At 43.1% G+C, this 223,973-nt stretch overlaps 4 protein-coding genes and 2 long non-coding RNA genes across 8 annotated transcripts; 5 read left to right on the top strand and 1 right to left on the bottom strand.

Annotated features, from left to right (window-relative positions):
• The first annotated feature begins 5,670 nt into the window (after window positions 1–5,670).
• On the top strand, window positions 5,671–11,525 carry LOC124253393. The gene is made up of 3 exons (XM_046687143.1): window positions 5,671–5,823; window positions 10,960–11,122; window positions 11,352–11,525. The coding sequence occupies exons 1-3, from the start codon at window positions 5,779–5,781 to the stop codon at window positions 11,501–11,503; spliced, it is 360 nt and encodes a 119-aa protein (XP_046543099.1). The 5' UTR covers window positions 5,671–5,778; the 3' UTR covers window positions 11,504–11,525.
• A 28,309-nt stretch (window positions 11,526–39,834) lies between these two features.
• On the top strand, window positions 39,835–45,608 carry LOC124253354 (G-protein coupled receptor GRL101-like). The gene is made up of 6 exons (XM_046687104.1): window positions 39,835–39,952; window positions 40,671–40,796; window positions 41,378–41,494; window positions 41,755–43,323; window positions 43,622–43,737; window positions 45,516–45,608. The coding sequence occupies exons 1-6, from the start codon at window positions 39,835–39,837 to the stop codon at window positions 45,606–45,608; spliced, it is 2,139 nt and encodes a 712-aa protein (XP_046543060.1).
• Window positions 45,609–72,024: 26,416 nt separating this feature from the next.
• On the top strand, window positions 72,025–203,250 carry LOC124253366 (ADAMTS-like protein 3). 2 transcript variants are annotated; one of them, XM_046687117.1, is made up of 20 exons: window positions 72,025–72,166; window positions 159,952–160,125; window positions 161,917–162,150; window positions 163,088–163,235; window positions 172,148–172,277; window positions 172,775–172,976; window positions 173,308–173,446; window positions 174,204–174,236; window positions 175,379–175,502; window positions 178,395–178,525; window positions 188,273–188,377; window positions 189,001–189,130; window positions 192,546–192,756; window positions 193,490–194,290; window positions 194,572–194,757; window positions 196,841–196,988; window positions 198,807–201,410; window positions 201,614–201,731; window positions 201,834–201,889; window positions 202,111–203,250. In XM_046687117.1, exons 1-17 carry the CDS (start codon window positions 72,128–72,130, stop codon window positions 198,917–198,919), a joined length of 3,048 nt encoding a protein of 1,015 aa, XP_046543073.1. In that variant the 5' UTR covers window positions 72,025–72,127; the 3' UTR covers window positions 198,920–201,410; window positions 201,614–201,731; window positions 201,834–201,889; window positions 202,111–203,250. The 2 variants fall into 2 exon arrangements, with proteins under 2 accessions (XP_046543073.1, XP_046543074.1); XM_046687118.1 differs by lacking the exons at window positions 72,025–72,166; window positions 201,614–201,731; window positions 201,834–201,889; window positions 202,111–203,250 and adding an exon at window positions 124,633–126,514 and having other exon boundaries at window positions 198,807–199,049.
• Window positions 171,890–187,501, bottom strand: LOC124253368. Its single transcript, XR_006892190.1, has 3 exons — window positions 187,491–187,501; window positions 183,125–183,128; window positions 171,890–172,018 (listed from the first exon to the last, which is right to left on the bottom strand). It is a non-coding gene; the product is annotated as an uncharacterized LOC124253368 (long non-coding RNA).
• Window positions 203,251–215,467: 12,217 nt separating the features above from the next.
• Window positions 215,468–223,693, top strand: LOC124253403 (proline-rich protein PRCC-like). Its single transcript, XM_046687164.1, is given in 8 exon segments — window positions 215,468–215,746; window positions 216,625–216,782; window positions 217,180–217,233; window positions 218,579–218,854; window positions 218,857–219,240; window positions 222,121–222,204; window positions 222,715–222,912; window positions 223,429–223,693. Coding segments are annotated over 8 exon segments (1,464 nt in total). The 5' UTR covers window positions 215,468–215,523; the 3' UTR covers window positions 223,516–223,693.
• Window positions 219,678–220,684, top strand: LOC124253405. Of its 2 annotated transcripts, none has more exons than XR_006892204.1 (3): window positions 219,678–220,004; window positions 220,271–220,396; window positions 220,595–220,684. It is a non-coding gene; the product is annotated as an uncharacterized LOC124253405 (long non-coding RNA). The 2 variants fall into 2 exon arrangements; XR_006892203.1 differs by having other exon boundaries at window positions 219,981–220,046.
• Window positions 223,694–223,973: the final 280 nt, after the last annotated feature.

Genomic DNA, 223,973 nt, shown 5'->3' on the forward strand with positions numbered 1-223,973 from the left:
CTGAAATGAATATATTCTACTGAAAAAAGTTCATAGTAAAAAAATATATATATAATGAAAAGGAGCCCTGAGACTTTCTTCATTTGAAGCTGAGGAAATCTAGTCTTGCTTGGCCTTTCTTGGATATATTTGCTTCAGGGTCTGTCCGACAGACTATCCCTCCCCCTCTCTCTCTCTCTCACACACACACACACACACACACACGTGTCTTTAGGACGTTACACATGCGTGTGTGTGTGTGTGAGAGAGAGAGAGAGAGATAATGTACCAATTCTGGTGACGTCCTAAAGACTTTCTTGGCGTCATGCCAGGTGTGACAAGGTTCAGTTGCAAAACAATGAACTTAGTATCAGTGGATTAAGAAACTCTCCAATGTGAACAGCACCACGTCCTCGTCTCCAAGGTGCTGCCTATCGGGGCGGTACATGATAGACGAGTGTGTGCCATATAGCTGCTGACAGCTGTCTATCAAACGTCGCTCCATGATCATATTGACAGACAGCTGGCTGATCGTGACCTCTGACCGCCTCGCAGATAACATGATGTCATTTCACACGAGGAAGGTCTAACGTGAAACCTTGATCCGACATCAACCTAACGGATTAAGGAGTCGAGTAAAAGGTTGTTGAATAGAAGAGCTGAGACTTGAAGTGACGTGTACAATGACGGTCAGGTGGAATACATGGCGGACAATGGGAGGGCAGCATATACCTCATACCTGAGTCCAGGAGGGAGGACTCAGGGGTGCCCCATCGCCACGATATTGGGTCTTCAGACCCTCTATTCTAGTATAAGTGCTCGCCAACCAGACAGAGATTAAGATCAACGCTTGTGATCCTGAGCATGTGTCCCCGACGAGTAGGCTTTAGTGGAGGTTATATTATACGAGCGCTTCATTTCGTTCGCTTGTGAAATGCCCTTTGATTGAATGAGGAGCGTGATGTGATAATATCACTTTCACACCTTAATATTCATTTTGTAAAAACAATAAATGTTTTGATTTTGACGTTCGCAATGTGTCATCCTTAGAATGTTTTGTTATCATATTCCTCAATACAATAGAAAAGTATACTTCACGAGAATAACGTTTGTGTGAAGGGCAATTTTATTCAAGCAGTTTCGACACACAATAGTGATTGCTGTATTGACACAGTGTAAAAAAAACACACACACACACACACACACACACACACACACTGACTTCTTCTATTGAAGCTGATTTCCGGTTAACATCATCATAATAATAATAATAATAATGTACTTGTATAGCACCTAATTATAGTGGTGCTTCACAAAGTTAAAAATAAAATAAACAGAGTTATTGGTTGGAGAGATAGGGTTTCAAGTCTCGGCGGAATGACTGGACAGAGTCCGTAGATTTAAGAGATGTTGGGAGGCTGTTCCACAGAGTGGAAGCCACAACAGAAACAGCCTGGCTAGCTTACTTTGTCCTCGTGAAGGGTACACAGAGCTGGAGTTGATCAGATGAGCGGAGCCTACGAGCAGGGATATAGGGAGTGAGGAGGGCCTTCAGATAGGCTGGAGCAGTGTCAGTGTGGAGAACAGAAAAGCAGATGGTCAGGATCTTGAAGGATATTCGCTGTTTGATGGGTAGCGAGTTTTCTGAGAATTGGAGTGATGCGCTCATGTAGTCTAGTGCGGGTTATGAGGCGGGTTGCTTTGTTCTGAACTCTCTGGATCCAGAAAAAAGAGAGTTGCAATAGTCCAGATGGGACGAGACGTAGGAATGAATCAACGTTTTGCAGGTATCAGAATCCAAATATTTTCGGATTCTACCGATGGTGTGGAGCTTGAAATTGACGGTTCTTGCTGTTTTGAGTGCCTGTGCTTTGCCTGACATGCATTTGTCCATTTCAACTCCAAGATTTTTGACTGAGGATGACGGAGTCACAGAAGATGTTCCCACCAAAAAAAATAGTCCAATTATGTATCAACATGAGTATCATCACGTAACACACGGAAACCAACACATGCTGGCTTTCGAATGCACTTCCGAAGAACAGCCGCCATCTTCGATCTGAAGTTATCATAAAGAAATTCAAAGAAAAGTAATTATGTAAGGTCAGTGAGTGTGTGACTAATTAAAATTCAGAAAAATGCTACGGTTTTCCACATGGAGAGGCGTAAAACCGAGCGTCAATGAAGGTATCTAGACCTCACTTGACGAGATCCCACCGCATAATGATGTGAAGACGACCTCCTTTCCCCTGATTTGTACATGAACGTACCCAGTTGACTTCAACAGCCCCGAGAGCCACGAATGCCTGTCCTTTTGTGAATTTTATCAAGGATTTTACTCCGTGTGGAGAGGTGACTCACATTATTTAATTTAGGAATAAACGGGTAAATCTTAAATCTCATAAGTCAGCTATTCCATTAAACTAAAAAAACGTGTGTACGCATCAACCCTCTGTTTCACAGTAAAGCAAGGTTGAATATGTAGTCCCATATTAGTTTGTTATCTGTATGAATAATCTACTAGGCTGTCGTTCGAAATTTTCTTTTCAGATTCTTGAATTACATTACCAAGAATTCACACACCTACGCAATGCTGACGATCGCATTCTTCAACATTAACAATATCTCGAAATTCACAAATAGATAGACGCTAAAAGTTAATCTTAGTAAAACTATAGTTGTTGCAGTAGAGCCGGGAGCGGGTACTCCTAACTGGATCAAGTTATTAAACAACGTCATCCCCACTGAGATATCAACAAGTATACTACATACACAGTAGAGACACACAAGCTACACTAGGTGATCTAGACCCATTTCCTCTTACCGTCAACATTTAACAGTTATGTATAAATACTAAATACGTATAAAAAGATCATAATTGTAAACTGTTTTTCATTCAGCCCCGACGGACGATAAGTCAGGTGAGGAGATCAAACGCTCAACGATCGATAGGACTCATTGTTTACTTCCAGACCAGACTGATGGCAAGGCCAACAACACAGACTATATCTCGTGAAACAAAAATAATGCATCAACAAAGAAATAACTTTTCATAAATCTGAAATTCAAATCATTTTAATCCCGATCAACATAAAGGAACAGAGTAAAGACATTTACGAAATTTACAATATACAAAATTACAACTTTGGGTTTGAGAGAGGTACAAACCCGAACACATCCCTGAGAATAGCGTTTATGTACACCAGGGCTCTCATCTCCTCTTGTCTCTCTCTGCATCATGTTGGTCTCGATTGCCGAGCTATAGTTCAAACTTCAGAAACATAACCGAGCGTCCTGATACCCCAGCTTTAACGCATGTTTCACATTCTCTGTGAAAATACCATCTCCAGGGGCACGTTTTTTGCACAGCATGTTTCACATTCTCTATGAAAATACCATCTCCAGGGGCACGTCTTGTGCACAGCATGTTTCACATTCTCTGTGAAAATACCATCTCCAGGGGCACGTCTTGTGCACAGCATGTTTCACATTCTCTGTGAAAATACCATCTCCAGGGGCACGTCTTGTGCACAGCATGTTTCACATTCTCTGTGAAAATACCATCTCCAGGGGCACGTTTTGTGCACAGCATGTTTCACATTCTCTATGAAAATACCATCTCCAGGGGCACGTCTTGTGCACAGCATGTTTCACATTCTCTGTGAAAATACCATCTCCAGGGGCATGTCTTGTGCACAGCATGTTTCACATTCTCTATGAAAATACCATCTCCAGGGGCACGTCTTGTGCACGGCATGTTTCACATTCTCTGTGAAAATACCATCTCCAGGGGCACGTCTTGTGCACAGCATGTTTCACATTCTCTGTGAAAATACCATCTCCAGGGCACGTCTTGTGCACAGCATGTTTCACATTCTCTGTGAAAATACCATCTCCAGGGGCACGTCTTGTGCACAGCATGTTTTCACATTCTCTGTGAAAATACCATCTCCAGGGGCACGTCTTGTGCACAGCATGTTTCACATTCTCTGTGAAAATACCATCTCCAGGGGCACGTCTTGTGCACAGCATGTTTCACATTCTCTGTGAAAATACCATCTCCAGGGGCACGTCTTGTGCACAGCATGTTTCACATTTTCTGTGAAAATACCATCTCCAGGGGCACGTCTTGTGCACAGCATGTTTCACATTTTCTGTGAAAATACCATCTCCAGGGGCACGTCTTGTGCCAGCATTTTTCACATTCTCTGTGAAAATACCATCTCCAGGGGCACGTTTTGTGCACAGCATGTTTCACATTTTCTATGAAAATACCATCTCTAGGGGCACGTCTTGTGCACAGCATGTTTCACATTCTCTGTGAAAATACCATCTCCAGGGGCACGTTTTGTGCACAGCATGTTTCACATTTTCTGTGAAAATACCATCTCCAGGGGCACGTCTTGTGCACAGCATGTTTGAAATAAGAAACGATGGGTTTTCTAAATAGGTATTATTAGTTTCATTATCATTGGTATTTAATGATTCGGGTTTTTGTGTGTTTTCATTGCATGTTTATTGCATCATGATTCCACGTTTTAACAAGCCCGTATATTAGCACGTGGACAGGCGTATCAGGGGATACCGTTTCCACGTTGATAGTAAATAAAGTATAACTATAACTTATGATCAGACTCGGTTAGAGTTGGTTATATCGCTGCCTTTCTCTGATGGCGATTCGGTGCCTCACTCTGAAGAGGATGTTTGAAAGCCCGGATCTGGACCCAACCCAAAACAGTAATAGAATTGTCCTGTACTTGGAAGGGTATCTCTTATGAATCATTTCTCACCTCACATGTCATGATATGGATATTAACTCTGGACCACCAAATAGCCAAACATGTTGGAATAACTTAAGTACTTTCCTGTGGTATCTGCACTTGGCATCCACATGCTTTCCCCATATTTACTCTCCTTGAACTCATCTCAGTATTTATTACAAGGAACAAGTGAATGCAATATCTAAATTGGATTTACTGGTGAATATTTTCTTTGTATGTTTACGCCTTATTTTCTCGTTATTATCATTGTTACTATATTGTATATTTATGGTGGCCACATGCATACGTGCAAACACCAAGTTGCGGGTACAGCAACGTGCAGTGAACTTGGACAAAGTACTGTGACTATGTGTCCCAGTCCACCCAGCTGTGAATGGGTACCTCGTTAGGATGAGAAGGCCACAATAACTCGGTGCGCCTAGTGGCTGCAAGAGTTGTATGCTCCCCAGAGAGTTGAGATTGATAACACGATGTGCCGTTGAGACTGACATCCAATGGTCGAGGGAAAAAATACCAGCGCCTTGAGCAAGCACTAGTTGCCTGGATATGTGCGCTATATAAATATCATATAATAATAATAACAACGCTTGCTTGAGAGATGCAACTGGCGGAATCGGGTGGTCAGGCTGGCTGACGTGGTTGATAAATGTAATGGTATCCCAAATTCGCTTCGCATGATGCCAATCACTGGATTGTTTGTTCCAGACTCGATTATTTACTGATCATAGTTGGAATATAGCAGGACGTGACGGAGACAGCAAACACACAAACACTTTGTAACATAGCAGACCAATGCGCCAGATTACAAACATCGGTTAACACTGTACAATGCTGTGACCTTTTGATAAAGTTATAGAAGTGCCTGAAGGTCGGTTCCTGGTGGCACCACCGACGTAACCAACCACGTGTTGGCTTCCACGACGCCAGGGTTATCCAGCCTTATCTCTGAAGCCACGAATCAACGACTGTCGTTCCAACGCAAAGATCACATCGCCATTTTCTGTCATCACTCTTGATCATGAAGGTCCTGTTGTTGCTCGCTCTGTCCCTCGTCACGTGCAAGGTGGGTATTGAGGGTGGTTGGGTAACGTCTTGTCTATATACAAAGAAATTACAAGCCTAATGTTGTAAGTTATGCAACAATACGGTCAGCATATGGTTCCTTCTGAGTAATTCACAAGAGATAACATTTGAACGATTCACTTGTTAACAATGACTCCACCAAGATCATATAAAGCCACCACGAATGCAGATTTATGAAATAGGTGGTGTTTTAAATGCAAAAAAGCCAGAACATAATTGGGTACAGTCTGTGATTGTTAGTCAAATATTAGTCAACTGCCATATTTGTTGCCCTCAATCTTTATTCCTCAAAGTTACCGCCCACGGTAGTACATGCGTTATATAATACAAACATAATATTTACAACAAGATGGCAAATAATTTCTTGAAAAAATGTGACAAATTCTTAATTATCTTAATATTCCCATTACACATCAGGTTCTTATAATTTACCAAAGATGGACATTGGTAATTATACTCATTACTCCGACTTTTCCGTTGAGTTGATGAGTACAATCAAATAGATAGTGGAATTCATCTCCGATAAGTCTAGAGTTACACTTTGTACATAATCTTTCTCGACGAGGGATATTATAATACAGCCCCCCTTCTATTGGTAAATTACGGTTGCTTGTTCTAAAATATAATATTGGTTTATAAACGTTTTCATTCAATAGAAGATATTGCTCAAAGATATTTTTAACAACATATCCCCAAATAATTCAGTTCAATGTTTGTCAGTAGGTCAACATGATCAGCTCTCTTCATAACAAGGAGGGGTAGGCAGCCCCTCCAATCGCCCGAAGCAAAATTTAATAAAGCTGTTCGCAATACACTCAGGGGCAAAAGAAACGATACCAAACTTTTTGAAATTATAATTTGTGTTTGGACTTTGATATTTTGAGCATTTATGGTCAGAAACATTCAGTCGAACGCAACAAAACTGACTCAATGAAACAGCGATGCACGTGCAAAGCAAGAACCCAGAAAAGTGAACGTATTCACGAACGTTTCGTGCACGTGCACACATGACACACGTGACAAATATTCGGTATAAAAGCATGTGAAAATGTTTATGGACATCTACATTTTACGATTAATTTGCGACCATGCCGAGATTATCGAAAGAAGAGATAAAGGGCAATCGGCATGATCCAGCTTGACGCTACCCACAATCACGTCGCCAGGACCTATTGTTGTACCCGACTTACAATAACCAGGCTGATGACCCGTTACAGACAGACAGGCAGGACACAGGACAGGCCGAGGAGTGGCAGACCTCGGGTCACGACCCCAGCTGAAGACCGGTACTTGCGTACCCTGCATTTGCGCAACCGATTCCTCACTGTGACGTCATCAGCATCGACTGCGCTGGGTCATCGTATCAGCCGAAGGACGGTGTCCAGGAGACTTCGTCAGCATGGTATCCGAGCTGATGACAGCAGAATCCTCCTCAACAGACCTGACGGCAGGACACGAGTGCATCGACGCAGAGGAGAGCGGACGGCCCGTTGCTGCGTGCATGAGGTTGAGCCGTTTGGCGGTAATGGCGTTATGGTGTGGGGAGGGTTATGTGGTGACAGAAAGACAGATCTGGTTGTTGTCGATGGGAATTTGAATGGGCAGCGTTATATCGACCAAGTCCTTCGGCCAGTTGTTCTACCCTTCCTACAACAGAAACCAAGAACCGTATTTCAACAGGACAACGCCCCATGTCACACAGGTCAATGTGTTCAAGGCTTTCTCAACGCCAACAACGGTGTTGTCCTGCCATGGCCTTCACGCTCTCCGGAACATTCACTCATTTGTGGGACCATCTTGGGAGACAGATTCGTGCCAGACAGGTCGCCCCAGTGAACAGACAAACCCTCATCCAGGCTTTGAGGGAGGAGTGGAACAGGATACCTCCTCACGTGATCAGACGTCTGACCTCATCTGTTCGACGTCGTGTTAGAGCCTGCATCGATGCCTGTGGTGACCACATTCGATATTGACTCACAGGAGTGTCCCTGTGTCACTGACATTGACTTATCTCATCATACTGGAGTGATCGAATACAGGACATATGAATATTATGGGTTTTTGCAATTATCTCAAACAATTATTGGCCTCGATTAATGAATTTGATTTTCCATGCTCCTCACCTATTTGTCTTCAAATTACAACATTGATTTCTATTTATCTTTTGTTATCTTTTATTAATTAGCCTCAATAATATGGTATCGTTCCTTTTGCCCCTGTATGATATTGGAGTCGGTCAATATACACCTCTGTACCTCTAAGACAGCAAACAATATGATTGGTGTTTCGTACAGACAGCAAAACTATTTAAGTATCTACCCAGATTCCATTCGTGTTTAGTGTAGCTTTTCCCTGCACAACAGATCCGGGATAGACTTGGTCTTCAGTAACCCAGGTCACCGCGATATTGCTTGGATATGGTAAGGTTTTAATGAACGGGCGGACACACGGAAACCCTGACCTACGTGCGTGACCTAGTCATGTTCAGATCAAGGCCCTGTGGTCAAGAAGGGTCCCATTCAGATCCTGTGGTCAAGAAGGGTCCCTATACTACCTTGTCCTTTACACCATTCAGATCCTGTGGCCAAGAAGGGTCCCTATACTACCTTGTCCTTTACATCATTCAGATCCTGTGGCAAAGAAGGGTCCCTATACTACCTTGTCCTTTACACCATTCAGATCCTGTGGTCAAGAAGGGTCCCTATACTACCTTGTCCTTTACACCATTCAGATCCTGTGGTCAAGAAGGGTCCCTATACTACCTTGTCCTTTACACCATTCAGATCCTGTGGTCAAGAAGGGTCCCTATACTACCTTGTCTTTTACACCATTCAGATCCTGTGGTCAAGAAGGGACCCTATACTACCTTGTCCTTTACACGAGTCCGATACTGTGGTCAAGCAGAGACCCTATACTACCTTGTCCTTTACACGATTCCGATACTGTGGTCAAGAAGGGACCCTATACTACCTTGTCCTTTACACGATTCAGATCCTGTGGTCAAGAAGGGTCCCTATACTACCTTGTCCTTTACACCATTCAGATCATGTGGTCAAGAAGGGACCCTATACTACCTTGTCCTGTACACCATTCCGATACTGTGGTCAAGAAGGGTCCCTATACTACCTTGTCCTTTACACGATTCCGATACTGTGGTCAAGAAGGGTCCCTATACTACCTTGTCCTGTACACCATTCCGATACTGTGGTCAAGAAGGGTCCCTATACTACCTTGTCCTTTACACCACTCAGATCATGTGGTCAAGAAGGGTCCATATACTACCTTGTCCTTTACACCACTCAGATCATGTGGTCAAGAAGGGTCCCTATACTACCTTGTCCTTTACACCATTCCGATACTGTGGTCAAGAAGGGTCCCTATACTACCTTGTCCTTTACACCATTCCGATACTGTGGTCAAGAAGGGTCCCTATACTACCTTGTCCTGTACACCACTCAGATCCTGTGGTCAAGAAGGGTACCTATACTACCTTGTCCTTTACACCACTCAGATCCTGTGGTCAAGAAGGGTCCCTATACTACCTTGTCCTTTACACGATTCCGATACTGTGGTCAAGAAGGGTCCATATACTACCTTGTCCTGTACACCATTCCGATACTGTGGTCAAGAAGGGTCCCTATACTACCTTGTCCTTTACACCACTCAGATCATGTGGTCAAGAAGGGTCCCTATACTACCTTGTCCTTTACATCATTCAGATCCTGTGGTCAAGAAGGGTCCCTATACTACCTTGTTCTTTACACCATTCAGATCCTGTGGTCAAGAAGGGTCCCTATACTACCTTGTCCTTTACACGATTCGGATACTGTGGTCAAGAAGGGTCCCTAAACTACCTTTTCATTTACACCATTCCGATACTGTGGTCAAGCAGGGACCCTATACTACCTTGTCCTTTACACCATTCCGATACTGTGGTCAAGAAGGGTCCCTATACTACCTTTTCCTTTACACGATTCAGATCCTGTGGTCAAGAAGGGTCCCTATACTACCTTGTCCTTTACACCATTCCGATACTGTGGTCAAGAAGGGTCCCTATACTACCTTGTCCTTTACACCATTCCGATACTGTGGTCAAGCAGGGTCCCTATACTACCTTGTCCTTTACATCATTCCGATACTGTGGTCAAGAAGGGTCCCTATACTATACTACCATTTGTCCTTTACACCATTCAGATCCTGTGGTCAAGAAGGGTCCCTATACTACCTTGTCCTTTACATCATTCAGATCCTGTGGTCAAGAAGGGTCCCTATACTACCTTGTTCTTTTACACCATTCAGATCCTGTGGTCAAGAAGGGTCCCTATACTACCTTGTCCTTTACACGATTCGGATACTGTGGTCAAGAAGGGTCCCTAAACTACCTTTTCATTTACACCATTCCGATACTGTGGTCAAGCAGGGACCCTATACTACCTTGTCCTTTACACCATTCCGATACTGTGGTCAAGAAGGGTCCCTATACTACCTTGTCCTTTACACGATTCAGATCCTGTGGTCAAGAAGGGTCCCTATACTACCTTGTCCTTTACACCATTCCGATACTGTGGTCAAGAAGGGTCCCTATATTGCCTTGTCCTTTACACCATTCCGATACTGTGGTCAAGAAGGGTCCCTATACTACCTTGTCCTTTACATCATTCCGATACTGTGGTCAAGAAGGGTCCCTATACTACCTTGTCCTTTACACCATTCAGATCCTGTGGTCAAGAAGGGTCCCTATACTACCGTGTCCTTTACACCATTCAGATCCTGTGGTCAAGAAGGGTCCCTATACTACCTTGTCCTTTACATCATTCAGATCCTGTGGTCAAGAAGGGTCCCTATACTACCTTGTCCTTTACACCATTCCGATACTGTGGTCAAGCAGGGACCCTATACTACCTTGTCCTTTACACCATTCCGATACTGTGGTCAAGAAGGGTCCCTATACTACCTTGTCCTTTACACCATTCAGATCCTGTGGTCAAGCAGATACCCTATACTACCTTGTCCTTTACACGATTCGGATACTGTGGTCAAGCAGGGACCCTATACTACTTTACATTGTATGTGTCAATGACTTATTTGTGACAAGTGTTATTATTTTCTATTCAAGGCGTTTATTCTGGGTGGCTGCAGCACCGATAAGGACTGCGCTGGGGATGGATGCTGTGTGAAATCGTTTTTCAGCAGCAGATGCTATAACCGTCTTCAGTCTCTGTCAAGATGCTTACTGAAAGCGACCACCAATTCAAACTGCGCCAGCATGTGTGCCACAGGTAGGATCGCTGTGTAATAAAGTATCAGTTTAAGCATGCTCTTAGGTGTGAGCGCATTATATATATATGCAAATTATTGTTAGTATTGTTATAACCACCGGGGTAGGGATTCTGTTGATACTGCGAATTACACAACTTAAATATTTTGTGGAACCTTGTGTCCTATGCAGTTGGCCCAAGTATAAATAGTATTAAATTCTGGTAACACATTTTTGTGATGTTTGACCAGGTCTTCAGTGTGTTGACGAGAGTTCCCTGGATATCGCCATTGAGCCAGGCTACAACACCGGAATGTATGGTCGCTGCGCCCAGCCAGCGTCCGGGGCACCTGCAGTATTAACTACCGCTGCGCCAGTGGTAGCATCTACTTCGTCTAAGTAAACACACATGATGACAACACAAACTGAGTTATTTTGTTTCCTGCCCCTTCACCTACTGACGCACCAGTATCCAAACTGTTGTCGAAACAGATTGACAATCCATTTTTAAAAACAAGCATATAGGAATTATAAAAAAAACATGAATAGATCCATCAGAAAAATGACAATTAAGTAAAAAATTCCAGGTCAATGAAAGTAGTCGTAGGAGATATGGATTTGATCAAAAACATCACAAAACATTAAGATCCAAAACACAATTATCATACCCGTACGAAAAACACCACCTTTGAATAGCCATAACTTGTTCTATGAAATTGAGCCACTAACAGACATGAGTGTGTGCTTACTTCTTCCCTGCAGGAAATAATAATGTTTTTTTAACAACCAGTCAAACCGCTTTGTCTGCAACCGAACCTAGATGATGGCTAAACTGTTGCCTTCAGTGAATATAACCTTCAGGAAAGCAGGGGGTAGTTTGCTCTGAGGTAATTGGGTGGATGGTTAAACTGTTGGCACCACTGAATGTAACTTAGTGCAGTGATGTAGGTAGTTTGCTCTGAGGTAATTGGACGGATTGTTAAACTGTTGGCACCATTGAATGTAACTTAGTGCAGTGATGTAGGTAGTTTACTCTGAGGTAATTGGGTGGACGGTTAAACTGTTGGCACCATTGAATGTAACTTAGTGCAGTGATGTAGGTAGTTTACTCTGAGGTAATTGGGTGGACGGTTAAACTGTTGGCACCATTGAATGTAACTTAGTGCAGTGATGTAGGTAGTTTACTCTGAGGTAAACTGTTGGCACCATTGAATGTAAATCTGAGGTAATTGGGTGGATGGTTAAACTGTTGGCACCATTGAATGTAACTTAGTGCAGTGATGTAGGTAGTTTACTCTGAGGTAATTGGGTGGATGGTTAAACTGTTGGCACCATTGAATGTAACTTAGTGCAGTGATGTAGGTAGTTTACTCTGAGGTAATTGGGTGGACGGTTAAACTGTTGGCACCATTGAATGTAACTTAGTGCAGTGATGTAGGTTGTTATTCTGAGGTAATTGGGTTGGCACATTGAATGTAACAAGATTATTATCTTTAGTAGGGGTACAGTGTAAAAAGGTACAGTGTAAAATGGCACAGTGTTTAGATCCAAACGTAAACTTCAGCGTGTTCCTTGTTCCATCATTACCCCTCACTTGAAATTCATAGTGAATTAAAACTTGCTGTTTTAGGGTTAATGGGGAATACAACATTTTCAGGGTAATTAACCGCTTTATGAACACAACACGACTAAACCTTCGGAGGGATACGAACTTCCAAAATTATTATTATTATTTATTATTGGATATATAGCGCACATATCCACGCACTAGTGCATGCTCAAGGCGCTGGTATTTCTTTCCTCGATCATCGGATGTCAGTCTCAACGGCACATCTTATTATCAATCCCAACTCCCTGGGGATCATACAACTCTTGCTGCCACAAAGCGCACCGAGTTATTGTGGCTTTCCCATCCTTACGAGGTACCCATTCACAGCTGGATGGACTGGGACACATAGTCACAGTATTTTGTCCAAGTTTACTGCACGTTGCTGTACCCACAACTCGGTGTTTGCACGTATTCATGTGGCCACCATCTGGTCATATACCAACGGATTCGTGGGTTCTTTTAAGTGCACAGGTTTGTTGTACACTAGGGGTTGTGACAACACTGAAAGAGTCTGCACACAAAGTTGACTCCAAGATTTTTACACCTGGTCACAGGTGGGCTCGATCCCGGCACCTCAAGCCCGCTGGATCACTAGCCTGGCACCTTAGCCAGCTCGCCCACCATGGCCCCCAAAATAAACAACTTATGATTAGGATACAACTAAGTGTCAAAATGTAAGTGTCAAACCAATGGTCATTTGAAAGATTAGTAACTTGTTAAAGAATTTATAACTACTATCTTATACTGATGTATATTTGTGTATATAATATAAAAAAGACAAGAGCGAGCACACCGCCTCGAGGGTCACCAGCTGACGTGGAGGTGACAGGTGATTTGATAACAATATACAGGCATAAAGTGTAGTCTCTTTACAAGAAACGATTCCGTCCATTAAATAATTGTTCCCATATTTTTTGTAACATGACAGCTTTGATCCCGACATTTTTTCAACACCACATATCCGGAACCAGCAGCTTTGAACATATTGTTTTAGAAAAGAAGTGTCGTTATGTTATGAGTTACAAAGTTTCTTTCTGAACAGATTTAACTTTCAATTTGTCCCCAGCACAACAAAACAACCTTTCTTTTATTTATTTCTCCGCGGGTTAGTCGTAAAGATGAGGACTGTTTTGCAAACACAACACAGTCAGCACACAACTTGGCGGGATGAGAGTGACAACATCAATCAGCACTGTGAAAGCAAAATATGTTTTATAAAATGTTTTTTTTTATCTATTATAATGCGACGTATATTCAGTAGGGGAGACTCGCATAATAATAGATTAAAAGAGTTGTCATCTACTAAAGATCAGAAAACAGCTGCTCGCACATTCTCTTCCCAGAGAGGTTACTTGTCATATCTTCCTACGATCCTCTGTTCTTATACGGCCGTATTTCCCGGTTCTCGTAAAATTCCCTAGCGGCAAAAAATCGCAGCACGAATTATCTCCCTGCTTTCTATCCAATCAGAACACGTGTTACATCGACTTAGATTCAACTTGACTACTACAAGCAAATGTGGGGCCACAAATATCCCTCCTCTGCCGGAACTTGTGTTGATGTGACACACAAGACATTTAATGGCTGGCTTGTCCGTTGTCAACGAGGGCGATGGAGACGCCATTGATCCGTCATTACATGACTGAGTTCTGTCTAGAAGAAACGTTTGTGCATCGCGCAGGAGAAGAGGTTCCAGGTTTCCCGAAGAATACCGAAATTACCGAGGCCTTGCGAATGATCCACTTTTGAAACAACTTCACTGATTGCACAACTAAATCTTATTGCAACCAATCACGAATCCTGAACGTTCGCACTATGAAAGGGTCGTATTAGAACAGAGGTTCGTAGGAAGATATGACATGAAACCTCTGGGGGAAGAAAATACTGCTCGCATTGTTTCTTTAAAATCCAAGTCAGATCACATAACACCTATTCTCAAATTCCTACATTGGCTTCCTGTTGCACCGGGCATTGACTTTAAGCTCCTCTGCATTGTCAACATGTGCCCACACACAATCTTGTGCCAGCTTATCTCACTGCTCTCATCACAGATTACACCCCAACTAGAACTCTTCGATGCCAGAACCAGCTCTGTTGACAGTTACCAAAGATTTTCATTTGCATTTTAGTTTCATTTGCTCTGTGACAGCATCTCCATGTCTGTGGAATTCTCTACCTTTCAACATTAATCTTTCTGATTCTCTCATAAGTTTAAAATCTCGCCTTTAAACTTATCGTTTCAAGAGCACTTAATACTAACTCTTAAGAAACCCCAACCTATCCCAACCAACTAGAGTTAAGTCATGCAACACGGTCGCCCGAGAACACTCTGTCTCAACCAACTAGAGTTAAGTCAAGCACATTCACCTGGTCGCTATTGTTAGAGCGAGAAAATCCTCCGTCTCATACATTGAAAAATAATTGTTGCGTACCAATTACCTCTGTGTATAGCATTCATCGCTAGTTGAAAAGACAAACAAGTCCTTTCAGATATACAGTATTTGTACAAGGGTAATTGGACATTCGTAATACTTAAGTGAGTAAAATGACTGAAAACCTGACCGGAAATCTTACAATCTGCTTCAGGAAATCCATGTACCTTGTAATACTCCAAGAATAGTGTTATAGCGCACAGGTATCTGAGTCTAATTAACATATTATATTGATTCTGGGAATGTATCACGATGGACTGACTACATCAGAAGAGTGTATACCTTTGCTGCTGGACGGAGTTGTTCGTCCGTAGTGCCTTCAGCAAACATCCGGAGACAGACCATATGAACATGTCAGGTAAGGAAACCGTTAATGTTCACAGTTAACAATACGACGTATTTATATAGTAGTGACTAGATCTATTCACATATTTTTAATACTTTTTATATGATGCATTATTTTTTACGTCCAGGTGATTAAGGACAGGGTGTCACGAACACCCCGTGTCTTCAATGATTTTTAGTGTCCCATGTATATAGTTTTCTCAGTTATTTTGACCTTTTCCACCAGCGGAATCTGATTCCATCACGTTTCTATGACCTGATATGGTGCTATTTGCGTCGTGGTGGTGTTTTTAACTCGTTCTGGGAGAAACTGTGGAGAGACCCGTTACTACATGAGTCACTTCCGGTTGAATCATTTTATATTCTTGACTACAGTTGTCTCAAACCTCTGAAACAAACTCTAAAATATAGCTAATGAAAACGAGACGAGAAAAGGATTCGTCTCGCTAGTAAACTGTACTAAATGAACAAAATATTTTGGAACCTTAGCTATAAGGTTTAGGGCTGTGGACTGACCGTTCATGTGGTTTTAAGTCATTTTTCCAAAGGGTTCGAACTCCCTGAACCCAACCCAGGTTTGTTTTCTGCATGCCATCACAGGCATTGGACTGGTTCAGGTTATTTACACGTTGGTTGTTGTTTAACGCCGCACTCAGCAATATTCCAGCTATATGGTGACGGTCTGAAAATAATCGAGTCTGGACCAGAAAATCCAGTGATCACAGCATGAGCATCTATCTACGTAATTGGGATACAATGACATGGGTCAACCAAGTCAGCGAGCCTGACCACCCGATCCCGTTAGTCGCCTCTTACAACAAGCATGGGTTGCTGAAGATCAATTCTAACCCGGATCTTCACGGGTTTATATAGTTGGAATATTGACGAGTCCGGTGTTAACAATCCGAAGCGTCCTTGACATCATTCGATTCGAGTCGTTAAAACGATGATGTGCAATCTTCAATTATTGTAATTTCTCGTGGCACAATGATTGGGGAACGTACTGTAAGAGGACGAATGTTACCAAGTGTTTCGACGACCGTAACAGGATTAAGACTGACCACTCAGAGATGCAGTAGTAGACATTCTATACACTCTAACACCAGCTGCTTACGAAAACATCTGAGACGATAATACCAGTTAATCATCTATATGGCAACCCTTCTGCGGAATCGGGCATTTATAGAGCCGTTCGGATACTATAGGATCTGAATCTACTAATAAAACACAATGTGTTTTACATGAAACATCTACTTAGTCTCCTACATCTGCAAGTGTGACAATTCCGATCTCTTTAAAACACCCATCTATCACCGATGGCCATGACTCACCTGGCAATTAACCTCCGTAATGATGACATATCATCCTGCTATTCTATCTGCTGGGTTATTTCATATTACGAGTAATTTTAATGAGTGCGGGCGTGTGTGGTGCTTGTGTTATGTTGATTAACGCCACACTCCACAATATTCCACTTTTGTAACATATGTTATATTTGGGATTACACTTTCTTTGTAAAGTGCAAATTCTAGTACTTGAAACTCAACCCAAAAAGTACTAGAATCTGTACTTTACTAAGAAAGTGTAATCCCAAACATAACATATGTTACATTTGACCACTTTCTAAAATGGCATTGTGTAATAATATTTCACTTATATCTTTATATTAACCAGTCCATACAAGTCAATCTAGTGATCGATATTATGAGGATATAACGTATGAGAATCCGCCATCAACTGTGACTGAGTCTCCTCCCATTTCTAAATCGAAACCCCCAGTGTGTTTTCACCGTGTATGAATCTAGTCTGTGAACTGATTTACCCGTAGGCGGTTATCAATAACGTTCCGATACTGACACAGCACATCCTTGAAACACAAAGAAAACAACTCTCACAAGACATACCGCTGTGATTATTAACTGTTCACGTTTAATAAAGAGAATTATTGAATTACACGCTGCAATATGTTCTATACCTTACTATTTTATATGCAGCTTTGTTCCGAGGGTTCTCCACGCACGCGTGTGAACTCATCCTGACAATTGTATCTGTTTTGAGGCAATGAAATATATCTGTCAATATAAACACTTAATTGTCTTAAGACCGTTTGACAGCTGCACACGTTCACACTGTGGCCGTTATTAGTTTGATCTTTATAAAAAATTAATTCACTTGTTAAAAATACAGTGTGGCATGTTAGACGATATATGGTGTACCCTGGTGTTAGTATTGGTTTGCTACAAATCGTTATCAACTGAGAAACTGTCCGAGTTGTTTATGTGGGCGTGTGGTTTCGATTCTTCAGATGCACCAACCGAATATGGTATGCGTCACGAGAGCTGCCTGGCTGTAGAAAACGTAACAATCATTACGTAAGCGGTGTTTAGTTCAACAAAAGAATTTAGGCGCAACTGATAGCTCAGTCCTGTTCATATTTGAAGAACACATGTTTGCGGATCATGCCTCCAACAAACACGTTCGTCGTGCATGAACATGTTGCAAAATATGAATTGTTACTCTTAGTTAGAGTAGATGTCTGTGTGAATATATATGTAAAATATTAATTCTATTAAAACGTGAGGTTTTTTTGAATCAGCTCGGTTGGCAAGAGATACCACTACGGCAACCCCCACACAACACAAGACCTGAGGTTTTAGACAGTCACCGAATAATATACAAATTATCCTTCTCTGGAATATATATAATCAGGTTTCATACCACATTAGAATCATTTATAGATGAGACCCGTGAAGGTCCGGGTTAGAACTGATCTTCAGTAACCCATGTTTGTTGTAAGAGGCGACTAACGGGTTCGGGTGGTCAGGCTCGATGACTTGGTTGACACATGTCCCAGTTGCGTAGATCGATGTCATGCTGTTGATCCCTGGATTGTCTGGCCCAGACTCGATTATTTACAGACCGCGGCCTTATAGCTGGAATATTGCTGAGTGCGGCGTAAAACTCACTCATTCACTCATTTATAAATGAACAGCAATGATATTACAGAATTACAAAAGATACATTAGTTACAATAAATATCAAGGTACACAACCTAATGCAGCATTTTACGTATTATTGAGTAGGGCACACCAACACATTCTAAGTGGGCAGTCACACAAGATATACAGTAAGTGGGCAGTCACACAAGATATACAGTATACACATTCAAAAGGGCGTGGTGTCAATCAGCGTTGAAGTAATCTATCCTAAACAGTAATACAGAATATCAGAGACATACGTGAAAGAATGTCACGTTCCACATAAACCTGAAGGTAGTGCCAAGAGTAACACTTTGTAACGATATACGGCCTTGGTCTCCTCTGAATTTCATCCCAAAGATGTTCAATTGGGTTTAAATCAGGACTAACGGCTGGCCACTGCATAGTATTGACACCGTTCTGCTGTAGGAAGTCTCGTGCAGCTCTGGTAGTATGGGCCCGGGCGTTATCATGCTGGAAAATGTTGTTCCGGTGACGTGCGAAATGTGGTATGACGTGGGGTCTGAGAGCTTGGTCGATGTAGCACACCGCTGTGATGCCGCCTCCTCTCCCTGAACCAAGGTTTTGGAACACCACAGGACTCACTCTCTGGTTCAGGCCTATTCCACCCCATACCATGATGCTTGCACCTACCCATGCGTCTCTTTCCATAACACATTGGTCCGAGTAAGGCTGGCCACGTCGTCGCCATATTCTTGTTCTGCCATCTGCAGTTGATACGCAGTACCGACTCTCATCTGTGAACAGAACAGTTCTCCATTGCCTGTATCGCCAGTTTTGGTGTTGTAGGGCAAACTGTAGACGTTCACGCCGATGACGAGGTGCGAGGATAGGTCCACGGTAAGGTCTACGGCAATGGAGGTTCCCGCTGTTAAGACGTTGGCGTACTGTATCAGTACTGATTGGTCTTCCGTGTGTTCCCACTGTCTGGCGTGCTGTTTCGGATGCCTGCATAAAGGGATTCTGTACATGCTGTCCCACAACATGGCGGTCTTGTCGTCTTGTACGGGGGCGATCATTTGTGGTGTTGGTGGCCCGGAAACGTTACTGCATCCTGTAGATGGTCCGAACGTTGACTTGGAAGTGATTGGCAACGGCTTGTGCAGTGTGGCCAGCTTCAAGTCTTCCTAGCACCTTGTTCCTCTCAGCTGTCGTGAGTCGCGGCATCCTGCTGACGTTGTAATGTGAATGTTTCAAACCGGTTTGGGTATGCATTTTATAGGGCTGGTCCTTGTGAACAGCACGTGCAGCATGAGTACCGTACCATCTCCGAGATCAGGTTTCGTTTTGAGACCATTTCCTGGGTTCCATTCTGAGTTTGGGAAGGGATGTCTTTGCTCAGGTAAAGTTGGAGATGTTGTTAAAAATATACATTCAAAACATTAAATGAGTTTACATTTATCCGTTTCAGCGAAGGAAAATTCCAAACTGACGTTTCTTTTGCTGCTTAGTATAGTTTAGTGATTAAATGAATAGGATGTCTGTGACGTATTTGTACATATAAAGATAGCATACAGATTTATTCTACCAGAGCTGTCTTATCGCGACTGACACATTTCCGCTGTTCCAACAAGGACATTGATTTTTACTGCGTGTTAAGGTTTTCCGGGATATCGAATATACGATGGCTTTGTATTTATCACCGTGATAGGGATTAATAACATGGTGCCAAAAGAGTCATTACAGTAAGGTCATAGAATTGATATATCTAGGAGCTTTCTGTACAGACTTGTGTCAGTTTGCAGGGTGTTTTTGTACCGAACATCTGCAACCTAAAGAATTGTTTACCTTAACATTTGTAACAGACGCTCCTTCCTGCTTAATCTGGGACGGATGGGCAACATAGTGGTTAAAGACCCGGGTTCGATTCCCCACATAGCTAAAGCCATACTCACTCACACGTTTTCTTCAAAACGCGTTAATATGAGGTAGGACTGTCCAATATTACTGGTAAACCGGTATATACCGGTAGAGTACAGGCCTCGATTTAGTGCTTTGTAAATGGAATGATGCTAGCCAATATTACAAAGTGCAACGTAGTTATTAGTCTAAATGGCACCAGGTGCAGGTCAATTTTTGAGTGGGTAAACTTCTGAATAAAACATCTAAATAATTCAATAGCATATTCCGTTCATTACATATTACCATAAAAGCAGTGCAACTGGAATCTGGCTGGTGCAACTAGGTTTTTATCTCAGGTTGCACCTGGTGCAAGTAGGTTAACATCTCTTAAATCGAGCCCTGCAGTATCTCGCGATACGAATATCGCGATATGGTTCACATTCTGCAATATATTGGATGATTACCTGCTCTGGATTTTCATAAAACAACATGTGCTCTAAAAAGGCCAAATGCATGTAGTATTTTTGACTCCGTCCGTGCAAATTCGTTTTTTCCGGAGCAGAACATAAAAACCGTTAAATGTTTCTTCACCAAACTTTGCACATAGATGGGTCTGGTGGTGAACTGGTGCCTTTTGGTAGTTTCTGAATATAATCATTTTTGCATTTCCATGGCAACAAGTTTTACTTGAACTGAAATTGGTGGACGTGCTCCTTTCCGGAGCGGAACTTTAAATTGAGTTGTGAGTTGAGTTGAGTTTTACGTCACATCGGCATTATTCCAGCTATATAGCAACGAGGCCAAGTCTGAATTCATACACATTTTAAGTACAAAGTCCAAATGAGTTTCTTGAAAAAATATATATTCATTACATTATTATTTACAGACAGAATATGTCACTGCACCAAATTCAAAAACCAGCAATCCGTGATTCACATTACATAGTTACAATTTATGATACAGATCAATTTCTCTCAAGTAGTTCAAAATGAGATGCCCGCTGACGCGGGAAAATAGATCTTTCACATTCCTTGCTTCAGAATATGCTTGATGGTGAACTCTTTATCGCAAGAGACACACGTAGAAGGTCCATCTCCATCCGTTTTCAGCAGATAGTCATGGGTAAACCGACTCTGGCCAATACGACATGGTCGTAAAATCACGTTTTGACTGACAACCCAAGTAGGTATAACCGACTGTTGGTTTCAGTTCGTGAAGTTTATTTCTTCCTACTTGGGTGTCCCACCTTTTGCATTAGGTCTTGCGTATAAGCTTTGATAGTGGTTTGAAATCACTATACGGGATCAGTATTGAGGATAACGGTTTGTCAAGAGCTGCCTTAGCTGCAGCATAGGCTGTTTGTGTTACCTGCTATGTCGACGTGACCCGGCAACCAGCAGAGGACGATGTCACATTGGCCAGTAGAAAGATCGTTGTAGAACTGTAAAATGTCCAGGATAATAAGGTGACTCGAAGTGACATTTTGAAGTGCTTGAAGTCAGGACAGAGAGTCTCTAATGATGATAAAGTTTTGGAATGGTTCTCCTGTTTAATATAGGCCAAAGCCGCGAAGATAGCTTTGGCCTCCGCAATGAAGTGGAACTATTGTCCGGAATTCTGGAGGAGACAGTCTTTGATCCAATGACTGTGGCACTGGCAGCTTGTCCGTCTGTAAAAAATGGATCTATGGTGTTATACTTTGAACGTAACTGGTTGTATTCCTGTTGGAACACCAAATGATTTGTTTCGGACTTTTTTAGTTTGGTGAGGGTAAGATCCACCTGCGGCTTCACCATCTGCCAGGGTGGGGAAGACAGCAGTCGGTAAGGTGCTATGATGTTGAGATCAATGTTAGCTGCAGATATTATAAGTTGTTCACTGGTCTCGAGGGGGACATGGGCTGATGAGGGCGAGGGGAACATAAACAAACATCGAGGGCACATCAACCCATGGGCCCCGAGGGACCAGTGAACATGGTATTTATCTTACGGAACACCTCCATGGTAATTTTGAACTGTTCGAAGCACGGCTATCGGATCATAGTATAGTGTACCAGACAACACGACCACAAAAATTTTTTTTTAGAGTTATCTCCCTTCCATCGATTTGCATTCGCAAAACATCGGAATTTCCGTACATCATACGTGATTCAATGTTATTCGAGATTAAGAATTACTACTACGAAGTACCAAATGAGTTAGGCATTCGCAGCTGGGGTACATAAAAAATGTTACTCGCTTGTATAGTTTGGCATGAAATGCATGTGGACCCGGTTGTTTGTAAATATCTCTTCATCCAATGACCCAATCGATCCCAAACTGTGCAAGTGGATGTTTTGTCAGACAACCTAATCACATTGTAAATCACCGATTTTATGCATTTGTATTAAAGAATCTGTCTATGTAACTGTCAACAAAATAAACAGCAGAACGCAGACTGCTTGCAGAGGGAGGGAGCCAATGACCTGTAACAGCGGCAGTGTTGGGTCATAAAGGTCAACGTTCGTCAATGTAGGTCAGCTATGCACGTGACAGGTATGAAGAGGTGTCACAGGTCGTGAATAGGGTAAGGTGGGTGCCAACTGTTAACCATCATACGGAGTTTGTTTCTCTGAGTTGTTCAACATTAACCACAAAACCCATTAGTGAGAATTATTCTGTAGGTTAAAATCTTTAAATTTGTAATGTTAATGTCATATTTTGTTTATGCAGTACCTAAGTGGAAATGCATTTAAAGAACACAGAAAGTATATTTACACTAAATCATTAATCGGACCACCGATGGTTAGAACTCAACAACTGTTAAAGCCCCGTTCCCCTCGGACACAAGCACACACAATCATGCACACTCATTAAAGCAAAGATAGAATGAAGACAAAAGTGTTATGTTTTGATGTCGTTCACATTCCAAATTAAGCAATGCATTTCTAATAGCTTTAAGCATATAGATAGTTAATATTTATATTTTCATGATAATTTTATGTGAAATATGTGTTTCATGTTACATTATAAGTCGTTGGAATTAGTCAGTGCTGTCATTGTTAAAAGAAGTTATATTTCTTTGAGCATATCTGGCTGGATACTATTATTATCTGTAAATATAATAACAGAATTAAACTTCATCAAGTTCACTCCATTCTTCCACAGAGGAGTCATCAGTGTCCACACGAATGACAACTGGATTAACTGTTTGCTCCTTCAAGCCATCTTTGAGCCAGGACTCTTTCTCCACCTTCTTGACATGTTCAACACATGCATGCCAGCGTGCAATGTCAATGTCACATATAGCAGTGTTGACAATGTGCTTGACATCATTCAACTTGAATGATTGATTTTTCCGGGCCACTGTACTTTTAAGGTCTCCCCAGATAAGTTCGATTGGGTTGAGATCACAGTGGTACGGTGGTAATCTCAAGACCTTATAGCCGTGTTGGCGTAGCATGTTGTCAATGTTATATGTGGGTGGAGGTTTGTTAGGTTTAATCAAAGAGTACAACTGTGGTTTAGTGGCCTTAATTGAAAATTGTATATTGTTATTTGTTAGCCATTGCTGCATATCTGACTTCTTTGTATTGGAAGTTGGGCACCTATTGTTTGGATCTCGAACACTGTGATAGGGAGCATTGTCCATGACAACAAGACTTTTGTAAGGCAGAGCTGGCAACAATTGTTCCTCAACATACTGTGTGAAAACCGTTGAGTTCATTTCTGTATGATAGTCCCTACCATCTGTGCTCTTTGACCGAAATACCAGATCACACCCAGGTAGGAATCCACGGTGGGAACCAGCATGAAGAACGATTAAACGTTCACCTTTGCCTGTTGGTATTTTCCTACCATCACTGGGATCAGTGGGTAGCCACTGTCTGGCAGCAGTATGGTTTGCATTGACCCAGGTCTCATCCAGATATATGGGTACGAACCCATCCTCTCTTGCCTGCTTAATTTCTCTCAGATAGTTACACCTTATTTTCACAATATCAGATCTCTCACACATTACAAGTTTCTAGTTTGCTACCTTCTTGTACTTGTATCCAAATTTGAGCAGTAGTTTGCTTAGCATAAACCTAGAAACATTAATGTCGTGATCCTCTGCAAGGATGTGTTTTAACTTTCTTGTGGACAGGTGTTCATTTCTAGCAAATAGCCGGCGAATGACATCTCTGATGACCCTGATGTCAAAAGAATCTAACTTTGGATGCCTACCTTTTTGTACAAGGTTTTGTTTATTGGTTGTTGGTTTATTTTTCACAATTTTTAGCACGATGTTCTTTTTCATGCCAAGAGCAAAAGTTGTACGTTTCATGTAATCCGACACCTTATAAATCGGTTTGCTACGTTTGCTCTCTTTTTAAAAAAAATTCAACACATTTCTAATTAAACGTTTAGCATCATCTGAATAAGCTTTCATGATGACAGCTAGAAGTAGTCAATGTGAATGATCCAAACGGTCTATCACTGTGCAGTGCACAGGTAACTATCATGAACTGCACGTGCATTGACCTTTATGACCCAACACTGCCGCTGTTACAGGTCATTGGCTCCCTCCCTCTGCAAGCAGTCTGCGTTCTGCTGTTTATTTTGTTGACAGTTACATAGACAGATTCTTTAATACAAATGCATAAAATCGGTGATTTACAATGTGATTAGGTTGTCTGACAAAACATCCACTTGCACAGTTTGGGATCGATTGGGTCATTGGATGAAGAGATATTTACAAACAACCGGGTCCACATGCATTTCATGCCAAACTATAAGTGGGGTACATTGAAAATAATAGAAGAGCTCTCAGCCAATCAGAAAACAACTTTATATGTGAGGCAAGATAGGTGTGCTTGAATTCTGATTGCAAGTGGTGGAACCAGGCTTGACAGGTTAAGAAACAGGTTTTCAAAGAGAGGGTTGAAAACACAATTATATGCTCGATTGGACTGATTTGGACTTAGTTTAGTGATTTACTGCAGTGAAAGTTTAATGCTGCGTTGTTGACCTTTAAAACCTTTTAATACTCTATAATAACCTCTATAATAACCTTTCAAGGTTTATATTTAGTCTAGGCCTTCAATGCCTAGAGTTTATATTTGGTCTAGGCAACTATAATGCCTAGAGTTTATATTTGGTCTAGGCAACTACAATGCCTAGAATTTATATTTGGTCTAGGCAACTATAATGCCTAGAGTTTATATTTGGTCTAGGCGACTATAATGCCTAGAGTTTATATTTGGTCTAGGCAACTATAATGCCTAGAGTTTATATTTGGTCTAGGCAACTATAATGCCTAGAGTTTATATTTGGTCTAGGCGACTATAATGCCTAGAGTTTATATTTGGTCTAGGCAACTATAATGCCTAGAGTTTATATTTGGTCTAGGCAACTATAATGCCTATAAGAATGCCTATAAGAACTTGTTGTCGGGGAATTAGCTTGGGACCGCAACACCTTAAAATAACCAAGAGACGCATCAGTTAGTAGCCTGTCCTTATTCAGTGCATTTCATGGGTGAAATGTCCCGAATAAATGCCGTTATTTATACCACCGATGCTCTCAGAACTCGTGATATGGTCGCACGTTCAACGGTCACTTCATTAAACAACAATTACAAATGCTGCTAATATACACTGATGACTATCTGAATTTTGAGATTACCTCATAGCTTTGAAAGACTTAAGAATGCAGAAATGACTAAAATTACCTAACAGTTTTCTCGGAGAGTGTGTAATCATGGAGTAATGTTTATTTCTCTCTCCGAGCATGTAGTCTTAGTACATAAAGCTTATCAAGTAAACTGGGCAATCAAGACGAGCGTATATCGACACTGACGGATTATAGACTTCGGACGGGCCATGCATGTAGTTTTGAAAATTCACACATAATGCTAATTATCTTACAACTTGGAAAATGAAGATCAACACTAACTGAGAAAGCGTTATTGAGTAAAATAACAAAATGTGCTGTTTAGTTCTATTTTATAAAGTCACAATTATTCATATAAGACTGATGAAAATGTGACGTATTTTAGAACTATGATAACTCTAATTCCACTTTGTGGGTATTCCAGAACCTAATGACATAAATCAACAGTACCACTCTATTTTCACTGTCTACATTACTGAGGTACATTTGACCGTGGACACACTCAGGCAGTTTGTTGTTGATACAAGCATGCTAGTATATGAATAGTTTACATATGTATGTTTTCGTTAATGTGACATTTTACATAGCGATAACTAGATGGTATATACATGAAGAGTAATTTACCTTTACGGGGGATATTGATGACTTTGTCTTCTTGTTTCTGTTGGTTTCATGTAACATTTTATAGTTGGAAGTTTCTTTATAAGTAAATAATATGCTTTACGTTTCGTGGGTTTGAATGGTTTCATATGTGACATTTTGGAGGAATTAAGTGGCCTCAAATGGACCCATTTATTATCTGGACATATTAGTAGAGCCTCTGGTTCTGAGTGACCAAAAGTCAAATTATTTTGGTATTTTTGTTTGTTTCATAATGAGACATATGTTATCAATTTATCATAAAGGCCTAAGTCTTATGAGTTTTAGTCAAGGATCTTAGTTATTGGAGGTCTCGTGGGATTTTAAGCTTAAGTAGTTAACCTAAATCATGTTTTTGTTTCTTTTTGTAAAAGTTCACTTTAACATGTTTATATTGAAGTTGAACCTGAATGAATCACAGACATACAGTAATAATAATTACACACTGCATTGAAGTGCTTTCTGTTGAAGCAAACAACACTGACCATGAAAATCATGTTATACTATTACATTTATCATTATGTTCGCAAAACTTTGTTGCAATACTTTAATTAAACATTCCACAATAAGGCCCTACATCATGTTATTTATCTGCAAACCATTGGCATACCACCATACACAATAGGGACTGTGAGCATGAAAGAGTGGTATAACAGCAACTAAGAAGATGATGTCACTCACAGAGAGCTATGATGAATGTGCCAGCAGGGGCCTTGAGGAGGGGGTGGTGGTGGTGTTGTTGGGGGCGTTTGCACACTATGGAGAAAAGGAGGGGTACACACTTTATTTTCACTCGAGTTTCAATGGTCATTTAATAAACTTTCAGGGCAAAAGGTGTGTGTGTGGGGGGGGGGGGGGATCCGCCTATGCTACCAGTCAATATATCACAATATGTATTGCAATGTCTCTTTAATTATTGCAATATATCGCAATATGAGAATCAGGGCAATATTCAGCCCTATGAGGTAACTCTGTGTGTTGCGGTTTGTGCTGCAAAATTGAATCATCATTTCCAACTTATTGCAGGTGGTAAGTGAGTAAGGACTCTGTGATGATCATTCTCCAATACAGGTTTTGTCCTGCTGCAGTAGTGAGTGAGTGTAATATAGCACCTCCACGAAAGTATTTACATCATATCACAGCGGATCATACTGATGGGGATGGAAGGACCGAAGTGGTGCCAGTTACTATTTATTTGTCACCGATGACAAACCAAGAATCATAAACAGGGTTACTCTGGCTTTCGAATCCACAATAATTTCGGCCCGACAAGGGACGCAACTCTTTCGCTGCACCTTGACGTCACTCGTTCCCCACGTCATCTCGTATACAAGATTGTGTTGTTTTATTCAAATGTGTATGTGTACTGTTGTAGTGGCATTATGTCATTAGTACCAACATTTTACTACTGGATGCCTGCCAACTCTCTAACTCTCTGTTTCTAGGAACATGCCGGGTTATCCTGCTGTCGGTGATGCTTGTACACGCTGCCAGAACAGTGGCAGCGGGTAGGTCACACGGGTGGTGTCCTATGTTAGCTGTCAGTATCAGTTAGTGTCGATCTACCCCCCATTCCGACGCTTCAGTTTATAAAGAAATGTATTTTCATAGAGTGAGTCGGAGACCGCTTGGAATAGTACCTCAGAAAACAAACACGCTGTTTTAGCTCATTGTGGAATGGTATCAGTCTATCAGGCGTATGTAGTTACTGGGTGAACAAAACTACAATCTACTGGAAGACATTGTCATGCTGAGAATTTTAGAATTGATGACATAAGTGATGATCAGCATAACTCACCATCATCTTTGCTCTATACTCCGTTACATTATTGAAGGGTAAGACAATGGAATGCAAGGGTAATACTGAGAGAATCAAAGCAGAACATCGACCGGCAGTTTACCAAGTAACATTTCTAACACGATTCATACCAACCTTAAAGTAACTTGACAAAATGATCAGATAAAGTATGTCTATATCTATTATTTATCAGATAACAAGTTGGTGTGCTTCTTTCTTCTCCAAAACTCGGAGACTATGAGTCAGGGCGACCTTGACCAGTTGATCGCCATTACATTGAACCTGACTGATGCCCTGGGTCAAGTCAACCTACCGCAGTGTCGCTTCATCAGTGTTACCACCTTCAGCAACACGTCCACGATGATCAACGACCGTTTGATTGATAAAACAAAATTCACTGACGAACTTTTCAAAATAGAAAGATATGGTAATGGAACTAATGTTGCAGAGGCGATCTCAAGTGTTAGAGAGTATATCACAAAAACAAGATGGCAGCAGCCCAGAAAGGCACGTCTGCCAATCATCTTCATCGTAACAGCGGGCATACCACGTGACCTGAATGCTGCACGGGCTGAGTCTCTAAAGGTTCAAACAGATGGATGCAACGTGGTCGTTCTTGGTCTCTGGAACGTCTCTCACGCCGCCTACGTGGACATCGCCAGCAGGCCCGAATACATCGCGACTCCAGTATCTGGCCAAGCCGTGGATAGTGTTGTGACCCAGATAGTTAAAACCATGGTTAAAGGTAGGTATATAGTTATGATGAGCATCTAGATAGAGGTATGTGGCCGGAAAAAAACTGAGCAAGAGATAGTATACGCTTAATAATGAGACTTACCGTTTTGATAACATATTGTAATGTTGTGGAATTCCATTGTGTTATCAAAACGGTACTTGTCTAAATCAGTTGCTAGAACACTGAGAACGTAAGGTAAACATAACTTAACTATGATGCCTAGTTCAAATAAATCAAAGTCAGAAAAATCGTCTTTGTGTTAACCATCATCAAACATGTGTGTCTAGTTCAGTTTGCCGTACTATTTCATTACTTCTTGTGGCCTGAATGATTGGCTGGGTCTGGTTGTGAGTAACACATTGAAAACACCTGCTTTGAGCCTGCATCGTATTCCGTATTTATCGAACTCGTAAACCTGTTCACCCTCAAAATAAGCTGCATTTTACTAATTTTGCCAGTATGTGTTATGGCTCAACATTATCCATTTTGAAATCATTTCAAAAGAGTGTTTTGTACCGCCAGGCAAGGGGGAGTTGTTCAAAGTGTCCAGCACCTACTCTTCGACGTCCGACATCGTAGTCGCTCTTCATAACAGCGTGACTGTAGACTCGGAGCACTTCCAGAAGATGAAGACGACCATCAAACATCTCTTGAACAATTTCCAACATCCAGGAACAGATGACGATGGACGTTTGTCTGTTGGCGTGATGACCTTCAGTGACCATCCCAGAATAGTCCGCAGACTCCGGATAGCTGAAACTTTGGACTCGGTCTCTCAAGCCATAGATGGCATTGAACAGGCAGGAACAGGATGTGCCTTGGGATCTGCCCTTGGAGTTGTTAGTGGTATGTTCGGGTGGTTCACGGACAACCAGCTTCAGCGGCCCAACCTGGTCGTCGTGTTGATGGCTGGACACGCTGACAAGCACAGGATGACTGTGACGACAGCTGAGGGTTAAGGAAGGACGGCTTGCCTTTAGTCGTCATAGGGTTCGGTAACCTAACACGGGCTGCAGTTGGTGGTATCGCCAGCAACGACAATGTCCTTTTCGTACCCGATGTCAACAGCACAGGGACGAATGTTGCAGATGAAGTGTATGCTGCGTTAAAAGGAGGTAAAGTGTTATAACGAGGCTGATTTCAACAGATCAATGTTTTCGAATAAGATGTAATTTTAAAATTAAGTGTATGCCTGCCTAAACGCGAATAGGAAAAGTTTCAGTTATATCGTTGGATTAGGAAGGCAATGGTGATACTGTAAACTTGATGAGATCAAAGCAGTAATTCGACACTTAGGTTCAACCGATTGATACACGGGAAACTTGCCAGAAAAATACAATCAAAAACAAAATATTCGTTCACAACCTGACCATCATCTGACCAGTGGAGTAATTCTCCACTTATTGTTAGTTTGTTGGCTGTTTAACGTTCAACAATCCAGGAAAACGACATAGAGAGGAACAATGTTTTCATCTATTGCGATCAAGAAGTTGTCTATCCATAAAAATTGTTCCTCTCATCATCCCTGCTTCTAAATGCCACTAAAAGGAGATACATATATATCCACTTATGCGTCGAGTATTTCATGTTAAGTAAGTTAAGTAAAGTTTCATGTTATAAGACCCAGTTAGGCATTATACTACCAGTTATTTCCCCTTTCAGCGGCTGTACTTCCTGGGTTCGACTCCTGTTTCCAGATGTACGTTAACCTGGTGTTTGTCGTGGATGTGAAGCCGGCCATCTTTCGCCCCGTATTGGCTGGCCTTGGCGACCACATTGCCACCACTGACCTTGGCCCCGCCAGAACAGGACTATTGACCTTTTACCCTGATCCCACAGAAATACTTTCATGCAAAGTGACCACACAAAGAAAAGAGTCAAACGTAAGGAACACCTTGTCCCAACTGCACGGAAATCTTGTGTCCTATGTCAACATGACGGCAACCATCGAGTTTCTCAGGGATGGGATGTTCAAATCCTGTGACAGAAGACAAGAGGTCCCAAAGGTGGCAATAATAATCACTGACCGGGTGGACTTTGAGAGTCGGGACATTGACCAGGCAGTGAAGACGGCACGTGATGCAGGCATGCACGTGATAGCCATTAGGGTGGGTGTGGACCACAGTGAGGTTGAGAACATGGTGACAGACCCACGCGGGGTAGTGACTACTGACTCGATAACCAACATCCGCAGTGCTCTGAAAACAGCTCATCACTTGTTGTGTCCGGGTAAGTCATCCTACCCTTGTACGACATCACTTGTTGTGTCCGGGTAAGTCATCCTACCATTGTACGACATCACTTGTTGTGTCCGGGTAAGTCATCCTACCCTTGTACGACATCCATTAATGGAGATGTTCCAGAGTCTGGACTGTTCATTTCAATTTGATCCTTGTTATATACATTGGATCCATTAGTGGTGCTGAGACTGTCAGCTTACGTTAACCACAAATACTATTGATGCTACGATAAGCATACAAACCTGTGTTTGAGAGACCAGAATTGAATTTGTTGCGGCTGGCCAGGAGCCCACACTTAGTAATTTTAAACAACTGCATGCTGTGTTTCGGCAATATTATTGTTTAACGTCGAGCTCAGCAATATTCTGCTTGTATGAAGGTCGATGGTAGATATTCACGCCTGGGTCAGCGAATCGATCGATTTATTCGCCTTAAACTAACAGTATATGTTACAGGAGACACATTCTAATTGGTTTATATCTTAATGTCGGAATTATATACATTGTGCCTGTTGCAAAAATCCGATATCGTTTCTTTTCCGGTCAGCCGTGTGCAGTCGATCCGGTGCTTATCATGATGGTAGATGCTATGAGTATGTTGGAAACAGTCCCAGCTCCTGGCTGTCTGATTGGTGGCGCTGCCATAACATCGGTCACACACTTCCGGTGATTACCTCCCCTGATGTAGAGGATTTCATCAGGTCTTCATTCTTCTACTGGCCGGGCTCCTTCTTCATTGGTACTCAGTGCTCTCTTACACTTACACTTAAACCTAAACTTCTTACGTGTATTTCAGCTGAGACAGTCAAATACTCATGCCGTGGCGCTCTGTCTGTCGAACGCACGTCATTATAGTCCGTTTGCATCAAAAGCGGACCGATGAATTGCAATCTAACTCGAAAACTAATAAACATATAATACTCAATGAAACACTGATCATAATCAAAACATCAGACCAACTCTGTGATTTTTTTGCAGAATGTATGCCTTAGAAATAAGAAAGTTGTTTAACAAACTATCATTAAAATATTTACACAGTTCACTATTTGTTACGAGGGAGGAGTGCAAAGAGAGGAACAGCCAGGTGTACGAGAAGCACGTGCACAAGTGCCGGCAAAGTTATAGATTCATCAACCTGTGCTGTGCCGTCTTCATCGTTTTTCGCACACCTGTCTGTGCACAGAGTTGGTCTGATGTGTTGATTATGATCAGTGTTTCGTTGAGTATTATATGTTTATTAGTTTTCGAGTTAGATTGCAATTCATCGGTCCGCTTTTGAGGCAAACGGACTATAACCTTGACATTTCTACCAAATGCTTTTGAGCGTGAAACTTAGCAGCTGTTATTCCAGCCACGCTGTCATTAGGCGTGCTGACCGAATTCTATGCCAATAGGGTGGCCAGGGCAGCTATATTAAACCTTTTTACATGTACTATATTTCTAAATATAAGACACCATTGCGATGCGTGTAAGTGGTGTGTGATACAACCTGTTTAAATATGTATTGAACTACTTATCCCGTTTACCAATGTCCCTCTGTCATAGTGCTCACAATCTGATATCTATTATATTCATATATACCCCAATAGGTCATTTAAGTAACACAAATGTTTAAGTCATTCAGGTGAGCTACGGCACCGCTCTATTTTGTTCATATAAAGCACAATGTTTATATCCCCCACAATGGAGAAGCTTCCAAATGCACTACACCCTATATTTTTTTACTGGCGCTTTGCTCTCCCAAACACGTACCATGCATGCCGAATTAACGTTTCCTCTGTCCTGAGTTCGACCAAAGCAAGCAAGAAAGTTGTAACATCCTGACCAGATATTGTAAGGCAATGTTCGCCTTATCCTACGTACTCGTAAGTCAGGACATTTGAGCTACATAAGCTATCTGTAATTTTTACAGTAATGAAAATAACTTTGATATATGAAGAGCGTCATTCATCCTGGTCCGCCTCAGAATTACGGCCTGATTTAATCAGTCATGCACAATAGCTCTCTGATGGCGGTCATGAAGTTATCGGTTTATGTCGGTTCTTACAACTGTTGATTACCTCTTGCATTCATTAATACGTCTTTTCACTGCGAGAATATTATTGCTGCGTATAATAAAGGCATGTGACACTGTCGCAATTCGGCGCTCTTGACAGAATAATGAACACCATATTTTTCTAATTCCACAGGTCTGCGAAAGTCTGCGATGAAGTGGTTTTTACCAAAGGGACAGTACCGGTGGGAGGATGGAAAACCGACTGTCTATTCACGGTGGTGTGTATTGTTACAGATGTGTTCTAGGAAACCTCGGTTTAAAAAGATTTTGATTAAAAGCCTCTTGGTGCTGTTGTCATTGTAACAAATGGACAACATTGCTTCTTCTTTACGGTACCGTTACCATTAATGAAGGAGCACTGAAGTCTAAAAGAGTATATTCATTTATCACCATTCCCTTCTGGCATTCTGATTGTGCAGTCCAACTAGGGTCCATGTAGGTAGCAAAGGTACTGTAAGTCACCATGGTCCCTAGTGTGGTGATCTACCTTCATTTGTTTGCGACCTATAGCCCGTTTTCATATTTTATTGTCTTAGTAAATAAAATAGTTTTAAATGTTCCTGCTAGTTTTAGACTCCATCTGTGATACTCTAGTTATTTTACAATCCTTCGATGACTGATTTTTTAGCAACTTAAATGTATTGTTTATGTAAAACATTTCTCGTCACTATATGGCTGAAATATTGCCGAGGTGGCCGAGCTTAAATTTTCACTCACTCACTCACTCACTCTGATTGTGCAGAGTAACATCCCTTAGCCGGTCAGGATTCAATGCTCGTGGGTTCGTATAAAAGATCTGGGGCAATTATTTCAATCAAACGGACCATTTTCGGAATTAATTCCAACTATACAATGAGTATTGAAAACAACTGTGAATGTCGGAAGGTATGGTTTCTAAGCCAACAATCTGATTGTCACACACTTCTCAAATACAAATTGTTGTTACTGTATGAACCCTTATGGCAGCCATATCAGTACCTGACGTAGCCACCGCTCGTTCAGATGTCATCTACAAGTATCCTTCCGTCAAGCGTCGAGTTCTCTGCATTGGTATCCTCTGCCATTCCTCAAAGAGTTCTGTAGATTTTGAACAGGAGGATCTCCAGCTCGAACTTGGCGTCCAAGATCCTAAAGATTCGTATCAGGTCTCCTTGACGGTTTCGATGGCATTGTTCTGCAAATGGTTGATGGCGCCCTAGCATCATCATTCATGAAGATCGGACAGCAGAGATGACACCTGCATGGATCATCTGGTATATGACTCGATACGACTCGTTACGACGTCTCTATACGCAGCAACGCCGGTGGAAACGTGTATACAATAGCGACTTTCATCAGACCAAAACCCTCATGCCATGTCAGGTTGTGGTTTTCTCGCAGCCTGCTCACGCCAAACGTTCCTGTCTCTGCCAGTTTGTGAGTAAGGGACGTCAGATCGGACCATCAGCCCACAGCGTCTGATGATACTGGAGTCGAACTGCTGCCGCATAGATCACGTGATTGTGTCTTGCCAAACAAATTAGGATTTCAGTCATCGCAGTCATCGGTCTTCATGGTGTTCCAGATCTAGAGCAGTCCTTTAATTCACCGGTGGCCGCGTGAACTGAGCGGTTAATGTTCAAGTTAGCACCAAAGTTGCGACAGGACATCCCTGAGTAATACATGCCAATAGCTTGTGTTTTGTCTGAAAGTCTACGTCTTGCCATGTCATAAAGTTAAGTTTTAGTACTGTCGTCTTTTGAATCACCCGTGAAGATCCGGGTTAGAATTGATCTTCAGTAACCCATGCTTGTCGTAAGATGCGACTAACGGGGTCGGGTGGTCAGGCTCGCTGACTTGGTTGACACATGTCATCATATCCCAATTGCGTAGATTGATGTTCATGCTGTTGATCCCTGGATTGTCTGGTCCAGACTCGATTACTTACAGACCGCCGCCATATAGCTGGAATATTGCTGAGTGCGGCGTAAAACTCACTCACTCACTCTTTTGAATCAGTTCATAAAACTGCAGCACATACCTTTATTATGAATTGTATAGTTCAGTGTGCCAAGGACCTGAACACATAAACCATATATGTTTTCCAGTATGCTATGGTATGATCACCTATTTGGACCCATACTGAATCAAGTGGTGCTTAATTAATGCTCCTATGTATATATCTAATGTAGAGAATGTCATTATTTTACATTAAATATTTGATCACTCAAGGTGAGATGGAAAGTGCAGGAAGCCCGGTCTGGACTAACTGACCAGGAGGACGATCATACAGCCCATGTGGCCTGGTCACGCATGTCCAAAACCTGACAGCAGCGACGGACGTTCCTGTCTTCGTCACAGACAAAGGCGGAAACGGCGTTTTCCTTACTCAGCAGAAACACTTACTTTTATGGATTAAATATCGGCCTTGCCCGTCATACATGTCACGAAAATCGATTAGCTTTGTTACGTAAGAAGACAAAGCAGTGTTGCAGTACGATAATTGCACAGAAGCATTAGGACTAAATGCCAGGTTGTGTCATAGAGTCTTTAAAAGCCAGCAGGCGACAGTTATTAATGCTCTGCGATGTTGTTAATGGCTTCAGTGAATAACTAGTGTTGCATCCTCCGCCAGGGCGCCAGGGAAAGGACGTAAGCAACTCAGTCAGCCTGATGGGAGCTTCTTGGAGCTGTGTCACTACTCTGACGTGGGCGGGTGGCACGATGTCGGCTGTGCCAAAGTCCTCTCCCGTCGAAAGGCAACTGTGTGTGTTTCGGCAGCCGGTAACAACACCGCGCACAGCATCGGTGAGATTGTGAACAGTTAAGATGGATCCCTACTAGTGTTGAGCTTTCGCCAATTTTAGTTCATTTTAGACGACATAATTGTTTTGACAAAGTAGAAAGAAATACACACTGATGTATGATTCACTGTCGGAAGTATACTCTCCCAACAAAGAAACGCATTGGTCTATTTTCACGAACTTAATCTGCTGACTTAAAAGTGAGATAACACATGTAATTCTTGATCAGATGCATCACATTTCACAGTATAAAACATGAACATTATGTTAACATGTATACCTTATTAAACGTTCAATAAGTGAAGGCGTCCCTTCCCAGTTGGGTGTTGTCTTCAGTGTCTGTTGTGGCCACTATGAGCCCCCAAAACTGCTCTGCATCGTCTTGGCATGGACTGAATAAGTCTTTGAATTCGACCTTATGGAATTCTGGCCCATTCCTCTTGTAATGCCTGCGACAGTTGATCTAACGTCTGTGGTGCCAGTTGACGTTCACGTACGCGTCGACCGTGGTCATCCCACAGATGCTTGATGGGGTTGAGATCGGGCGATTTGGAAGGCAATGGAAGCACTGTAATGTTCTCATTCTGAAGATAATGAATAATGGCATTCAAAATTTCGTCTCTGTAACGAATAGCACACAAGGTTAGATTTCTGGAAGAAGAACATGGCTTCCCACATCATGACACTCTACCAACCGTATCGGTCAACCTGGGCGACACACTTTTGGGAAAAATGTTCATTTCGACGTAGACAGGTACTCTTCCGCCACGGCACTCAAGCACAAAGCGTGATTCGTCATTAAAACCATACACGTCGCCAGTTTGGTAGATTCTATAATCGAACATTATTGCACCACTGGATCGGTCGACGTCGATGTAGTTGTCGCAGCACAGGGCCAAAATGGCGTCTTATAGCGCGAAGTCCATATTCTCGTCAACGATTACGAACGGTTTGCACCGACACGCTCCTCACACCCAGGCACTGCAGTTACAAAAAAAGTGCCAGGATGTACGTATCCTGCGTTGCAGTGGTAATCCGAGGTCTACCTCTTCGAGGCCGATCTTGCGTGGAAATGGATTGTTGATATCAGTCCAATAAACGACTGATGGTACTTTGGTGAACATTGAGGTGACGCCCAACGGCAGATTGAGACTCCCCAGCCTCCAGACATCCAATGGCAACGTTTCGATCTACAGCAGTGAGTCGCGGCATAAAGATATTATTTATGTTTAGCTAAACAATGCCCTCGATCGTCTAAAAGCAAAACGGCCTTATATAGGTAGTGTCCCTGCTCACCATTTCTCAGAACTGCATGTGCATAAACCTCAAGGACATTTTCAAGCAAGTTGACATTTTCAAACGTAAACGTGCACTGAAGTTTCCAAAGATGCGTTTTTGCGCTGTACATTCGTTCCAGGGACACACGCCAGTATTATAAAGGCGAATCAAGCACAAATATTTGAAATTTCATATATTATTGTCTTACCTCACACATAAATGTAGTTTTCTGATTGGCTGAGCGCTCTTCGATTATTTTCGATGTACCCTGCTTACAAGCGAATAACATTTTCTACATTACCCGCTGCATGGGTTATGCCGAACTCATTTGGTACTTTGTGTTAGTAATTCTATATCTCGAATAATTGAGTCACGTATGATGTACGGAAATTACCGATCTTTTGCGAATGCAAATCGATGGAAGGGAGATAACTCTAAATTTGTTTTTCTTCTGTGTCGTTGACGGTATTGGCTGATTGCCTAACTCAGGTTCTCCTTATCATGATCTGATATCCGTGCTTCAAACTGTTCAAAATTTACATTGAGGTGTGTGGTAAGATAAATACGTTGTTCACTGGTCCCTTCGGGCTCAGGGAACATAATCAAACATAGATGGTACTGATGTACCCCTCCTGACCAGTGAACAACTTGTAATATCACCTTATCGTTTCCTTTTTTGGAGAGTATAATTAAATATGTAACATGTTTCTTTTACAGGATTTACTTCTTAAACAATCGAGAATGTTTTCTTTTTGAATGTGTTTCTCATATGTGACATATTTTTCTGTCATCTAGCTCCAGACATACCAGTAATGCCTTTGACTGAAGTCTTTAACAATAGCATTGTAATCAACGGCTTGTCAGTTCCGAATTACAAAATGGCCTACACCTTCGCATGTGACAACGGCGAGTTCACGACACGTCACTTCCGGTGTAATGGCGTACCAGACTGTTTGGACGGAAGCGATGAAAAAGGATGTGGTATGCCTCAGCATTATACCAAAATATTAATAAATATAGTAATTATAACTAAACATATAAAAATAAAATGTGTATTTGAGGCGACAGCTTGAAAAGTGATGGCAGTTGTTCATAATTTATAAACACACCAAAGATCTGTTCTTGAGAAACATTGTTTATCAATTCATTTAGAGAGCACGTGTGCGACTACCGACTTCAAGTGTGACAACGGTCGCTGTGTGTCCTACAACCTCTATTGCGACTTCTGGGACGACTGTGGCGACAACAGCGACGAAGCGGGATGTGGTAAGCCAACGGCCAATGTGTTGTTACAGGTGTTTAAGTTGAAGACGACGATATTATCAAAATTTGTATTATGTTTTACAGAGACAAATAGATGCAATTATTATTACGATTATCTGTAGAAGCAGCAGCAGTAGTAGTGAGTGAGTGAGTATCACGGCGGGGACACCAGAAATGGGCTTCACACATTGTACTAATGTGGGGAATCGTACCTGGGTCTTCGACGTGACTAGCGGACGCTTTAACTACTAGGCTACCCCACCGCCCCAGTAGTAGTAGTAGCAGCAGCAGTAGTAGTAGTAGTAGTAGTAGTAGTGTGTAGTAGTTGTAGTAGGAAGAGGAGGAGGAGGGGGTGGGGTGATTTAGTTATCTAGTAGTAGTGTAGTAGTTGTAGGAGGAGGAGGGAGGGGGGAGTGATTTAGTTATCTCCAGTTCCCCTTTAAAATAGTTAATAGTCTATGTAATTGTTGGTAATACCATTTCAGGTTTGGAAACCTGTCACCTTTGTGTAGTATTATATATCAATTCCTGGCATAAAATTATGGTATATCATGTTTGCAGTGCGCAAGGGCTGTGGGGAAGGTTCGGTGGCCTGCAATTCGGGCCAGTGTGTACCCTCTTCATGCTTCTGTGACCTTCACATTGACTGTTTTGATGGATCAGATGAACAGAGTTGCGCCGGTACACATACATTCTACTTTTCTCTGTTTTTCATTGGTGTCGGCCTTCGGTAAAAACTCCTCAATAGTAAGGACCACTTATTATGCGATCCATATTTTTCCCTTTCTTCTTTTGATCGGTGTGTGACTGATTGCCATGCATTTTCCATTAAGAAACGTGTTCATCTAAACACCAATCCTGTTACGATGGTACCTGCACCCCCGGGCTGTGGGTGAGGGACGGGATCACGGACTGTGCCGGGGTCCAGCGGGAGGATGAGACGGAGCTGCTGAGGTCGGACAGCGTTCTTGTGAACAACAGCAGGATGACGTGGTGGTGTGAGTTGATTGAGAGTTGACGGTAGTGTCGGCGGCAACGTCAATGTTGACGGGGAACGTAGTAATGGGGTACAGGCAGCTAGCATGGAATCTGTGGCCATCTTAGTAAGATGCCTCAGATGGGACGGGGGACTTAGTCAAAGGAGCCTAGGGGTTGACGGTGGACTTACAATAGAGCTGAGAGTGAACGTTTACTTTGAGGGTGAACTTACGTGAAATAGCTGAGTGTGAACGTTGACGTTGAGGGTGGACTTACAATAAAGAGCTGAGAGTGAACGTTTACTTTGAGGGTGAACTTACGTGAAATAGCTGAGTGTGAACGTTTACGTTGAGGGTGGACTTACAATAAAGAGCTGAGAGTGAACGTTTACTTTGAGGGTGAACTTACGTGAAATAGTTGAGTGTGAACGTTTACGTTGAGGGTGAACTTAAGTGAAAGAGCTGTGGTGAACTTGGGTGAAAAAGCTTACATGTAACTTTCATGAAACACGAACATACATTAAAGAGCTTGGGGTGAAATTATGTGAACTAGCTGAGGGTTGGGTATCAATGTAAGGAATTTTTCATTTGACATGGAAATGTTATCGATTTGTAAAATATCTTTCGTGATGTAAATCTTTGTACCTTTAAACTGTGTATTGATGTCATGTTTCGTTCTGTGAACACACATTTATTATACCGCGTGAATGTGTTGAGCATTTCTGTAAATTCGTCTGAAAATATACGTTTAAATGGAAATAGACCTAGTTATGGAGTACGCATGTGCAATAATAGACACTATGTAAGACGTAACTATGCAAGTTATGGAGTACGCATGTGCAATAATAGACACTATGTAAGACGTAACTATGCATTGTGAACTCACCATTTGATATCTGAACCTTGTTAAAAGTGATATTTACTAGTGATATTTTGTCCAGATTCCGAGAGCAGCGTCTTTGCAAGCCATCGGTGCCTGGTTATTCCTGACGGCTTCGGCAGATACGTGGTCTTCCAGGGGACAAAACACATCGAGAGACCAATACCATTTGAAAACCTGACCTGTGGTAGGTTGGGTTCCAGACAAGAGTAGGTCCACAGCAACCTGCACTTATCACAAGAAGCTGCAGTGAGCTGGTGGTCTGGCTTGGTGTCCTCGTCTGTCAGTCTTCGGACTCTGACACAACTCGATGCTGCTCATATGAATCATTGGTTTGTCGGGGTCAGATTATGTTATCCGCCCTGATAATGCTAAATATTGCCGACTGCGCTTTTCAAGAACTCATTACTACCTGTGGGTTTTCAGTAATGCACACTCTTTCAATGGCGGGGGTACTTTGCCGTTACTAAAGTGTGCATTTGAAAAGTGATCCGTTGTCAGAAAGTTACTAGGCACAAATAGTCGCCGAAACACTGCAAAGGTAAGGTCCAAAACACAAGTGGGATAACTGTGTCAAAAGAATTACCATCGAATAATCATTTCTTGTTTGTTCTACATTAACTAGTATCAAAAAACTTATTTTTGACGGTCAGTATATTAAGCAGATTTGAGTGATGCGAATGGGAAAACTCTCACGATATCACATCCCTAATCACGAAGTGATCCAATACTAATTTGCATTCAACACTTCTTCGTTTTTCTACCCAGCAAACTCTGAATGTGGTCCGGGAGAGTTCAAGTGTCCGAACAGCTACTGTATACTTAGCAGCAACGTCTGTGACAGCAAGCAAGACTGCCCTTACGGCGAGGATGAACAGGATTGTGGTAAGTTCTATTATCATACACCTATACGCACTGTCATCTTTATAGAATCAGCACAGTTTTACGTTGTTGCTTCTTAGAATTTATGCCACAATGCTGTTTTCAAATACCTGGCACGTGATTTAAATCCTGGTTGAAAGATGAAGGTAAAACTCTGAAAATAGAGATAAATCTCATCTCATTCTACGATCTACTGTATGTAGTGAGCATACAGTCCCAGACATATTTATTATCCATATCAAAGTCTTCCTTTCAATATACAGATGACCTCTCGTGCCCGTCCTTCTTCCGGTGCAGAAACTCCACACGCTGCCTCCATCTTGCAAAAGTATGCGACGGAGTTGTGGACTGCCCCCTAGCGGACGACGAGAGACGATGTGGGGATCGATGTGAAGGGCGAACTGGCTGTGCGGAAGGGATAGTCTCTGTGACCCCCGAGCTTGACCTGTACATGGGGACTATTGTCTTTTACAGCACCACAAGACTGGATCTCAGCGGACACAACCTAAACTCAGCAAACTTTCACATTGCTGACCCTCTGGACGTAGGACACTTGAATGTATCAAACTGTTCGATTAAAAGATTAAACCGTGAAGGTAACATAAGATATCTCCTTAATCTAAAAGAACTTGACTTGAGCTACAATAAGCACTGGTCCATACGACGGGCTCAATTCTGGAGGTATCAAAATCTCCAAATCCTCAACTTGTCACATAACAGAAGGCTATCAAAAGTATGGCCCAAAACATTTCTGGAAAATTCCAAACTGAAGATTTTGAATCTTGCAAACTGTGCCTTAAAATCTCTTTATGTTAACATGTTCTCTGGACTGACATCCCTGGTGCACTTGGACCTGTCTTACAATAGGATAGACTTCATTGAAGAGGGGTCCTTCGAAGGAGTTCCCGGTCTTAAGGAATTGTTGCTCAAAGGAAACCCAATAAGTCGATTTTCTGCTGGAATATTTGATGGACTTGTATCTTTGGAACTTCTCACAAGTGATAATTTCGTCTTGTGTTGCGATGAGGTGAAGCCGAAATCCTTGTCCGGGACTGGGTGCCATGCCCCCCAGAATTCTCTCTCCTCATGCAAAGACCTAATGCAGAAAGATCTCCTCCGAATTTTTATTTGGGTCCAAGGCTTCATGGCTCTGGTTGGAAACGCCCTCGTGTTCTTGTACCGCACCATCTACAACCGGGCCCCACTCCGACATCCGTACGGACAGTTCCTGCTGAGTCTGTGCATCTCGGATTTCTTCATGGGCATATATTTGATCATCATAGCTGCGACTGATCTCCGCTTCCGGGGACTCTACATCTGGCATGATTCGTCCTGGAGAAGAAGCACGCTGTGCCAGATGGCTGGCTTCCTCTCCACACTGTCATCTGAAGCTTCCGCCATCTTCATCTGCCTCGTCACCTTCGATCGATTCCTCATCATAAGGTTTCCATTCCGAGAAATATATTTGTCAACGCGATCCTCGGCCATCGCTACTGCCATTGGTTGGCTAGTTGCCGTGGTCTTCTCCGTTGTCCCTCTTCTCCCCGGGGCGTCAACCTGGCAGCTGTATGGCCAGAACGCTGCTTGTCTGGCCCTCCCGCTGACCAGTGAGCGGCTGCCAGGATGGCAATACTCGACCGCCATTTTCATCGGCTTCAACCTCTTGACGTTCCTTCTGATCGCCGTGGGTCAGTATCTCATCTACCGATACCTGAGGGAAGGCAGTGCTTTGAAGACAAAGCAAAGACGTAGTCAGGAGCTCTCTGTGGCCAGGAATCTGTCGCTGGTTGTCATCACGGACTTTTTGTGCTGGTTTCCAGTCTGCATGATGGGTAGGTGCACTTTCAACAGCTCTTCCTCACCAAAGCATTTTTTGAGCCAAGAACGTATTTAACAGAATCTCACAGCTAGACATAGTTTTAGACCTACACTTCGTCCCAGGAAGGAAGTTATCTTATGAGGCAATCTAAACTGTTCTCGATTTGAGTAGGATTCCTTTGCAGTGTTTTTAAGAAACAGATTAGCACTGTTTCGGTGTGAGGCATAGGTAACAGATGTTTTGTAATCTGCCATCGCGACACGCCGGTTCTTCTTGCTTCTACAGCGCTTATGAATGGTACGATATTACAGGTCTCATGGCTCTGAACGGCACCTCTATCAGTGGAGAGGTGTACGCATGGACCGCCGTGTTTGTACTTCCGGTCAACTCAGCTATCAACCCGATACTCTACACTCTGCCGTACATTGTGAGTCTACACTCATGACAAGCTGCGGATTTAAGATATTGCAAAGGACTCTAAATAGAACCTCCACCTCCATCATCAAACCAATGAAAATGTCAACCTAACTTACCTGTAATAATTACATACCTTGCGAGTAGTTGAAGCGCCACAGTCCTTGTCATAGTTTACATTAACAATGTCTTTCATCTTGGCGTCTGACAACAGTTTCATGTGCCTGCGCATCTATAAAACAGCACGACAGGTTTATGAACAGGACGCGACATAATCTTCTACGTACACCTGCTATCACTTGTTAGACAAGACATGCTCCGTGTGATGAACGCCTGGTGTACTTAGTTTGACATGACATGCTCCCGTGTGATGGGCACTTGATGTCATTAGTTTGATATGACATTCTCCCGAGTGATGGGCACTTGGTGTCATTAGTTTGACATGACATACTCCCGAGTGATGGGCACTTGGTGTCATTAGCTTGACATGACATGCTCCCGTGTGATGGGCACTTGGTGTCATTAGTTTGACATGACATGCTCCCGTGTGATGGGCACTTGGTGTCATTAGTTTGACATGACATGCTCCCGTGTGATGGGCACTTGGTGTCAATAGTTTGGCATGACATGCTCCCGTGTCATGAACACTTGGTGTCATTAGTTTGACATGACATGCTCCCGTTTGATGGGCACTTGGTTTCATTAGTTTGACATGACATACTCCCGTGTGATGGGCACTTGGTGTCATTAGTTTGACATGACATGCTCCCGTGTGATGGGCACTTGGTGTCATTAGTTTGACATGACATACTCCCGAGTGATGGGCACTTGGTGTCATTAGTTTGACATGACATACTCCCGTGTGATGGGCACTTGGTGTCATTAGTTTCACATGACATACTCCCGCGTGATGGGCACTTGGTGTACTTAGTTTGACATGACATGCTCCCGTGTGATGGGCACTTGGTGTCATTAGTTTGACATGACATACTCCCGTGTGATGAACACTTATAGTCATTAGTTTGGCATGACGGGCATCCAATAGCACGGACACCAATTCCAATTTTACTAGTATATATACATATGATTGATTTATTCACTCTGTATTGTTATGGAAGCAATTCAAAGAACATGTTCTAAGCTAAGGCCGCCCAGTGTTTGGATATTTCCGTACAATTCTCCGATTTTGCTTAAGACTACTCACTATGGAAATTCTTTGCTTAACTTAGGTGTAGTTTTTATGGATCTGGGAAGAGGTTCCTAGACTTAAGGATAGCTGTCAACAATTCTTCAAGTTTTTGGGCGGTGGGGTAGCCTGGTGGTTAAAGCGGTTAAGGCCCGGGTTCGAATCCCCACATGGGTATAATGTGTGAAGCCCATTTCTGGTGTCCCCCGCCGCGATGTCGCTGAAATGTTGCTAAAAGCGGCAAAAAATTATACTCATCCTCAATGTCAAGGCCCTCTTGAACACGGTCCCTGCTTATATTTAGCGAGGATGAAGTGTCCAGACACGGTTATTTACTGGCTGGAATACTGGAGTGCCGCATTATGCAACAAATAGACATATAATTTGACACTGAGTCAATATGGATAACAAACCTATATTATGGAGTCCTGATAGGGATAGGAAGCAGACTGAATCTTGTTGTATGTATAATGGAGAAGCTGTTATCCACAACAATACTTATTGTCGCTCTTACATCCAACGTATAAATGCCTTTTCACACTCTGATACATCCTATGTAATTTCTGTGATCTGTGATCTGTGATCTGTGATCTGTGTATTCCCAGAGACACCTGGACACCACCAACTGTTGCCGGAGGAAGCAGTCACTGTCCCGTGCTTCAAACAGCATGCAGGGTAGGTGCCACTACACACCTTGACTCCATCCACGGAATGCAGGAAATAGTTTTTAATTCCTGGATATATAGTTCACCAGGTTTGATCAAGACATATTATTGAAAGTGACAAGTATAATTGTGTAATTATAATTAGTTAAAATATAACATCAAATATCTAAAACACACACACACACACACACACACACACACACACGCGCGCGCACACAGGAAACACGGCAAACAAACAGGTGTCAAACTTTCACAAACACACGCCAGTACCAATATCGACATACTCGCACACAAGTAATATAACAAAACGAAGGGGGTGTTAGTTATAATTGTGTAATTATAATTAGTTAAAATATAACATCAAATATCTAAACACACACACACACACACACACACACACACACACACACACACACACACACACACACACACACGACACACACACACACACACACACACACACACACACACACACACACGAGACAAACAAACGGGTGTCAAACTTTCACAAACACACGCCAGTACCAATAGCGACATACTCGTACACAAGTAATATAACAAAACGAAGGGGGTGTTAGTTACCTTGTTACAGTGATGTTATATTCCATCTTTTCAGATATTTATGCATCAAAAGAATCTATTACTTCCCGGATGTGAGGTTGCCATCACGACCGGGGTCATTCAGCTTCTGCTGTCAACAGACGGTTACCCTCACTGATGCTTCCAGTGTTAAACACATCGTCACAGCTGCCATCCGCTTAATGTCATGTCACCAGCTACATGTTCCATCAGCTAGGTCTTTAGTTCTGGTAATAAATCGATGGATCTACTACAACTCTCTGACTTGTGTTTGTACACCGCCAGTAGATGTTTCAGCAACACATGTCTTGATTAAGTCACAATGGCCGAAATATGTTGTGTGTGTGAGTGTCTGGCGACCGACATTATGGTACTAGGATGGTAAATGGTATAAACACGCATTTTCAAAAGGGTTTCAAGGTGTCAGTATCTGTGCTTCACTTAGATAGTATGACTCTTTCCCATGAACACAACATTTCACATCAATGCGGACACCTGATAAAACATCTATGTCCTCACGTTATGACAAATTTATGAGAACACATTTTGACACATTTATGTGAACGCGTTATGACACATCTATCCCTAAAGGTTATGCCACATCTATGTGAACACCTGATGACACATCTATGTGGAGACGTTATGACACATTTATGTCAACGCGATATGACATATCTATATGTGAACACCTAATGACACGTCTATCTCGACACGTTACGACACATCAATTCACACACGTTATGACACATCAATTCACACACGTTATGACACATCAATGCACACACGTTATGACACATCAATGCACACACGTTATGACACATCTATGTGGACACGTTATGACACATCTATGTGAACACATTTTGACACATCTATGTCGACACGTTATGACACATCCATGTGATCACATTTTGACACATCCATATCGACACATTATGACACATCTATGTGAACACATTTTGACACATCAATGCACACACGTTATGACACATCAATACACCCACGTTATGACACATCTATGTGGACACGTTATGACACATTTATGTGAACACATTTTGACACATCTATGTGGACACGTTATGACACATCTATGTGGACACGTCATGGCACATCTATGTGGACACGTTATGACACATCTATGTGAACACATTTTGACACATCTATGTCGACACGTTATGACACATCCATGTGGACACATTTTGACACATCTATGTCGAGACGTTATGACACATCTATGTGGACACGTAATGACATCTATATAGACACGTTATAACATCCATGTTAGAGATTTACACACGTATGTCTGTCAATACACATGACCAATATTACCTTTACTGAGACACTATAAGAAACGTACGTAAAATGTTTAAGACATGCAATGTTAACATTCTGAATTTTCAGCTTTTTGAAACTACAAAACTACACGTGACCACCCCCACAAGACCATAGTGCTCGTGTATGGTATACTAATTTTCTTTCCTTTCACAAACATCAGACGCCGTATATAGTTGTAATAAATTGAATCGGCTACAAAATCCCCTTCTATGGGGATAAAATCCCCTTCTACTGACTGGATGCTAAAATAGGCCTCTTGTTGAAAGGAATGACACTTTTCGCCTCTACAGTTAATGACCCCGATACGTTCATTTATGATGCTGAGATGCGAACACCATGGTGTCTGATACTATGATGTAGCTCAATCCTTGAAACTCACCACAAACACCATGGTGTCTCATACTCCGGCATAGCTCAATCCTTGAAACTCACCACAAACACCATGGTGTCTCATACTGAGGCATAGCTCAATCCTTGAAACTCACCACAAACACCATGGTGTCTCATACTCCGGCATAGTTCAATACTTGAAACTCACCACAAACACCATGGTGTCTCATACTGAGGCATAGCTCAATATTTGAAACTCACCACAAACACCATGGTGTCTCATACTGAGGCATAGCTCAATCCTTGAAACTCACCACAAACACCATGGTGTCTCATACTGAGGCATAGCTCAATCCTTGAAACTCACCACAAACACCATGGTGTCTCATACTGAGGCATAGCTCAATCCTTGAAACTCACCACAAACACCATGGTCATACTGAGGCATAGTTCAATGGCATCACCTCAATTCATGGTTCTTGCATACACTAACCACAAACACCATGGTGTCTGATACTATGGTGTAGCTCAATCCTTAAAACTCACCACAAACACCATGGTGTCTCATACTGAAGCATAGCTCAATCCTTGAAACTCACCAAAACACCATGGTGTCTGATACTATGGTGTAGTTCAATCCTTGAAACTCACCACAAATACCATGGTGCCTCATACTGACACCTGTACAACAAACTCTGACCCCCATTCTGCTATTAGACACAGTTGGTGTTGGTGTTTATGTATGGTACTTACGACTATTGTAGCGCTAAGAGAGCTTCGAAAATATCGGCCCAGGTTTGCTATGGTTGATGGATGACAGCCAACGATAATTGCTTAGATTATTGCTCATGATGTAACTCACTGGATTGTCTGGTCCAGACTCGATGATTTACAGACCGCCGCCATATACCTGGAATATTGCTGAGTGTAGCATAAAATAACAAGCAAGCAATCAAAACAGTTGCTGTTTAGCAAAAAGGTAATGTTAATAGTTACTGTTGTGGAATGCTCTGTTTCAAACTATGCACTGGTTTACAAAGGAAAATCAACCAAATACTTATCTTGGGGATTAAGTGGCATTGTATGATTATAAGATAAAGCGACGTAGATGATACAAAAGAATACACCACGTATTTGTGTGTGGCGTTCGTATAGCTTTGAAAGCGTATGTCCACTTCGCGAGATTGATCTCCCTTAATTCGGTTATCTCCCTTTATATTTTCTTCGCGTTTTGTCACCCTTGCTACTGAGTTGTGCCCTAGGGGAGGTGTTTGTTCAGATGTTCCAACCAACACTATACACAGCTAGCCTTCCAAACTAGCCGCTCTCCGTCCGACAGCAGTGTTTACACGGCCACCCACACCCTGGTAGAGTTTGGACGAGGCATTTCCCCCAACCCCCTCCGCCAGCACCCCGGGCAGAGCTGTCAGAGAGTAGTCTTATCTTCGCCCAGTTCGAGTGCCTGTCTCTCCAGTGGATGGGGGGATATATCGCTTTGATCGAGCCACGGTGACTGAGGGTGTGGTTTGCTAGTCCGTCTTCTACACCATGAACCGTTAAGACAAATCTTAAGAATACATAAGAATAATTTGTTATTTTTGCTTGTATCAATGTTTGAACAATTTCTTTATTCTAATCAAATATGGAAAATCAGCTTTTCATATTGAAGAAATTGTGTTTATACTGTTAAAAGTCCCTGAATCCGATATTTTCAGACATTATATGAAGCACATCATGTTTTTCGACATTGGCTGAACTTGTGAAGATACACAATATATCAAATATACATGTTCTGTTTTTGTTGTTAAACCAGGTTTTCCACAGTGGGCATCTGTTTGTGCGTCAGTGATATGGCCTGCACTATCAGCTTCTGACAGTTGAAACCACATAATGAGGCGCACATTGAGGTGTTATCGGATGCACCGAAGTAAGCACTATTTGAAACTACAAAAAGGATCACTTGTCTGACGTAAAGAGCAGATATCCTTCATTTCTACTTGTTGATAACATGTTTTAACGGGCTGTGTTTAAGATAAGAGAGCAAATCGATTCGCTATCAGACTACTCCAGTTGCTTGTGCTTGTCTAACTAGCCATCGCAAACATAAACAGCGACATAACACAATCGACGGATGTGGGGGAGAGTGTAAAAACAGGATCCCCATTTACACGAATATGGAATAAATAGCTTGATTTGGACGGCATTGTTGTTCCTAATGAGAACAATGTGGTCCCTTTTAATTACTTCACCTTAATTTGCCCGACGGATCAGGGACAAGCGCTAATGGCCAGGCTCCGGACCACACAGTCAGCGAATCAGTGTGGTCCGATGTATGATGATGCATGTGGTTGCCGGAATTCCTCGGAATACAACTGAGTAAAGGGATCGAGAGCCGTAAGAGACAGACGGTGGAGATGGTTACAGGATGATGGTATTTTCTTGGTCGGTTTGTCCTAAAAACTTCACAGAAATAACATTATAGATTAGCTACACAAAATATCGCAGTAACAAAGAACACCACATGTGTTAAATTTTTAAATAAATAGCCAAAGCTTATTTAACTTATCGCGTGTTTACATGAAAGAGTAACTGTAACTGAATGACTATTTTTCATTTCAGAGAAAGGAAAACATTTCTCCATGACTAATTGTTTTATCGAAATTAATTTTCTTCGAAGGTGTTGTTAAAACTTACACACATATGGTAAAGAAATTGTCAGTGGAAGGGCTATAAGCGACTGTATGTATATGGTATTACGAAGATTTCTCTCTGAAATGTAAGTACGAATCATTTATACAGGCTTTAAGTGTGTATATGTAGACTTTTTGCTTAATGTAAGGGCACTTTGGTCAGAGTTGGCAGTGGGTTGTTGTTTTTTCCGTGTGTATAAGGAGCCTTTTGACACTCGCACGTGTCCAATTTACGCTCATTAGATTAAAAAGAAATGCTGTTACATATAAGAATCACCACTAATTTTGTACACATCCTCAAGTTCCTATCACGTGTATTGTTTTCAATAAACTTGTATTGTACAGCATCCCAAAATGTCAGAATGATCACTTTGAAAACGAGCACTCAACCGGTATATATCAAAGGATGTTTTGCCAGTATATCTTCTGTAGGAAATGAATGTGCCGGGCCAGTATTTAGAAATGATGTTTAGTGTTTCACTTGTTTGCCTTCGTGCAGTTCTACATGGGACCTTGAGTTATAAACATGTCACAGGCTTCAGTTATATAACGAGTAATCGCCATGTAAAACCTGCTTGCAATATCAAATATAACAAAACATTTGAAAGCATGACTGTACTGTTATCTCTTTGAATGAAACTGAATGCTTAGTTCCCTTGATGGGATATAGAATAACTGTATTCTCCCACCCACAAGCGTAGATAATCTCACATCCATGAAACCAATACACCGGCGAGGGTGTCTGCTATGTCTATCATGGTAGTACGTATCACTAGTCTAGTGTATCGCTGACTACATAAAACAGAGAAATGCCAGAGAAAGTTTATCTGTTTGGTCACAGCTATGATTTAAAACATGTTACATGTCGGTGTATAAGAATATTAGTATTTTTTTCTGTGTTCACTTTATTTCCACAGAAGCTAGTTTGATCCAGAATAGATGCCTAGTACCCGTTACAGGACTAAAACTAGGATTGGGTGGAATCTTCAAGTGGTCTGGTTGGTTGTCATCGTTAGTTGCAGCAATCAGTCTCTCGTTAGACTGACTAGGACTCAATTATTTACAAGCCGCCACTGGATTAAAGCTGAATGACATGAAACAAATCACACTTGGTCTGTATATACTAACACGGTAACTTCCGTGGGCCAGGGATACGAGAGAGATCGAGAGTTCGATCCCCGACTGCCAATAACAGACGGTACTTGATGTAACCAAGTCTGGCTCTCGGCATCAGTGGCATAAAACAAAGATTGGTCGTTTCGGGGTCAGAATACTACGATTGTTAGGGGAATCCTTACTGTGTCTGTGTAGGTTATCTATACTGTGCCTGTGTGGGTTATCCATACCGTGCCTCTGTAGGTTATCCATACTGTGCCTGTGTGGGGTATCTATACTGTGTCTGTGTAGGTTATCCATACTGTGCCTCTGTGGGGAATCCTTACTGTGCCCGTGTGGGGTATCTATACTGTGTCTGTGTAGGTTATCCTTCCTGTGCCAATGTGGGTTATCCATACTGTACCTGTGTGGGGTATCCATACTGTGCCTATATAGGTTATCCATACTGTGCCTATGTAGGTTATCCATACTGTGCCTATGTAGGTTATCCATACAGTGCCTATGTAGGTTATCCATACTGTGCCTGTGTGGGTTATCCATACTGTGCCTATGTAGGTTATCCTTACTGTGTCTATGTAGGTTATCCATACTGTACCTGTGTGGGTTATCCATACTGTGCCTGTGTGGGGTATCTATACTGTGTCTGTGTAGGTTATCCATACTGTGCCTCTGTGGGGAATCCTTACTGTGCCCGTGTGGGGTATCTATACTGTGTCTGTGTAGGTTATCCTTCCTGTGCCAATGTGGGTTATCCATACTGTGCCTCTGTGGGTTATCCTTACTGTGCCTATGTGGGTTATCCATACTGTGCCTCTGTGGGGAATCCTTACTGTGCCTATGTGGGTTATCCATACTGTACCTGTGTGGGTTATCCATACTGTGCCTATGTGGGTTATCCATACTGTGCCTGTGTGGGTTATCCATACTGTGCCTGTATGTGGGTTATCCATACTGTACCTATGTGTATCCATTATCCATACTGTGTCTGTATGTGGGTTATCCATACTGTGCCTATGTAGGTTATCCATACTGTCTGTGTGGATTATCCATACTGTCCAAACCTATGTAGGTTATCCATCATACTGTGCCTACCTGTATGGGTTATCCACTGTGCCTATTTTCCGTTCCGTTATCCACTGTGGGTTATCCATACTGTCTATGTGGGTTATCCATACTGTGCCTATGTGGGTTATCCATACTGTGCCTATTAAGTTATCTATGTGGGTTTATCCATATTGTGCCTGTGTGGGTTATCCATACTGTACCTGTGCCTATTGTGTCCGATACTGTACCTGTGGTTATCCATACTGTGATCCAATATGTAGGTTATCCATACTGTGCCTGTGTAGGTTATTCTTACTGTGCCTATGGGTTATCCATGGGTTATCCATGCCTATGTGGGTTATCCATATCCTGTGCCTGTGTAGGTTATCCATACTGTGCCTGTGTTATCCATACTGTGGGTTATCCATACTATGTGGGTTATCCATACTGTGCCTATGTAGGTTATCCATACTGTGCCTATGTGGGTTATCCATACTGTGCCTATGTGGGTTATCCATACTGTGCCTATGTGGGGTTATCCATACTGTGCCTATGTGGGTTATCCATACTGTGCCTGTGTGTGTGGGTTATCCATACTGTGCCTGTGTGGGTCCATATCCTTATGTGTGCCTGTGTGGGTTATCCATACTGTGCCCATGTAGGTTATCCATACTGTGCCTGTGTAGGTTATCCATACTGTGCCTATGTAGGTTATGCCTATGTGGGTTATCCATACTGTTGCCTGTGTGGGTTATCCATACTGTGCCTGTGGGTTATCCATACTGTGCCTCTGTATGTGGGTTATCCATACTGTGCCTATGTAGGTTATCCATACTGTGTGCCTGTGTGGGTTATCCATACTGTGCCTGTGGGTTATCCATGCCTGTGCCTATGTGTGGGTTATCCATACTGTGCCTGTGTTATCCATACTGTGCCTGTGTAGGTTATCCATACTGTGCCTGTGTGGGTTATCCATACTGTGTGCCACTGTGCCTGTGTGGGGTTATCCATACTGTGCCTATTATGTGGGTTATCCATACTATGCCTGTGTGGGTTATCCATACTGTGCCTGTGTGGGTTATCCATACTGTGCCTGTGTGGGTTATCCATACTGTGCCTGTGTGGGTTATCCATACTGTGCCTGTGTGGGTTATCCATACTGTGCCTGTGTGGGTTATCCATACTGTGGGTTATCCCTGTGTTAGGTTATCCTGTGGGTTATCCTGTGCCTGTGTGGGTTATCCATGCTGTGCCTGTGTGGGGTTATCCATACCTTTATGCCTGTGTAGGTTATCCATACTGTGCCTATGTGGGTTATCCATACTGTGCCTGTGTGGGTTATCCATACTGTGCCTATGTGGGTTATCCATCCATACTGTATCCTATGTGGGTTATCCTATACTGTGCCTGTGTGGGTTATCCATACTGTGCCTGTGTGGGTTATCCATACTGTGCCTGTGTGGGTTATCCATACTGTGCCTGTGTGTGGGTTATCCATACTGTGCCTATGTGGGTTATCCATACTGTGCCTGTGTGGGTTATCCATACTGTTATCCTGTGTGGGTTATCCATACTGTGTCTGTGTGGGTTATCCATACTGGGGTGCCTGCTGTGGGTTATCCTTATGTGCCTGTGTGGGTTATCCATGTGCCTGGGTTATCCATACTGTTATCCATGTGTGTTATCCATACTGTGGGTTATGTAGGTTATCCATACTGTGCCTGTGTGGGTTATCCTGTACTGTGCCTGTGTGGGTTATCCATACTGTGATTGTCCATGTGTGTGGGTTATCCATACTGGGATTGCCTGTGTGGGTTATCCATACTGTGCCTGTGTGGGTTATCCATGTGCCTGTGTGGGTTATCCATACTGTGCCTGTGGGTTATCCATACTGTGCCTGTGTGGGTTATCCCTATTTATCCCTGTGGGTGCCTCCTGTTGTGGGTTGTGCCTGTGTGGGTTATCCATACTGTGCCTGGGGTTATCCATACTGTGCCTATGTGGGTTATCCATGTGCCTGTGTGGGTTATCCATACTGTGCCTATGTGGGTTATCCATACTGTGCCTATGTGGGTTATCCATGGGTTATCCATACTGTGTGTGGTTATCCATACTGTGCCTGTGTGGGTTATCCATACTGTGCCTGTGTGGTTATCCACTGTGCCTATGTAGGTTATGCCTGTGCCTATGTGGGTTATCCATACTGCCTGTGTGGGGTTGTCCATGTGTGTCTGGCTATGTATCCATACTGTATCCATGTAGTTGTCCTGTGCCTGTGTAGGTTATCCATACTGTCCCTATGTGGGTTATCCATACTGTGCCTGTGTAGGTTATCCATGCCTGTGTTATCCATACTGTGTATGTGGGTTATCCATACTGTGCCTGTGTGGGTTATCCTGTGCCTATGTGTGCCTGTGTGGGTTATCCATGCCCTGTGCCTTATCCATACTGTGCCTATGCCTGGGTTGTCCACATGCCTTGGGGTTGCCTATGTGGGGTTATCCATACTGTGCCTATGTAGGGTTATCCATACTGTGCCTGTGTGGGTTATCCATACTGTGCCTGTGTAGGTTATCCATACCATGCCTGTGTGGGTTATCCTACTACTGTGCCTGTGTAGGTTATCCATACTGTGCATGCTATGTGGGTTATCCATACTGTGTGTGGGTTATCCATACTGTGTAGGTTATCCATGCCTGTGTGGGTTATCCATACTGTGCCTGTGTAGGTTATCCATTACTGTGCCCTGTGCCTATGTGCCTGCCGTTGGGTTATCCATACTGTGCCTATGTAGGTTATCCATATCCAGCCCTGTGGGTTATCCATACTGTGCCTATGTAGGTTATCCATACTGTGCCTGTGTGGGTTATCCATACTGTGCCTATGTAGGTTATCCATACTGTGCCTATGTAGGTTTATCCATATTGATATCCTTGTGCCTATGTAGGTTATCCATACTGTGTGTGTGGGTTATCCATACTGTGCCTATGTGGGTTATCCATACTGTGCCTATGTAGGTTATCCTTACTGTGCCTGTGTGGGTTATCCTGTGCCTGTGGGTTATCCATACTGTGCCTATGTGGGGTTATCCATACTGTGCCTATGTAGGTTATCCATACTGTGCCTATGTAGGTTATCCCTGTACATGTGCCTGTGTAGGTTATCCATACTGTGCCTATGTAGGTTATCCATACCTGTGCCTATGTGGGTTATCCATCCATACCAGCCCTGTGTAGGTTATCCATACTGTGCCTATGTGGGTTATCCATACTGTGCCTATGTAGGTTATCCATACTGTGCCTATGTAGGTTATCCATACTGTGCCTATGTAGGTTATCCATACTGTGCCTATGTAGGTTATCCATACTGTGCCTATGTAGGTTATCCATACTGTGCCTGTGTGGGTTATCCATACTGTGCCTATGGGTTATCCATACTGTGCCTATGTAGGTTATCCATACTGTGCCTATGTGGGTTATCCTTACTGTGCCTGTGTGGGTTATCCATACTGTGCCTATGTAGGTTATCCTTACTGTGCCTATGTGGGTTATCCATACTGTGCCTATGTAGGTTATCCATACTGTGCCTATGTGGGTTATCCATACTGTGCCTATGTGGGTTATCCATACTGTATGTAGGTTATCCTATGTAGGTTATCCATACCTGTGCCTATGTAGGTTATATGTCTGTGTTATCCATACTGTGCCTGTGTAGGTTATCCATACTGTGCCTGTGTGGGTTATCCATACTGTGCCTATGTAGGTTATCCATACTGTGCCTATGTAGGTTATCCATACTGTGCCTGTGTGGGTTATCCATACTGTGCCTATGTGGGTTATCCATACTGTGCCTATGTGGGTTATCCATACTGTGCCTATGTAGGTTATCCATACTGTGCCTATGTAGGTTATCCATACTGTGCCTATGTAGGTTATCCTTACAGTACTATGTGCCTATGTGGGTTATCCATACTGTGCCTCCATGTAGGTTATCCATCCTGTGTGTGGGTTATCCATACTGTGCCTATGTGGGTTATCCATACTGTGCCTGTGTGGGTTATCCATACTGTGCCCTGTGGGTTATCCATACTGTGCCTTATCCTTACTGTGTGGGTTATCCATACTGTGCCTGTGTGGGTTATCCATACTGTGCCTGTGTAGGTTATCCATACTGTGCCTGTGTGGGTTATCCATACTGTGCCTATGTAGGTTATCCATACTGTGCCTATGTAGGTTATCCATACTGTGCCTATGTAGGTTATCCTTACTGTGCCTGTGTGGGTTATCCTATGTAGGTTATCCATACTGTGCCTGTGTAGGTTATCCATACTGTGCCTATGTAGGTTATCCATACTGTGCCTATGTAGGTTATCCATACTGTGCCTGTGTGGGTTATCCATACTGTGCCTATGTAGGTTATCCATACTGTGCCTGTGTAGGTTATCCATACTGTGCCTGTGTAGGTTATCCTTGTGCCTGTAGGTTATCCATACTGTGCCTGTGTAGGTTATCCATACTGTGCCTATGTAGGTTATCCATACTGTGAATATGTGGGTAATCCATACTGTGCCTATGTGGGTTATCCATACTGTGCCTGTGTGGGGTATCCATACTGTGCCTATGTGGGTTATCCTTACTGTGCCTGTGTGGGTTATCCATACTGTGTCTGTGTAGGTTATCCTTACTGTGCCTATGTGGGCTATCCATACTGTGCCTATGTAGGTTATCCTTACTGTGCCTGTGTGGGTTATCCATACTGTGCCTATGTAGGTTATCCATACTGTGCCTATGTAGGTTATCCTTACTGTGCCTGTGTGGGTTATCCATACTGTGCCTATGTAGGTTATCCATACTGTGCCTATGTAGGTTATCCTTACTGTGCTTGTCTGGGTTATCCATACTGTGCCTGTGTAGGTTATCCATACTGTGCCTATGTAGGTTATCCATACTGTGAATATGTGGGTAATCCTTACTGTGCCTATGTGGGCTATCCATACTGTACCTGTATGGGGTATCCTTACTGTGCCTATATGGGTTATCCTTACTGTGTCTGTGTGGGGTATCCATACTGTGTCTGTGTAGGTTATCCTTACTGTGCCTATGTGGGCTATCCATACTGTGCCTGTGTGGGGTATCCATACTGTACCTGTGTGGGCTGTCCATACTGTGTCTGTGTAGGTTATCCATACTGTGCCTATGTGGGTTATCCATACTGTGCCTCTGTGGGGAATCCTTACTGTGCCTATGTGGGTTATCGTTACTTTGTCTCTGTGTGTTACCCATACTGTACCTGTGTGGGTTATCCATATTGTGCCTGTGTGGGTTATCCATACTGTGCCTGTGTGGGGTATCCATACTGTGCCTGTGTGGGTTATGCATACTGTGAATTTGTGGGTTATCCATACTATGTCTGTGTGGGTTATCCATACTGTGCATATGTGGCTTTTCCATACTGTGCCTGTATGGGTTATCCATACTGTGAATGTGTGGGTTATCCATACTATGCCTGTGTGGGTTATCCATACTATGTCTGTGTGGGTTATCCATACTGTGCCTGTGTGGGTTATCCATACTGTGTCTGTGTGGGTTATCCATATTGTGTATGTGTGGGTTATCCATACTACGTCCGTGTGGGTTATCCATATTATGCCTGTGTAGGCTATCCATAACATGCCTGTGTGGGTTATCCATACTATGCTGGTGTGGTTTATCCATACTATTTCTGTGTGGGTTATCCATACTATGTCTGTGTGGGATATCCATACTGTGCATGTGTGGGTTATCCATACTATGTCTGTGTGGGTTATCCGTACTATGTCTGTGTGGTTATCCATACTATGCCTGTGTGGGGTATCTATACTGTACCTGTGTGGGTTATCCATAATGTGTCTCTGTGGGTTATCCATACTGTGCATGTGTGGGTTATCCATACTGTGTCTGTGTGGGTTATCCATACTGTGCCTGTGTGGTTATCCATACTGTGCCTGTGTGGTTATCCATACTGTGTCTGTGTGGGTTATCCATACTGTGCCTGTGTGGTTATCCATACTGTGCCTGTGTGGTTATCCATACTGTGCCTGTGTGGTTATCCATACTGTGCATGTGTGGGTTATCCATACTGTGTTTGTGTCGGTTATCCATACCGTGTGTGGGTTATCCATACTGTGCCTGTGTAGAGTTATCCATACTGTGTCTGTGTGGGTTATCCATATTGTGCCTGTGTGGTTATCCATACTGTGCATGTGTAGAGTTATCCATACTGTGCATGTGTGGGTTACCATACTGTGTCTGTTTGGGTTATCCATACTGTGTGTGGGTTATCCAAACTGTGTCTATGTGGGGTATCCACACTGTGTCTGTTTGGGTTATCCATACCGTGCCTGTGTAGGAAATACATGTAAAGTTTAATAATCTTCATAGCGACATTAAACTCCGCCCAGATGTCGCCAGAGCCCATTTTAACCATTATTTCCTTGGAGGCTAGACACTGTAAATCTGTACGTGTCCTTATCATCACAGTATATAACCCCTTTCTCCTTCAGTAAGTGTATTTGGACAGTTGGATACGATGATGCACATTTGAAACAAGCACGTTATCGCCTGAGTGGCAACGTTTTTAATCTGCCTCGTATCAGCAGCACTTAATATTGTGAACTTTCAGACGGAAGTTGGCTGTGCGATATCTTCCCGATACTGCATAACAATGTGTACATAGACCAAGTGTGTTCCAGCTCAAGTGTCAGGCCTCCCAACAGCCATTCTTATGAAGCACTTCGTGCGTCTTCATATTGCAGATACCAGTCATTTGAAAACAACGATCCAGTTCCATGCATGCATCTGACATGCGCAACCGGAAATGAGATGAAATACTATCGTACCTACTCATCACCGACAGAGGTGGCCCAGTCACTCGAGGCCCGCTATATCATGTCATGTCAGTCTATCCACCCTTCCTGTTGAGTGAAGCCTTGTCGGGCTTCCAAATGTCATGTCAGTCTATCCACCCTTCCTGGTGAGTGATGCCTTGTCCCGCTTCCACGTGTCTTGTCAGTCTATCCACCACTTCCTGGTGAGTGATGCCTTGTCCTGCTTCCACATGTCATGTCAGTCTATCCACCCTTCCTGGTGAGTGATGCCTTGTCCTGCTTCCACATGTCATGTCAGTCTATCCACCCTTCCTGGTGAGTGATGCCTTGTCCTGCTTCCACAAATCATGTCAGTCTATCCACCCTTCCTGGTGTGAGGTGCGTCATCCTGTTTCCACATGCCATGTCAGTCTGTTCACCCTTCCTGGCGTGTGATGTGCCTTATCCTGTTTCCACATGTCATGTCAGTCTATTCACCCTTCCTGGCGTGTGATGCCTTATCCTGCTTCCACATGTCATGTCATGTCAGTCCATCCACCACTTCCTGGTGACTGAAGCCTTGTCCTGCTTCCACATGTCATGTCAGTCTATCCACCACTTCCTGGTGAGTGATGCCTTATCCTGCTTCCACATGTCATGTCAGTCTATCCACCCTTCCTGGTGTGAGGTGCCTCATCCTGTTTCCACATGCCATGTCAGTCTATTCACCCTTCCTGGCGTGTGATGCCTTATCCTGCTTCCACATGTCATGTCATGTCAGTCTATCCACCACTTCCTGGTGACTGAAGCCTTGTCCTGCTTCCACATGTCATGTCAGTCTATCCACCACTTCCTGGTGAGTGATACTTTGTCTTGCTTCCACATGTTCCGTAAATATATCCACAGTGGTTGGATGTGTATATGCCTTTCTGTCAAATCATTTCCAGAACTATAAAAACATGCATCGAGGGATTGGACCTTCAAATAACTAAGCTGTTCTGATTGACCTTGTACAATCTATTTACTTACACATTCACTTACAATAACCGAAATTGGCACGTTGCATAGTTTTTATGATATCTGTCCTTCCCTACCGATAGGCCTAACATATGGCGAATACATAGTTCTGCATGTGATGTCCTGCTTTAGTCAACTGTCATACAGAATACTCTGGAGGAACTAGGAAAATCTACTAAACTGAAGAAAGTATTGTATACTTACTACTGTTTTTCATTTATTTCAAACGTTTAGCACTCGGATGAAACCCCATAAACACTGGTATGAATCATAAACAGAGAGAACCTGAGATGCGAAGTCATTTCCACTCAGAAACACACACCTCCCGAATAGCAGATATATCTTGGATAATTACCGAGACATCTGTATACTCACATGTGTAGTGCCTTCATCAAAACCAAATTACCATGTCCGTTACGCTAGACCTGTCCTTAATAGAGTACAAATATTGTCAGTTAAAGTCATCCTGAAACTAAACGCACGCGTGTTATGCCTCATTATAACATATCAATCTTCAGCGATTCAACCCTGCGTTGTCCATTATAGGAAGCGGCACGAGCTGACCCTTCACCCTGTTCAAACTTAAGAAACGAGCAGCGGAGCTGTGTACATCAACGTCTCCCTTCACACTCTCGCTTGTAATGGCCACCACATGACCACTTGAAAGAAAACAAGTTTTGTTTCTTTTATTTTATTTAGGGAGAAAACCGTGTAATGGGAAGAGTGTGTGGAGGGGATGTGTTGGTGGAAGATACACGACCCCTCCTCTAGGAGGGACGGGAGCAGTAGCATCATCATCACTGGAACTGGTTACAATCACATCTGAAGCTGGTTCGAACATGCAGCCACAGCTTGCACCAACACAGAACCCCTAACCAACGGCATGTGTTCCCGTATCCTTAGAGGCAACATAGTAATATACCTCACATGCATGAGAATATATTTTTCTAGTTATAATGATAGGTTGCAAACTTCTCGTATCTGTAGAAAGAACACATGAAAGAATGGTACAGATGTCATATCACTGTGAAACATCCCGTCATGCTGGAGGAATTACGTGAGATATCACGTGACCCATCTACTTGTGGATTGTAAGAACAGTTCATTTCCTGTTTCTATTCCAAATGTTTGAAAAACTTTAATTGGTAGAGTTGTAAGGCGCAATAGCTGACCTGTGCTGCCAACCTCTTAAAGACCCCTCCCAACCATTCATTCCTCCTTGCACTGTGCCGCTGCTAGACGCCGATTCCACAGATACGTGCAGCATGAATCAAAGGCCAGCCTTTGAAGTTCCCCACTTCCTTCTTCCGTGAACCCCTCAACATGCCTACTATTTCCGGTTTAAGGCCTGATTGTTGCGGCGTATTAAAATTACAATTTAAATAACTCAAGGAAGGAAAAGTGTTAAGTGTGGTGTTATCTGTTATGTGATGGATCTTTTCTGTCCTTCATCTTCAACCTGACTTTAATGGTATAATCAGTATACTATAGATATCTCTCCCTGTATATTTGCTGTATATAGTAAGCAATTTTGTGTAAAGGATGATGAATATTTATTATAAAGCGAATACGGGATATCCAAATACCAAAATATGGCCACAACAACAAACGAAACGGAAGCTAAATATTAATGTTTGCAGCTTTGCACTGAATGTCAGCTTTATGACTTCAGTTAGATGTGGCAGGAAAGTATCTAAAGGTGGAATTTCCAAGCATATCATTTGGCACACCTAAACGTATGCGATACTGCTTGCACCCATACAGGAGACCACACCGGTGTGTTCGTGCAGATAATTGAAAACCCACAAAAACACACTGACTGTCATGACCAAGCAGGTGACCACGTTTTGGCGACGACACAGAAAGCCAAAGAAACCCTGGCGATTCTTGACGGCCAGGAGACCAAGTTCTCGTGCAGATAAAGACAGCAAACGAAACAGCGATCCTGAAAACCTTACGATACAGGAGAACCCATCGTAACACTAGCCATCTCTGACGACCGCACGGCGAGACTAGCTAATCTCGAAACATTCGTAGCCCTACGAACTTCTTAAGCCCATTCTTAACACATTGGCTACGATCAAAGTTAAGAATTCTTATGGCTGCGAACGTTTCGAGAACACTGGTTCTCGTGTATTTATTAATGGAACTTACCCTACTTTGTCAACACTGTCCATATTGGACAGTGCAAAACGCTCTTGCTAACATCGATAAAGATCTTTAAAAGAAATGGCGGTAATGAAAGAAAACACAAACAATGGTATCAGAATGTCGATACAGTTGTGGGACAAACCTTCACATACTTATGTCCTCTAAGGACATGTTTTCGCCTTTTAAGAATATTACTGTGCATAGCAAAGTATACTCCCAACGAATCTGAAAAATAATTGTTTCATGACTAGGGTTAATAATTTTTTAATATTTTATTATATTATTAGGAGTATTGCGGTTCAAAAAATGGTTTTTATCATTTGTACTATAACCATCATCATCAATGGTGATTTGAATGAATTACCCTGAAACATATGTTATGTTGGCTGTTTGAGACATTTACAAATCAGAGTATCGTAAGTGCCGGATAAGACAGGAAAAGGTCCTTAGTGTGTATGCGATACCGGCACTTAAGGCGTCGATAGCCGCTACCAGCGGAGGAAACATAAGCGAAACAATTAACACACCCTCCAAACTACCTACTTACTTATAACACATACATACATAAATAATCTGTCTGTCTGTCTACATGCGTCAGTGTGGAACCAGACAAAAACACCACACAAACTGCTTTGACTAAAACCTGTCTTCCCGGACCTGGCGAGTTATTGTGGCTAAATCCTGTCTGCTTGAACCAGACGAGTTGCTGTGACTAAATCCTGTCTGCCTGAACCAGACGAGTTGCTGTGACTAAATCCTGTCTGTCTGAACCAGACGAGTTGCTGTGACTAAATCCCGTCTGTCTGAACAAAACGAGTTGCTGTGACTGAAACCCGTTTGCCTGAACCAGACGAGTTGCTGTGACTGAAACCCGTCTGTCTGAACCAGACGAGTTGCTGTGACTGAAACCTGTCTTCCCGAACCTGGCGAGTTATTGTGACTAAATCCTGTCTGCTTGAACCAGACGAGTTGCTGTGACTAAATCCTGTCTGCCTGAACCAGACGAGTTGCTGTGACTAAATCCTGTCTGTCTGAACCAGACGAGTTGCTGTGACTAAATCCCGTCTGTCTGAACCAGACGAGTTGCTGTGACTGAAACCCGTTTGCCTGAACCAGACGAGTTGCTGTGACTGAAACCCGTCTGTCTGAACCAGACGAGTTGCTGTGACTAATCCCGTCTGTCTGAACCAGACGAGTTGCTGTGACTAAATCCCGTCTGTCTGAACCAGACGAGTTGCTGTGACTAAAACCCGTCTGTCTGAACCAGACGAGTTGCTGTGACTGAAACCCGTCTGTCTGAACCAGACGAGTTGCTGTGACTAAATCCCGTCTGTCTGAACCAGACGAGTTGCTGTGACTAAATCCCGTCTGTCTGAACCAGACGAGTTGCTGTGACTTAGTCCCGTCTGTCTGAACAAGACGAGTTGCTGTGACTGAAACCCGTCTGTCTGAACCAGACGAGTTGCTGTGACTGAAACCTGTCTGTCTCCAGAACCAGAACCAGACGAGTTGCTGTGACTAAATCCTGTCTGCCTGAACCAGACGAGTTGCTGTGACTGAATCCCGTCTGTCTGAACCAGACGAGTTGCTGTGACTGAAACCCGTCTGTCTGAACCAGACGAGTTGCTGTGACTAAATCCCGTCTGTCTGAACCAGACGAGTTGCTGTGACTGAAACCCGTCTGTCTGAACCAGACGAGTTGCTGTGACTAAATCCCGTCTGTCTGAACCAGACGAGTTGCTGTGACTGAAACCCGTCTGTCTGAACCAGACGAGTTGCTGTGACTAATCCCGTCTGTCTGAACCAGACGACTTGCTTTGACTGAAACCCGTCTGTCTGAACCAGACGAGTTGCTGTGACTAAATCCCGTCTGTCTGAACCAGACGAGTTGCTGTGACTGAAACCCGTCTGTCTGAACCAGACGACTTGCTGTGACTGAAACCCGTCTGTCTGAACCAGACGAGTTGCTGTGACTAAATCCTGTCTGTCTGAACCAGACGAGTTGCTGTGACTAAATCCCGTCTGTCTGAACCAGACGAGTTGCTGTGACTAAATCCCGTCTGTCTGAACCAGACGAGTTGCTGTGACTGAAACCCGTCTGTCTGAACCAGACGAGTTGCTGTGACTAAATCCCGTCTGTCTGAACCAGACGAGTTGCTGTGACTGAAACCCGTCTGTCTGAACCAGACGAGTTGCTGTGACTAAATCCCGTCTGTCTGAACCAGACGAGTTGCTGTGACTGAAACCCGTCTGTCTGAACCAGACGAGTTGCTGTGACTAAATCCCGTCTGTCTGAACCAGACGAGTTGCTGTGACGAGTTGCTGTGACTGAAACCTGTGACTCTGTCTCTGAACCAGACTAGTTGCTGTGACTGAATCCCGTCAGTCTGAACCAGACTAGTTGCTGTGACTGAAACCCGTCTGTCTGAACCAGACGAGTTGCTGTGACTGAAACCCGTCTGTCTGAACCAGACGAGTTGCTGTGACTTAAACCCGTTTGCCTGAACCAGAAGAGTTGCTGTTACTGAAACCCATCTGTCTGAACCAGACTAGTTGCTGTGACTGAATCCCGTCTGTCTGAACCAGACGAGTTGCTGTGACTGAAATCTGTCTTCCCGAACCTGGCGAGTTATTGTGACTAAATCCTGTCTGCTTGAACCAGACGAGTTGCTGTGACTAAATCCTGTCTGTCTGAACCAGACGAGTTGCTGTGACTAAATCCCGTCTGTCTGAACCAGACGAGTTGCTGTGACTGAAACCCGTCTGTCTGAACCAGACGAGTTGCTGTGACTGAATCCCGTCTGTCTGAACCAGACGAGTTGCTGTGACTGAAACCCGTCTGTCTGAACCAGACGAGTTGCTGTGACTAAATCCTGTCTGTCTGAACCAGACGAGTTGCTGTGACTAAATCCTGTCTGTCTGAACCAGACGAGTTGCTGTGACTGAAACCTGTCTGTCTGAACCAGACGAGTTGCTGTGACTGAAACCTGTCTTCCCGAACCTGGCGAGTTCTTGTGACTAAATCCTGTCTGCCTGAACCAGACGAGTTGCTGTGACTAAATCCCGTCTGTCTGAACCAGACGAGTTGCCGTGACTGAAACCCGTCTGTCTGAACCAGACGAGTTGCTGTGACTGAATCCCGTCTGTCTGAACCAGACGAGTTGCTGTGACTAAATGCCGTCTGTCTAAACCAGACGAGTTGCTGTGACTAAATCCCGTCTGTCTGAACCAGACGAGTTGCTGTGACTGAAACCCGTCTGTCTGAACAAGACGAGTTGCTGTGACTTAATCCCGTCTGTCTGAACCAGACGAGTTGCTGTGACTGAAACCCGTCTGTCTGAACCTGGCGAGTTAATGTGACTGAAACCCGTCTGTCTGAACCAGATGAGTTAATGTGACTGAAACCCGTTTGCCTGAACCAGACGAGTTGCTGTGGCTAAATCCTATATCCTAAAACAAAATGGCCTTGCAGGTGTTTCATTGGGAATGCGACCAATGAAGATTCGGGTTAGAATTGGTAACCCAGATTGTCGTAATAGGTTGGTTGACACATTCCATCGTATCCCAAATGCGCAGATCGATGCTCATGCTGTTGACCACTGGATTGTCTGGCCCAGACTCGGTTATTTACAGACCGCCGCCATATAGCTGGGATATGCGGCCTAAAACTAAACTCACTCAGGCATTGGGAATGCTCATGCCCAGTATACGTGTTTCGCTTGGTTCAATGATATCCTTGGCGGGGAAACAAATAAAACCTGTTGGATTTCAATCTACCCTGACTAAATTCTGCATCGTTTCGTTTGGTTGTTTGCACCCGGTCACGCAAATATCAATGTGACATTGGACACTAAATAATCGACCCTGACCAGACAAACCAGCGATCTACGTCCATCTAAACCCGAGACCTACGATGGTTTCACTCAAGTGATCTGAATACTCGGACCTTGTATCAAGTATCGGTTGCAGGGAACCTACTCCCGACCCGTGAAGATCGGAATTGATCTTCAGTAACCCACGCTTGCCGTAAGAGGAGACTAACGAGGTCGGTGTCAGGTTCGCTGACTTGATGTGTGCATGTCTTCGATGTTCATGATATCAGTCACTGTAATGATTAATCCAGCTTGGATTATTTGGTGATTTTATGGCTGGAATATCGCGGCATTAAACAACAAACAAACAAACCTATGCTAGTATCACAATCACAACAAATGTCTTTACTTCTAAGTTTAACGAGATTGTTCAGGATGAACTAGATGACCAAGACACACGCATGCTTGCAACCCAGGTACATTGTCCACTCCAAGGTTGCCCACTCCTTTGTGGTGCCCCCTGCCTTAGTATCATTGCGGCGTAAAACACTATCCACTCATTCAGGGGTGCCAGTGTATATGGTACTGTTGTGCAATAATTCCTCGATAGGCGACAGACACATATGAAATGAGACACATGTGTTTGTGTGGCCAGCTGACCAGTCCCTTTGTCCGTCCGTCCCGCACCTGTCCGTACAGGTGTTTCACAACGCAGCACCAACATTCAGCCAGTTTTTCACCATACACTTCAACCTATTTGGAGTTCACCACAAAGTGTGTCAGTAATGATAACGTCTGTTTTTCTCAGCAGTCATGGCTTAAGGTATTTGTTGTCTTGGGTTGGTGTGTTTGCCGAGTGTTGGTAAAGCATATAGAGGCACAGCGTGACTGAGGGACAGCAACTCAGGTGTTTGCAAAGAGATCCGGGCTGTTTGCAGGAGATGATCGGCCCAGATTCCGTGTTCGCCTCAGGTGGACTGTACAGCAACCGCCGACCAGTCACGATAGTTCACTAACCATGTGTACGTGGATAATTGTCTCAACCAACACTGGTTCAGCTCCGCCATTGCTTGGATCAGACGCATGGTCCATATCAGTAGGTATCCTTGGATGATTATTCTCATGAATGATGATGATTATCATGGTGAGTCTCATGTCCGAGTCTGGTTCAAATCAGTTTACCTTCATGCAGTGGCTGTTTCAGAAGAGGAAGCTATGTGACAGATTTAACATGATGGCGTCTGATACCTTGCTTCCAGCCACTTCCGGTTGATGAGATAGCCTAATGGTTATAACACTTGCCCCATCATGTCGAAAACATCGTTGTTCCCGCATAAAAACAATCTGTGAAGTCGATTTTATTTTTGTGCCCAGTATCGGTTTTTCAGTTGAAGGATACGGGACATATCACTCACTCACTCTACCCGTATTAGTATGTTAGCAATACGTTTCTGACCATATTTTAAATATGTGATGGGTTATGAAGCAAAGTAAAAATCAAACTCGACTCAAGGCCCCACGACGTTCAAGGCTCTTCTATCCCGTGCTAGTATCTGCTAGGTTATGCTAGGACCCATTGTACAAGAGTCTCAAGGGATCGGGCGATCACTGTCGGTTGATTGCCTGCATCGAATCCCGTCGTCGTAACCCGGTGCTCCTAATATCAATCACTGGTTTGTCTAGGTAAGAACTGAAATTTACAGGTGCCCCTCATATAGCGGAACTAGTGCTGAGGATGGTGTTAAAGAAGAAACAAACCACTTCCGCCTAGCATATATGGTTCACTCACTCACTCACTCACTCATACTCATGACCTCAAACAATACCTTTGTCATCAGAAATGCAGCAATGTTTGTTTATTATGCTGTAAAGCACCGCCAAACATATATGGCTGCAAACATTTAATATTTGTATTATGGGCCGATGGCCTACATACACTCTGCGAATAAAGAATTTGAATGACCCCTCATCTTTGTTCTTCTAGTGGTTTTTACTATCCCTCGTTTTTTATATAATTATTATGTATACAGAACTTGTTTTAGTCACGATATGGCTGAAATATTGCCGATGTGACTTTAAATATTAACTCACTCACATCCTGCTCATGTTGATGTTTTGCTCTTTTCATTCAATTCAGTTCACGATAAGATCTAACGATAGGCAATGGGAGAAGATAAATGGGTACCTTAGAACTAGTTCTTGCATTAATTACTCTCTGTCAAGAGGCTCATATCAGTACATATGCATACAATGTGTTTTGTATTAGACTGCAAATATTGGTAATCATGTTCTAATCAGGAAAAGATACGACTCTTACTCTTACAAATACGTCGATGACAGCTTGGGTAAAACACAGATCAGTGTTTACTTAATTGTACGACTTTCTCTAAAATAGATGCCCAAGGTCTGACTCTATAGTCATGTGGTTAGAAGTGCTGTTTTCACAGAACGCTTTGTGTTATCTTTGCCCTGGCAGGCGAGATATATTGACGGCGGGCTGTGTAACAATACCTTCTGCATCTATGCATCCTGTGTTGTAAGAATAATGCATGTGAGCATCTGTTGCAGACAGCTCCTCTCACAGTACAGAGAGAAGGGGTGAAGTTCCCCTAAACAATGGCGAGTGCATGTGAATCATCTGCATGCAGCCTGTGTGGTTGTCTGTAGCATGTAATACAGGTGATGTTACAATCAAACATCACTTTATACAGGGGTTTTAAACAAAATACTTGCAGCAGAAAAGGATCATATTTGGTCGATCTAATACTTTATCACCACTGATTGTTTTTCTTATAATCCTCTTCAATGACTCACGTACACTTCAATCAGCCGGATACTCTTCAATCATCCTTCAATCACTCACTTACACTTCAATCATCCGGGTACTCTCAATCATTCTTCAATCACTCACGTACACTTCAATCATCCTTCAATCATCTGGGTACTCTTCAATCATTCTTTAATCATCCGGGTACTCTTCAATCATTCTTCAACCATCCTGGTACTCTTCAATCATTCTTCAATCATCCGGGTACTCTTCAATCATTCTTCAATCATCCTGGTATCCGGGTATCTTCTTCAATCATCCTTCAATCATCCGGGTACTTTCAATCATCCATCAATCACTCACGTACACTTCAATCATCCGGGTACTCTTCAATCATTCTTCAATCACTCACGTTCACTTCAATCACTATTCAATCACTCACGTACACTTCAATCAACCGGGTATTCTTCAATCATTCTTCAATCACGTTCACTTCAATCATCCTTTCTCACGTACACTTATATCAACCGGGTATTCTTCAATCATTCTTCAATCATCCGGGTACTCTTCAATCATTCTTCAACCATCCTGGTACTCTTCAATCATCCTTCAATCATCCGGGTACTCTTTAATCATTCTTCAATTATTCACGTACACTTCAACCATCCTGGTACTCTTCAATCATCCTTCAATCATCCGGTACTTTCAATCATCCATCAATCACTCACGTACACTTCAATCATCCGGGTATTCTTCAATCATTCTTCAAACACTCACGTACACTTCAATCATCCTTCAATCACTCACGTACACTTCAATCAGCCGGGTACTCTTCAATCATTCTTCAGTCACTCACGTACACTTCAATCATCCTTCAATCATCTGGGTACTCTTCAATCATCCTTCAATCATCTGGTACTCTTCATCCTTCAATCATCCGGGTACTTTTCAATCATCCTTCATACATCCGGGTACTCTTCAACCATCCTTCAATCATCCGGGTACTCTTCAATCATCCTTCAATCATCCGGGCACTCTTCAATCATCCTTCAATTATCCTGGTACTCTTCAGTCATCCTTCAATCATCCGGGCACTCTTCAATCATCCTTCACTCATCCTGGTACTCTTCAATCATCTTTCAATCACTCACGTATACTTCAATCATCCACGTATCTACAGTCATCTTTCAATCACTCGGTTACCCTTCCTCCAAACATTCACAAAGCAGCTGTCAATGTTTGATCACACATACAGTCACTGTACATTTTAATCAATAGAAATATTTGCAATATATAAAATATCACTACAGCAATATTTTATATCTCTCACATTTAGTAATGTTCCAACATCATGCACCTTCAACATTATACATACATCACGCACCTCCATTATGTCCACCATTGCGTACATACCTATCAAATGTGTAACATAGGTGCTGCCAATAACAACTGAATCATATTCTTCCATCTCCAACATACACTGTACCTACCTGGAAGCAGCACAATAGTGTACCCATGACACCATCATCTATAATAAATATTCCGTCAAATTATTCATGCCTTCCTAACAAGCTCTCAGTCCTTACAATGTAAAGCAAAAACCAATTACAAAAGATACCAATATAGCCATACAACCGAACACATGGCCAAATCAAGTAAGCTTACCCAGTTAATCCTTTGAAACTATAAAGTGTTTTTCTAGAGTGAAAGGTAGCAGGTAAAAGGCTCACAATCTGACCTTTGATCTATTAATGACCATGTACATAGCGAGCAGGACATGTTGACCATGATTTATCATTTTATCTAGCTGGTTGAGTATGTTGTTTGAGCTGATGGAACATACCATGATAAATGTTTGTTCTGTTTATTCTGGCTATGTAGTATCCGATGTTTCACCGATAACACATTGGTACACGAGGCATGGATTGGTACGTTGTCGTGGCAGTTGGTGGCAGTTCAGGTACAACAGACCGGAGTTCTAGATAATCTGCGCATTATACTCCAAGTACACCAATTAATGTGGTACGTAATCAGTGTAACTCATTGCCACCGCTTGTGTACGTGTATTCCTTTATATATGTACAGATAGGATGTAGACATATTGTACAAACGACCCCAACATTAGGTATTAATGTCTAGCAGTGGTAACCCAGACATGTATTTCGTTGTTTTGCTTTTTGGTGAGACTTGGGTCAGTACATAAACAGATGCAACATTGGAAGAAAATTAATCAAGATTTAGTTATTTAAATACTTATTGTGCATTGTTAATTGGCTTTTTTATATTTTCCTATTATCATGTTATGTCCTACGTGACTCTTAAATTAATCCAATAATCACCACGTTCTTGATTGTTTTTCTTGACATGACTTGAAAAAGACTATCGCATTTACGTAAAAGCCTAAAAGCCTCCCTTAATTAAATACGTCCTGTTGCCTTATATCCAAGAGAATAATGGTTTATGTAAGTACACCTGATTTTCCCAAGTTTTACCATTACATAACGAAGCATTATGAGGTGAAGAGTTGGCGACGTGAAGCAGAGCTCGGAGTACAAATGGCTTATACTGTGGCGTTCGCAAGCAGAGAAAGGGGGAACCCCTGAACGCGGAGGAGTGGGAGGGTTGAGACGGCGTCAGTGGCAGCGTGAGGAGTGTCGGAGGAGGGGATGTCCTCCCAAACACCGCAGCAGCAGCAACCATGGCGGTGCTTGTCAGTCTTATTAATGTTGGTTTAGACGGAGAAGTATCCAGTTGAACTAGGACATTGAGCAAGAAGGATGCCAAGTTTGTAACTCATTCATCTTGGGTACTATACATATTTGAATGCACGCAGAGAGGAGTTTACAACATCGACACATTAACCAACCACGATGACAATGACACTCGTAGACGTCATCTTTGCAGCGTGGGTGAGTACAAGTGTGGTAGTTCAACAGCATTGTGTATGTGTTGTGTAGGGCTGGTAGCGACATGTTCAGCACGCAGGTTAGTATGAGGGCCAAACATCTGTGTTGTAACATCTGAAACAGTTCAAGTAAGACACAGTGCTTGCCGTGGCGATAGAGTGAAGGAAGCTCATATACTTAACCCGAAGCATGGATAGACGAATCTACCCATGACTGGACCGGACCGGAGAAAGAATTTATTTTGATATACTTTTTTCAGCAAGTTAGCCTCTTAATTCTTTTATGCATTCATTCATTCATTCATTCATTCATTCATTCATTCATTCATTCATTCATTCATTCATTCATTCATTCATTCATTCATTCATTCATTCATTCATTCATTCATTCATTCATATGTTTAAAAACTTCTTTAATTTATAAAAATTTCATTTTTTGTAAATATATATGTCCTTAGTTATTCAGGCGTCTGTCAATCAGTTCACTGTTCCTTTTGTTGACACCTAATCTTTCATTCATTTCTATCAGCGTATACATGAATGATCTACTGAGATATTCAATCTATTTCTTCAGTCACACTAAAATCCAAAGTATGTGCAAATTATAAGCGAGAGTTGCATCAACAATCCTTTAGAAACAATTCTGTAGCTTTTTCCAGCGATGTATGAGAATTTCGTGCACTGAAGCACTGCTGACTGGCGACCGTTTATGACATAGCATACAGCCCTGTGGGGAAATGTCATGAGCGACCCAAAAAATACAAGCATTGCTATGTCAGAACGGAGATGGAATTATTACTATTTCCGACATGTCGAGAACGTGAATGAATTTAGCTTTGGGCGTGAAAACCTGTAATGTTGAGCTGTGCAACCCTCGCCTTTGCTGAAGTCAAGGGGTTTGCACTTGTCTGCGGGAGGCAGTGCAGGGTTGTGTATATCCAAATGGGTCAGATCCTACTGTATGGATGACTCTATGTTGATTTCGAGATATCTTTGTTTTCCTTGGCTTGTGTGTTTACACGTAAAGTGCACTATTTTCTGCAACCCTTGATGTCAAGAAGATTGTGTTTAAATCTCTGATTTCAATAACCACAGTACTTAAACCTAATTTACAAACCTTCTGGTTTGTGGCGAGGGGAGTGTTTACCTAAACAGCATTATCATGGAGGACAAACGGCGTTCTGTAGGGCTGGGATTGGACCATATACATATGGTGTGTGTTTTCTACATTTGTGAACGATTTGGCACACACATATAGACAACATTCACCCAAGATAATAATTGTAGGAAGCTGCTTGTATAAAATTACGCTCTCTTGGAAACCTTGATATTTTATCTTCACTCAATGTCGCCTGGAATGTACTGTAACACTATTAATGATCAGTTCGATCCTTCTCTACGTGTTATCAAAGGGAATACGGTTTATCCTGTACTGGGTAGGTTTAGCAGGATAAGGCTAACGTATAATGTATTTGCGGTGGATGATGAAAATGCAGCAATGAAAGGCCAGGTGGGTACTGCTTTCAGTGTTTACAAACATGGCGTCGCCCTTGTCAATCTTGTCAATAAAGAACGTTGCTATACTATTGTGATAGATGGTATGATTACCGAAACGATAGTCTGAGGTACTGAAAATATGTATCTGGACATTTTACACGTCAGGGAAACGTTTTTAGATATGAACCGCGAAACAACTGAGCGACGAAACCTAACCAATCCTGATTCCTTAAGAACTCTTGCAGGTTCTTCCGAATCCAGTTGTATTTGGCGGAACCGTGACCAATCTGTTACCGTATGTCATTTTGCGTGTGCAATCATCTGAGTCCGCACTTCCTCATGACCAGCTGAGTACAGGCCACGCAGCCTCTAAACAAACCTAGATAGAAGGCAGTTATTTCAGCCTGCTTGTGTACCCAATTGTAATTCTGCCTTTATGTGGTTACGCCACTGTCTCAGAAACTGCTTTCAGACTAAGACCAATCACTGACCGACAAATTAAGACCAATCACTGTCCGACTAAGACCAATCACTGTCCGACTAAGACCAATCAATGTTCGACTGAGACCAATCACTGTCCGACTAAGACCAATCACTGTCCGACTGAGACCAATCACTGTCCGACTAAGACCAATCACTGTCCGACTAAGACCAATCTCTGCCCGACTAAGACCAATCACTGTCCGACTAAGACCAATCACTGTCCGACTAAGACCAATCACTGTCCGACTAAGACCAATCACTGTCCGTCCGACTAAGACCAATCACTGTCCGACTAAGACCAATCACTGTCCGACTAAGACCAATCACTGTCCGCAATCACTGTCCGACTAAGACCAATCACTGTCCGACTAAGACCAATCACTGTCCGACTAAGATCAATCACTGTCCGACTAAGACCAACCACTGTCCGACTAAGACCAGTCACTGTCCGACTAAGACCAATCACTGTCCGACTAAGACCAATCACTGTCCGTCCGACGTAAGACCAATCACTGTCCGACTAAGACCAATCACTGTCCGACTAAGACCAATCACTGTCCGACTAAGACCAATCACTGTCCGACTAAGACCAATCACTGTCCGACTAAGACCAATCACTGTCCGACTAAGACCAATCACTGTCCGACTAAGACCAATCACTGTCCGACTAAGACCAACCACTGTCCGACTAAGACCAATCACTGTCCGACTAAGACCAATCACTGTTCAACTAAGACCAATCAATGTCCGACTAAGACCAATCACTGTTCGCAATCACTGTCCTACTAAGACCGATCACTGTCCGACTAAGACCGATCACTGTCCGACTGACACATTGCGGACCTTCTGACATTAAATATAAATTCATGCGCGCGTGACGGGAAAACTTGCAAAGTTTAGGCACTGTTTGCAAGAAATGAAAACACATTTTACGACCACAGAATGTAAGAATGACATAATCTGGCTTATGCCTCATTGGAACACTGTGTATTTAGCCATTTATATTCATCCTCAAGATATTTACCATCCCAAACACACTCGACCATAAAGGAATGAGAAACAAGGGCGCTTCGTTGGTCTATGAGAAGTAACTCATCACGTTTGCGGTGCCAAGATCTGAAGAACTAAGACCATGGCGACGACGTCCGCACTAAGACCAATGTGTTATGGAAAGAGACGCATGGGTAGGTGCAAGCATCATGGTATGAGGTGGAATCAGGCCTGAACCAGAGAGTGGGTCTTCTGGTGTTCCAGAACCTTGGTCCAGGGACAGGAGGCGGCATCACAGCGGTGCGCTACATCGGCCAAGCTCTCAGACTCCACGTCATACCATATTTCGCACGTCACCGGAACAACAGTTTTCAGCATGATAACGCCCATGCCCATACTGCCAGAGCTACACGGGACTTCCTACAGCAGAACGGTGTCAACATTATGCAGTGGCCAGCCCTTAGTCCTGATTTAAACCCAATTGAACATCTTTGGGATGAAATTCAGAGGAGACTGAATAATGTCATACCAAGGCCGAACACAGCCGATTTATTGCGCCAGGCCTTTCTCAGAGTGTGGTTCCAGGTGCCATTGGCCTTCATTGGTGCACTCCATGCACAGACGCTGTGCTGCAGTTATTGCCGCTCGTGGTGGTCACACTAGATACTGAAGTCAAGGGTCTGAATGGACTGCAAATGTTCCCGTAATGTCTTGGAATTGTCTTGGAGTTATTCATCGATGTGTCAAGATATTGAACACAAAAATTGTTATTGATCCGCTTATTATGTCCATTTCTGTAATGATCTGATTACAGTGACTATCTAATTTTGAATTCGTACTGACGTGTTTTTTTTGCTGCTGAGTATATATGAAGTCTCCATTAGCACTCTATATTTCAGGTTCTTTATCAGGTTATATGTTCTCAAACTATGAGTAGTGAATGTCGTCAAACGAAATGTTATTACAGTAGACAATCACACATATCGCACCTATACTGAACACTGGCCGCTTCCAAATGAGACAGTGGCTTTGAAAAGAACTGTTCAATTCAGTTTCCAAATTTGAACTGTTTCCAAATTAGAAAATAGCCTTATAAAGCAGGTGCTCAATACAGTGGACAGCTTCCCCATTCATGAGAACCACATCCTGGCTACTGTTCCCTCATTAGTTCATTCACGAATGTTCACAGGGTTTTTCACTTATCGTCGAGCTCCCGTTACAGGAGTCCTGCCAGCTGGCCTGGTTTGTTACTGTTACAGCACAGGCCCGTCTTGCAGATGTCGTGGGAAGACTGTGACGATGGCGGTGCTGCCAGCTATGTAGTTACAGATGCTGCCAGTAGATGTTCACATGTCTGCTAGACGTAACACTTCTGCTTTCAGTCGTGTTGGTCCACAAGGTGCCTGGAATTATTCTTCTGAAACTCGTTGCCTTGGTTCCGAGATAACGCTGATTGAGTTATATTTGTTCTCCTAATTCTGTAAATAATATTTGTTTTGAGGAAAGAAAAGTTTGATTGTGATTTTCCGACATTGAACAGGCTACTGCATTAAAGTGTTAACGCAAAACCCATTGCCCAAGAAAGATATACGTTTTTGTTGTAAAATCTCCCCAGTCCATTTCGTCAGAAACAAACCCGAAAGCACCGAGAAGATCCTTGTAGCCTTTAACATATGTGTTGTTTACCATACCACGACACAATGTATTCATATGTATTACTTTGTTGATTGGTAATACAAATACTAGTTTTGCTTTGAAGGACTAAAAGCAAATGGTTTTCTCACTCCTAAAACATTTCCAACCAGCATTTTTTGTATTCCCAAGATGGAAACGCAATGTCACCTGACTTCCTGAAGAGCCAAAACATTATCTCGATTTTTAACAAAATGAAATCTGTCCTTAAGGACGTAAGCTATTAGATACGTCAGGGAAAGTCAAGCGATAATGTCGCGCGTAGCTTATGTCACATCAATCACGCATGTGTTTTGACTCAGAAGGTATTAGGGCATAATTCGTTTGAAATGGGAGATGGAGATAAACGGACCCGGGTGGCAAAAAGTTGAAACGATGGGGAATATTTCTCAGTTTCAAATATGCAGAACGAATTAGCAAAGGGCAAGTGTTATGAATGCCTCGCAGAGAGGTGGTTCGGATCAAATACTTTAGCAGAATTTAATGCTTTCAGAATTAACCCTTGATTTGTTTACAAGACTTGTGTCATTTAACATTTACGCAAACATGAAATATGTTTAACATTCGTCTCCATGTTTGTGTATGAAGCCATATAGGCACAGTGGGGAACACGTGTACTCAAACTAAGCCAATTTCCCCGCTCACGACGCCCACGTTCGCTGATCGGTGTTGTGGTTACAGCGTACAGTCTGTACAACCTCTACGGTGCAGAGTGGTGCCAGGCCTAGCACATAGTATCTTGTGCTGATCTCCAAATTGCTCTTTAAGTCTAATTCAGATGTAAATAACAAACAGTTTTGTTTGATATACAAGCCTATTATATTACATCTGAAATATTGGACGCCAGTGTGCTATCACCTAACTTTGTACATCTGTTTGTCATATGCTTTCATGTTCCATAACAAGACGTAAATAATGATGTGTGTTATACACATCGGCTGTAGAGGCACATGGTGACACGATTGTTTGTACTTTCACTCCGCACTCAGTTATATTCCAGTAACATCTGTAAATGATCAAGTCCCGACCAGTGACTGACATCATGAGCATATATGTACGTAGTTGGGATGCAATGGCATGTATCAACTAATTAGGTCAGCGATCCTATCAACAGGATCCCGTTATAATGTATGACGTTGTTATGTTTTGCCCTTGAACCCTAAACATTTCACTTAAAATACCATAAAATACGAAATTTTATGGTATCTATATAATATAAATCCCTAATCCATATGATCCTTTTTGGGTGAAACCTCTTTCATCTGTCAGTACCCCGGATCCGTCAAGTGACCATGTTAAGCAAACGGAATAACGATTCACTTGTACGTCGTTCCGTCGGTTAACAATATCGACGTCCCTATCCATAGTCCGCCGGAAGGTGTAATATATTGTTGACAGTTAAGACTCTTTATTATGTATTTAACGAACAATGACACATTTTCTTAAAGGCAGAATGTTGCAATGTCACTGAGTGCACCAAAACCTGCTACAACTAGTTTCATTCTTCACTGACACGTTGGTTTTCACACCAGTAAGAATATATATAATCAAAGATTGACTTTCCTTGTCAAATGAAACATCTGTGTCATCTAAAATATGTATTTCATTGTATATATCATTAGGTCATTCGATGATACATGTTATATATTAAAGGAAAAGTCAAATATCATTTTGTTTATCGTCGTAAGACATTCAGCACTAATCATTGTATGAGTTCCTGGAACGTACGGATCCTTGCTTTACATTGTAAAGAGTCTTTACTGTCACCTTCAAAAATACTTTCATGAAAGTAATCTCTCGATTGTGTAACTAACATTTCTTTCTAGTCGAAACAACGATAGGAATAGAAATACCCTTAACGTTTCGTCGTAGTTAATACAAGTACATGGCATTCTCACGTTGTGATTTGCATTTAACCGACACGAAAATTATGACATAAATAAACGTGAAAGAGATATGTATAATAAATCTCAAACAGACACCATCCCGAGCCTGGTAGCCATTGTTCCGTTGTTCGTAACCCCTCCGCTCCACCTCCCCCTACCGTACAGTAATAATACGTAGCTTATTGCATCCAAATGTTGCCCACATCATCTGAAATATGTCTGTGGCTCTGAGAACATACTCCGCGTATTAACTTCAAGGGGGGTGCTTCCTTTGTGCAACATTTGCAAGGAATTAAAATTGGTAGAAAAATAGTGAACATTAACTTCTCTGCTTTCAAGTTCAGGAAATAGGAACATTTTTAAATATAGAAAAATATTCCTACCTGCTTATAAGAGCACCCCGTACAGTTTAGTCCTTTGTGTAGAAAATATAGCGACACAAAGGTCACATAGGTCACGGAGAAATACGTGTTTGGGGCATTTTTGAATATTTTAGTGACTAAGATGTTATTGCAGGAATGCGAGTGCCATCTGGTAGATATCGCCACTTCAAGTTGGGAAATCTGACGAGACATATCAGTGCTTGAACAGTTATAGGCTTGTTTTCTCGATGTGTTTATGATATGCGTTTCTGACTGCTAAATACTGGGTCTCATATATGTATGATACGCTACTTCCAGTTATATACACTCGGTAACACGATATGAAGATGATATATTATATATGTTGTACACGGGGTCGTCATGTGTTATTAGGTAATATACTATTTCAAAATGGTAGGAGATATTCCATTTTTGGGTGATGTTATTTGGGAACCAATTTGTGGGACATTGAAAATGATTATTCCATTCACAACTTGTAATGAACTTCGTGCAAACACGCCAAGTGTTTTCCATGGTGTGCACGATAAGATGTTGTATATTTCATTGGCACCATCAAACTGAAACTTGCTCTGATATTGTTTGAAACTCGTCTGTCAGGGACGGCTGCGCCAATTAGCATGTTGGAAGTTGGAACGAGACAGAGTATTGTGGAACGAACTCATAATGTTTCCGACAGTTATCAGCAGATTACGACATCGACAGACAAATAACGTTGATGACAGACGTCGACCAAAGACGGCAACTGGTGCACAAGGACGACAATGTTCAGAAACCATGGTCAAAGTGCTTCTCAAACTGGAGATAAGCTTCTGAGCTAGAGTGGATGGACAGACGTAGTTGGAACCTTTTGAACACGTGTTATTCCACATCACTACAAGACGCCTTTGGTGTCAGGAGCGGCAGCGCTAGACCAAACGTCGTTGGGCAAACGTTGTTTTCCGATGAATCAAGGTTTACATTGGACTTCCTTGTCGTAGACGGAGTGAGCGGTTTCTTGACCTTAACGTTAGACAGAACCATCGTTTTGAGGGTATCTCATTAATCGTGTGAGGACGGATCACTGTAGCAGTCAAAACACCTTTCCATGTTATTCACTACCGTGACAACTCCCTGGAGGCACACGTGGTGCTATCTGCGCACCGACGTGGACGTCGTTTAGTATTTCAGGATGACAGTGCGGGAGTACACAGGGTTCATATTGTTGCTGAGTGCTTGCAACAGGAGATCATAACCACCTTGCCATGGCCAATACTCAGTCCATACGTTTCAGCCATCGAGCATGTCTGGGATATCCTTGGACCGCCGACCACTCTCAGGGAACTTGAGTCTGTCCTGCAAGGGGAATGGGATGGAATGAACTAAGTGAGTGAGTGAGTTTAGTTTTACGCCGCACTCAAGAATATCCAGCTATATGGCGGCGGTCTGTATAATCGAGTCTGAACCAGACAATCTAGTGATCAACAGCATGAGCATCGATCTGCGCAATTGGGAACCGATGGCATGTGTCAACCAAGTCAGCGAACCTGACCACTGATCCCGTTAGTCGCCTCTTACGACAAGCATGGGTTACTGAAGATCAATATTCTGACCCGGACCTTCACGGGTCTGAACCAAGTTGACATAGGAGTATGCCTTGGTGAATCCAGGATTGTCTTGAGAATAGAGGCGGATTCAAACGATATTAATAAGGTGGACTTTTGATGGTAAATGACGCGATAGACAGTTGGACTTTCAACGACTATGGCAAATCTCAGTCAGATGGACTGTTACAGTGTTCAACGATTAATCTGATAAAAGATATATAATGTCAATAGTTGTGACACCTATTTATTGAATATCCCGTACTTTGTAGAAAAGTATTTAACATGGTTGACGATGTGTACATGACATGCGTTATTCGAAGTTAATAATCACAAGTTTAAGTTGAGTTTGACACGCGTTATTACGAGTTGTAAACTAGGGTGCCGATCCACAAAGTGTTCGTAGCTACGAGGTATCGTAAATATTGTTTATCATAGACTTACGAATGACCTAATGCTGCAAACGCTTTATGGGTCGGCCCAGGTTTTTACACTGTGTACATGACGTACACTCTTAAGGTTTTTAGGCCAGGGCCTATATTTTCGAAGCTCTCTTAGCGCTAAGATAGTCGTAGGTTAATGTTAATGTATGGCACTTACGACTATCTTTGTGCTAAGAGAGCTTCGAAAATATAGGCCCAGGGCCCTATTCCACAAAGCGATCTTAGCGTTGAGGTGATCGTAACTCCCATACTGTAACATTAGCCTACGATAGTAGTAGCACTACGATTGCTTTGTGGAACGGGACCCAGATCTTAAAGCCCTGTTTCACAAACAATATCGGGAGTTATAGACCAGATCTTAAAGTCCTGTTTCACAAACAATCTTGGGAGTTATAGACCAGATCTTAAAGTCCTGTTTCACAAACAATATCGGGAGTTATAGACCAGATCTTAAAGTCCTGTTTCACAAACAATATCGGGAGTTATAGACCAGATCTTAAAGTCCTGTTTCACAAACAATATCGGGAGTTATAAACCAAGGTCCCTATCCACAAAGCGTTCGTAGCGTCAAGTCATTCGTAAGCCAATGATGCAATATAGAGTTACGACAGGTCGTAACGTTACGAACGCTTTGTGGATCGTAACTCTTAATGGATCGAGATCTTAAAGTCCTGTTTCACAAACAATATAAGGAGTTTTAGACCACATATCAAAGTCCTGTTTGACATACATTATGGTATATTCATGACAGACGATATCGACATTTGAAGCATGTCTCTCGATCTACTGTGTCCACAATGAACAACACATATGTTGCATTTAGGAACATATCACTGATATCCGCTTTCGACGTACACCGGTTAATGTGAATCACGGGTCTGTCAACTGGTTACTAGAATTCAATAAGTAGAAGAAGAAAACCAAGGACCCTTTAAGAATACACTGTAGACGACTACTCCTTTGTGCGAGCCAGAAGGACTAAAACGATAATTTGTTTGGCTTGGTGCTTCGTGTCACAACACGTGCTGTGAGCATCCTAACATAAACAAATACATCAGTAGATGCACTTGCACCTGTCTCATATCGTCAAAACCAACATCCCAACTCAGCTATCCCGGTCACATTTACTGGAATATTAGACTTCCGGTGGAGTTACACTTCCTGCGCCGACTCAGTCTACCGTGGCTGATCATCAAGGTACAGAACCATTCAGGCCAATAGACATGTGAAGTGTTTGTATGTCTTATGTTCAGAACGTTGCTATTGTTTATACCACTGAAAACATGTTTAAAATCACCCGTTCTTAACACTGTATATCATAGCGTTATAGATAAATTAACCGTAGCAACATCAAAGTAAAGGCTGGTCCTAATGTTCATTCCTCCATTGTATATCATAACATCGCATACTTTGGTGCAAATGTGTCCATATCGACTTCTGGAAAATCGGTCCAAGAGAATTTGTTTCTACCAGGGAAGTGTCCAGAGGGGCATGTGATACTTATTCTTTAACATAAGACAAACTGAGCAATACACCATATGGTACATGTCGTTTAAAGGAAGGCCTATATAACTAGGCATTGTATGGCGAAAGGTAATAGGAACTGGCACAAATTAACTGAAAAAACAAATTGGGTTTCTTTCTTTTTTGGCTTAAAATCTAACAGCTGACTGTTTCCGTCGTTTGTTTTTTCTGTTTGCTTGCTACCGGCATGTGTGTCGCTGACGGCAGTCCTTGCATTGAACCTCAGGGTGTTTTGTATAATCACTCAAGCAAACACAAACACAAATATGGCCATTTCCATAACTAGAGCGCACATGGGAATCTGGTTTGTTAGCACGTGCAATAGTTGGAGTACGTAACGTTGCGCGCAGGAAGGGGAAGTATGCACGTGGCAGGCTGTGTGTTCCGGAAGTAGCTGCTTCGTTTCCACTCAGCTTTCCTCGTGCGATCCCGTAACGCCATCACTACAGGGGGTAATTACAGCGAACCTTTGAATACACGGGCGGATCCTGTTTAGTTTAACACATATTCATAATGCAAGGTTGCTTTGAAACTACGACAGATTTTGAAGTTTACGTCAAGGTTTTCAAAATGACACTCTATCGAACAGCCTTTCACATTTTTTATAATTTTTAACAGACATTCAGAGCAATCCGGGAATCAGCCTAGGGGTTGGGTGACATAATAATTTTGTCGACCAGGACAATTTATACCAACCCGTTTTACTGGGCGTTTTGTCAACATTCCAACAGTTCATTGGACAACAATTTGGACAAGGCATACTGGAGATTGACTGGAGACTCACCACTTTGAGTTTCTAAACGGGAGACTCGTAGTCTGAGGAATGACCACAAAGTATAAAATATTAAATATATTATACAGTGAGAAAGGTAGATGTCCCTTCAACCTTGGCCATGGAATACGGAATAAATTCCATCCAACTTCGAATTCTTCATCCCACAAACCTTTAATCTGATGTTTTATGAGCCAGCATGTAGCAGACTCTCATATACAGCGTGAGATCGCATGGCTAGCCACGATAGTGCTACACTTTATGCATTTGTAGTAAACACCTGCTTGTAATCTGGGAGGATTTGGATGAGCAGACCCTTTCATTGTTTATTCTGGGATGCTCTCTTTAAAACACCCATTTAGTTGTATCTGCAGTCCTCTACAGAAATATGTACCACGTGCACCACGTTGCTGGATTATGACACTGTGAGCCGAACAAAGCATCTATTTTTAGTGCAGACACTCTAAGTGTAGATGCATTGTGTGGGATACAGCCACGTAAGGTCCGGAAACAGTTGTTAAAACACGATACACACTGGCACGTTTTACAATTATTGGAACTAGAAGACAAAGCTTAAAGTTTAGAGAAACGCAAATAGAACGGGTCATGGTATGGTCTATTCTCAACACATTTCACATGTTATGAATGACAATATTTCTAATTATGTAAAGATTGTGTGTAATATTGAACAAACTTTATGGACATTTTATAGTTTAATATTATTTTATTCTGAATATGACTGCGTCCGCCCAGAGAGCGGAATTTCAGATCTCGGGTTCGATACCCGACCGCGTCATACCAAAAGACGTTAAAATGTGGTACTTGTTGGTCCCTGCCTGGCGCTCGGCATTAATGGGTACAACAAGGACTGGTCGGTTCGGAGTCAGTATAATGTGTCTGAGTGGGGTATTCGTCCTTAACTGCGGCCTGGTATCTCACCTGAGCTAGCACTATACAGCCAGCTTAAGTCTGGGCTAGTACAAGCAGCCGCTGGTGTGGCTGGAATATATCTTGTGTCGAACTTGTTGTATGGCTGGAATATATCTTGTGTTGAACTTGAGGTGTGGCTGGAATATATCTTGTGTTGAACTTGAGGTTTGGCTGGAATATATCTTGTGTTGAACTTGAGGTGTGGCTGGAATATATCTTGTGTTGAACTTGAGGTGTGGCTGGAATATATCTTGTGTTGAACTTGAGGTTTGGCTGGAATATATCTTGTGTTGAACTTGTAGGTGAATGGCTGGAATATATCTTGTGTTGAACTTGAGGTGTGGCTGGAATATATCTTGTGTTGAACTTGAGGTTTGGCTGGAATATATCTTGTGTTGAACTTGTTGTATGGCTGGAATATATCTTGTGTTGAACTTGAGGTGTGGCTGGAATATATCTTGTGTTGAACTTGAGGTGTGGCTGGAATATATCTTGTGTTGAACTTGAGGTTTGGCTGGAATGTATCTTGTGTCGAACTTGAGGTGTGGCTGGAATATATCTTGTGTTGAACTTGAGGTTTGGCTGGAATATATCTTGTGTTGAACTTGAGGTGTGGCTGGAATATATCTTGTGTTGAACTTGAGGTATGGCTGGAATATATCTTGTGTTGAACTTGAGGTGTGGCTGGAATATATCTTGTGTTGAACTTGAGGTTTGGCTGGAATATATCTTGTGTTGAACTTGAGGTGTGGCTGGAATATATCTTGTGTTGAACTTGAGGTGTGGCTGGAATATATCTTGTGTTGAACTTGAGGTATGGCTGGAATATATCTTGTGTTGAACTTGAGGTGTGGCTGGAATATATCTTGTGTTGAACTTGAGGTGTGGCTGGAATATATCTTGTGTTGAACTTGAGGTGTGGCTGGAATATATCTTGTGTTGAACTTGAGGTGTGGCTGGAATATATCTTGTGTTGAACTTGAGGTATGGCTGGAATATATCTTGTGTTGAACTTGAGGTGTGGCTGGAATATATCTTGTGTTGAACTTGAGGTGTGGCTGGAATATATCTTGTGTTGAACTTGAGGTGTGGCTGGAATATATCTTGTGTTGAACTTGAGGTTTGGCTGGAATATATCTTGTGTTGAACTTGAGGTGTGGCTGGAATATATCTTGTGTTGAACTGGCTGAATATATCTTGTGTTGAACTTGTGGTGTGGCTGGAATATATCTTGTGTTGAACTTGAGGTGTGGCTGGAATATATCTTGTGTTGAACTTGAGGTGTGGCTGGAATATATCTTGTGTTGAACTTGAGGTATGGCTGGAATATATCTTGTGTTGAACTTGAGGTGTGGCTGGAATATATCTTGTGTTGAACTTGAGGTGTGGCTGGAATATATCTTGTGTTGAACTTGAGGTGTGGCTGGAATATATCTTGTGTTGAACTTGAGGTGTGGCTGGAATATATCTTGTGTTGAACTTGAGGTATGGCTGGAATATATCTTGTGTTGAACTTGAGGTATGGCTGGAATATATCTTGTGTTGAACTTGAGGTGTGGCTGAAATATATCTTGTGTTGAACTTGAGGTGTGGCTGGAATATATCTTGTGTTGAACTTGAGGTGTGGCTGGAATATATCTTGTGTTGAACTTGAGGTATGGCTGGAATATATCTTGTGTTGAACTTGAGGTATGGCTGGAATATATCTTGTGTTGAACTTGAGGTGTGGCTGGAATATATCTTGTGTTGAACTTGAGGTGTGGCTGGAATATATCTTGTGTTGAACTTGAGGTATGGCTGGAATATATCTTGTGTTGAACTTGTTGTATGGCTGGAAGATATTCTGGTATTTGTAAGAGTGACTGCTCTACCCCCTCAGACTGGGAACAGACTAGCCCATACAGCTTACACTGCGTCACATGTCACAACACTAAGGAAGTAGTAATGCTAGCAGCAATCCATTTTCAGTTCAGCACAAATTCTAATCTGTGGATGTCTTGAAGACAAACCGACAGGTGATCATTATGTTGATGTTTGAATAACAGTTTAGACACTCTCGATGGGAAGCGTTCAGAGACAGGTGGAACAGCGATACAGGAAGTGTGAAGTTAACAATAGTCTATGGACTTACGAGTATATAATCATGGGATATGACGTGACACTGACTGACACGTACTGTTATTCTGTCGTCACTACGTTTTGGAACAGGTGCGTATTTAAGACACAGAGGCAGGGATTGTGGTGTCAAAAGCAGGTGTTTTCGGGAAGGGCCACTGTGGTGAAAACACTAGCCATCACTTCATGACAGAGTGGATAACATGCCACCAGCCCGCTCCCTCAGGTATTCCGTGTATGCCCTGAAAGTAATCTAGGCACGTGTCCCGCCAGATAATGAGGGGTATGGTTGTTACACAACTGATTGCCCCTTTGCTGAGATGCTCTTGCATGACGTTGTCAGGGTTCCAGAACGTATGATAACGGTCATTCAAACTATATATCTCCTAATATCTCCGACATTGTTGCTGGAGGCGCGTGTATGTGGCAGATAAGATGGTCCACGTGGCATTCACAGTGCAGATCCCACTTCATAAGATGTTTGGAAGGATTGTCTTTGTAGGACAGTATCCGTTATTGACTCTGTACCATGAACTATGCATTACTGATTCTGTAATGTACAGACTCTGTACCATGAACTATGCATTACTGATTCTGTAACGTGTCGACTCTGTACCGTGAACTATGCATTACTGATTCTGTAATGTACAGACTCTGTACGTGCAGAGACTCTGTACCATGAAATATGCATTACTGATTCTGTAATGTGCAGACTCTGTACCATGAACTATGCATTACTGATTCTGTAATGTGTCGACTCTGTACCGTGAACTATGCATTACTGATTCTGTAATGTGCAGACTCTGTACCATGAACTATGCATTACTGATTCTGTAACGTGCAGACTCTGTACCATGAACTATGCATTACTGATTCTGTAACGTGTCGACTCTGTACCATGAACTATGCATTACTGATTCTGTAATGTGCAGACTCTGTACCATGAACTATGCATTACTGATTCTGTAATGTGTCGACTCTGTACCATGAACTATGCATTACTGATTCTGTAATGTGTCGACTCTGTACCATGAACTATGCATTACTGATTCTGTAATGTGTCGACTCTGTACTCTGTACCATGAACTATGCATTACTGATTCTGTAATGTGCAGACTCTGTACCATGAACTATGCATTACTGATTCTGTAATGTGTCGACTCTGTACCATGAACTATGCATTACTGATTCTGTAATGTGTCGACACTGTAATGGGTACTGTGCAGTATTGATTCTGTAACGAGCAGACAATGTATTATTGACTACATATAAAAAAACGTTGCATTATATCTGTTACGGATAATGTAGCATTGACATTGTAACAGAAAATGAGAAACTTCAACACACCCCTCTGTTAATTGTTTGAATATCCTCAGTGACTCATTGCGATTACATTCTCACTCCCTTTCAATATGGTATCTCGACGTTTCGACGATGTTAAGGCATGTTTCCCTGTTGCTTTGCCAGGCTCTCTGCTAAGTGAGATTCTTTTAGTGTTTAAATATATTACCTCGCTGTTATTTCGGCGTGAAATTATGTTATGTCGTTGTTTTCCCTGGGTTTACATATGTTATCCGTCTGCAATGTAACATTATCGTGCCTTTGTGATCACTGAAATATGTTCCATCACTGCCCCTCTCGTGCTGCAGTAGGTGAGTTCCTTGTTTGCACGGTGCGGTATTTTCTCCATGGATACAGCTGAAGAGCGTATATTGATAACTCTCTTGTTGTTCCAACGTCACAGATACAGCTCCGTTGTGTTGAATTGCAAGATGCTCCCTATCTATGTCCTGTATAATGCCACACTGAATGGCAACAGGCCTCCTTCAAAACTACAGGTAATGCCAATAACATGCGACAAGCATATTATATCACATTATATCATTCATCCCTCGTCACATGACTTACATGCTGTCCTCCGTCACATGACTTACACTGTCCTCCGTCACATGACACAGATCGCCCTCCGCCACATGTCATGCCATGGACGAAAGTGTGGGTCATGTGACGGAGGACGAGCTAGTTCATGTGACGGAGGGTAGTGTGTGTCATGTGACGGAAAACGAGCTTGGCCATGTCATGGAGGACAGGGTGTGTCATGTGACAGAGGATGATCTGTGTCATGTCATGGAGGGCGTGTATGGCATGTGACGGAGGACAATCTGTATCGTGTCACGGAGGACAGTATGTGTCATGTGACGGAGGGCGGTGTATGTCATGTCATGGAGGACAGTGTGTGTCATGTGACGGAGTCATGGAGGACAGTGTATGTCATGTGATGGAGGACAGTGTATGTCATGTGACGGAGGACGAGCTATGTACGGTCATGTGACGGAGGACAGTGTGTGTCATGTGTCGGAGGACAATATGTATCGTGTCATGGAGGACAGTGTGTGTCATGTGACGGATGACAATCTGTATCGTGTCATGGAGGACAGTGTATGTCATGTGACGGAGGACAATCTGTATCGTGTCATGGAGGACAGTTTATGTCATGTGACGGAGGACAATCTGTATCGCGTCATGGAGGACAGTGTATGTCATGTAACGGAGGACAATCTAGATCGTGTCATGGAGGACAGTGTATGTCATGTGACGGAGGACAATCTGTATCGTGTCATGGAGGACAGTTTATGTCATGTGACGGAGGACAATCTGTATCGTGTCATGGAGGATAGTGTATGTCATGTGACGGAGGACGAGCTACGCCATGTCATGGAGGACAGTGTATGTCATGTGACGGAGGACAATCTGGATCGTGTCATGGAGGACAGTGTATGTCATGTGACGGAGGACAATCTGTATCGTGTCATGGAGGACAGTATATGTCATGTGACGGAGGACAATCTGTATCGTGTCATGGAGGATAGTGTGTGTCATGTGACGGAGGACAATCTGTATCGTGTCATGGAGGATAGTGTGTGTCATGTGACGGAGGACAATCTGTATCGTGTCATGGAGGACAGTTTATGTCATTTGAATGAGGAGACCCATGTCATATCACAGAGGTCTATATATCTACCCTGCATGTGGACTAGACGCACCATGTATTTTCTGAAAGTTAGGCCACGGGCCCGTAGGACAAATAAGAACGGCTACGACCAAGCTGTTAATATATGTAAAATGTTCGCATTTTTCAACCACAATAAATAAGAATTCCACCAGCAAAATAGTAATACAAAGAAACAAATATTAATGCTTTCGACAGGTTTTGCGTTTCCGGAGCAGGATTACCGAGTGATATGGCATGTTAGTGCCACACGCCATCCCCACCCCCACTGGTGACCCCCCTGTTCCGTGTGTCTAGAGCAGGGATATCACTGAGAAGAGAACAAGCAATCTTGTCAACAATTTCCTTTTCAAAATGGCCATATGTGGTGTGTTTAGATAGACGTGGAATTGGAATAGAATTCTTGTGATTTATTACTTCAATATGCGGAAAATGTGTCATTGTGGTGCTGACCGACTGTCCTCGCTGTTTTCTCGATTTGTAACTGCCATATCTTCACTCCTAGGATAGGTCGACATGTGACATGTACACTGTAAGATGCTGATGACATCGGGGTATGACACCGTAAGATATTGGTGATATCGGTGTATACACTATACGATATTGATGATATCGGTGCATACACTGTACGATATTGATGATATCGGTGTATACACTGTACGATATTGATGATATCGGCGCAAACACTGTACGATATTGATGATATCAATGTATCACTGTACGATATTGATGATATCAATGTATCACTGTACGATATTGATGATATCGGTGCATACACTGTACGATATTGATGATATCGGTGTATACACTGTACGATATTGATGATATCGGTGCATACACTGTACGATATTGATGATATCGGTGTATACACTGTACGATATTGATGATATCGGTGTAGACACTGTACGATATTGATGATATCAATGTATACACTGTACGATATTGATGATATCAATGTATACACTGTACGATATTGATGATATTGGGTGTATATTCTGTAAGAGGTTCTGGATTTTGATGTATACACCGGAGAATGTTAGTGACATGAATGAATACACTGCAACATGTTTAGGAATTCAGCGTATACACTGTACGATATCTGTAAAATTTGTACACACCCGTGTATACCCTTAACAAAAAGGTGATATCAGTGTATACGCTATGAAATCGTATACGCTGTGACATCGGTGTATAAACTGAGTGGCGTATTATCATATTGGTAACATCAATGAATACGCAGCAGGAGATTGGTGTCATCGGTATATACAGTGTGAGAGATTGGTGTCATCGGTATATGCAGTGTCATTGGTATATACAGTGCAGGAGATTGGTGTCATCGGTATATACACTGCAGGAGATTGGGTATATATGCAGTGCGCATCGGTAGATTGCAGGAGTGTCATCGGTATATACAGTGCAGGAGATTGGTGTCATCGGTATATGCAGTGCAGGAGATTAGCAGTCATTGCCATATGCAGTGCAGGATTCATCGGTGCAGGCAGGATTGGTGTCATACGTGCAGGAGATTGGTGTATATTCAGTGCAGGAGATTGGTGTCATCGGTATATGCAGTGCAGGAGATTGGTGTCATCGGTATATACAGGAGTGCATGAGATGCAGTTGGATTGTCATCGGTATATACAGTACAGGAGATTGGTGTCATCGGTATATACAGTCATCGGCAGGAGATTGGTGTCATCAGGAGATTGGTGTCATATATACACTGTAGGAGATTGGTGTCATCGGTAGACAGTGCAGGAGATTGTTGTCATCGGTATATACATCGCAGGAGATTGGTGTCATCGGTATATACACTGCAGGAGATTGTTGTCATCGGTATATACAGTGCAGGAGATTGGTGTCATCGGTATATACAGTGCAGGAGATTGTTGTCATTGGTATATACACTGTAGGAGATTGGTGTCATCGGTATATACAGTGCAGGAGATTGGTGTCATCGAGGTATACACTGTTATATATATTGGTTATAATTGTAATTGTACGAGATTCCTGGTAAAGCGTAGAAAATAATGTTCACAAAATCACGTTCCACCATTTCAAAAGGTTAATTCTTCAACCACCTCCAAGCACTCATCGGTAGACACAGACGAAAACAATGGAAAACTGGGACAAGGTATGTAAGTAATTCACGTCCCAACAAATCCCACGTCTTTAAAAGTCCACCCTCTCCATTTATGACAAATCATAGGACTCTCCCAGTTCAGCCCCTTTTCAACAACTTCAAATACCCCAGTGAATACCTGCGTTAAGTCCGGGATGAAATGGGCATCACCTTCTGTGTGGTGCATCATGGGCGGTATGCTCACCGTGATCCAGCCACCGACTGACGACGACTTGGGTAAACCCTTAGTGTGGGTGAGGTGAGGGGTGTTGACCCCACCACACAAAGCCGCTATCCTCCGCGCGCTGTCATCCTGTCTCCTTTTGATGTAATCACGTGGTTTGACGTGACTTCAACGTCTCTGACAAGAGACGTCATCTCGGAGATTTCCCTGAAAGCAGCTCACTGTTAGCTCTGTTTGTTGCTCGTGTAGTTAAACACCTGGGTCGCTTCTACATGTATAATGCTCTACGTCTTGGGTATCCCGTGAGCGGAGTTGTTTTAAGCATTGCAGAATCGTGACTTGTCGTTAAACTTTGTAGATATCTCTGTCGGTGGTCCTACAAGATGGCTCGATATTTCATTAACATCCTAACGCTGACCATAGCTGTTTGTTATAGGAATCTAGCTGTCGTCTAGTAACATGGATATAGGGCGTGGACTGAGCGAACGCCAAATGAACTAGGAAATGCTCCGGAAAAACAACCGAAATAGGAAATGAAAAGTTTGGCCAAAAAATGTTTAAATGAAATAATTCTTTGACAGTTTAACCATTTAAAGAGAAACATAGAGCTAAAAGAAGCTAATAGTACAAGACGTTAGCAGATACTAATGCATGAGATTCGACGATACTGCAAAACTAGAATAACTGACAATAAAACCATACACGACCAGCATGACTCTTCTCTGCGGATTTTTGTCATATATAAACAAACTCTAATTGGTGCTCCGTACGTCGTAAAGTACTTTGCTTATCTCCCCTTGGTCCCCATTCGAGTTTGACCTCTGACATTTGACCTTTCTCACGTAGTTGATGATAATGAGTCACCTTTGTGCGCCAGACATATAAGATAACCTCTATTTCTGACAGACATCGAAGTCAAAAGGCTTCTGGCACCTCAAATAATGGGCTTAACTTGAAACAAAGCAACGTACACGTCCGTCTGAACTGTGTTTCAAGTTGTCAGCCTTAATATATATTTGCCTTTCGTAATGACATGTTAACATTTAGTCATTCTGGACTTCAGATTAAACCCTTGTGACTCTAGGTAACTTTAAAGATTTAAGAATTAGTTTCGAAATACTTTGACAAATTGTTTTGTTGACAGTTTGCCGATGCGATGTGCTGAATGTGGGCAAAAGAGCTGGGGTCTGTTTAACAAGTAGCACCGTGTTCTACACCTCACAAACTGACAACAGTGCTTTAAGTAATCATGCTGATTGATGTTGAGTCAGTAAAGAAAAACAAATTAAGTCCGTGACCTGTGTACATTCATGTCAACACTAACTAGGGCCCTGATGCTCCATCTGCCACTGAAGAACCTGTGTACAGTTGCACCTGGTAAATCCACACCTTGCTCTGTACTGCATGGGCCCTGTTTCTTGAGTGAACGTAGCGCTGTTTAACTATGGCTTGCAGCTCGATACATAAACTCCAACTTTTCCAGATTAGTTAGTTGTACTTCGGAACAGTGTCACCTCGCTAGTCCGCACCGAACTAATCTGCACATCCTGTCACAAGAGATCATAAACGGATACTTAAGATCCCCCCCCTTTCTAGCTCAATCTCCATCTCTCTCTCTCTCTCTCTCTCTCTCTCTCTCTCTCTCTCTCTCTCTCTCTCTCTCTCTCTCTCTAGCTCTCTCTCTTTCCATCTCTAAGAGAGAGTTATATAACACGTCTCTGCTATGTCTGTTATTCAGTAGAGTGGCTGTTGAAGCATGTATCCTTGACTGTAGTGGCCACCTACGAGTGTCTGCATGTGGTCCTACTTTGGGTGTTATTATACTGTGATTGCTCCATCTCCCGTCGACGGCTCCACCACACCAGCAAGGTGCCGGTGCTGAAGGTGGCTCAACTCGACGTTGTATGCTAAAGATCTAACGGAGTATTTTAAGACAGAGCTGGATTAAAATGTCAACAGGAATGTGTGTCAACGGGAATGTGTGTCAACAGGAATGTGTGTCAAGAGCCTTTAGGACAAGTACTGTAGTGCAAGGACCCAAAGTTCGCAACAGGCTGTGCAAATTACGTTTGCCTCGTATGTCTTGCGTACAGTGATACAGTACACGTAGCTACGGTATGTACAGTACAGTGTACCTATGGTACTTGTATGGAGCTTCATTACTTGATAGTGTACGTATGTTACAGTGCATATGTTACTGTGTACTAAAATAGGTTGCTACAGTGTACGTATGTTACAGTGCATACGTTACTGTGTACTAAAATAGGTTGCTACAGTGTACGTATGTTACAGTGCATATGTTACTGTGTACTAAAATAGGTTGCTACAGTGTACGTATGTTACAGTGCATATGTTACTGTGTACTAAAATAGGTTGCTATAGTGTACGTATGTTACAGTGCATACGTTACTGTGTACTAAAATAGGTTGCTACAGTGTACGTATGTTACAGTGCATACGTTACTGTGTACTTAAATAGGTTGCTACATTGTACGTATGTTACAGTGCATACGTTACTGTGTACTAAAATAGGTTGCTACAGTGTACGTATGTTACAGTGCATATGTTACTGTGTACTAAAATAGGTTGCTACAGTGTACGTATGTTACAGTGCATATGTTACTGTGTACTAAAATAGGTTGCTACAGTGTACGTATGTTACAGTGCATATGTTACTGTGTACTAAAATAGGTTGCTACAGTGTACGTATGTTACAGTGCATATGTTACTGTGTACTAAAATAGGTTGCTACAGTGTACGTATGTTACAGTGCATATGTTACTGTGTACTAAAATAGGTTGCTACAGTGTACGTATGTTACAGTGCATATGTTACTGTGTACTAAAATAGGTTGCTACAGTGTACGTATGTTACAGTGCATATGTTACTGTGTACTAAAATAGGTTGCTACAGTGCACAGAAGTTACAGTGAAAACATTTCACAATGTACGTTCTCTTACGTATCAGGGGCGGTGAGGTGGCTCAGTGGTTAATGCCTTCGCTCGTCACGCCGAAGACACAGGTTCGATTCCCCACATGGGTACAATGTGTGAAGTCCATTTCTGGTCTACCCCTGCCGTGATATTGCTGGAATATTGCTAAAAGCGGCGCGAAACTAAACTAAACTCACTCACTCTTACGTATCAAAGTTGTGACGGTATCAACTTTAGGGACCGTTCATAATTTATGGCTAGGGGGTGTGATGATGATTTTAAGGGGGGTCACCCATTTTGTTCTGGGAGTTAGGGGGGTCAGCAATTTTGTAAACGTACTACGGGGGGTCAGCAATTTTGTACACAACAATATGTTTGAAATTATGCTTGGAAATTATGGGAAGGTGGGGGGGGTCATTGATTTTGTACATGACATGCATGGGGGGGTCACTCATTTTGTACATAAATTTTAGGGGGATCATTCACATTGTACATGCTTCTCCATAAAAATCATCATCATCCCCCCTAGCTATAAACTATGAACTGTCCCTTAACCGATTTGTTTTGGGAGACATGCCGCAGTATCGCTGATCGAACATCGTGATCCCAGGGTTAAGTAGGTCTTAACTGACCACGAACCTCTCCATACATGGACTTCATCCCCTCATTACATGCACTTCATCCTTTCTATACATGGACTTCATCGTCTCTATACATGGACTTCATCGTCTCTATACATGGACTTCATCCTCTCTATACATGGACTTCATCCTCTCTATACATGGACTTCATCGTCTCTATACATGGACTTCATCCTCTCTATACATGGACTTCATCCTCTCTATACATGGACTTCATCCCCTCTATACATGGACTTCATCCCCTCTATACATGGACTTCATCCTCTCTATACATGGACTTCATCCTCTCTATACATGGACTTCATCCCCTCTATACATGGACTTCATCCCTCTATACATGGACTTCATCGTCTCTATACATGGACTTCATCCTCTCTATACATGGACTTCATCCTCTCTATACATGGACTTCATCCTCTCTATACATGGACTTCATCGTCTCTATACATGGACTTCATCCCCTCTATACATGGACTTCATCCTCAGAGAAGCAGGTGACCTTGACATCATCCATATCTCGTGTAATGAAAAAAATGGACAGGTTGATTAAATCTATTTTCATTGTGTCTTTGGCAACAACGGCGTATGTGATCCAATCTCAACAAAGGCACAGTTGTATGGACGTAGAACTATACTGAGTCAAAAAAGAAACTTCACAAAATGTAATTTGAAAAATAATGAATAATTTTTCTCTGATGATACATCTATGTATCCGAAATGGGATCCCTGACTTTCGACTCTAGAAAAACGTTAGCAAAACCCACTCAAACCCATCCATTCGTCGTGCAAATGACGTTAGTGCCAAAATAGGTTTTGCACGTGCAGTCGATCACGTGATCTTCGCATCGAAGTTTTCTTCATATGCACGTGTTTGCATTTGCCTCAAGAATTGAAAAAACACTTTTAAACCACAGTTCTAACGGTACTTGAAATGCCACGATTGTCAAATGTGCAACGTGAACGTGCCGTTGGCATGTTGCAAGCGGGAAGGTCAGTTATTGACGTCGCAAGAGCAATGGGATGCAGCCGTCGTACTGTGTATGACTTGCGAGGTCGTCTACAACAAACTGGGACCACTTCTGATCGCCCAAGGTCGGGTCGTCCACGTGTGACGTCACGAGCAGAAGACCGTCAAATCGTCCTACGTCACCTACGTGACAGATTTCTGCCGGCTACACGAACCACGGATGAGATGTTTAGAGGTCGACTGTCCTCACAGACCATTCGAAATCGGTTGCGGGCTGCCAGTCTCCATTCTCGACGTCCATATCGTGGGCCAATATTGACGCCGTTTCATCAACGTCAACGTCTGCTGTGGGCCCAACGTCACCTCCGAAGGACCCAGAGAGACTGGAATCGAGTCGTCTTTAGCGATGAATCCAGGTTTACCCTCAGATTCGCGGACGGCAGGCACAGAGTCTGGAGACGACGTCGTGAACGGTATGCCCAATGTTGTGTACAGGAAGTCGACAGATTCGGGGGCGGAAGTTGCATGGTGTGGGGTGCTTTCTGTGGGAACAACCGTTCCCGACTTCTGGTCATCCGTGGAAACCTCACAGCTGCTGCTTACCGCGACCAGGTGCTCACCCCTGAACTCGTTCCTTTCATGGCGGCTCATGGCTGGTCATCGAGGTCCCCTGACCTTAATCCAATAGAGCACGTTTGGGATGCACTTGGGAGAAGGCTTCGTGGTCTTAGGAACCAACCTCAGAATTTGCAGGACCTTGGCGCTGCCTTGCGAGAGCAATGGCGCAGAATCCCCAACCACGTGTTCACAAGCATCAGGCAGTCGATGAGGAGACGGTGTTTGGCAGTGGTGAATGAGCGGGGCGGCCATACACGATATTGAACTGAGACATTTCGCATTTTTATTCTAGTGACTTGACATTCTGTATACCCATGTTTTGGAACGGCGGTGTAGCCTAATGGAACTGATTATGGCACTGTCAGTGTATCGAATACATCACACAGATCTCAGCAATGAAATAATAACAATTTAACCATCTTACCATCTCTTGTTCTTTTATAGTGCCCTGAAGAAAGAATGTGAAGTTTCTTTTTTGACTCAGTATAGATTGCTATAGTAGGCACGAGACATGTAGATAATTCAACCCAGGTTTCAACAACTAAATTAAGGTACCTTCTCCTGATAAAAGTAGAAATGCATCTAAACACATTTGATGTTTCTAAAGTGAAGATCCTGGTTCGCCGAGTCGTGTTCCAAACACTTCTGCTTATTGAAACACGGCTTCCGTCCTGCATGTGTATGTTCAAGTCAATGGATATTGGACGTGTACGCTGTACGGGAAACTGCTGCAATGTACTTGTGTGAGTAGTGGGAATCGGTGTGATGGGGGATCCAGTTCCAGCAGAGACCATGGTCTCTGGTTCCAGCCATAAATCACAGATGATGGCTCCCGACACTCTCAGTCAACCTTAGCAAAACATCTATGGAACATCGACTGAGAGGGGATATAACATGTCATGGAAAGGGTTTGAACGGAAGCTAATGAATGATCTATTATGAAAGGCGCCGGTCTTCACCCTTGTGTATACATATCTATAACCGAAATGAGGGATTGAGGCAACTGACAGCAGCAAGAGAACATTGGATTGAAGTTCATTCCAAGCTCATTCTGTTCGTCTGTTAACTCAAATTTTCAATAGGGATATGGATTTTACCGTTTTACAAATTCTTCGTTTTAAGCTGCTATGACCTTCTCCTTGACCTAGAGATAGGGTATCAGACTTTCAATATTGTTTCTCTTTTATGAATTATGATCCGTTGCTGGAATACAATAGAATTTAGTCAGATAAAACGTGATCTCGTATCAGACAAAATATTATTTCACCATTCACCTTACGAAGGGGCAAGGAAAAGCCCAGAAACGTTTCTGTAGAATATAGAAAAAGTTGACATCCATACTATTTCGTCTTATACTTGAATACCAATTTCTGTATGCCTCTTAAGAACCTAAACATGGTCTCGGATAGTGTAACGTATATTCAAAGAAATAGATAAAATTGTCAAATGACACACAAGAGATGAGAGCTTGATGAGACTCAGGCCAAAATTATGCAAATTATTTATTACAAAGTACCTACCATATATGCTGTAGCCTTTGTACAAGTATACATGTTCTCCTCCAAGACGCGCGTGGGAACGCCAGATCTCGTTGATGTCACATGTGATGCATAAGGGTCTCTGTCAATCTACTGCATCTTTTAAACTTAAGTTTGTTCGATCTCGAAGGACACTATGCGTGGGTGCCGTGACGAATCTGTGTTGTTGACATAAACAATTATGGAAAACCTGTCAGGAAAGCCTGATCCCGAACGTGATAAATCAGTTTCAAGAAGGTGGCGAGTGTCAGAAAGGGTTACAAGAATACAGTCAGCGTATAGCGTTCCTACTGTTATCCAAACATGTCGACAGACGTTGTATAAAAAGTTGCACATGTCCCGATATTTCCGAGCCATCCAGCTGGGGGTAAATATGTCTACACCGTGGGTGCATTATGTAGACTTGATCCTGTGCTCTGACAACCTTTTGGGAGTACGAACCCATCAAGAACCCGTTACATGGCCCAGAACATCAATAGGAACCACACGTCCTAACGTCTTGCAGGTGCGTGTTTGCATGCGCTAGCTGACAGTGGATGTGTTTGATGAACGACACCACCCGTGAATATTCTATTGTATCTCTCGACACAAAGTGACACAAAAGTCAACTTTGGGAAATTAATACATTTAAAGTAATGTTTACATTTTCGTTTGTATGTTTTGCTCATTTTATGCACGTCTGTTATGTACCTGTGATATTTCCTTATTCCACACAGGGGGGTCTAGAAGCAAGATTCCATTGTTGTTTTTCATCTCACATGTAAGGTTTCAAGCAAACGAAATGTAAAAGCGGATTTAGTAAAATGTGTTCTATGAAATGCTAAAGTTGGTGTGTGCGGACCTTTTGGGGGTAGGGGTGCTGGGGCGAATACAGCTTTTTGAGAAAGGTGCATGCTTTTGAGAAAGGTGGGGAGCACACTTCATTTTCACCCGTTTTCACGAGAGTTTCAATGGTCACTTAATAAACTTTCTGGACAAGGGGGAGTGTGTGAGCTCCCCTGCACCCCCCCCCCCCCCTCTGGACCTGACCATGCCGGGTGGGATGGAGGAGGAGTACAGATCTGCAAGGAACCATACCCATACCAGGTACTACTACTACTGAGTGTAACTAAACTGATACACCTCTAAGAGATGCATCCTTCCAAATCAAGCTGCCATGCTAATAAAAATAAAACACCGTCCAAAGAGCCGTCAGACCAAACTTACTCTTTCATGCAGATGTCGGTGTATTTATTTTTACTGAACAAATACGACTTCCCCAGGTTTAGTATTGACCTTGACCTGACAGTTATATCAACGACCAGACCCGTGCAACCAGTGCCTCAAAGCCTGTCATCCTGAGACCTATCTCAGAAATATACCGCCATCCGCTAGCGAAGTCGAAATTCCTGTAAGTTCTCGTAAACTTTTGTAGATATGAGAGATAACTTGATGACATTATGTATGAGAGAGAGATTCTCCTGATTTCAGTGAGTGGGTCTCCAGTAGGGTCTCATACTAGCTGATCAGGATTCTCCATAAATCACCAGGAATCTCTTCAGTGCTTTTCTCCCCTGTCCATCAACCGCTTCTAGTGATGAAACAATGAGAATAGCTGAGATTATGCTATTCCTACTTATCATTGTCAAGTATTTCACAATCTGTTTAACAGGTTTCTTCTCTTGGTGTATTATGAGGAACGATAACATACTGTGTTAACCTGAAACCCTGTACGATTTGACGGTCAGATTGGGCTATTAGCTGAAACGTGCCCTCGACGTCCTGATAAGATGAAAAAATGAAATGTCAGTGCAGTAGTTTTCTCGTGATGACTCAAAATAAGCCATGAAGCGATACCCACTCTCGGTCTTCCAGTTCTGGGACTCTCAGATGTCTGGCCTGTCTCGTTGACGCGTCCCTTTTGTCCAATGATTGTCTGCCTTCTACAACTGAACCTTCTGGCATTATGGCTGTTCGAACCCCACATCTGCGACAGAAGTGATATCTGTGGCAACATGTACACAATGTCTGTGACTTGTATGTAACAATCAAGACACTTTGCAAACTATTTACTTGCAATTTACTATTGATGTAGTTTTGTCGTCGCCGTCACCACCACCACCACCATCGTCATCATCATCATCATCATCATCATCATCATCATCATCATCATCATCATCATCATCTCCACACAGACGGGTTCCACCAAAGTGGAAAGCGTCTACAAGCTGCATTATTTCGGGCGTTTCTTCCACATCAAACGGATAAGCCGTGTAACTGCAATACTGTTATCCAAGTGGCGACGAACAGACTTATTCATTGCAACATTTTGTTTACAATGAGTATGAGAACCATTAGTGTTAGTCATTGCATTGGAGACGTGAATAAACTCATTATCGCGGGTCTAGCTAAAGGGGAATTGTACAACGAACCCAAAGACCTTACCCGCAGCCGAAAACAATAGGGGATTATACAGTATTTAAGACTGGAGTAATTACTTAAACAAATATTATGGCACGTGATTCTGGCTTCGCTTCATCCACGTGTTGAGTCAACATTATTCTGTAATTGACGCAAATTGAATTAAAATTCAGGGTGCGAAGCTGATGTATAATTCAAGAGCCGGGGCTTTCATGTGTACAGCTTTCATGTGTACAGCTGTTTCAAAATGTACCGCAAATACAGGTTGTAAGGATATAAAACTCATGTTGCATACATTAGCACTGAGTGAGAGGATGCTGTTATTGTGAAACCTGTCGCTCATCGAGCTTGACAAATCAGTGGTTGATGGCAACAAGCACCGAGTATCAAGTTGTCATTTAGCGTCATACTCACGTATTCCGCTTGGCGGGACTGTATTCATGTAATATAAGTGTGGCATTTGTACGAACATCGAAGATGCATCCTGCCTCTCATGTGAAAAGCATGAAGTATACCAGATTGCGAGGCTCCATATTTACTTGATGTACACAGTATATTTGGGATAATCGTGACTGTGATTATATAAAAGCTACCTTGAAGTAAACTTGAATTTTGTTTTACGCTAACACGACAATTTAACTAAACTTAGCAGCTGTACACAACAGAAGTGTCAGGGTACGATAACATGATGAACGATCCACGCTGTTTGGTACAGTAGAATGTTGAACGATCCAGTCCGTTTGGTACAGTAACATGTTGAACGATCCGCTCCCTTTGGTTCCGTAGCATGATGAACGATCCACTCCCTTTGGTTCCGTAGCATGATGAACGACCCTCTCCGCTTGGTTCCTTAGCATGATGAACGATCCGCTCCCTTTGGTCCCGTAGCATGATGAACGATCCACTCCCTTTGGTTCCGTAGCGTGATGAACGATCCTCTCCCTTTGGTTGCGCAGCATGATGAACGATCCACTCCCTTTGGTCCCGTAGCATGATGAACGATCCACTCCCTTTGGTACCGTAGCGTGATGAACGATCCTCTCCCTTTGGTTCCGCAGCATGATGAACAATCCACTCCGCTTGGTACCGTAGCATGATGAACGATCCACTCTGCTTGGTACCGTAGCATGATGAACGATCCACTCCGTTTGGTACCGTAGCATGATGAACGATCCACTCCCTTTGGTTCCGTAGCATGATGAACGATCCTCTCCCTTTGGTTCAGTAGCATGATGAACGATCCTCTCCCTTTGGTTCCGTAGCATGATGAACGATCCACTCCCTTTGGTACCGTAGCATGATGAACGATCCACTCCCTTTGGTTCCGTAGCATGATGAACGATCCACTCCCTTTGGTACAGTAGCATGATGAACGACCCTCTCCGCTTGGTACAGTAGCATGATGAACGATCCACTCCCTTTGGTTCCGTAGCATGATGAACGATCCACTCCCTTTGGTCCCGTAGCATGATGAACGATCCACTCCCTTTGGTTCCGTAGCGTGATGAACGATCCTCTCCCTTTGGTTGCGCAGCATGATGAACAATCCACTCCGCTTGGTACCGTAGCGTGATGAACGATCCACTCCCTTTGGTCCCGTAGCGTGATGAACGATCCACTCCATTTGGTTCCGTAGCATGATGAACGATCCACTCCGCTTGGTACAGTAGCATGATGAACGATCCACTCCCTTTAGTTCCGTAGCGTGATGAACAATCCACTCCCTCTGGTACAGTAGCATGATGAACGTTCCTCTCCGCTTGGTTCCGTAGCATGATGAACGATCCACTCCCTTTGGTTCCGTAGCATGATGAACGATCCATGCCGTCAGGGCGCAATAACATGATCAACGTTACATTGGCACACGTTCAATAAGGCTACACACTATAACAACCCTTTTGTCACCAAGTGACTTTCTCGACCTCAAGGAGCACAGCACTATCAGGAAGCCCATTTGCTGATCCGGCAGGCGTTATGCTTAGACGTTTGAAGGTTTATTCAGTTGCACTCTCAGGAAACCGTCGCCGCCGTTTCAATTAGCACCTTCCCATATACATAAATAGCAGTGATGCGGAAATGTGCCTTTTCAGACTGCCATTTTGTAAACGTGCCGGAAAATAAGCTAAAGATACGGTCAGAGAAATATACATCCTAAACGAGTCGATGTCAAACAGCAATGTATCGGCTGGCATGTAAATAGTTCATTCTTCAGTATGGTTGTAACGACAGACTTGTTGCCAAGAGCAAAATACATCTTCGGTATCTAAATACACATTACTCTTTGTTTTCGTGATACACGACTTCCTTTCTCAGCAGTTAATTACAGCAGTAACACGCAAGCCGGGCCTGCTTATGTGCCTTGTCCTGGGAGAATGAGAAGATGCATCAGTCTACCACAACGATCAGCAGCTGTATCCTGGGCGAGATAATACATCCTAATTTGTTGCCATATTGTTGTAGTTAGGGTAAATAGAGCGTCCCTCACCCCGAGAAGTGTTTCAATGGAAATATTTATTATTTCAAACAATAATGCCTGGGATGAGATAAGGAAGCCCATGTAGGTGAAATTCTTCCTTTGCTCAGCCATTGAATGTACGTGAAGGTGAACTACATACCCTTCTGGGTTACAGAATACACGTGATGGTGAACTTCATCCCTGTCCTTCTTTCAAAAAGCACGTGATGGTGAACTACATCCCTGTCCTTCTTTCAAAATGCACGTGAAGGTGAACGACATCCATATCCTTCTTTCAGAGTGCACGTGAAGGTGAACTACATACCCTGCTGGGTTACATAATGCACGTGAAGGTGAACCCCAGTATTATGTACCCTAATCACGACAATCCCGACACACCGGTGTGACGCTGGCTGCACACTGTCATTACAAAGGCTGCAGCTCACCGTCCGCTCCAACAGTATGCATTTCAATGACATACATCAAATACACAAAACCAATTTCTACAACTCCGACGTGCATCATGCCGTCTTCTAGATATTACACAAGGTGTACAACATTATCATATTTCACACTTGACCCTCGGATACAAGCAACACTTTGCAAGATAAAAGAAGTCATGTTTGGGGCTAAATCAGTTGAGTGGAAGGGCGCCTGACCCTGCATACCGTCGACGGTTTTGTTTGTTGTCGGTTAAACATGCCTACCTATCTTGAAACCGATATCATCATCACCTGGCATAAAGGCCAAGCCAAAATATTTAGAGTTTATCCATGGAATGATAATTGCGGATATATCTGTAGAAAAACTTTTTTTTGTGGTCCCTGTAATGGAAGAGGTACATCCTCAGCGTGCACTGAGAACATGAGGAGGAGAATAGTGGCTTCCGTATCTTATTACAGACCAAGTCTAGCCAGGGAGGAGGTGTGCACAAACACGCATGCGATAAAGTACAGGTATAATGTTATGACGTTACGTAAGGACATAGGGAATGAGTCCGCAGAGGGGTTTATTTTCTTTGGCGGAAGCTTACAGTTGGGCTGTTACTCCCAGTACCAGAGGGGACTTTCTCATAATCAGATGAGAGAGGGTATTGGAGTTTTAACTGAAAGTCATATGCGTATTTGTTTGAACAGATGTGTGGAGGAATTTACAATATACATTATGCAGCCCAAAAACAATTTACCATTTAGCAATTTTATACACAGGTTGAAACTGTCAGGTTTATTTCTTTTCGTGGAGCAACATTGCTTTGAACGTTTTTTAAGATATTAATCACATTTAGAGTTGGTGAAAGCTCTTGAATTAGAATTTCCTGTGTTTATATCAAAGGGAACAGAAATTATGTTACACCTTCATAAGTACTTGTAAGTAGACGGTCCTGAGACGCCCGTAAAAGCTTCCTGGTCTCGGAGAAAGCAAGTGTGTCCCAATGGCCTTAATCCACGTAATTGGCAATGGAGAGTTGTGTGGACCTGTAAGATTCGGAATCGAATGAAAGATTCTCAATCCTTTTGTCGTTGCCAACACAATACCTGAGTTTATGAGTTTAAAAATATCAGATATAAGCTCCCCCATATGCATATATCTTATTGTGCCCTTATCGTGCTTTTCCGTTTCACCTTTACCTCCCGTTTTCACTATACCATCAAAGGCGAGTTAAACCTCAATCGTAAGATCAAGGGCTACAGGTGCTAAATGGGCCATAAACGCATGTTTATCAAATAGTCGAAATCGGACTCTTGTTGTGGCAGAGATTTCGTTCGATATTGAAACATACTCTTATCTCACCCGTAACAAGATCAAATACACCTGTACCTAAATCGGCGTCTGGCGGTTCCACCTGAGACCTCAAGCGACCTGATGGCCACTATATGCCTTGTCTACAACTTGACACCTTTTTATGTACATATGGCCAATAAGTCACGACGCCAGGACACACGAGACAATGTTATCAGAGTGGACAGTGTACAAACACGCTGTGTCCACTCCACAACACTGATACACTTCATCAGCGAGTCGCACGCTGAAATATAGCCCTGATATATGACTGGGCTACCCGGACCTCTGCGCTTCCTCTTACCATGCTCAATGAATCAACACGTCACATGACAATTCCTTTGACCGCTATCGTTGAGAAAATATTGCGCAGCCATGCTTGTGTAGTGATTTACAAGTTTCGTGGTGACACGGTATTAATGGATTCTACTCATGACACATACAGATAACTAAAACAAAGGGATTACTCCTCATCCGTTCCATTTCCGGTATACACTACACAGGAGGACACAGGGCCTGTACATGCATATGTTCAAGAAGATGTATATTCACACCATACGTGTCCTGCAGCTGCATACAGGATGCTTTATAGCATGTCCACATATGTCTGATTACATGGTCCACACGTGTTCTAATCTGCACACATGCATACTCTGAGTCCCGGATGGGACTGAACCCAACAAAAGTACAAGAAAATGTACTTTACTGAGAAAGTGTAATCCCAAATGTGACATATATATATATATATATATATATATAAAGGTGTATAAGCAATAAATATATAAAATATGAGTCCAGATATCTCTTCTTGTCAAAGGTGTATCTGCACAAGAATTCGCGGTTCCATTGATAGTCATAGTGGTCCACGGCGAAAGATATTTTTCTTGTCACATCACACACACACACATACACACACACACACACACACATCTTCGCCGTTCCACGCGCGCGCGCACACGCGCATAGTGGTCGCACGCAGACACACACACACATATATATATATATATAGATGTATTTTGTGCGATGCATATACTCTCCAATAGACGTGGGGATTTTCGATAATAACAGATATGCAAAGTGGTGTCCAGTAATGAACTGCTACATCATCACTGAACATGTCTGCCATGTAGTATAAGGGTGCAAACCACCCAGACGGAGACAGGGGTGTGTAGTCTTAAAGTGTAAGTTTTACCTGACATCAGTAATGGGTCATGGAGCAACGATTGGTCAAAAATTCTTTGTACTTCATGGCAAAATCCTAATGAATCTCCAATGACAGTTTGAGGGAGTCTTTTCCACTCCTCTTACAGCGCTTGGCCTAGTTCGGTTCACGCAGCGGATCGTCGTCGATGTCGGAGGGAAAGGTCGAGACCCATTTCTGACCATTACGTGCACGGTGTTATTCTCTTGACTAAACTTGCCTACTTTGTTTTCTTAGCAGGTAGTTCTAGGCCATGGACAATATACAGTGGCTATCTGGAAGTCATATATAGTGGTCCATATCATTACAGACCCAGACCTGTACCTGTCATGTTGCATTACGTCGACGTTCGCATGACGTTCCTTAAGACGCTGAAAGACAAACCCACCTCACTCCAAAGTCCTTTCAGACTCATCTGAAAATATAACACGAGACCATCTGCGAATCCCACATATTCTACACTCGAAACACCATCTGGCTTGAATGTGTCGATTTGCTGACAATGGGACAACATGTGGTCAGCGACCACACAGATTATGTGTTATAGATGACACGTGTACCCATGTTAACACATACATGACACGTGTACCCAGGTTAACACATACATGACGGGTATACCCATAATAGCTCTTATAGATCCACATTACACCGATTTTCTACATGTCATGTGTCAGATACCACGTGTAGCCGTACGCCCGTAAAACGTATAGTGCATCACTTAACGCATATACATGTATGTATATATCATACACATCTGTTAAGTGTCGATTAACAAGCATACGCGTACAGTATAAACACGTGTCATATGTCAGTCCGCTGAAGGCCCGGGTTCGATTCTCCACATGGGTACACTTAGTCTGTCTCACAGTCTCTGAACCACATTAATTTCCCTACTGCAAAGCCCTAAATAGAGCAAGTCTAGATTTCCTCAGGTTCAGGAATCTCTGGTCTCCCTTGGGCTCCTTTTCAATATAAATTGGCTTGTTTGTTACTATCAAAATTATATATATTCGGAGACTAAGCCTTAGTCTAGGGTACACTGTGTGGAGCCCATTTCTGGTGTCCCCCGCCGTGATATTGCTGGAATATTGCTGATAGCCAATAAAAGCCGTAAAAGGCCACTCACTCACTCACTCACTCACTCTCACTCACTCATATATACTCCTCACAAAAGATTAAGCAACAAATATTTTCATTGGAATATCTTTATCAATCTCGATAGCGATTTTTTGCCGACATGTTACTGAAAGGTAAATATTCAAAGAATACATAACCTTTAGTGACTGTCACAACCACCCTCAGAAACAACATGCAAACTGTGTGGCATGAATGTGCTAAACATTTCACACATGCACCCTGATCGGTGTAAACCTACCTGTAATCATTCCTCTGGCACAACAAGCGGGTCCTGACTTAATTTTCTGGATGATACTGCCCGTCCTTGGATGATACTGCCCGTCCATGGATGATAATGCCCGAGAAAGAGTTGTTAACGATGTTGTTTAGATCAACAACATCACACATATGGACTGGCCTGCAAGGTCACCTGATCTTAATCCCATTGAACATGCTTGGGGCATTATTGGAAGTTGTGTTTACGGGGTCCATGTTCATCCCCAGACTCTGGATGACCTTGAGCAGGCGTTACAGAGAGAATGGCAGAACATTCCACAACAGCAACTTTAAAGGCTCATTTGGTCAATGCAAAGACGTGTAGAAGCTTGCAGTTGTGCTCATGGTGGTCACACGCGTTACTGAACACTGCTTCACTGTCCCAAAACCGACTTGAACCTTAATGTTAACATTTTGCTCCATCAATGCAGCACATTTTGCACGACTGTTTCACGGGTACATGCTTTTGATGATTTGTAAGTCTATTATTGCTCAATACCATTTCATTTCATTTTGTTATCCGTGTCTGCATATGTTTCACCTTTCTATTGCATCATTTCATGATTTGCAATTTCAATAAATGAAAATGTAATGAGACTAAAAATTTGTGTTGCTCAACTTTTTTGAGGAGTATATCAGTTAACACGGACACACATACACTATACATACGTGTCATGAGTTAACACAGTACACATTACACACACTGCACACGTATAGTGTATCAGAAATAAGTGTACTCCCACATCTGCACTCCCGTTTTCCACTTATACACGAGTACATCCAATTAATTCATGACAAGACAGGTAAATATGTGTGATTCTACGTATGTATATGTACATGATACGATACAGTATCACAAGCCACCGTTACAGACACAATACAGGGGAAACTACTTCACATTACAGAAGAACACCTCTGCACACCTTTCAAACGATTCTGTATCCCAGATGTAACATGATAACCCATGTCAGACACGATGGAGTGAGCGAACATTACACAACGTCACTTGAAAATTATTTTATAGAGGCACGATTTACTATTTGATCTAGGCACTGCACAACATTGAGTGTTCGCGGGATTGTGAAGACGGGCTAACAAGGGCAGACGCATACAAAGACGGGACATGATTAACCAAGAAAATAGCTAATGTAGCAGGCCCAATCTTCTACATATCTCATTACTAAACCGTGTTATTCTGATAAACATAGTACTGTTATGTTTAGCTTGAAATGTAGACAAGCGTAAACACGAAAGGGGTCATTTGTGAAAGGATTATTGTTTGAGGGCACTATTTGGAACAAATGGCAGAATTGCTACAAGGTGGTTCTTGGATGCGTAATGGCTTGGTATGTTGTCTCTTAGAACATGTCGTGTTTGATTACATGTATATTAAATCTGCAGTACTTTGACACATGCAGCTATTTCCCACAGTTCCACGGTGATGACAGTGGCCAGTGAAACACCTTCCTCCTTACTATGCCACCGTGCGTGTAATCCTGAACTATTACTTTCATTGCGCTGCAAGGTCAGGTGGTCGAAGATAAACTGTCTCGGATCTCCATACAACAAGATGTACAAGTAGAGCTAGCTTTGAACTAAATCACCTGGAGCTTGGACTGAAGTTGTCACTGGTCGAGATTGATCTGCTGTTGGCACTGGCAGAGACTGATCTGCTGTTGCCACTGACAGAGACTGATCTGCTGTTGCCACTGACAGAGACTGATCTGCTGTTGCCACTGACAGAGACTGATCTGCTGTTGCCACCGGCAAAAGTAGATCTGCTGTTATCACTGGCAGAAACTGATCTGCTGTTGCCACTGGCAGGGACTGATCTGCTGTTGCCACCGACAGAGACTGATCTGCTGTTGCCACTGGCAGAGACTGATCTGCTGTTGCCACTGGCAAAAATAGATCTCTGTATCACTGGCAGGGACTGATCTGCTGTTGCCACCGACAGAGACTGATCTGCTGTTGCCACTGGCAGAAACTGATCTGCTGTTGCCACTGGCAGAGACTGATCTGCTGTTGCCACTGACAGAGACTGATCTGCTGTTGCCACTGGCAGAAACTGATCTGCTGTTGCCACTGACAGAGACTGATCTGCTGTTGCCACTGACAGAGACTGATCTGCTGTTGCCACTGGCAGAGACTGATCTGCTATTGCCACTGACAGAGACTGATCTGCTGTTGCCACTGGCAAAAATAGATCTGCTGTTATCACTGGCAGAAACTGATCTGCTGTTGCCACTGGCAGGGAGCGTTCTGTTGTTGTCACTGGTAGAGATTGACTTGATCCTGCCACTACCAGAGATTGGTCCGCTCTTATCAATGTCAAAGATTGAAACTTGGAATCAAAAGTAATACGGGGTCGGTCAATAGGATGGAGTACAGTGATGTACACTGGTCTGTACAAATGGCTACCATGATCACCGGAGTCTCCCACTAACATATTACCAAGAGTGAGGACGTCACGGCTGTCAAGGCCCATGAACTTCGTGATTACAGTCCCCAACAGTGATAGTTTAAGGAGGTATTACGGACACAAGTGAGCTCCAGATCACTGTGTAAGCCGAAGGATAACATGTCAGCTGATATAAGCGAGATATGCGTATATAATTGATTCTGAGTCGTTACCTGCTGGGAACGTGCACGCTTCATTGGCTGACATCTTGACCCTCTCGAGGTCATGGTCCGGTGACATTGGGCTGAGAAAAAGATTCATCTCAACTTTTAACATCTTCACGTTCAGGTTTACATGTTTGCAGACGATGTTCAAAAGCAGAAACTTCAGTGAAATGTAAAGGTAGCATTACTTACTGGGATTGATAAGGGGTGATAGCAAATACATTTCTCAGAACAATATAGTCTTTTAATGAATTATCTGGCCTACATTTGTCTATCCGGAACCGTTACTTAGACGTATTTTGTAAGCAATCTCAACACATTTATCAGTTGGTAGATACATCAAACCATATCACCAGGTCGACTTTTTCAAAGACAAGAAATATCATTATAAATAGTGTGCGGACGTCAACAGCTAACACAGTGTGCCCTGGTGTAGTGGGTTATCTTGGGGGGTAAGTTGGATGGGTTATCAGGAAGGGTCAGCGGGCTATCGCTCGGCCCTGCACACCTGCTCATCAAGGGTGTACAGGCTGGTCAATATATACGCCGATCTAGCTGTTTGGCTGCTCATTAACTTTTTGATTACTAAACGGTTGTCTCAGGCCACTGATAAGAGTGTTGTATGGGTGATTTCGGTATATACCCTTGGTGCGATATAGTCATAGTGTGATTGCAAATTTAACGTGTTCGGGGTTGTGACACGGCTTCAGATCGATTTCTTATATCCCCCTGCATTGTCTTTAATCATGATCCAAAGCTCTGACATACGCAAACCGATGACTCTTCTCACTAAACACTAAAAGTACTACTTCCTGTTTTTGAGAGTCCAACTGTCATGGTGACTTACTCCACTAGATCGGGACTTTAGCCTACTGTCTCCTTTCAAGAAGCAACCTTTACTAAGGTTAACCTTAACTCCCATTCTTTAACATTGCACTAAGATTACCTTAATGACTTACGATCACCTTAGAGCTTTGTGAAAGGAGGCCCTGGACTTTAGTCTACTGTGTCTTTTGTGTATGAAGGGTCCGCTGTCATGGTGACTTACTCCACTAGATCTGGACCTTAGCCTACTGTACCTTGTGTTTGTATGAAGGGTCCGCTGTCATAGTGACTTACTCCACTAGATCTGGACCTTAGGGTCTGTATGAAGGGTCCGCTGTCATGTCATAAGCCTCCTGTACCTTGTGTTTGTATGAAGGGTCCGCTGTCATAATGACTTACTCCACTAGATCTGGACCTTAGCCTACTGTACCTTGTGTTTGTATGAAGGGTCCGCTGTCATAATGACTTACTCCACTAGATCTGGACCTTAGCCTACTGTACCTTGTGTTTTATGAAGGGTATGGTGACTTACTCCACTAGAGGGTCCGCTGTCATGGTGACTTACTCCACTAGATCTGGACCTTAGCCTACTGTGCCTTGTGTTTGTATGAAGGGTCCGCTGTCATAGTGACTTACTCCACTAGATCGGGACCTTAGCCTACTGTGCCTTGTGTTTGTATGAAGGGTCCGCTGTCATAGTGACTTACTCCACTAGATCAGGACCTTAGCCTACTGTACCTTGTGTTTGTATGGAGGGTCCGCTGTCATGGTGACTTACTCCACTAGATCAGGACCTTAGCCTACTGTGCCTTGTGTTTGTATGAAGGGTCCGCTGTCATGGTGACTTACTCCACTACATCGGGACTAGATCGGCTGTCATGGTGACTTACTCCACTAGATCTGGACCTTAGCCTACTGTACCTTGTGTTTGTATGAAGGGTCCGCTGTCATAGTGACTTACTCCACTACATCTGGACCTTAGCCTACTGTGCACCTTGTGTTTGTATGAAGGGTCCGCTGTCATAGTGACTTACTCCACTAGATCTGGACCTTAGCCTACTGTACCTTGTGTTTGTATGAAGGGTCCGCTGTCATGGTGACTTACTCCACTAGATCAGGACCTTAGCCTACTGTGCCTTGTGTTTGTATGAAGGGTCCGCTGTCATGGTGACTTACTCCACTAGATCTGGACCTTAGCCTACTGTAGCCTACTGTGCCTTGTGTTTGTATGAAGGGTCCTGCTGTCATGGTGACTTACTCCACTAGATCAGGACCTTAGCCTACTGCACCTTGTGTTTGTATGAAGGGTCCGCTGTCATAGTGACTTACTCCACTAGATCTGGACCTTAGCCTACTGTACCTTGTGTTTGTATGAAGGGTCCGCTGTCATGGTGACTTACTCCACTAGATCTGGACCTTAGCCTACTGTGCCTTGTGTTTGTATGAAGGGTCTGCTGTCATAGTGACTTACTCCACTAGATCTGGAACTTAGCCTACTGTACCTTGTGTTTGTATGAAGGGTCCGCTGTCATGGTGACTTACTCCACTAGATCTGGACCTTAGCCTACTGTGCCTTGTGTTTGTATGAAGGGTCCGCTGTCATGGTGACTTACTCCACTAGATCGGGACCTTAGCCTACTGTACCTTGTGTTTGTATGAAGGGTCCGCTGTCATGGTGACTTACTCCACTAGATCTGGACCTTAGCCTACTGTACCTTGTGTTTGTATTGAGGGTCCGCTGTCATGGTGACTTAATCCACTAGATCTGGACCTCAGCCTACTGTGTCTTGTGTTTGTATGAAGGGTAGTGGATCCGTCGTTGAGACGACTTCACTAGATAAGGACATCCGCGTACTTAGGCTGGGGAACCAACAGGCCTTTTACCACATCGTATCAATGTGTGTGAACTGAAATGAGGCCACATGAAACGATATACTGTAGATGAAATAATGAACAGTGGATCACATGGCGTACACCCTCAGTCCCTCCCTCCTTGGCGGGCACACTGGCGGCTCATCCAGCCCTATCCTAGTCTGTCTCACAGTCCTGAACCACATTATGCCTAGCCGTCCCTGCAATGCTAAAGCCCTAAATGAAGCAAGTCTAGATTTCTCCCAGATTCAGGGGATCTCCCAACTCACTGGGGATCCTTTTCAATTTAAATGGGATTATTTGTCACTATCAAATTATATAATACTTATGTATTCAGGGACTAAGCGTTAGTCTACCCCTATCCCTGCCCCGACCCTAGGACCTGCCAGGCATGGCGACTGTGTTGCCTCAGTGTGGCAAGGCAGAGTGTTTGAGTATCTGATACTGCACATATTTCAATATAGAGCCACAGATATGGAAAGTTTGAATGGCGAACCAACAACTATATGTGCGGTAGGTGCGGAAAGGGTGACATGATACACAAGGGTTAAGAGACCTTGTCTATTTCTGACACACGCCTCGGGGGACAGAACGCTTAGCCTGACTGAGACGCCTGCCCTTGGGAAAGTTCACTGAGCTGTTGTTATTTTAATTACTTGCGAAAATTTATAATCCACTTCTAAGCCCGTTACAACCATCCCGTCAGTGCAATCTCCAGTCAATCGTATCTGGTAGACGTTTAGAACGCATGGTAGTAGAGCCAACATTATTCTCTAATGGACATCTCAACTATCTGTGCATCTCTACAAACGTACCCACGAACATACAACATGTTGCTTTAATCATCAGGAAACAATGTTAGAAAGGATATGAGCACTCCGTGACTTTACAAGGATTTATAGTACTGTAAACAAAATGCTTTCATCTTCTGTCAAGTATATTCAATTATCTACTTAACATTATTTGGAAATATGGCAATGTGCCTCACGGTATGTCAGTGACAACCATTTACAATGACAGAAACTGTCATGAAATATGCAATCATGTCAGAAGGATGTCTATTAACATGCTTTAATGTCTACAGTTGAGATTTTTAGTGTAACATGCTGTCATATAAGCAAACACCTACTGTCAAGAGGTCTAGGACATCACTTGAAAGTGGTAATACCACCAGACTTCACATCCAAGCGTCCGTCTATTGATACGACCCTAGGACCTCAATCCCATTACCGCAATCTTGCAGTGATGATATGTGAGCATCGCACAACTACTTGATTCAGTAACCGGTAAACGATAAACGGTTCACAAAGCATCATCTCTGATTATCCGATAGGAGTCACGTGTGTGTCTCGAGCCGGTAACGTACGCATTACGAGTCTGAGGGTCACGACACGGCCCAAGCGAAGTGGGGGTTTGCTTGTAGCGACATCGACTTAAGACACTTAGATGGTCATAACAATGCAGCCGGACTGTTATGATGACATACATGCCTGAGGCGTAGATGCTTGAGACAGTATATGACTATTGTTACGCATGTCCGGACACTTTCTGACATTCATGGATGTTGGCCACCTTACAGGATATACTACTTTTATGTTCCTTGTGATGTCCTTGTGACGTCATCATGACGTAATTTAGTATTTCCCTGATGAATTATACGCTGTATCTCCCTTTCATTTAGAAAATGATTCGTACGCATGTACATGTATGTGGTTCCCTACACAATAGATTAGTGTCGTCTTGCCTTTCTTCCCTCCGGTCCCATCCAGCAATTACGGTGTAAACACTTAAACACTTATTGTTATTCAAAATTATTCTGGATGTTTGGGTCTGGTAAGATATGCTCCAGCTAAGTGGCAGGGGTTACGACCTGCGTACAGCGCTGTAGTATATGTTTGGTTTAATTGTCATTGTATACAAGGTTTACTGTGATACACAATCTGATGTTATCAGCACACCACGGAAACCCTGTACAGACTGAGTGGCTTGCTTTGAAAGGTTTGCTTCCAAATCAACTAAAACAATCCATAAGTGCCTACTGCCACGCTTCCACAGAATTCTGATAGTGAATGTTTGATCCAACGATCTCTGAAGAGTGCCCTTCTGTCTATCCCTACTTTGGGCCAGCCCTTCTCACGTTGAACGCTATAACCCCGCGGTTAAGTGAAGAGTCCTTGGTTTCTCCGTTGAGTGTTGTGACACAATGCTCACAAATACAAGTATACTACGGAGAAATGACAGATTAAAGTGATTTTACTCTGCCGTATTTACATGTGTAAGGCGTTCGTGCATATCTTCAGCTGATTTCCCCCTCGTTGTAGGCGAGTGTAAATATACACCACGTCTCCCCACAAGGCAGTGTTTGATACATCAATGGAAGATTTCAGTTGGGGTGAAGACAGACCTCGGACCTCTCGCACTGTTTATGTGTTTATAGTTACAGAGCCTGAATAAACATGTTTCAACATAAACGTTATCATTTTCAAATGACCCATAAATGTAAAGTTTGAAAGGTTATGTGTGCACCGCACGTAAAATTGCTCTTGAGAATATCAACTGAAGATACGAGCAGCCTAAGCTAAAGGGCTGAGTGTGTACGTTAAATGGAACTAATCCAAACTTCAAAACAGCCGGGCAAAGAAATTAAATTGGATTAATCGATATCTAAACGTTACAAGGCTGAAAACAGGTATCGAAACACTGCAACCTTCGGTCCATGACATAATTATGATGCCTGCATCAACTACTTCACCAACCAATAGCTGTTTCTGGCGTGTTTTAGCAAGCATGGACGTGGTCTTTCCTTGGCCCGTCAGTTTCTGTAACATGTGTTATGTAAAACACATCATCCGCATTAATGATCATTGAAGTAGTTTTGATTTGCTCTCTGTCTTAGTGCGTGTCGGTTTCTTATCTCAAGTTCAATGAATTGATAACTTAAACATCAATTTAAAAACTGATATCAATATTTGCACTAAGGGAACTGATACCCCCATTAAATGGAAGCGAATCACTGTCCAGGGGCGGATGCAGCTCTTTCGAAAGGGTTGGGGGTGCACACTCTTGAGAAAGGGGTGGTGCACACTTCATTTTTCACGAGAGTTTCAATAGTCATTAAATAAACCTTCAGGACACCTGTACCACCCACCCCTAGTTATAACTGTGATTGATGTTCTGGACTCAATATGTACATTTAGACGTCACAGAGTAACAGTATTGCTGAGTTTTTACACCAATAAGGGAAAGCGGGATCCATGCATATACTATCCATGTGCAACAGCGTCACATACACGTCACACGTGAAACACTGCTGTACTTTAATAATATTGAAAAAAAACATCGGTTAGCCTATATGAACCTTTTTATCCAGAGAACAGAGAATAGTCATATTCCAGCCCAGTCTCTGCAAGTGTCACTAGCTAAGACAGCTTTGTGACACCGGGCTTGTTTACAAATGGGAGGGACGATAATCAATGAATAATTTTGTATATGTCTATGGCATCTACTGGGTCTCTCTAGCATGCACACTACAAGCATCAGGCCATCTGATCACCCGTTAATGCGGCGGCCGGGACGGCACGACGAGGTCAGCCACCTGTTGTAGGTATTACCCACAATGTCGGCCATGGTGACACCGTCAAGTGCCACGCTATTAACGAACCGATAAATGCTAATTTTCTATCAAAGCATTTTAATCTCAGCTGCAAATTTAGAGCCCATCAGCGGTGACCCCCGTCGCTCCCCTCCACTTTAGAAACACTTGAACTGGGGGTAATTGGTTGAAGACCACGAACAACCAACATAGGATGTCACTTGGGAAGGCTACATCGTTCCAATCATGCAGTAAAGATATATTCAAAGTGGTATACAAGTGGTACTGATCCGTTTAGGTCTGCTCGGCAGGAGAAGTCCGGGGAAGTCGAGGGAGCTCGAGGAAGCCAGCAGGAGGCCGGTAGTGGGGGACCGGGGAAGTGGGTGCAGGTTTACATCAGAGGAGACCTGAATAGTGGGGGACCGGGGAAGTGGGTGCAGATTTTTACATCAGAGGAGGCCTTGGTAGTGGGGGACCGGGGAAGTGGGTGCAGGTTTACATCAGAGGAGGCCTTGGTAGTGGGGAAGTGGGTGCGGGTTTACAGCAGAGGAGGCCTTGGTAGTGGGGGACCGGGGAAGTGGGTGCGGGTTTACAGCAGAGGAGGCCTGGGTAGTGGGGAAGTGGGTGCGGGTTTACAGCAGAGGAGACCTGGGTAGTGGGGGAGTGGGTGCGGGTTTACAGCAGAGGTGACCTGGGTAGTGGGGAAGTGGGTGCGGGTTTACAGCAGAGGAGGCCTTGGTAGTGGGGGACCGGGGAAGTGGGTGCGGGTTTACAGCAGAGGAGGCCTGGGTAGTGGGGAAGTGGGTGCGGGTTTACATCAGAGGAGGCCTTGGTAGTGGGGGACCGGGGAAGTGGGTGCAGGTTTACATCAGAGGAGGCCTTGGTAGTGGGGAAGTGGGTGCGGGTTTACAGCAGAGGAGACCTGGGTAGTGGGGGAGTGGGGAAGTGGGTGCGGGTTTACAGCAGAGGAGGCCTTGGTAGTGGGGGACCGGGAAAGTGGGTGCGGGTTTACAGCAGAGGAGACCTGGGTAGTGGGGAAGTGGGTGCGGGTTTACAGCAGAGGAGACCTGGGTAGTGGGGGAGTGGGTGCGGGTTTACAGCAGAGGAGACCTGGGTAGTGGGGAAGTGGGTGCGGGTTTACATCAGAGGAGGCCTTGGTAGTGGGGGACCGGGGAAGTGGGTGCAGGTTTACAGCAGAGGAGGCCTTGGTAGTGGGGGACCGGGAAAGTGGGTGCGGGTTTACAGCAGAGGAGACCTGGGTAGTGGGGAAGTGGGTGCGGGTTTACATCAGAGGAGACCTGGGTAGTGGGGGAGTGGGGAAGTGGGTGCGGGTTTACAGCAGAGGAGGCCTTGGTAGTGGGGAAGTGGGTGCGGGTTTACATCAGAGGAGACCTGGGTAGTGGGGGAGTGGGGAAGTGGGTGCGGGTTTACAGCAGAGGAGGCCTTGGTAGTGGGGGACCGGGTAAGTGGGTGCGGGTTTACAGCAGAGGAGACCTGGGTAGTGGGGGACCGGGTAAGTGGGTGCGGGTTTACAGCAGAAGAGTCCTGGGTAGTGGGGGACGGGTCTAGAGCAGAGGATGGCTGGATGTGGGTATGAATATGAGCAGAGGCTGGCTGGATGTGGGTATGGAATTAGAACAGGGGATGGCTGGAAGTGGGTATGGATTTAGAACAGGGGATGGCTGGAAGTGGGTTTGGATTTAGAACAGGGGAGGCCTGGGTAGTGGGGATGGGTTTAGAGCAGAGGCTGGCTGGAAGTGGGTATGGATTTAGAGCAGGGGATGGCTGGAAGTGGGTATTGATTTAGAACAGGGTATGGCTGGAAGTGGGTATGGATTTAGAGCAGGGGAGGCCTGGGTAGTGGGGGTGGGTTTAGAGCAGAGGGTGGCTGGAAGTGGGTGTTGGTTTAGAACAGGGGATGGCTGGATGTGAGTATGGATTTAGAGCAGGGGATGGCTGGATGTGGGTGTGGGTTCAGAGTGGAGTGTGTTGAGTGTTGTGACGATGTTGAGGATGATATTTGGTCGTTAGTTGTAACATAAATGAGTAGGCACGGATCTGTGTTTGTTGGCATGTTTTCGTACATCACCTCGCATAGATTGGGCACTTCCCACGTTAACCAGAGAGGTTTCATTAATCTGATATTGTGATTCGCACAGTAGTGGAGTTGTCAATTGACCCAAAGTTGACTGGCGATACGACGGTAAGTTATTGCGGCACTTCTCATTTATTTATATGTTCAACCTAACACGTGTATGAGCGGTACGCAAGCGAGGTGAATGGGGTTTGATTGGCGAATGCGCTGTAATGTCTGAACACTATCTCGACGTATATCTCGACGTATATGCGTTGCTAGGAGTTCGAGGCTTCACGTCGTTGAGACAGAGATGATAAGAACATTGGATAATTGGGTAGCAGTTTCTCTGTTGATACCAATGTGTCAGGCTGTTTAATTTGAAATAGAATTTAATTGGATATTTTATAGCTTCACTGTTTTCATTCGTGCATATATATGTTGTATCCCCCAACGCCCCCAACGCACCAGCACAACTCCACTGCAGATGACCGCCCGAGAACCTTTCACGGCCAAAGATGATCCAGTGAGCGCGCATTCTCTGTCTTAACGATTATCGCAGCAAAGGAAAACGAACGATGAACGCTTGTATGTGATAGAAAATAACCACATAACTTTAAATATTTGAGGTTACATCTGTTTGCAAACGGGAAATATACTGGCAACTGATGCATACAAAAGACAACCCACGTCTGTCACATGACTTATAGCTACCTCAGGAATCTATTAGCAACATCACATTTGTAATCAGACGATGATGTAAGCCTATTTGCAATGACCACACGAATCAGTGTGAAGCCATGCACATGGTGTGGTTAGTCATCTGCACCCAGGCCACGAGGCTTGTGGCTGGGAGTTTTCCATGGTAACGCTTTAAATTTATCTAGGTCCGACCCGTCGGGCCGTGTCAAGGTGTCTTCATATACCCTGGCTATGAGTCAAACAGCAACGCTGCACAGCTTTAGGGGCAGCGAACAATACCAGTCCATGTCAGGGGGAGATCGCTTTACTTTAATTGAATCCAGTTGTCCTTAAATTGAAATAAAATTAAACCCGTCATGACTAGTTCCAAGCTCATTTGGAATCTGATCTTCCTACATATCACAGCAACTCGTGAGTCATGAGTATCGCCACTGGCAGCTGGGAATCAGTAATGTAACCATAACCAGTACACACTGCTCAAAACCAATTTATTACAATTAAATTTAGAGCAGTCTTGATAGAGAGATATAATTTCAAACAAACTGTTTAGATGTATAACATGTTATCATGTGCTCGACGTGTAAGTTTGTAACTCTCTTTGAGAAAGGGGTTGTAAAAAGTTATAAATTATGTATTTTAATATCTGTGAACGGTTCTGAATAGCAAACAAATAAACAAGCTCTTGGCTCAAATGATAGAAGGGAGGATGAGAAAGACATTTGGAATGTCTGAACTCTCACATTTCTTTGCGACGAAATCTAAATCCATACATGTGAAATGGTTCTGCTTAAGTAGAAGTAGTAGTGTTAGTAGCAGTAGTCGTCGTCTTCGTCGTCGTCGTAGTAGTAGTAGTAGTAGATGTAGTAGTAGCAGTAGCAGCAGCAGTAGTAGCAGTAGTAGCAACAGTAACTATATATATCGAGGGGCTGTCAAGTAGCTCGCAGTCAATGTAGTTGACACATTGAGGGACAGTGGCTCAGCCCGTGGTCAAGTCAGTAGTAGCTGCAGAGTGATCGTAAGTATAACAACTAGTCTCTGAAATGAACATATTTTACTGAAAAATGTTCATAGTAAAAAAAAATAATATATAATGAAAAGGAGCCCTGAGACTTTCTTCAGCTGAGGAAATCTAGACTTGCCACATTTTCTAGACTTGTGTGGGCTTTCTTGGATATATTTGCTTCAGGGTCTGTACGAGAGACTAAGTGATCGTAGGCCCTGCAATATCTCATTTTCCCTTCCACACAGCACAACCCTTTCTGTAACGCATAAGCCGTTAATGAAACAAATCTAGACATGGGCCATTTTCGGACACTAAGCATCAGTCCACCATGGCCAGGGTAGTAGTAGCTACCTATATAGAGAGATGGACGAGTAGCCAGTGGTCAGGCAGTAGTTGCCGTATGTATAGAGAGATGGACGAGTAGCGCATGGTCAAGGCAGTAGTTGCCGTATGTATCGAGAGATGGACGAGTAGCGCATGGTCAAGGCAGTAGTTGCCGTATGTATCGAGAGATGGACGAGTAGCGCATGGTCAAGGCAGTAGTTGCCGTATGTATCGAGAGATGGACGAGTAGCGCATGGTCAAGGCAGTAGTTGCCGTATGTATCGAGAGATGGACGAGTAGCGCATGGTCAAGGCAGTAGTTGCCGTATGTATCGAGAGATGGACGAGTAGCGCATGGTCAAGGCAGTAGTTGCCGTATGTATCGAGAGATGGACGAGTAGCGCATGGTCAAGGCAGTAGTTGCTGTATGTATCGAGAGATGGACGAGTAGCGCATGGTCAAGGCAGTAGTTGCTGTATGTATCGAGAGATGGACGAGTAGCGCATGGTCAAGGCAGTAGTTGCCGTATGTATCGAGAGATGGACGAGTAGCGCATGGTCAAGGCAGTAGTTGCCGTATATGTCGAGGGACGGTAGAGTCGCCCATGGTCAAGGCAGTAGTTGCTGTATATGTCGAGGGACGGTAGAGTCGCCCATGGTCAAGGCAGTAGTTGCTGTATACGTCGAGGGACGGTAGAGTCACCCATGGTCAAGGCAGTAGTTGCCGTATACGTCGAGGGACTGTAGAGTCGCCCATGGTCAAGGCAGTAGTTGCTGTATATGTCGAGGTACGGTAGCAAAGTCTCTGTTCAGTGTAATAAGTTGTTGCTCCGTATATCGGGGACGGTAAAGCGGCCTCTCCCACTTTTACTACAATGCCTGAAGCCGCGGTGACGTGGCCGCGGTGACGTGACAAATGACGTCACTGACGTTCCAGATTCAATGCACCATTGTCAGTGCTACGCATTCCTCAAGTATAACAATTGAAATACGCTGCACGTCATCATGAGTCCTATACACACCCAGTGTAGCTTTTATACACAAATATTGTCACCAACAACCTGGACAACCAGTTTAGCTTTTATACACAAATATTGTCACCAGCAGCCTAGACGACCAGTTTAGCTTTTATACACAAATATTGTCACCAACAACCTAGACACCCAGTTTAGCTTTTATACACAAATATTGTCACCAGCAGCCTAGACGACCAGTTTAGCTTTTATACACAAATATTGTCACCAACGGCAGAGACACCCAGTTTAGCTTTTATACACAAATATTGTCACCAGCAGCCAAGACACCCGGTTTAGCTTTTATACACAAATATTGTCACCAACAGCCTAGACACCCGGTTTAGCTTTTATACACAAATATTGTCACCAACAGCCGAGACAACCAGTTTAGCTTTTATACACAAATATTGTCACCAACGGCAGAGACACCCAGTTTAGCTTTTATACACAAATATTGTCACCAGCAGCCAAGACACCCGGTTTAGCTTTTATACACAAATATTGTCACCAACAGCCGAGACAACCAGTTTAGCTTTTATACACAAATATTGTCACCAGCAGACGAGACACCCAGTTTAGCTGCTATACACAAATATTGTCAACAGCAGCCTAGACAAGCAGTTTAGCTTTTATACACAAATATTGTCACCAACAGACGAGGCACCCGGTTGAGCTTTTATACACAAATATTGTCACCAGCAGCCTAGACAAGCAGTTTAGCTTATATAAACAAATATTGTCACCAACAGCCAAGACACCCGGTTTAGCTTTAATACACAAATATTGTCACCAACAGCCGAGACAACCAGTTTAGCTTTTATACACAAATATTGTCACCAGCAGCCGAGACAACCAGTTTAGCTTTTGTACACAAATATTGTCACGAACAGACGAGACACCCAGTTTAGCTTTTATACACAAATATTGTCACCAGCAGCCTAGACAAGCAGTTTAGCTTTTGTACACAAATATTGTCAACAGCAGCCTAGACAAGCAGTTTAGCTTTTATACACAAATATTGTCACCAACAGACGAGGCACCCGGTTGAGCTTTTATACACAAATATTGTCACCAGCAGCCTAGACAAGCAGTTTAGCTTATATAAACAAATATTGTCACCAACAGCCAAGACACCCGGTTTAGCTTTAATACACAAATATTGTCACCAACAGCCTAGACAACCAGTTTAGCTTTTATACACAAATATTGTCACCAGCAGCCGAGACAACCAGTTTAGCTTTTGTACACAAATATTGTCACGAACAGACGAGACACCCAGTTTAGCTTTTATACACAAATATTGTCACCAGCAGCCTAGACAACCAGTTTAGCTTTTGTACACAAATATTGTCACCAACAGCCTAGACACCCGGTTTAGCTTTTATACACAAATATTGTCACCAACAGCCTAGACAACCAGTTTAGCTTTTATACACAAATATTGTCACCAACAGCCTAGACAACCAGTTTAGCTTTTATACACAAATATTGTCACCACAGCTTTTATACACAAATATTGTCACCAACAGCCGAGACAACCAGTTTAGCTTTTATACACAAATATTGTCACCAACAGCCGAGACACCCAGTTTAGCTGCTATACAAATATTGTCACCAACAGCCTAGACAACCAGTTTAGCTTTTATACACAAATATTGTCACCAGCAGCCTAGACAGACAACCAGTTTAGCTTTTATTATTGTTATACACAAATACAGCCTAGACAACCAGTTTAGCTTTTATACACAAATATTGTCACCAACAGCCAGAGACAACCAGTTTAGCTTTTTTATACACAAATATTGTCACCAACAGACGAGACACCCAGTTTAGCTTTTATACACAAATATACACAAATAACAGCTTTAATACACAAATATTGTCACCAACAACCTAGATAACCAGTTTAGCTTTTATACACAAATATTGTCACCAACAGCCGAGACACCCAGTTTAGCTTTTATACACAAATATTGTCACCAGCAGCCTAGACAACCAGTTTAGCTTTTATAGCTTTTATACACAAATATTGTCACCAACAGCCTAGACAAGCAGTTTAGCTTTTATACACAAATATTGTCACCAACAGCCGAGACAACCAGTTTAGCTTTTATACACAAATATTGTCACCAACAGCCTAGACACCCAGTGTAGCTTTTATACAAAAATATTGTCACCAGCAGCCTAGACACCCAGTTTAGCTTTTATACACAAATATTGTCACCAACAGCCTAGACAACAAGTTTAGCTTTATACACAAATATTGTCACCAGCAGCCTAGACAACCATGTTAATATTCGACATGTTCGACAGAAACCAAAATGGCGCTAACTCCCAGGGGTATATTAGTCCATGTTAACTCCAACCCCTCCCATAATTGCTCAACAATAATATTTTGTTCAATCAGATATTAAACCCCACGTGAAGTGTCTTCCAAGGGGTAATATCTCTTGTAGAACGCAAATGGTTTCGTTACTCATAGCGCTCGGGCTCTGTTGAATAAACTGCCATTGTACTGACGTGTGTAGCAGTGTAGCAATACATGTATACCCTCCAAGAAAGATTACAAACATATCGAAATTAGCCGCACCAGTATATACGTTGAGAGAGCATAAACTTATTCGGTGATTATATTTACACAAACAGACGTCCACCTGGTTAGCCCTTACAATACACTACCGAATCAATCCCTATCAATCTACTATAGCAAGTGGTGCCATGAAAACGACATAAGAGAAAAATTAAAGGACAAAACAATTAGTGCAGATATCCATTAAGAAGCCATGAGGCGGAGAGCTGGGGATAAACCTGTGATCGTCTCCGCATACCTAGCATTCCGTGTTGGGAGGGAGATCTTCGTCCTTTCATTCAGCAGAAAACTTACACAGCCTAGTAAGTATTGCGTTGCTACAGTCAGGGTAGGCCGACTATGACAGCGGTAGTGTGAGACAGCATTAAGGATTTCCAACCAAGCCTGACGACTCAACAAAGACAGAAACACAGGTGGAGGGGACTCACAAGACACGTTAATACGATTCTTTATACATACAAGGTATGTGCAAAATGCGGTTCTTTTCATAGCATTTTGCGTAACATAACAGTCGATCAGAGTGGTGGAGCCCTGAAAAAGATGTCACTTCCAGTGCGAACTGCCGCCACGCAACGCTAAGCTGTGGAGAGACGGGCACTCGGATAGTTCTCGGGAGGCGAGGAACCCTGAGAGACAGATTTAGAGCTGTCGTGTTCCCCTTTGGCTGGAGATGGGGAGTACGGGACTTGTGCCGGGTTGTTTTAGTGGCAAACGGTCACATGCGGTTAGAGCCAGGTCTGTCTCGCGTAGCAGGGATACCTATACCAGGAGTGTGGCTATAATACCCAATACCGAGACAGGCCAGTTATAAATCGCTCTGGTCACATACAGGCTAGGGACGGTTGATAAGACAGCAAGCATTTTTATCTCAACTTGGCGGAGGAGAATGTTCTTTCGGTGGACAGCCTGAGATCGCCTGTGCGAATTAAACAGACTCCCAGTGACAGTCCCGAGGGATAACCCAGCGGTCAACCCCTGAGGGAGGTAATCGTCATCTGTTATCCCCGACAGCAGACGACAAATTGTCTCCGACGCGCGTCTTAATTGGTGGCACCGGGTAGGGTCACAGTGGTCTACCCAGTCCAGTCTCGTGGCTCTCGCTGTACAAGTGGACAAGCAGACGATACCTGGCAGCAGAAGACACGTGTGAGCAGACGATACCATTCCCGGGATGTTTTCATTGACTCCTGAACACACTTGGGACAGTCTTTGAACTCACAGTGAGGGCAATAAGCAGCTTTGTGACTCGTATGTCCTGTTTACAAACACAACCAGCCACGGGATCAAGCTTTGTTGCTTCATGATTGGATTTCGCCGTGTTTTATGATTGACGTGAGGGGATTTATCTGGAATACAGGTAGACAATTGAATCTTTGGAACTAATATATATGTATGGCCGTCTAAATATTCAGCTCGTCATCTGCTAGTGTTGCATTGGAGAAAGACACTGACAATCTCTGGATTCCCTGGATCAAAGACCCTTAAGTATTTGTTTTTCTTTCTCTCTGATCTGCTACGGCGAATTTGCTGATTTTGCGGATTATAACCATCTGTTTCCCCTGCTGCCTTAGGCTACACAAACAACTACCACTAGTTTTGTGACTTGTAACCTATCCACTACCACAGGATAACAAAGTTTTTCAACGAGGTCCTCTGTTGGTTTTACCGTCTTGATTCCAGGCTGATTCCCAGTGTAAAAAGTCGTGTATCAACCCTCGCGACGGTGGGTGGAAGCTGCACTACCGTCAGGCGTCTGTGTGAGACTGCACGGCAGAGATGTATGTGTAGAAGCCGGCAGTTAAAACCAGGCTGCAGATAACACATCTATTAGCCGTGTGTAGGTACTGTAATGTGTGACATTTATTTGGTGGCTGTATACAAACACTGGTCATGTCAAATTACACGGCCTGTTGCTGCGCTGGAGCCCATGGTCTGAGCGTACTGATATAATCACTTCTCAGCGGATTGTCATACCTACTCAGAACCTTCACAGAGGAGACTGCACGCACCTTTTTCAGTCCGCTTCTGGAAAAAGTTGACATTAATTTGGACAATACCCAGGGTTCAGTATTTAACGTCCACTGACTGAAATGTGCATTCATCATACTCCGATATCTTTGTCCAGTGAGGGGAGGACACCATCCTGAAGCTACTTCACCAATATGCATGTGATGTTTCCCCTACTATTTGTGATCGTGGTGAGTACTTTCTACACATTCTATTTCTACACTTTTAATGTACCACCGCATGATTCAAACAGTCGCCCTCATGGGTTTTACCTTAACCAGCTGGGAGGCGTTAGAAAAAGGCTTCTCTGAATGGATATGGGTGTGTAAGAAATATTTATGGCACATAAGCTGAGTGATACGGTTTATCAGAGGTCATGAACGCTGATTACTACTGGAGAGGTTGCGCTAAATCTGTAAGAAAAAATTGTTGAATCTCGTATATGTCAGTGACCCTCTTTGCGGTGATAAAGAAAATCATTTTTTTGTGGTTTCGCGTTTTCTCGCTGCGGTTGTACTGAAAACTTAAAACCCTGACGCATCGTGGAGCTCCGTCGACTGCAGTAGTCCCCGTGAGAAGACATTATTGAGTCTCATTCATACAATTAACCACACTGCTTCAGCTTGACAGTATTTACCGACGGAAACTTAAATTACGTCTCCTTGTTGACAGAAAGGTATACTCCTTGATTTAAGTAGCCTGCCCCAGATCATCGGAACTCCACACACTATTGAGATGTATTATATAATGAGTTTACACAGGCTTCTCCTAACAGGGTCTCGACTGACGGCTTCGGTGTAGTTATAGGGCCTCGTTTTGTCTACATCATTTCAGTCGGTAGACGTTAAACAGCTCCAACTGAATGTGAACATCACAGGGAAGTTCATGGACTCACAAGGCATACAGCGTGTGTATGTTATTACCCATTTCACTACAGGGTATTAATAACTCTATTGGGTTTCTTTTCCTTGAAACAGATGTTTAAATATCTCATTTCTATGTCTAAGCAATAGAAATAGCAGTTTTTCGTGGATTTATATTATTTGCTGACTGACAGCATCAAGCAACAACAATAGCTTTTATTAGTAACGGGTCAGTGATGTGTTCAAATTAAAAGCACATGTATTTTTTCTTAAACATCATTGTTTCATTTATTGATGAAAAGCCTTGATGTGTCTTCAGGAAGAGATACCTGTCTACTGTTAAGCCGATAGGCTATTGTATATACTGCTGCCAAATCATACCTTTTCATTCAAAAGGTTATGTACAGTTTGATTTGAAGGGCAGAGGTGTAGTTTGCTGTGATGTGTTTCCTCGTTGTCTGGAAGGTGCCATCAACCTTTCTCCCAAGGCCTGCGCTGGAACTACGGGGCTGAATGGTCCTCGCTCGAAACCTTTAGGAGAAAGGCTATTGTGTACATGTGACGAAACACGTGGTTCCTGTTCCTCGTGAAGGGGTTTGGCTTAGCTTCACATCTTGGTCAAAACAAGTGGAAGAACACCCGATTGTTTCACAGTGTCATAGTTAATTCATTAAAGCGGAGAAAAGCACATTCCCAGACTAAATGTAAATATTTTCTCCTTCATCCTTGTCTTCGGAAGTTTCGGTTTGAGGATAATAAGAACGGTTTGGTTGTAAGTGCCGTCACAAGTCTGACGCCCGGGGTTCTGACTTTCATTTTGGTTTTTCTATCTAGGTGTGTCTTACTATATATCTAAGCTGCCAGGATGTGGGTTCGAACCACAGTATCACGAATATGATTATTGTTTATTTAGTACCAAATCCCAGCAGGGAGGGGGAATACTGTTGAACTTGTGACTTTCCTTCGTCAAAGACCAAAGCAGTAAAGCGACTAAGATAGCACCAGGTGCCGAAACAGATTCAGCTGAAGGTCAAGTGGAAATAGCAGAGACAATTACTTGAATGGATCACTGAAAATAAGGAAGACACCAGGTGTTATTTATTCACTCTGGATTCAAATTTTCGTGAACATGAAAACTATGTATGCCACTGTAAAGGTTAAATCTTTATTGTGTCCTGTGTACGTATAGACACTGGCTGAATGTCACAAGATATTCAATATGTGATCCATTACCTCCAAGGATGTATAGTGATGGATGCCCTTGTCAGTGCTTCAACACGTTACGTAACACACACGGTGGACGACTCTCCTTTAAGTGAAATATATATATATAGTGTACATTATATTACCGAGTTCTCGTTATTGGGTCTCGTGTTGCCCGAGATTACAACGGTGGTATCTCAACCGTAACTTTATGTTTAAATAACCCCTGAATTTGTCGACCTTCAGAGGTTTATGAATCCTTGTACAGATCGTATTGTATTTCTCGCGCTGTCAAGTGTTTACCTGAGACTGTAAGTGTATCATTATGGTCTTATCGGCCTCATTAGTCCAACTGGCTTCCGTGACGTGTGTGTTTCATAGACACACATGGTGTCACAAGGCTCGGCTGGTAGTGGACAAAACGATACCCCAGTTAAAGGGGAAGTGACGCCAAACCTCGGATTCACCCAACTAGTTCTACTCCATTCTCCAAAGAAGCCGTTTGTTTGGTCAGCTTTTTCGACTTTTACAAACCTAGGCAACTGTATACAAACTGCATTAGTCTTAATTTACGACCCAGATCAACTGAAGACACGACACATTCTCCCGCGTTACTGTAAGGCAAGGAAAATACTATCGACATAAACATCTTCTTAGTACAAACATGGAAACAAATAAATTCAATCAAATATGACTAGTATAAATATTACAACGATGATAAAAATACAAATGGACTAATTAATGTCACCTTAATGGAATCTCCATAGATTGGGCGCCATTTTGCATTTTCAGGAAGTTTTCAAGAGAATTAAATGTATTATACGGCTTTGGTAGCAATATCATGTGAATGACATTTTAAATATGATATATGTTCTTTGTCTAGTAGCAGCCGTGTGGCAGCACTAAATCAGACTGACTCCGTGAATTGTTTCTGTCTTTCTACAAGCGTTCGGCCATCCTCTATGAAGGGAAACCCCTCGTCATTTCAAAGTCGGTACATATTTTCAGGTTTAACCTTAGCTTCACTGATAAAGACATTGTTTTTTAAGCTGTCGAGTACTGTATCAATGAGAGGTTCCTGATATGTTATAATGCTGAGTTGGTGGTATCTGCTTGTGGTGTACAACCCTGTTGAGAGCGCTCGCTGATATAAGACTCTACAACCAAGAAGTCGGGGAACTTACGCTAGCAGCGGTGGAATATGGTAGCGAGCACTGAATGGGACAAGCCGAAGGATATCTTTAGATTATTTAAAGGAATTCTGAATTGTACACTGCACAGCTAAAAGAGATTCATCCAATGGGTTTTCTGTTCCTCATGGTTCGGGATATAGGGTGATTCCATTGCTTGCTGAGTGCTATTGTATTTTATGCTGAAAGGGTAACATTGATATATTTGAGATTACAATATAGAACAATTTATTAGGGATGGCAACTTCTTTATATCGTGAGTGCGACGTTTCGATAAAGATTTGTCATCCATAAAAATTGGTTCTATATTGTACGTCTCAACTTCTAAAATGCCACTCAAACAAGTTATATTTGAGATTAATTACAAGATTTTCGTTGAAATCGTTTTTCGGCTGTATATATACTCACGATGTCCCTAAAATCTTACAATCGATTTTAGTATAAATCCGATTTCTTTCCTTTAATCACAATTCATATCACTATTATTTAGAGTTGCCAAATCAATTCATTTCCTTTAGCTGATGCATGTGTCTGTTGACAGCTGATGGGGTAATATCAACCCCGTTCCTATGTGAACGCCTTGACGTGATGAAGACGGGGTATTCCGACATGCATGATTCATCCCATTGCCCGCTGTGGTAGTTAGTCATCAACCTCCGACATGTTTCTGGTTTCTGTTTACTCGCCATATCAAATTCCAGCAAGTACAAGGATAAAACAACCATAACCTTTTATTGAAACCCATGTCAACCTAATATCAGATCCAATGTACTGTGCTCTATTGTCCTGTGTTCGGTACATCACTTAAAGTATCGCATACACCACTTAATGTTTCTACTGATTAAATCTATACTGTTGTAGCAAACCGATAACGCCGACAAACAACAGACAATCGCCATGTATACGGGTATATGATGAGCTGACGGGGTGTAGGTAGGGAGAGGGAGATTTATGGAAGGGTAGATTGGAAGCGGGGTGGGATGGGTGTCCATAGAGCCTTTAATCGCAGATGTAGGTTCCCTACTAATGACTTACAAGGCTCGCTCACTCTCAGATGTCAACAGTAAATGTATCTTCTTGTGACAGACCACGACGATTACCTATAGTCAGCTTCACAATCAAAGCGGACAGAGAGAGTTGTGTGGAATCCGGCCAAGCAAGATGCCCTATAATGGGTGGGAGGTTGTACCATGACGTCATTCACCTCCCGTGGCCAGCAACACCATGGCTTTACAATGTCCACTACAGTAGCTAATGGTTTATGACCAGCTGTCCTCCCACCCAGTCCAAGAGTCTATACAATATATCACCCACCCGGTTGGTACTCGGGGTATACTTACAGGGATATGGAGGTCAATGTGATTGAAGACCTTTCACCGTGTCCGATGGACGAGGGGAGTCGATTTGTGGATTAAAGAGTGTCAGTCTGACAAGTACTTTGCAACTCGCTGAAGCAACGAACACTGTCAAATAAATAATGGATTTCGTGTCGTTAGCTGGTCATATGTAAACACACGTCCAGAACAACACGAACAGTGTACCGTGTAGGTGTGAGAGGGGCAATATATGTACACTCAAACCCACAAGTCTTCCCCATGTGTAAACATGCTCACGTGGTCTCTGGCAGGTGAATGACCGATGTGTCGTGTGAATGTTGCTGTCGTTGCTGACGACGATCAGAGGCTACTTACGCTTGAAGTATGTCTGACTGACTGAGTTTGGTTTTACACCTCTTTTAGCAATATTCCAGCAACATCACGGCGGGGGACACCAGAAATGGGCTTCACACATTGTACCCATGTGAGGATTCGAACCCGGGTCTTCGGCGTGATTGTAGTATGTGAATGGATTTGAATACACTGCCTTAGTTTATGTTAACTGAAGGTACACTGACCCATCGTTATCTTTTCAATGTTATAACCCGCATATAAGTACGTGGTGGGTGTAGTTTAGTGTGAGAAGACTGGGTGCAGGGTCCAGGTCCAGGGTGTAGCTGAGTGTGAGAAGACTGGGTGCAGGGTCCAGGTCCAGGGTGTAGCTGAGTGTGAGAAGACCGGATATAGGGTCCAGGTCCAGGGTGTAGCTGAGTGTGAGAAGACTGGGTGCAGGGTCCAGGTCCAGGGTGTAGCTGAGTGTGAGAAAACCGGATATAGGGTCCAGGTCCAGGGTGTAGCTGAGTGTGAGAAGACTGGATACAGGGTCCAGGTCCAGGGTGTAGCTGAGTGTGAGAAGACTGGGTGCAGGGTCCAGGTCCAGGGTGTAGCTGAGTGTGAGAAGACCGGATATAGGGTCCAGGTCCAGGGTGTAGCTGAGTGTGAGAAGACCGGATATAGGGTCCAGGTCCAGGGTGTAGCTGAGTGTGAGAAGACCGGATATAGGGTCCAGGTCCAGGGTGTAGCTGAGTGTGAGAAGACCGGATATAGGGTCCAGGTCCAGGGTGTAGCTGAGTGTGAGAAGACTGGGTGCAGGGTCCAGGTCCAGGGTGTAGCTGAGTGTGAGAAGACCGGATATAGGGTCCAGGTCCAGGGTGTAGCTGAGTGTGAGAAGACCGGATGTAGGGTCCAGGTCCAGGGTGTAGCTGAGTGTGAGAAGACCGGATATAGGGTCCAGGTCCAGGGTGTAGCTGAGTGTGAGAAGACTGGTTTGCAGGGTCCAGGTCCAGGGTGTAGCTGAGTGTGAGAAGACCGGATATAGGGTCCAGGTCCAGGGTGTAGCTGAGTGAAGACCGGATATAGGGTCCAGGTCCAGGGTGTAGCTGAGTGTGAGAAGACCGGATACAGGGTCCAGGTCCAGGGTGTAGCTGAGTGTGAGAAGACCGGATATAGGGTCCAGGTCCAGGGTGTAGCTGACTGTGAGAAGACTGGATACAGGGTCCAGGTCTAGGGTGTAGCTGAGAGTGAGAAGACTGGGTGCAGGGTCCAGGTGATCCTGGAAAGACCGGATATAGGGTCCAGGTCCACACACTACATGCAGGGTCCAGCTGAGAGTGAGAAGACCATAGATCTGAGTTCGTCTTCTAATGTACCATCCTTCTTAATTCACTGAAGTTGTGTGACCCATAACTACGAGGTATCGAGGTACAATGAGCCACTCATTGTTTGAACAAAGATTATTCTTCTTTACAAAAAAAGAACATTTTAAAATTGTGATGTGAATTCCAAGTAGTTTAGATTACAACAGATAGATTCATGAGTCTGACAAAGGACAAATAAGGTTATTATTCTACAATTTACAAATGGTAATATCTATTTGAAAGCATATTTGAAAATAAGTGTTTTTAAAAAAGATATTTTGCTAATATCGTGCAAAGGAATGTCAATATCTCTATGTTCTGTTAGACACAACAATGAAGACGATTCTTTAAACAAAGTTCGACATCTGTTAGGAGCATTTATCTTTCTAATAGGTGTATTTAACGTAATCCAGCGTGCTATTTCATCACCGAGCGTTGTCGTTATGTGACGTAACACCTCATTACGGGACGGTACTGTAGTGTTTATGTGTCACAGTCAAGCGACTGTGTTTGTCCGCCAACATTTAGTAGTGTGTCCTAGTGGGAGCACACAATGACAGGAAACTGTCATAAATTCCTGCCACTCTTCGACAACAGACTCTCTCTTGATACGTCTTAAATAACTAATGACATATTAAATAATACCAGTTATACGACATGGTGTATTCATTAACTTAAATCATTGCCTGTTAGTACGGGCGCTTTGAGGCTGTGTGGGAGTTCACACGGCTGGGTATGAGCCAGTAGCCTAAATCCTGGGAACTCCTACCACGTCTTGTATACCTAATAGTGTTGATATCTGGGGTTGAACCCACCAAGCTATTATTATGACTATATCAAATACTGAGAGCAGATGTTCATCGCTCTCAGATGGTGGTTAATAGTCGTTACTCCACGCATGCGCAAGCTTATCGGGGCATATGTTTCGTATCATTTCCGCCTAATTGTCGAGATAACTGCAATACTGAGTCAATATTTTGGGAACAGTTTTCCTTCCTAGTAAGCCTCCAGTCAGTGACTCGGGGGCTCTGCTGCCTGTTCTCACACCGCACTGACAAGGATTTAGAGACTGCAATGTGCTTTAGGACCATGCGAGTTGATCTGAACAAGGATCTTCGTGTTGAATTGTTGTCCTTTGTTGTTTTTCCGCGATGTAATAGCCGTTGCAGGTGGTCAAGTAGTCACGTACTCGCTCGTCACAACGGAGACTCGATTTCGATTCTTCAAATCGGTTCTGTAAGTTAAAGCCCGTTGTCTTTCGCTTTGATTTGGAGAGGAATATGTATTAAGGTGACGTAGAAATAAACGACTACACCAACTTCTAAATGCCTTTGAAGAATTTCACTCACATACTCGCCTATCCCCGGTTGTAGTCCTCAATCATTGCTGCATCAGCAGTCTGAGAGTCGGTTGAAGGTTATGACTCATTCAACATTGTTACAGTTTTATCAAAAGGTATTTATCAATTTCACAAGTTAACGGAAGAATAAAAATACATCTTCAACTTCCATTATGTAGACATAATGTTTATATGATAAAGACAGCATCACCGTCGGACGGTTCCGTTTCGTACATCAGAAGAATACGAAGTATGCATTATTCTCGAAAAGGGATGCATGATACTATTTTTTTCTCTGAAATATGACACTTACGATACGATGTGGATGTAGTTGAGTGCTGTATTGTAATTGTTTCATCAGATGAGGACGTGGAGGAGTACACCCTGCTGCCGTATTTGCATCCCACACGGGCTACCTTCAACTCACGTAGTTCACAAGCGCTAGACCCCGCTTTATTTCCCAATGTTGCGCGGTGGTGTTTTGGGCACGCTTTCTTTATTTACGTGCTGTTCTGTTTTTTCCCGACACCCCAATGTAAACATGCCCCTCTCAGCTGTAGCACGTGCTCGCGAGGCTGGGCTTCATGTAAGCCACTTCCATAGGACCTTAGTGCAGTGTTAAAATCAGAGAAGTTTCAAAAGTGCACGCTCCCTTTGTATCGAATCCTAAAAATATCTACTAAAGATTGTTATTATTTGATACTTGTGCTAAATTATGTTTCATCTATACATACGTACGTATGTTACGGTACGTGAGGTTGTCGAGCCTCTACTGATTTACGTTAACCGGACAAGCATGCTGTACACGAAATGTGCTTTAAGTGCCGGGTTTGATCTATGTACCGACAGATTGCATTCATGCCGTACTGTGTGTAAGATGGGGAGATGTACAACCATGTCGTTTGTTGAAGCTAATAAATGTGTCTGTTTCCTCGCGTTGTTAGCGAAATAATGTTTTACGGATATTCACGTCGCATTTCCCACGTTACAGAACACATTGCTATCGCCATTGTCAAAGGCGTCAGAACTGTGTCTACATCCCGTGCCAGTTTCCTCCTGGGTAGCTTCCAATCATACCCCGATGAGTACTGATTTGTTAAGTCATGCCTGTTAAGTGGGATTAATCAAGTTGTTAACGTGTTCAAACTGCGTCACGGCGGATTTGTGACTTATGATTGAAATACTGAACGGCGTTAAATCCCAAATGATCCGCACCTGGCGCGGTAATTATCCTTTATGATTGTGTTGATTGCTCACAAAGGTACCTGAACAGAGCGGGTTCAGTGTGTATCAATCGAAATTGAATACTTGCAATTTAAATATTAATTTTGTAAACTGCGAATGGAGGACAACACATCATATAAATATTGAAACATGATTTCAAACACTATTGTTGGACCTTCATCTGTTGGACAATCAATTGCCATTTACTTCACGAACCAGTTGTTTGTACACTAAATATTCCTCAAATCACTCACCTATACATTTATTAAGTGTCGAATGACTTTCCCGGGTAATTATCGTCGCCTGTCGAAGGTAGTGTAAACTATTTGAAGATTTATGGTAAAACTGTAGGGTATTTCCTATCACCTCGAAGCACTTCAGATGAAAGAGCACCCTTGACAGAGATATATGCCTAACGTTAACAAATACGTCTCAGCAAAGTATGGAGGTCTGTTGAGGCCATCATCGCTTCAACCTTGTGTCGAGAAATACGACAGTAACACCATCGGCATGACACCTACATTGTTAAGCTGCATCCTTAGAAATGTCAAACACATTTTTCATACTTCATCTGTGTTGTAACAAGACACTTGTGGAGTAAGTATCGTTTAAATATACCTGTTGTGTTCGCTTGAACTTCACCTCTACGGATGTTAAAGGTATCCATGTCGGAGTGTAAGCTTGAGAGAACAATTGGAATGTGAAGCAATTGTTCAGTCACTCACTCACAATTAGTATCTTATTAACGGTCATCGATTACACCCAAGCTTCAAGATGTACCAAACTGAAACGACCCATAAACTAAGGAATGTGCCTTGTTCCTATGGTGACATAATGTGACAGGTGTAACCACTGTTCAGCTGATGACGATGTAAGTAATACCTGTGGCTAATAAGGCCATAACTATCATTTGGTAGGTGAATATGACTGAGAATTTCAGTTGCAAGACTTCAGGAATCTGGCGTGTGGGGTGATCCAGGATTGTGATGAGACCCATAGGACCTACAGACACGGGGCTACTAACTAGAACAGTGGGCTATTCTATTGTTCGGTATTCTGAAAGTGGTGTCACGGTTTGTTGGTTTTGTATAGAATTCCAGAGTTGCATTTCAACTTCAGATAGGTAAATGGTATATGCACAACTTGTCCATTTGGAATAGCCTGCAACTTATTTTACCTTATGATGTGTATAATATTGAAATATCAACAGTAACACACGAACTGTCCTGAACAACGGGGTCAGGCTTCACAGCGCAAACGTCATCTAACCAAGGCCATAAAATAATTATTATTTTATGATGTCTGGTCTAACGCGCCGTACGTCAGTCATACTGCTAAGTTCACTTTGTGAGGCCGGAGCCGTAACGTCCAATGACGCCGTACAATGGGCCTCTGTGAAGGGTGGTCTACATTCTTGCACTGCTTCCATCAAGGTTAATGTAACAGTACCAGACACACAGCGAGTACAATGACATAATGGTATCCAGACCATTTTAATTTATGGCCCACAAAAAGTGCGCTATCATAACGAGAAAGTCAACAAATGTGTAGTTGCCCTATCTCGTATCAGTAAAAGCACGTCCCCTGTGGCTTCCAAAATACCAAATTGCCATTACGTCTGCATAACGTCCCAGGAGTATGCAATAAAAAAGGAAGTTTCTACTTGAAATTAATGTTGTCCGAAGATGAATGCAAGCAACTGGCAGGAGACCCGAATGAACTGGTGTGGAAGACTGCGAGTGTGTGTTTGTGAGTGAGTGAGAGAAAGGCTATGGGACACAACCGCCAGTGATAGTATGCCACCGAGCAGTATAAACTTGCAAATTGGATCTGACCAAAAACTTTTCCCAAACTTTAGTAGGCTTAAAAACAATGGAAACACTCAGTAACACTTCACAATTAACGTCCAAAACACACATGAGGCACCGGAATGAAATAAATCACCACCTCGATGGTTTTTGCCGAGCGATAACCAATCACTGCATATGTTCAAATGTACCAAAATGCTTTCGAAAGAGCAGGATCCTATGTGTATCCGAAATGAAGACTTGCATTTTTAGAGATTGCTTTTAATTTGTGAAATATATGCCTCAGACACGCTAGACGGTCTCAGAACTCAAAAGGGTTTTTGAGCAGTGTCAGCTAGTGCGTGCGTGCGTGCGTGCGTGCGTGCGTGCGTGCGAGAATAACAAGTCCTTGTTTGTTTCTTAGTCACAATCAAGGAGGGCAATGTTTCATCAGGCCTGAAGTTGACAAACTAGTGGTCAACATCATGAGCATCAATCATAGATGTGTGGATCAGCTGGCGCCACAACTAAGCCCGAAATACTGGCGAGATGACTGAAATTACCTATTCAAAGTTGAAAAACATAGTTGTCACTTCCATCTCTTTGTCCTTGTACACTCAGTGTGTTAACGGTCCAGTAACACACACAGCTGCATGCATCTGTACAACTGAACATATTCGTCACTATTCGGACTTTTCCGTACCTACAACCGCCTTTCGTTAGTGCGTCTTCAGGAATGATTCTGCTTTCGTAAGGGACCGTTCATAATTTATGGCCAAGATGATTTTAAGGGGCGTATCACCCTGTTTGATCTGAAGAGGTTGGGGGGTCATCAAGTTTGTACACATGGACTAGCGGGGTCATACAAGTATTTAAAATAATGCTTAAAAACTGTGTGTGTAAAAATTGTGTGTGGGGTGGGTGGGGGTGTCATTGATTTTGTACATGACATGCACGGGGGAGGTCACTTACTTTGAACACAAAATATGGGGGGGGGGTTTATTCACATTGTACATGCTGCTCCATAAATCATAATCACCCCCACCCCCTAGCCATTATGACCGGTCCCTAATACGGAAACGCTTTTGTGCGGACCACGGACGTGTTCCAAAACTGCAGGTACTTTTCTAGTCTGTCTCACAGTCCCTGAACCATATTATTTTCCCTACTGCCTAGCCCTCCCTGCAATGCTAAAGCCCTAAATAAAGCAAGTCTAGATTCCCTCAGGTTCTCTGGGCTCCCTAGGGCTCCTTTTCAATATAAATGGGCTTGTTTGTTACTATCAAAATTATATATATTCAGAGACTAAACCTTAGTCTAGTACTTTTCCTGAGACGTCGTCAAAGCTTGCAGCCGGAATTTAGTAATAACCGACATGGTGGCCACGGTCAATATTTACCTGTTCGTAGTAACTGAACCATTCAAGTGACATTGGCAAAACTGGCTCAGATACACGACGAGGCGTTGTCACCAATCTGACGTGCACGAATTTTACAAGAATGACAAAAACGTCACTTCTTTGTTTATTTTGTACATATCACTGTTCGTGTTGTGAGATAACACGTCATTTTCACACTGACAGATGTCAGTCACAACTAAGCCTTTGTTTATTTCAGTAATACATCTTGGCTTAAAATGTTCGTAGGGATTATCGGGATGACGGTGACATTGCTCATCTTGACGTTCTGACAATAAGGGCTGTGTTGGGCTATCGACACAACTGTTTGGTTTTGTATACATGTATGTAGAAATGGCTAGCGTATATCTAAAAGTAGTTGTATTTATTTCGTTTTAAAGCCCTCTTTAACTTTAAAAGATATTCATTTTACATTTTATCTACATGCGGCAAATACATTGTGCGGGGAATTCGGAAAGAGTTCCTTCCGTTCCCCCAACCCTAAACCTAAACCTAAACCTAAACCTAACCTAACTTAAATTTTGGACTTTTAGTCATTTTTGTGAGTTGTCTAGTAATTGTTGCTTTAAGTTTTGTGAATAATTTTAGTATATATTAATTTATATATATTATTTGGGATGGGGGAACGGGAGGAACTCTTACCCGGAAGTCAAATGAAATAAAGATGACTATGAAAATCATTTCGAATATCAGAAGCGTGATTCCTTCCAAAAGATCGAAAAACTTAGTTTGTTTCCTTTCCAAGCCATCCGAAGGTGACCCATCGTATCTCTACACGGTGTAAATTGCATCCCCAGGTAAAAATCCAGGTTAAGGAATGCGTGACTGTATCGTATGTCACCCCGCCCTCTTCCCCAACCCAACCTTGGTGCAGCACGCACAAATCAGGTTTGTCCGCTGACACCGACACAACAGAGAGGTCGGGCAACTTTCTCGTGTTACGTAAGACAAGTGATGGTAATTGCTGTCATCATGTAATCCCGGTGTCTCGGGCACAGGGAGCGTATCAAAGCGTTTTGTAATTTTTTTGCGTTTAACCATTAGGTTGAAACAAAGGGATAAGGCTTGAAAACAGACAAGACCAAATTGTACCGTATTCCTGACTATTCTGCATTCTGTATAATCGTCAGGTAAATGAGTAGCCGGGGAAACGTGTGAGTTAGTGGTTATTTTTTTACTCAAGAGGTGAGGTGAGGTGAAATTGGGTTTAACGTCGTGCTTGGGAATATTTCGCTCATATGACGACGTGCATGCGTGTGTATGTGTATGTGCGGCTGCTTGTACTAGCCCAGACTTAAGCTGGTTTTATAGTGCTAGCCCACTGAGATACCATGCCACAGTGAAGCATGAATACCCCACTCAGACACATTATACTGACTCCGAGCCGACCAGTCCTTTATGTACCCATTAATGCCGAGCGCCAGGCAGGGACCAACAAGTACCATATTTTAACGTCTTTGGTATGACGCGGTTGGGGATCGAACCCGCGACCTTCCGCTCTCCGGGCGGACGCTCTAACCGCTACACCTCGGAGGCGGTCTTTTACTCAAGAAACAGCAAATAGTCCAGCAGCCTGTATGTAAATTGTAATCGACAAACAGGTGATCATTATCATAAGCAACGATTCATACCTTCGTGGTAGGATGACACACAATCAGCGTACTGGGTACATTACATCAATGTTGTCATTACCATTGACACTAACTACGACATGATATACACTTAAGTAATTTTGCCCCTTATACTTTGCTTTTGTCCGCATGTCAGATTTCGTCCGTTGTCTATGAGTGTGTGTTCTCCATTGCGAGATAAAATTGAATGTGACTTTCTTGAATTGTTATTTGGAAAATATTATTTGGAAAGACGGTAACATGTGAATGTTAGTCGTGCATATTCTAAGATCTAAACTAAGAGAGGTAAATACATTAACGCTCTATCAAACTCGGGTTATGTCCACCAGATGTACAATTCATAGACGGTTCCAGAGGGGTGTGTCCTGAAAGTTTATTAAATGACCATTGAAACTTTCGTGAAAACGGGTCAAAATGAACTGTGCACACACATACCCCAACCCCCTTTCCTCAAAAAGCTGTATCCGCCCCTGCAATGAATCCTAACTCCTGATTATGATGGGAAACGCTACGTGTAATTGCGCAACTAGCTGCGCACGTGAGCAGTAGAACCATCATAGCCCTAACTGAAATGGACACATTGACTTTCCGGCGCAGTGCGACCTGTATGCCGTCTATAGACACGGTACAACGCTCTGTCTTGTCATGGCATGTATTCAGACTTAATTCCCAGCATGGATCCGATAATTCCCATCATATGCTGTAATAACTAGGCTTTGCAAGGCTGTTATCCTAGCATGAAATCTCCAAGATAAGCTCCCATCTTCAATGAGTTCACCTTGCGGTGGTGTCTCCCCGTCGGAAAGAAAGACGCCCAAACCACAGCTGACGTCTCTCGGGAGAAGCTGTCGCCATACCTTTCTCCATCGAACGCACCTAGGACAAAACAGGCAGGTATTTTCTTCTGTGCACGATGGCCCCGTGGGGAGCATATATTCAAATCCAAATTCCCTATTGGCGTTAATTCATTGTCAGAAAGACATATATTTCAACATGGTCGTCGTTAATATGGGACGATTCAAAGCGCATGTCCATGACGCATGACATCAGCTTCATAGAACCCCCACCAGGAGGCGCGTCGCGTAATGACTTTTGGTGATGTCACACTGTGACGACGTGAGAAGGTGTCAGGTGTCAACACCTGTAGTCTACTATTTCCAACAGAAAGCATAATAAGTCTTAGAAAGAACAACTACGTTTTACGAAGAAATCCTTTCAATCAGTTCCTCACACCTCTTCTCGTCCTTCAGGAAATGTCATCCTTTGTTCGAGATCCCTCAGTAGGATTCTTGAAGCTGCCATTAAGCTGTAAGGCAAAAGAAAGTAACCCATGTTTGATGGTGTCTGTATGGAATCCCGGAAGGGATATTGTCGCGTTGTCGCATTGTCACGTTGTCGTCCTCTCAAAAACAAGCAAAGTGAAGCAAAATTAACCAAAGCGCGACAATACTACAATGCGACAACGCGACATTTCGGCCATTTGTCGCATTGCCGCGATGTCGCATGTCGCGTTTTGAATAATATTTTTCTATTCCTCCAAAGGGCGACAATGCGACAACCCGTCAATGTCCCTTCCAGGATTCCATACGTCTGTGATCAAAACAACCCAGGAATGGTTATCATATGGAGGTATCACAGCTGTATTTTGGGTGTTACGTTTGCTGTGTTCCTGCCACCGTTTCAGCCTAGAAATGTTTGGATAAGATTTATAATTTTTTTCTGTATATATCCCTAGCCCAACTATTTCTGTATGACCCATAGATATGTTTAGTGTTGTGAGTGTCATATACCTCTGTTCTGGTGTAGTAGGTCTTAATACAGTTGAACATCGTATACTACTTCAACATAGCAGTGCAGACCATATATACACCGTGACGTCTTATAGTTGAACATCCTATACTGCAACATAGCAGTGCAGACCATATATACACGTCCTATAGTTGAACACCCTATACTGCAACATAGCAGTGCAGATCATAAATACACGCCCTACAGTTGAACATCCTATACTGCAACATAGCAGTGCAGACCATATATACACGCCCTACAGTTGAACACCCTATACTGCAACATAGCAGTGCAGATCATAAATACACGCCCTACACTGAACATCCTATACCGCAACATAGCAGTGCAGAACTATATGAACACCCTATACTGCAACATAGCAGTGCAGACCATATATACACGTCCTATAGTTGAACACCCTATACTGCAACATAGCAGTGCAGACCATATATACACGTCCTACGGTTGAACATCCTATACTGCAACATAGCAGTGCAGACCCATATATATCGTCCTACAGTTGAACATCCTATACTGCAACATAGCAGTGCGGTGCAGACCATATATACACGTCCTATGGTTGAACACCCTATACTGCAACACAGCAGTGCAGACCATATATACACGTCCTATAGTTGAACACCCTATACTGCAACATAGCAGTGCAGATCATATATACACGTCCTACGGTTGAACATCCTATACTGCAACATAGCAGTGCAGACCATATATACACGTCCTACAGTTGAACATCCTATACTGCAACATAGCAGTGCAGATCATATATACACGTCCTACGGTTGAACATCCTATACTGCAACATAGCAGTGCAGACCATATATACACGTCCTACGGTTGAACATCCTATACTGCAACATAGCAGTGCAGACCATATATACACGTCCTATAGTTGAACACCCTATACTGCAACATAGCAGTGCAGATCATAAATACACGCCCTACAGTTGAACATCCTATACTGCAACATAGCAGTGCAGACCATAAATACACGCCCTACAGTTGAACATCCTATACTGCAACATAGCAGTGCAGACCATAAATACACGCCCTACGGTTGAACATCCTATACTGCAACATAGCAGTGCAGATCATATATACACGTCCTACAGTTGAACACCCTATACTGCAGCAGTTAGACCATATACTAACCCAATGTTTGTATATTATAACAAAGACCTTGAACTGCGTCCCCGTCTAACACTGTATGTAAGGACAACTGAATATGATCCGTTCGGGGTTGACCTTTCCCTGAACCTCGGGACAACAGGGAATCCGAGTTGAACATTTACGATAAACGTTGTCCAAGCCTTAGTAATATTATGCCGTGGAGTGACCACGGACAAACACTGGCCAAATCCTACTCTTTCCACACAATGGAAATTCATAAGTTGAAGAGACGCTTCTAAGCCTTTCTTCAACCGTTTCCCAAGATAAATGATATCAATAATCACGCGAGTCCTGACAGTACGGAGCTGGTCGGATTAGCGGATTAACGGCCACTGGATGTCTTGGACGTTTCCATACAACTACTAGCAGTCTATAAGAGTATGAGTTAGATACTTCCATTATTCTGGACAACAACAGGGGCCGTCTTATCGCGCCAGTGTTTGCTATAGTGTATTGTGTGACACGTTGTTTTACTTGGAGGTAAGAGATATTTAAATACTATCCAAGACCGACATCTTTGGTTAAACTAAGTGTCGTAAGTGTCAAAGATCAATGTGTTTAAAACACTTGCCTTAACATGATTCGCTTGAGATCAGAATAGCTATACCATGCTTTTACGGGACATATGGGGTTATTACTGAATGTGAATATTATGGGGCGTCATGTTATTATTAATTTGTGTTAACTTCTTCTCATTCAAAGTGACGTGTAAAATGGAGCGCCATGACAAAGAGTAGACTAACAACCAGTCTCTGAAGTGAACATATTTTACAGAAAAAAGCTCATAGTGAAAATAATAAAATATAATGAAAAGGAGCCCTGAGACTTTCTTCATTTTCAGAAGCTGAAACAAATTTATCCAAGAAAGTCCATACAAGTCTAGATTATGTGGCAAGTCTAGATTTCCACAGTATCAGGGAAATGAAGAAAGTCTCTGGGCTCCTTTTCATTATATTTTATGATTATGATTTAGGAGCTGTTTTTCTGTAAAATATGTTCATTTCAGAGACTAGATGTTAGCCTAGGTCCTTGATAACATCTCACTGCCTGCAAACACGTCGGTTGCACGAACGTGAATGTAATTCTCTGCCATAGCTCACTTTAACTCCGGAATCTAAGTCTCAGCAGACCTTACTATAAATGCAGCAGGATCCACAGCGCCACACACACGCCCAGCTAGTTGAATATCCCCAATGCTACTTGATGGCACAGATGTTAATTATTTCTACCATCTCAAATTTCATTTAATCAACATAAAGTTCTAATCCCCACCTCTGTGCCAATATTTACGAGGAAGGGGTTAAAGTTCGCTCTCTATTTTTGTCGTCCTTGTTTAGAGTAGGAATAACCATTAAATACGTGTTGTCGTCCGGTCAAGAATGTGCCCAGTCAGTGGTCACTCGTTGCCTCGCCTAATATCCTGACATCAAAATTACAGACCTTCTTAATGGTGCATTTTTACACGAGTGACAACTGGGCGACCACAAGAGCTTGGCGGTTTATCTTCTTTATCCTATTCACTTAAATCGTTAAACATCTCGTTCCGATAATTGTAGGTTGTACGGTGTCGGATCACAATTATATTCTCCGCCATTTGTGTTCAAACATAAATAAAAATGTTTTGATATTTCCCCTTAACTGGGTGTCAACATGCACCCTCCCCTCGTTTTGTATTTCACTATCATCTTTTATTGCAAACACTCGAAGAGGGACCATGTCAAAAATAATGTGAATACTATCTGAAGACATATTGGTACTGGTGGCTGTAAAACATTTGACTAAAGTACTGTCGGAAATGCTAGAAAAATGCTTTTGACTTATATTTAAAATTCAGAGGTATTACAGTTACTTAAATAACAAATATCACTTTAAGAAACATCTACCTAATGTAGACCGAGGGAATAAATTTTGAGACATGCCCTAAAATGTGTTTTTACTGATGAAAATACCAAAAACTTAGAAAAATAACGGGTAGTGGGACGTTATTTGATACAAACATTAACTGCCTGTGTTACGTCATCAGCATGCACGGTATCGACAGGTGAAATTGACACCTGAGCACACGCTCGGGGAGGGTCATCTCAATAAGATGTTTTCTTCAAAATGTTGAATAGGTGTACGTACAGTATACGTATTGGTTATGTAAGGGATCATTTGTGTATGTGTGTATGTGTGTTTGTTTTGAAATAAACATACGAATTACTGTACATTGGAAAGAATCCTATCACTTATCTTATCGATTGATTGTAGAAATGTGCAACGTTTTAATAAAAGTTTTGCATGTCAACAGTATATTTCATTGCAAAAATATGGATGTAATTCGGTCAGTTTAATCTAGTTGTCAACATTGGCCAAAGATTTAACGAAGTCACTGGTGTAGCTTCGTTAGAATATATATATTATTCTTCTCATAACGTTTGTAGACCGCCCGTCTAAGTACTCCCTTGTCAAAGTTGTCAAGGATGGTTTTACGTCCCGGGTTTGCTTTTGAGACGGTCCCTGTCTTGTCTGATTTGTTTACAATATTGTAAACTTGTTGGTAAGACATACCAACAGCTCTACAAGTTCTGTAATAAACCATTTCTAAACTAATGAAAGGTTTACCTCTGTCTTTTTCATGCACAAGAAACATATAAACCTTTGCAACAATTGACTGCAAATAGTGGACGCTGTGATTAAGATGTGCATGCATGACGGGAAACTTATTTATCAAGACTTAACATTTATATTAATATTTCTTCAATAAAGAAACGATAAATAAGTAAAGTAACACAAACATTCAACATTCATTTGTTAAAGAAAAACGTTAATTCATATTTTTACTCCACATGTATTATTAGCATAAATGTAAAGACTATTTCAGATTTCTGTTGTTGAACTCAGAAAAAATCCTAAGTTGTTGTTTTGGTACCATATTCTCTCCTGTTAACTGCCCTTAAAATGCATGGGAATGTTAAATCGATTGAAATAAAAATTAGGTACACTATAGGCGAGTTGATATATTGACAACATAGTACATTTATCACCTTTATCAAAGTATTAAGGCTAAAAAGCATTTTTCTAGCATTTCCGACAGTACTTTAAGAGAAATTGATAATACCACATTACAGAATATATTCAATAACAACATTAATCTTCTTACTAACACCTTTCAGACAAGTATAAATCTTACATTATTTGCATTATCTAAACCAACACGCTAAATATTGGAAAATATCCAACGATGTCTGTTTGTTATAATACAACGTTAAATAAACTGAAAAACAATTTGTCATTTACAATTTATCATTTTGAGATGCTCCCCGAATACCTTTGCTTCCAATGACAGCGTCCAGTGGCCAGGTGAGGCGTCTACACCTGTGATGTGTGTACATTAATAACACCGGACTTTACTGGCAATAAAGTAAATCCTAGGGATGAAGTGGTCTTAATCCGCAACAAAGGTGTAAGAAATCTTAGGACTATTTACTCATGCGTATATGTACCGTGTACTTAGGTTGACTCCACACCCGATATGTATCCATACACGTTTTAGATCTAAGTGATTTGTCAGGAGGGTATTCTATGCGTGGATGTACACCCAAGAACGCCCTAAGTGACAAATCCCTTTACCATCCTTTGATATGGCGATTCCAAGAGTTTTCTCAGTTTAACGCTACGTACTCCGCCTTTAAGTCTCTCTGACATGACAAACTTTGACTAATAATGTACCTTTATCATGGCTCTGTATACATGCACTGATAAGACGGCACTCCATCATCTTGGAGGCTGGTTTTCTGACAGGGAGACTCCCACACTGACTACGAGTAGGTACTACAGTTTGTCACTTCTTGGTTTTCATTTCGGTATCACGTTTGTCTTCGGCAAGCAGTAAAGATCCAATCCTTCCTGGACGTCATGGCGTTCGTATGTACTTGTTTCACGTGTACTATAGTCCGTTTGATATCATGTTAGACCGATGAATTGCTCACTAACACAAAATCTAAAAATTGCAACAAAACAAATTTTGCACAGTCCCATGAAATCGACAGACCAACTCTGATGATTTGTATCATAATTTTGGACGCCCGAATAAAAAAAGTTGTTTTAACAAACGATCATTATGTTGTTGTCACTTTTCGCTATTTCTTACGAGGGGGGACCACTTGCTGGTAGAACAGCCAAGTAATCAAGAAGCGTGTGTAGTGAAATTTCAATTTCACACGTGCAATACCTGGCTGTTCTACCATCAGAGTTGGTCTGTCGATTTCATGGGACTGTGCAAAATTTGGTTGTTCCAATTATTAGATTTTGTGTTGGTGAGCAATTCATCGGATCTAACATGAAATCAAACGGACTATACCTCCGTTATTGTACATCAAAGACGACAAAATCTGTTTGATACCATATGAAACCCCTGTTAAGTCAACTGTATGATTCCGAGTATATCCTAAACATGTACTTGTACGACCACATGCAAGTCAGTTGTTCACCTGTAAAACACGGGAATATATGATGTAAGTGTAAGTAGGTAACTGTAACGAACATCATTTTTCGTCATATTTGGGAATGTTCTCCATGTGTCCAACACAAAACCTTTTGAAAGCTTTGGAAACAGTTTTAGAGTGCACGAGTTGTATTGCGTTTTTGGAATCTATTTAAATGATGTGAAGTAAACCCAAGTACACAATATTGCACTTTTGATTTGCGATTGTACGCTTATAATTTTGTTTATATGTTTTTTCATAACCAGCAATGTATATTATATGTCATGAATAAGTGATAATTGTGTTTTAAATATGTTTGATTTTTTGGTTGCATGTGACCTTTAAGAAAGTGTCTCAGCTTTATTGGGTAGATCCAGTGCGTCACCTTTCGAACGTTTCGTGACCCAAAAGATCTTCCCAATTCAATAGATATCTCTTATGCAGAAGCCAATGAGAATAAGATTCTAAGAACTGAGCTCAAAGAATCCCTCTTCAACATTATTTCCACTTGCCCCTGCAGTTTGTATTTAATGTATGTAGTGTGACAGTCATAACTGCTGCACCCTATAGTGAATGAGGTCATAAATGGCTGTCGTGTTGTGGTTAAAACCTATCCATCAAATCCAGAAGGCAGTGGAGGATTGGTTCAAGTTGTTAGTGTTTCTTGGCAATGCCTGTGTCACGAATGACGAATGGGGTGGACTGAGATGATGCTTGGGATCAGATTGCTTGTATGGAGACTAGTGATACATGACCAGGGCCTAGATTTTCGAAACGTTCGTTGCCTGAAGAATTCTCAACTTTGATCGTAGCCAATGTCTTAAGAATGGGCTTAAGAAGTTCGTAGGGTTACGAAGGTTGCGAAAATCTGGGCCCAGGCTGATTGTGCACCATCCTACTCCGAGGGCGTGGCTCCTTGCACATCATGTCACCTTTTGATCTGTCTGACCATCCATCGGCCAATTCCAGCTTGAATATCGCAGGTGTTAACAGCGGCACTAAACAACATTCATTCACTCACTCTGTTTCTCCACTGCCTTGACATGTGACATGCGAACGTCCATAGTATTTTGTGGACAAGATCCCCTCATGAATATGGCCATACTCACGCTGTATGGCGGGTCAGTCATATTCGTTCGTGTACCTTATCTTCTCTGTATAGTTGTATCTTTATGTCCACTCCTAGTGTTGACGATCCTGTAGTAGCCTCGTGTTTAACCTCGATCGTGATTTTGATCGATCTCTGTGTTTGTAAATTGTGTGAGAAGATCACCGTAGCTGTTAGTTTGCTAAAAGCGGAGTAAACACTCACTCACTCATTTTGTGTACGAGTAGAGTATTATGGTCATGTGTGTCGTCACAGAACAAGTCCATGTTAATATAAGATATCACTGTATTGTGTTTGTTTCATTCACATTGCATCGAAACCCCCTTCAGGTCCCTCGTGGTTCTTGCACTTCCCATATCTACATGGATATATCCGAGCTGGTGACAGCTGCTTCTTCTTGTAGTATGTACATTCCTCGCCGGACCGGCCCCTGTTACAGTACAGTGGTGCAGCTGCGTCTGTTTTATCAGACATCGGGTAATGAATATGCTGTCCGCTGTGTCAAACCTCAGATATATCTGTCTTACTCCTAGTTCATTTCGTCTGCATGAGTCTGTTTATTGCGACCACTGCCTTGCTTCTTCCTAAGTTGGTATTTCCCAGGTTATGTCTTTGTTTGACGGCTGTTTCCTTGGTTTTCATTTCTTCGGTTGATGGTTCTTTGGTGACCGGATATCATCCTTATTTGACTGACTGACTGAGTTTGGTTTTACGCCGCTTTTAGCAATATTCCAGCAACATCACGGCAGGGGACACCAGAAATCGGCTTCACACATTGTACCCATGTGGGGAATCGAACCCAGGTCTTCGGCGTGACGAGCCAACGCTTTAACCACTAGGCTACCCCACCGCCCCTCATTATTTGACAGTGATTCATAAACACATGCTCTGTGATCGTATCGCATGGTTACAATCACTGGATTGTATTGTCCAGACCCGATTGTGTACAAACAACATCGTACAGCTGTAATACTACTGAAACTAATATATACTCAGAATTGTAAATAGACTCTGCTTTTAGCAGAGATTTCTTATGCATGTGGAAAGGTTTTTATCGCTTCTATCTATTGTTTCTTCGGCGTTTCCTAGCTAGGTTCTCAGATTGTTGTTTCTTTGGGGTTTGAAAGCATGTTGTTTCTTATTTTGCTGTTTCTTAGACCGGTGTTTTGTTTCAATGGTATTTCCCAGATTGGTGTTCCATACGTTGGTATCCCTCCGACTGGTGTTTTTTTCCAGATTGGTGTTCCATACTTTGGTGTTTCCCCGACTGGTGTTTGTGAAATTGGCGTTTCCTGTATTGCTGTGTTATCGTCTGCTTCTCGAAGACACTTCAACACTCCAATATTTTCATGACACTGACGTCCGTAGTGGTCGAACGTAACTCCTAGTGATCGAACGTAAACTGGTGTCCAAATCCCCGAACGTTGACAAACGTCGACACGTCGAACATGATTCCACTCCTATTTCCGAGAAGAGCTGACACTGTACACGGAGCTGCAACAGCAATCACCACAGTAGTATTGGAAGTGCTGTTTCTGCGTAGCTGTTAAAATTGCCCCAAGGATCAAGCGTGACTCCCATCTCTCAAATCATCTGGGAAACAATGTCTAGAATGTAGTTCCATTGGTGGGAGTCTCACAAGCTTGAGCCAGGGTAAAAACGTGGACGTCGGCTGGTTGGTAGTCTGTCTCACAGTCCCTGAATCATATTATTTCCCTACAGCCTAGCCCTCTCTGCAATGCTAAAGCCCTAAATGAAGCAAGCCTAGATTTCACCAGATTCAGAACCTCTTGTCTCATTGGGTCTCATTTTCAATGTAAATGGGTTTATTTGTTACAATCAAAATTATTAATTATATATTCAGAGACTAAGTGTTAGTCTAGTTGGTTGTCTGCAGCACTTACCGGATGTGATTGATGACAAAACCAACAGACATGGCGGTTATTAAGCTTGGCAGGTCACATTATTCCTACAAGACATTTAACTTACATAAGTAAACATGGTTGGCTTGCCCATTGCCCTTCACAACTGTATCTATAAACCACTTCGGCGAATGTTATTCATGGCCGTCTAGCAAGAACGTTTCTTATCTTCTCCTTCAGTAAAATGATACAAAATTGGGAATGGATTTGACGACGAAATGTCGCCATGTCGTTACTGACATATTGTTGAGTGTTATCATGAGCAGTTCTTTTAATCCAGCTTCAAATGAACAATATCCCTTGAGATTATGTTTGATGGTTAATGGCCTATATGTGATTACCTTTCAACGACAGTCAATAGTTTAGTAGTTACGACAAAGTCTGGGGCAGATAAAGCTGTAGTCTATTTGGCAAGATCGAATGGCCGAATGTGGGTTAATGTTTATTTATGTCGACGTGGCACGTGCTGTTTGTAATTAAGAAAGATTAACACCTGCTGGGGCTTAGTCTCCCGACTCGCAGGTGAGCGTCTGTGCCTCGTGAGGTAGGTGAGAGACTTGGGATCCACAATGTATGTTGTCATGACACAGGAGGTAGGCAGGCTCCTTCTGTCGGATGACAGTGAGCGTCTGTGCCTCGTGAGGTAGGAGAGAGACTTGGGATCCACAATGTATGTTGTAATGACACAGGAGGTAGGCAGGCTCCTTCTGTCGGATGACAGTGAGCGTCAGAGGGGCTGGAGATGAACACACTTCCACACGACGAGACTGTGTGGGGTAGAGACCTTGGGCACATCTAAAGCCGGGGTTTCGATATAGGTGTAGGCGCGTTTTGAGAAATAGTTGTTTTCAAGTTCGCCTTTAGCAGTAATTAATCTTCAACTTTATATATATCTCTGCAACTTTATATATCTCTGTGTGTTTGTTTAGCCTTGCCACGGACATTTTTATCTTATAGTGTAATGCTAACAAACGGGTTGTTAAGACAAAGTGATGAAACACCTTTCCCTAATTACTGTTTTTCCACACAAAACAGGCGGGTGACAAGCGTTACAGGTTAGACATGTAACATGTTCCTTGACCATGGAATATAGTGTATTACCACTTTCATAAATAGTTTTGAAAAAAGTCTAATTCCTCTCTTTCCTTCAGTGATGCGGGTAAATGGCCCATGGTCCGTTGGTCATGTCGCCTGGAAACGTTCTACTGCGTTTCGTAATTGTACAAGCATTTCTGTCACAGCGCTAGTTTAGCATCATGTTACGAATGCAAAACAGAAAGATAAACATCTTAAACAACACTGGAGGCCTGCAACAACAATAGCGACAACTGTGGTATATTTACTGTAAACCCAAGCCACATGACAAGCTCGGGGTTGTCACATAAGGGATTACTCTGAAGCCGGTCATTTCTGAGCGGTACATCAGGTTGATCACAAATGCCAGTCCCATAAACATGGAACTACATTTTTGTCTTGCGGTATTGTTTCTTTTCCTTTGTCCACAAAGTTTATTTTCCTTTGGGAAAGAATGTCGACCGCATTTTAAATGTTAATTTCAAATGAACATCGTTGTTTCAGGAATGGTATTGGAGATTGTGTTCTTTCTCTGCCGAGCTATATCGCGGGGTCTTTTACATGTTTTTACCCGTGGGAATGTATTGTTTCGCTTGCCCTTCGAGATACGGACCCCACCCCCACCCGCACCACACACACGCCTTCACCATTACTCACCCGACCCTAGTTTATTCCCCACATGCTTTCTGTGAGGATTTCTTACCACCACTCAAGACTGTGAAGCTGCAAAATGGCCATTCTTGTCCGGATTCGATTCTTCAACGACCCCTGTGTTGAAATTTGATAGCTGCTTAGCGTTATTCACTTATCCTGCTTGGCTCATGTATGCTTTCAGTTTCATGAGTTTTGTTTCATCTGTCAAATTAAAACTGAGGCGTCGACCAGATTAAGCCCATTACTCATCTCTAGTGATACACATTTACTGCACTGCTCTACCTGCCTGCAAAAGTAGGAAACATTACCAATAAAATGGGATAACGTGCAATGATGTATAGTGACGGGGTCACGCCATGGTAATCACGATGTAAGATATATGTGCCTCTTCCTCTCCATGGTAGTAGTCAGCCCTTCAGCAGACCCCAGTTGACCTCTCCCTGATAGTAGCCCACCCTCAGCGGACCCCAGTTGACCTCTCTGTCATAGTAGCCCACCCTCAACTGACCCCAGTTGACCTCTCTGTCATAGTAGCCCACCCTCAGCAGACCCCAGTTGACCTCTCTGTCATAGTAGCCCACCCGCAGCAGACACCAGTTGACCTCTCCGTGATAGTAGCCCACCCTCAGCAGACCCCAGTTGACCTCTGTAGTAGCCCATAGTCAGATGCCCAGTTGACCTCCGTGCTGACCCCTCTGTTGACCTGTCCTCTGTCATAGTAGCCCACCCTCAGCAGACCCCAGTTGACCTCTGCAGCCCACCCCCAGCAGACCCAAGTTGACCTGTCCGTGATAGTAGCCCACCCTCAGCAGATCCCGGTTGTGTGTCTCACTCCAGGAACCTCTTCGGGTGATACCAGTGAAGGTCGTATTTACGTACTTCGATGCTTATAATGTCAATCACTGAACTGTCTGGTCCAGATTCGATTATTTGCAGACACCCGTCATTTAGCTGGAACAAGTGATGGAGTGCTGCGTTAAACAACTACCGAACAAACAATACCGCTTCAGTTGCCCTTACCTCCCACAGTTTGGAGGTTTCTTTGTTCTTTAACACTGCAATCAGCAATATTACAGCTGTATGACGGCGGTCTTTAAATAATCGAGTCTGGACCAGACAATCCAGTGATCAACATCAAGAGCATCGATCAACGTAATTGGGATACGATGACGTGTCAACCAAGTCAGCGAGTCTAACCACCCCATCTAGTTAGTCGAGGCGACAAGCATGGGATGCTGAAGACCAGTTCTAACCAGTGTACCAGCGATGACGTGTGTGTCTGACCACAGGAACCTCTTCAGTCGCCCCTGTCTATTCCCCTGTGTTTACTAGTGATAGTTTGTGTTTATCACAACAGGAACCTCTCCAGTAGCCCCTGTCTATTCCCCTGTGTTTACCAGTGATAGTTTGTGTTTCTCGCCACAGGAACCTCTCCAGTAGCCCCTGTCTATTTCCCTGTGTTTACCAGTGATAGTTTGTTTCTCGCCACAGGAACCTCTCCAGTAGCCCCTGTCTATTCCCCTGTGTTTACCAGTGACAGTTTGTTTCTCGCCACAGGAACCTCTCCAGTAGCCCCTGTCTATTCCCCTGTGTTTACCAGTGATAGTTTGTTTCTCGCCACAGGAACCCCTCCAGTAGCCCCTGTCCATTAGCCCCTGTGTTTATTCTGTGACAGTTTAGGAACATACAGGAACCTCCAGTAGCCCCCTGTCTATTCCCCTGTGTTTACCAGTGATAGTTTGTGTTTCTCGCCACAGGAACCTCTCCAGTAGCCCCTGTCTATTCCCCTGTGTTTACCAGTGATAGTTTGTTTCTCACCACAGGAACCTCTCCAGTAGCCCCTGTCTATTCCCCTGTGTTTACCAGTGATAGTTTGTTTCTCGCCACAGGAACCTCTCCAGTAGCCCCTGTCTATTTCCCTGTGTTTACCAGTGATAGTGTGTTTACCAGTGATAGTTTGTTTCTCACCACAGGAACCTCTCCAGTAGCCCCTGTCTATTTCCCTGTGTTTACCAGTGACAGTTTGTTTCTCACCACAGGAACCTCTCCAGTAGCCCCTGTCTATTCCCCTGTGTTTACCAGTGATAGTTTGTGTTTCTCACCACAGAAACCTCTTTAGTCACACCATCATAACCAGATTTGCATATTGTCCCACAGTATATCGTAAATCGTAGCCCCACCAGCACTCACCCCACCCCACAGTAATGCCAGACATATCTCACCCCAGGGAGTCAGTCTATGTCTGCCGGAATGTGGGTAGGGTATGTCCTTGTGTCCCCGGGGAAGTGACCCCGGGTGAGATAAACAGATTCTTAACCTAGTTCAGGCAAACACAACGAAATGTTGCCTCCGTGTGGTACCTGGATAAGTGTGTCTTTGCAAATACCCGATCAGAGCTGCACATTGCAGAGGTGTCTCACCGACAGTACGTTCACTTAAAGTTTGAACTACCACCGAGTACACGCCAGCCCTAATTACCCCCACCCCATCCCCCACACACACCACGTGGTATTAAGAAGACAACATGCAGTTCAGATACACGGGCTTCATGTATTGCACAAATTTGGCACTACTTCTGATTACTTGAGTGTTTGATAATATTGTTGTTTATGTGAGGGTGGTTTATCTAATTATGGCCATATTAACTCCACCTGACATCAATCGGAGTTGGAGCGTAGTACTAAATGACCCCTTCGCTAGAACCTGCTGCCTTTCAGTCCGTGCCAGTTTCTCACGCAGCAAACATGCTATAAATGAAACCCGTTGTACTTTTCAATAACGCAAATCATTCAAACATTTCTAGGGGTTGACGCCTTTTGGTTAAACTTTTCACTAACGTGAGAAATTGAAAATGTGCATACGCTGACATCTCAAACCTTAGATTTACGAATTAATCCAAATAGAGGTGAAATTGAATTTTTTTTATTAAAAAGTCGTTTTACGTCGTAAAAAAAGGAACGAAAACTGTTGACTTGTTATGTCGAACAAAGGCGGTATTCCAACCAATGGATTTTCACTACTATAAAAATAAATAACTCTGGTATTTAGAGATATCGGAGGGCATCATTTTGCCTTACTCCTTCAGTGTGTTCTACCGATCCTTATGTATATATTCCAGTTATGTTTATGGGTATATTTAAGGGTTTTGCTTTAGAAGCTGAAAATGAACATGTGGGTAAGCTTTCGAAAACGTACGTGTGGTTTCTGTACGAAACTCTATATCCAATATGTTCACAAATACAAACAGAAATGCACACATAAGTCAAACGTACACACACCGTATACACCCGATCGCCTGTAACCACCCTATTCCCTTTTTGCTTCAATGGTGGCACTACATCTAATATCCGATTCCCCCTTTGTCAGCTTTAATGGTATGTGATACTTGTCTATATCCTACCGATTCCCTCTTTGTCAGCCTTCATGGCATGTGATGCTTGTCTTCTATATCCACCCAATTCCCTCTTTGTCAGCCTTCACGGTATGTGATACTTGTCTTTTATATCCACCCGATTCCCTCTTTGTCAGCCTTCATCGTATGTTATATTTGTCTTCTATATCCACCCGATTCCCTCTTTGTCAGCCTTCATCGTATGTGATATTTGTCTTCTATATCCACCCAATTCCCTCTTTGTCAGCCTTCACGGTATGTGATATTTGTCTTCTATATCCACCCAATTCCCTCTTTGTCAGCCTTCATCGTATGTGATACTTGTCTTCTATATCCACCCGATTCCCTCTTTGTCAGCCTTCACAGTATATGCTACTGTCTTCTATATCCACCCTCTTTGTCAGCCTTCATGGTCTGTGATACTTGTCTATATCCACCCGATTCCCTCTTTGTCGGCTTCCAGCGCTATGTGAAACACCAGACTCGGATACAAGGAGGACACTTTTGTATCAACATGTGATGCTACTTGTTCCGAATGGAGTATATTTAGTTTGCAGTGATCAGGATGAGCGAGTTTCTCCGTGACTTGCGGAACCAGCTGCCCATGCCGTGTCCTGCATATCGTTGATTACTCTTCTCAGTGTTGTGAAGGGAAGGCATGCCAGGAATCTCTACTTACATGGGTCAAGGGTCGTTACAGGTGGACGCTAGTGGGATAAGTAAATGTTTCCTTACCTGTGTAAACTCCACATCTTAATATCAGTGTGCTCTTTATGGGTGCCACGACCAACGGGATTTCCCTTGCGGTGGAATGTCGGACTCATCATGAGCGGACCATTGGGGCAAATCATCTTGTTTGTCTTGTGTTATTTTGGAGATACATAATGTATAACTGTAGATTCGGATGCCGATTATATATATATATATATATATATATATATATATATATATATATATATATATATATATACATGGGGAAAGTGGCTGTGCGGGTAGAAACACACAGAGGAGGCCCTCATTCGGCAGTAACTGGCACTGACAGTCGACATTCTAAGACGTACTGTGGGATTAGGGGGTCGTCCTGGGTCGGACTATACTGTGGATTAGGGGGTCGTGTTAGGTCGGACTATACAATGGATTAGGGGTCGTCCTGGGTCGGACTATACTGTGGGATTAGGGGTCGTGTTGGGTCGGACTATACTGTGGATTAGGGGTCGTGTTGGATCGGACTAAACTGTGGATTAGGGGGCGTGTTGGTTCGGACTATACTGTGGATTAGGGGGTCGTCCTGGGTCGGACTATACTGTGGATTAGGGGGTCGTGTTGGGTCAGACTATACAATGGGATTAGAGGGTCGTGTTGGGTCAGACTTTACATGGGATTAGAGAGTCGTGTTGGGTCGGACTATACTGTGGGATTCGGGGGTCGTGTTGGGTCGGACTATACAGTGGGATTAGGGGGTCGTGTTGGGTCGGACTATACAATGGATTAGAGGGTCGTGTTGGGTCAGACTTTACATGGGATTAGGGAGTCGTGTTGGGTCGGACTATACTGTGGGATTCGGGGGTCGTGTTGGGTCGGACTATACAGTGGGATTAGGGGCTCGTGTTGGGTCGGACTATACAGTGGGATTAGGGGGTCGTGTTGGCTCGGACTATACAATGGGATTAGGGGGTCGTGTTGGGTCGGACTATACAATGGATTAGGGGGTCGTGTTGGGTCAGACTATACAATGGGATTAGGGGTCGTGTTGGGTCGGACTATACAATGGATTAGAGGGTCGTGTTGGGTTTGACTATACATGGGATTAGGGGGTCGTGTTGGCTCGGACTATACAATGGGATTAGGGGGTCGTGTTGGCTCGTACTATACTGTGGGATTAGGGGGTCGTGTTGGGTGGGACTAAAACTGTGGGATTAGGGGGTCGTGTTGGCTCGGACTATACAATGGGATTAGGGGGTCGTGTTGGGGGCACTAAAACTGTGGAATTAAGGGGTCGTGTTGGATAGGACTAAATCTGTGGGATTAGGGGGTCGTCTGTTCAGATTATACAGTGGGATTAAATAGAGGGTGTTGTAGGGCCTGTCCATATAGCGCACCACCACAGCATAACTCTACAAATTGCGTATAATCTGTTACATTCTGGCACCGAGAGAGTTCGGGCGTAGTTCGATCAACACCCGGAGAGAAGCACGTGTACACCACTTTACGAACGAAAATGAACGAACAGCATAATATTTCTTATGCTGGAATAAGTGTGCGCTCTAGAACATGATACGCAATAGAACTTTGCATGTGCTATTTTCCTGTCAGAGAGTTAATGTTTTCCTAAGGTTCACTCGGATGCCAGTTCCGAGACGTCAATCTAGAGTAACTATTTGTTCTGGAATTTAGTTACATTTCCCACCATGTCAGTGTTAAATGTCAAAGATAGTTTGGCAATCCACTACCAAGTCAAAATATCATCTCTTAATTCTTGCGACTAGATAAGTGGTTTTATCACGACCCAGAGTCAACAGAGGGGTGTCACAAGTCTCCCCAGTGGGTGATCGGGGACATGACAAGGCTCACATACATTTATCTTCATAGTTCTTACAATCACTTATTGTTATGTATGCCTCCTGACCCTAGATCCCCCTACATCCAGGGGGTCCTCACACGAAATGGAAAAATCCTAAACACGGAAAGTGTTTTCATGATGGTTAAGACGTGATCTGTTCGGCTGATGACCCCACTACAGTACCGGCCAAAATCAAGTCTCACTATTGCCGTTCATTTGTGTGTTGATATTTACAGCAGTAAAACAGGGCCTAGATTTTCAAAGCTCTCTTAGCGCTATGATAGTCGTAAGTTAATGTTAATGTATGGCACTTACGACTATCTTAGCGCTAAGACAGCTTCGAAAATCTAGGTCCAGGACTACAAAATGAATTAAGTTTATTAACCTTTACTTAAAACAACGGATCGTCTCTATAAAGTATTTGGGTGGATCACAGTTTAAATTAGGTGGTAGCCTAGTGGTTACGTTCTACTGCCCAGTCCAAAGCCCGGGTTCGACGACTGATGTGCGCGTGTAACCTTTGTTCTGGTGTTCCCCGCTGTGATATTGCTGGCATGCCACTAAAAACGGCGAAAAACTATATTCATTCACTCAGCCAAGGCAATTATGGATTTGATTACGTATACGTGAGTGTACGCGTCAGATGGGCCGAATACCATGTTCTAGTTTACCAAAATGCATGGACTTCATTCTCTCATCACGGTGGTATGTTTATTTACTATGATCCTGTGTCAGACCAGACTCCGCAAGGCCAACAATAGTCTGTCTCACAGTCCCTGGACCACATTATTTTCCCTACTGCCAAGCCCTCTCTGCAGTGCTAAAGCCATAAATACAGCAAGTCTAGATTTCCTCAGGTTCTGAATCTCTGGTCTCCCTAGGGCTCCTTTGCAATATAAATGGGCTTGTTTGTTACTATAAAAATTATATATATTCAGAGACTAAGCCTTAGTCTAGGCCAACAACCCCATTAGTTAATGGACACTAATGTCATAAGCAATTATACAGGTATACATGTCGTGACCCAAGATGTTTAGTCCTTCAAGACCTTACTTGAGGTTGTGAGCGTGTGTGTGAACTGAAGACACTCAGTAGATATAGAAACTTGAAACCTGAAATCTTAGTTAACAGATATCACTTGTTCCTGGCTTCACAGGTCTCTGTCAAGTCTGCTGTGCAGAATTGCGTCCCTATTGCGAGCCACGAACTATTTGCATGTTTTCAAGTCTTTGCCAGATATATTCTATGTCATCACCATACTTGTGGGTTTCACTAAAGTATCTGTCCGAGATAAGTACACTTCGAGATGTGCTTTATCTGAAATACTGGGCCTAGATTTTCGAAGCTCTCTTAGCGCTAAGATAGTCGTAAGTTAATGTCAGTGTATGGCACTTACGACTATCTTAGCGCTACGAGAGCTTCGAAAGTCTAGGCCCTGTTTGAAGTGGCGTTTAACCAAACTTACTCACTCACTGTTTGAAGCTTTTTGGTACAGCGCGGTGGACATTACTGCACCGCAGGAAGAAGACGAACGCAACTTTCCACACTGAGTTACCAATACCATCTGACTACGATGAACATTAGACTAACAACTAGTCTCTGAAATGAACATATTTTACTGAAAAAAGTTCATAGTAAAAAAATATAAAATATAATGAAAAGGAGCCCTGAGACCTTCTTCATTTTCTGAAGCTGAGAAAATCTAGACTTGCCACATTTTCTAGACTTGTGTGGGCTTTCTTGGATATATTTGCTTCAGGGTCTGTACGAGAGACTAGATGAACATATACTTACTGATTATTTCTTTCAGATGGTGTGTGTGGCGAGTGGAGATCACTGGAGCAAGTGGTCAACGTGGAGCGCGTGCTCGCGCACGTGCGATGGAGGCGCCACCTACCAGATGAGAAAGTGCATGAGGAGTTATCGGTCTATCCAATATGATTGTACTGGGAAAAGCATCAGATACGCCACCTGTAACAACGAAGTAAGTCTGATCTGCAATCTGAGTCATGACGATAGTTCTGTCTACTCCGCCCATCTGATCTGTTACTTAATACCAAATCAAACTGCATCTGTTAATTGACATAATTAACCTGGTCCGCCAGCTAAATGTTAATGGATATTTGCGTCATTGAGACACTGCTTGGCACAGTGGATGGAGTATCTGGAGAGTGGAAGGCCTGTGGTTCGATCCCCGTCACGTCACACCATATAACGTTAGAAGATGGTAATTGTTGCTGTCTTCGGGTTAATGGCTGACTGACTGACTGATACGCCGCTTTTAGCAATATTCCAGCAACATCACGGCAGGGGACACCAGAAATGGGCTTTATGCCCAATTGTCTTCGGCGTGACGAGCCAACGCATTAACCATTAGGCTACCCCCACCGCCCCTCGGATTAATGGGATTATACAAGGAGTGATGTGTCTGGATGTAGTAGGCGCTGCGTGGGTTAGTATGTTAATACGGAGGGGCGGTGGGGTAGCCTAGTGGTTAAAGGGGTTGGCCGAAGACCCGGGTTCGATTCCCCACATGGTACAATGTGTGAAGCCGCAATATTGCTGGAAAATTGCTAAAAGCGGCGTAAAACCTTACTCACTCACTCACTCACTTATGTTAATACAGTGGCATGTTTTGTCAGCGATTGCAAATAGACACACACACACACACACACACACACACGTTCATGCAATGCTCTATTTAAGTGTGTGTATGTTCCCCTGACCATGGTGTCCTGGTCAGTACTTGTTACTTGTTGCTTCTCCTGCTGTTAAAGCCCTGCATCACTTTGTGATTACATTCAGATAACGCTGGGGGAGAGATTGACTGACAGTTGGCATACTGATAGAGTCTCTGTCCCAGACTCCGACGTCCTCAGTATTCAGCATCATTAAAGACTAATCAGTTCCACTCATTTCATGTACCATTTACCCAACAAACGAACATGTTGTATAAGGTGTACTATCTCCGCTGTGCTGGCGCCGTGGGGACGATGATCAGTAATCCCTCCCTTCTTATCCTGGCTATCAGCCGGTCATGCTGTCCATCAGTACCCACTGACCTCATTCCATGAACGAGACAATTTGTCCATCGCTACAATCTAGACTCAATCTCTCGGTTCAGTTATAAAGGCGATATAAGCTGCATACAGCATGTTAATAGCGTGGTAAATTATGGTAGATGATCTGTAAGATGTTCAACAAATGAGACTGTTGATATATACACGAACGGAATCACTATGTAGGCAAATGAGCTTGCAAATAGTTGGGGAGTCAGACAAGAAGGACAAACAGGATGCCCAATGATTTCGCTGATCGAGTCAATCAACGTGTATCTGGACTCGAAACATTTGCAGGGATCTTAAAGGATGTAACAAACTGGGTTGTTTCAGTCGATATCTTAGGGACTCGACTTTCACTGCAAATTAACTTTCCATATAAAAGGAAATGAGGTCACCGTAGCGATGTTCTCTCCTAATGACGATTGTTAAGCAGTTACGGTCAGATGTATATTTAGCTTACCTTCTGTGGAGAAATGGAACAGCACGCATAGATAATCATTCATTCATCGATTATTGACAATTTATTACATTATGGAGAGTCCCTGTTTATAAATTCCTTGTGTTCCCCGCTGTGATATTGCTGGAATATTGCTAAAAGCGGCGTAAAACCATACTCACCCACATATAAAGTATTCTCAGGGCAAATACAGCTAGTTCTTAGTACGTCAAAACTACGATCAAAATTTCGATCCATTGAAATCTGACTCTTTCAGCCGTGTGCACCAGGCTCGCTTGACTTTCGAGAACAACAGTGCGCGGCTTACAACGACGAGAGTTACGGTGGCAAGTTCTACCGATGGCACCCTTATACAGACCGGAAAAACCCATGCGCCCTCTACTGTGTAGCATCAGGGCCGAGAACTCTCGCCCTACTTGCACCCAAAGTTTTAGACGGAACGAGATGCAGAGACAAAGCGCTGGACATGTGCATCAATGGCACGTGCATGGTAGGTTGGCGGATAAAGATTCTGACAGTCACCTTTAAATAATATAAATCAAGCATTCTTTATTGATAGTCATCTGCTTACACATTTGATATAAATAGCCTCCCGAGTCCGTCATAACGGTTCTTATGATGATTACACAATGCCATTTAGAAAGTGGTCAAATGTAACATATGTTATATTTGGGATTACACTTTCTTAGTAAAGTACAAATTAGTCCTTTCATTTTTTTCTCTTTTTTCGAGTTGAGTCCCATCCGGGATTCGAAACCACACCTTCAGAGTCAGGCACCTAATCGCCAGCACACAAAGTCAGCCGCTTAACCCGCTCAGCCACGGCGACTTCCACAAAAATGGAAGTCGGACAAATGGTAGACTTTGTGTACCCCTCTGATAAGTGTTAACTGGCACGGCTCCCACGACCGAAAGCTATGATTACTTAATGCCGTTTAGAAAGTGTTTAAATATAACATATGTTGCGGTTCTTATGATACTTACACAGAGGCCCTAATCGTCTAAGGCACCGCAATGCTCTGCGCAGAGTTTCGTCACTTGGACGAGCCAGGAACCAATGATTTTGCTCCTAGGTTTATAGCAGACCTGTGCTCGTTGGTTTTCTCCACCACTTCGGGTTTATCTTCAACACGAAGCTGACACGCAATGATATCACATAATATTTTTTTTAAGCAGAGTTACATCGAGCCCACTTGCTCACACAGTTAAATACCTTCGCGGGTGTATATTGAAGGGTTGCTTATTTGTGATGATACAGAGTGATTCAGAGTGATACAGAGTGATACAGAGATACCAAGCATAATGACGTCACTAAGGGGTGTCCGCGGATCATTTCTTTCGAGTCGTGAAATGGTCAACACTGATCCCTTCATGCAATGGCCAACTGATAATTCAGGGTTACCAATATACATCTGTTTCTGTTTCAGTCAGTTGGATGCGACCACAGACTTGGTTCGAACCAGCGTTTTGACTTGTGCGGCGTGTGCGGCGGCGGTAATGCGTGTCTGAACGCTAAGGGGATGTTCCACTGGGTGGAGGCGGGTCTCTCTCATTGCTCCGCCTCCTGTGGTGTAGGTAACACACTCCTCTCGTCTTATATTACACTATATATCCTTATCACTGATTGGTTGACACTATGTTTTAGGGCGGGTCTCTCTCATTGCTCCGCCTCCTGTGGTGTAGGTAACACACTCCTCTCGTCTTATATTACACTATATATCCTTATCACTGATTGGTTGACACTATGTTTTAGGGCGGTCTCTCTCATTGCTCCGCCTCCTGTGGTGTAGGTAACACACTCCTCTCGTCTTATATTACACTATATATCCTTATCACTGATTGGTTAGCACATGTTTTAGGGCGGGTCTCTCTCATTGCTCCGCCTTGGTGTAGGGTCTTATATTACACTATATATCCTTATCACTGATTGGTTGACACTATGTTTTAGGGCGGGTCCTCTCATTGCTCCGCCTCCTGTGGTGTAGGTAACACACTCCTCTCGTCTTATATTACACTATATATCCTTATCACTGATTGGTTGACACTATGTTTTGGGTCGTGTCTCTCTCATTGCTCCGCCTCCTGTGGTGTAGGTAACACACTCCTCTCGTCCTATATTCCACTATATATCCTTATCACTGATTGGTTGACACAATGTTTTGGGTCGTGTCTCTCTCATTGCTCCGCCTCCTGTGGTGTAGGTAACACACTCTCTCGTCTTATATTCCACTATATATCCTTATCACTGATTGGTTGACACTATGTTTTGGGTCGTGTCTCTCTCATTGCTCCGCCTCCTGTGGTGTAGGTAACACACTCCTCTCGTCTTATATTCCACTATATATCCTTATCACTGATTGGTTGACACTATGTTTTAGGGCGGGTCTCTCTTATTGCTCCGCCTCCTGTGGTGTAGGTAACACACTCCTCTCGTCTTATATTCCACTATATATCCTTATCACTGATTGGTTGACACTATGTTTTGGGTCGTGTCTCTCTCATTGCTCCGCCTCCTGTGGTGTAGGTAACACACTCCTCTCGTCTTATATTCCACTATATATCCTTATCACTGATTGGTTGACACTATGTTTTAGGGCGGGTCTCTCTTATTGCTCCGCCTCCTGTGGTGTAGGTAACACACTCCTCTCGTCTTATATTACACTATATATCCTTATCACTGATTGGTTGACACTATGTTTTAGGGCGGGTCTCTCTTATTGCTCCGCCTCCTGTGGTGTAGGTAACACACTCCTCTCGTCTTATATTACACTATATATCCTTATCACTGATTGGTTGACACTATGTTTTAGGGCGGGTCTCTCTTATTGCTCCGCCTCCTGTGGTGTAGGTAACACACTCCTCTCGTCTTATATTACACTATATATCCTTATCACTGATTGGTTGACACACTATGTTTTAGGGCGGGTCTCTCTTATTGCTCCGCCTCCTGTGGTGTAGGTAACACACTCCTCTCGTCTTATATTACACTATATATCCTTATCACTGATTGGTTGACACTATGTTTTAGGGCGGGTCTCTCTTATTGCTCCGCCTCCTGTGGTGTAGGTAACACACTCCTCTCGTCTTATATTACACTATATATCCTTATCACTGATTGGTTGACACTATGTTTTAGGGCGGGTCTCTCTTATTGCTCCGCCTCCTGTGGTGTAGGTAACACACACTCCTCTCGTCCTATATTCCACTATATATCCTTATCACTGATTGGTTGACACTATATGTTTTAGGGCGGGTCTCTCTTATTGCTCCGCCTCCTGTGGTGTAGGTAACACACTCCTCTCGTCCTATATTCCACTATATATCCTTATCACTGATTGGTTGAGCACTATGTTTTAGGGCGGGTCTCTCTCATTGCTCCGCCTCCTGTGGTGTAGGTAACACACTCCTCTCGTCCTATATTCCACTATATATCCTTATCACTGATTGGTTGACACTATGTTTTAGGGCGGGTCTCTCTTATTGCTCCGCCTCCTGTGGTGTAGGTAACACACTCCTCTCGTCTTATATTCCACTATATATCCTTATCACTGATTGGTTGACACTATGTTTTAGGGCGGGTCTCTCTCATTGCTCCGCCTCCTGTGGTGTAGGTAACACACTCCTCTCGTCTTATATTACACTATATATCCTTATCACTGATTGGTTGACACTATGTTTTAGGGCGGGTCTCTCTTATTGCTCCGCCTCCTGTGGTGTAGGTAACACACCTCCTCTCGTCTTATATTACACTATATATCCTTATCACTGATTGGTTGACACTATGTTTTAGGGCGGGTCTCTCATTGTCCGCCTCCTGTGGTGTAGGTAACACACTCCTCTCGTCTTATATTCCACTATATATCCTTATCACTGATTGGTTGACACTATGTTTTAGGGCGGGTCTCTCTCATTGCTCCGCCTCCTGTGGTGTAGGTAACACACTCCCTCTATTGTCCGCCTCCTGTGGTGTAGGTAACACACTCCTCTCATCCTATATTACACTATATATCCTTATCACTGATTGGTTAGCACTATGTTTTAGGGCGGGTCTCTCTTATTGCTCCGCCTCCTGTGGTGTAGGTAACACACTCCTCTCGTCTTATATTCCACTATATATCCTTATCACTGATTGGTTAGCACTATGTTTTAGGGCGGGTCTCTCTCATTGCTCCGCCTCCTGTGGTGTAGGTAACACACTCCTCTCGTCTTATATTCCACTATATATCCTTATCACTGATTGGTTGACACTATGTTTTAGGGCGGGTCTCTCTTATTGCTCCGCCTCCTGTGGTGTAGGTAACACACTCCTCTCGTCTTATATTACACTATATATCCTTATCACTGATTGGTTGACACTATGTTTTAGGGCGGGTCTCTCTCATTGCTCCGCCTCCTGTGGTGTAGGTAACACACTCCTCTCGTCTTATATTCCACTATATATCCTTATCACTGATTGGTTGACACTATGTTTTAGGGCGGGCCTCTCTCATTGCTCCGCCTCCTGTGGTGTAGGTAACACACTCCTCTCATCCTATATTCCACTATATATCCTTATCACTGATTGGTTAACACTATATTGAGGGGCGGGTTACTCTTTTTCGTCCCACAATACAAATGTTACACTCCTTTTTTCATTACATTACGTCATATACCATTACCCCGGAAAACCCGTGGTGGTTGCCACCCCCACCCCTTACGGTGTAGTACCTCAATCCCCCACCCCTCATACTTCAATATGGCACGTATATTCCAGCTTTAACACTGACTCTGAAGGAAGAACTCGAGTTGAAAGTGTGATCACCTGTCCACGTCGTCACACATTGTGACGACCACATTCGAATTTTAGTTTCTACTTAACCTGGTCGATCTGTCCTATCCTTGACACCCCAACGGGGTGTTGGTTAGGGTAGGTTAGGGACATAAAGCAGGGTTATAGCATTCCGGTATAAGAATGTATGCATTAATTTCAGGAGCATATTAATCTTAGAAACTACTACCATATTTTTCCATCAAACGAAGTAGGTGTCAATCGTGCATGTTTTATTCGAAATTGCCAGCTTGTGGTTAGCATGCGGTTTCAAAGAAGGTTTAGAACATTCATTTATCGTTATCTTGAAAATCCGACTCTGCCAAAGTTAATCCAATATATTACACGACATCTAGAACATATTGCCCTTTAGTATATGGCTAGAAGGAAGTATGGAGATTAGTGTCAAAGAGAGGAGAAAGCCTATGTATGTGTATGGGATATACAGGCATGTATACTATTATAGGAACGTGGGGTCAGAGACTCATGCCGAGATGTTTAATGCATGAACTTGACCAAAACACGAGTTTATGATGCATGTTTACAGCCCATTAAATCAGAATTATAGCGACAGTTTACGAGGTGTAAGGATTTAGATGGTGAATGCTTCCTTGTCAACACTATTTACCTATGCTTGAAGTGCTGAGACCTTCTGTGATACCTGGGTACTTTACGGCGCGACGTGTGTGCTTTGCAATCATTATGTTCTTACATGGAGGGAACTATAAACCTTTTCATCCAATATATCTGACTGTACTATAGAGGAATATGTTCACCTGCAGCAGCCTGGAGTGTTAACACTGTCGACGGCCGTGTCACAATCTTTGTACCTGGATGATGAATGTGCGGTCTTGTGAAGGCGTTCACACGACCTTTGACCTTAATTGCACGTAGTGCATACCAGCGGTGTTCTACAGCACATATGTAAACAGGGGGATTCGCCCTCCAGTCCCCCGTCCTTACAGGTATACGTCAAGTCTGTATCTTTCCGTCTTGCTGTGTACTGAGAGGACACTGTTCGTGTTTAAGTCAACACGCTAATGTAGTAAAATGGTTCTGGTGATGTTTAAGTGTAGGTAAATCAACTAGAAATCCGAGTTCAAAAGTTGTACAAACGTAGATACCTGGTTGGAATTCTACCTGGTTAATTAACCTTGATCTCCAGCGTGTTAACACTATGGCTATAGAACAGCTGTCTCCACACATACTGAAGTATTTGGTGGTAGGAACTTATAGAGATCGCATATTGTATCAGAACAGGTCCATCCCAAACTGCATCCACACCCTCCCAACACATCACCCTCCATAATGAAGTTACATGTTGAAAGAGCTGCGAGAACTGGTATGGGATCTGCCGCATATACACAAATGTATCAATCTCACAGCTGAGGGAAAGTTTGTCACATCAATTTTTATTTGTTTATGCATTCTTTGAAACAATACTATTGATACTCTGATATCAAAATGGTGCGTTCGTCCCTGACTTTGGAAGAACAAAGAATAAATTTCTAGTGGCCTCAATCCTATGACATGAACCGTTCTATTTCTGCGACGATTTTCCCAGGAATTATTTGTGCCTGCGTGGCAATGTGTTACACTGTAGATGCTTGTGTGCATTAAGGTTGTTGTGTGGGGACCAGCATCCGCATCCATCACACAAAGGGTATCCAGGTGCATAGGCGGATCCAGAGTGGGGGTAGGTGCGAACACACACACACACCTTTTGTGCACACAGTTTGTTAAACACCCCATTGAAACTCGGGTTAAATGAAATTGACACTCCTGTCCAATAGTGTGCACCCCTCCCTTTCTCAAAAGCTGTATCCGCCCTGGGGTGTATGGTGTATTACACCTGTCCTAGGAGCCCCAAGATCATGGACGATTACAGAGACTCCAGCAAGTCTCTCACACTCATGATATCCACCCACCTGTCCATAAATCCATACATGCAATCATACACTAACCTCACATCTACCCATCCCTCGAACCATCCATTAACTCATATATGAATGGATGAACGCACCCACCCACAACCTTCCCACGTACACACGCTGTTACGCACGCACACACACCCATACATTCACACATCTGTTTCAGTAGAAATTAGTACATCAATCGCTAGATACGTAGTACTACTGACTCTTTTCAAAAATGAAATACTTTTGTAGCCAAATAAGTACAAGAATATCATATTTACTCTGATTATATCAATGTTTGTTCCTACTATTGGCCATGTTTTATAGTCGAATGTCACATAGCTAAATGTTGTTGACTGGAGTAATAGACGTCGTTCTGAAGTGGAGGGAAGATTTAGTTCCAACACATAAGTCCGACAGAGACTTTCTTTTCTCTTGTTTACACATATTATTTTGGTATTGTTTTTGTTTGTTTTTTATTGGGTGGACTATGAAGGTACAAACACTCGTGTTAAATAAGTACGCGCGTCTGATAAATCAAAGTCAGTTTCGGCTCTGCTGCTTCAATCCCACACAAGATCAATCGTTTTGTTACGGTTCAGACATCATTAGCGGGTCGACCTCTTAATTAAAGCTCTTGCAGGATGTCAGTAGGAAGATATTATCAATGAAAGTTTCATATGTTCCAGAGCCAATGGTCTGTTGAATTGATCTGAAGGGTTGTGGTTAGTGGTGAGATTATCTGCACAACTAATCAATGCCTGTTTACTTTCAACCTGGATGTGCCGTGTCTGTTTTAAGTGTGGAGGATATATTTGACGGAGGTGTTGCAGGTTAATTGCGACCAGTGATGAGTTTAACTCTAACCCACATCTTCAGCCTCAGTATCCTTTACTTAAGCAGCTCTGATTTACCAATGATGTTTATGTCGTTGGCTCAGAATTCCCCTCGTCCATAGCAGCTGTTGCGGATGTATGCTACTCAAAATAAGTTAAGGAATACGTGATTCTTTCATAATACAATAGGGCGGTGGGGTAGCCTAGTGGTTAAAGCGTTCGCTCGTCAAGCCGAAGACCCGGGTTCGATTCCCCACATGGGTACAATGTGTGAAGCCCTTTTCTGGTTACCCCCGCCGTGATATTGCTGGAATATTGCTAAAAGCGGCGTTATACCATACTCAATCACTCACTCACTCACTCATATATAGTTAATTTGTAATGTCAACAAAGATAAAATATGGTTACATCAAAAACAATCGAATAAGTCCTTCTCTCGTGTATTATATATACCGCGTATTGCCATTGATGGGACGTTACTCATATGTTTTCACTGTAATACAGAACGGAATAAAATAGGCGTAAGAATACAAAATGCAGAACAAACATTTTAGCTTTAATAGAGTATTTACATCCTTAGGGATATCTATAGTATTGTGAATAATTGAAGTGTTGAAAGTTGATTGTCCAGTAAATTATGTCAATTTGCTACATTGTACAGAACAATACTACACATATTGGCTAATGTCTTTCATAATTTTTCTTACTTTTTACTTTTAATAGCACCGTGTAATCATTGGAATAACCTATTCAAACCTTGGACACATAGTACTCCATAAGCGTTGGTTATTCTATATAATAAATAAGGTTTATAACTGGTTCCAGTCCTTTACAAATTTCAGTACAGTGGAAGTCCTCTAAACCGGAATTCGTTGGGACCGGCAAAACAATGCCGATATAGCGTACGTGCCGGTTTAGAGAACTTTTCCCTTTTCAACCTGAGAATGATCTTCCGTGTGCCGTACAATACGAATGAACAACGTGTTGATAGTCATCATATTCTTTATTCATCAATAAAGATAACATCCAGATTAGAGGGCGTGGAAATTATCATAAATTAACTAGCTTCTGCCGGGACCAAATTCTAGTGCCGATATTGAGAGCATGCCGGATTGGAGGGCTACCGGTTTAGAGGGCTTCAACTGTATTCTGCCTACCACAAGAACTCCAAGAAAATTAATGCTTTATCCAGAGACCTGTTACCTTCAATCCCCTTGATCTATGTCAGGCTGTCAACACACTCTCTCACATGTAGGCCTATGGGCGTTCTGTCCCTCTCCGTCACACGGCATCACATACAGCGCTGTCGTCGGAGATGCACGACTTGGCGTGATTAATAAACATGGGTGACACCCAGCACACTCCTCCTGCACATCTGCCTTGATCTTTTGTGTGAGGATTACTCATCTACGTTACAAACTGGAATGTTTACATGTCCGGCAGGAATTGGGTTAGAGCTTCAAACGACCACCGAAACACCTGCACCCGTTCCACAAAGCGGCCCTTAGCTACGACAGTCGTAGGTCGATATTAATGAATGACATGTAAACCGTCTGTCTTATGACTACGATCGTATTGTAGTAGATGAATAGGTTGCACATTCTTTATGATGTTTTATACCCGTGGAGATTCATTTTAGAACTGGGGTTGGCGGGGTAGCCTAGAGGTTAAAGCGTTTGCTTCTCATCCCTAAGACCCGGGTTCGATTTCCCATATGGGTACAATGTGTGAAGCCCTTTTCTGGTGTCCCCGCCGTGATATTGCTGGAATATAGCTAATAGTGGCGTAAAAACATACTCATTCACTCACTCCCAATGTACTATTCTAGTGATTACCTTCACATTCGCCAGGTCTGTCATTTTAGAATCGGCCCCAGCACCCGTTACTTGTCTTAAGAGGTGACATAATGTAACAGAATGTCGTTGTACAAAACAGCTTAAGCCCTACGACTGTCGTAAGTCTATGTTAAGGTGTGAGAGATACGATCACCTCAGCCCTAGGAATGTCGTAAGTCTATGTTAAGGTGTGAGAATTACGATCTCCTCAGCCCTACGACTGTCGTAAGTCTATGTTAAGGTGTGAGAGATACGATCACCTCAGCCCTAGGACTGTCGTAAGTCTATGTTAAGGTGTGAGAGATACGATCTCCTCAGCCCTACGACTGTCGTAAGTCTATGTTAAGGTGTGAGAGATACGATCACCTCAGCCCTACGACTGTCGTAAGTCTATGTTAAGGTGTGAGAGATACGATCACCTCAGCCCTACGACTGTCGTAAGTCTATGTTAAGGTGTGAGAGATACGATCTCCTCAGCCCTACGACTGTCGTAGGTCTATGTTAAGGTGTGAGAGATACGATCACCTCAGTCCTACGACTGTCGTAAGTCTATGTTAAGGTGTGAGAGATACGATCACCTCAGCCCTACGACTGTCGTAAGTCTATGTTAAGATGTGGAGATACGATCATCTCAGCCCTCCGACTGTCGTAAGTCTATGTTAAGGTGTGAGAGATACGATCACCTCAGCCCTACGACTGTCGTAAGTCTATGTTAAGGTGTGAGAGATACGATCACCTCAGCCCTACGACTGTCGTAAGTCTATGTTAAGGTGTGAGAGATACGATCAACTCAGCCCTACGACTGTCGTAAGTCTATGTTAAGGTGTGAGAGATACGATCACCTCAGCCCTACGACTGTCGTAAGTCTATGTTAAGGTGTGAGAGATACGATCACCTCAGCCCTACGACTGTCGTAAGTCTATGTTAAGGTGTGAGAGATACGATCACCTCAGCGGTGTGATTGCTTTGCGCAGTGTGTACCCTTGTTACCTGGCTCGGAGACTCGTTTCATCGTAAACCGACGGAATGGATGCTTGCCCATTGTATCAATCATATGTTCTTGAAATCAAGTCTGGGTTTTGTGTTCATGCAGGTATCGTGAGCTCTGTGTTCAAGTGCCGAGATCGAAACACGCACAAGAACGTCAAGGATTTCAAGTGCCAACACAGAAGCAAGCCGTCTGGAAGGATGAAGAAATGTTTTACCAGAAAATGCCCCCCATCGTAAGTCAGTGCGAGATAGTATAGTCATAACATTTTGTCCGTCACCTATCTGATTGTTTGTAACATTTTCCGAAATTACAACCAGAAACTTATTTGTTTTAGGAATACTGAAGTTTGTGGAAATTTAGTTTGATAATGTGTATGTACTTCAATTAGGAACGACGCTTCGGTGTAGGTTGTAACACCGTCATCAAGCAAGGGCAACGTGTTGGTGTAGGTTTTAAACCCGTTCTCAAGCATGTGTTAGAACCTACACGCTACGTTCTCCTAGCTCTAACAAACACGATTTTCATCCATACATCTTATCCTTACTTAGTACTATAATGGTAACTTTTTTCTTGCCCGCTAAAGAAGTTATGCATGGAAACTAATTTTTTTAAAACTTATGGCCCAATTCTGATGTAAGCTGTCGTAATACTGCGTAACTGTTGCTAAAGTCGGCATAGGACCGATGTCTTCCAATAACGTGTAACGCTATGTTGTATTTCCCCTTCTAGATGGAAGATTCCCCCCTGGAGCACGTGCAGTCACACGTGCGGGGGAGGGTTCGAGTTCCGCGATGTCCGGTGCATGGACAGGATGACCAGTGGGCAGCTGGAGCGCGTGGAGGACCGCTTCTGTGCTGGATCGAAGCCGTCTACGTCCAAGCCTTGCAATACCTTCATCTGCCCCAAGTGGTATGCGGGTGAGTGGTCTCCGGTAGGTAGCACCCCGCAACTGACTATACATGTATACTCCAGCATCTGACCAAATATGTGTACTGTATAGAATCTCTCGCAGACTTACGCCACGACGTACCTGACGATACATGTAGATATACTCTTTAGAGATCTATCTATGACTAACATCACCACATCTTTAATTGTACATTTTATGATAGTATAATATACTTCGCTGACCTGCTCTGGCCTCAGTCTGTTTTATATAAACGATATAGGCAATACATGTGTTGGCTGTTTATTCAAAACGTCATCATGACGTCACATGTGACGTCACTGGAGACTAAGACATCTCCTGGTTCCTATTACAGTGCAGTGTGACGTGTGGGTGGGGCTACCAGTACAGGGAGGTGGTCTGTCGTCATGAGGGGGACACCTTCTGTAACCATACCAACAGACCACTCACAAGGAAGAACTGCACTACCAACTTCCCATGCTTCGATTCAAGTGGTAAGTTATGAGGGTAGAGATGGAGCGGAACGTTGAGACGATAGTTTTGGGTAATGTGAGTTTTCGGAAAGCATGTTGTGAAAGAGAAAGAGGGGACGAATGCAAGCAAGTGAAAATGGACTTATACAAGGTTAGATATGTTGTGAGAGGGTTTATATGAACGGACAAGATGGACATATCTTCTGGAATTGACTGGGAAAAGAAATACCATCGGATGGGAAGGAAGATATATGGAGGGTGGGGGTTGGGGTGGTGAGGAGACTTAATTGGGGGAGGGATAATGGACTCTGAAAAGAACATTATTTCAAAGGAGGAAGGTAAATTTGAAGATTACCATTGCAATTGAAGATTGGAGGAACAAGGAATTAGGAGGAAGGGTGGATTTTGGTGAGGAAAGACTATCTTTGACAAGGAAGATGGACTTAATAGAGGAATTTCGATTTGGCGAGGGAACAGAGATTATGGAAAGGGCAGAAATTGATTGAGGGAGAGGATGTTGGGAGGGAATATGGATTTGGTAAATTAAAATGAATGTATGGGAGAGGAGACGGATTCAGGCACGAAATATATTCTTGGGAAAGAAAGATGGATTTGGTTAGTGAACAGTACCTTGATAGAGGGGAGAAAAATTTAGGTGGGAGACGATGTTAGCAAGTATCAGCTACGTGTAGAGCTGACGGCCATGTTGAGATCGGTGTTGTATATACAAACATTGACTGTATCATCTTGTGGTAACGATGTCCTATTCATATTCCAGATCGTCACTATGTCGCAGAGCACGATGAAAACGGTATGTCATATATTTTTGTCAAACACAGTTGAACCACAGTACAAACTAGATATCCTTTTACATATCAATAGCGGATGATTTATGACAGGGCTCAACAAACGTGTTGAGAATCACATACCACGGCATTCTAACTGTGTCAACAACATGCACACGACTGCCAGGTAACATATTAAAATCTCTTGTTGGCTTAGACCGTGTAGTAATAAAACAGGGTACAGGAATTTCAATTTGCTAGCATCGACAAGTGTTGGTGACAGAACGGGAGGGCTTCACCCCGCTAACAAACATTCCCGTATGCTTGATAAACGCTGAATGGGCTGTTCTGTGTTAGGGCAACATCTCCAGTATCCTACATCTCTACGTGTAACCTGTTTAGATTGGCTCTGGGTCACGACGTTACGGCTCGGAATGTGATGAAAACTTTTATACATAAACGTCAGGCGGTTATAAATTGTTAATGCATAATAATAAACAGTAGGTCTATCAAACAAAGTTAGACGTCATACAGCGGTAAAAACTTGCGTATGGAAGCATTATTGCCGCATCCATGTTGGATTTTGTCAGTCGGGTCGACGTATTGCGCTGCAAGGCGGTGTATACAGACGGAGTGTGCTGTAGCAAGCCAAACACTTCAGTCCGCATCCTCCAGCCACATCAGATCATGTTGCATTGCGCATATTGTTTACGCATTTTCCCACAAAGTGTTAAGTCGTGAAGAGTACAATGACCCTCATAGGTTCACTGTTGAACTAGACTGGTCATCTGTCAAGGTGCAATGGTTTCTATGCGTTCAGAGGACCACGTGTCCTGGTTCTACGGACAGCTTCATCACCAAGCGACTCATCAGATGCAGGCCGCTGCCCTGTATTTACCCTGACAGTCAACATATCTCTTTATACAGTGGAAACGGTTTTAAACATGCTGCACGCTGGCTATTCCCGCTGCACAAAGGACGAGCATGTTTGCGGAAGTTCACATTGTAACTTTAAAGATGGACAGCGTGTTGGATCTGTGCTAAACCGAATAGTTACAAACGTTGTAGGGTTTGAGTACCGCTGTCTGGGCAGTTGTTGATGTTGCAACAATGTTGTGTGCACTCTATATGGTCGTCGTAGTGAGGCTGCTGATGTTATGTGTTGTAGGCGGGGTACAGGAGTCGTCGCTGGGGGAGCTCAGACAGGCGAAGACCAAGGATCGGAACCCGGATGCAGAGTTCATGGTCATACACGAGGATGAGGTGAAGGACCATGATATGAGCTCACCAAGGTAAGAGACTTAGGTCAAGGTCAACTAGGTATATATTCACGGTACAATAGACACCAAGAAAACTGTCACCTTTCGTACCGCTTGATAATGTGTATATCATGGATATACTGAATATATTGTGAGCATATGTGAGACCATTCCACGGACAGCTTGACGGTACCTGTTATCATAATGTCAACATCTGACCGTGTTCTGTCAATCCTGTCAGTGTTGTCAAACAGGTCGTGGTGTTTATAGTTGCCTCCAGCACAGTGTGCTGTTGCAAGGATTCCGTCCAGAGGAAAGCAACAACACTCTGTCGTGTCTATTCCCGATCTACCGAATTACTTCATTAGGCCAGCATTCCTACACGATGTAGTTCATTAGATGAATAATAGTCTAATTAGTCTGATGGAACGAGGATCTGTGAACACGCTGCTGTGAATTCCTACCATTCTTCTGTGTATCATGTTGAATACCTTCCTCTAATCTTCACGTCGGGTCCAGTTCCAGAATGTTTTGATTCACAATAACGAACATATCTGTCAAAAATCACCAATGAAGTTATGATCCGTTCTGTTTTAAAACGGGTTAGTTAAACTTGTGCTTGTGTGCCTGCTGTAATTGAGGGTTAAGTGGTTTGATTGGCCAGTATAAATATACTCGCGCTCCGTACATCATCATCAGTGATTAACACACAGACACAGCAGATGGGGAAGCGCACGTCGCTGTTTCGTGTTCCCTCTCAGAGGATTCATCTCGCAAGATCTTCGAACAGTTTTTATTAAAGGTTTCCCCAGATCTAATGAAACCATTTAATCATCTCCTTCTTACCTGAGATGGACCTCGAGTCAGATAACGACGTGGCTTGTTGCAGTCGCGTGTAGTCTGGTCGTTATCACACCTGGCAAGTGACGACATACCTGACTTGAAAAACGCTGCTTGGTCCGAAAACTTGTTGCCGGAAGAAAGAATTCTCTCAGACATGATTGATGGAGCTCGTTGTTTCGCGGGGTCATTTTCTTGTGTTGATTTGAAAGTTCAGGGGGAGACTTTAATCTCAATTACGGCTTTGAAAAAGGACACATTATCTGGTTGACAAGCGATGGAAGTATTCTGTTGACACGATGCACCAGAATTCTTTGGGTTGTAATCTGGTTTGTTTGTGAAGGAGACGATATTAAAACTTTTCTTTGAGCAATAGTTGTATAGGAACTTATCATCATATTGTGTCTATTGGAATGACAGGCGGTTATGAAATGGAAAATTCCATAAGCATGTGAAATAATAGAACATAGGGAAAGAACGCCATATGTTTTACCGATCTGTGCACACAAAATGCTATTCACAAGACTGTATAACAAAAGGGATAAATTCACCTTTCCCTTTTTATGTAGTTCAGCATTCCAAAGAGTGCTGAAAATGTTTGAGCAAGATTATACCATTTAATGCCTCGGCAAAGATTTCAGGAAGTTGTGAGGTTGACACGTGAAGAACAGTTCCAAGCTGGGCCCATCAGTGACAAAATGATGTCAGAATCAATTTCCTAGTTTGACTTCTATGTTATACTCTTCAAAAAAGAAGGAAGACTTCATTTTTAATTTACGATCGGAAACATTTGGGAGATATATCGGAGTCAATCAATGTTGATATGATAATAATGAATGTTTTGAGGGTGCATCACCACTTGCACTTCCTTATGACCGTAGTTGTTTGTACAGTAATCGCTCTTGAAAGTTGATTGGTGTATGACGTGAAATTTGCATGTGTGCGATTTTCATTTTCAAACAACAATTTTCATTTTCAAACAACAAAGAAACGGATAGAAACAAACGCTGACAACTGTGTGATGCAAGATGATTGTCAAAATAAATAGTCTACAGTGATTTAAAGACCTGTCTGTCTTTGAAAAGTTTGTCAACGCTTATACTTCCTATCCAAATTGAAAGTTCAGGTTCCCCTACATTTTTTTAAGAGTATATGTTCCGGTGTTGTGGTTTTCTCCGGTGACCATGTGACTTGGCTTTGCATGTGTTTGTGATGGGTATAACAGATGGGGCAGGTCGCCTTTAGGTAAAACTCCATGGGATAGCGATTCATAAACACATACTTTGGATACAATCAGAATATTACATTGGTCATTTCTTTAAGCAGTAAAGCTCTTGTTTCGCACGACGGGTTGTTTTCGATGGCCCAACGTAACGACAAACCGAAAGATGAGTCTCATTAACCAATTCAGACAATGACCTACTTTTCAGCCGATCCGAATTTTCTCGTCTTAAAGCGAAAAGAGACAAGACAAACAACTATGGTTACACTGAAATCCAATTCCTTGTTTCATAAGAAAATGGTATTTACAAATTAATTTTAATTTTAAAGTTTAAAAAAATCGTATTTCTATATTTTATGTCGAGGTTTAGGCAGCATGTCGTTAACTAAGACGTCACAGACTGCCCCTGTTTGAAGAGGTGGTACAATGATTCACAATTCATCTGGCTCACTGGTAACACCTGTTATGCGTCCTTTGCGCTAATTTAGTGTATTTTTGTAACGTACAATGTGACTGATATAATATCAAGTCCGTACCAGACCGCCCAACTTTTCTAGCGGCCCAGCCTCGTTTTGAGATTTCCACGATTTCCAGATTTCCGTTTGTCAGAGCACGCCGTACGACAGAGCACGCTGCAATCCGTGTTTCCAAGGATTATAAGGAGCGTAGTGTTGCAATATACAGGTGATTAAATGTATCAAATAATACTGATCAATATTAATATATACAGTTGAATGAGTTGGTCTCAAAGTTCTGGACTGGTTATTGTACTAAGTTGCGCAATAGGACGGGACCCAGTCAGCAGGAAACGAGACTGTTGTCTAATCTATGTTTTGACTTGGATGATTGCGTTCTATCGCCAGGTTCGTGGTGTCGAGCTGGGGACCGTGCAGCAGCACCTGTGGCCCCGGGACAAGGAGGAGGTACGTGCGGTGCCAAGTCTACCTGGTCTACCTCCAGGACATCACAGACCTGGCAGACAGCGAATGTGAAGGTAATCACTAGAATAGTCCATTGGGAGTGAGTGAGTGAGTATGGTATTATGCCGCCTTTGCCAATATCTCAGCAATATCACGGCGGGGGACACCGGAAATGGGCTCGTCACATTGTACCCATGCGGGGAATCGAACCCGGGTCTTCGGCGTGACCAGCGAACGCTTTAACCACTAGGCTACCCCACCACTACCTAAGTGACCATTGTGTACATGAACTACAGAGAAACGACACTAACAACACGAGTTCGACTGGTGATTACAGTATATAAGAGAGTTATTTATTATCATTCATTGCCATTCTGAATTATTTTAATTCAATTTTATGAAAAAAAGTTGCATTGAAAATGAAGTCAACTTTTAGATCGCCTGAAAACGAATTGTCTTCTACGGCTGTTTTTGTGGATGTCGATTGAGCGATAATTACTCTGGAAGTGCATTAATCTTTCTTGTTCAAGGTGGCGTATACTTATCTAGTAAAACAATGTGAATGTTGTGCTAAGTCTAACAGTGCCATTAGCGCGGAATTGCGTAATGCTACCTGCATGTATGTTGCAAGAGGTATGGAACGCCCAGGTTACGGCGCCTTTGTTTTAGCTGACCACATGTATGTCATTGAACTAGAATGCATTCATATCAGATTTGTGAACATCCACGATAGCATTTATGTTAAACATGCTCTGTTTTAGATTGATGCAGATACTTTAATTTGGTTCGAGTCTGTAGTGGGTATGCATTTCCCCAAACAGAAGGTTTAGTATCTGACTGGAAACTGGTTGAGTCTAATGGTTTTGGCAGCAGTGTTTTCTGCTTGTGTGAAGACATACTTCAAACGAAACATAACGTCAAGAAATCGTGAAGCGTTTACACTTTTCAATATCCATCCATAAATGAAAACAAAACAATACAAAAGCATTAGAGGCGTGACGTAAATTTGGCAGCCAACTGTCAAAGACAGCGTAATGAACACCAAAATCATCGCACATAACGCCAGTTCTTAAGGATTTGCACTGGCTTCCCACTGAAGCGAGAATCAACTTAAAGTTCTATGTATGGTGCACAAATGTCAAAATGATATGGCACCATCATATCTCTCTAATATGCTAGTAGACTACATCTCTATAAAGACTCTTCCATCTCAAAAGATGAATCTTCTGAACATACCAAAGTATAAGTTCACCAGCTATGGACAGAAGTCCTTTAGTCATGCAGCTCCTCGACTATGGAACAAACTTCCTCTGGACATCAAACTTTCATCATAATTAACTGTATTCAAATCAAAACTCAAGGCCCGATTATTTTCAGGCTATTATTCATAGACTTTATTCACCCTATTATTCATGGACTTTAATTTATAGACATTATCTCCTGCTATTATACATAGGCCTTATTTCAGGCTATTATTCATAGGTTTTATGTCATACTATGATCTCATTATATGTGCCTTTTCTCCCATTTTATGCGCGTTGAGCATGCACCCTGTGGATGGATACAGGCCTTTATAAATACTCATTATTATTATTATTAATGTTCCTTCAATTATATGTTTTCTCCATGGTCTGGCGACTTTTCACAGTGACTGTCTATACCTACCTGCGACAAGGGCAACTGTTTTAGCAGGGGATACAATATGTAGGCCAGACTGGACAAAGGTGTCAAGGTGTGGTTAGAACATGTCCTAAGGTCCTCACGTAACGGTCATGGTGGCCAATCAGTCCTCACCCCCTTCCTGCCCTCTCCTCCTCCCTCCCTGCATCCCCAATCTGCATCCCACCATCATGCTCACCACTGCTGTAGTGACTAGTCCGTAATGGATCAAAACATTAATGGCATTCTTTCACAGAACATGAAGTGCTTTACACGATATTTGTTTGGGGCACTTGCATTTCATATTTAAAACAAATGGCAAGCTATGTGTGCAAGAACTCAACTTTGGCAAAGATATACACGATAAATCAGGTATATTGGCACCACGTGTCACATGCCTGCACGTGCATCACGAGGAGGGAAACACGACCCCGGACTCCGCAAGATTTATGTATCTAGACGTGTCTGACACGAGGATATCCCAAATTGTGAAATATTTATAAAACGAGCTCTGGCAATGCCATGGCCCCAGACAAACTGCCACTTCATATTACTCTTGGTATTTTTGATGAAGTGAAATCAGAGTGACTGAATTATGGAGCTGTACCTCACAAGAGATTGCCTGGAGCTGTACCTCACAAGAGATTGACTGGAGCTGTACCACACAAGAGATTGACTGGAGCTGTACCACACAAGAGATTGACTGGAGCTGTACCACACAAGAGATTGCCTGGAGCTGTACCACACAAGAGATTGCCTGGAGCTGTACCACACAAGAGATTGACTTGAGCTGTACCACACAAGAGATTTCCTGGAGCTGTACCACACAAGAGATTGCCTGGAGCTGTACCACACAAGAGATTGCCTGGAGCTGTACCACACAAGAGATTGCCTGGAGCTGTACCACACAAGAGATTGCCTGGAGCTGTACCACACAAGAGATTGCCTGGAGCTGTACCACACAAGAGATTGCCTGGAGCTGTACCACACAAGAGATTGCCTGGAGCTGTACCACACAAGAGATTGCCTGAGCTGTACCACACAAGAGATTACCTGGAGCTGTACCACACAAGAGATTGCCTGGAGCTGTACCACACAAGAGATTGCCTGAGCTGTACCACACAAGAGATTGCCTGGAGCTGTACCACACAAGAGATTGCCTGAGCTGTACCACTCAAGATTGCCTGGAGCTGTACCACACAAGAGATTGCCTGGAGCTGTACCACACAAAGAGATTGACTGGAGCTGTACCACACAAGAGATTGCCTGGAGCTGTACCACACAAGAGATTGCCTGGAGCTGTACCACACAAGAGATTGCCTGAGCTGTACCACACAAGAGATTGCCTGGAGCTGTACCACACAAGAGATTGCCTGGAGCTGTACCACACAAGAGATTGCCTGGAGCTGTACCACACAAGAGATTGACTGGAGCTGAGATTGCTGGAGCTGTACCACACAAGAGATTGCCTGAGCTGTACCACACAAGAGATTGCCTGGAGCTGTACCACACAAGAGATTGCCTGGAGCCACCACACAAGAGATTGCCTGGAGCTGTACCACACAAGAGATTGCCTGGAGCTGTACCACACAAGAGATTGCCTGAGCTGTACCACACAAGAGATTGCCTGGAGCTGTACCACACAAGAGATTGCCTGAGCTGTACCACACAAGAGATTGCCTGAGCTGTACCACACTGGGCTGTGCCACAAGAGATTGCCTGAGCTGTACCCACACAAGAGATTGACTGAGCTGTACCACACAAGAGATTGCCTGAGCTGTACCACACAAGAGATTGCCTGGAGCTGTATTGACAGCTGTACAAGAGATTGCCTGGAGCTGTACCACACAAGAGATTGCCTGGAGCTGTACCACACAAGAGATTGCCTGGAGCTGTACCACACAAGAGATTGCCTGGAGCTGTACCACACAAGAGATTGCCTGGAGCTGTACCAAACAAGAGATTGACTTGAGCTGTACCACACAAGAGATTGACTGGAGCTGTACCACACAAGAGATTGCCTGGAGCTGTACCACACAAGAGATTGCCTGGAGCTGTACCACACAAGAGATTGCCTGGAGCTGTACCACACAAGAGATTGACTGGAGCTGTTTAGTGTGGGGTAGACAGGAGCGGGGTGGCATCGGAGAGGAGATCGATCCTCTGAAAACATATACACAACTTTTTAAAAACATGTCTGTGGCGGCATATCGACGTCAAGGATTACCTGTGGCAATCGCCTTATATTCAGTTGTGATTTACTGTCAGGAAAGTATCATTACCTGTGCTACTGGCATATCGTTGTTGACTCTATAAGTGTTCTGTGCCTTGAGAGCTCTTGAATGACAAACAACTACTTTTTCCTCACTGTTTTAAGTAGTTGTAGATCCAACGGAGAGCTACTGAACAATCGCTGTCGTTCATATACGTGTAAGCGGCCAGGGTGGATGTTGGGGGTTGGGGGTAGGGCATATTGACTCCCAATGACAATATGTTCTTTGTTATTGAAATCCTCTACTGTATTGTCAAGTGGAATCACCGTGCAACGCTCCACGCCCGTACTGAAGATTAAACTTCATAATGCGACGCCGTCACTGAGACGAAAATTGAATAACCTGTGTAATTTGTTTCTGTGAAAAAAGACGTACTAGGTCGACACACTCTAAAAGAAATTTTCCTAACTCGATTTTGAAATATATGTTATATAGAGAGTGTTCTCGTTAAATCGCGTATCTATCAAGAATGTGTTGTGATGAAGATGCAATCCAGCATATTCAACATGTGGCTTTACTTGAAACCCACAGGATTCTGCTGTGTCACTCCCGTAATACTGGCGATCATCTGCTAAAGTTGGGGTGTAATTCCCGTGAAGCTAAACACTGTCCGAGATTGTGGCAGGTATCGGTTGTCAGTCGGCCAACAATGGTGGAGGGGAGTCGTGTGTTAACCGTGGAATCTCCCTGTGGTATCCACCACCCCCTACTGGCTGCAACAAAGCCCGACTCAGACGACACTCACCTGCTGTAGATGGTTAGAGCTTTACGTCCGTGTCTATGTGACTTAGGGCAGCATTTTCATTTTTTGTGTTTCTCATCGCCCATCCGACCCTTCTAATGTTATTGCCGACACACACACCTCCAAGAGACTCCAACTTTTTTTTTTCATTCCAACACCGCCGACTCGAACCTAAAACGTACCGACTCGTCATATAAAATGTTTATCAAATTAAAGTGTTTTAATCAGTCGCACGCCACATGTTCAGAGAAGGCGAAACACATAAAAGAATGATGCCCTTTTAGGTAGCCAGTATCCCGACCGACCGGCCCATGAACGATAAATGTATTTGGAACAAATTTGGTGGCAACTAGCCTAGTGCCGGTTGATACGCCCGACGTTTCAGGGATGAACCACAAGAAATAGCCATAATAAAAAATGATGCCCTTTCTTAGAACCACGCCGCAAGCTATCTGTTCTTGAAGAACAGAGCAGGTCTTTCTACGACATCTCGGGATGTCGTGGTGGAGCTGGAACGATAAATGACAGTTTTGGAACAACGTCCCTGTGATCCCGACAGGACTGGATCCCAAGGGGAAGCCACAGAATTGGATCCCCACCCAAGGTAAAACCACAACAGGTTTTCTGGATCCCCACCCCCATGATAACCCTATATCTGGGTAAAACCTGGATCCCCACGTGGTCCAAAATAGCGAGTCTTTCTAGATTTGGTGTAGGGGAGTAACGAGTCTTTCTGGATCCCCACCCAAGGTGTAAGGGGAAGGATCCCCACCCAAGGTGTAAGGGATGTCCACTGTAAGGGGAAGTTTCCCCACCCAAGGTGTAAGGGGAAGTCACAGGATCCCCACCCAGGATCCCCACCCAAGGTGTAAGGGGAAGTCACAGGTCTTTTGGATCTGGATCACTGTTTTTCTGATGCCACCAAGGGGAAGTCACAGTCTTTCTGGATCCCCACCCAAGGTGTAAGGGGAATCACAGATGCCCACCCAAGGTGTAAGGGGAAGTCACATGTTTTTCTGCATGCCACCCAAGGTGTAGGGGGAAGTCACAGGTCTTTCTGGATCCCACCTAAGGTGTAAGGGGAAGTCACATGCCTTTCTGATGCCCACCCAAGGTGTAAGGGGAAGTCACAGGTCTTTCTGGATCCCACCTCAAGGTGTAAGGGGAAGTCACGGGTCTTTCTGATGCCCACCCCAAGTATATAGGGATGGGACATGCAGATCCCTATTTCAGAATAAAGGGGTTGTCTCATGTTTGGTCAGAAACACATCTTGTTTATAAGAAGAAGTTGCAGATACGGCTAGCCTGTGTGTGCGATCTGACCACTAACTAGGGATGCCCCTTGTGTGTGTTGGGATACGTATGCTGTATCACCAAATAGGAAATACATAAGGTTGTTATGAACATCCTCGATTGGAAACTACCGAGCTTTTGTTCCGACAGATTCCCGTGTCTGTGGATGAGCTCTAGCCCGTCACACCCTCATGGAACCAGACTGGTTGGCATATTTCACTTGGCGTCGTCCTATATCTGCCGATGTCTTAGAATCTCACGTGTGTCTGATGTGAAGGTACAAGGTAGACGCTGAACAGTGTACTGAACCAGCACATTACACAGGTGTTGCCAAATACATGAGAGAATACCAATCTTCTACTTGCATATCCAGAGTTCCATCAAAGTATTCATGTATTATTACTTTGAAGCTATGGCCCCGTGTGAAGCCAATACCATTTCACCTATCACGGTCGTTCGTTCACGGACTCGTCAAACCAGTGTCATGAAAGCCTTTCAGAAGTCTGTTTCGGCCCCTTGCTGTTTCATCCCCTAAATATTTTCAGATTTCCTTAACGCGTTTACACAACACAATTACCACCTTTGCCTTTGTCCTGGAGCTGTACATGATGGGTTCTGCTCTGATGTCGGGCGATGTTGGTACACCCCTCCGGCCAAAACAACTAAACGATTACGGGCCATGGTAGGATGAAGGGTTACCAAAACAGCGCAGCGCCAGCTTCGCTGAGAGCTGACTCGCTAACACGTCATACGAGACGAGCTGTGGGGAGTAGGGGTCTATACAATGTGACCAGTAAGCATTTACCCACTAACTATTTTCATATGGCTCTATCATGTTTTAAACGATGCTCGGGGATATTCGGTTTGTCGGGGTTACATAAACATCGAAACGTGAGAATGGCCACGTATACTGACCTAGCTGGCAATCATTACAGGTATCAGTCCCTCGCCATGAAGGGAAGGGGAAGCTTATGTCTTCTTGGTTTATTCAGGCAGTGATATGAATATAATACTGATAGTATGGACAGACAACTACACCACCCAAAGAGACGGGTCACATACTGTAGCCTGGAGCCCTTGGGAACCTTACCTTTCAATTACAGGGACTCTATAGACTGTGAAGATGATCGTGAGGTTTATATGGTAAACATATAATTAACATATACTATGTATATAACACCTACGTAAACAAAACATGTTGTAAACTATTTCTAAACCAAATATAATTATTTGTTCAATTTTGTTTTAAAAAATGCTCATGTCTGAAAAACATGATTATATTCATATGCACAATACTACGTCAAGGGCTATCAATCAGAACTGAAACGTAGACGGAGGTCAACAACAGGTTTAACTTGGGAATTGTGACAGTAATCAATGAAGTCACCAAATTGTTTTGTAAATCAGAAGGAAAATATGGTACTGGGTGACGGCATGTACCAGACAGAAGGCAGTTAACCTTTGTGTCAATATTACCGCGACTAATTAGTTTTTGAGGTTTTGGGGTAGCCCAGTGCACGTGGTTAAAGTGTTTGCTCCTCACCCCGGGTACTATTCCCCACATGGGTGAAATGTGTGAAGCCCATTTCTGATGTTCCCCGCCGTGATATTGCTGGAATATTGCTAAAAGCGGCGTAAAACCATACTCACTCACTCATTAGCTTTTAATATGATAAGGGGCGGTGGTTAAAGCGTTCGCTCATCAAGCCGATGACCCGGGTTCGATTCCCCACATGGGTACAATGTGTGAAGCCCATTTCCGGTGTCCCCCGCCGTGATATTGCTGGAATATTGCTAAAAGCGGCGTAAAACCATACTCACTCACTCACTCACTCACTCACTCACTTTAATATGATAAAACCGTGTAGTAATTTATATATGGTATCGCAATATTTTATACCTAAGTACGTAATAGTTATATTTAGTTTTCAACATTTTTCTAATCTGATTCGTTTCCTACTATTGCCACAGGGCAGCTAAATATTCCACATGCCGATCCGGAAACCACACCAGACTCTCCCGCGGTGATCAGCTTATGTCCTGGGATGGCAATACCAAACTTCAGTCAATCAGCCGACTTAGGAATAGGCGTTGGATTACAAACGTCATGTTTTTCTTCCATATAACTCCCAGTATGGGTGATTAGGTGTAATTTAATAAACTTCGTGGAATGTTTCTTCTTTCACCGTGATTTGAAGCTAAGAATTCAAGCAATATCGTGAACTCTCTGTGTGATATCAGGGAAGATTTTCCGCGTGAAATACGTCCAACAAAGACAGGGCTAGGAGCCACGGTCACACGCCTTTCTGGAGCACTCGAGTCCGACTTCAATGCAACGTCTCTGGAGATTACAACATTCTTGAGAGGCATCTGTTGCACATATCAGATTTCTCATTGTTGAATGTCGACCACATATAGGTCAGATGCTGCATAGATCTCGTCATCTCACATTGACAGCAAGGTTACTCCCGTGGATTCATACAGCACTATATGCAAAGAACACAGCTACAGAGTAGGCGAGTGTGAGAGGGGTGCTGTGTTGTGTGCTGGTTATGTTGAGGTGTTAAATGACGTTGGGCACTGTATCACTAGCGAATGGTACCCCAGTGCTGCTAGCCGTCGCGATATAGAGTTGCCTCCCTTAGCCATACCAGGATCCAGTAATTTCGGGGTTTGTATCCTAGAATTGCCCTGATACTTGGTTTACCACCCCCCTGGGTTCATGGCTTCTTCGTTCGACCAGAGGTGTAAACGTATATCACAAATACATGCATGGCAAGTCAATGTTTCACCCCAAACAAACCGGAATCATATGGTACAAATCAATGTTTCACCCCAAACAAACCGGAATCATATGGTACAAGTCAATGTTTCACCCCAAACAAACCGGAATCATATGGTACAAGTCAATGTTTCACCCCAAACAAACCGGAATCATATGGTACAAGTCAATGTTTCACCCCAAACAAACCGGAATCATATGGTACAAGTCAATGTTTCACCCAAAACAAACCGGAATCATATGGTACAAGTCAATGTTTCACCCAAAAACAAACCGGAATCATATGGTACAAGTCAATGTTTCACCCAAAAACAAACCGGAATCATATGGTACAAGTAAATGTTTCACCCCAAACAAACCGGAAACATATGGTAAAAGTAAATGTTTCACCCCAAAACAAACCGGAAACATATGGTACAAGTCAATATAGTCGATTATTTCGGTTATCATTTTTGCAACTGATCACTCAAATTATTAATACCTTCCATATGCTCACCATAATACATTTGGAAAGCTTTATTAAGCCCTTGATTGCTGTAATCAACTCTGATCAACTTTTGAGCAAGCGTGGCATGAAATATCCTGCTTGATTGTACCTCATAAATGCTGTAAAACATAGACATACGCTGCTGGAATATATAGGGACTGTTGACTCTCTGAGAGACATTCAGGGTGTCGTGCTCCGTGGTAGTGTTCAGCAATACCTACCTTATCAATGCAAGGTGGTTTCTGCGTTCATAATGTACATCAGGACAACGAACAGTACTTTTAACAACATATAATAACATTCAAAGCAACTGTTTTGAGTCATGACATAAACAAGACTTCAGATTTCTCTTAGGTTTATATTACAGCCTACCACTAACATCTACCATCGGGTCGGCGTACAAATGACCCTGTTGTACAAAGCGAACATAGTGTTGAGTCGGTCGCCAGTAGAAGCGCTAAGGTCCGGGACGTGATTACTTCCGTGGTTAAGAGACTTTTAGGGGACGGGTAAGTCAAATGGTCAGCGTTGGCCCTGTGGCTCCATTGGTGACTGCGTTGTAGGAAGTCATACTGTGTTTTCCAGATCCCAAGCCGCCAGCCGAGGAGCCATGTATGTTGGAGCCATGCTATGACAACTATGAACTGAGAGCAGTCGGGTTGACGACGTGTAGCAGGAGCTGTCTAGGAGGTAGGTCTCTGTCATATACACCACCGTACTGGCGCAACTTAAAGGAACTCTATGGAATGCTTTGCGTATAAGAGTCCAGCTATGCCTGGAAGGTAGATATATGTTTTTCAAATGCTGTTTGTAAACAACCACTGTGGTTCATATTCCCATGGCGATCCAGGGACCGTGTAGTAGGCCCCAGAACACTGTGATTGTCGTAGGAAAGGACACACGAGGATCAATGTACAATGTGTGACCTGACTGGTTGTATGTCATCGTGTCCGCTACATGTATTGTTGCTCACTCCGTCAACCACCGGTTTGTCTCACCCACATTCAATTATTATTGACGACCGAGGCATAGCTGAAATATTGCTGACTGCGCCATAATTCAGCATTCACTCAGTGAGATGAATCAGGGAACCAGTTGTCCTGTGTTGGTCAGCTGACCCTCTGTAAGCCCGCCCGCGCATAACATGACACTGTCAGCTGGCCCTGTGTAGGCCCACCCCGCTCATAGCATGATGGGCACAATGTGTGAAGTCCATTTCTGATGACCCCGCCGTGATATTGCTGAAATATTGCTAAAAGCGGCGTAAAACTAAAACACACTCACTCACATAACATATGACTGGTCTGATGCAGGTACCCAGGAGACAATGCTCCAGTGTATCCACAAGGGGAACGGCAGTATTGTAGGCCAGGAGTACTGCGAGAGAGCTGCCCAAGTCCCCATCACACGGAGAGTGTGTAATGATGTGCCGTGCCCTCAAAGGTAAGGATTCCGTAATAGCTGACCTAGGAACAGGGACAGTAGGAGAATGAACGCAGTGATGCACCTTGTCCAGGTCGTTGTTGACCTTCCTAAAAGTATTTCAAGGAGTCCTTACTAAAAGAGGGGATTGGTGTGGAGGTTGCCTCTATGACTATGTTCAAGGATGATAACAGATGGACAAATTGTTTCACGAGTGAGTGAGGAGGTTTTACGCTGCCTCAGCATTATCCAGATATATGGTGGTGGTCTGTAAATAATCGAGTCTGGACCAGACAATCCAGTGATCAACAGCATAAGCATCGATCTGCTGATCGATGATATATGTCGACCAAGTCAGCGAGCCTGACTACCCATCCCGTCAGTCGCCTCTTACAACAAGCATGGGTTACAGAAGGTTCATTCTAACCCGGACCTTCACGGGTCCCTTTTCACGAAGCTATATTGGTTGTTAGGAGACCGTAACACATATGCTTCATAACTGACCCTCGACAGTAGTAGCGCTAGAGAACCGGTGCTCAAGACATCATTCAGTGAACTTTGTGGGGATCGGAACAGGGCCCCTAGCGTGACGAACCAATGCTTTTAACCCTTAGGCACCCCTGTCAGCCCCCTTATATTGGAATCATGCTGTAACGATTAATGTCCACACATGACGATATCAGCTGACATTAAGGCACATGGCCCACTGTTTCAACAGTCAGAATACCGAGGGGTCATATCTTGGTCCCGTTCGGCAATGCGATACAAACACTATCGAAGTCCTAAGCCTAAGAACGGTAGTTACTATCGTCTTAGCGCTGAGGTCGCTCCATCTAAACTGGCCGTGGATATATCTGCCTCTAGTCGGTGAGGGTAAACATATATCATGTCTGGATACTGACCCTGCCCAACTCGGGGGTTTGGTGTTGTCTTTGTTTCCTTCATCAACAGCTACAGGTGCGCTGTAAAGGTGTACCTGTAACAGCGGTGTTTCGCCCAGTTAAATAGCTATGTAGCACTATGTACAGTCGTCTAATGATGCCAAACCCGTGAGAGAGATCCCAAGTAGAAAGGACAATTGGTTCTCAGCAGTGTTTGGTATGACAAGGAACTCCTTCCATCTGTGCTATGATGGCGTTCCCCAGCTTTCAAGTTTCAAACATCAGAGTCCATGTGTTAGCCGTTGAGAGGAATCCAGCCCCAGACCACTATGATGGAATTCATTAGCGCTCCTAGCCACTGTGTTGACAAGGTGAATTAACACCACACGTACGGCCGTGGTCTACGTCTTTAAAATACCACGGCTATTGTTGAATATATTTTTGAAATAAATCCCGTGAAAAGTGTCAATTATTGCCCTGCAAAGGTATTTGTTTTATTGTTCTGGGAGACTCGTCTACACCTCGTCGTGGTAATGGAAACACGCATGTGTTATGTTTGGTATTGTGTTTAAGTCTCGCTCGTTCCTTAATGTAGATCTTTCCTCCGTATTATTAGCCACGAACAATAATAGAAATTATTATGGACATTTAACATATGGGTGGATATATAATGTTTGAGGCGTTTAGTATAAAACAAAGTGACTACTGGATGTTGATAATCTGTTCCCGGTCCTCGAGTAAGCAGCACACACAAGGTTTATTTAGGCCACCGAGAGGTTCCATTCACGCTCTTCACTTACAATGGAGTCTATGGAGCCTATAAAATCTGGTATCAAATCGCTGGCCCGACCAAATTCATGTCATACTTGCCATGCATGGCATATAACTGGTGGATCCAAGGCCCTTATGTGGCAACCGGGCATGTTTTTGGTTACTTTGTAATTTGGGCATAGTGTGCAACCCATCCCTTTTTAAAATATACTTGTGCGCATGTTGGAAATGGAAGCAATATTGTATTATTGTAATTCCGGAGCTGGCCATATGTACGACCGGCCGATCACGCCGCACGCACTTCAGGTAAGGCGACAACGACTGGCCTTAATATTACTCATTGTTGCCATTTGGTAAAACTTAGAAATATTCAAAGTTTTACTCTTCGTCGAAAGAACCAAAATGTCCCGCTGTTTAATTATGATACTTTTTGTTTGTTGTTTGGTATACCCGTGAAGGTCCGGGTTAGAATATTGATCTTGAGTAACCCATGCTTGTCGTAAGAGGCGACTAACGGAATCGGGTGGTCAGGCTCGCTGACTTGGTTGACACATGTCATCGGTTCCCAATTGCGCAGATCGATGCTCTTGCTGTTGATCACTGGATTTTCTGGTCCAGACTCGATTATTTACAGACCGCCGCCATATAGCTGGAATATTGCTGAGTGCGGCGTAAAACTAAACTCACTCACTCACTGTTGTTTGGTAAGGGCGACTACATGTAGGACCTTCACGTTCCTCGAGTGGACAACAGATCCATACTTTAACGAATCCGCATCGATAGTTGTGCATCAAGTATACATATCTACATTGCTGAGAAAAAAGAATCCGTATTGCCGATGGGGAATGTTCCCAGTAACCCGTTTATGACATTCCATTTTGGCATTTTGTTCAGCATCATATTTCTACATTACACTGTCTCCTAACTCACATAACTGGCTGGCCCTGACCCTTCCTCTCCTGTGACACATCTATGTTGCAGAGGAACTAGACGGATGCTATCTGTTTCAGCCAACCGTAATATGAGTAATAACTACACGGCTTAGTGTGTCGTCTCGGGGAACACGGTCTCGTAGATAATGAGACACTGCTTGAGAACGATGTTAATCAACTGATAATAGATCGCTACTTACAACCCCGACACCTAACCCTGTCCCCCAGTCACCGGATTCCCACCTGTCATGCCCTCCTTTCTTCAAACCAGACCTATATGTTACTTTCGTCTCGCCAACCACAGAAAGAACCACAACTCACCCCCGTCTTAGATATGGCGTAAGGGTTGTCTCATGGTTAACGCGTTTCTTTAATACGCCGTGTTCGTATCCATCTAGTCTGTCTCACAGTCCATGAACCACATTATTTTCCCTACTGTCAAGCCCTCTTTGCAGTGCCAAAGCCCTAAATAAAGCAAGTCTAGATTTCCTCAGGTTCTGAATCTCTGGTCTCCCTAGGGCTCCTTTTCAATTTAAATGGGCTTGTTTGTTACTATCAAAATTATATATATTCAGAGACTAAGCATTAGTCTAGTATCCATCATTCATAGAGTACCGGGTTTTTTTTCTGCAGTGGTTTTGAAGACAGTATAAAAATAGAATAGTGTTCAGTGTTGTCCAGTGATCTTAGGTGTTGCAAGTCCGCTGCGGGTTGCTTCCCTTACCTATGCAAGGATGTGGTTAGTGGTGGTTTTGACTACTGAGTTTTTTTTGACGATTGTTTTCAGCTACGATCTGCTGCACGGTATCGTTTCTTCTCATTCTTTATCTCAACTTCATCCTTTTGTGACAGGTGGCGCATCGGGGACTTCAGCATGTGTTCCAGCACGTGCGGGGGTGGGATCATGAACAGGAGTGTCGCGTGTATCCAGGTGGTCGCCCTGGGGCCGGAGAAGGTGCTCCGCCTCCCTGATGTCATGTGTCAGCAGCCTGTCCCAGACAGAGAGCGGGGGTGTAACACGCAGGACTGTCCGGCAGACTGGGTCGTGGGAGACTGGGAGAGGGTGGGTACACAGCGATCATACAAATCTTATAAATAATGAACTTGGTCGTTTGGTAGGTATAAAAGCATATGAAGTCATCGCAGGAGAGTAATCAGTCTCGCCAACCTGTTGAAACAGATTTGAAGTAAAATGCAAATAGTGGCAAAAAATGTTATAACATTTGTAATTGATCACTGACACCAGCACCGGCACCAGGTGTTCGCGAAAAAGGTAAGCATGTCCTTACCTCCCGGAAGAACCCAGTTGCATTTATTTTAAAGGTGGGTGTTTGTTTCTTGCATGACGCCGCACAGCAATGCTGAAATTTCTAAGAGAACTTCAGACTCTTGTGCATTCATATTCGATGTATACGTTTGGGTTGATACTGCACTGTAAAGCACCCCTCTAATAATCGGCATCGCCCACTCTACGAGTTCACAAACGACAATGGGCATTTCGTCAACAGGTTCTTGCAGGACATTATTAATGTCATTATATCAATGACTGGACATTAAAACATATAGAAATAATCCATATTCTATGTGTTGGATAGGCTTTTATTATTTTAGTACAGAAAATAATGAAAAATACATTTGACATAAATTTGCAGGTTCGCTGAAAATATCGTTAAAAATATGTATCCCAGAAGAGTTTGTCCATCGAATCCTTTGAGAACCCAAACCAGTTCATACTATACTTACGCTATGTTTATACGAATGCTTTGCCCTGACGATTGAACCATCTCCTTCTGCAGTGTTCAGTGACGTGTGGCGCTGGCGTCATCAGCCGGAAGGTCACGTGTCAGCGGAAGTCGGCCGAGGACAGAAGCACGCTGGTCAACTACATGGAATGTCGACCCAGTGACCGGCCTCATTCGGAGAAACCCTGCAATCTAACAGTCTGTCCAGAAATTAGAATCAAAGAGCAACAACTGAGATTCTTTCAGCTTAATAAAATGAAAAAGGTGCGTCTTCTCATCGGTTCAAATGCCGCCATCTTGCCTGGAACGTCTGTGATAGCCAAATGCCCGGTTAAAGGCTTCAACAAGCGGAAGCTGGAGTGGTACAGAAATGGACGTCGCATTCGAAATGGCCGACGGGTAAATGTTTCCAAAAAGGGAAATCTTAGAATTCGTAAAGGTCGTCCAGACAGGGATGCCGGTGTGTACTCCTGCAAAGCAAACCATGCCGTCTCCAACTTGACAATAGTGTTTAGCAGCGTCCTTGACCTTTTAAGACAGACGGTAGTGAGGGAGAAGTATCTTCTTGGATACCTCTCAGACGGCTCTCAGACCGTGAATTCAGCATTATATAAAGACCCTTTTGATAGGAAGCAGAAGGCCTTGCAGATCGTCGTGAGCGAGTGGACGCCGTGTTCGGTCAGATGCAATGGCGGCATTAGAGAACGTAACGTCAGCTGTGAGATCATCACCAACGACTACTTCGAGGAGTTCCCCCTGAAGGTGTGCAGGGGAGCCAACCTACACGTGCCCCTGGGAAAGGAGAAGTGCAATGTTGATCCCTGCGTCACATGGAAGTCGGGCAACTGGTCAGACGTAAGTTCAACAGTAGCACATGGTTTTAGTAGTGCACAGATGATTGGTCTCGGTGAAATCATGTATCCGTGTCTTTAAGCTAGGCACGAACAGGTGTGTGTGTCACCATGCTCCAGTAGGGTTTTCATACGGGTGTCACTTCATGTTTCAGTACGGTCTAACAGGTGTGTGTCTCCATGTTTCAGTGTGTCATCAGGTATGTGTCTCCGTGTTTCAGTGTGTCACCAGGTGTGTGTCTCCATGTTTCAGTGTGTCACCAGGTGTGTGTCTCCGTGTTTCAGTGTGGCATAGACAGCTGTGTACGTGAGAGTTACGCCATTCACCGGAGGCGGGTGAAGTGCGTCCGCCTGGACAACAGTTCGGAGGTGGAAGAGAGGCTCTGTAACGTCACCCTGAAACCCCTGTCCCTCAGCGAGTGCCCTAACATACACTGCAAGCCCATGTGGAACGTCTCCGAGTGGTCACACGTGAGTAGCAGCCCATCCTCAGAATACTTGCAATACTTGCCCGTACTCACAATACTGGTTCATACCAAAAGTACTGCTCAAACTTACACTACTGATATTCCACGTTCAAGCTGATATTAATGGTTCAGACTGATACTCCCTTGTGTATTGTCAGTACAAACTGGTCTTCAGTAACCCATGCTTGTGGTAAGAGGCGACTAACGGGATCGGATGGTCACGCTCGTTGATTTGGTTGACACATGTCATCGGTTCCCAATTGCGCAGATCGATGCTCTTGCTGTTGATCACTGGATTGTTTGGTCCAGACTCGATTATTTGCAGACCGCCGCCATATAGCTAAAACATTGCTGTGTGGCGTTAAGCAACAACCAACAAACCAATCATACTGAAAGTACTGGTCTACTTCAGAGTACTGTATCGTCCATGTATAAGATGGCACACTCGATACTGGAACGTCATGGGTTGGAAGAGAGAGCTCCATTCCCTTAATGCACATGATCTGGTCTAGACATCAGATGTGGTATCAACCAACGCGCTGTTGACATCTAACCATCCCAACAAAACAAACCTTCAAATTGTTAACACCAGACCACCCAACTGATACGATCAGACCATCCAGATGATACCAGCACAACTTCCTGAAACATTTGCTCTGCTCTTGTGCAATCCTTCTGGCGCCATGATGACGTTGCAGGAATGTTTGTAAAATGTCACTTGACATCCTGAAGCTGTAAGATATTTGACAGAATATGTCTGTCAGTCCACATCTCTGGTAGGGAGAATGTATTTACAGATACTGTAGAACAGTAGAACAGTACTAGATATATATTTCACGTCATGGTTTAATTCTGACTGTGACACGCTACATTCTATGTAATCCATATTCACCACTGTATCAATAGTGTATGTCGGTATGAAGCACCGGGCTCGACACCAACCTACAGACCCGTGCCAGATATATTCGGACACTTGACGTAATTTCCATAGACTTACATGTTATTTCAGTGTAGCATAAATAATTTTCATGAAGTGAGTTTAGGATGGATCTTTGTAAAATTTGACAGGCAAAAGTGAAATCATCTCTGCTCTGCGCACATAATTTCAGTTCAGTTTTCCGACCACTATTTAACTAATGGCATCACATTTATCGACTTACGTATGGTTCCACAATGCACAATCCCATAGGCCGCCATGTTAAAGGAGTTCTCGGCACTGTACATATGTTGATTAACTTGTTGCCATTCGATAAATAAGCAACGGAAAATTAAACAGAAATTATGTGATTGTAGGTAAGATGATTCCTCACAAATGTGCAAAATTTGACTTGGATCTAACGAAAAGTAAATTCATGAAAATTACTTATGCCACACTAAATTAACATGTAAGTCTATGGAAATTACGTCAAGTGTCCGAATATAACTGGCACGGGTCTGTATGTGTTGTTTGGGATAGCCTTGCTCCAAAGCTGCACTGAATTATGTGTGAGTCCAACCAAGTAGAGTAAGTGTGTCGTGATAAGAGGGTGGTCAAGATGAGCGGACAGTACATTCAGGGTGAGGCATGAGTTGTCATAAGTCTGTATTTGGTAGTGCAACTCGTTACAGTACAGTTAATAAAATGCATCTCAATTTTGGCACCTCCATATATAATTACATGAATATATCACAGTGTGTTATCAAACGCCATGAACAGGCAATATTTTGCATGAATGTGTCACGTTGACAACAGACATTCCAGTGGCGGATCCAGAGGGGGGTTCGAACACACACAACCACCCCACCCCCACCCCCAGCCTTTTTTTTGAAAATGACTAAAGACCACACTGAAGTTAATGTTTTGCAATGGCGGAGCCGAGGTTGGGTTCAGGGGGTTCGAACCCCCTGAACCCGTCCCCCACCCCTTGAAAATTTCTGGATCCGCCTATGCATTCCGTATCACATATGAATTTGAACTCGCCATCAACTCTGCACCAATTCCTCGTGGACATGTTTGCACGTCCATGTGTTTTGACAAACTGTAAACCTTCTGAGGGAAATGTTCATCCTTGGCCTGACTGATGATGTGGTTGTCTTGCATGTTGCAGTGCCTGGCTGAGTGTGACGAGACAGGCTTCCAGAGTCGCAGTCTGACGTGTATCTGGGACTTCACGGGCAGACCAGCAGGACGGAGCTGTCAGCGACTCAAGCGGCCCATAGTCACACAGACATGTAATGCTAGAGCCTGTTCCGATAGTAAGTACATGCTACCAGTTTGGGTTTTAACATCAGAATCTTGAACCAACAAAGGCTGGGTCTTACTGATGTCTTGTTTGTGTACCTCTGATCGACTGAGTGGACTGGGTTAAAACACTGCTATGAACAGTAATAGTTATGTCACCTTATATGAGTGAGTGAGTTTGGTTTTACGCCGCTTTTAGCAATATTCCAGCAATATCACGTCGAGGGACACCAGAAATGGGCTTCACACATTGTACCCATGTGGGGATTCGAACCCGGGTCTTCCGCGTGACGAGTGAACGCTTTAACCACTAGGCTACCCCACCGCCCCACCTAATATGAGAGGACACTAAAGTCGGTGACTTCTATCACTATTTGAAACCATGACACATATGATGCTAATAAACTAAATGACTCAAGCAGTTCAAAACTAAGTCGACAAGCTCCGGTAGTGTGATTCTCTTCTCCCAGCTGTACAGTTAGTGTCGAATTACGTCCCTTTACACGCCTCGTCACGTGATGACTGACTGACTGACTGAGTTTAGTTTTACGCCGCTTTTAGCAATATTCCAGCAATATCACGGCGGGGGACACCAGAAATGGGCTTAACACATTGTGCCCATGTGGGGAATCGAACCCGAGTCTTCGGCGTGACGAGCCAACGCTTTAACCACTAGGCTACCCCACAGCCCCTCGTCACGTGATGTATGTGCACTGTATTAATAGCAGGCATATCTGGAAACAAAAGGCTATGTACCAACACTTTCTGCATTCGTAACTACTCGCCTCTTTCCGTGACCTACAAGAAGACTCGTACCCCTATCGTACGCCATAATTGCCAAGAATCGTGGCAAACCAATCAAATCGCGCGTAGTAAAACGCATTTCGAAGCATGAAAATGGCGGCACCGTTGAACTTTGAAACTTCGCTAAACTATGCAAAGCGCAATTTAAACATAACCTTTGAGCTAAGGGATCAGAAACTTTAAACAATGAAACATATTTACAAAGGGAATGACTGTATTGCTGTTTTACCCACGGGATGTAGGATATTCTATTAGCCATGTTTGGAAATTCAGAGTTATCTTTCCTTTGTAATGGTACTAGACTATTTCTCCATGCCCGTTTGCGCTTAGACAGGGCCCAGTCGTAAACATGGAGGGTCTGAGACGGCATCCGGCTTGCCGGAATGACACGAGTAGTTACGAATGCACTTTTTGGTGTTGACCTCCGCGTCAGATAGGACTGAATTCCTGGTGAAGGTGCGTTCTCCGCTGCGATTTGTGGCAACATTGGGATGTGAACAATGGAACGTCAGAACATTTTATATCGCATACAACTAGTTTTGCCGAGTGTGAACACACAGAGATAGTGTTATTTGCTTCCATCAAATTCTATTAAAGAAACTGCGTAACTCTGTGTCAGTTCTGAGCGACCGTTACGAAGAAGCTTCATTTCATCAAAAGGAAGAGAACGATTCATCAGCTTAATGAAATCCTGAAATCCGTTGTAACAAGTTAATCCGACATAAAACAAACAAGATTTGTTACGATGCTAATTGTTTATCCACAAACAGAACTTCAAACCGCACGGTGAGAACGAACCTTAAGAGGAACCGGCGCGACATATATCTCACACACATCTAGTACGTTAGATTCAGGTCTGTGTTGTGGCTTCATGTATGAAAAGTTAACAAAACCTTAAAACATAGAGAAGACTGTTGGAAGGGTGTCGACCTATACAGAATGTGAGACCTTTCACTGAAGCCCAAACTACACCTCCAGACACAAATAGTACAGTGATTCTAATTTCCATGTTCCTTTGTTTCCTTCAGGTTGCCATGACGAGTCTGACTACTGCAGTATCGTAAAGCTGATGAGGTTATGTCGCTTTATAAACTTTAGACAGAAGTGTTGCGCCAGCTGCAAGGAGGAGATGACATCATGACAGAACGGAAGTGGTAGACGAGGGACCACGTGACCTAAGATGGTGTAATCTCGCGATATTCGACGAAGGGCGAGGTTACTAACAAAGAGAACAACGTGTGAGTTCAACAGGAAATGAAGCCTTCTGGGAATTAAAGTAACAGAATACCATTGTCGCCAAAGATGTGTGTTTCCATGCAACAACACGATGACAGAATCATTATTACCTTGTACAACGTTGATGTTCCAAACATGGAACCAGCACGAGAAGAGACCTTGGTGAACTCTAGCACAACAGGGCAGTCCATATCTTCCCTCCGGCAGAACTGCAAAGGACACCTGGTGTTGCAGTTTGAGGTGTTTAGTGATTCCCATGTCAAATGATTATACCTTTTTCCATATATTACCTCATTTCACATTTCATTGGGGTTTTGTGCACACATGTGTTCAGTGTCCTTGTTTTGGGTCTTGTTCCTAAAGATCTTTGCAGACAGAGACCAAACTTCTGGTTTCTATAATACGTCACAAAAAGTACTATCTGTTTGTAGAGTCAGTGTATAGCCTGGCAACTGTTAGTGAAGATTGTTGCACAACATGTGTAGCATCGACTGTACAAATATCAGTTGGTATGATTAGTTGAAGCCCAGATCACTACCCTGAGAACATACGCCAATACCAAATGACGTTGTGACGTCATTGACGCCACTGTGACGTTAAACTCCGTATATTGTAAGTTATTCAATATGATGTATATTGTTTATGTGTTTAGTTAGGGCGAATGTTTTTACGGTCACTGGTGGTGATAATGATATTCTGATGTATTATTGGTTGTTTCATGTAGTTCAAACCGTTTACACGTGTCGTTATGTAGTTTATCCACATAGATATTATTGAGTACGTATTGCTCACATCAACGAATCAGCAGGCCACATGACTCCCCGGATTCTCCTGCACTAGACTGCCTTGGGTGTGACAGGAAGAAAAGCATGATCTACCTGGTCGCATTCATTATGGACGAGAATACAGGGTGGTGGGAAGACAGATGAATCACTTCGTGTTACATCCAAATTACCTGATCACATTTGATCCCATGCTCTGTGGGCTCTGGTAGCCTCATGATGCTCATTTCCGAGATGCCATGGAACTTATACCGTTACAGCTGATGACCAGGTAACATGACACGGTAATACAAGCAGGTAATCGAACGTGTTTCCCATGGTGTGATATCAGAACGGCCTGGTCAGCTTGAATCAACGTAGATATTCGTGTTTCAATGATCGTGTAATGTTGACAATGGAGTTGCCAAATCTTCCATGACTGTGACATCACGATGGACAGTCACTTGTCTGACATGTAGCTCACCTGGCCAGCGTTCACCGAGATATTCAAATAGTCAGTTAAGCTATGATGCGGTCGCTGGTTGATCACCTGGACAGCGCTGACCGCCACACCATGACCCCTAGCTGTGTGTCCTCAGAATGGCCTGGGCCTTGTCAGCTGTGGCTTCAGTTTGGCGAACGTTTCTCTCGAACATAGACACAGTGCTTACATTTGTATACACGTTCAGTTGCTCTCACGCCCTGGTGGATTAAAACACTAGACATAGCAAAAGTTCTGGCTTACAGTAATGAAACATTGAAGAAATCAAACACGTTATGCCATATGTGTTTTTCTCACTTTTCCAAAGATTTTTGAGCATAATCGTAATTGATTGGGTACGTTACTCGATACTAGTCATGCTTCTACACATATCGATTGGAATATCGATGTGGAAATCAGACGTAAGCATCTTTATGTTAATGTGGCAACTTGTAAAGTGTACTTTCATTCATGTGTGTACTGAGGTGGCGTAAAACTATCCATATGTTTCTTGTCAAATATTTGGATTCCAGCTTTGTGTTTAGCCCTGTGGGCCGTTCAGGCTGACAGTGTATGGGTGGAATCTATAATGCTTATTATAGCTATGTTGAGAGTGTTTATAGTATTGACAGATTTCGCGACTGAAATAGACGTGTGCTGGTAACCATATATTGAGCACCAGGTGGTGTGATGCATGGTGTAACGTCAAAGTATATTGAGCACCAGGTGGTGTGGTGAATAGTGTAACGTCAAGGTATATGAGCACCAGGTGTGGTGCTGGATAGTATAACGTCAGGGTATATTGAGTACCAGCTGTTGTGCCGGATGGGGTAACGTCAATGAATATTGAGCACCAGGTGGTGTGCTGGATAGTGTAACGTCAAGGTTTACAGAGCACCAGGTGTTGTGTTAGATAGTGTAACGTCAAGGTGTATTGAGCACCAGGTGGTGTGCTGAATAGTGTAACGTCAAGGTATACAGAGCACCAGGTGCTGTGCAGGATAGTGTAACGTCAAGGTATACAGAGCACCAGGTGCTGTGCAGGATAGTGTAACGTCAAGGTATACAGAGCACCAGGTGCTGTGCAGGATAGTGTAACGTCAAGGCAGGAGCACCAGGTGCTGTGCAGGATAGTGTAACGTCAAGGTATAAGGGTGGTGCTGTGTAACGAGTGTAACGTCAAGGTATACAGAGCACCAGGTGCTGTGCAGGATAGTGTAACGTCAAGGTATATACTGAGCACCCAAGGTGCTGTGCAGGATAGTGTAACGTCAAGGTATGAGCACCAGAGCACCAGGTGCCAGCATGGTGTGTCAAGGATGGAGCACCAGGTGCGTGCATAGGTCAAGGTATACAGAGCACCAGGTGCTGTGCAGGATAGTGTAACGTCAAGGTATACAGAGCACCAGGTGCTGTGCCAGATAGTGTAACGTCAAGGTATACTGAGCACCAGGTGGTGTGCTGAATAGTGTAACGTCAAGGTATACTGAGCACCAGGTGGTGCAGTGTAACGTCAAGTGCAGGGAATAGTGTAACGTCAAGGTATACAGAGCACCAGGTGTGTAGCGTGTACAGAGCTGCAGGATAGTGTAACGTCAAGGTATACTGAGCACCAGGTGGTGTGCTGAATAGTGTAACGTCAAGGTATACAGAGCACCAGGTGCTGTGCAGGATAGTGTAACGTCAAGGTATACTGAGCACCAGGTGCTGTGCAGGATAGTGTAACGTCAAGGTATACAGAGCACCAGGTGCTGTGCAGGATAGTGTAACGTCAAGGTATACTGAGCACCAGGTGCTGTGCAGGACAGTGTAACGTCAAGGTATGCTGAGCGCCATGTGGTAGTATACTTCAAGGTATGCTGAGCACCAGGTGCTGTGCAGGACAGAGTAACGTCAAGGTATGCTGAGCGCCATGTGGTAGTATACTTCAAGGTACTATACTAGAATTTGACATAATTCAACCAGAGTTTTTTAAGTTATTTTCTCACCTTTGATATTATAATAAACCAACCCACTACCTCTTGTGTATTAGTATTATGTGTAATTAGTTTAAACACACGATACAACACCAACATTTTACTGAACCAGCGTCAAGTACGGTCAAAAGTTTCTTTTCAGGAATTTGTTTTAACAATGATGTTCACGTTGTTTAAGTGTTTTTGGCCCATGTTTTATTTATTTCAAACACAGCCAGACTTGAATCATAGATATTACTGTATGTTCTCATGCTGTACTAATGTGTAAGTGTTCGTGTACGGGAGTATTATATCTTATCATGTCGTGTAATTTATCCTTCATATTCCCTTTAACAAGCTCTATATTCAACTGTTGTAATCTGCGTTCTGTCAAAGTGGTTCATTCAGGTTCCAGTCTCCCCGTCATAAATAGAGAGCAGACACCTCCTTTAATGACACTTCTAATGATCAATAACGACAGACAATTCTTATGTTGTCATAATGTTACTGTCATGTCAGTTTATGCATATATTGCTAATTATTTTCCTCGGTACTTTTGCATTTTATCATTTAATGTTTTCAGAGATAAATCAATTTTTTATATTTCTTTGTTTTAGAACTTATTTTAGACTCGTTATTTAAGCTTGGTTTGTACCCCCCTTGAACCGCCCGTTTATATGTATTTATTAATATGCTGCAACACCTGACGAAATAAAGTATATGGACGGATCTTTCTGTTTATTACAGTTTATCCGTTGAACTTCGTTGGTTTGCCATTTTACAATACTGTGTCCGACTCTATGTTGTACGTGCACAGAGAGTGTTCAGTAGACGTAGACGAGCAGAATGCATCTAGTGTACAGTAGACGTAGACGAGCAGAATGTCTAGTGTACAGTAGACAGGTTGTATGTGTGGTACTTGTAACAATTTGTTTTGAGAGACTGAACAATTAGAATTTGAGAAACCAAATTATAAAAAGGCACAGCTTTTAATTTATGTCAACAATATTCCGCTGGAATAAATATTAATTTCATTTAATTCTATCTGTGTTTTGTATTTCCACGTCATGAGTAGCTTATGGGTTAATATAGACTTCACCCCTGGTACACCCACCGACCCCTAGGCTCTTACTCACACACACACACACACACACACACACTCTCTCTCTCTCACTCACTCACTCTCTCTCTCTCTCTCTCTCACTCTCTCTCTCAACCTCTCTCTCTCTCTCTCCACTCTCTCTCTCTCTCCCAAAGCCCTGACACACACACCTGCATCAATCCCACCCAACCCTCTCTCACACACACTCTCTCTCTCTCACTCTCTCTCTCTCCTGCATCACCCACCAATCCCAACCCACACCTGCATCACCTCCCAAAGCCCTCGCACACACACCTGCATCAATCCCACCCCCACCCAACCCCACACACACATCTCCTGCATCGCCCACCAATCCCAACCCACGCCTGCATCACCAGCCCTCGCACAAAGCCCTGACAATCCCACACACGTGCATCAATCCCACACACCACACCCGACTCTCTCTCTCTCTCTCTCTCTCTCTCTCTCTCTCTCCCTCTCTCTCTCTCCTGCATCGCCCACCAATCCCGACCCACACCTGCATCACCCCCAAAGCCCTTACACACACACCTGCATCAATCCCACCCCACCCACCCCCCCACACACACACACACACTCTCTCTCTCTCTCTCTCTCTCTCTCTCTCTCTCTCTCTCTCCTGCATCGCCCACCAATCCCAACCCACACCTGCATCACTCCCAAAGCCCCCGCACACACACCTGCATCAATCCCACCCCCACCCCACACATACACACACACACACAGTGCCGCTATTCGCTGTGCAGAGCTACCTCCCTAGGCGTACAGGGAACCGGTGATTGTGGATTAAAATTCCATATATGCTATGGGTGATTATATTTCTAGTTTTCTTTACACACTCCCCTTGCTCGGAGATTCAGTGAGTCTTACGTCACTTTCAGTTTACTTCAAACAATACCAACCAGGACAACAATACCACAAAACGAATTGCTTTCATTTGGAATTTTACCCCTTAGGCTTAACCACTGGAGGATGGTCCTTGTAATACTAAAACTGTGTTTGGTCGTGTATGTATTATGTCATATGTCAGTTGGACCTTGGAAGTTTCTTCGTTAATGTACTTCGCGATGCCACAACCACATGTCTGTCTGACAGCCCCTGAACCACATTGTTTCCCCTACTGGCAGGCCCTCTCTTCAATGCTAAAGCCCTATAGTGCAGGGGCTTATGTAATTCCGTGGGAATTACATGTTAAGTTTTGGAACCAATACTAATTGTAATCACTGTTGTGTATGGATTCAGGAAAAAAATGGTTCCATTTTTTCTTTTTGTTATAAGTGTCATTGTGGGGTGATTGAATATGAGTTTCCAAAATTGCTTGCGACACCATTTCGAGAAAAACATGTTTTCATAAACCTATCACAACATAGTCATGCAGCATATCAAAAGGCAGCTTATGATGTATGACATAGAGATAGCCACATAATATGCTTCAAATTTCAATTTGGTGACATAAAATTTGACATAATCAAATAAATTTATCAAATATTGTCTTTCCTTCATCTGACACCAACATTGTAAGTATTGGCCTATATTAATGGAAACCATTTATTCAATCAATGTATTCTCCCATTTCAGAATATATACTACCATGACACACTTATGTACGTAGTAATAATATTACCCAGGTAAGGTTAATGTGACTATCATATAGTCGTGCACAAGTGTCAAATCAGGCCTACCAGTACAGTCAGAATTGACACACTGACAGTCGTGTCTGGGTTATTAAATGACAAATGACATAAAGCCAAATCTGCAGTCAATTCAAACACAGGAGTGACAAATTATATCACAGTAAAGAGATAACTACATATTACAAGTGGGGTATGCAAGTGCGGTGCAGCCATGGAACCTTGGAAACTGGAGGCACATATGATTCAGTGATGAATCGCGGTAGCACCTCAAGCGACGTGACGGAAGACAACGTGACGGAAGACCACGCAATGAACGTTTTGCATCCAACTGCATCAGGCAAGTGGACAGATTTGGTGGAGATGGTGTGGTGATGTGGGGAGCCACCCCATACACCTGCAGATCGGAATTGGTGCTCGTCCAAGGCAATCTTATGGCCGCGAGATATACCGACCAGATTCTGTGTCTTCACGTGCATCGTCTTGTCGACCGCCAAAGAGAGCTGTACCAGCAGGACAACGCCAGACCTCACACAGCACGTGCTACAGTGGACTACCTGGACAATGTCCTCCCCTGGCCCTCCAGATCCCCGGATCTGAAACCAATTGATTACCTGTGGGATCAGATAGATAAACGTGTACGTCAACGTCGTAATCCGCCATTGAGGCTTTAACAGTAACTGTTGTTCAACATGCTGCAGGAGGAATGGAGAAGGATTCCACAACGAAACATCCAACAACTGATTTAATCTGTGTCAAGGAGGTGTCGTGCAGTTCTAGCAGTAAGAGGTGGCCATACAAGGCAGTAACGTCAACGTCACCTCGTGGACAGCAGAAATGACTATGATAACTATCATTCTTGCGAAATGTGCACGAGATACCAATGTATTGCTCTACATAATTTCAATGCTGTACTGTTTATTTTCGTTGATTTACATAATTGAATAAGACCAAATATTTCAATGATATTTTGCTTTTGCGTTTCTTTTTTTGAAGAGTGTACTTTTTCAACATCTAATTGATTTGTCCTGGGGACATACCCAAGAGATCCAGAAAGTTTCATTGAAATCCATCTAGTAGTATTTGAGTAAAGATGCTAACACATAAATACACACACACACAAACAGGGTTGAATGCATACCCTCTGCAACAAACCTTCGGTTTTGGTAGAAGCACTTATGATCATAGTGATTATTATGTATACATATATTATTGAGATTCATGATATATAATGGTAGTTGTAAAACACACATCACAAGGTACATTTTGACATACTACATGCCTATGTTGTGATAGATTTATAAAAATATGTTTTTCTCACATTGGTGTTGCAGCTCGATTATGGGTACCGATGTTCAGTTACCCCAGAATAACACTTATAATCAGCAGAAAAAAATGGAACCATGTTTTTTCTGAATCCATATGCAATACTGATCACAGTTATCAGTGGTTCCAAAAATTAACATGCACTTCCCACGGAAAGCATTTTTGCTACATAAGCCCCTGCACTACTAAATGAAGCAAGTCTAGATTTCCCCAGGCTCTGAATCTCTGGTCTCCCTGGTGCTCCTTTTCAATTTAAATGGGTTTGTTACTATAAAAATTATATATATTCAGAGACTAAGCGTTAGTCTACAACCACACAACCTTATTCTGTGCATGGGCATCACTTACCTCGGTTATTTTTTGGTCTGTGTAATTCAAATCAAACATCACCTCACACCTACGCCTCTTTTACTTTCAAATGTAAATACATGACACATAGAAGTTGACACAAATACACGAGACAAAGTTACAGATGACTTTGTTACATACACCGAGCGTGGTGTCACATACAGAGCTCGTCCTGCAGGTGCGTGGCGCTACTGGGTACAACTGACGAGATCTCACAGGGAGGTTTGACTAGATTAACACTTTTCCTGTGTCCCAAATACAATGAAAATAGGATGATAATACAGGGGTGTTAATCTGTTAAACCATCAGGGAGGAAACAGTGAATACTACTATACTCGACGTCTGAACGAAATCTGTCCTGCCTAATAACATTAAACTACGGATATACTAAACTAAGATTATTGACGTGGGGTAGCCTGATGGTTAAAGCGTTCGCTCGTTACGCTGAAGACCCGGGTTCGATTCCCCACATGGGTACAATGTGTGAAGCCCATTTCTGGTGTCAATCGCCATGATATTGCTGGAATATTGCTAAAAGCGGCGTAAAACTAAACTCGCTCACTCTTCTTCAATAGTCTTCCACATTGCCCCGAGAAAGTGTTTTGGCACACTTCGAGAAGGTCGAAGGTCAAGGTCATGATTGAGAAACATTTGTGGTTACACTTTCTCAAAAACATCATTAAAACTGATTCATCATCATTAAACTTGGTACAGGTCTTCTCTTTGGAAAGGATTAAAAAGTATTCCAAGATAACGTTCAGCGTTTCGTAAACCATGTGTTGTTACAAATCACACGATATTTACTGATGGTGAGATTACCAAGTTTAAACTCCGAGGTTAACGTAGGAATGAATCTGTGTGCACAAAAAAGTTTTTTCTTGAATAAACAAAGCCTAAGCAGAGTCATTCAAAATGTCATCCTCAAATCTGCACATTTTGTTATTGAAGGCATAACTGTGACTTTCTTCTCGCTTGCAGCCTGAACAGATGAGTCAACTTTAAACTCCATGTTACAGAAGCTGATTTCATGATAGTCGAATGTAATCACCAGGGTAGATTTAATACTGAGTATAAATCTAATGCTGAAAAGTGTACTTACAAATGAAGAAATTTCAGTAAATTTGATTCAGATCCCGGATGACCCCCAAACTTCTGTTACGAGATGAATTCCCGATTGAAACTATCCGCATTCAGTACTGCGGGCTATTAGGCCTAAATACAAACTAACATTCATCAAGGTCAAGCTTGTCTCTGAGAACTTTGGCCTAACATGGTAATCAAATATTGTCAGTTACTGTGGCTTTTACTTGTACAATCCGGAGACATGGGCAGTTGCTGAATCTTGAAAGGATGTTTTCATTGAGGTCAAGGTCTGGGAGTAATGTCAAGGACAAGGCCACGTGGTACATGACGCGTGGTTAGGACCCTGACGTCACACAGTGTACACATGTGGCTCCTCGGCGTGACGAAACAATACCTCAACCACTAGAGTAACCAACATTGTATGGCTATGAAATAAGTTAGTGTAATCCCAAATATAACATATGTTACATAGGTTGGCTATGAGTTGAGTTGAGTTGAGTTGAGTTGGGCTTTACGTCACATAGGCATTATTCCAGCCATATAGTGACGAGAACGAGTCTGCATTAATACACATTGTAAGTACAAAGTCAAAATTAGTTTTATTTCAAAAACATATTTTCATTATATTGTCTTTTAAAACAGAGAATGTCATAGCACTAAATTTAAAAGCAGGTAATTCGTTAGTCACATTACACAGTTACAATTTATGATATAGATCAACTTCCCTCAGGTAGTTCACTATCAGATGAGCGCTCACGCGGGAGAACAGTCCACACAGTCAAGCAGAATATGCTTGATGGTGAAAACTTCATCGCAAGAGACACATATGGGCGGTCAACCGACTGTGGCCAATACGACATCGACGTAAAATTACCTCATCACGTCTTGACTGACAACCCAAGTAGGCATAACCAATTGATGGCTTCAATTCATGAAGTTTGTTTCTTCCTATTTGAGTGTCCCACCTTTTTTGCATGAGGTCCCGAGTATAACTTTTGATAGTGGGTTTGAAGTCACTGTACGGGATAAGCAGTGGAGATAAGGGCTTGTCAAGAGTTGCTTTAGCTGCTGCATCGGCCTTTGTGTTACCTGCTATGCCGACGTGACCCGGCAACCAGCAGAGGACGATGTCACATTGGCCAGTAGAAAGGTCGTTGTAAAGTTCTAAAATGTCCTGGATGATTGGGTGACTTGAAGTAATATTTTGAAGTGCTTGAAGGCAAGATAATGAATCTGTAAAAACGATGAAGTTTTTGGAATGATTCTGCTGTTTAATGTAGGTCAAAGCTGAGAAGATAGCTTTGGCCTCAGCGGTGAAAATGGAACTGTTGTCGGGAATCCTAGAGGAGACATTCTTGGATCCAATGACTGTAGCACTGGCAACTTGGCCATCGTCCTTGGATCCGTCTGTGAAAATGGATCTATGGGTGTTATACTTAACGTAACTGGTTGTATTCCTGTTGGAACACCAAAGGATTTGTTTCAGACTTTTTGAGTTTTGTGAGGGTAAGATCGACCTGTGGTTTCACCATTTGCCACGGTGCTGAAGATAGAAGTCGGTAAGGTGCTATGATATTGAGATCGATTTCAGCTGCAGATATGTGTGGTTGAATTCTGATTCCAAGTGGTGGAACCAGGCTTGGCAGATTAGGACACAGGTTTTCATAGAGAGGGTTGAAAACACAATTGTATGCTGGATTCGACTCATTTGAACGTAATTTAGTGATATACTGCAGTGAAAGTTTAATGCGCCGTTGTTCACGGGAAGGTTCGTTGGCCTCCGCATATAGCCTCAGCCCTTGGTGGTGTATTGAATCTATATTTTCTAATTGCTTTTGCAGGCTCCACCATAGACAATGGAGCCATAATCTAGTTTACTGCGAACCAATGATCTGTACAAGTGAAGGAGGGTAGTCTGATCCACTCCCCACTCTGTATTTGAAACGACTTTTAGCAAGTCCAGAGCAAAAACAATGTCCCCGACATGCTCGGACTTGGAATTTTGTAAAACCACCGAATCTGGGGGCACCATGACTGTTCTGGGCTTGAAGCGACATTCAGTCGTGTTACCTGAATAGAGTCAAACATACCTCTAAATGATTTGCTCATGTATGATTACAAGCAGTTATCCAGCAAATCGCTGGTTTTGTAGGCAATATCGCCATTTAGCTGTAGATCATCATCAGGCTTTGATTGTGCTCTCGTCAGGTTTTACCCTTTAACTCTCAACCTTTCGCGAAAATATCTAAACCTACGAAATATAGTGAAATGCATCGCCGATGACATCGTCAAGATTACAACTTATACAGATCTACGTGAATTGTGTGTACTAGATAGGTGCAGTGGTATGTGCATGATGGCGTTGTCTTTGATGTCCGCAGTATCAGGGTCCAGACTAAGGAGGTGTCACTATACACAGTGTAGTGTCTCTTTGCCTTCTTGTAGTATCTGATGTTATACATTATAGCCTACAATACCTGAGACCCATCACGCCTTAATCCGGAAACAGCCCTGCAACTGTTGCAAGTCAACGTTGAGTCATAATTTCATCAACAATGACGATAAAAGGAATTTGTAACAGGTCCCACGTTTATGTGTTTAGTTAAATAAGGTGATGGTTGCGATTCCATTCATTCTTCCAACTTCCTCCCTTCCTATACCCAACGCAAACTTCACAGTGAGTTATCGGAATGTACACATCAATGAATGATCCTTCCCGGGGTGGCCTCATTAATATGGAATCTTAGAAAGACACTGTCACCTTGTTGGATTGTTGTGACGTAGACAACCTTGCGAAAAGAAATAAATAGTGAATTAATCAGAAACATAAAATTTAAGCCATGACGATGCCAGATTTACCTTTTGTTAATGTTGGAGTTTATTAAAGTGAGGGCGACAATAAGGCATTGTCCCCTGTAGAATCCCCTTCCCCTAACAACTTCGAACCCCTACCCCCTCCCAACAGAATATTAAAATGGGCTTTATATATCAGTGCTGATTAATCACTTGCAATCCCCCGATCCCCTGTTTAGTGGAGTTTTACGACAATCAGTCCGTACAAGGGGGACATGACTAACTCCGGTTTTACAACTTCAGTGCGATAAATTAAAGGTGCTGATGGCAATAAAATTGACGAAGTGTCGAGGAACATTTCGGGGATCGGGAGATAAATGTTGCTAGATATCAAATAACAGAATTTTTAGAACCTGCGTTGCTATCTATTACATAATTACTTGCGTTGACTGTTCAAGGCGGTTTATCAATAAGCGGAGTGTATGTTAGCTGTCAAGAAGATATCATCAAATGGAATGTAATCCGTATACTGATAAATTCATGCAGGAACGTGCAATACATTAAAATAAAAGCTGAATATCTCCATGGTAACGTCACGACCTTTCCATGCTTTGTGTTCAAATGCCTTTTGAATATATTTTCAGAAAATTAACCTCTTTTTTGAAACTGACAGGAACGGAGTTTAAACTGTGTTGAGCGTATATTAATGAGTACTTTTTGAAACTGACAGGAACGGAGTTTAAACTGTGTTGAGCGTACATGTATATTAATGAGTAGAACATTAATATATAAACGTATTAAAGGAACAACTTGAGCGATATGGCCTGGTACAAATGTTAATTGGATTTCAAGGAAGCTTATTTAACCTTGTCTTCACATGTTACTAATTATGCAGACACGAACATCGTATATCCATTATTTCACAAAATAACTGAAAGGATGTAATTCGTAATGTCAAATCGGGGAGAAAAAAATAAATTTCGTGAAAAAATGCGACACCTCGCCTCTTTTAGCCAACACTTAATTTTCGATCTGCTGAAAGATCACGAAAGTAATTTTCAAGAGGATTGCAGTTAGCCAGCTGTCGTGGGAATGTATCCGGCGGGTCACTTCACAGTCGTGTCTGGGAACCGAGTACACGTTCATTTTAATAAGCAGCAACACTCAACATTTATACACATTTGAAGAAAACACCAGGAATGTGTGCTATGTGTCAGCCGGGAGTGTATGAGAGAGAGCGGTGTGGCATGTATGTAATAATTTGGTTAGACCTCTCTGGCTGACATATTGCAGATTGGCAGTATCATGGGGATGACCTCACTTCTCTACGGGATTCTATAAGTGTTTGGAATCTCGCACAGTTGTGGCATCGGTAACTGTCAGTTACTTCAGTATATTATCGTTGGAGTTGTTCACAAAGAATCAGATATTCAGTCAAAAGATGCATAGGTATTGCCACATATCGAGTGTTGTTGGTTCTGGGAAAACAAGCGAGTGTGGGGGAATTGGTGCTTGATACGAGTGAAATAGCGAAATAAATGTATTCATGTTTGTGTGAGTGAGTGTGCGTGCGTGCGTGTGTGCCCGCGAGCGTCTGCCTCCGTGTTTATATGTGTATTGACTAGTCCAGACTAATGCCTGTTATATGGTACTTGCTTGCTGAGATACCATACCACAGTTACCATGGATACCATATTCAGACACAATACCGACTCCGAGCCGACCAAGCCTTGTTATATCACAATAATGTTAACTGGCAGGATAAGGACATGTATCCCCTTTTAACGTGTTTTGGTACGACACGGCCAGAACAGGGATCCGAGCCCGGACATTCCTCTCTCTGGGTGTCTGCTGAGCCACCTTCATAAGCTTTAGGTGGAATAGAGATGCTATGCAGGGATCCGAACCCGGACATTCCTCTCTCTGGGTGTCTGCTGAGCCACCTTCATAAGCTTTAGGAGGAATAGAGATGCTATGCAGGGATCCGAACCCGACATTCTCTCTCTGGGTGTCTGCAGAGCCACCTTCATAAGCTTTAGGAGGAATAGAGATGCTATGCAGGGATCCGAACCCGGACATTCCTCTCTCTGGGTGTCTGCTGAGCCACCTTCATAAGCTTTAGGAGGAATAGAGATGCTATGCAGGGATCCGAACCCGGACATTCCTCTCTCTGGGTGTCTGCTGAGCCACCTTCATAAGCTTTAGGAGGAATAGAGATGCTATGCAGGGATCCGAACCCGGACATTCCTCTCTGGGTGTCTGCTGAGCCACCTTCATAAGCTTTAGGAGGAATAGAGATGCTATGCAGGGATCCGAACCCGGACATTCTCTCTCTGGGTGTCTGCTGAGCCACCTTCATAAGCTTTAGGAGGAATAGAGATGCTATGCAGGGATCCGAACCCGGACATTCCTCTCTGGGTGTCTGCAGAGCCACCTTCATAAGCTTTAGGAGGAATAGAGATGCTATGCAGGGATCCGAACCCGACATTCCTCTCTGGGTGTCTGCTGAGCCACCTTCATAAGCTTTAGGAGGAATAGAGATGCTATGCAGGGATCCGAACCCGGACATTCCTCTCTCTGGGTGTCTGCTGAGCCACCTTCATAAGCTTTAGGAGGAATAGAGATGCTATGCAGGGATCCGAACCCGGACATTCCTCTCTCTGGGTGTCTGCTGAGCCACCTTCATAAGCTTTAGGAGGAATAGAGATGCTATGCAGGGATCCGAACCCGGACATTCCTCTCTCTGGGTGTCTGCTGAGCCACCTTCATAAGCTTTAGGAGGAATAGAGATGCTATGCAGGGATCCGAACCCGGACATTCCTCTCTGGGTGTCTGCTGAGCCACCTTCATAAGCTTTAGGAGGAATAGAGATGCTATGTAGGGATCCGAACCCGGACATTCTCTCTCTGGGTGTCTGCTGAGCCACCTTCATAAGCTTTAGGTGGAATAGAGATGCTATGCAGGGATCCGAACCCGGACATTCCTCTCTCTGGGTGTCTGCTGAGCCACCTTCATAAGCTTTAGGAGGAATAGAGATGCTATGCAGGGATCCGAACCCGGACATTCCTCTCTCTGGGTGTCTGCTGAGCCACCTTCATAAGCTTTAGGTGGAATAGAGATGCTATGCAGGGAATCCGAACCCGCACATTCCTCTCTCTGGGTGTCTGCTGAGCCACCTTCATAAGCTTTAGGAGGAATAGAGATGCTATGCCCTGGGTATGACTGTATGGCTAGTCCGGGGACACACTCATGTGCACTTACAGGATGACAGCCTGCGGAGAACAACCCGACATATTTCCGTAGGTGTTTGACTGAAGATTTCAAGCGATAGATACCCAAATACTGGTCGTGAATACACATATTATATTTTATTATTTCCCGTCGTATATTACATTTCAGTGTCATCATGAATAATCGTTTCCATGCCGGGTTGTGAATATTACACTTTGCAATTCGTTGTCTGAGCCGGAAACAGGAGTATAATTGCGCGTTCAGGAGTGGGGCAGGGGGCCCAGTCCCTAGGCGTGCCAGACACCAATAATCGTGGGTCTCACCAAAGTGGTAAACGTTTGAGACCGGCATCACTTCGGGTATTCGCCATGATATCACAGGAATACTGTTAAATACGGGGTTAAACCTCTCACGCACTCACTACGACATGCTTATCAATTCTTGACAGGATTCGAACCCTTCATTCGGGTTTATAAAAAAAATAATTGAAAAACGATTTCTTTAAATCAATCGAGTTATCACATTTGTCACTATAAGGTACACTAATGCATGTTCAATTAAAGAACAATTTCCTACTTCGCGTATCAGGCGTGTGTATTTAAAGCAACAGCGATAGGGCAAAAAGAGTTATCTTTCTTTGTTGACGCAAACGGAATACTCACGCGTTTTTGTGCTTTTGTAGAACGAATTACTTTATACATTTGATTCGAACTCCTACAAAACATATGCACAAACGGACTAGTTTTCGCAAAGTGGAACCGTGTACATTTTGGGTGTTTCTAGGAAACGGAATCAACAAATTCGCGAATACGTCTCAGATCATTCTAGTGATAACGACCGATAATATTACACTGCAGTGTCTGGCTAAACTCGGGTTATCATAATGCACTTCATGCACAACCCGCACAACCTGCACAACCCGCACAACCACTGTCCGCTGAGGATGTATTAAGGAGACACCAACCCCGGAGTAGCCACACTGATAACATGTATTGATGGCCAGTGAATTAAGTGGAACCCTGCACTATCTCAGCCATTAAGAAACGGGATTATATCATTCATTCATTAACCCGTGAAGGTCCGGGTTAGAATGTGCCTTCAGTAACCCATGCTTGTCGTAAGAGGCGACTAACGGGATCGGGTGGTCAGGCTCGCTGACTTGGTTGACACATGTCATCGGTTCCCAGTTGCGCTGATCGATGCTCATGCTGTTGATCACTGGATTGTCTGGTCCAGACTCGATTATTTACACACTGCCGCCATATAGCAGGAATATTGCTGAGTGCGGCGTAAACTAAACTCACTCATTCATTCATTCATTTATGCATGTACAGCGAAAAATATTAATATATCACAACCCGGCAATTATGTTCATATGACATACAATGGTTGTAGACTTGTTGCAGTTGATTTCAGCTGAAGTTGGCGGTAACCACAGTACGTCAGCGTGCGTGGATCGGATGCGTTTTGGTGACATTCTCTGTGCACCATACCCGTGCACAGTTCGTGTGTAGTTTGATCGAATCCGAGATCCCTGGTCACTCCTATATCGTGATTCAGCAAAGTGGCAGAAAACCGATGTTGCATTTGGCTTTCCTTTCCTTTGAAGTTCTGACCAAAGCTGTCCACTAGCAGCTAATGGATATTTTACTGCAGCTTCAACTACTTTCACACACAAACTGACTCTTCTTTAGTGAGGAAGAAAAGAAAATGCTGCTATTAGAGTTGCGTCCCTTTGACAAGCGGTTTGACACTTTTTCGCGACAAATAAATCACAATAATGTCGCTTGTTGCATACAATTCCAGTGATGAAAGTGGTGGCAGCGATGCAGAAGATCATATCCAAATGAACGACGTGAAAAATGACAAGTCTGTCTCACCAGCCAACGACAATATCAGCGACGAAGACGACTACGTCCCAGCTAATACATCAGGTCAAGTACAGTCTGTAGCAACAGCTGGGGTAGTCGACACGGACGACCAAGTTACAAGCTTGCTGAAAGGTACCTGCTTGTACTGATGTTACAGACATGAGCAGTGACGCTTATCACATCCCTAGACCTATAACAAAACGTTAGTCGAAACTTAGTGACAACCCATCTGTAGCCGTAAGCACTGGTAAGGATTTAGACGATGTCCATCACCAAGGACCTCTTGTTGAGATGGTATTAGTATCTATACGTGCAAACGTTATCATTGAAGTTAGTTAGACGTTAGATGTTCTGGCAGGGACAATGTGCATAGCTGTGGTGAAGCTTATGGTATTCTGGTGGTTCTGAACAACTAATAGGGCACACTTCCATATACAGGCCTGTAAGCATGTAGTTTGTGGTAAGCCATTATTGCATAGACGTCCTGTAGATTACTGTTACTACCCACACAGGAACCATTGCCACTGAAGGGAAAATCTGTATATTGTGTATAGGTAAACAGCCTGGTGCATGTAGGTATAAATTTATATAATCACATGTTCTCTGGGTACGAAATGAAGGTACCTTTGTTGAAAAAGGCCCATCATTTGAAAATGATCAGTGAAATATTGTTTTATGAGATGTCAATAAAAGTATGACCAAAGTTTATGAAACTATCAAAAACCTTGAGTATGTGGATGGTAGCAAATGTTTGTGACAATGCAGTATTAGACAAAAAATCCTTTTTATTCTTGCCCATTTCACGTTCTCTCAATGAAACATTTACAAGGCATATATATCTTCCTGTAACAAGCCTTTGATACTTAAGATTTGCCCTAGTAATTTGGCCCATGCTGGCCCCTGAAAATAATGGACAAACCATATGTGAGTACCCTGACTAGCCCTCCTATACATTGTTAATAATGAAGTTAACAAACAGATACAATAAGCTGACTGATGTACGTTGACAGGTTTGCCTGCACCGAAGGCTGGGGGACAGGACGAAGTACAAGAAGATGAACTTGAGGAAGAGGTCAAACCGAAAAGTACCCAGATAGCTGATGCTCCCAAACCTCCAGGCAAGAAAGCCAAGATGCCTGTCAAAATCAGCATCCCTAAACTTGATCATGTAAGTACAGCGTGTACAGTGTACACTGGCGTTACCATGGTGACTGTTCCACAGTTAGCATGGCTACTTATTCCATGTGCAGAGTTATTTTTTTATGTTCCAAATAATTTACCAAGACATCAAATACTCAGCCAGAAAATCTAAACGACAGTAGTGTTCATCTCCCGATTAGAAGTTGTTCCTATCTTTTCAGTTAATGCAACACATGCCCTCAAAATCATCACTAGAAACCAGTGATCCAGGTTTTACAGGCACTTATCATCTACAGTGTATCAAGTATTGTACTGCAATGAAGTATGTGTATTGATCCTGACAAACTTCCTGATCCACTGTTCAGAGTTATGTCCCTTACTTGTACAATGATCATATTCCTTACTACAGTGTTTCATTTCTTCAGGATTCAGATGAAGAGGAACCGGTTCCAAAGAAAGCAAAAACCACTAACACAAAGGTGAGAAAGAGGTGTTGTGAAGGTGCCCATATTACCAGATCATGTAAAGAAATGTACACAGACTTTCACCTGAAGATGACAAGCTATTAATCATGTAAATGAAGATAGACACTGCAGATGCCTGGACACGTTCATATTGTCACAAGAATGTCATGAATATGTTGTCAATCTGAAACATCTAAGTATATATTGAACAACCCCTCTGACCACTGAGTCTCTGGAGGCTATACTAATACATATGTGATGCAAACAGAACAGGGGCGGTGGGGTAGCCTAATGGTTAAAGCGTTGAACAAGACCCAGGTTCAAATCCCACATGGGCACAATGTGTGAAGCCCATTTCTGATGTTGCTGGAATATTATAAAACAAACCAAACTCAGTCAGTCAGTCAGGCAAACAGAACATGTCTGTGAAGTGTTTGAAGGGAATCATGGTCAGGATGTCTTTAAGTATATGCTAAATATCATGTACAAGGGTTTTGGTTTTAGACTGCTTTTGACTTCGACTACGACATACCATCTTCCACCACTGTCTTTAAGCAGGAAGTGCATATTGCTTTCTTCCTAAGGTAGCTAGAGTTATGATGATGATGATGATGATGATGATGATGATGATGATGATGATGATGACGATGATGATGATATGAACTTCTACAGTGCTAAATTCCATGCACCAAGTGCATGCTAAAAGTGCATACAAATCTGTTCATTATTATCCCGTATAACCCAAGCTGCTTGTGAGGAGCTAGAAGGTTAATAGTCTCTTGACTTATTTCACTGGGTACCCATTTTCTGCTAGGTGAACAGAGGCAATTTTGAACAAACTCACTTGCCTAAGGTGAGACCACATGTATCACATGTGCTTCATTGTGGGACAGGACTGTAGTCCTAGAAACTCTCAGGAGTCAAGCTGATGCACACGGTCTCCCAAAAACTCTCCGCGCAGAACGTTGCTTAACTTCAACTGATTTGTGACCTGAGCTCTGTGCACAGGACCACACACCGCCACCATGGGCCTGTTTCAAGTGATATTTCAGACGTCATATGTTGTCCCAAACCAAGAGTGATGTTGATAAATAAGACATGCACCTAACTTCCTTTTCAAGGTAGCAGTGGGCCATGTTTTCTCAGAGGGCAAGTAACCATGCTAGTATCATTACCACAATTAGACCAGAGAGGAATTTGGATTCTTCATTATGTTAGCTGGAGGCAACATAGTTTAATCTGGGTTAGGGTTGAAGTAAGCATGGTACTTTACTGGAAGTGAGTGGTGATACAGTGGTGAGCGTATGTATGCAACATTTGTGTAACATCTAAAATGTAATTTCCATATCCTCTTTGCCAGGGAAAAGCTGGTCTGTTTGCCTTGTTGCCTGCGCCAATTCATGTTGCCAAGAAAGAAGCAAACCGAATTCTCATCCCACACACCCTCACCAAGAGGCCACAGAAGCCAGCACCAAAACCTCCACCTACAAAGCCCAAGCAAAAGGAGGTGGAAGAGGAGGAGGGTGATGAGTCTGGTTTCTCTAAGCGATATACTGCCTTCAGTGGTTTAACGGGCTATGATTCAGATAGTGATGATGAAACAACTGTGAAATCAAACTTTTCTCATTAGATTCTGAAACTGTTAAACAGAATTCTTCACAAGTGATAGCAAATCCAGACATTGAGGAACCTGTTTCAATTCCAAAACCACTTTTGAGTGACAGTGTTGTGAAAATGTCTCCAAAACAGGAGAGTTCCTCAAGAACAGTAACTGCGCATGCAGTGGATGAATCAGTGTTACCAGCAGTGGTGAGTCACATCCCCCAGACAGAGACAGATAGTGCAAGTGTTTCATTGGATACTCTAGATCAGCCTGTAGATCAGGACGCTCCCTTGTCCTTCAGACCGACTATGCCGCAACAGAATCTTCTCTCTGCTGCATCCATGGGGGCTCGTTATCAGTACATGCATACTGCCGCATCAACAACCCAGGAGCAGCAGTCATACCCTGCATACCCACAGGTGAGTGGTTGAATGTAACAGTCATACCCTGCATACCCACAGGTGAGTGGTTGAATGTAACAATCATACCCTACATACCAACAGGTGAGTGGTTGAATGAAACAGTCATATCCTGCATACCCACAGGTGAGTGGTTGAATGTAACAATCATCCCCTGCATACCCACTGCATACGCACAGGTGAGTGGTTGAATGAAACAATCATACCCTGCATACCCACAGGTGAGTGGTTGAATGAAACAGTCATATCCTGCATACCCACAGGTGAGTGGTTGAATGTAACAATCATACCCTGCATACCCACAGGTGAGTGGTTGAATGAAACAGTCATATCCTGCATACACACAGGTGAGTGGTTGAATGTAACAATCATACCCTGCATACCAACAGGTGAGTGGTTGAATGAAACAGTCATATCCTGCATACCCACAGGTGAGTGGTTGAATGTAACAATCATACCCTGCATACACACAGGTGAGTGGTTGAATGAAACAGTCATATCCTGCATAAACACAGGTGAGTGGTTGAATAACAGTCATACCCTGCATACCCACAGGTGAGTGGTTGAATGTAACAATCATCCCCTGCATACACACAGGTGAGTGGTTGAATGAAACAGTCATATCCTGCATAAACACAGGTGAGTATGTGAATAACAGTCATACCCTGCATACCCACATGTGAGTGGTTGAATGCAGCAATCATACCCTGCATACCCACAGGTGAGTGGTTGAATGTAAGCAATCATACCCTGCATACACACAGGTGAGTGGTTGAATGTAACAGTCATACCCTGCATACACACAAGTGAGAGATTGAATGTAACAATCATACCCAGGGCTCGATTTAAGAGATTTTAACCTTCTTGCACCAGGTGCAACCTGAGATAAAAACCTAGTTCACCCACTCAAAAATTGACCTGCACCTGGTGCAAGTTAGACTAATAACTACGTTGCACTTTGGAATATTGGCTAGCATCAGTGCAAATAACAAAGCACTAAACCGAGCCCTGATAACCTGCATACCAACAGGTGAGTGGTTGAATGCAGCAATCATACCCTGCATACACACAGGTGAGTGGTTGAATGTAACAGTCATACACTGCATACACACAAGTGAGTGGTTGAATGCAGCAATCATACCCTGCATACACACAGGTGAGTGGTTGAATGTAACAGTCATACCCTGCATACACACAAGTGAGTGGTTGAATGCAGCAATCATACACTGCATACACACTGCATACACACAAGTGAGTGGTTGAATGTAACAGCAATCATACCCTGCATACACACAAGTGAGTGGTTGAATGTAGCAATCATACCCTGCAACAATCATACCCTGCATACACACAGGTGAGTGGTTGAATGTAACAATCATACCCTGCATACACACAAGTGAGTGGTTGAATGCAACAATCATACCCTGCATACACACAAGTGAGTGGTTGAAATACCCTGCATACCCACAGTGAGTGGTTGAATGTAAGCAATCATACCCTGCATACACACAAGTGAGTGGTTGAATGCAGCAATCATACCCTGCATACCCACAGGTGAGTGGTTGAATGTAACAATCATAGCATACCCTGCATACACACAAGTGAGTGGTTGAATAACAATCATACCCTGCATACACACAAGTGAGTGGTTGAATGTAACAGTCATACACCTGCATACACACAAGTGAGTGGTTGAATGTAGCAATCATACCCTGCATACACACAAGTGAGTGGTTGAATGCAGCAATCATACCCTGCATACACACAAGTGAGTGGTTGAATGTAACAGTCATACACTGCATACACACAAGTGAGTGGTTGAATGCAGCAATCATACCCTGCATACACACAAGTGAGTGGTTGAATGCATACACAATCAGCAATCATACCCTGCACCCCTGCATACACACAAGTGAGTGGTTGAATGTAACAGTCATACCCTGCATACACACAAGTGAGTGGTTGAATGTAACAGTCATACAAGTGAGTGGTTGAATGCAGTCATACCCCTGCATACACACAAGTGAGTGGTTGAATGTAACAGTCATACACTGCATACACACAGGTGAGTGGTTGAATGTAGCAATCATGACCCTGCATACACACAGTGGTTGAGTTTAATGAGTGGTTGAATGTAACAGTCATACACTGCATACACACAAGTGAGTGGTTGAATGTAACAGTCATACACTGCATGGTTGAACACAAGTGAGTGGTTGAATGCAGCAATCATACCCTGCATACACACAAGTGAGTGGTTGAATGTAGCACAGTCATACACTGCATACACACAAGTGAGTGGTTGAAATGCAGTCATATCATACCCTGCATACACTGCATACACACAAGTGAGTGGTTGAATGTAACAGTCATACCCTGCATACACACAAGTGAGTGGTTGAATGTAACAGTCATACACTGCATACACACAAGTGAGTGGTTGAATGTAACAGTCATACCCTGCATACACACAAGTGAGTGGTTGAATGCAGCAATCATACCCTGCATACACACAAGTGAGTGGTTGAATGCAGCAATCATACCCTGCATACACACAAGTGAGTGGTTGAATGCAGCAATCATACCCTGCATACACACAAGTGAGTGGTTGAATGCAGCAATCATACCCTGCATACACACAAGTGAGTGGTTGAATGCAGCAATCATACCCTGCATACACACAAGTGAGTGGTTGAATGCAGCAATCATACCCTGCATACACACAAGTAAGTGGTTGAATGTAACAGTCATCCCCTTCATGCACAGGTGATTGGTTGAATAACAATGATACTCTTTAAATGGTACATTCTGATGTTTCCCATCTGTTTTGGTATGTGCATCTGTCTAACAGGGGAGATAACCTGTGCTTGTCTGCTTCAGTACTTGGAACCCTCCATGTCGTATGAAGAGGACAACATGGTGCCACCTCAGGAGGAATTCAGCAAGTACATGCAAGATGAGCAGGTCAGTTGTCTCCGAGTGGGCAGGTATTGGGAATTTCCATTCTGTCATGATCAATTGCCTGGACCAGAGCTACAGAGAAAGTCTGTGTCTCATATCAAGAACTTTCTTTTATGTGAGAGTAATGTGACCAGACGACTATTTTTCAGATCATGCACTTAAAAGAGCCTTTCACACTGGGTTGGTGCTCATACCCTTACTCGCTAGCCTACATGGTTCAAAATAATATTTGTTCCACTAGGGTGAATAATGTCCTTAGTTGCCACATTTTTCCAGATCAGAAACAAGCAATGGTCAGCTGTTGATTCAGATGAGAGGGTAGTGAGGTTGAGTTCAGACTGTCCCCACTTCGCACATTATACATTTATGGCCCACTTAATATAAGTCATCATCTGCAGGTGATACGAAGTTTCCTTTTCTCAGTCAAATTAGGGTTCTCTTTTCCAAAGATTGAGAGTGATTATGGATTGCAAGTGTTCCTAGAGGGGATTGTCATGTGATGTGGTGTTGCAGTTCCTACGACTCCAAGGCAAGAAGCATCGTGGGAAGGAGGAGATCAACATCATTGATGCCAACATGGACGACTTTGTGAGCTCTGTTGATGTTGCCAAGAACCTAACAGAAGAGTCTTCCTATCAGTCTCACCAGAAGGACAACAATCCCACCCAGCAGCAGCGCCGCAAGAAGCAGATCACCTACCTGGCCTTCCAGGTGTGTAATAAATGTTCATATCCCTGGCCTTCCAGATATGTTGTATGATGTGTCAATATACCTGGATAGGATGTTGTACATGTCGATATCCTTAGCCAGGTATGTATATGCCTCAACATTCCTGGCCATGCATGTTATACATGTTGATATCCCTTTACTTCCTGATATATAGTACATGTCGATATCCTTAGCCAGTTATGTATTTGCCTGAACATTCCTGGCCATGCATGTTATACATGTTGATATCCCTTTACTTCCTGATATATAGTACATGTTGATATCCTTAGCCAGGTATGTATATGCCTGAACATTCCTGGCCATGCATGTTATACATGTTGATATCCCTTTACTTCCTGATATATAGTACATGTTGATATCACACAGGTATGTTGTTGTATCACTGGCTTGCCAGGAATGTAGTATACTTTGATATCACTGGTCAGGTATGGTTCTTATTTTGACATTATGTAGAAATTACCAATGAAAATGACTTGGACATATGTCTTCCTTTTTCAGGCCAAAGAAAGAGAGCTTGAGCTGAAAAACTCATGGGCCCAGAGTCGGATGACCAAGCGACAGACACAGGCCAAATATGGTTTCTGAGAGAAGACTTGCAAATTGCTATGCATCACCACAGCACGGTGCCGTAGATACCTGTAAATAATTCCCCATGTGAACCTCTCAGCACAAAACACCTGGTATATTAGGATACCTCTGAAGCTACAGATCCTGCTCATGTAAATGTTAGATGATCAAATTGTAAATAAATACAATGAAATTATATGGATGTAATGTTGTTGATATTTTAGTCTTGAATACATAGTAAACAGTTTGATCAACCACTGCTGCTAGTATTCTACCATATGCATTTTGGGACACAAGATGCTTTAAGGTCATACAATGTGTCCTTGGGCACACTGTTTTGAAACAATATCCATATATGACATCTAATTTACCTGATGTGGGGCACTAGTAGCCAAGTGGTTGAAGTCATCACAGAGTTGTAACCCCTTGCAGTGCCAGGATAGTCTGATCATGGGTTTTACAAAAGCTATTTTAAA

Source organism: Haliotis rubra, unplaced genomic scaffold (assembly GCF_003918875.1).
Source record: "Haliotis rubra isolate DU_JTF1 unplaced genomic scaffold, ASM391887v1 Scf54, whole genome shotgun sequence".
Classification (NCBI taxonomy): Eukaryota; Metazoa; Mollusca; class Gastropoda; order Lepetellida; family Haliotidae; genus Haliotis; species Haliotis rubra.

Coding starts and splice junctions, on each gene's coding strand:
- LOC124253393 (XM_046687143.1), top strand. CDS start 5,779: ATGAAGGTCCTGTTGTTGCTCGCTCTGTCCCTCGTCACGTGCAAG. Junction 5,824..10,959: donor TGTCCCTCGTCACGTGCAAG/GTGGGTATTGAG, acceptor TTTCTATTCAAG/GCGTTTATTCTGGGTGGCTG. Junction 11,123..11,351: donor CGCCAGCATGTGTGCCACAG/GTAGGATCGCTG, acceptor ATGTTTGACCAG/GTCTTCAGTGTGTTGACGAG.
- LOC124253366 (XM_046687117.1), top strand. CDS start 72,128: ATGACAATGACACTCGTAGACGTCATCTTTGCAGCGTGG. Junction 194,758..196,840: donor ACGTCTCCGAGTGGTCACAC/GTGAGTAGCAGC, acceptor TGCATGTTGCAG/TGCCTGGCTGAGTGTGACGA. Junction 196,989..198,806: donor TGCTAGAGCCTGTTCCGATA/GTAAGTACATGC, acceptor TGTTTCCTTCAG/GTTGCCATGACGAGTCTGAC.
- LOC124253354 (XM_046687104.1), top strand. CDS start 39,835: ATGGAATCTGTGGCCATCTTAGTAAGATGCCTCAGATGGGACGGGGGA. Junction 39,953..40,670: donor AGTGAACGTTTACTTTGAGG/GTGAACTTACGT, acceptor TATTTTGTCCAG/ATTCCGAGAGCAGCGTCTTT. Junction 43,324..43,621: donor GTTTCCAGTCTGCATGATGG/GTAGGTGCACTT, acceptor ACGATATTACAG/GTCTCATGGCTCTGAACGGC.